The sequence below is a fragment of the Bufo bufo genome, chromosome 1, assembly GCF_905171765.1.
Source record: "Bufo bufo chromosome 1, aBufBuf1.1, whole genome shotgun sequence".
NCBI classification, from domain to species: Eukaryota; Metazoa; Chordata; class Amphibia; order Anura; family Bufonidae; genus Bufo; species Bufo bufo.
In genome coordinates, this window is record NC_053389.1 from 801,453,213 (window position 1) to 801,741,570 (window position 288,358).

General features: G+C 46.2%; 1 protein-coding gene across 1 annotated transcript; it reads right to left on the reverse strand.

The window, feature by feature from the left end:
- Positions 1-24,615: 24,615 nt before the first annotated feature.
- LOC120988597 (probable N-acetyltransferase 16) lies at positions 24,616-172,331 on the reverse strand. The gene is made up of 4 exons (XM_040416166.1): positions 171,260-172,331; positions 158,131-158,346; positions 121,301-121,525; positions 24,616-24,630 (listed from the first exon to the last, which is right to left on the reverse strand). The coding sequence occupies exons 1-4, from the start codon at positions 171,344-171,346 to the stop codon at positions 24,616-24,618; spliced, it is 543 nt and encodes a 180-aa protein (XP_040272100.1). The 5' UTR covers positions 171,347-172,331.
- Between the last annotated feature and the right edge of the window lie 116,027 nt (positions 172,332-288,358).

The window sequence follows — 288,358 nt, forward strand, 5'->3', positions numbered from 1 at the left end:
CGTGGTGCTAACGATGGGGCCAAAATGTTTAGGAATATGGGTGCATGATCGGAATGGAATATATTACCAATGTATGCCCGGTTACACAATCCTAGATGCTCCTTAGAGATTAATAAGTAATCTAATCGGTGGTATGAATGGTGGGGTGAGGAAAAGAAAGTGTAGTCCCGCCCGGAGGGGTTAAACAGACGCCAGACATCCAACAAGGCACTTTGATGCAATTTTCTTTTAAGATGTTTGAGGGCCCTAATAGATATTGCAGACTTCTTAGATGTCGAGTCTAGTAATGGCTCCATTGCAATATTTAAATCCCCTCCAAACAGAACCACTCCCTCCTTATAAGACTCCAAAAGGGAAAGAACCTCCACCAACCATGATACCTGATTAGTATTGGGAGCGTAGATATTAGCAAATGTATAATGTTGGTTAGCAATGGTACCCTTTAAAAAGATGTATCTACCTTCTACGTCCTGGGTGTGTGAAATATAGGAAAAGGGGAGGCCCCTTCGGAACCCAATGCTCACGCCTCTAGATGCTCCTGAATTGGAGCCACAGTGATACCACTGTGTGAATAGGGATCTGGAAAGGTTAGGGTATTTGTTGAATTTAAAATGTGTCTCTTGGAGCATCAGTACTGAGCATTTTTCATTCTTCATTTGTGAGAATATTTGGCTACGTTTAGCAGGGGCGTGGAACCCTTTAACATTTAGCGAAGCTACACATAGGTCAGCCATCATCCCAGAATGTGGCCGATCGATGCAAGCTCTGAGAAATCTCATGTGGGTGCAATTTGAGGGTACTTAGCCTGTCTTGGCGGAGCATCTGGGTTCTAAAGACCCACCCCCTCGCCATGGGGAAGTATCCTAGATCATTGAAGGAACCTGTCATCATAACAAAAAGAACAGAACAAACTTGAGAACAAAGATAGCATACAGTTGTTATCATTTAGGGAAGTAGAGCTGTTACTCTCAATTTAAGGGGTAGGGGGGGAATAGTACACAACATGTTGTGACTCAGTATGTCACCCTCATATGGGCCTATAGGTAGGAACCTAAAATGGTACAAATCAGGTGGAGAAATAAAACATTATTCAGATGGAACATAAGACATATATGTGACTAGAGGTATATAGATCTATTGAGATACTTAATAAAATCCTGGTTTAGAAGATCAGTACATATGATGTTGCTGGGTCCTAATGTGGATTTAAGGAAGTCCTCAATCTTCATTAAGAGGAAGGCGTCTTGGCGTGGAGGAGTTACGTCCTCTTCTTGATTTTTGGGATTTAGCTGGACGAGGAGTCTCCCAAGGAACAGCTGCTGGGAGGTTGGTTGATGTAATATTTCCTTGGATAACGTCCCAGTTTTCAATATGCAGGTGATCAATTTGCAGGATGTCAAATACTCTGTTCAGGTCTTGGAATGAGGATATTGAAAATCTCTGACCGTTGAATACAAAGGACAAGCCAAAAGGGAAGAGCCATTTATACATCACTTTGTTGTTGCGTAACCATTCAGTTAATGGTCTCAGGGCCCTTCTTTTCTTTAAGGTTGTTTGTGCTAAGTCCTGGTATATAGAAATAGGACAATCATCCACATTCACTTGTGGGGCGTTTCTAGCTTTGTTCAGGATAGCGTCCTTAACAGGATAGTGGAGGAATTTACAGATCACATCTCTTGGTGGTTCTGTAGCTTGAGGCTTGGGGCGCAATGCCCTGTGAACTCTCTCTAAGTTGATCTCATGAGAGGAATCTGGGCCTAGCAGCTGCAAGCATATATTCATCACTGTTTCTTGTATGTCATCTGCCCCCACGGATTCTGGTATACCTCTAAATCGCAAATTATTGCGTCTTCCCCTGTTCTCCTGATCTTCCAGGAGTATGTATAGGGAGTTTAGATGCCTTTGATGAAGGGACAAGGCAGAGGAAGTTTCTGTTTGATGCGATATTATCGCTAGCTGTGTTTCTTCTAACACTTCCACTCTCCTCCCTATATGCCGCATGTCCTCCTTAATAGAAGTGAGATCCGTTTTAAGCGGGTCTAGCGCTTCACACAGGGCCTCTTTCAGGAATGATCTTGATATAGGCAGGGTGTCAACTCCAGGGGAGACTTCCCTTACCTTCTCTGAGGCAGCAGCAGCTTTCCCACTGTACCCGGCCGTTCTCGGCGTTCCGGGCGCCATCTTGGAATCCTTAGCCACATGCATCTGTGCTGCTTTCTTTAGGAATTTCTCCATAGATTCACTGGGGATCGCTTCTTTGTTTTGCCCCTGTGTGTCCACGGGTCTTTGGCCACCTATCTTGACCATTTTGGCACCAAAAGGCTGGGTTGGAAAGGCTGTGAGGGCTTCTTATACAGCAGAGCTGCACTTCAGGCTGCCATCTAGCTCCGGTGCAGGCTCCGCCCCCCCTATTACATAATTTTATTAATTTAAGTTAATAGGCTATATGAGCATGTGATGATGTAAGAGTGATGTGAGCAGCTGCTGTTATGTGAGTTATATGAGCAACTCAATGCTGTTATGTGAGTATGTGCCATGTGAGTATGTATGAATGCTATTCTAAGACTGAACATAAAATATGAGTTTTACAATTATTAGTTAAAAGATGGTCATATTATTTATACATAGTAGGATTATATAACATATTTCATTATTTGTGTCGGAAAATATCTAACATTTATACTGGAAATGAGATAAAGGAAATTTGTCTAAATTGAGTTAAGAATAAGTATAATTTTGAGGCCTTATAATAGTAATGTGACACATATGTCCAAGAAGACACTTGATACCATTGCTACAGGTTAAATGTTCTATAACATTTTAAGTTATATTAAGTTAAATATTTGATGATCCAGTATATAGAATCATAAAGATTCATAGGTAAATTTTTCAATTTAATTTACAAATGTTTCATGGTAATATTTTTATGGGATTTACTTTCTATAAGATTGTTTGTTTTATTTTGGTTTTCAAAAGTGGTTTTATTTATTTACAGTGATGATTTATAATTGATATTACACACATACACAACTATGTCCTTATATACAGAACTGTATCCTCAGGGTAGCGAGGAAGCACTGAAAAACTATAAGGAAAAAAATAGAATATGTAAAAAACAAATAAAAGCCGCCAAACTAGAGACCGAGAGATAAATTGCCAAAGAGAGCAAAACTAACCCTAAAATGTTCTTTAATTATATAAATGGTAAAAAGTATAAATATGAAGGTGTCGGCCCTCTACAGAGCAATGAGGGGGGAGCTGCAGCGAGTGACGAGGAGAAAGCAAAGCTATTAAATATTTCTTGTCTCCACTGTATTCACTGAGGAAAATAAACTGTCAGATGAAATGCAGAATGGAAAAGTAAATTCCCCATTAAAAGTGCCCTGTCTGACCCAGGAAGAAGTACAACAGCAACTTAAAAAGATTAAAATAGACAAATCACCAGGGCCAGATGGCATACACCCCCGTATCCTAAGAGAATTAAGTAATGTCATATCCAGACCCTTATTTCTGATATTTACAGACTCTTTACTGACAGGGAGTGTTCCACAGGATTGGCGCATAGCAAATGTGGTGCCACTGCCAATATTCAAAAAGGGTGCAAAAACAGAGCCTGGAAACTATAGGCCGGTAAGTTGAACATCTGTTGTGGGTAAACTGTTTGAAGGTTTTCTAAGAGATGCTATCTTGGAGGATCTCAATGAAAACAAGCAAATAACATCATATCAGCATGGCTTCATGAGGGATCCGTAATTTAATCAGTTTCTATGATGAGGTAAGTTCTAGACTTGACCGCGGCAAATCAATGGATGTCGTGTATCTGGACTTCTCCAAAGCATTTGACACTGTACCACATAAAAGGTTATTATATAAAATGAGAATGCTCGGACTGGGAGAAAACATCTGTATGTGGGTAAGTAACTGGCTCAATGATAGAAAACAGAGGGTGGTTATTAATGGTACACACTCAGATTGGGTCACTGTCACTAGCGGAGTACCTCAGGGGTCAGTATTGGGCCCTATTCTCTTCAATATATTTAATAATGATCTTGTAGAAGGCTTGCAAGGTAAAATATCAATTTTTGCAGATGACACTAAACTGTGTAAAGTAATTAACACTGAAGAGGACACTATACAGCTACAGAGGGATCTGGATAGATTGGAGGCTTGGGCAGAGAAGTGGCAGATGAGGTTTAACACTGACAATTGTAAGGTTATGCACATGGGAAGGAATAATGCAAATCACCCTTACATACTAAATGGTATAACACTGGGTAACACTAACATGGAAAAGGACCTAGGAATTTTAGTGAACAGCAGACTAAGCTGTAAAAACCAGTGTCAGGCAGCTGCTGCCAAGGCCAATAAGATAATGGGTTGCATCAAAAGGGGCATAGATGCCCATGATGAGAACATAGTCCTACCACTTTACAAATCACTAGTCAGACCACACATGGAGTACTGTGTACAGTTCTGGGCTCCTGTGAACAAGGCAGACATAGCAGAGCTGGAGAGGGTTCAGAGGAGAGCAACTAAGGTAATAACTGGAATGGAACAACTAGAGTAACCTGAAAGATTATAAACATTAGGGTTAACAACTTTAGAAAAAAAAAGACTGAGGGGGGCAGTACAGAGATCTCTCCCATCATCTATTTATCCCCAGGACTGTGATTGTGACGAGGGGACATCCTCTGCGTCTGGAGGAAAGAAGGTTTGTACACAATTATAGAAGAGGATTATTTACAGTAAGAGCAGTGAGACTATGGAACTCTGTCTGAGGAGGTGGTGATGGTGAGTACAATAAAATAATTCAAGAGGGGCATGGATGAATTTCTGGAGTGTAATATTACAGACTATAGCTACTAGAGAGGGGTCGTTGATCCAGGGAGTTATTCTGATTGCCTTATTGGAGTGGGGAAAATTGGCTTGTACCTCACAGTTTTTTTTTGCCTTCCTCTGGATCAACTTTCAGGATAACAGGCCAAACTGAATGGACAAATGTCTTTTTTCGGCCTTATATACTATGTTACTATGTATATATAGGAAGATATGATATTTTATGCATGATAGTAATATATTGGTCTTAATGTGAATGAATAGTGTATATATATATAGACTGCCCACAATAATAGGTCACTCTGAAATGTGCAGTGTGATCACACAACACAATGCCACAGATGTTGCAACGTTTGAGGGAGCATGCAATTGGCATGCTGACTGCAGGAATCTCTACCAGAGCTGTTGCTTGTGCAATGAATGTTCATTTTTCTACCATAAGCCGTCTCCAAAGGCGTTTCAGAGAATTTGGCAGTACATCCAACCGGCCTCACAACCGCAGACCACATGTAACCACACTAGCCCAGGACCTCCACATCCAGCATGTTCACCTCCATGATCGTCTGAGACCAGCCTCCCGGACAGCTGCAGCAACAATCGGTTTGAATAACCAAAGAATTTCTGCACAAACGGTCAGAAACCAACTCAGGAAAGCTCATCTGTGTGCTCGTTGTCCTCATTGGGGTCTGGACCTGACTGAAGTTCGTTGTCGTAACCGACTTGAGTGGGCAAATGCTCACATTTGATGGTTTCTGGCACGTTGGAGAGGCGTTCTGTTCATGGATGAATCCCGGTTTTCAGTGTTCAGGGCAGATGGCAGACAACGTGTGTGGCGTTGTGTGGGTGAGCGGTTTGCTGACATCAACGTTGTGAATCGAGTGGCCCATGGTGGAGGTGGGGTTATGGTGTGGGCAGGCGTATGTTATGGACAACGAACACAGGTGCATTTTATTGATGGCATTTTGAATGCACAGATACCGTGACGAGATCCTGAGGACCATTGTTGTGCCATTCATCCACGACCATCACCTCATGTTGCAGCATGATAATGCACAGCTCCATATTGCAAGGATCTGTACACAAATCCTGGAAGCTGAAAACATCCCGTTCTTGCATGGCCAGCATACTCACGGACATGTCACCCATTGAGCATGTTTGGGATGCTCTGGATCGGCGTATATGACAGCGTGTTCCAGTTCCTGACAATATTCTGCAACTTCACACAGCTATTGAAGAGGAGTGGACCAACATTCCACAGACCACAATCAACAACCTGATCAACTATATGCGACAGAGATGTGTTGCCCTGCGTGAGGCAAATGGTGGCCACACAGATACTGACTGGTTTTCTGGCCTGCCCCCCCAGTAAGGCAAAACTGTGCACATTTAAGAGTGGTCTTTTATTGTGGACAGTCTAAGGCACACCTGTGCAATATTCATGCTGTCTAATCAGCACCTTGATATGCCACACCTGTGAGGCGGGATGGATTATCTTGGCAAAGGAGAAGTGCTCACTAACACAGATTTAGACAGATTTGTGAACAATATTCGAGAGTAATGGGTCTTTTGTGTATGTAGAAAATGTTTCAGATCTTTGAGTTCAGCTCATGCAAAATGTGAGCAAAACCGAAAGTGTTGTGTTTATATTTTTGTTCAGTGTATACATAGATATATATTCCAATTGAACATTTGTAAGGTTTCAGGATTCATAGGTTACCTTATGGTAAAGCACTCATGTTTTGTTTATACAAGAGTGATGGTCACAGATAGTCAAGGCATACTCATGTCTCTCAAGAGTTAAATTGAGTTAATTTGAGTCAATAAGTATTGGTATATGGAAGAAAGTATGCAAATACAAGGGTATAATTAAATATTATGTAGATATCTATTGCGCATTTGTATGAATCATCTAATCAGGATGTGTGAGTATGACATACATGAACTACATGGTGATCATGGAGTTACTGTAATTGTTATTTGGGATATTGTATTCTAGAGAGGTTCCAAATATAAATGGAGTCAATCCTGGATCAGTGATAGGAACTGAAACTCATTAATGGTCATTTAAATATAAAGGTCAACTATATTGGAACACATTTCAGCTATAGGGATTATGTTAATACATATTTGTTGCTTTTCTAAACAAAGGTTTATATTTAAAGTTATATTTTAAAAAAGAATAATACAATGATATTTAATAAAGTAATATATCATATCTCATGCAGAATATTACTTTATTAAAAAAGGTAAAGATTTGGTTTTACTGTAAAAGAAATATTTTGTGTGGTCAATTAAATTAATCAATATAATATAAGATATATGACTGAAAGAATAAAGATAAAAAGGCTACACTTACATAAAGGATTTTGTATTAGGATAATATTTTTAATAATATATAAACATCTATATTATGTTGAAATATAATATGGTAATAAATGAATGGTATGGTACACTCTGATACTATAGGTTAGGTATAATCACTAACTTTGGTGTAGTAATAGGAAAGAAGAAGATATCTTCAATCAAGAAGACTGTGATATTTATGAAGTCTATAGACCTAAAGACTGATGTGCACAGAGTCCCAAGAAAAGACTTGGAGGTAAACAAATCTGTGTTATATTCTGGGAAAGGTGTGAAGATAAAGGGCACTGGAGAGTGACCCAAGACAATGGTGAAGAGCACCTGGAGCACACCTGTCCATAGAACAACTCCAGAGATAAAGTTCATAGAAAGAAAGTTCTGTCCACACAGAAAGGATGTCTGTGACAGAAGGACTGGCATCCAAAATGGAGAACTGAGCTCAAGAAGAGCGAGTGCTGAAGAGCTTCAGTAAGTGATTTAGAATTAGAACAGTTAGGCCCCTTTCACACGGGCGAGTATTCCACACGGATGCGATGCGTGAGTTGAGTGCATTGCACCCGCACTGAATACCGACCCATTAATTTCTATGGGGATGTTCACATGAGCGAGGATTTTCACACATCACTTGTGCGTTGCGTGAAAATCGCAGCATGCTCCTCTTTGTGCGTTTTTCACGTAACGCAGGCCCCACAGAAATGAATAGGGTTGCATGAAAATCGCAAGCATCCGCAAGCAAGTGCGGATGCGGTGCGATTTTCACGCACGGTTGCTTGGAGACGATCGGGATGGAGACCCGATCATTATTATTTTCCCTTATAACATGGTTATAAGGGAAAATAATAGCATTCTGAATACAGAATGCATAGTAAAACAGCGCTGGAGGGGTTAAAAAAAAATAAAAAAAATAATTTAACTCACCTTAGTTCACTTGATCGCGTAGCCGGCATCTCCTTCTGTCTTCATCTTAGCTCTGTGGAGCAACAGGACCTGTGGTGACGTCACTCCGGTCATCACATGATCCATCACCACGGTAAAAGATCATGTGATGGATCATGTGATGACCAGAGTGACGTCACCACAGGTCCTGTTGCTCCACAGAGCTAAGATGAAGACAGAAGGAGATGCCGGCTACGTGATCAAGTGGACTAAGGCGAGTTAAATTATTATTATTATTTTTAACCCCTCCAGCGCTGTTTTACTATGCATTCTGTATTCAGAATGCTATTATTTTCCCTTATAACCATGTTATAAGGGAAAATAATACAATCTACAGAACCCCGATCCCAAGCCTGAACTTCTGTGAAGAAGTTCGGGTTTGGGTACCAAACATGCACGTTTTTCTCACGCGAGTGCAAAACGCATTACAATGTTTTGCACTCGCGCCGAAAAATCGTGTGTGTTCCCGCAACGCACCCGCACATTTTCCCGCAACGCCCGTGTGAAAGAGGCCTTAGGGTTTCCAGAAGTGAGATATTTAACGCTTAGGTTGTTTGTTTTTTTCTGAAAAAAGCTATTCCATTGGATTGCCATAAACAACTCTGTGAAGTACAGAAATCTGCTACTTGTGATACTAAAGTTAAAGGACTACATTCGTTTTACTTGATTGTCAACAATCATGCTGAGAGCGTGAAATTCTTCATGTGAGGCTGAATAGACAGTTACTTAAAATTCCTTATAAAGTTCTACCAAATTATAACTGGTGAGAAAGAGGAATGACAAAAAAGAAGTTACAGATGTTCACAGATGCTTCTGAAGACCAAGGAATTCCTGATGTGTTTGTAAGTCAAAATCTGTGCTCGGGAAAGCTGTGTCACCACAAGTTGTCAGAGGTGATAGATCTTGTACATGAACATGATTGGAAAATATGATAAAATTCTATTGAAGGACTGCACATCATCCACATACAGCTCTATCAATCCTATCATAGACTTCATGTGATTCAAATGTAAGATGAATAAGTGAAATTACAGTATTAAAATCATGACGAGACCAGAGGAAGATGATGAAGAGAAAAAGATGCCTAATAAGATAGTAGAATAGTTCCTAAATTTATTTAATTGATATTCAATCACAGTTTACCATATGTTAAGCAAATACTATTATTGTGTTGTCAAATAAATAATTGAAGGACAATTAATTTATAAAGAAGAAGAGAAGAATGAAGAGTCCAAGATAATTGAAAAATTTGATGTTGTGGGTTCTTAAAGATTATCTCCCCCTCAAGAGGGGGAAATGTTAACCACCTCAGCCCCCCTAGCTTAAACACCCTTAATGACCAGAGCACTTTTTACACTTCTGCACTACACTACTTTCCCGGTTTATTGCTCGGTCATACAGCTTACCACCCAAATGAATTTTACCTCCTTTTCTTCTCACTAATAGAGCTTTCATTTGGTGGTATTTCATTGCTGCTGACAATTTAACTTTTTTTTTGTTATTAATCGAAATTTACCGAAATTTTTGCAAAAAAATGAAATTTTTCACTTTCAGTTGTAAATTTTTTTAAAAAAAACTAAATTTCTATATAAATTTTTCTCTAAATTTATTGTTCTACATGTCTTTGATAAAAAAAAAGTTTGGGTAAAAAAAAAAATGGTTTGGGTAAAAGTTATAGCATTTACAAACTATGGTACAAAAATGTGAATTTCCGCATTTTGAAGCAACTCTGACTTTCTGAGCACCTGTCATGTTTCCTGAGGTTCTACAATGCCCAGACAGTACAAACACCCCATAAATGACCCCATTTCAGAAAGTAGACACCCTAAGGTATTCACTGATGGGCATAGTGAGTTCATAGAACTTTTTATTTTTTGTCACAAGTTAGCGGAATATGATGATTTTTTTTTTCCTTACAAAGTCTCATATTCCACTAACTTGTGACAAAAAAATAAAAACTTCCTTGAACTCACTATGCCCATCACGAAATACCTTGGGGTGTCTTCTTTCCAAAATGGGGTCACTTGTGGGGTAGTTATACTGCCCTGGCATTTTAGGGGCCCTAATGCGTGAGAAGAAGTCTGGAATCCAAATGTGTAAAAAATGCCCTGTAAAATCCTAAAAGTACTGATTGGAATTTGGGCCCCTTTGCCCACCTAGGCTGCAAAAAAGTGTCACACATGTGGCATCGCCGTACTCAGGAGAAGTAGGGCAATGTGTTTTGGGGTGTATTTTTACATATACCCATGCTGGGTGAGAGAAATATCTCTCTAAAAGTCAACTTTTTCCATTTTTTTTATACAAAGTTGTCATTATAGAGAGATATTTCTCTCACCCAGCATGGGTATATGTAAAAAGACACCCCAAAACACATTGCCCAACTTCTCCTGAGTACGGCGATACCACATGTGTGACACTTTTTTGCAGCCTAGGTGTGCAAAGGGGCCCAAATTCCAATGAGTATCTTTTAGGAGGGCATTTTTAGGCATTTGGATTCCAGACTTCTTCTCACGCTTTAGGGCCCCTAAAATGCCAGGGCAGTATAAATACCCCACATGTGACCCCATTTTGGAAAGAAGACACCCCAAGGTATTCCGTGAGGGGCATGGCGAGTTCATAGAAGTTTTTTTTTTTTGGCACAAGTTAGCGGAAATTGATTTTTTTTTTGTTTTTTCTCACAAAGTCTCCCTTTCCGCTAACTTGTGACAAAAAATAAAATTTTACATGAACTCGCCATGCCCCTCACAAAATACCTTGGGGTGTCTACTTTCCAAAATGGGGTCACATGTGGGGTATTTATACTGCCCTGGCATTTTAGGGGCCCTAAAGCGTGAGAAGAAGTCTGGAATATAAATGTCTAAAAAAATGTTACGCATTTGGATTCCGTGAGGGGTATGGTGAGTTCATGTGAGATTTTATTTTTTGTCACAAGTTAGTAGAATATGACACTTTGTAAGAAAAAAACAAAAAACTAACAAATAAAAAAATAATATCAATTTCTGCTAACTTGTGCCAAAAAAATGTCTGAATGGAGCCTTACAGGGGGGTGATCAATGACAGGGGGGTGATCAGGGAGTCTATATGGGGTGATCACCACCCTGTCATTGATCACGCCCCTGTAAGGCTCCATTCAGAGGTCCGTATGTGTTTTGCAGATCCACGGATCCATGGATCGGATCCGCAAAACACATACGGACGTCTGAATGGAGCCTTACAAGGGGGTGATCAATGACAGGGGGGTGATCAGGGAGTCTATATGGGGTGATCACCCCCCCTGTCATTGATCACCCCCCTGTAAGGCTCCATTCAGACGTCCGTATGTGTTTTGCGGATACGATCCATGGATCCGTGGATCCGCAAAACACATACGGACCTCTGAATGGAGCCAGCCTTACAGGGGGGTGATCAATGACAGCGGGGTGATCAGGGAGTCTATATGGGCTATATGTCATTGATCACCCCCCTGTAAGGCTCCATTCAGACGTCCGTATGTGTTTTGCGGATCCGCGGATCCATGGATCGTATCCGTAAAACACATACGGACGTCTGAATGGAGCCTTACAGGGGGGTGATCAATGACAGGGGGGTGATCAGGGAGTCTAATATGGGGTGATCAGGGGTTAATAAGGGGTTAATAAGTGACAGGGGGGTGTAGTGTAGTGGTGTTTGGTGCTACTTATTACAGAGCTGCCTGTGTCCTCTGGTGGTCGATCCAAGCAAAAGGGACCACCAGAGGACCAGGTAGCAGGTATATTAGACGCTGTTATCAAAACAGCATCGCCGCTAGCAGGCTGTAGATCAGCTAGTTTACCTCTGGTTCCTGTGCGCGTGTTCACAGGAAATCTCGCGTCTCGCGAGAGGACGCGCCGGTGCGTGCACCCAGAATAACAGGGCCGCCGCAAAGACGCAATCCTGCGTACGGCGGTCCTGGGGTGGTTAAATAATATTTGATATAATATTAATTCATATTTATTATAAAGTATGTTACATTGCACATTACACACCATTTATAATAATATACTTGGCCATGGGAGGTCTTGGCAATGGTAACGTCAAGAACTATATTTGAAGTCTATATTTTTTAATAAAGGCTGGTTGGCACTCAATATTTGGGGTTGCATAGATCATTCCATTTGTAGTTATTAAATTGTTTATTTATTTACGTTCTGCTGCCTGCAACATCCTCCAGCATGACCGGTTTGGCATTGGGTCAGTAATGGTGTGGGGTGGCATCTCTTTGGAGGGCCGCACAGCCATCCATGTGCTCGCCAGAGGTAGCCTGACTGCCATTAGGTACCGAGATGAGATGCTCAGACCCCTTGTGAGACCATATGCTGGTGCGGTTGGCCCTGGGTACCTCCTAATGCAAGACAATGCTAGACCTCATGTGGCTGGAGTGTGTCAGCAGTTCCTGCAAGACGAAGGCATTGATGCTATGGACTGGCCCGCCCGTTCCCCAGACCTGAATCCAATTGAGCACATCTGGGACATCATGTCTCGCTCTATCCACCAACATCACGTTGCACCACAGACTGTCCAGGAGTTGGCAGATGCTTTAGTCCCGGTCTGGGAGGAGATCCCTCAGGAGACCGTCCGCCACCTCATCAGGAGCATGCACAGGCGTTGTAGGGAGGTCATACAGGCACGTGGAGGCCACACACACTACTGAGCCTCATTTTGACTTTTTTAAGGACATTACATCAAAGTTGGATAAGCCTGTAGTGTGTTTTTCCACTTTAATTTTGAGTGTGACTCCAAATCCAGACCTCCATGGGTTGAAAAATTTGATTTCCATTTTTTAATTTTTGTGTGATTTTGTTGTCAGCACATTCAACTATGTAAAGAACAAAGTATTTCTGAAGAATACTTAATTAATTCAGATCTAGGATGTGTTATGTTTGTGTTCCCTTTATTTTTTTGAGCAGTGTATGAAAAGTGCAAAGAGTCCTTTAGACACAATTTTTCATATCAGTACGTTACCCGCTCCTGTGTCTGTGATGCTGTCCACTTAGCCAGTGTTCCGCTAATTAACATAATATATGTTTGAAATTTTATGAAATCTTATGAATAAGGAAGATTGCACTAAATATAATGTTTGGAGAATATATGGAAAATATTGACACATATGAGTGAAAAGGAAGGATATATGTATTATCAGGACTGGTAGATTTGAGCAGCACAAAAAAACGCACATAAAACGCATTGATAACGCATGAGCGTTTTTGACTAACTGTCATATGTAAATGTAGCAACATCAACGGGTAGTTATTAACACTCCATTGTTAGGAATAGAGGTAGTATATAGTAATGTGTATTTAAGTATAAAGACTTTATATGCATTTTTAGGATTGGTAGATTTGAGCTGCACAAGAAACGCACATAAAACGCATGTGCGTTTTTTTGACCAACTGTGATTCAGTAGATGGAAAATTTAGTAACATCAATGACTAGTTATCAAGTCCTTTAAAAAAAATTCTGTTTGCAAGAAAGGGGAGAAAAAGATTTGATTTGATGTAATCCACAGTATTCCATGTCGACTTTTATTACTTGCCTTGGGAGCAAATAAACTTCAACCATACAAAAGAAGGAGTTGCAATTACTGTAGTACCACTGAGGAAGGAGAAATTTTCTCTGAAACGTGTTTGGGTTAATACAGTAATGAACATAAGAAAAAAAATATCACAGATATGAAAAACAAACTATCTCAGTAAACTATTATAACAAAAGCCACTCCTCGAACTCGCTCTAGGACCTGACGGCAACAAACAACAATCCACTTCCTGATCACTTTGGACTCCCCAGACACGTGGGACGCCGCGGGGAAAGTGAACAACCGCCTAGACGGATCCAACATGAATGGCAGAGTGAGAGAGGAGAGCGCAACACTGGCTAAGTGGACAGCATCACAGACACAGGAGTGTGTAACGTACTGAAATGAAAAGTTGTGTCTAAAGCACTCTTTGCACTTTTCATATAACAAAGAGACTAACAACGTTAACCCGCCATTAACCTATGCATGTGTCTGCTAGTGCTGCTGAAAACCAATGAAGGACTATCAATGCAATATAAAAAGTAGCTATCTGTGAATAACAACTAACGGAGGACTAAAATACTAACATTAGGCATTGGGCATAATGCAATATTGTTTTTAGGAATATAAAAACCAATTCTCTTCCAAAGTGAGTTTAATACTAGAGAGCACCAAAGCGACATCTGGTGGTGCAACTGAATACTGCGCAGTATTGTGTATATTTGATATCTTGGTGTATATTATATGTTATACACTGCTCAAAAAAATAAAGAGAACACAAAAATAACACATCCTAGATCTGAATTAATTAAATATTCTTCTGAAATACTTTGTTCTTTACATAGTTGAATGTGCTGACAACAAAATCACACACAAATTAAAAAATGGAAATCAAATCTTTCAACCCATGGAGGTCTGGATTTGGAGTCACATTAAAAATTAAAGTGGAAAAACACACTACAGGCTGATCCAACTTTGATGTAATGTCCTTAAAACAAGTCAAAATGAGGCTCAGTAGTGTGTGTGGCCTCCACGTGCCTGTATGACCTCCCTACAACGCCTGTGCATGCTCCTGATGAGGTGCCGGACGGTCTCCTGAGGGATCTCCTCCCAGACCTGGACTAAAGCATCTGCCAACTCCTGGACAGTCTGTTGGTGGATAGAGCGAGACATGATGTCCCAGATGTGCTCAATTGGATTCAGGTCTGGGGAACGGGCGGGCCAGTCCATAGCATCAATGACTTCGTCTTGCAGGAACTGCTGACACACGCCAGCCACATGAGGTCTAGCATTGTCTTGCATTAGGAGGAACCCAGGGCCAACCGCACCAGCATATGGTCTCACAAGGGGTCTGAGGATCTCATCTCGGTACCTAATGGCAGTCAGGCTACCTCTGGCGAGCACATGGAGGGCTGTGCGGCCCTCCAAAGAAATGCTACCCCACACCATTACTGACCCAATGCCAAACCGGTCATGCTGGAGGATGTTGCAGGCAGCAGAACGTTCTCCACGGCGTCTCAAGACTCTGTCACGTCTGTCACATGTGCTCAGTGTGAACCTGCTTTCATCTGTGAAGAGCACAGGGCGCCAGTGGCGAATTTGCCAATCTTGGTGTTCTCTGGCAAATGCCAAACGAACTGCACGGTGTTGGGCTGTAAGCACAACCCCCAAATGTGGACGTCGGGCCCTCATATCACCCTCATGGAGTCTGTTTCTGACCGTTTGAGCAGACACATGCACATTTGTGGCCTGCTGTAGGTCATTTTGCAGGGCTCTGGCAGTGCTCCTCCTGTTCCTCCTTGCACAAAGGCAGAGGTAGCGGTCCTGCTGCTGGGTTGTTGCCCTCCTACGGCCTACTCCACGTCTCCTGATGTACTGGCCTGTCTCCTGGTAGCGCCTCCATGCTCTGCACACTACGCTGACAGACACAGCAAACCTTCTTGCCACAGCTCGCATTGATGTGCCATCCTGGATAAGCTGCACTACCTGAGCCACTTGTGTGGGTTGTAGACTCCGTCTCATGCTACCACTAGAGTGAAAGCACCGCCAGCATTCAAAAGTGACCAAAACATCAGCCAGGAAGCATAGGAACTGAGAATTGGTCTGTGGTCACCACCTGCAGAACCACTCCTTTATTGGGGGTGTCTTGCTAATTGCCTATAATTTCCACCTGTTGTCTATCCCATTTGCACAACAGCATGTGAAATTGATTGTCACTCAGTGTTGCTTCCTAAGTGGACAGTTTGATTTAACAGAAGTATGATTGACTTGGAGTTACATTGTGTTGTTTAAGTGTTCCCTTTATTTTTTTGAGCAGTGTATTTTAAGATTTTATTATTTGAGATTTTTTTTTAAATAAACAATTTAATAACTACAAATGGAGTGATCTATGCAACCCCAAATATTGAGTGCCAACCAGCCTTTATTAATAATATAGATTTTTACCAAAAGACATAGGGGTGTATCTGCTGGAGTGTGCACCGTACCGTGTTGGAGTGAGGTTTGAGCCACTGGAAAGTATATATCAAGTCCTATATTTGAAGTCTACCATATATGACAATGTAGAAGCCCATACATTAGTAAAGACAAGCCTGTATCTATGGTATAAATGACTGACAGGGACAGACAAGGGGTGGTCTTCTTACACTCACTCTCAAGTCTGTTGGGGTTGTTGTTGCTGGAGAAGATTAAGACTAGAGGTGGGACAAATCCAATTTTTTTCAAATCCGAATAGGTTCTCGAATATATCGAATCTTTCGAATCTCGAATCTACGAATCCTGTACATAATTGTGTGATCGGTGTAAGAAACAAAGTCAGACCGCGTCAGTTTGTCTGAACCTCCACCTCCATGTCACGGTCGCACCCTATATGACCGCGATGACCCCTGCTCCTATCACTACAGAACATACAGTGTAATACAGCGCACATACCTCTTACATCCAGTGACGTCTCCTTTGATGTAGATGTTATCTTTCCTCATCTTCTCCTTTCAGACCTTCAGACCAGACCACCATTTTTCAGCCATTTTTCGTCTCTGCAGTTTGACAAAAAAAAAAAAATCTTAGTTTACTACTTTTCCATCATCCTCCCATCTTCTGGACAAATCATCCTAACACCCCCAATACTGTTCCGCTGTGCTCCCCAATACTATACTGCATAAACAGATAATACCCCTGATAATACTAGTACCACACAGATCCCCATATAAAATACCCCTTCTTTGTGGCCTCAGTAGATGCTCCCATAGTGCCCCCCAATAATGTGCCAATAAGAAGTGGCCCCACAGTGCCACCCAATAATGTGCCAGTAAGTGTCCCCATAGATGCCCCCCTAATCATGTGCCAGTATCAAGTGCGGAGTGCCTCTCTCCTCCCCCCCAGTATTATAGTGCCATCTCCCCCCCATAATGTGCCAGTATCATAGTGCCACCTCCCCAATGTGCCAGTATCATAGTGCCATCTCCCCACCAATGTGCCAGTATTATAGTGCCATCTCCCCCCATAATGTGCCAGTATCATAGTGCCTCCCCCCCAATGTGCCAGTAGTATCATAGTGCCTCTCATCTCTCCCCCTCGCCAATGTGCCAGTAACAGATAGAAGAAAAAAAAACACTTTTACTCAGGGCTTTTTTTCTCAGAGAAAAGGTGGTGGAACTCATCCCCCTCCCCTGGCCACGCCCCTACCCACCCCTAGAACAGGGATGCAAGTACAAACTGGATTCCAAAAAAGTTGGGACACTATACAAATCGTGAATAAAAACTGAATGCAATGATGTGGAGGTGCCAACTTCTAATATTTTATTCAGAATAGAACATAAATCACGGAACAAAAGTTTAAACTGAGAAAATGTACAATTTTAAGGGAAAAATATGTTGAAATCAGAATTTCATGGTGTCAACAAATCCCAAAAAAGTTGGGACAAGGCCATTTTCACCACTGTGTGGCATCTCCCCTTCTTTTTACAACACTCAACAGACGTCTGGGGACCGAGGAGACCAGTTTCTCAAGTTTAGAAATAGGAATGCTCTCCCATTCTTGTCTAATACAGGCCTCTAACTGTTCAATCGTCTTGGGCCTTCTTTGCTGCACCTTCCTCTTTATGATGCGCCAAATGTTCTCTATAGGTGAAAGATCTGGACTGCAGACTAGCCATTTCAGTACCCGGATCCTTCTCCTACGCAGCCATCATGTTGTGATTGATGCAGAATGTGGTCTGGCATTATCTTGTTGAAAAATGCAGGGTCTTCCCTGAAAGAGATGACATCTGGATGGGAGCATATGTTGTTCTAGAACCTGAATATATTTTTCTGCATTGATGGTGCCTTTCCAGACATGCAAGCTGCCCATGCCACACGCACTCATGCAACCCCATACCATCAGAGATGCAGGCTTCTGAACTGAGCGTTGATAACAACTTGGGTTGTCCTTGTCCTCTTTGGTCCGGATGACATGGCGTCCCAGATTTCCAAAAAGAACTTTGAATCGTGACTCGTCTGACCACAGAACAGTCTTCCATTTTGCCACACTCCATTTTAAATGATTCTGGCCCAGTGAAAACGCCTGAGCTTGTGGATCTGGCTTAGAAATGGCTTCTTCTTTGCACTGTAGAGTTTCAGCTGGCAACGGCGGATGACACGGTGGATTGTGTTCACTGACAATGGTTTCTGGAAGTATTCCTGAGCCCATTCTGTGACTTCCTTTACAGTAGCATTCCTGTTTGTGGTGCAGTCTCGTTTAAGGGCCCGGAGATCACGGGCATCCAGTATGGTTTTACGGCCTTGACCCTTACGCACAGAGATTGTTCCAGATTCTCTGAATCTTCGGATGATGTTATGCACAGTTGATGATGATAGATGCAAAGTCTTTGCAATTTTTCGCTGGGTAACACCTTTCTGATATTGCTCCACTATCTTTCTGTGCAACATTGTGAGAATTGGTGATCCTCTACCCATCTTGGCTTCTGAGAGACACTGCCACTCTGAGAAGCTCTTTTTATACCCAATCATGTTGCCAATTGACCTAATTAGTGTTAATTGGTCTTCCAGCTCTTCGTTATGCTCAAATTTACTTTTTACAGCCTCTTATTGCTACTTGTCCCAACTTTTTGGGGATTTATTGACACCGTGAAAATTTGAATCAACGTATTTTTCCTTTAAAATGATACATTTACTCGGATTAAACGTTTGATCTGTCATCTATGTTCTATTACAAATAAAATATTGACATTTGCCATCTCCACATCATTGCATTCAGTTTTTATTCACAATTTGTTTAGTGTCCCAAATTTTTTGGAATCCGGTTTGTAAAATTTGGGGGGGCTATAAAAGTCCAGCCCAGCAAGGAAACCCACCAGATGGGGATGGCACTGTTAATGGGGGATTTGGGGATTGCACTGTTATGGGGTGGAGGATCTGTGGATGGCACTGTTATGGGGGATCTGTGGATGGCATCCACAGATCCCCCATCCTATAACAGTGCCTTCCACAGACCCCCCACCCCATAACAGTGCCATCCACAGACCCCCCCACCCCTTAACAGTGCCATCCACAGACCCCCCCCCACCCCTTAACAGTGCCATCCACAGACCCCCCCACCCCTTAACAGTGTCATCCACAGACCCCCCCATTGCCGCTCCAGTACAGTTATAAAATGTGTAATTCAATTAATAATGATTCATGCTGCCCCCTCTGTAGTATAACATTCAATATATCCTACTCACAGGGCTACTGTTATATCGTAATGCAGGCCGGCCGGGCAGACGCGCGGCAGCGTGACTGACTGACATCACGTGCCTGCGCCGCCTGCTTCATTCATAAAGTAGGCCGGGCAGGCACGTGATGTCAGTCAGTCACTCTGCCGCTCGTCTGCCCGGCCGGCCTACATTACGATATAACAGTAGCCCTGTGAGTAGGATATATTGAATGTTATACTACAGAGGGGGCAGCATGAATCATTATTAATTGAATTACACATTTTATAACTGTACTGGAGCGGCGGGGATGGAGCACAGTGAACACACCGGCCCCCAGCTCCTCCTCCCAGTCCCTCCCCGCTGATACATCGCAGCTTATCAGAGGAACAGGGAAAGGAAACACCTCTCCCCTGTTGCAGCAGCGAAGCGCTCATCTTCTAGAGTGCCCTGCCGCCTCCACCACCAGTCTGGGCACCACCGGGATTCGTCGGATTCGTATACGGTAAATTACGTCGGGATTCAAGTCCACGAATCCAGCAAGATTCGAGGGATTCGTGGATTTGACGAATCCTCCGTCCCATCTCTAATTAAGACACATCCCTTGAAGAGGATTCCTGACGTTCAACAATGATACTTCAAGGACTATCAACATTCACTCATGGACAATAGATTAAGACTTTTTCTAAACTATTTCTGTAAGTAATCAACTCTTACGAAGACTGATAAATCGCATTATTCATTTTTTATATAACTCTTGTTGAATCCTGGTGATGAGTCCTCCAGGTGTTCTTTAGTCCAAATAAGCATACACTAGATTTGGAGAGGATTACCAAATCAGTTGATATATTTTTCATACATAAATATTTTATACTTGGAGACATATTACACTGCCAGATCCATCTGTAGAAGTATACTGTCGTCTTCCGTGTCAATTACTTTACACATTTTAGTGTCAACTACAAAAATTGATATTTTACTGTGCAAGCCTTCTACAAGATCATCAATAAATATATGGAACAGAATAGTGCCCAATACTGACCCCTGAGGTACCCCACTAGTGACAGTGACCCAATCTGAGTATGTACCGTTAATAACCACCCTCTATTTTTTATCACTGAGCCAGTTAGGCTACTTTCACACTAGCGTTCGGAGCGGATCTGTCTGATGTTTCATCAGACGGATCCGCTCCGATAATGCAGACGTTTGCATCCGTTCAGAACGGATCCGTCTGCATTATTACTTAGAAAATTTTCTAAGTCTGAAAGTAGCCTGAGCGGATCCGTTCAGACTTTACATTGAAAGTCAATGGGGAACGGATCCGCTTGAAGATTGAGCCATATAGTGTCATCTTCAAGCGGATCCGTCCCCATTGACTTACATTGTAAGTGTGGACGGATCCGCTCGCCTCCGCACGGCCAGGCGGACACCCGAACGCTGCAAGCAGCGTTCAGGTGTCCGCTCACTGAGCGGAGGCTGAGCGCTGGCAGGCGGATGCATTCTCAGTGGATCCGCCTCCATAGAGAATGCATTGGGGCCAGACGGATGCGTTCGGGGCCGCTCGTGAGCCCCTTCAAACGGTGCGCACGAGCGGACACCCGAACGCTAGTGTGAAAGTAGCCTTACTTACTCACATACAGACATTTTCTCCCAGTCCAAGCATTGTCATTTTATATACTAAACTTTTATGCAGTACAGTGTCAAATGCTTTGGAGAAGTCCAGATATACGAAATCCATTGATTCGCCGCTGTCAAGTCTAGAACTTACCTCCTCATAGAAACTGATTAAATTAGTTTGACATGACCGATCCCTCATAAAGCCATGCTGATATGGCGTTATTTGCTTATTTTCCTTGAGGTACTCCAAGATAGCATCTTTTAGAAAACCTTCAAACAGTTTACCCACGACAGATGTTACACTTACCAGCCTATAGTTTCCGGGCTGTTTTTGGACCCTTTTTGAATATTGGTACTACATTTGCTATGCGCCAATCCTGTGGAACACTCCCTATCAGTATAGAGTCCTTAAATATTAGAAATAAGGGTCTGGCTATGACATTACTTAATTCTCTTAGGATACGGGGGTGTATGCCATCTGGTCCTGGCTATTTGTCTATTTTTATATTTTTAAGATGCCGCTGTACTTCTTCCTGGGTCAGACAGGGCACTTTTAATGGGGAATTATCTTTTATATTTTATACTTCATCTGACAGTTTATTTTCTTTAGTGAATACAGTGGAGAAAAAAAAAAATATTTAATAGATTTGCTTTCTCCTCGTCACTCTCTGCAACTCCCCCCTCATTACTCTGTAGAGGGCCGACCCCTTCAGATTTATACTTTTTACCATTTATATAATTGAAAAACATTTTAAGGTTAGTTTTGCTCTCTTTGCCAATTAATCTCTCGGTCTTTAGTTTGTCTGCTTTTATTTGTTTTTTACATATTCTATTTTTTTTTCTTATAGTTTTTCAGTGCTTTCTCGCTACCCTCCTGTTTCAGTGATTTAAATGCTTTCTTTTTGTCATTTATTGCTTTCTTTGCAGTTTTATTTATCCACATTTTTTTCCCCTTAACCTTTTATTCCCATAAGGTATGTACCTCTCACAATTAGAATTTAGGATGCTTTTAAAAATATACCATTTTGTGGCTTTAATTTTATTTTTGAGGACTTTGTCCCAGTTAGTTAGGCCTATGGCCTCTATTAGTTGGCTAAATTTAGCTTTTTTGAAGTTTGGAATTTTTGTTCCTCCCTGAAGAAACACTCTTTTGAATGATAATTGGAAGGTTTTTACTTTATGGTCACTATTTCCCTGGTTTCCCCCGACCTGCACCTCTGTTGTTCTGTCAGGTCTATTGGTTAATACTAAGTCCAGTATGACCAACCCTCTAGTCAGGTCCTTAACCAGTTGGGAAAGGAAATTGTCTTTGGTTATTGCCAAGAACCTGTTTCCTTTATGAGATATACAAATTTCAGTTTCCCAGTCTATATCTGGGTAGTTGAAGTCCCCCATAATAACCACCTCATTATGATTTGCCGCCTCGTCTATCTCGTTTAGTAGTAGATTTTCTGTGGACTCTGGTATATTAGGTGGTTTATAATAAACGCCTAATAGTAATGTATTATTGTTTTTGTGACAGGAGAGGAGGAACAGGAGCCGTCAGAGGACATACAGGGCGATGAGGAAGATGAGGCAGAGGACCCAGACACACAGTGGCAGTATGCAGTGGGGATGGAGGCAGGGAGTCCCTTCGAGTCACTTGAGCAAATGGCCCGCTGCATGCTCACTTGCTTGGGTAGTGATAGCCGAATTGTCACCTTTCGGCAAAGTAATGACTTCTGACTCTCCACCTTGTTGGACCCTTGCTACCTGTCCAAAATGGGGGCCTTTTTTACACCCGCTGAGAGAGAGGACAAACTGAACTACTATAGAGACATCCTATGTAGTCAGTTGGTCGCTGCCTATCTGCTACATCATCCATCCTCTCGCAGGTTTGACGGGGGATTCCACTGCCATGGCTGCTGGGGAGGGGTGGGGTGGCAGTAGCAGTACCAGCTCCATCAGCAGTAGCATGAGTCTACAGTCGCTGATGAGCAGCTTTCTTCACCCGTAAAGTGAATAAACTACTAACTAGCAGCAGCATCTAGACCTGGAGCAGAACCTGAACCAGCAGGTGGTGGCATACTGGGAGTGCACCCTGTCAGCCGACATTGAAGATCCGCTGAACTACTGGGCAGCCAAATTGGATTTGTTGCAGCAACTGGCCTAGTTTGCCCTGGAAAAGCTGTCCTGCCCGGCCAGTATTGTTGCATCAGAGCAGGGGCCATAGTTAGCCTAAGGAGAACTCGCCTGTCCACCCAAAATGTGGAGAGACTGACCTTTGTCAAAATGAATCAGGCGTGGATCAGCCAGGATTTCCACCCACCAATTCCGGATGCATCAAACTAGATCATCCATGGTGCCACACCAACACTTTGACAAGAGACTGGTTTCTTCTGGCTACCTGCCTCAGCTACTATTCTGATGCTGCCACCCACCTTATGCCACACATCTGATGCCAAGTGCTCCTTTATTCATCTTTAGCGGTTAATGGTATTGCCACCCACCTCCACACTATGTCACTTTGCCACTCTGTGGTCTCCTGATGCTGTCGCCACCTCCAAACGATGTCACCTTGCTAATTTGTGGTCTCCTCATGATGCTCCTACCTCCACTCTATGTCACTTTGCCACTCTGTGGCCTCCTGATGCTGCCGCCACCTACATACTCATACATACAGATGCTGCCGCCACCTACATACTGTCATTAAGCCACTCTGTGGTCTCTTCATGCTGCTTCCACCTCACCACTATGTCATAAGGCCACTTTGTGGACTTTTCATGCTGTAACCACCCTCCCCAATTCATGACTGGGCCACTATTTAGCCATTTTGGCTTGACTGACATCATTTATTTGACCCTTCTTCTGATCTGTCAGAAGGAAGGTAAAATGAGACGCACAACGGATCCTCTCTGTGTAGCAGCTTTAAAGTCTGTATGGTCCCATTAGAATTGGCTTATGATTTGGTAGTCAAAAGCAGGAGTGGGTAAAAAACACAAAAGACTTACAAAAATTCCGTTCACGTGTCATCTCCGTTTTGGATCCACTCCTGTATTTTTTGGTATTAGCAATACTGATGGATTACTACCAAATGCTGACCGAGTTGAGGCGGATGCTCAATAGACAGGACCCGTTTTTTGTGGGTTATTGTTTTGATGGTTAAGATGGTTAAGATGAGGAAAGAGAACATCAGAGACGTCACTGGATAGAAGAGCTATGCACTGTCTCAATTTTTGCCTCAGGCAGTAGAAAGGCTAAGTGCACACTGTGTGGCACTCAGTAATTAACTCATGTGTGGCACTCAGTAATTAACTCAGAGCATATCCCTGGGCCTAGCTCCCACTATAAAACCTCTCACTAAATAGTCTGCCCCTTAAAACTCCCAAATGTAGCATTTTATAGGCACCATAAGTCAATAGCTTTAATTCACAATCCAATATGCTTTACTATAGGTTCTAGTCCTTCCTGGGCATCTACTGGTAACTGGGGAGACTGTCACTTGTCTTTTTTTTAGACATAGATCATGGACATTTTTGTACAATGTCTGACAAAAGAAGAACTGTGAAAATTAATGCAGAAAATAATCTACTTTCTTTGCCCATATCCATCAGCTATTATGAACGTGTCTCCATAGAGATGAATGATATATGCGTCAGCTTCCATCTAGCCCTCGTTCATCTGTCAAAACAAAATGGAGATAACACATAATCTACAGGAACATCTACAGTTGTAGGACAAAAGTTTTAAAGCTGATGGAAATTTTGGTTTTCACAAAGGTTGCTGCTTCAGTCATACTGGTTGCAATTTGCATTAACTCTAGATTGTTTGGAAGAGTGATCAGATGAAATTCAATTAATTGCATTCCATGAAAATTAACATAATCATAAAAAAAAAATATTTCCACTGCATTTCAGCCCGGCCAAAAAATTACCTGCTGGCATCATTTCAGTGATCTTCTCATTAGCTTAGGAGAAAGTGTTAATTAGGTCAAGGCAGCTGATTTCACTCTGTCATGCTTATTGAATTCTAAGGGCAGGCTGGTTGCTTTAAAAGGATTGCAGGGTGGTGTTTGAAATCATTGTCTTCTTCTGTTAAACATGGTTACCATCCTTGGGCAATAGTTTGTATGGCCCACCAGAGTAAATAATTTTGAGGGCCTGTATGCATGCAGTAAATTTTTGTTATCATTGCAACAAGGGTTGAGCGAATCAATTTTGGATGAAACTTCCGAAGTCGATTTGCATAAAACGTTGTTTCAATACTGTATGGAGCGAGCGCTTCGTACAGTATTAGAATGTATTGGCTCCGATGAGCCGAAGTTATTACTTTGCTAAGTCTCACGAGACTTTGCATAATAACTTCAGAAATTGATTTAGACTGAGTTCGGGAAATGTTTTTTTACAGTATAAACTCCCAGCTGTTTGAAAGTGGCCACAGCCCCGAACCAGAGCACCACAGTGCAGGATAATTAGAAATGCTACAGTTGTGTTCAAAATTATTCAACCCCTACTGAAATTGAGTGTTTTGGCCAGTTTGACATTGATTTTGATCATTTCAATCATCTTGTTTATAATTAAATCAAAGAGGCACTTGTAAGTCAGACAAATATAACATAACATTTATAATGAAATAACCACAAATGTCTTTTCTGTGCTCACATCATTATCAGTTTTATTCAACCCCCAAGTGACATTCAATCTTAGTACTTAGTACAACATCCTTTTCCAGTTATAACAGCTTTTAAACGTGAAGCATAGCTTGACACAAGTGTCTTGCAGCGATCTACGGGTATCTTCGCCCATTCTTCATGGGCAAAAGCCTCCAGTTCAGTCACATTCTTAGGCTTGCGCGCTGCAACAGCTTTCTTTAAGTCCCACCAGAGGTTCTCAATCGGATTTAAGTCTGGTGACTGCGATGGCCACTTCAAAATGTTCCAGCCTTTAATCTGCAACCATGCTCTAGTGGACTTGGAGGTATGCTTGGGATCATTGTCCTGTTGAAAGGTCCAACGTCTCCCAAGCCTCAGGTTTGTGACGGACTGCATCACATTTTCATCCAATATCTCCTGGTACTGAAGAGAATTCATGGTACCTTGCACACGCTGAAGCTTCCCTGTACCTGTAGAAGCAAAACAGCCCCAAAGCATGATTGACCCCCCACCATGCTTCACAGTAGGCAAGGTGTTCTTTTCTTCATAGGCCTTGTTCTTCCTCCTCCAAACATAGCGTTGATCCATGGGCCCAAACAGTTCTAATTTTGTTTCATCAGTCCACAGAACACTATCCCAAAACTTTTGTGGTTTGTCCACATGACTTTTGGCATAATGCAGTCGACTCTTCTTATTCTTTGGAGACAGCAAGGGGGTGCACCTGGGAGTTCTGGCATGGAGGCCTTCATTACGCAGTGTGCGCCTTATTGTCTGAGCTGAAACTTCAGTACCCACATCTGCCAAATCTTTTTTCAGTTCCTCAGCAGTCACACGGGGACTTTTCTCCAATTTGCGCTTCAGGTAGCGCACAGCAGTCGAAGTCAGCATCTTCTTTCTGCCACGGCCAGGTAGCGTTTCAACAGTGCCCTTTGCCTTGAATTTGCGAATGATGCTTCCTATGGTGTCTCTTGGTATGTTTAACATCTTTGCAATCTTCTTATAGCCATTGCCCTTCCTGTGAAGAGAAATCACCTCTTCTCTTGTCTTCCTGGACCATTCTCTTGACTTCACCATGTTTGTAAACACACCAGTAAATGTCTAGAAGGAGCTGAGTATCACAGTCCTTTTAAATCTGCCTAATTGGTGCTTATTATGCTTGATTGCTGCTCCTTGACATCCACAGGTGTTTTCAATACCTGATCGAAAACACTTGAATGAACCTCTGTTCTTAAGAGTGGTAGTCTTTAAGGGGTTGAATAATTGTGTCAATGAAGAAATCACTAAAAAAACATTTACTACTGTATTACAAAAACAATTGATGTCATTTTAGTTGCATTTGGTTCTTTAAAAAGTCCTTGGAAGATTTAATTCTGAACACAATTACAAATGTACACTAAATTCCCTAAAACCCTTTACAGCATTGGGGGTTGAATAATTTTGAACACAACTGTATGTCCCATTCAAGTGAACAGGAGAAGAAGCTGTATGTACACTGCCCCAGCAGGTAAACATTGGTAAGTACACAGCCCTTGCATTAGCGCCACAGTCACTTCAAACAGCTGATGAGTAGGGGTTCCAGGATTTGGACCCCCGCAGATTTGATATTGGTGACCTATCCTGAGCATACAGCAGGTCTTAAATATCAGAAAATCAGATAGTTCAACAAGGAAAATAGTAAAAAAGACGTGTGGAAAAAATATGCACCTCACCAAACCAACAAGACCAAACGTATAGTACAAATACATTCTTTATTACATTATATCAATAAGACATACAATACATATGATAAAACGCGCTTCCTCTTGGGGGCGTGTCAATCTGAACTATACCCATACTATATACACACCTTACAGGTTACCCCTCGTTCCAAATTATAAAGCAAATATTTACCTGTAACTTCAGGGGAGTAACGATAAACCATGTGTAATTAAGGATGGTGTCTCATAAGATTGCGGCAGAATCCTGCAATATCACAGAAAACATGTGATCTAATCGTGCAACATCCTAGTTAAGTAGGTCCACCCACATACTTCAGGCGCAGGCGTGGTTTAATGTGTGAGGTATGTGGAAGCGAGTCAAAATGTACGTTGGGGTTTCTAGTCCTTCTTGGCTCTCGGTATGTATGTTTGACTCACCCAGTGCTCTCTTGCTATTACTTGCTTTATCATGTTTGGTTTATATGCTTTGATGTTGTAAGTTAACAGCTGTATCCGTGCTTGACCACATCTTTATATGTCTTTATGTGATGGTATAGCACTATGCACTTATTATACTTAAATTTGTGGCCATAATAGGAAGCCTACTTAAGGTGTAGTACCTGAAGGAGTGAGCGATATACTTATACCTCTATTATCAATTGTTTCTTTATAATACTGTTATGTATATTTTGGGATTTTACTTAGGCGGTACTGCAGACCTGGAGTCCGGTTGGGGGAGTATCTTTCACAGCGCTTATCCATACTGCTATTAATTACAGCGTTTTATCATATGTATTGTATGTCTTATTGATATAATGTAATAAAGAATGAATTTGTACTATACGTGTGGTCTTGTTGGTTTGGTGAGATATCAGAAAATCAGACAAGCCTGTTAACTTAATTTTCATTAAGATCTTTAGTGTTTTTATGACTAGATGATAGTAGGCCCCTTTTCATAATGAGTCCCTGTGCAGCTGCACAGAAGGCACTTAGGGTGTGTTCAGACAGCTGAAGTTGACCTTTTGGAGCCCTGTTTTGTAGGGGTTCATTATTGTGTCCTAGCTTGTGACTACTGGAGGATCCTCTTGTACCTTAGTGGGACAGTGCAACCGTGATGGTTACCTCCAGGGAAACAGGTGTAGTCATCAACTTTGCATCAAAAGGGCTCCACAGACAAGGAGATTGCTGCTTGTAGGATTGCAACTAAATGAACCATTTATTGGATCATCAAGAACATCAAGGAGAGAGAGATTCAATTGCTGTGAAGAATGCTTCAGATAAGCCAAGAAAGTCCAGCAAGTGCAAGGACTATACCCTAAAGAGAATATGGCTACGGGATAGGGTCACCACCAGTGAAGAGCTTGCTCAGGAATGGCAGTAGGCAGGTGTGAGGGCATCTGCATGCACAATGAGGCAATGTCTTTTCGAGGATGGCCTGGTGTTAAGAAGAAAGCCACAAAGAAGCCAGTTCTCTCCAAGAAAAACATCAAGGACAGACAGACATTCTGCAGGATGTACAGTGATTTGGCTGTAGAGAAATGGAGTAAAAGTTATTATCTTTAATGACGCCCCCTTCCCTGTTTGGGAAAAACTGATTGAGAAGAAATAGTGAGCACTACCATGAGTCCTGTGTCATGCCAACAGTAAACCATCCTGAGGCAATTCATATGTGGGATTGTTTATAGAGATGAGCGAATCGAAGCTCACGAAGTGGAATTCGTTCCGATTTTCCCGAAAAATTCGATTCACATCGAATTTCCTCGCGCTTCATGGTAACGAATCGCATTTTTTCCTAAAATGGCTGCTGCACGTGTGAGGACACGGAGAAATAAACTCTGGGAAGGTGGGATCACCCATAATGCCATGCATGCATGCAGCCAATCAGCAGCCAGCCCTGTGATTTCACAGCCCTATAAATAGCGTCAGCCATCTTAGACTCTGCAATTTTCCAGTGCACTTAGTGCAGGGAGAGACATCTGCAGGTGCTAGGGACAGTGCTAGGAAAGACTTCATTGTGCTGAAAAACGATTATACAAGTGCAGGGCAAGTTTATTCAAGGTGTAGGGAAATGATAGGGAGGAATCATTCCAATGCATTTATGTTGAACAGGGTTCAGTAGGAGAGGTGACAGCCTGGGTAATAGGAACAATCCGATTACACCTTGCTGCATTGACTGGGGATCCAAATTGCCATTATACAGCTCTGTAATTAAAGCAAACCGTTCTTATTAGGGTGCAAGTGCTGTTTGATACAGGCATTAACAGGGGTTATTACAAGGAAATATTTCTGTCTTATTTGCACTTGTGCGGTGCAGTTATATGTTCTAAAGCATTTTTTAGCTAGTGTTAGGAAAAAAAGGCTTTTTAGCCATTGTGTGTTGAAGTGCTAAATAGGGTTGAGCGAACCCGAACTGTAAAGTTCGGGTTCGGCGAGTTAATGGCGCTTTTTGAAAGGCTGCAGAGCAGCCAATCAACAAGTGTTTAACTCTGTGCCCTTAGAAGCCATCACAGCCATGCCTACTATTTAGGGCAAAAATCTAAATTTGCGGCCTTGTCTGCATCTGTACGTGTGAGATTCCGCTATTAAAGAAACACCCATTTTGGGCAAGATCCTAAATTTAATAAATATGAGGAGAGCATTAAATAAGGGACGTGGCCCCGGTCATTGTGCTGATCGTGGAGCTCCTGTTGCAGGGAGAAGATATGGTCGATCTGTGCCAGCTACACACACTAGTGAAACACCTTCCTCAGGTGCGAGTAGGTGACAGAACCTTCAGGGGAATTTTGTCTGGCCTAATGCGGCTCTACGAATGGTTAGGCCAGAACAAGTACAGGCGATAGTAGATTGGGTTGCTGACAGTACCTCCAGTTCCTTTACATTGTCTCCCACCCAGTCTCCTGCTGAAAGATCAGAGTTGGCACCTGCAGCCGATGTCAGTCAGTCTTTCACCTCACCCCCTTGCAAATCAGCAAAGCAGTCTGAGCCCCAAGTCATGCAGCAGTCTCTTCTGCTTTTTGATGACTCTGCTAGAAGGGTTTCCCAGGGCAATCCACCTAGCCCTGCCCCAGAAGTGAAAGAGAATGAGTGCACCGATGCCCAACCACTTATCTTTCAAGATGAGTACATGGGAGGACCATCGCAGCACGTCTCGGATGATAACGAAACACAGGTGCCAACTGCTGGGGCTTTCGAAAGTGTGCAGACCGACAAGGAAGGCAGGGGTGAAGACTGGGTGGAAGATGATGTGGAGGACCCCACATGGAATCAAGGTCATGCAAGTGACCTGTGTAGTTTGGAGGAAGAGGCGATGGTCGCACAGAGCCACCGGCACAGCAGAAAAGGGAGCAGGGAGCAAAAGCAGAGCAGCCGTCCCCTAGACAGTATGCCTGCTACTGCCCACCGCAGCAAGGGACTGAGCACAACAAAGCCAGCTCCAAGGAGTTCCCTGGCGTGGCAGTTCTTCAGACAATGTGCTGATGACAAGACACGAGTGGCTTGCATGCTGTGCAATCAGAGCCTGAAGCGAGGCATAAACGTTCTCAACATGAGCACAACCTGCATGACCCGGCAACTAAGTGTAAAGCACAAGCTGCAGTGGAGTAGACGCCTCAAAAACCAAGAAAGGTCTCTGACTCCTCCTGCTTCCTCTTTTGCTGCAGTCTCGTCCTCTTCATCCACCTCTGGTGTTAAAGTGGCACCTGCCACCCTGCAAACAGAGGATCTGCCAGCAACACCACCACCTGCGTCACCAAGCATCTCCACAATGTCCCAAGGAAGCATTCAGCTCTCCATCTCCCAAACACTGTAACGGAAGAGGACGTGCCCCCTACCCACCCACGAATGCCCTGAATGCCAGCATTTCAAAATTACTGGCCTTTGAAATGCTGTCATTTCGTCTGGTGGAGACGGAGAGTTTTAAAAGTCTTATGGCAGTGGCTGTCCCACAGTACGTCGTGCCCAGCCGCCACTACTTTTCCAGGCATGCCATCCCTTCCCTGTACAACCAAGTGGGGGACAAAATCAGGTGTGCACTGCACAACGCCATCTGTTGCAAGGTCCACCTAACTACGGATACGTAGACCAGTAAGCACAGTCAGGGACGTTATATCTCCATAACAGCACACTGAGTAAGTGCAGTAGCGGCTGGGCCTGAGGCGGATAGCAGTTTGGCGCATGTCCTTCCACCACCGAGGATTGCAGGGCCTTCTCTTTGCCTCCTGTTGCTTCCTCCTCCTACTCCGCTTCCTCATCCTCAAACGGCTCCTCATCTGGTCAGCGTAACACCTTCAACATCAACTTCAGCACAGCCAGGGGTAAACGACAGCAGGCAGTTTTAAAACCCCACACCACGCAGGAGCTGTGGACGGGCATGGAACAACAGACCAATGAGTGGTTGGTGCCAGTGAGCCTCAAGCCCGGCCTGGTGGTGTGCGATAATGGGCGAAATCTCGTAGCAGCCCTGGGACTAGCCGGTTTGACGCACATCCCATGCCTGGCACATGTGCTTTGGTTGTGCAGAGGTTCCTAAAATTTACCCCGATATGTCAGAGCTGCTGCATAAAGTGCGCCCTTTCGGCGTTCTCACCCTGCTGCTGCTCACCTGTCAGCGCTGCAGCGTAACTTCAGCCTTCCCGCTCACCGCCTCATATGCGAAGTGCCCACAAGGTGGAACTACACCTTGCACATGCTGGCCAGACTGTGCGAGCAGCAGCAGGCGATAGTGGAGTTTCAGCTGCAGCAAGCCCGGGTGAGTCGCTCTGCGGAACAGCACCACTTCACCACCAATGTGAGACCTGCGTTCCTTGTTGTGCTGTTTCAAGTACTCCACCAACATGGCCAGTGCCGATAACACCTTTCTCAGCATTACTATCCCACTTCTATGCCTCCTTGAAAAAACGCTGCTGGTGATGATAGAAGAGGATGTGGCACAGGAGGAGGAGGAGGAAGAGGGATCATTTCGTAGGGTTTCCGGCCAGTCATTCCCAAGTGGCTCCGAGGGTGGGTTCCTGCACCCACAAACGCCAGATACACAATTGTCCAGCCAGGGCACAGTTCTGGAGGATGATGAGGTGGAGGAGGAGATGGAGGAGGAGGAACCATGTTCACAGCAGGGTGGCACCAAGACCAGCTCATGGCTATGACTGGTGCGTGGCTGGGGGTATACAGAGGACACAGACGATACACCTCCCACAGAGGACAGCTTTTTGTTGCCTCTGGGCAGCCTGGCACACATGAGCGATTACATGCTGCAGTGTCTCCGCAATGACCGCCGAGTTGCCCACAGTCTAACTTGTGCTGATTACTGGGTGGCCACGCTGCTGGATCCCCGTTACAAGGACAACGTACCATCCTTAATTCCCTCGCTATAGTGTGATCGTAAGATGTGCGAGTACAAGCGCACGCTGGTAGACACGCTGCTGGTGGCATTCCCACCTGACAGCGGGGGCACAGTGGAAGCACAAGGCAAAGGCAGAGGAGGAGGAAGAGGTCACCAATGCAGCTGGGGCACCGCCAGCACCTCAGAAGGCAGGGTTAGCATGGTCGAAATGTGGAAAAGCTTTACCAGCACGCCAGAACAACCAGCACCACCAGCTGATATGGAACTTCTTAGCAGGAGGCAGCATTTAAGCAACATGGTGGAAAAAAAGTTCACTAATTTGTCTGTTAAATTTTCGGGTGACATTCAACAATTTTTGGCTGAGATAGACCCCTGCTCTACCTAATAGATAGGTTAATAAATTTCACAAATTTTTCTGTTACATTCTTGGGTGACATTTTACAATTTTTGCTGTGAATAAACCCCTGCTCTGCATAGTTGACAGGGACCGAAATTTTTAAAAATAATCTGTTCCATTGGTGGGTGACATTAACCCATTTCTGGCGATGAAAAACCCCTGCTCTGCATAGGTGACAGGGACTTAAATTTTTTTAATTCATCTTTAATTGGCCCTTCCATTCGATACTTCTGCTTTAATAACTTGTCCCACATTTCCGCTCCATCCCATTGCAGCCATTGACCTCCCTTGGATGAGGTCTCCCTTTCTCACGCTCCCTCTCCAGCGTGGAACCATTATTCGCCGCTAACCGTGATCAACATGGTAGGCTCAGAAAAGAACATCGAAAGTTGATAGAGAAGATATCCAAATGGATCGTGGACGTCACAGGGACGTGTGATCAGGCAGAAGCTATCTAGAGTCAACAAAGCGGCAGCAGGGCCTTTCCTGGCTAACGTTTACAAATCCTAAATACCCCAGTGACATTGCCTATAATTTTTTTTATTAATCATTCCAATAACAGGGCATCTTAAGAGTCCTGTATTGTTATTTATCGTCACTTCCTCCCCTTCTTCCGTTTTAATAGCTTCTCCCATATTTCCGCTCGATCACAATTAAATTTCATCCATTGATCTCCCTTGGATGTGCTATCCCTTTCTCACACTCCCTCTCCATAGTGGAACCCTGATTCGCCGCTAACCGTGATCAACATGGTAAGCGCAGAAAAGAACATCGAAAGTTAATAGAGCAGATATCCAATTGGATCGCGAACATCACGGGGACATGCGACATGGTGGGGCAGTATGCGTGCACACGCCTACACGAACTGACTGATGGGCCTGCCCCCTGCAACTTCTGGGTCTTCAAATTGGGCACATGGCCTGAGCTTGCCCTTTACGCCTTGGAGGTGCTGGCCTGCCCTGCAGCTAGTGTATTGTCTGAACGTGTGTTTAGCACGACTGGAGGGGGTTATCACAGGTTATATTTCCCAATGTTTTGGTGTGTACCTGTCACGGATGGTGTTGCAGATAGCTGGAAGTTATGGATAAACATCCGACTGGCTTGATCCCAAACTAAAGAGCATAAAGGTGACCCCTATAAAACCCTAAGAGCTCACCCTGACTGCTATGCCCATGCAAAGGTCTTTATGGTAGAAGATGGCATGCCCCGTACCTTACTATGTGACACCTGAAAACCCTATAATAGTGAGGGGACACGACCACCGGCTCCCTGCACTTAATATGGACGGAGTCAGGGTCACCTACAATCAAGCCAGCCAGGAAACACAAATAAAGGAAACAGACTTATCTGAGGAATCAGGAGAAGCAGCATCCAGCAGTGAACAACTATCCAGGAAGAAGTATAAACCGCAAAGTGAGGCAGTATGGGAGGGAATATAAAAGGGAGGCAATCAGTGTAAATAGGTGACAGCTGGGAGCAGGAAAGGAGATGACAAAGTGAAACCAAAACAAAGAACATCATGCAAGAGGTACAGAAGAACGTCTACCAGACCTTCTGAGAGAGCTGGCGGTGACAGTACCCCTCCCTTTACGAGTGGACTCCGGACACTCAGAGCCCATCTTCTCAGGATGGGACCTATGGAAAGCCCTGATGAGACGAGTGGCCTTAATGTCCGCCATTGGGACTTACATCCTCTCCTCAGGACCATAACCCTCCCAATGAACGAGGTACTGGAGAGAACCGCGGATAATGCGAGAATCCACGATCCTAGAGACCTGAAATTCAAGATTACCATCAACCACAATCGGAGGAGGAGGCAAAGAGGAGGGTACAGTGGGTTGGACATAAGGTTTTAACAAGGACTTGTGAAAAACATTATGGATCTTCCAAGTCTGAGGAAGATCAAGACGGTAGGCAATGGGATTGATGACGGACAAGATTTTGTAAGGCCCGATAAACTTAGGACCCAACTTCCAGGAGGGAACCTTCAATTTGATATTCTTAGTAGACAACCACACCAGATCACCAACATTCAAGTCCGGACCAGGGACACGTCTCTTATCCGCCACACGCTTATATCTCTCACTCATGCTCTTTAGATTATCCTGAATCTTTTGCCAAATAAATGACAAAGACGAGGAGAATCTCTGGAGAGGGGGCTTCTGGTTTACCTGATGAGGAGAGAATGTCCCAAACTGCGGATGAAACCCATATGCACCAAAAAATGGTGACTTATCAGAGGACTTCTGACGACGGTTATTTAAAGCAAACTCACCAAGGGAGAGAAAAGAACACCAATCCTCCTGACTCTCCACCACAAAACCACGCAGATATGTCTCCAGATTCTGATTGACGCGCTCTATCTGGCCATTCGACTATGGGTGGAAAGCAGAAGAGAATGCCAACCGAACCCCCAAGCGAGAACAGAAAGCCTTCCAGAATCTGGAAACAAACTGCGTGCCCCTATCAGAGACTAGGTCTAAAGGAATACCATGCAATTTGACAATGTGATCAATAAATGCCTGCGCCAGCGTTTTAGCATTGGGCAACCCAGGAAAAGGAATAAAATGCGCCATTTTGCTAAAACGGTCCACCACCACCAGAATCACAGTCTTCCCTGAGGAACGAGGCAGGTCCGTAATGAAATCCATGGACAGATGTGTCCAAGGACGGGAAGGAATGGGTAACGGAAGGAGAGGACCTGATGGCCGTGAATGAGGGACTTTGGCACGAGCGCAGGTCTCGCAGGCTGCCACAAAACCCTCAACCGACTTACGAAGAGCCGGCCACCAGAATCTCCGAGCAATGAGATCCACTGTGGCTTTACCCCCCGGGTGCCCAGCAAGGACAGTATCGTGGTGCACCTTAAAAACCTTGTGTCGTAAAGCGAGAGGCATAAAAAAAACCTTCCAGGGGGACAAAGATCAGGAGCCTCTGCCTGGGCTGCCTGAACCTCTGCCTCCAATTCAGGATAAAGAGCAGACACAACCACCCCTTCAGCCAAAATTGGACCCGGGTCTTCAAAGTTCCCCCCTCCCAGAAAACAACGTGACAGGGCATCCGCCTTCACATTCTTAACCCCAGGGCGGAACGTGACAACAAAATTAAACCTTGAAAAGAACAAAGACCATCTGGCCTGTCTCGGGTTCAGACGCTTGGCTGACTCCAAGTAGGCCAGATTCTTATGGTCGGTAAACACGGTAATAGGGTGTCTGGCTCCCTCTAGCCAATGGCGCCATTCCTCAAAAGCTAACTTGATGGCCAAAAACTCCCTATCTCCCACATCGTAATTTCTCTGCGGAGGAGAGTTTCTTCGAGAAAAAGGCACATGGTCGCCATTTGGCAGGAGAGGGACCCTGAGACAAGACCGCACCAACACCCACCTCAGAAGCGTCCACCTCAACAATGAAGGGCAGAGAGATATCAGGTTGTACCAAGATAGGAGTGGAAGCAAAACTCTCTTTGATACTAGAAAAGGCCTTACGCGCCTCTACCGACCAGGAGGAAAAATCTACCCCCTTTCTCGTCATATCAGTCAGTGGCTTAACAACAGAGGAATAATTCAAAATGAACTTCCTGTAATAATTGGCAATACCTAAAAAGTGCATCAGTGCCTTCTGATTCTCAGAAAGCTCCCAATCAAGCACAGCGCACCTTTTCGGGGTCCATGCGAAAACCAGAAGCGGAGAGAAGAAAACCCAGAAATTGGATTTCTGGAACTGCAAACACACATTTCTCCAGTTTAGCGTACAATTTATTCTCCCACAGAATGAGCAAGACCTGACGTAGGTGGTCCCTATGAGTTTTGAAATCAGGAGAAAAAATCAAAATGTCATTAGATACACTAGTACAAATTTCCCCATTAAATGATAAAAAAATGCTGTTCACAAAATGTTGGAAGACGGCTGGAGCATTTATCAAACCAAAAGGCATAACCAAATTCTCAAAATGGCCCTCAGGGGTATTGAAGGCCGTCTTCCATTCGTCCCCTTCTCTGACCCTGACCAGGTTGTATGCCCCTCTTAAATCCAACTTGGAAAAAACTTTAGCCCCAACAATCTGGTTAAACAGGTCCGGGATCAGAGGAAGCGGATAAGGGTCACAAATTGTGATACTGTTCAGCTCCCTGAAATCCAGACATGGTCTTAAAGAACCATCTTTTTTCTTAACAAAAAAGAAACCAGCGGCAACAGGTGACTTCGAGGGTCGTATGTGTCCCTTTCTCAGGCTCGCAGAGATATAAGAACGCATAGCGACCCTTTCAGGTTGGAAGAGATTGTATAAACAAGATTTAGGCAGCTTGGCGCCTGGGATGAGATTAATAGGGCAATCGTACTCCCGGTGGGGGGGGGGGGCAGCTCCTGAACACCACTCTCAGAAAACACATCCGAAAATTCAGAAAGAAAAGATGGTACAGTCTTAGTAGAAACCTCTGAAAGAGACGTCGAGAGGCAATTCTCTCTGCAAAAGTCACTCCAACCATTTATTTACCTAGCTTGCCAATCAATGGTGGGGTTATGTTTAGTGAGCCAGGGTAGCCCCAACACTAGAGGAGTAGGTAACCCGCCTAGGACGAAACATGATATATCCTCAACATGAGCATCACCCACAGTCAAACGGATATTGTGAACTATGCCCTTTAATGATTTTTGAGAAAGTGGAGCGGAATCAATAGCAAAAACAGGTATGTCCTTTCCCAAAGTGCATACCTGGAAACCATGTGTTATAGCAAATTGATTATCAATGAGATTGACAGCTGCTCCACTATCTAAAAAAAAATCTCACAAACAATGTTATTGCTCTCTAGCGCCACCCTGGCAGGTAGGACAAAACGGGAACTACAAGCAAATGGAAAACCTTCAATTTCTGCATCAACCTTGCCAATAGTAACAGATGGAATGTTTTTAAAGGACTTTTTTCTTTTTGTTTCTTTATTATTCTCTAAAAATTCCCTGAATCTCCTAGAGGGACAAACATTTGCCAAATGATTTATACCTCCACAACAAAAACAAACCCTCCTCATGGCGGACTCCAAGGAAGTAGGTCTTTCATGAAAGGCAAATGCATCCTTCAATCCCTCTGAAAGACCATGGAAAAATTGACTTCGGAGTGCAGCATCATTCCAACCAGTATCAGCTGCCCATCTCCGAAATTCTGAACAGTATAACTCTGCGGATTGTTTACCCTGGCATAAAAGACGCAGTTTAGATTCAGCCAGAGCAACACGATCTGTATCATCATATATCTGACCCAGGGCTACAAAAAATGCATCCACTGATCGGAGGGGCCGTGCCCCCACCGGCAGCGAAAAGGCCCAAGACTGAGCGTTATCCCTGAGCAGTGAGATGATGATCCCCACCCTCTGCTCCTCATCACCAGAGGAATGGGGAAGTAGGCGAAAATGGATTTTGCAAGCCTCTCTAAAACGAACAAAATTCTCACTACCCCCAGAGAAGGTATCTGGAAGCGAGATCTTAGAATCAGAACAAACTCCATGAACGCAAGCAGAACCGGTCACCTGAAACTGAGATACAGTTTTACGGAGCTCTGCGAACTCCAGTGAAAGACCCCGGATGCGGTCCGTCAAGGCTAAAACCGGATCCATGCTTAAGACGGTTTTGGCGGTTTATAAGGTCTCGGAGGGTGTTGCAGGAAACAATAAGTAACAAATAAAGATCCGACTTACTTGATCCCAAACTAAGGAACAAAAGGGTGAGCCCTATTAATGCCCTAGAGCTCTCCCTCACTGCTCAGCCCATGCAAAGATCTCAATGATAGAAAGTTGCATGTCCACGTACCTTAGACTGAGTGACACCTGCAAACCCTATAATACGGAGGGAGTCAGGGTCACCTAGAAATCAAGCCAACAGGAAAACACAAATACAGAAATAGACTTATCTTGAGGAACCAGCAGTTGCAACTTCAAGCAGTGAACCCAAACAAGGAAGTAGTATAAACCGCAAAGTGAAGCAGTATGGGAGGAGATATATAGGGAGGCAATCACTGCTAATAGATGACAGCTGGGAGAGGGAGAAGAGATGTCAAAGCGAAAGGAAAACAAAAGAACATCATGCAGGAGGTACTGAAGAACGTCTATCAGAACCTCTCAGAGATCTGGCGGTGACAATCTGCCTTCTCATCCTCCACAGTGTCCTCATCCTCCACTGCAGGGACAATTCACAGTGCCCCTTCAGCATACCACATGTGCAGGGCAGGGCGGTGTCACGCTGTTCCGCAACTCGTTTGCCTGCGTGAACTGAGTCACACGGGGGAGGAACTGCTCCGTTCCTTCATCAAGAAAACTAATCCTGACTTTCTCCGCGACAACTGAAAATCGGAACCATGGTGGCCAACAACGGGAAGAACATGGTGTCAGCGCTGCGTCAAGGAGGAATGAGCCATGCGCCCTTGCATGGCACACGTGTTCAATCTGGTTGTCAAGCGGTTCCTGAAGTTTTCCATTCATCTGCAAGAGATCCTAAAAATGGCCAGTAAACTTTGCATGCACTTCAGCCACTTGTACACTGCAAAGCACACCCTCCTTGAGCTGCAGCGGCAGAACGGCACCCCCCAAAATAGGCTGATATGCGATGTTTCCACCAGTTGGAATTCCACCCTCCATATGTTGGACCGACTGTACTAACAGAGAAAGGCCATAAACGATTTCTTGATGATCCAAGCGAACAGGAGTACTCCCCTGTGTAACTTCGATGTCAGCCAGTGGCAGCTCATGCGTGACTAGTGATGGACAAACATCAGCCGGAACGGTGCACGAATGCGGGCCCCATTCACTTTAATGGTTGGCGAAACTGGAAAAACTTCTAGTCATATTTGCAGCCACCAAATACTTACTAGAAGTGTACAAATAGTCCCACAACATGGACAGTGACAGACTAGAGGGGGATCAATGACAAAAATTCCCACAAAAAAATATGTATTTTCATCAGGCAAAGTACAATAATGCCAAAGTAATAGAAAGTATTCTGGTGCTAATGCTACGCTAATAAATTTGAGATGCATGGCAAATATATTTTGTACAAAATTATTTGGGCCCGTCTGGCAAACGTCAAGGCGATCTCAGTAAGACGGGAACCTAACACTAAATACCACATTAGCTGGTGCCATACTGGCCTCCATTACATTCAGGGAATGCAGGTTCCACATGCATGCCGAGCCCACATCGTATTATGCCTCTTATGGTGCCACGATGGCCTCCATTATATTCAGGGGATGCAGGCTCCACATACATGCCAAACCCATACTATATATAATACCTCGTTGTTGCCTCACTGGCCTCCATTTTGTTCAGGGAATGCAGGTTCCACTAGCATGCTGAGCCCACTCTGTATTCCACCTTTCCTGGTGCCAAATGGCCTCCAATACATACAGGGAGAGCAGGCTACAGCTTTATAGCTACACTAATTAAAATCAGCCTATGGGGCAGACAGGTTAATCAGGAGTGCACAACCAACAGAGTCAGCCACACCTCCAATACAAACTCCAAAGAAAAAATTGGGGGTCAGTCAGCACATCCAGTGTGTAGGTGCGCATTAACATTGGATAACTATTTTACTGCAGGCCAGTGGAGTACATGCCCCAAACATTAGGCATTCACCGGACAGAAAAGATCAAGGGATTATGTGGCTGGAGGTATATTAGACGGTCATTGGATAACAATTTTACTGTAGGCCAGTACAAATACATGTCAAATACATACAGTATGTTTAAAAGAACTAAAAATATAAAATTGGATTAAAAACATGTCAAAAGAAATCCCAAAATGATAATAGGTGAAATTCAATAACACGTGGATGTCACAGGAGTTTAATTCCTCCAAGGCCCCAACGATTAGGCATTCACCATACAGAAAATATCAAGTGATTATGTGGCTGGAGGTACATTAGGCGGCCACCGTATAACAATTTTATTGTTGGCCAGTTAGATTACAGGCCATAAAAATTATGCATTTACCAAACAGAAAAAAAAAAAAAGTCATTATGTGGCTGGAGGTATATCAGACGGTCATTGGATAACAATGTTACTGCAGGCCAGGCCCCAAACATTAGGCATTCACCGGAAAGAAAAGGACTTTTATGCCGCTGTATTTACATAAGACAGGGACCATTCTTTGTTCTGGGAGGTGGCGGATATGTGTGGGCTGGCATGAGGAAATTCAATTAAACGTGGTTGTCACAGGTGTTGAATTCCTCCGAGATCCATGCCTCATTCATTGTCGTGAGCTAGGCGAATGCGCTTATCGGTCACGATCCCCCCTGCTACTCTGAACATCCTTTCGGACAAGACACTTGATAAGGGCCAAGCCAAGAGTTCCATGGCAAATTGTGCCAGCTCTGGCCACAGGTCAAGCCTGCATACCCAGTAGTCAAGGGTTTCCTTACTTCTCAGAGTCCACATCGGCCGTTAACCCGATGTAGTCGGACACCTGTCGGACTAGGCGTTCCCTGAGGCTGGATCTGGAGTGCATCTGTCAATGGGTTGGATGCAGGAATGATCTCATATCCGAAGTGACCAACATATCTTCAAACTGCCCTCTTCTTGCATGCGCGGTAGGAAATTCCTCTGCCAGCGCCCGCAACAGCAGAATGCATCATCTATCGCAGCAAGGCCTGGAAATGCTGTATTCTGACAGCCCGCTGTGATGCTGGTAACATGTCTGGCATTTTGTGTATGTACCGGGGGTCTAAGTACGTTGCCACCCGGTACTGGTCCTTGCCCTTTATACGGGGGTCCCTCTTTAAACACTGGAGCATGAAGGTCCCCATTTGCACTAAATTGGAAGCGGTGGAGCGGCCTGGCTCCTGCTCATTGCCCAGGAGAATGTCGTCCTCGGTATCCTCCCCCCAACTACGGACAACACCAGGGATCCACGAAAAGTTAAAAGCCTGCTCTTCTTGCTCCTCCTCCTTCCCCCAGCCACCATCCTCCTCTGACTCCTCTTCAGACTCCTGCTGACTTGTCTTAGATTGAGTAGCCCCCACTGGGAATTCATTCAGCATTGCAACTTCCTCATCTTCCTGCACCTGCTCCTCGACGGCTTGATCAATGACACGTGTAGTGTCCCACTAGGTAAAGGTGGGCGCTACACACGGGTTAACATGTCTTTTGCATTACTGTGATGTTTAATTATGCATTTCCCTGTGTTATCTGGGTGTCAGGCCTGTTAGGGTGTAGTTTAGCCTCCTAGACATTAGAGGGAGCTGGAGAGCCCTAAGTATATATAGGTAGGCCCAGACAGGGGAGAGTTAGTTCAGTCCAGGTGGCTAGAAGTGTATGCTAGTCAGCCTGTAGTTCCTGAGGCTAAGCTTAGCTCAGAAGATTACCCCAGAAGAAGGACTTACCTCCTGGGAGAAACCTGCAGTTATCCTTCAGCAAAGCAAAGGCAATACAACCAGCTCAGATAAGTAACCTAATGGGCAGAAGTACTCTAAAATAGAAGCAAGGGTCAATACGGGAGGAAGATTATTTTACCAAGGATTAAAGCCAGCATTTAGGCATCCGCGCCTTGGGATACAGCCAGCCAGAATAGCTGTGGAGATAGTGCAGCCTGGACTGTAAAGCATTAATTGTATACCCTCCAAGTATCTTGCAAGATTATTACCTGCCATATTATTGAATGTAAGCCTGCTTGTGGAACATTGATATAAGGAACTGCATCATCATCTGTATGTACAAAGTTGGACTGTTTAAAGTAAAGCAACGTTTGGTTCACTATACCACCTGTGTACCCCACTTATTGCTACTGGAAAACCAGTGTGCCACCGTTACAGGCACTGGCGTCACGAATCTTAAAAGGGACCTTGCCCCAGGCACTCAAAATACCTGTAACATCCAGGCACCTCATCCACCATCAGGCCTGGTCCCTACATACAGAGTGTGCCCCAGAGGAACTTGTGTCTACCTCTCCTTTACTGCCGCATGCCTGCCCAGGGTTCTTCAATACAGTGAGTAACCCTCGATTGCCCATAACCGTGACCTCACTAATCGCAATACCCTGCAGGTCTGGTGTGCTGCACACGACGCAATGCACGCTCCAGAAAGAAGGCGTAAGGTATGATGTCACTGATGGCGCCCTGGCTGCGACTGACCAGTTTGTTGATCTCATCAAATGGCCGCAGAAGTCTGCATGCGTCGCGCATGAGCAGCCACTAGCGCAGTGAAAAGAAACCAAGCTCCCCAGAACCTGTCCTGCTGCAGAGATAGTACAGGGAGTCATTAAAAGGCACGTTGCTGCTGAAGCAGCCTATCAAGCATATACAAGGTGGAATTCCAGCACGTTGGGCTGTCACAAATCAGACATCTGAAGGGCAAGTGGTGTCGCCGCTGAACATCAGCAAGGTGAGCCATGGCCATGTAAGATCTTTTCCTGGTCTGCCGCAAGACGCCCTGGACACCGGGGTATTTGGCAACGAATCGCTGCACGACTAAGTTCAGGACATGTGCCATGCAGGGCATGCGTGTCAATTTGCCCTGTTTCAGCACTCAGCAGATTGGCACCGCTGTCGCACACCACTTTACCAACTGTCAAATTGAGCAGGGTTAGACACTGATCAGCCTGTGACCTCAGAGCTGAAAGCAGTGCAGGACCGGTGTGGCTCTTGACTTCCAGGCACAACAGCCACAGCACAGCATGGCAACATCTCACCTGGCACGTCAAATAGGTTCTGGGGAGCTTGTGGGGTGCAGCGGAAGAGGCGGTAGCAGTGGAAAAGGATGAGTCAGCCGAGGAGGAGACAGAGGATGGAGTAAGAGGAGGAGAAGAGGCAGGCCTGCATGCAATCAGTGGCGGTAACACAAAATCCACACAGGTGCCACGGGTTGCATGCTTGACAGCCGGCAGAAGGTTCACCCAGTGGGCAGTAAAAGTTATGTACCTTCCCTGCCCTTGTTTGCTAGACCATGTGTCTGTGGTCAGATGTGTCTTGGCACCGACACTGTGTGCCAAAGATACATTCACTTGCCGCTGAACATGGCCATATAGCTTTGGGATGCCCTTCTGGGAGAAATATTTCCTTCCGGGGAACTTCCATTGCGGTGTGCCAATGGCAAAAAAATTTCTAAAGGCCTCCGAGTCCACCAGTTTATATGGCAGTAGTTGGCGGTCTAGCAGTTCCGACAAGTCAGCGGTCAGCCGTTGAGAAAGAGACTTATCCGGCGTCATCAACTTTTACGTTTGAACATTTGGGCCACGGAAGCCTGCCTTTTGCCAGATGAACGCGAGGACGGCACGGTGGAAGGTGGAGTGGAGAACAAATGGGAGAAGATAGGAGAAGTAGAAGAAGCAGGACGTGGAGTGGCGTGGTGGGCTTGGTGATGGGAGGCCAGGTGCCTTCTTAAGGAGTCGTCCCTAGGTGAGTGTTGGACTTATCACGACTTATGCGTTGACAGCACAGGCTGCAGATTGTAACACTATTGTCAGCAGCTGACAGGTTAAAAAAAAGCCCACACTGCGGAGCAATTTGCTGGCGTCCTGGGAGCGCCAGATGTGACCGTGCATGGTGGATGGCTCATTGTAGATACATTTGTAGTCTGCTTTTTGCCTCCTGTGCACTGCAAGTTCTGCCTGCTTCTCCTCCTTTTACCCCCTATCTGCTGCTCTGTCTCTCCCTCTGCAGTCCACTCCTTATCCTCTCTGGTGGGCACCCACATGACATCCATCGACACGTCATCATAGTCACCTTCACCACCACGTACATTAGAGATCTTGGAGTAGGCAGCAACAGCGGGGACCTGAGTCCTTGGGCCTATCTGGGTACTGTCGTCACACCGCTGGGCGATGGCCGTTGCTACCTCCTCTTCCTCATCCGACGCCAAGAATGGCTGCGCATTGGTAAGGTCTGGGAATGGATGGGAAAATAATTCATGTGACTCGAGTGGAGGGGCTATGGTGGTGGTGGTGGTGTCTTTCGGGAGGCACACAGCAGAATGTGAGGAGGGTGCAGATACAGAGGATGAGGAGAGTGCAGAAGCAGAAGGCTGAGTGAGCCACTCAACCAACTCTGGTGCGTCCTTTGACGTAATCGCACACACCTTCTCCAACTTCGCACTTAGGCTCCGGCCTGGTGCACCTGCCCGACCCCTACCACCCCTGCAGAAGGACCTGCCTCTTCCTCTGCCTGTCATTTTCAAAATGACCCTGTGACAAAGTCACTATAGAAGAGCAGTATTTGTGGAAAAAAGGTATAGCGCAAGCTTCAATCAATATTTGGTGGAAGCCGTATATCAAACCCCTTAATCATGGGTGTTGCTAGGGTCTGAAAACATCTGGGGCACAAGCCCACTGTGTTAAAATTGCACATTAAAAGGCATGCTTAAAGGGGTGTTTTGGTTTATGCAAATAAAGTGCAGTACTGCAGACTGCAGTCATTATATAATACAACATTCGGTAACTTTCCGATACCCGTTATTTTTCAGTTCCTCACCACTGCAGAAATCTTTGCTTGTGCCCTTTAATATTGATGGAAGTGGACCCTGGGCAACCCCACAGATCACGGGATTGGGCACCAAAGTGACTGAACTCATGCCCGTGCAGCTCGCAAGTAGCAGATCAGCGGAACAAGTACAAGGGGGGCGGGGGGGATTATCTGTGGTGGGTTGCCCAGGTCCAATCAATATTAAAGGGCCTTGGAATAGCCAGGCCAGCATAACATTCAGGGCACTGGAAAAAACATCCGGGGCTCAAGCCCCGAATGTTTTGACCTAACGACGCCCCTGCCCTTAATCAATATTTGGTGGAAGCTGGAGTATTGCAGGCCTCAATCTATATTTGGTGGAAGCTGGTATATCAATCCCCTCTATCAGTATTTTGTGGAAAAAGGCATACAGAACCCCTTAATGAGTATTTGCTGGAAGCTGGTATATCAAATCCCTTAATCAATATTTGGTGGAAGCTGGTGTATCGCAGTCCTAAATCAATATTTTGTGGAAGCCGGTGTATCACACCCCTCAAATCAGTATTTTGTGGAAGCAGGTATATCAAACCCTTTAATCAGTTTTCTTGGGGCAATAGGTATATCACACCAGTTGCAATTAGTTATTCCAATAGCATTTGTCCCTCTATCTAGCTGCGGTATCTCAGCAGAACCGCACAAAACTGCTGCACAATACAAATGCACTATAATATACTTTCTATGTTAGAATGTATATTATAGGTAGATCACACTCAATCAGTTTTTTTTGGGGGGGCAACAGGTATATCACACCAGTTGCAATTAGTTATTCCAATAGCGTTTGTCCCTGTCACGATGCAGTGTTCTGGGAAGCGGTGACAGCCGGGGCGCGCTCGCGTTATCAGCACGCCCGGCGTCGCCAGTTCCCATGACAACCAGAATAGGGCTGTGACAATAGTGTGGAGACAGCACACCGAAGACGGCATATGACTTCAATTAAGCATTTATTTTACCAGTGGTATAGTCTCAGAGTTACATTTATTGCTTATTGCGACGTTTCGGGCCCAATTTGGTGCCCATTATCAAGCTATAAATGCTATAAAACAATGGGTACATATAAATATGAGTATCAAAAATACAAATTAAAAAAAAAAAAATCAAAAAATTTATCATAATATACAGTATTTCATCCATAACATGAGGAAAGATATGGTATGTCTGTGTGGGTTACACGGGCTGAAGGGTAAGTATAATGGAAAAAGTGACGATTACTCTTACCGGTAATTGGATTTTCCAATAGCCTCCACAACGGCACTCCAGGAGGAGGGTGTCCCCGCCTCCCCAGGACAGGAAACAATGTAAAAGCTCAATCTTAAATGGCCCCCTCCCCTTACCTGCTTCAGTTAATGATATAGGACTCGGTTAGTTAGTTCAAGAACTCTATTGATATAATGGATAACAACATAACATAACATAATATATCCCACAATAATTAACATAACTTGGGTAGGGAATCCAGTGCCGTTGTGGAGGCTATTGGAAAATCCAATTACCGTTAGGAGTATTCGTCTTTTTTTCCCCGGTGCCTCCACAACGGCACTCCAGGAGGATTAATAGAGAAAACAAAACACTAGGGTGGGACTACTGCAGATAAAACTTTTCTGCCATATGATAAATCATGATTTTGAAGTACATCTAATTTATAATGCTTAAAGAAGGTATTTTGGTTTCTCCACGTAGCTGCTCTGCATATTTGCTCTACTGAGGCAGAGGCATTCTCTGCGCATGAGGCCAAGACAGCTCTGGTAGAGTGTGCTTTGATCCCTTTAGGAGGGGTCAAGCTTCTTTGGGAGGTAACAGAACTTGATGGTGCTTTGGATCCATCTGGCTATGGTACTTTTGCTTGCCGCCGACCCCTTATGCTGGCCTTGATACTGGAGAAGGAGATGGTCCAATCTCCAATTAGGGTATTTGGCCTGAGACCTTTGTCAATACCTGCCTGTAGAAAGTCCAGTATAAGTAAAATATTAGGATCTTAGCTGCAGTACAGTCTGTCTCCTGCAAACTCCAAAAATGCCTTCCATGTTCTCCTGTAGATCCGGGAGGTAGTGTCCTTTTTACTACAAAGCAGAGTGGATATTACAGACTCCGACAGGCCCCTTTGTCTTAAGTGGACCCGTTCACTCTCCAGGCTGTTAAATGAAGTCTCGCTACATCTGGATGGAACACCGGACCCTGACGTAGTAGTCCCGGATATGCTGGGAGAGACCAGAATTGACCTGCCGACAGATTGTAGAGGAGGGGAAACCAGGATCTTTTTGGCCAAAAGGGTGCAATCAGTATTAACTGTGCCTCCTCCTCCATTGCCTTTACTAATACCTTTGGAATCATACTGTAAGGGGGGAAAGGCATACAGGAGATCCTTTGGCCATGGACATGACAGGGCATCCACCATAAGTGGCTGATCCCTGCTGGAGAGGGAACCAAATAAATTGAGTTGTTTGTTCTTCTGACTTGCGAAGAGATCCACCTTTGGTAACCCCCATCTGAGAGATATCTGTCTGAATATGTTGGGATCCAATGACCACTCTTAGATCTTTTCTGCTGAGATAATCCGCCACTCTGTTTTCCTTCGCTCTTTAGATAGACAGCTACTGTACCAGGGATTTTATATTTTTCTCTGCCCAACCAAAAATCTTCCCTGACAGTTGTTGTAGTTCTCTGCTTCTCGTACCCCCCTGCCGGTTTAAGTAGGCTACTGTGGTAGCGTTGTTGGACAATATCTTTATGTGGCGGGATTTCACATGCGGATGAAGACACATAAGTACCTTCAAGACTGCCGACAGCTCTCTCATGTTCGAAGAGACAGCAGACATTCCTGGGTTCCAGGTGCCCTGGACTACCTGATTCCCTGTGTGGCCTCCCCATCCTCGGCTGCTGGCGTCTGTTGTTGTAATGATCTGATCTGCCGGCTGCCAAAAAACTCCTCTTTGGAGATTTTTCTTTATCTTCCACCAGAAGAGATACATCTTCACCTTTTCTGGAACTTTCACTCTCCTGTTTATAGAATTCTGATTCCTGTCCCAGGATTCCAGAAGGAATCTCTGCAGTGTCCTTGTATGATGCTGGGCCCCACAGTCTCATGATGTCCCTGATGGCCACTCTTTTGGATTGACAGAATTGGGAGATTTTTTGACTTATTACCATCTGCTTTTCTGGAGGTAAAAAGGACATAAGGTTGTGTGAATCTAGCAGGATTCCTAAGAATTTCTTCTGTTGACTGGGAACCAGGTCTGATCTTTGGGTATTTATTAGCCAGCCTAACTCAACCTGCTTTTTTTGCACCGTCTTCAGATGCCCCTGGAGGCTCTGAAGAGATGAACCTGCTATTAAAAGGTAGTCTAAATATGGGACCACTATTATTCCTTGAAGATGTAAATATCCCGTCACCTCGGCCATAATTTTTGAAAATATTCTTGGGGCTGATGACAGCCTGAAAGGGAGAGCCTGGAACTGAAAGTGGTACTCTTAACCTCATAGAAGTATTGCAATTCTGAGATACCTTTGGTGTGCTCTGTGTATGGGAACATGGTAATATGCGTCCGAGAGGTCTATAGTTACCATGTAACAGTTGCGAGATAGGAGATTCACCGTGGAACTGATCGATTCCATTTTGAATCTTTTGTAGGTCATGTATTTGTTTAGTTTCCTTAAATTGATTATTGTTTGGTTTTTGAATAAGGAATATGGGAGAATAAAACCTTCGCCCTTCCTGGTATCTCGGGACTGAAACAATTACGCCTTTTTTTTTTTAGGAGAGATAATAATCTCTATTTCTAAGGCTTGCTGTTTTTCTGATCTTTTTAATGGCCTGTTGACGGTGAAAAAATCCAGTGGAGGCGTGTCGAACGCTAGTTTGTACCCCATGCATATGGTTTTTATAACCCCATGGGGAGGATGAAATTTCTTCCCAGGCCGTAGAGAACATTTTTAACCTGCCACCTACTTGAAGTCTGGCGTTATTGGCCAGGTTTTGAAGTGGATTCAGGGTTGAATAGAAACCCCTTCCCTCTTCCTTTGGAGAATTGCCATCTTCCAGTACTGTCTTTCCTTTTCTGGTCTGGTTTAGTTTTCCTTTGATTTCGAAAGGATCGGCGCTGCTGATAGAATTTTGATTCCGAAGGGAATCCTTTTTTCTTGTCCGATGCTTTATCCAAGAGGTCTTCAAGGACTGACCCGAACAGCTTATCTCCCTCACACTGAATAGAGCATAGCCGACTTTTCGAACTGGCATCACCGGACCAAGATCTGAGCCATCAGCGAACAGATATTTCCTCTTAAAGGAAGTGGGAATTACATTCTTCTTCTCGGGATCTTTCAATTCTTTATTAATCAACATTTTAATATTATTATGTACGGGAAAGACCTTCCTTTTCTTTTCTCCCAGCCCCTGGAGCATTCTGTCCTGGATGGATGAGGCTCTTTAACTTCCTTTATTTTCATCGTAGCTCTGATGGTCTTTAATAACTTTTCTGTATCCTCGGGGCTACAAAGGGGCTTCCCTGATTCATCATCGGAGGATTCAGATTGTCCGAATGATAATACCTCTCCCTCTTCAAAGTCTGGCTCCAACTGAAGGTCCGACAACTGAGATCTTTGTGATGTAGAGGGCTGAGGAGAACACGGTGGTAGCCTTGTATCAATCGCTGATTTAACCTCTTCCTTAATCATGCTTCTGATTGATTCAAGGAAAGAGGGTGACTCCTCAGAAACTATTTTGTCCGTGCATCTTGGACATAACCTTTTCATTGTTTTGGAGGGTAGAGATTTTCTACAAATTGCACATTTCTTAATGAATCCTCAGAAGATCTATGGTGACACCTTTTTTAAAATCCAGCACCGCACCAGTGATGGATACAATAATGTGCTTCTCCCCCCCCCTTTCAGCAGGGTCAGTAGTAAGACAGGAAGGAGGCTTACCGGGCTCTGGGCAGCAGGATCCGCAGGCTTGCGGGATTCAGAAGCTTCCAGGGGAGGCAACATGGTAGGCACTCAGCGATGCTGGAACGCCGAACTCCATTCTCCCGGCCTCATATCCGCCAGTTCTCTGACGTCACCCGACACTGGAAGTGATGCCAAGGTCTGGCAACGGCACTTCCAGCCTGTGTGCATACACGCGATCCCTCGTTGCCGCGATGAGTGAGCAGGGAAACGGAAACCTGGGGCTGCCTTTGCGGAAGGACTTATGCCGAAGGGACAGGGAAATGAGCCAGACCCCCGCCCTCTGCACGGCCCTACCGGATGGGGCAACATTATTTAGGCCGTGCGATCCTTGAACCCCTGACATGGCAGGAGCGGCTTCCACGCAATCCCGAGGACAGGAAACAACAAAGTGAAGCAGGTAAGGGGAGGGGGCCTTTTAAAATTTAGCTTATACGTTGTTTCCTGTCCTGGGGAGGCGGGGAAACCCTCCTCCTGGAGTGCCGTTGTGGAGGAGCCAGGGAAAAACATGATTGAATCAATAGGAAACTGAGAATTAAAATGACATGATTGGAGAACATAACCATATGTACTGAACAACATGATTACAGGAAATAGTTTCAGACACAGAATGCTATAGATTACATATATCAAGAGTGGCAGACTAAATAAAATGATTGGAACAGGTGGCCAAAGAGGATAATATAAGTTGGTCTAGATCAGGGATGCCCAACCTGCGGCCCTCCAGCTGTTGCAAAACAACTCCAAGCATACCATAACAGCTGTAGGCTGTCCAGGCATGCTGGGAGTTGTAGTTTTTCAACAGCTGGAGGGCCGCAGGTTGAGCATCCCTGGTCTAGATGTTTATAGATGGTTGTAATGACTCTGATATAAGCACTAGGCCAGCTAAGTAATATCATAATACAAATGAGAAATTGCCAGGCTAGAGTAACCTTTTAGAGTTAATATATTATATTATAAGTAGGTCAAAGATGATTGATGGGGTGGAGGTGGTGCCCAAGATAAGTGTTATAATACGTAGAATCCAATTACACATAAGCCAGATATGACTAGTATCGTAGTGCAGTATATATGCAGTAATGTTAGGCTGCCATGGAATCAAAAAGTGTACAACACCAAGCTAGCGTGGTGCTAAAAAATAAAGTTCAGTGGTCAGAATGTAGTAGGAGCATTGGTGGTGCCTTACCTGAGAAAGCCGGGTGTCAGAAATCCACAGCATGCAGTGGATCAAAAGCACGCCGTGGGTTTTTATCGGGAAGTAAGCCTGATCACGTGAAGGGTGGGATATCCGGCTCGGCAGGCATGTGGTGAGCCGCGGTATGGCGATCAGTTGGATGTTGAGATCTAAGGGGCGGTGTGCCGTCAGGCACATGCACCCTATTGCGTGTTAGGCATGCGGTGCCATGTTGGATAGTGGCCCGAAACGTTGCAATAAGCAATAAATGTAACTCTGAGACTTTACCATAGAAACATAGAATGTGTCAGCAGATAAGAACCATTTGGCCCATCTAATCTGCCCAATATACTGAATACTATGAATAGCCCCTGGCCCTATCTTATATGAAGGGTGGCCTTATGCCTATCCCATGCATGCTTAAACTCCTTCAATGTATTTTCAGCTACCACTTCTGCAGGAAGGCTATTCCATGCATCCACTACTCTCTCAGCTAAGTAATACTTCCTGATATTACTTTTAAACCTTTGCCCCTCTAATTTAAAACTATGTCCTCTTGTAGCTGTTTTTCTTCTTTTAAATATTCTCTCCTCTTTTACCTTGTTGATTCCCTTTATGTATTTAAAAGTTTCTATCATATCCCCTCTGTCTCGTCTTTCTTCCAAGCTATACATGTTAAGGTCCTTTAATCTTTCCTGGTAAGTTTTATCCTGCAATCCATGTACTAGTTTAATAGCTCTTCTCTGAACTCTCTCCAAAGTATCAATATCCTTCTGGAGTTATGGTCTCCAGTACTGAGCACAATACTCCAAATGAGGTCTCACTAGTGCTCTGTAGAGCGGCATGAGCGCCTCCCTCTTTCTACTGGTAATGCCTCTCCCTATACACCCAAGCATTCTGCTAGCATTTCCTGCTGCTCTATGACATTGTCTGCCTACCTAAGTCTTCTGAAATAATGACCCCTAAATCCCTTTCCTCAGATACTGAGGTTAGGACTGTATCACTTATTTTATATTCTGCTCTTGGGTTTTTACGCCCCAGGTGCATTATCTTGCACTTATCAACATTAAATTTTAGTTGCCAGATTTTTGACCATTCCTCTAGTTTTCCTAAATCTTTTTCCATTTGGTGTATTCCTCCAGGAACATCAACCCTGTTACAAATCTTTGTGTCATCAGCAAAAAGACACACCTTACCATCGAGGCCTTCTGCAATTTCGCTGATAAAGATATTAAACAATATGGGTCCCAGAACAGATCCCTGAGGTACCCCACTGGTAACAAGACCATGGTCTGAATATACTCCATTGACTACAACCCTCTGTTGTCTGTCCCTCAGCCACTGCCTAATCCATTCAACAATATGGGAGTCCAGGCAAAAAGACTGCAATTTATTGATAAGCCTTCAATGTGGGACAGTATTAAAAGCCTTACTAAAGTCTAGATAAGCGATGTCTAATGCACCTCCGCCATCTATTATTTTAGTCACCCAATCAAAAAAAAAATCAATAAGATTAGTTTGACATGATCTCCCTGAAGTAAACCCATGCTGATTTTTATCTCTCAATCCATGGGATTTTAGATGTTCCACAATCCTCTCCTTAAGTATGGTTTCCATTAATTATCCCACTATTGATGTCAGGCTTACTGGCCTATAGTTGCCAGATTCCTCCCTACTACCTTTCTTGTAAATGGGCACAACATTTGCTCATTTCCAATCTTCTGGGACGACTCCTGTTGCCAGTGATTGGTTAAATAAATCTGTTAATGGTTTTGCTAGTTCACAACAGAGCTCTTTTAATAGCTTTGGGTGTATCCCATCAGGCCCCTGTGACTTATTGTATTAATTTTAGACAGCTGACTTAGAACCTCTTCCTTTGTAAAGACACATGCATCAAAAGATTAATTAGTCTTCTTTCCTAACTGAGGTCCTTTTCCTTAATTTTTCTTTGTAAAAACTGAACAGAAGAATTCATTGAGGCGGTCAGCTAGTTCTTCATCTTCTTCCATATACCTTTCTTCTTTTTGTTTTTAATTTGGTAGTTCCTTGTTTTAGTTTCCTTTTTTCATTTATGTATCTGAAGAATGTCTTATCGCCTTTTTTCACTGACTGAGCTAATTTCTCTTCTGCCTGTGCTTTAGAAGCTTTTATAACTTGTTTGGCCTCTCTCTGCCTAATCTTATAAATTTGCCTGTCATCCTCGTTTTTTTTTTTATATATACTTACTTAGGCCTAGTTCACACAAACTTTTTTTTGCGAGTGTACGGACCGTTTTTTTGTGTTCCGTATACGGTACCATTCATTTCAATGGTTCCGCAAAAAAAACGGAATGTGTTCCGTATGCATTCCGTTTCCGTATTTCCGTTTTTCCGTTCCGTTGAAAGATAGAACATGTCCTATATTTGGCCGCGAATCACGTTCCGTGGCTCCATTAAAGTCAATGGGTCTGCAAAAAAAACGGAACACATACGGAAATGCATCCGTATATCTTCCGTATCCGTTCCGTTTTTGCTGAACCATCTATTGAAAACGTTATGCCCAGCCCAATTTTTTCTATGTAATTACTGTATACTGTATATGCCATACGGAAAAAAGGAACGGAAAAACGGAACAGAAACACAACGGAAACAAAAACGGAACAACGGATTTGTGAAAAGCGGACCGCAAAACACTGAAAAAGCCATACGTTCGTGTGAACTAGGCCTAAATGCTATCTTTTTGTTTTTAATGATTTTGGCCACTTCTGCTGAGTACCACAGTGGTCTCTTCCTTTTTTTGCTTTTACTGACAAGCCTAATGCAATTTTCTGTTGCCTTCAATAGTACCACTTTTAAGTAGTCCCATTTCTCCTGGACTCCATTGAAACTGTTCCAATCGGATAGGGACTCGTATACCACTAATCTAATTTTAGAAAAGTCAGTTTTTCTAAAATCTAAAACTTTTGTTTTTGTGTGGTGTGACTCAGTCACTGTATTTATAGTAGACCACACTGACTGGTGATCACTAGATCCCAAGCTTTCCCCTACAGTAATAACAGATACCAAATTCCCATTTGTGAATACTAAATCTAAAATGGCCTCCTTCCAGGTTGGCTCCTCAACTACTTGCTGTAGACATAATCCCAGTAGGGAATTTAGAATATCTGTACTCCTGGCAGAACTAGCTATTTTGGTTTTCCAGTTTACATCAGGAAGATTGAAGTCTCCCATAATGATAACTTCCCCCTTCAATGTCATTTTAGCCATTTCCTCAACTAGTACAGTCGTGGCCAAAAGTTTGGAGAATTACATAAATATTGGAAATTGGAAAAGTTGCTGCTTAAGTTTTTATAATAGCAATTTGCATATACTCCAGAATGTTATGAAGAGTGATCAGATGAATTGCATAGTCCTTCTTTACCATGAAAATTAACTTAATCCCAAAAAAACCTTTCCACTGCATTTCATTGCTGTCATTAAAGGACCTGCTGAGATCATTTCAGTAATCGTCTTGTTAACTCAGGTGAGAATGTTGACGAGCACAAGGCTGGAGATCATTATGTCAGGATGATTGGGTTAAAATGGCAGACTTGACATGTTAAAAGGAGGGTGATGCTTGAAATCATTTGTCTTCCATTGTTAACCATGGTGACCTGCAAAGAAACGCGTGCAGCCATCATTGCGTTGCATAAAAATGGCTTCATAGGCATGGATATTGTGGCTACTAAGATTGCACCTCAATCAACAATTTATAGGATCATCAAGAACTTCAAGGAAAGAGGTTCAATTCTTGTTAAGAAGGCTTCAGGGCGTCCAAGAAAGTCCAGCAAGCGCCAGGATCGTCTCCTAAAGAGGATTCAGCTGCGGGATCGGAGTGCCATTAGTGCAGATCTTGCTCAGGAATGGCAGCAGGCAGGTGTGAGCGCATCTGCACGCACAGTGAGGCGAAGACTTTTGGAAGATGGCCTGGTGTCAAGAAGGCCAGCAAAGAAGCCACTTCTCTCCAAAAAAAACATCAGGGACAGATTGATCTTCTGCAGAAAGTTGAATGGACTGCTGAGGACTGGGGCAAAGTCATATTCTCTGATGAAGCCTCTTTACGATTGTTTGGGGCATCTGGAAAAAGGCTTGTCCGGAGAAGAAAAGGTGAGCGCTACCATCAGTCCTGTGTCATGCCAACAGTAAAGCATCCTGAGACCATTCATGTGTGGAGTTGCTTCTCATCCAAGAGAGTGGGCTCACTCACAATTTTGCCGAAAAACACAGCCATGAATAAAGAATGGTACCAAAACACCCTCCAACAGAAAACTTCTTCCAACAATCCAACAACAGTTTGGTGAAGAACAATGCATTTTCCAGCACGATGGAGCACCGTACCATAAGGCAAAAGTGATAACTAAGTGGCTCAGGGACCAAAGCGTTGACATTTTGGGTCCATGGCCTGGAAACTCCCCAGATCTTAATCCCATTGAGAACTTGTGGACAATCCTCAAGAGACGGATGGACAAACAAAAACCCACTAATTCTGACAAACTCCAAGAAGTGATTATGAAAGAATGGGTTGCTATCAGTCAGGAATTGGCCCAGAAGTTGATTGAGAGCATGCCCAGTCGAATTGCAGAGGTCCTGAAAAAGAAGCGCCAACACTGCAAATACTGACTCTTTGCATAAATGTCATGTAATTGTCGATAAAAGCCTTTGAAAGGTATGAAGTGCGTGTAATTATATTTCACTACATCACAGAAACAACTGAAACAAGGATCTAAAAGCAGTTTAGCAGCAAACTTTGTGAAAACTAATATTTTTGTCATTCTCAAAACTTTTGGCCACGACTGTAGATCATCTAATTCTTTGACTTGGCTACGTGGTCTATATATCACACCTACACGAGTTACCTTATGATTATCAAGCTGCAAGGTAACCACTGGTAAAATAAATGTTTAATTGAAGGCATATGCCGTCTTCGGTGTGCTGTCTCCACACTATTGTAACAAGTTATTTATAGACACTTTGGGTGGAGAAGTCGGAGGGGGCGTGCACCCACAAAAGCCACTGATAAGACGTGTGCAGTGGTCATGTTGGGATTAGAACCGCAATAGGGCTGAGCGCCGAGCTGCTCACTCGGTTGCATCAGAACTCAGGAGTCATGTGATGCTGGCCACGTCACATCACTCTACCAGCGCTCTATTTAAACAGGCAATCTGCTGGCCATAGATTGCCTGTTATTGAGGTCCTTCTTGCGATTTACTTACTTGGTTGTTGTTCCTGCTTGGCTTCTGATTTCCCGTCCATCTCATCCTCTGGTCTTGGCGTTCTCTCCTGGTTTTTAACTTCGTCTTGTCCTGACGATTCTCTGCCTGCTCCTCCGGTATCTTTCTGGTCTCTTGTTTGACCTTCTTGTTACTTGTGTTGTTTGTCTTCCCTGAATTATCCGAGCTAAGGGTTTGTCGACCAGTTGACCCTTGTAGCTAGGACTTGCGAGGCAAGTAGGCAGGGACAGGGGTGCGGGTGGAGTTCAGTGGTCACTACCCCACCCCCTGTGTGTGTGACAGTCCCTCTATCTAGCTGCGGTATCTCAGCAGAACCGCACACAACTGCTGCACAATACAAATGCACTATACTATACTTTCTATGTTAGAAGGTATATTATAGGTATATCACACCCCTCAATAAAAAAATTTGGGGGGGGAAACCGGTATATCACACCAGTTGCAATTATTTATTCCAATAGCGTTTGTCACTCTATGTAGCTGCGGTATCTCAGCAGAACCGCACACAACTGCTGCACAATACAAATGCACTATAATATACTTTCTATATTAGAAAGTATATTATAAGTATAAGTATATCACACCCCTCAGTATGTCACACCTATCAGTAGCACACCTATACCAGTCGTTAAAAGGACTTTTGTGGCCATATTAGCTAGCGTTTTGTGTCCCTAACAGTCTGTCCCTGCTCCATACAGCAACCTCTCCCTACACTGGCAAAAAACAGAATGTAAAATGGCTGCCAGATCAGGTTTATTTATAGGGTAGGGGGTGTGTCCATGTGCTGAAATGTCTCAATTGGTTATGCTGTCCCACCTGATGGATGTGTCATGGGTCAAAGTTCAGTACAATGCAAAAGAATATGGCTCCGGCGGACATCGCCATATGTTCGCATGTTCCGTGACCTGTGAACGAGCAAAGTTCACCGCAAAATGACTGCAGGGCGAATTGCGAGGCCATCTCTATGCATGACACCTGCTGTTTGCTCAGGCCCTTTGAGGAAGCCACGTTATTTGTCAGTCGCCAGGACTACGGGATGAACATTGTCATTCCACTGCTTCGTGTCCTGGAACACATGCTAGTAAATCTGGCTGGTCAGGGGACTGGAGACGTGGGGCTGAAATGGAGGAGAAGGAGGAGGACATTGGAGCACAAGCAATGTGTAGCGAAATAGGTGGTTTTTCTACACAGGTGACAGGAAAGGAGGAGCAGGAGCAGGCAGAGGAGCTACAGGGCACTGAGGAAGATGAGGCAGAGGACCCAGACACACCATGGCAGTATGCAGTGGAGATGGAGGCAGGGAGTCCCTTCGAGTCACTTGCACAAATGGCCTTGCTTGCGTAGAGACAGCCGAATTGTTACCATTAGGCAGAGGGATGACTTCTGGTTCTCCAACTTGTTGGACCCTCGCTACCGGTCAAAAATGGGGGCCTTTTTTTACACCCGCTGAGAGGGAGGACAAACTGAACTACTATAGGGACATCCTATGTAGTCAGTTGGCCGCTGCCTATCTGCACCATCGTCCATCCTCTCACAGGTCTGACCGGGGGGGGGGCCCCTTCTGCACTAACGTTCCACTGTAATGGCTGCTGGGGAAGGGTGGGGTGGCAAGAGCAGAACCAGCTCCATCAGCAGTAACTTAAGTCTAGAGTCGCTGATGAGCAGCTTTCTTCACCCGCCTAGTGAATAAACTTTTCACCAGCAGCAGCACCTAGACGTAAAGCAGAACCTGAACCAGCAGGTGGTGGAATACTTGGACAGCACCCAACCACCCCACATTGAAGATCCGCTGGACTAATGGGCAGCCAAACTGGATTTGTGGCCGCAACTGACGAGTTTGCCCTGGAAAAGCTGTCCTGCCCGGCCAGTAGTGTGGCATCAGAGCGGGTGTTTAGTGCGGCAGGGGCCATAGTTACGCCAAGAAGAACTCGTCTGTCCACCTAAAATGGGGAGACACTGACCTTTGTCAATGCCTGATGCATCAGACTAGATTATCCATGGTGCCACACCAACACTTTGACAAAAGAGACCAGTTTCTTCTGGCTACCTGCCTCAGCTACTATTCTGATGCTGCCACCCGCCTGATGCCACACATCTGATGCCAAGTGCTGCTTCTTTCACTCAACATCTTCAGCTGGTACTGGTGTTGCGATCCACCTTTCCACTTTGTCACCGGGTCACTCTGTGGTTTCCTGACGCTGCTGCCACCTCCACACTATGTCACCGTGACACTCTGTGGTCTCCTGATGCTGCCACCACCTCCACATTCTGTCATTGTGCCACTCTGTGGCCTCCTGATTAGTGATGAACGAACATCGGCCGGGACGATTCGCGAACCGCAAGTTCGCGGCGGGCCCCATTCACTGTAATCCCAGGCGAACCTAAAAAACCTTCAGATCATATATGCAGCCACAAAATACTTACTAGAAGTGCACAAATCATCCCACAACATGGACAGTGACATACCAGAGGGGGATCAGCAGCCATTTTTATGAGTCTTAAAGGGAAACTGTCAAAAATGTGCCCTGCTGGAGCCTAGAAAATAATTATTTTAGAACACGGGAGTACAGGCCCCAAACATTAGGCATTCACCGGACGGAAAACATCAAGTGATTATGTGGCTGGAGTTACATTAGGTGGTCACCGTATAACAATTTTACTGTTGGCCAGTGTAGTAGAGGCCCCAAAAAGTATTCATTTAATGTACAGAAAAGAACAAGTGTGTTAAGGTTACCTGCACAATTGCTTGTAGAGGTTACTCGAAGAGGGGAAGGAGTCCAATGGCAGCGACACAGGAACAGAGGAGTGCGGAAACGGAAAGGATGAATGATTCCGATATGCAGGAATGTCGGTGGCTCAATGGACCCGATAAGGTGCACGTGGTAGATGAGTGCCGAAGAACGAGGAAGGCAAGAGAGTAGTCAGGCAGTCTTGGGTTGGTACACGGGATGGCAGGTACAAGGATTCAGGATGAGGCAGGAGAGTAGTCAAATGGAGGCAGAGTTCGGTACACGAGATGGCAGGTGCAAGGATTCAGGATGAGGCAGGAGAGTAGTCGATGGAGGCAGAGTTCGGTACACAAGCAGGTTAGCAGACAAAATACTGAGAGGCTGAAGCAAGACTAAGGCTGAGATAGCTCAATAATCTGGCAAGGGAGGAAGTGACATGGTCTTCCTTAAATAGGGCGTACACAGATCTGATTGGTCAAACCAAAAGCAGGAACATTCAGGTCAAGGAGGTGGTTCAAAAAAGTAACAGAAACTGTCCAGGAAGCTCTGTGGTCTAGTGAGCAAGGCTACAGCCTAGGACGCCGGAGTCTCCCGGTTCGATCCCTGACAAAGTGATTATGTGGCTGGTGGTATATTAAACGGTCATTGGTAATCAATTTTACTGCAGGCCAGTACAAATACATATGTTTAAAAGAACAAAAAATATAAAATTGGATTAAAAACATGGCTAACGAAATCCCCCCCTTGAAAAACCCCCAAATGATAATAGTTGAAATTCGATAACACGTCGTCGTCACAGGTGTTGAATTCCTCCCTGGCCCCAAACATTAGGCATTCACTGGATAGAAAAGACCTTTTATGCCGCTGTATTTACATAAGACAGGGACCATTCTTTGTTCTGGGTTGTGGCTATGTGTGGGCTGGCATGAGGAAATTCAATTAAACGTGGTCATCACAGGTGCTGAATTCCTCCGCACTCTTCTTGCATGCGCTGTAGGATTGGTACCGGCAACTGTTTCTCTGTGGGTGGAAATTCTTCTGCCAGCGCCCGCAAAAGCAGAATGCAGCATCTCTCGAAGCAAGGCCTGGAAATGCTGCATCTTGCCAGCCCTCTGTGATGCTGGTAACATGTCTGGCATTTTGTGTATGTACCGGGGGTCTAAGTACGTTGCCACCCAGTATTGGTGCTTGACCTTTATGCTTTTTATACGGGGGTCCCTCTTCAAACACTGGAGAATGAAGGCCCCCATTTGCACTAAATTGGAAGCGGTGGAGCGGCCTGGCTCCTGCTCATCGCCCAGGATAATGTCATCCTCGGTCTCCTCCCCCCATCCACGGACAACACCAGGGATCCACGAAAAGTTTAAAGCCTGCTCTTCTTGCTCCTCCTCACCCCAGGCACCATCCTCCTCTGACTCCTCTTCAGACTCCTGCTGACTTGTCTCAGATGTAGTAGCCTCCACTGGGAATTCATTCAGCATTGTGACTTCCTCATCTTCCAGCTCCTGCTCCTCGATTGCTTGATCAATGACACAACGCAATGCACGCTTCAGAAAGAAGGCGTAAGGTACAATGTCACTGATGGTGCCCTGGCTGCGACTGACCAGTTTGTTGATCTCATCAAATGGCCGCAGAAGTCTGCATGCGTCGCGCATGAGCAGCCACTGGCACGGTGGGAAAAAAAAACAAGCTCCCCAGAACCTGTCCTGCCATACAGGTAGTCGATAACGGCACATTTCTGCTGGAGCACCCTATCAAGAATATACAAGGTGAAGTTCCAGCGTGTCGGGCAGTCACAAATCAGACATCTGACGGGCAAGTGGTGTCGCTGCTGAACGTCAGCAAGGCTGTAAAATCTTCTAAAATGGCCAGAGATTTTCCTGGCCTGCCGCAAGACGTCCTGGACCCCGGGGTATTTGGCAACGAATCGCTGCACGACTAAGTTCAGGACGTGTGCCATGCATGGCACGTGTGTCATTTTTCCCTGTTTCAGCGCACAGATTGGCACCGTTGTTGCACACCACTTTACCAACTGTCAAATTGAGCAGGGTTAGACACTGATCGGCCTGTGATCGCAGAGCTGAAAGGAGTGCAGGACCGGTGTGGCTCTTGGCTTCCAGGCACAACAGACGCAGCACAGCATGGCAACATCTCACCTGGCCCGTCAAATAGGTTCTGGGGAGCTGGGGGGGTGCAGCGGAAAAGGTGTTAGCAGTGGAATAGGAGTCAGTGGAGGAGTAGTGATGAGCGGCAATATTTCACGAATATTTTGTAGAATATTCGCCATTTATTCGTGAATTCAATACAATTTTCTTGATTGCAAAAATCAGCAATGTATTTTTCGTGTAATGTGCGCAAAATATCGGCGTGGGGTAGGCAGCGTTTCTATTGGTTGCTAGGGATGTTGCTAAGCTGTGACAAAGCCTTCTCATTGGCCCACAAGATAAAAGAAGGGAGGGATGATCACCTGAAATTAGGCCCCTGTCAGCAATGCAGAGCAGGGGTTCATTCACGGCAAAAGGGGGTCATGTCACCCAGCAATACAACAGAGGATTTTGCGAGATTTAGGCCCCTGTCACCCAGGCACAGCAGGGGTTTGTATACGCCAAAAATGGTAAAATGTCACCCGACAACAATATAATAATATTTTTTTCAATTTAGAGCACTAAAATTGCCACTTTTTAAAAAAATTAAAATAGTCCTTGAAAAGGCTAGAGGGATGTAAAAGGCAGTAAAACGTGCTTAAGAGCATGGCAACTGCTCTGCAAACAAATGTGGATAGGGAAATTACTTAAAATGAAATAAAATAACTAAAAATTACAAATTATTAACCTGCAACTCAGAGAAGGAGGTGGATATGGAGTCGGAGGTTGAGGAGGCGGTGAATGTGGTGTTGTAGGTGGAGGCAGCAATGGAGTAGGAGGAGGAGATAGCCAACAATGTTTTTTTTATTTTTTATTGGGGTAGGTAGCCCCCAAAATATTAGGACAAATAAAATAAAAGAAAAGAAAACAAAGAATCATTGCACTTGACTTGAGTACAAGAATGTATGTTTGATGGTGGTATAAATGTCTATTCTGCACAAGGTACAGACTAGAGTTGAGCGAACACCTGGATGTTCGGGTTCGAGAAGTTCGGCCGAACTTCCCGGAAATGTTCGGGTTCGGGATCCGAACCCGACCCGAACTTCGTCCCGAACCCGAACCCCATTGAAGTCAATGGGGACCCGAACTTTTGGGCACTAAAAAGGCTGTAAAACAGCCCAGGAAAGAGCTAGAGGGCAGCAACATGTAGGTAAATCCCCTGCAAACAAATGTGGATAGGGAAATGAATTAAAATTAAAATTAAAAAAATAAAAATGAACCAATATCAATTGGACAGAGGTCCCATAGCAGAGAATCTGGCTTCACGTCAGCAGAGAATCAGTCTCTTCATGCCATAGCAAAGAATCTGGCTTCATGTCAGCAGAGAATCAGTCTCTTCATGCCATAGCAGAGAATCTGGCTTTATGTCAGCGCAGAATCAGTCTTCATGTCATAGCAGAGAATCAGGCTTCACGTCACCCACCACTGGAACAGGCCACTGTCACACATTTAGGCCCCGGCACCCAGACAGAGGAGAGCGGTCCCGTAACAGAGAATCTGGCCTTATGTCAGCGCAGAATCTGTCTTCATGTCATAGCAGAGAATCAGGCATCACGTCACCCACCACTGGAACAGGCCACTGTCACACATTTAGGCCCAGGCACCCAGGCAGAGGAGAGAGGTCCCGTAACAGAGAATCTGGCCTTATGTCAGCACAGAATCTGTCTTAATGTCATAGCAGAGAATCAGGCTTCACGTCACCCACCACTGGAACAGGCCACTGTCACACATTTAGGCCCAGGCACCCAGGCAGAAGAGAGAGGTCCCGTAACAGAGAATCTGGCCTTATGTCAGCGCAGAATCTGTATTCATGTCATAGCAGAGAATCAGGCTTCACGTCACCCACCACTGGAACAGGCCACTGTCACACATTTAGGCCCAGGCACCCAGGCAGAGGAGAGAGGTCCCGTAACAGAGAATCTGGCCTTATGTCAGCGCAGAATCTGTATTCATATCATAGCAGAGAATGAGGCTTCACGTCACCCACCACTGGAACAGGCCACTGTCACACATTTAGGCCCCGGCACCCAGACACAGGAGAGCGGTCCCATAGCAGAGAATCAGGCTTCATGTCATAGCAGAGAATCAGGCTTCATGTCATAGCAGAGAATCAGGCTTCACGTCAGCCACCACTGGAACAGGCCACTGTCACACATTTAGGCCCAGGCACCCAGACAGAGGAGAGGTTCATTCAACTTTGGGTTGCCCCACAATATAATGGTAAAATGAAATTAAAAATAGTATTGAATGAGGAAGTGCCTTGGAGTAGAATAATATATTGTTAAGGGGAGGTAGTTAATATCTAATCTGCACAAGGGATGGACAGGTCCTTTGGGATCCATGCCTGGTTCATTTTTATGAACAACAGCTTGTCCACATTGGCTGTAGACAGGCGGCTGCGTTTGTCTGTAATGACGCCCCCTGCCGTGCTGAATACACGTTCAGACAAAACGCTGGCCGCCGGGCAGGCCAGCACCTCCAAGGCATAAAAGGCTAGCTCTGGCCACGTGGACAATTTGGAGACCCAGAAGTTGAATGGGGCCGAACCATCAGTCAGTACGTGGAGGGGTGTGCACAGGTACTGTTCCACCATGTTAGTGAAATGTTGCCTCCTGCTAACACGTTCCGTATCAGGAGGTGGTGCAGTTAGCTGTGGCGTGGTGACAAAACTTTTCCACATCTCTGCCATGCTAACCCTGCCCTCAGAGGAGCTGGCCGTGACACAGCTGCGTTGGCGACCTCTTGCTCCTCCTCTGCCTTCGCCTTGGGCTTCCACTGGTTCCCCTGTGACATTTGGGAATGCTCTCAGTAGCGCGTCTACCAACGTGCGCTTGTACTCGCGCATCTTCCTATCACGCTCCAGTGTAGGAAGTAAGGTGGGCACATTGTCTTTGTACCGGGGATCCAGCAGGGTGGCAACCCAGTAGTGTGCACACGTTAAAATGTGGGCAACTCTGCTGTCGTTGCGCAGGCACTGCAGCATGTAGTCGCTCATGTGTGCCAGGCTGCCCAGAGGTAAGGACAAGCTGTCCTCTGTGGGAGGCGTATCGTCATCGTCCTGTGTTTCCCCCCAGCCACGCACCAGTGATGGGCCCGAGCTGCTTTGGGTGCCACCCCGCTGTGAACATGCTTCATCCTCATCCTCCTCCACCTCCTCCTCATCCTCGTCCTCCTCGTCCTCCAGTAGTGGGCCCTGTCTGGCCACATTTGTACCTGGCCTCTGGTGTTGCAAAAAACCTCCCTCTGAGTCACTTTGAAGAGACTGGCCTGAAAGTGCTAAAAATGACCCCTCTTCCTCCTCTTCCTCCTGGGCCACCTCCTCTTCCATCATCGCCCTAAGAGTTTTCTCAAGGAGACATAGAAGTGGTATTGTAACGCTGATAACGGCGTCATCGCCACCGGCCATGTTGGTGGAGTACTCGAAACAGCGCAACAGGGCACACAGGTCTCGCATGGAGGCCCAGTCATTGGTGGTGAAGTGGGTCTGATCCGCAGTGCGACTGACCCGTGCGTGCTGCAGCTGAAACTCCACTATGGCCTGCTGCTGCTCGCACAGTCTGTCCAGCATATGTAAGGTGGAGTTCCACCTGGTGGGCACGTCGCATATGAGGCGGTGAGCGGGAAGGCCGAAGTTACGCTGTAGCGCAGACAGGCGAGCAGCGGCAGGGTGTGAACGCCGGAAGCGCGAACAGACGGCCCGCACTTTATGCAGCAGCTCTGACATGTCGGGGTAGTTGCGAATGAACTTCTGCACCACCAAATTCAGCACATGCGCCAGGCAAGGGATGTGCGTCAAACCAGTTAGTCCCAGAGCTGCAACGAGATTTCGCCCATTATCGCACACCACCAGGCCGGGCTTGAGGCTCACCGGCAGCAACCACTCGTCGGTCTGTTGTTCTATACCCCGCCACAACTCCTGTGCGGTGTGGGGCCTGTCCCCCAAACATATGAGTTTCAGAACGGCCTGCTGACGTTTACCCCGTGCTGTGCTGAAGTTGGTGGTGAAGGTGTGTGGCTGACTGGATGAGCAGGTGGAAGAAGAGGAGGAGGAAGCTGAGTAGGAGGAGGAGGAGACAGGAGGCAAAGAATGTTGCCCTGCGATCCTTGGCGGCGGAAGGACGTGCGCCAAATAGCTCTCCGCCTGGGGCCCAGCCGCTACTACATTTACCCAGTGTGCAGTTAGGGAGATATAGCGTCCCTGGCCGTGCTTACTGGTCCACGTATCTGTGGTTAGGTGGACCTTGCCACAGATGGCGTTGCGCAGTGCACACTTGATTTTATCGGACACTTGTTTGTGCAGGGAAGGCATGGCTCTCTTAGAGAAGTAGTGGCGGCTGGGAACAACATACTGTGGGACAGCAAGTGACATGAGCTGTTTGAAGCTGTGTGTGTCCACCAGCCTAAATGACAGCATTTCATAGGCCAGTAGTTTAGAAATGCTGGCATTCAGGGCCAGGGATCGAGGGTGGCTAGGTGAGAATTTACGCTTTCTCTCAAATGTTTTGTGAGATGGAGAGCTGAACGCTGCCGTGTGACATGGTTGAGATGCTTGGTGACGCAGGTGGTGGTGTTGGTGGTACATCCCATGTTTGCTGGGCGGCAGGTGCCAACGTTCCTCCAGAGGCGGAGGAAGAGGCCGAGGCGGCGGCGGCAGCAGCAGCAGAAGAGGCCGAGGCGGCAGCAGCAGAAGATGTAGCAGGGGGAGCCTGAGTGACTCTCTTGTTTTTAAGGTGTTTACTCCACTGCAGTTCATGCTTTGCATGCAGGTGCCTGGTCATGCAGGTTGTGCTAAGGTTCAGAACGTTAATGCCTCGCTTCAGGCTCTGATGGCACAGCGTGCAAACCACTCGGGTCTTGTCGTCAGCACATTGTTTGAAGAAGTGCCATGCCAGGGAACTCCTTGAAGCTGCCTTTGGGGTGCTTGGTCCCAGATGGCGGCGGTCAGTAGCAGGCGGAGTCTCTTGGCGGCGGGTGTTCTGATTTTTCCCACTGCTCCCTCTTTTGCTACGCTGTTGGCTCGGTCTCACCACTGCCTCTTCCTCCGAACTGTGAAAGTCAGTGGCACGACCTTCATTCCATGTGGGGTCTAGAACCTCATCGTCCCCTGCATCGTCTTCCACCCAGTCTTGATCCCTGACCTCCTGTTCAGTCTGCACACTGCAGAAAGACGCAGCAGTTGGCACCTGTGTTTCGTCATCATCAGAGACGTGCTGAGGTGGTATTCTCATGTCCTCATCATCAGGAAAAATAAGTGGTTGTGCGTTAGTGCATTCTATCTCTTCCACCCCTGGGGAAGGGCTAGGTTGATGCCCTTGGGAAACCCTGGCAGCAGAGTCTTCAAACAGCATAAGAGACTGCTGCATAACTTGAGGCTCAGACAGTTTCCCTGATATGCATGGGGGTGATGTGACAGACCGATGGGCTTGGTTTTCATGCGCCATCTGTGCGCTTTCTGCAGAAGACTGGGTGGGAGATAATGTGAACGTGCTGGATCCACTGTCGGCCACCCAATTGACTAATGCCTGTACCTGCTCAGGCCTTACCATCCTTAGAACGGCATTGGGCCCCACTAAATATCGCTGTAAATTCTGCTGGCTACTGGGACCTGAGGTAGTTGGTTCACTAGGACGTGTGGCTGTGGCAGAACGGCCACGTCCTCTCCCAGCACCAGAGGGTCCACTAACACCACCACGACCATGTCCACGTCCGCGTCCGCGTCCCTTATTTGATGTTTTCCTCATTGTTCCCGTTCACCACAATTTTGAGAATGGCAAATTTGGGAATGCTTTTTCAACCCAGAACAAAAAGTCTGCTTTTACGGTCACTACAAATAACTTGACCAGCTAAAACTGTGCAGATTTGGTTGAATAGAGATGTGAGACCTGTTTTTTTTTTGCGCTGTGTGACAGTTATAGGTTTAATCACAGAATGACACTTCTATCAGCACGCTAGCGTGTGTCTTAGGATTTTCTGAATGATACTATCAATAACTTCAATGTAAGATTTTCTTTTTGGGATAGATTTCAAGTAGGCCTGAAATACCACAAACTAGTTATTTTCAGAATGAAGAATGTCTTATCCCCTTTTTTCATAGACTGAGCTAGTTTTTCTTCTGCCTGCGCTTTAGAAGTTCTTATAACTTGCTTGGCCTCTCTCTGCCTAATCTTGTAGATTTCCTTATCTTCATTGCTCTGGGTTTTTTTATAATTACAAAATGCTAGCTTTTTATTTTTCATGATTTGGGCCACTTCTGCTGAGTACCACAGTGGTCTCTTCCTTTTTTTGCTTTTACTGACAAGTCTAATGCAATTTTCTGTTGCCTTCAATAATGCACCTTTTAAGTAGTCCCATTTCTCCTGGACTCCATGTAATCCGTTCCAGTCTGATAAGGACTCATTTATGACTAATTTCATTTTTGAAAAGTCTGTTTTTCTAAAATCTAAAACTTTTGTTTTTGTGTGGTGGGACTCTTTCACAGTTCTTATATTAAACCACACTGACTGGTGATCACTAGATCCCAAGGTTTCGCCTACAATGACATCATATATCGAATCCCCATTTGTGAATACCAAATCCAAAATGGCCTCCCTCCGGGTTGGCTCCTCAACCACTTGTTGTAGAGATAACCCCAGTAGGGAATTTAGAATATCTGTACTCCTGGTAGAACTTGCTATTTTGGTTTTCCAGTTTATATCTGGAAGATTGAAATCTCCCATAATGATAACTTCTCCTTTCATTGTCATTTTAGCTATTTCTTCAACTAGTAGATCATCTAGTTCTTTAACTTGACCAGGTGGTCTATATATCACACCTACACGAGTTACTGCATGGTTAGCAAACTGCAACGTAACCCAAACTGACTCTATGTTGGCCTCACCAACTTGTATTAGGTTAGATTTAATGCTATCTTTCACATACATGGTCACTCCTCCTCCTTTCTTGCCTTCTCTGTCTCTTCTGTATAAAGAGTACCCTGGTATGGTTATGTCCCAGTCATTTCTTTCATTAAACCATGTCTCCGTAACAGCCACTAAATCTACATTCTCAGATGCCATTATTGACCCAAGTTCATTGATTTTTTTACCTAAACTGCGAGCATTTGTAGACAGGACTCTGAGCTTATCATTTCTTAACCTCTGTGCTTCTGACCTGTTCTGGCATTGTTTCGGGGGGAAATTGGACTCTTTTATTTTCACTCTTTTGCCCCCCCTTCCTAGTTTAAATACTCTTCCGCAAATTCTTGGTGTTGTTCACTAAGTACATTTGTTCCTTTGAGAGAAAGATGCAAACCATCTTTTTTGTACAGTTCCTTTCTATCCCAAGTAGAGCTATCATGAGAAACAAAGCCAAATCCTTGCTCTTGACACCATTTACCAAGCCATATGTTGAACTCCTTTATGCGCCTCTGCCTATCATTCCGAACATTATGCACAGGCAGAACTTCAGAAAATGAAATGGTGGATGCAAAATCCTGTACGTCATTACCAAGTGTGATAAAAGATTTTTTCACCTCTGACACTTCATTGCAAGCCAGGTCATTTGTCCCTAGATGGACAAGAACATCCACGTCCCCTTCCTGCTTTGCTTGCTTAACAATATTAATAATACGTCTTCTATCTCTTCTAGCAGTAGCCCCAGGGAGACATCTCACAAAACCATTTTCTTTAAGCTCCACACTTCTTATGATTGAATCCCCCAGCAACAGCTGCTTCCTTTGAGACTTCACTTTATCTTTTTTGTTGCATACATTAGACATAGGAGTCGATGGTTTCTCACCCTCTGTGCTTGAGTCCATATCCATGTTGTCCTTACATTCTGAGAGTGCTGCAAATGAATTATGGAGAACCACCGATGTGGGACATGTCTTCTATCCACCACACTAAGTCTTCCAGAACCTACATTAACCCATCTGCCATTTCTGGGGGTCCTCTGTGGCAGTGGCATTGCAGCAGTCCTAGCTGGAGTTTGTTTACCAGATAATTTAAATATTTGAGATTTCAAAAATTCAATTTCCTGCTGCAGTAAGGAGAACTGTCTACAGATCTGACAGCATCCGAATCTCCAAAGAGTGGAACATGAAATAAATGCACAACAATTCCTGCACTGAACCAAGTCTGCCATTTTAAAGAGGAGAAAAAAAAAATAAAAATAAAAATTGTAAATTTAAATCAAACAAATCTTACCTTTTTTTTTTTTTTTTTTTGTATTGTTTCCACCTTCCAGCCTACCTCCTGAATATCTCCTGCAATATCTCTTCACTGTACTTAATGTAGTACTTGAAGGTAGTACTTGCAGCTAATGAATTAGGCCAGCTAATGAGTCTGTCTCTATATATACACACACTGCTTCCCAAACTCCTCCCCCAGCAACAAATGTAACACCTTAGTGAGCTAGGCTCATTAGCAAACGCACAATAGCAAACAGCTGACCAAATTCCTTACCTCTTTTCAAGCAATGGTCAGAAAAAACAACACAGATGAGCCAGATGCAGACTCTAAGCCAATCTCTTGCAGTATGTCTTCAATCTCTTCAGTCTCCTGCAATATCTCTTTACTGTACTTAATGTAGTACTTGAAGGTAGTACTTGCAGCTAATGAATTAGGCCAGCTAATGAGTCTGTCTCTATATATACACACACTGCTTCCCAAACTCCTCCCCCAGCAACACATGTAACACCTTAGTGAGCTAGGCTCATTAGCAAACGCACAATAGCAAACAGCTGACCAAATTCCTTACCTCTTTTCAAGCAATGGTCAGAAAAAACAACACAGATGAGCCAGATGCAGACTCTAAGCCAATCTCTTGCAGTATGTCTTCAATCTCTTCAGTCTCCTGCAATATCTCTTTACTGTACTTAATGTAGTACTTGAAGGTAGTACTTGCAGCTAATGAATTAGGCCAGCTAATGAGTCTGTCTCTATATATACACATACTGCTTCCCAAACTCCTCCCCCAGCAACAAATGTAACACCTTAGTGAGCTAGGCTCATTAGAAAATGCACAATAGCAAACAGCTGACCAAATTCCTTACCTCTTTTCAAGCAATGGTCAGAAAAAACAACACAGATGAGCCAGATGCAGACTCTAAGCCAATCTCTTGCAGTATGTCTTCAATCTCTTCAGTCTCCTGCAATATCTCTTTACTGTACTTAATGTAGTACTTGAAGGTAGTACTTGCAGCTAATGAATTAGGCCAGCTAATGAGTCTGTCTCTATATATACACACACTGCTTCCCAAACTCCTCCCCCAGCAACAAATGTAACACCTTAGTGAGCTAGGCTCATTAGCAAACGCACAATAGCAAACACCTGACCAAATTCCTTACCTCCTTTCAAGCAATGGTCAGAAAAAAACAACACAGATGAGCCAGATGCAGACTCTAAGCCAATCTCTTGCAGTATGTCTTCAATCTCTTCAGTCTCCTGCAATATCTCTTTACTGTACTTAATGTAGTACTTGAATGTAGTCAGGTGCACCTTGCCACAGATGGCGTTGCTCAGTGCACACCTGATTTTGTCCCCTACTTGGTTGTGCAGAGAAGGGATGGCTTGCCTTTAAAAGTAGTGGAGGCTGGGCACGACGTACTGTGGGACAGCCACCGCCATAAGGCCTTTAAAACTATCAGTCTCCACCAGACGGAATGACAGCATTTCAAAGGCAAGTAATTTAGAAATGCTGGCATTCAGGGGTAGGGGGGGAACTTCCTCTTCCTCTCCAGCGTTTGGGATATGGAGAGCTGAACGCTTCCGTGTGACATTGTGGAGATGACTGGTGACCCAGGTGTTGGTGTTGCTGGCAGATCCTCTGTTTGTGGGGTGCCAGGTGGCAGAGGAAGCAGGAGGAGCCAGAGACCTTTCTTGGTTTTTGAGGTGTCTACTCCACTGCAGCTCGTGCTTTGCACTTAAATGCCTGGTCATGCAGGTTGTGCTCAGGTTGAGAACATTTATGCCTCGCTTCAGGCTCTGATTGCACAGCGTGCAAACCACTCGTGTCTTGTCATCAGCACATTGTCTGAAGAACTGCCATGCCAGGGAACTCCTTGGAGCTGGCTTTGCTGTGCTCGGTCCCTTGCTGAGGTGGGCAGTAGGAGGCATACTGTCTAGAGGACGGCCGATCCGCTTTTGCACCCTGCTCCCTCTTATGCTGTGCTGGTGGCTCTGTGCGAGCACCGCCTCTTCCTCCGAACTACATCGGTCACACGCATGACCTTGATTCCATGTGGGGTCGAGGACCTCATCGTCCTCCATATCATCTTCCACTCAGTCTTCACTGCTGCATGACTTGGGGCTCAGACTGCTTGGCTGATTTGCAAGGGGGTGAGGTGAAAGACTGAGGGACATCGGCTGCAGGTGCCAACTGTGGTTTTTCAGCAGGAGACTGGTAGGGAGACAATGTGAAGCATCTGGATCCACTGTCAGCAACCCAATCTACTATCACCTGTACTTGTTCAGGCCTCACCATTCGTACAGCAGCATTAGGCCTGACCAAATACCGCTGCAGGTTTTGTCGCCTACTCGCACCTGAGGGAGGGGTTTCACTTCTGCGTGTAGCTGGCACAGATCGACCACGTCCTCTCCCTGCAACAGGAGCTCCACCAGCATCACCACGACCTGGGCCACGTCCCTTATTTGAAGCTCTCCTCATATTTTTTAAATTTTGGATCTTGACCTAAATGGGAGTTTTATTAATAGTAGAATAGAACGACAGTATGTAAAGGATGTATCTCACACGACCTGAACCAGACTAGGCCTCAATAAAATATATTTTTGCCCAAAATGGCTGTATTTTAAATGCCAAATTCAAACCCCTGTATGTAGAGGCAGTATCTCAGAGGGCCTGAACCTCTGTAGGCCTGCAGTAAATATATCTTTGCACAAAATGGCTGTATTTCAAATGGCTGTATTTCAAATGCCTAATTCAAACTCCTGTATGTAGAGGTGGTATCTCACAGGGCCTGAACCTCTGTAGGCCTGAAGTAAATATATCTTTGCACAAAATGGCTGTATTTCAAATGCCTAATTCAAACCCCTGTATGTAGAGGTAGTATCTCAGAGGGCCTGAACCTCTGTAGGCCTGCAGTAAATATATCTTTTCACAAAATGGCTGTATTTCAAATGGCTGTATTTCAAATGCCTAATTCAAACCCCTATATGTAGAGGTAGTATTTAACCACCTCCCGACCGCCTAACGCACGGATGCGTCCGGAAGGTGGTTGATTCATTCCTCCTGGACGCATCCGTGCGTCATCTCGCGAGACGCGAGATTTCCTGTGAACGCGCGCACACAGGCGCGCGCGCTCACAGGAACGGAAGGTAAGAGAGTGGATCTCCAGCCTGCCAGCGGCGATCGTTCGCTGGCAGGCTGGAGATGTGATTTTTTTAACCCCTAACAGGTATATTAGACGCTGTTATGATAACAGCGTCTAATATACCTGCTACCTGGTCCTCTGGTGGTCCCCTTTGTTTGGATCAACCACCAGAGGACACAGGTAGCTCAGTAAAGTAGCACCAACCACCACTACACTACACTACACCCCCCCCCCCCGTCACTTATTAACCCCTTATTCACCCCTGATCACCCCAGATCACCCCAGATCACCCCATATAGACTCCCTGATCACCCCCCTGTCATTAATCACCCCCCTGTCATTGATAACCCCCTGTAAGGCTCCATTCAGAGGTCCGTATGAATTTTACGGATCCACTGATAGATGGATCGGATCCGCAAAACACATACGGACGTCTGAATGGAGCCTTACAGGGGAGTGATCAATGACGGAGGTGATCACCCCATATAGACTCCCTGATCACCCCCCTGTCATTGATCACCCCCCCTGTCATTGATCACCCCCCTGTAAGGCTGCATTCCGACGTCCGTATAAATTTTACGGATCCACTGATAGATTGATCGGATCCGCAAAACACATACGGACGTCTGAATGGAGCCTTACAGAGGAGTGATCAATGATGGAGGTGATCACCCCATATAGACTCCCTGATCACCCCCCTGTCATTGATCATCCCCCTGTAAGGCTGCATTCAGACGTCCGTATGAATTTTACGGATCCACTGATACATGGATCGGATCCGCAAAACACATACGGACATCTGAATGGAGCCTTACAGGGGGGTGATCACCCCATATAGACTCCCTGATCACCCCCCTGTCATTGATCACCCCCCTGTCATTGATCACCCCCCTGTCAGGCTGCATTCAGATGTCCGTATGATTTTTACGGATCCACTGATACATGGATCGGATCTGCAAAACACATACGGACATCTGAATGGAGCCTTATAGGGGGGTGATCAATGACAGGGGGGTGATCACCCCATATAGACTCCCTGATCACCCCCCTGTCATTGATCACCCCCCTGTCATTGATCACCCCCCTGTCATTGATCACCCCCCTGTCAGGCTGCATTCAGATGTCCGTATGATTTTTACGGATCCACTGATACATGGATCGGATCCGCAAAACACATACGGACATCTGAATGGAGCCTTATAGGTGGGTGATCAATGACAGGGGGGTGATTACCCCATATAGACTCCCTGATCACCCCCCTGTCATTGATCACCCCCCTGTCAGGCTGCATTCAGATGTCCGTATGATTTTTACGGATCCACTGATACATGGATCGGATCCGCAAAACACATACGGACATCTGAATGGAGCCTTATAGGGGGGTGATCAATGACAGGGGGGTGATCAATGACAGGGGGGTGATCACCCCATATAGACTCCTGATCACCCCCCTGTCATTGATCACCCCCCTGTCATTGATCACCCCCCTGTCATTGATCACCCCCCTGTCATTAATCACCCCCCTGTAAGGCTCCATTCAGACATTTTTTTGGCCCAAGTTAGCGGAAATTATTATTTTTTTTTCTTACAAAGTCTCATATTCCACTACCTTGTGTCAAAAAATAAAATCTCACATGAACTCACCATACCCCTCACGGAATCCAAATGCGTAAAAATTTTTAGACATTTATATTCCAGACTTCTTCTCACGCTTTAGGGCCCCTAGAATGCCATGGCAGTATAAAGACCCCACATGTGACCCCATTTCGGAAAGAAGACACCCCAAGGTATTCCGTGAGGGGCTTATTGAGTCCATGAAAGATTGAAATTTTTGTCCCAAGTTAGCGGAAAGGGAGACTTTGTGAGAAAAAAAAAAATATATCAATTTCCGCTAACTTGTGCCAAAAAAAAAAAATTCTATGAACTCGCCATGCCCCTCATTGAATACCTTGGGGTGTCTTCTTTCCAAAATGGGGTCACATGTGGGTTATTTATACTGCCCTGGCATTTTAGGGGCCCCAAAGCGTAAGAAGAAGTCTGGTATCCAAATGTCTAAAAATGCCCTCCTAAAAGGAATTTGGGCACCTTTGCGCATCTAGGCTGCAAAAAAGTGTCACACATCTGGTATCTCCGTACTCAGGAGAAGTTGGGGAATGTGTTTTGGGGTGTCATTTTACATATACCCATGCTAGGTGAGAGAAATATCTTGGTCAAATGCCAACTTTGTATAAAAAAAATGGGAAAAGTTGTCTTTTGCCAAGATATTTCTCTCACCCAGCATGGGTATATGTAAAATGACACCCCAAAACACATTTCCCAACTTCTCCTGAATACAGAGATACCACATGTGTGACACTTTTTTGCAGCCTAGGTGGGCAAAGGGGCCCACATTCCAAAGAGCACCTTTAGGATTTCACAGGTCATTTACCTACTTACCACACATTAGGGCCCCTGGAAAATGCCAGGGCAGTATAACTACCCCACAAGTGACCCCATTTTGGAAAGAAGACACCCCAAGGTATTCCGTGAGGGGCATGGCGAGTTCCTAGAATTTTTTATTTTTTGTCACAAGTTAGTGGAAAATGATGTTTTTTTTTTTTTTTTCTTACAAAGTCTCATATTCCACTAACTTGTGACAAAAAATAAAAACTTCCATGAACTCACTATGCCCATCAGCGAATACCTTGGGGTGTCTTCTTTCCAAAATGGGGTCACTTGTGGGGTAGTTATACTGCCCTAGCATTCTAGGGGCCCAAATGTGTGGTAAGGAGTTTGAAATCAAATTCTGTAAAAAATGACCAGTAAAATCCGAAAGGTGCTCTTTGGAATATGGGCCCCTTTGCCCACCTAGGCTGCAAAAAAGTGTCACACATGTGGTATCTCCGTATTCAGGAGAAGTTGGGGAATGTGTTTTGGGGTGTCATTTTACATATACTCATGCTGGGTGAGAGAAATATCTTGGCAAAAGACAACTTTTCCCATTTTTTTATACAAAGTTGGCATTTGACCAAGATATTTCTCTCACCCAGCATGGGTATATGTAAAATGACACCCCAAAACACATTCCCCAACTTCTCCTGAATACGGAGATACCACATGTGTGACACTTTTTTGCAGCCTAGGTGGGCAAAGGGGCCCACATTCAAAAGAGCACCTTTCGGATTTCACAGGGCATTTTTTACAGAATTTGATTTCAAACTCCTTACCACACATTTGGGCCCCTAGAATGCCAGGTCATGAAATCACAAGTCCAGCTGCAACCTCTCCCTACGCTTGTATCAGCAGAGTGACGTGCAGCACTACGTGACTCAAGCTTATATAGAGCCTGGGTCACATGCTGCTCTGGCCAATCACAACCATGCCATTAGTAGGCATGGCTGTGATGGCCTCTTGGGGCAAGTAGTATGACGCCTGTTGATTGGCTGCTGTGCAGCCTTTCAAAAAGCGCCAAGAAACCGCCAAACACCGAACCCGAACTTTTACGGAAATGTTCGGGTCCGGGGTCCAAAAATCCTAAAGTTCGGTACCCTAGTATTTAACAGACACAGTTACCATCCCTTTCTTATTTAGTTTTTCATTTTGCTCTATCACCACAGTGACCTGGTTCTGGATCCGGCAGAAATAGGTAGCAAATGTGTCGAGGCTAGAGTCCCTGCCCCTGTCACTCACTTGCCACTCCTAAATAGTTGCAAAAGAGTGGCTTATGATTATTTTTATGCTTAAACCAGGCAGGTACTGGCTCCGCCTTTTCCGTCGTGTATAACGGAACCAAACAGAACCATTATTTGGCTCGATAGACATGTATTAGGATGGAGCTAAACGGAATGCCTCTTAAAGGCTTATGTTTTGCTTTCCATCCAAAAATTCCTAAAACTGAATTTCCTAACACCAATGCGAACCCTCCATAAGTTATGTAGAGGCCGGCGCCTGAACATAACTTAGGCGCATCAAGTGCCAGTATAGTACCACCCCCTTTTCCCTTCCGGCCTCACACCTTCCCCTGTGGGCCGGCGCACTGCACAAGATGGAGCAGCCTTTTCATGTACCAACCAGGCTGACACAAATTAACAAACAGAGATGTAGTGCCTGAACAACCAGATTCAGATTCATATTGTCAAAATGAATGAGGCAACGAGGCATTGATCCATGAGGATTTTCTCATATCTTCGGCTGATATTGATAAATTGATCTGCCTGTTTTACTGGTGGCCCATACCCACCGATGTCCCACTTCTCCAGGCAGGCATAGGCGCTCATTTACTTACCCTTCAGGTCTTGTCTGGGGGCCTGGGATCAGTGTCCCTCCTCTGCCTCACTGGTTGCGGGCCTAGTTGCTGGAGTTTCATTCCTCCATACAGGCTGCAGCCTACCCTTCTCTGACCAGCACTCTCTCCCTGCCCTTATGGTGTGCATGCTTCCTGACTCTTAAAGGACCAATGTGCATGCACCCTAATTCTTACGTAGCCTTTCAGCCAGCCCCAGGGTATTTAAGGCACCTGTCCCTGTGGGAAGCTACCTGAACAATAGGTATCCTGGCGTGCTAGCACAGCAAAGGTGTTTTTTATATTTTTGACTCCCCTTGCTTTGACTACTGCATGATTCCTGTCTCTGACTGTGGATAAACAGCCAACCAACAGGTACTACTCCAAGAGGTAGTGACCTAGTGTAATGTGATCCCTACAGTGAAGACCAGATCCCTATATATTCTCGTATATATGTAAGGGTTAAAGGAAGAAAACCAGGAAACCACCAGGACAATGTCCTAAGGTTTAGTCCTGAGCAAAATCCATTGGTTGGCACTAGGGTTGAGCGAATCAAACTCCACAAAGCTAATCGATTTTCCTTTAATGATGGTAAAAAAAAATCATACTTATCTAATCCATTTGAGCTCTGAGAGCTCATCTTGATTGAAGATCTTGCATGAAATCCCATTAATCAAAATGGTGGTGGACGGCTCTTCACAATCAAATAAGTATGATTTATTAATTTTACACTGTATTATTGCTGTCAGATGCCGGGATCATTTATAAATGCGTCATCTGAGGGGTACAATGACTGGGGTGGCGCAATAACCGCTCCCTGTCATTGTACCCACAAAGTCACAAAGCAAATTGTCTTGTAAAATTCTGCAAAGCAGCCGAATCGAAACTTTGCTCATCACTAGTTGTCACTGTGGTCCCATAACCACTAGTGTGACACTGCCATTGCTGACAGTGACTATTTATTGCCAGCCCATCATGCCACTGCCACTTTCTGCCTGCTTACCATCATGTTCCATACTGTATGGCTGCTACTGCCTCCGCCACCTCAGTTACTACTCCCCCAACTGCCTATGGCATTTCCTATACAGCCGCGCACACAATTGTACTGTCTTATTGCTGCCATGCCATTAATACCCACACACAGTCACACCCTACTCTTTCTACATCCATACTGTACTGCTACTGCTCCAAATTAATAAAAATCCGTAATTTTTCCAAATTCCTTCAGAACCAGCCAACATTTCTTTTGACATAAAAATGTGTGTTTGTATAAACAGGGGCAGGCATCTGAGCTCATTAAGACATAATTTTTGAATGCTTGTTCTCAACAAATCACAGTTTTTTTTTCTAAAAACACCGTGTGTGTTTAACCCCTTAAGGACCCTGCCATTTTTCACCTTAAGGACCTAGCCATTTTTTGCAAATCTGACATGTGTCACTTTATATGGTCATAACTTTGGAACGCTTTTACTTATCCATGCCATTCTGAGATTGTTTTCTCGTCACACATTGTACTTCATGACAGTGGTAAATTTGAGTCAAAATATTTCATTTTTATTCATAAAAAAATACCAAATTTACCCAAAATTTGGAAAAATTCATAATTTCGATTTTTTTTAGTTCTCTGTTTTTAACCACTTCAGCCCCCAGTGCTTAAACACCCTGAAAGACCAGGCCACTTTTTACACTTCTGACCTACACTACTTTCACCATTTATTGCTCGGTCATGCAACTTACCACCCAAATGAATTTTACCTCCTTTTCTTCTCACTAATAGAGCTTTCATTTGGTGGTATTTCTTTGCTGCTGACATTTTTACTTTTTTTGTTATTAATCGAAATTTAACGATTTTTTTTGCAAAAAAATGACATTTTTCACTTTCAGTTGTCAAATTTTGCAAAAAAAACTACATCCATATATAAATTTTGCTCTAAATTTATTGTTCTACATGTCTTTGATAAAAAAAAAATGTTTGGGTAAAAAAAAAATGGTTTGGGTAAAATTTATAGCGTTTACAAACTATGGTACAAAAATGTGAATTTCCGCTTTTTGAAGCAGCTCTGACTTTCTGAGCACCTGTCATGTTTCCTGAGGTTCTACAATGCCCAGACAGTACAAACACCCCACAAATGACCCCATTTCGGAAAGTACACACCCTAAGGTATTCGCTGATGGGCATAGTGAGTTCATAGAACTTTTTATTTTTTGTCACAAGTTAGCGGAAAATGATGATTTTTTTTTTTTCTTACAAAGTCTCATATTCCACTAACTTGTGACAAAAAATAAAAAGTTCTATAAACTCACTATGCCCATCAGCGAATACCTTGGGGTCTCTTCTTTCCAAAATGGGGTCACTTGTGGGGTAGTTATACTGCCCTGGCATTCTAGGGGCCCAAATGTGTGGTAAGGAGTTTGAAATCAAATTCTGTAAAAAATGACCAGTGAAATCCGAAAGGTGCTCTTTGGAATATGGGCCCCTTTGCCCACCTAGGCTGCAAAAAAGTGTCACACATCTGGTATCTCCGTACTCAGGAGAAGGTGGGGAATGTGTTTTGGGGTGTCTTTTTACATATACCCATGCTGGGTGAGATAAATATCTTGGTCAAATGACAACTTTGTATAAAAAAATGGGAAAAGTTGTCTTTTGCCAAGATATTTCTCTCACCCAGCAGGGGTATATGTAAAATGACACCCCAAAACACATTCCCCACCTTCTCCTGAGTACGGAGATACCAGATGTGTGACACTTTTTTGCAGCCTAGGTGGGCAAAGGGGCCCATATTCCAAAGAGCACCTTTCGGATTTCACAGGTCATTTTTTACAGAATTTGATTTCAAACTCCTTACCACACATTTGGGCCCCTAGAATGCCAGGGCAGTATAACTACCCCACAAGTGACCCCATTTTGGAAAGAAGAGACCCCAAGGTATTCGCTGATGGGCATAGTGAGTTCATGGAAGTTTTTATTTTTTGTCACAAGTTAGTGGAATATGAGACTTTGTATGAAAAAAAAAAAAAAAAAATCAGCATTTTCCACTAACTTGTGACAAAAAAATAAAAAATTCTAGGAACTCGCCATGCCCCTCACGGAATACCTTGGGGTGTCTTCTTTCCAAAATGGGGTCACTTGTGGGGTAGTTATACTGCCCTGGCATTTTCCAGGGGCCCTAATGTGTGGTAAGTAGGTAAATGACCTGTGAAATCCTAAAGGTGCTCTTTGGAATATGGGCCCCTTTGCCCACCTAGGCTGCAAAAAAGTGTCACACATGTGGTATCGCCGTATTCAGGAGAAGTTGGGGAATGTGTTTTGGGGTGTCATTTTACATATACCCTTGCTGGGTGAGAGAAATATCTTGGCAAAAGACAACTTTTCCCATTTTTTTATACAAAGTTGGCATTTGACCAAGATATTTATCTCACCCAGCATGGGTATATGTAAAATGACACCCCAAAACACATTCCCCAACTTCTCCTGAGTACGGCAATACCAGATGTGTGACACTTTTTTGCAGCCTAGATGCGCAAAGGTGCCCAAATTCCTTTTAGGAGGGCATTTTTAGATATTTGGATACCAGACTTCTTCTCACGCTTTGGGGCCCCTAGAATGCCAGGGCAGTATAAATACCCCACATGTGACCCCATTTTGGAAAGAAGACACCCCAAGGTATTCAATGAGGGGCATGGCGAGTTCATAGAAATTTTTTTTTTTTGGCACAAGTTAGCGGAAATTGATATTTTAAATTTTTTTCTCACAAAGTCTCCCGTTCCGCTAACTTGGGACAAAAATTTCAATCTTTCATGGACTCAATATGCCCCTCACGGAATACCTGGGGGTGTCTTCTTTCCGAAATGGGGTCACATGTGGGGTATTTATACTGCCCTGGCATTCTAGGGGCCCTAAAGCGTGAGAAGAAGTCTGGAATATAAATGTCTAAAAATTTTTACGCATTTGGTTTCCGTGAGGGGTATGGTGAGTTCATGTGAGATTTTATTTTTTGACACAAGTTAGTGGAATATGAGACTTTGTAAGAAAAAAAAATAATAATTCCGCTAACTTGGGCCAAAAAAATGTCTGAATGGAGCCTTACAGAGGGGTGATCAATGACAGGGGGGTGATCAATGACAGGGGGGGTGATCAATGACAGGGGGTTGATCAATGACAGGGGGGTGATCAGGGAGTCTATATGGGGTGATCACCACAGTCATTGATCACGCCCCTGTAAGGCTTCATTCAGACGTCCGGATGCGTTTTGCGGATCCGATCCATCTATCAGTGGATCCGTAAAAATCATGCGGACGTCTGAATGGAGCTTTACAGGGGGGTAATCAATGACAGGGGGGTAATCAATGACAGGGGGGTGATCAGGGAGTCTATATGGGGTGATCACCACAGTCATTGATCACGCCCCTGTAAGGCTTCATTCAGACGTCCGGATGCGTTTTGCGGATCCGATCCATCTATCAGTGCATCCGTAAAAATCATGCGGACATCTGAATGGAGCTTTACAGGGGGGTAATCAATGACAGGGGGGGTGATCACCACAGTCATTGATCATGCCCCTGTAAGGCTTCATTCAGACGTCCGGATGCGTTTTGCGGATCGGATCCATCTATCAGTGCATCCGTAAAAATCATGCGGACATCTGAATGGAGCTTTACAGGGGGGTGATCAGGGAGTCTATATGGGGTGATCACCACAGTCATTGATCATGCCCCTGTAAGGCTTCATTCAGACGTCCGGATGCGTTTTGCGGATCGGATCCATCTATCAGTGCATCCGTAAAAATCATGCGGACATCTGAATGGAGCTTTACAGGGGGGTGATCAGGGAGTCTATATGGGGTGATCACCACAGTCATTGATCATGCCGCTGTAAGGCTTCATTCAGACGTCCGGATGCGTTTTGCGGATCGGATCCATCTATCAGTGCATCCGTAAAAATCATGCGGACATCTGAATGGAGCTTTACAGGGGGGTGATCAGGGAGTCTATATGGGGTGATCACCACAGTCATTGATCATGCCCCTGTAAGGCTTCATTCAGACGTCCGGATGCGTTTTGCGGATCGGATCCATCTATCAGTGCATCCGTAAAAATCATGCGGACATCTGAATGGAGCTTTACAGGGGGGTGATCAGGGAGTCTATATGGGGTGATCACCACAGTCATTGATCATGCCCCTGTAAGGCTTCATTCAGACGTCCGGATGCGTTTTGCGGATCCGATCCATCTATCAGTGGATCCGTAAAAATCATGCGGACGTCTGAATGGAGCTTTACAGGGGGGTAATCAATGACAGGGGGGGTGATCAGGGAGTCTATATGGGGTGATAACCACAGTCATTGATCACGCCCCTGTAAGGCTTCATTCAGACGTCCGGATGCATTTTGCGGATCCGATCCATCTATCAGTGGATCCGTAAAAATCATGCGGACATCTGAATGGAGCTTTACAGGGGGGTGATCAATGACAGGGGGGTAATCAATGACAGGGGGGTGATCAGGGAGTCTATATGGGGTGATCAGGGGTGATCAGGGGCTAATAAGGGGTTAATAAGTGACGGGGGGGGGTGTAGTGTAGTGTAGTGGTGCTTGGTGGGACTTTACTGAGCTACCTGTGTCCTCTGGTGGTCGATCCAAACAAATGGGACCACCAGAGGACCAGGTAGCAGGTATATTAGACGCTGTTATCAAAACAGCGTCTAATATACCTGTTAGGGGTTAAAAAAAACACATCTCCAGGCTGCCAGCGAACGATCGCCGCTGGCAGGCTGGAGATCAACTCTCTTACCTTCCGTTCCTGTGAGCGCGCGCGCCTGTGTGCGCGCGTTCACAGGAAATCTCGGCCATCGCGAGATGACGCATATATGCGTGACTCTGCGCAGGGCTGCCACCTCCGGAACGCGATCCTGCGTTAGGCGGTCCGGAGGTGGTTAAAACAGATAGTAATACCTCCTAAAATAGTTTACTTTACATTTCCCATATGTCTACTTCATGTTTGGATCATTTTGTAAATGACATTCACTGGTCACACAGCTCCACAAACTTAGGGCTCTTTCACACTTGCGTTGTCCGGATCCGGCGTGCACTCCACTTGCCGGAATTACACTCCGGATCCGGAAAAACGCAAGTGTACTGAAAGCATTTGAAGACGGAACCGTCTTCAAAATGCTTTCAGTGTTACTATGGCAGCCAGGACGCTATTAAGGTCCTGGTTGCCATAGTAGGAGCGGGGAGCGGTATACTTACAGTCCGTGCGGCTCCCGAGGCGCTCCAGAGTGACGTCAGAGCGCCCCATGCGCATGGATGACGTGTCCAATGCGATCACATGATCTATGCGCTTGGGGCGCCCTGAAGTCACTCTGAAGCGCCCCGGGAGCCGCAGGGACGGTAAGTATGCTGCTCCCCCGCTCCCCGCTACATTTTACCATGGCTGCCAGGACTTTAGCGTCCCGGCAGCCATGGTAACCATTCAGAAAAAGCTAAATGTCGGCTCCGGCAATGCGCCGAAACGACGTTTAGCTTAAGGCCGGATCCGGATCAATGCTTTTCAATGGGCATTAATTCCGGATCCGGCCTTGCGGCAAGTGTTCCGGATTTTTGGCCGGAGCAAAAAGCGCAGTTCGTACCGAATTTTGGGGTGTCCGTGACACGGACCCGAACCCGAACATTTTCGTAAAAGTCTGTGTTCGGGTTCGGTGTTCGGCGCTTTCTTGGCGCTTTTTGAAAGGCTGCAAAGCAGCCAATCAGCAAGCGTCATACTACTTGCCCCAAGAGGCCATCACAGCCTTGCCTACTATAGGCATGGCTGTGATTGGCCAGTGCAGCATGTGACCCAGCCTCTATATAAGCTTGGGTCACGTAGCGCTGCACGTCACTCTGCGGATTCAAGCATAGGGAGAGGTTGCTGCTGCGACGTTAGGGCGAGATTAGGCAGATTAACTCCTCCAAAAGACTTCATTCAGTGATCGATCTCCAGCTGTGGATCATTGAAGTGCTGATATTCAATTGCTCACTTTTTTTAGGCTGCCCAGAGCGTTTTTATATCACTTTTTTCTGGGGTGATCGGCGGCCATTTTGTGGCTTGTGGTGCGCCAGCACAAGCTATCACCAAGTGTATTTAACCATCGATAGTGTGGTTATTTTGTGCTATATCCTACATCAGCTGCAGGCTGAGCCTGTGTCACCGAAGTGCATTTAACCATCAACAGTCTAATTATTTTTTGGCCATATACTACATCTGGTGCAGGCTGAGCCTGTGTCACCCAAGTGCATTTAACCATCAACAGTCTGGTTATTTTTTGGCCATATACTACATCTGGTGCAGGCTGAGCCTGTGTCACCCAAGTGCATTTAACCATCAACAGTGTGGTTATTTTTTGGCCATATATTACATCAGGGGCAAGTTGAGCCTGTCACCCAGCGCCTAAAAAATAGACCTGACATTTCTATTCAACCAAAACTGTACTGTTTTAGCTGGTCAAGTTATTTGTAGTGACCGTAAAAGCACACTTTTTGTTCTGGGTTGAAAAACTATTCCCAAATTTGCCATCTTACATTGAAGGTACTGATAGTGTCATTCAGAAAAACCTAAGACAAACGCTAGCGTGCTGATAGAAGTCTGAATTGTGATTAAACCTATACCTGTCACACAGCGCAAAAAAAAACAGGTCTCAAATCTCTATTCAACCAAAGCTGTACTGTTTTAGCTGGTCAAGTTATTTGTAGTGACCGTAAAAGCACACTTTTTTTTCTGGGTTGAAAAACTATTCCTAAATTTGCCATTCTCAAAATAACTAGTTTCTGCTATATGAGGCCTACTTGAAATCTATCCCAAAAAGGATATCTTACAATGAAGGTGCTGATAGTGTCATTCAGAAAAACCTAAGACACACGCTACCGTGCAGATAGAAGTCTAATTCTGTGATTAAACCTATACCTGTCACACAGCGCAAAAAAAAACAGGCCTCACATTTCTATTCAACCAAATCTGCACTGTTTTAGCTGGTCCAGTTATTTGTAGTGACCGTAAAAGCACATTTTTTGTTCTGGGTTGAAAAACTATTCCCAAATTTGCCATTCTCAAAATTGTGGTGAACGGGAACAATGAGGAAAACATCTAATGAGGGACGCGGACGTGGACATGGTCGTGGTGGTGTTAGTGGACCCTCTGGTGCTGGGAGAGGACGTGGCCGTTCTGCCACAGCCACACGTCCTAGTGAACCAACTAACTCAGGTCCCAGTAGCCAGCAGAATTTACAGCGATATTTGGTGGGGCCCAATGCCGTTCTAAGGATGGTAAGGCCTAAGCAGGTACAGGCATTAGTCAATTGGGTGGCCGACAGTGGATCCAGCACGTTCACATTATCTCCCACCCAGTCTTCTGCAGAAAGCGCACAGATGGCGCATGAAAACCAAGCCCATCGGTCTGTCACATCACCCCCATGCATATCAGGGAAACTGTCTGAGCCTCAAGTTATGCAGCAGTCTCTTATGCTGTTTGAAGACTCTGCTGCCAGGGTTTCCCAAGGGCATCCACCTAGCCCTTCCCCAGGGGTGGAAGAGATAGAATGCACTAACGCTCAACCACTTATTTTTCCAGATGATGAGGACATGGGAATACCACCTCAGCACGTCTCTGATGATGACGAAACACAGGTGCCAACTGCTGCGTCTTTCTGCAGTGTGCAGACTGAACAGGAGGTCAGGGATCAAGACTGGGTGGAAGACGATGTAGGGGACGATGAGGTCCTAGACCCCACATGGAATGAAGGTCGTGCCACTGACTTTCACAGTTCGGAGGAAGAGGCAGTGGTGAGACCGAGCCAACAGCGTAGCAAAAGAGGGAGCAGTGGGCAAAATCAGAACACCCGCCGCCAAGAGACTCCGCCTGCTACTGACCGCCGCCATCTGGGAACGAGCACCCCAAAGGCAGCTTCAAGGAGTTCCCTGGCATGGCACTTCTTCAAACAATGTGCTGACGACAAGACCCGAGTGGTTTGCACTCTGTGCAATCAGAGCCTGAAGCGAGGCATTAACGTTCTGAACCTTAGCACAACCTGCATGACCAGGCACCTGCATGCAAAGCATGAACTGCAGTGGAGTAAACACCTTAAAAACAAGGAAGTCACTCAGGCTCCCCCTGCTACCTCTTCTGCTGCTGCCGCCTCGGCCTCTTCTGCTGCTGCCGCCGCCTCGGCCTCTTCTGCTGCTGCTGCCGCCGCCTCGGCCTCTTCCTCCGCCTCTGGAGGAACGTTGGCACCTGCCACCCAGCAAACATGGGATGTACCACCAACACCACCACCTGCGTCACCAAGCATCTCAACCATGTCACACGGCAGCGTTCAGCTCTCCATCTCACAAACATTTGAGAGAAAGCGTAAATTCCCACCTAGCCACCCTCGATCCCTGGCCCTGAATGCCAGCATTTCTAAACTACTGGCCTATGAAATGCTGTCATTTAGGCTGGTGGACACACACAGCTTCAAACAGCTCACGTCGCTTGCTGTCCCACAGTATGTTGTTCCCAGCCGGCACTACTTCTCCAAGAGAGCCGTGCCTTCCCTGCACAACCAAGTGTCCGATAAAATCAAGTGTGCACTGCGCAACGCCATCTGTGGCAAGGTCCACCTAACCACAGATACGTGGAACAGTAAGCACGGCCAGGGACGCTATATCTCCCTAACTGCACACTGGGTAAATGTAGTGGAGGCTGGGCCCCAGGCGGAGAGCTGTTTGGCGCACGTCCTTCCGCCGCCAAGGATCGCAGGGCAACATTCTTTGCCTCCTGTCTCCTCCTCCTCCTACTCAGCTTCCTCCTCCTCTTCTTCCACCTGCTCATCCAGTCAGCCACACACCTTCACCACCAACTTCAGCACAGCCCGGGGTAAACGTCAGCAGGCCGTTCTGAAACTCATATGTTTGGGGGACAGGCCCCACACCGCACAGGAGTTGTGGGGGGGTATAGAACAACAGACCGACAAGTGGTTGCTGCCGGTGAGCCTCAAGCCCGGCCTGGTGGTGTGCGATAATGGGCGAAATCTCGTTGCAGCTCTGGGACTAGCCGGTTTGACGCACATCCCTTGCCTGGCGCATGTGCTGAATTTGGTGGTGCAGAAGTTCATTCGCAACTACCCCGACATGTCAGAGCTGCTGCATAAAGTGCAGGCCGTCTGTTCGCGCTTCCGGCGTTCACACCCTGCCGCTGCTCGCCTGTCTGCGCTACAGCGTAACTTCGGCCTTCCCGCTCACCGCCTCATATGCGACGTACCCACCAGGTGGAACTCCACCTTGCATATGCTGGACAGACTGTGCGAGCAGCAGCAGGCCATAGTGGAGTTTCAGCTGCAGCACGCACGGGTCAGTCGCACTGCGGATCAGACACACTTCACCACCAATGACTGGGCCTCCATGCGAGACCTGTGTGCCCTGTTGCGTTGTTTCGAGTACTCCACCAACATGGCCAGTGGCGATGACGTCGTTATCAGCGTTACAATACCACTTCTATGTCTCCTTGAGAAAACACTTAGGGCGATGATGGAAGAGGAGGTGGCCCAGGAGGAAGAGGAGGAAGAGGAGTCATTTTTAGCACTTTCAGGCCAGTCTCTTCGAAGTGACTCAGAGGGCGGTTTTTTGCAACACCAGAGGCCAGGTACAAATGTGGCCAGACAGGGCCCACTACTGGAAGACGAGGAGGACGAGGATGAGGAGGAGGTGGAGGAGGATGAGGATGAAGCATGTTCACAGCGGGGTGGCACCCAAAGCAGCTCGGGCCCATCACTGGTGCGTGGCTGGGGGGAAACACAGGACGATGACGATACGCCTCCCACAGAGGACAGCTTGTCCTTACCTCTGGGCAGCCTGGCACACATGAGCGACTACATGCTGCAGTGCCTGCGCAACGACAGCAGAGTTGCCCACATTTTAACGTGTGCGGACTACTGGGTTGCCACCCTGCTGGATCCCCGGTACAAAGACAATGTGCCCACCTTACTTCCTACACTGGAGCGTGATAGGAAGATGTGCGAGTACAAGCGCACGTTGGTAGACGCGCTACTAAGAGCATTCCCAAATGTCACAGAGGAACCAGTGGAAGCCCAAGGCGAAGGCAGAGGAGGAGCAAGAGGTCGCCAACACAGCTGTGTCACGCCCAGCTCCTCTGAGGGCAGGGTTAGCATGGCAGAGATGTGGAAAAGTTTTGTCAACATGCCACAGCTAACTGCACCACCACCTGATACGGAACGTGTTAGCAGGAGGCAACATTTCACTAACATGGTGGAACAGTACCTGTGCACACCCCTCCACGTACTGACTGATGGTTCGGCCCCATTCAACTTCTGGGTCTCCAAATTGTCCACGTGGCCAGAGCTAGCCTTTTATGCCTTGGAGGTGCTGGCCTGCCCGGCGGCCAGCATTTTGTCTGAACGTGTATTCAGCACGGCAGGGGGCGTCATTACAGACAAACGCAGCCGCCTGTCTACAGCCAATGTGGACAAGCTGACGTTCATAAAAATGAACCAGGCATGGATCCCACAGGACCTGTCCATCCCTTGTGCAGATTAGATATTAACTACCTCCCCTTAACAATATATTATTCTACTCCAGGGCACTTCCTCATTCAATACTATTTTTATTTTCATTTTACCATTATATTGCTGGGCAACCCAAAGTTGAATGAACCTCTCCTCTGCCTGGGTGCCGGGGCCTAAATGTGTGACAGTGGCCTGTTCCAGTGGTGGGTGACATGAAGCCTGATTCTCTGATATGACATGAAGACTGATTCTGCGCTGACATAAGGCCAGATTCTCTGTTACGGGACCTCTCTCCTCTGCCTGGGTGCCTGGGCCTAAATATGTGACAGTGGCCTGTTCCAGTGGTGGGTGACGTGATGCCTGTTTCTCTGCTATGACATGAAGACTGATTCTGCGCTGACATAAGGCCAGATTCTCTGTTACGGGACCTCTCTCCTCTGCCTGGGTGCCTTGGCCTAAATGTGTGACAGTGGCCTGTTCCAGTGGTGGGTGACGTGAAGCCTGATTCTCTGCTATGACATGAAGACAGATTCTGTGCTGACATAAGGCCAGATTCTCTGTTACGGGACCTCTCTCCTCTGTCTGGATGCCTGGGCCTAAATGTGTGACAGTGGCCTGTTCCAGTGGTGGGTGACGTGAAGCCTGATTCTCTGCTATGACATGAAGACAGATTCTGTGCTGACATAAGGCCAGATTCTCTGTTACAGGACCTCTCTCCTCTGCCTTGGTGCCTGGGCCTAAATATGTGACAGTGGCCTGTTCCAGTGGTGGGTGACGTGAAGCCTGATTCTCTGCTATGACATGAAGACTGATTCTGTGCTGACATAAGGCCAGATTCTCTGTTACGGGACCTCTCTCCTCTGCCTGGGTGCCTGGGCCTAAATGTGTGACAGTGGCCTGTTCCAGTGGTGGGTGATGTGAAGCCTGATTCTCTGCTATGACATGAAGACTGATTCTGCGCTGACATAAGGCCAGATTCTCTGTTACGGGACCTCTCTCCTCTGTCTGGGTGCCGGGGCCTAAATGTGTGACAGTGGCCTGTTCCAGTGGTGGGTGACGTGAAGCCTGATTCTCTGCTATGAAATGAAGACAGATTCTGTGCTGACATAAGGCCAGATTCTCTGTTACGGGACCTCTCTCCTCTGTCTGGATGCCTGGGCCTAAATGTGTGACAGTGGCCTGTTCCAGTGGTGGGTGACGTGAAGCCTGATTCTCTGCTATGACATGAAGACAGATTCTGTGCTGACATAAGGCCAGATTCTCTGTTACGGGACCTCTCTCCTCTGCCTGGGTTCCTGGGCCTAAATGTGTGACAGTGGCCTGTTCCAGTGGTGGGTGACGTGAAGCCTGATTCTCTGCTATGACATGAAGACTGATTCTGTGCTGACATAAGGCCAGATTCTCTGTTACGGGACCTCTCTCCTCTGCCTGGGTGCCTGGGCCTAAATGTGTGACAGTGGCCTGTTCCAGTGGTGGGTGACGTGAAGCCTGATTCTCTGCAATGACATGAAGACTGATTCTGCGCTGACATAAGGCCAGATTCTCTGTTACGGGACCTCTCTCCTCTGTCTGGGTGCCGGGGCCTAAATGTGTGACAGTGGCCTGTTCCAGTGGTGGGTGACGTGAAGCCTGATTCTCTGCTATGACATGAAGACAGATTCTGTGCTGACATAAGGCCAGATTCTCATTTACGGGACCTCTCTCCTCTGCCTGGGTGCCGGGGCCTAAATGTGTGACAGTGGCCTGTTCCAGTGGTGGGTGACGTGAAGCCTGATTCTCTGCTATGACATGAAGACAGATTCTGTGCTGACATAAGGCCAGATTCTCTGTTACGGGACCTCTCTCCTCTGCCTGGGTGCCTGGGCCTAAATGTGTGACAGTGGCCTGTTCCAGTGGTGGGTGACGTGAAGCCTGATTCTCTGCTATGACATTAAGACTGATTCTGCGCTGACATGAAGCCAGATTCTCTGCTATGGCATGAAGAGACTGATTCTCTGCTGACATGAAGCCAGATTCTTTGCTATGGCATGAAGAGACTGATTCTCTGCTGACGTGAAGCCAGATTCTCTGCTATGGGACCTCTGTCCAATTGATATTGGTTCATTTTTATTTTTTTTATTTTAATTTTAATTCATTTCCCTATCCACATTTGTTTGCAGGGGATTTACCTACATGTTGCTGCCTTTTGCAGCCCTCTAGCTCTTTCCTGGGCTGTATTACAGCCTTTTTAGTGACCAAAAGTTCGGGTCCCCATTGACTTCAATGGGGTTCGGGTTCGGGACGAACTTCGGATCGGGTTCGGATCCCGAACCCGAACATTTCCGGGAAGTTCGGCCGAACTTCTCGAACCCGAACATCCAGGTGTTCGCTCAACTCTAATCCTGTTGCATCCTGAACGGATTTCACTCCAATCAGAATGCATTGGGATAATCCTGATTAGGATTCTTCCGGCATAGAGCCCCGACGACGGAACTCTATGCCGGAAGAAAAGAACGCAGGTGTGAAAGAGCCCTTAGCACTAAGGAAGGGCTATGGATGTGTGAGGAGTACTGAAGGGGTTAAATGCAGCTGAGGAGGAAGGGCAGGCTAATCCACAGCTTTGATCTCCTCAGCACTAGAGTTGAGCGAACACCTGGATGTTCGGGTTCGAGAAGTTCGGCCGAATTTCCCGGAAATGTTCGGGTTCGCGATCCGAACTTCGTCCCGAACCCGAACCCCATTGAAGTCAATGGGGACCCGAGCTTTTCGGCACTAAACAGGCTGTAAAACAGCCCAGGAAAGGGCTAGAGGGCTGCAAAAGGCAGCAAAATGTAGTTAAATCCCCTGCAAACAAATGTGGATAGGGAAATGAATAAAAATAAAAATAAAATAAATAAAAATTAACCAATATCAATTGGAGAGAGGTCCCATAGCAGAGAATAAGGCTTCATGTCAGCAGAGAATCAGTCTTCATGTCATAGCAGAGAATCTGGCTTCACGTCACCCAAAACTGGAACAGTCCATTGTCAGATATTTAGGCCCCGGCACCCAGGCAGAGGAGAGAGGTCCCATAACAGAGATTCAGGCTTCATGTCAGTGCAGCACGCCAGACCTGCAGGGTATAGCGAAGTGAGGTCACGGTTATGGGCAATCGAGGGTTGCTCACTGTATTGGAGAACCCTGGGCAGGCATGCGGCAGTGAAGGAGAGGTAGACACAGTTCCTCTGGGGCACACTCGGTATGTAGGGACCAGGCCTGATGGTGAATGAGGTGCCCTGGATGTTACTGGTATTTTGTGTGCCTGGGGCAAGGTCCCTTTTGGATTCGTGACGCCAGTGCCTGTAACGGTGGCACACCGATTTATAGTAGTAATAAGTGAGGTACACAGGTGGTATAGTGAACCAAAAGTTGCTTTACTTAAACAGTCCAACTTTGTACATCAAGATGGTAATGCAGTCCTTTAGATCACAAGCTTCACAAGCAGGCTTATTTCACAAGATGGCAGGTATTAATCATGCAAGATACTCAGAGGGTAAATCCACAACACACTCAGAATCAGGTTGTACCTTTCCTCAGAAATAGTGTACACTGTTCTTTTAGAACTCCTGTCTGGTTTCAATCCCAAGGCCCGGATGCCTAAATGCTGGCTTAAATCCTTGGTAAATATATATCTTCCTCCCGTATTAATCCTTGCTTTGCTTTATAGTTCCTCTGCCTATTAGTTTACTTATCTTGACTGGAAATATCCTTACTTGGCTTGAGAATGACTGCAGGTTTCTCCCAGGAGGTTCTGTCCTGCTACTGGGGTGACTTCTGAGCTAACTAAGGCTCTCTTGATCTTCAGGCAGGCTAGGGTTCCTCACCAGCTTCCTGGTCATAGCTAGCAGTCGGGGCTATCAAGCTGCATGTCAGGAGGAGGCCCTCAGCATATCTCTGGCTGGTGCCTTCTTAGTTCTGTCTCCACAGACTCCTGACTCTGAACTCTTTCCTCCCTGTCTGGGCCTGAACATTTATACTTGGGGCTCCCTATCTCCCTCTAGTGGCTGGGATGTCTAACTACACCCAACTAGGCCTGCTAAGCATTAACACAGGGGAACATTGCATATAAAAACACATTAGAAAATACATTAAATGCATAGTTAAATATAACATTTCTGTCTCTTGTGAGTAGGAGTAACACGCACACCAATTGACCCTTGTGTAGTGCCCACGCCTATCTAGTGGGACACTACATCAGCAGAGAATCAGTCTTTATGTCATAGCAGAGAATCAGGCTTCATGTCATAGCAGAGAATCAGGCTTCACGTCACCCCCCACTGGAACAGTCCATTGTCAGATATTTAGGCCCAGGCACCCAGGCAGAGGAGAGAGGTCCCAAAGCAGAGAATCTGGCTTCATGTCAGCAGAGAATCAGTCTTCATGTCATAGCAGAGAATCATGCTTCACGTCACCCACCACTAGAACAGTCCATTGTCAGATATTTAGGCCCAGGCACCCAGGCAGAGGAGAGAGGTCCCATAGCAGAGAATCTGGCTTCATGTCAGCAGAGAATCAGTCTTCATGTCATAGCAGAGAATCAGGCTTCATGTCACCCACCACTGGAACAGGCCACTGTCAGATATTTTTAGGCCCCGGCACCCAGACAGAAGTGAGAGGTCCCATAACATAAAATCAGGCTTCATGTCAGCAGAAAATCAGTCTTCATGTCATAGCAGAGAATCGTGCGTCACATCACCCAACATTGGAACAGTCCATTGTCATATAATTTAGGCCCCGGCACCCAGACAAAGGAGAGAGGTCTCATAACAGAGATTCAGGCTTCATGTCAGCGACTCAGCAGAGAATCATGCTTCATGTCATAGCAGAGAATCAGGCTTCATGTCACCCACCACTGGAACAGGCCACTGTCAGATATTTTTAGGCCCCGGCACCCAGACAGAGGAGAGGTTCATTCAACTTTGGGCTGCCCCGCAATATAATAGTAAAATGAAAATAAAAATAGGATTGAATGAGGAAGTGCCCTGGAGTACAATAATATATTGTTAAGGGGAGGTAGTTATAAATGTCTAATCTGCACAAGGGATGGACAGGTCCTGTGGGATCCATGCCTGGTTCATTTTTATGAACGTCAGCTTGTCCACATTGGCTGTAGACAGGCGGCTGCGTTTGTCTGTAATGACGCCCCCTGCCGTGCTGAATACACGTTCAGACAAAATGCTGGCCGCCGGGCAGGCCAGCACCTCCAAGGCATAAAAGGCTAGCTCTGGCCACGTGGACAATTTGGAGACCCAGAAGATGAATGGGGCTGAACCATCAGTCAGTACGTGGAGGGGTGTGCACAGGTACTGTTCCACCATGTTATTGAAATGTTGCCTCCTGCTAACACGTTCCGTATCAGGTGGTGGTGCAGTTAGCTGTGGCGTGGTGACAAAACTTTTCCACATCTCTGCCATGCTAACCCCGCCCTCAGAGGAGCTGGCCGTGACACAGCTGCGTTGGCGACCTCTTGCTCCTCCTCTGCCTTCACCTTGGGCTTCCACTTGTTCCCCTGTGACATTTGGGAATGCTCTCAGTAGCTCGTCTACCAACGTGCGCTTGTACTCGCGCATCTTCCTATCACGCTCCAGTGAAGGAAGTAAGGTGGGCACATTGTCTTTGTACCGTGTATCCAGCAGGGTGGCAACCCAGTAGTCCGCACACGTTAAAATGTGGGCAACTCTGCTGTCGTTGCGCAGGCACTGCAGCATGTAGTCGCTCATGTGTGCCAGGCTGCCCAGAGGTAAGGACAAGCTGTCCTCTGTGGGAGGCGTATCGTCATCGTCCTGCGTTTCCCCCCAGCCACGCACCAGTGATGGGCCCGAGCTGCGTTGGGTGCCACCCCGCTGTGAACATGCTTCATCCTCATCCTCCTCCACCTCCTCCTCATCCTCGTCCTCCTCGTCTTCCAGTAGTGGGCCCTGTCTGGCCACATTTGTACCTGGCCTCTGCTGTTGCAAAAAACCTCCCTCTGAGTCACTTGGAAGAGACTGGCCTGAAAGTGCTAAAAATGACCCCTCTTCCTCCTCCTCCTCCTGGGCCACCTTCTCTTCCATCATCGCCCTAAGTGTTTTCTCAAGAAGACATAGAACTGGTATTGTAACGCTGATAACGGCGTCATCGCCACTGGCCATGTTGAAACAGCGCAATAGGGCACACAGGTCTCGCATGGAGGCCCAGTCATTGGTGGTGAAGTGGTGCTGTTCCGCAGTGCGACTGACCCGTGCGTGCTGCAGCTGAAACTCCACTATGGCCTGCTGCTGCTCGCACAGTCTGTCCAGCATGTGCAAGGTGGAGTTCCACCTGGTGGGCACGTCGCATATGAGGCGGTGAGCGGGAAGGCCGAAGTTACGCTGTAGCGCAGACAGGCGAGCAGCGGCAGGATGTGAACGCCGGAAGCGCGAACAGACGGCCCGCACTTTATGCAGCAGCTCTGACATGTCGGGGTATTTGCGAATGAACTTCTGCACCACCAAATTCAGCTCATGTGCCAGGCAAGGGATGTGCGTCAAATCGGCAAGTCCCAGAGCTGCAACGAGATTTCGCCCATTATCGCACACCACCAGGCCGGGCTTGAGGCTCACTGGCAGCAACCACTCGTCGGTCTGTTGTTCTATACCCCGCCACAACTCCTGTGCGGTGTGGGGCCTGTCCCCCAAACATATAAGTTTCAGAATGGCCTGCTGACGTTTACCCCGGGCTGTGCTAAAGTTGGTGGTGAAGGTGTGTGGCTGACTGGATGAGCAGGTGGAAGAAGAGGAGGAGGAAGCTGAGTAGGAGGAGGAGACAGGAGGCAAAGAATGTTGCCCTGCGATCCTTGGCGGCGGAAGGACGTGCGCCAAACAGCTCTCCGCCTGGGGCCCAGCTGCCACTACATTTACCCAGTGTGCAGTTAGGGAGATATAGCGTCCCTGGAGGTGCTTACTGGTCCAAGTATCTGTGGTTAGGTGGACCTTGCCACAGATGGCGTTGCGCAGTGCACACTTGATTTTATCGGATACTTGGTTGTGCAGGGAAGGCACGGCTCTCTTGGAGAAGTAGTGCCGGCTGGGAACAACATACTGTGGGACAGCAAGCGACATGAGCTGTTTGAAGCTGTCTGTGTCCACCAGCCTAAATGACAGCACTTCATAGGCCAGTAGTTTAGAAATGCTGGCATTCAGGGCCAGGGATCGAGGGTGGCTAGGTGGGAATTTACGCTTTCTCTCAAATGTTTGTGAGATGGAGAGCTGAACGCTGCCGTGTGACATGGTTGAGATGCTTGGTGACGCAGGTGGTGGTGTTGGTGGTACATCCCATGTTTGCTGGGCGGCAGGTGCCAACGTTCCTCCAGAGGCGGTGGAAGAGGCTGAGGCGGCAGCAGCAGAAGAGGCCGAGGCGGCAGCAGCAGAAGAGGTAGCAGGGGGAGCCTGTGTGACTTCCTTGTTTTTAAGGTGTTTACTCCACTGCAGTTCGTGCTTTGCATGCAGGTGCCTGGTCATGCAGGTTGTGCTAAGGTTCAGAACGTTAATGCCTCGCTTCAGGCTCTGATTGCACAGCGTGCAAACCACTCGGGTCTTGTCGTCAGCACATTGTTTGAAAAAGTGCCACGCCAGGGAACTCCTTGAAGCTGCCTTTGGGGTGTTCGGTCCCAGATGGTGGCGGTCAGTAGCAGGCGGAGTCTCTTGGCGGCGGGTGTTCTGCTTTTGCCCACTTCTCCCTTTTTGTCTTTTGCTACGCTGTTGGCTCGGTCTCATCACTGCCTCTTCCTCCGAACTGTGAAAGTCAGTGGCACGACCTTCATTCCATGTGGGGTCTAGGACCTCATCGTCCCCTGCATCGTCTTCATCCCTGACCTACTGTTCAGTCTGCACACTGCAGAAAGACGCAGCAGTTGGCACCTGTGTTTCGTCATCATCAGAGACGTGCTGAGGTGGTATTCCCATGTCCTCATCATCAGGAAACATAAGTGGTTGTGCGTTAGTGCATTCTATCTCTTCCACCGCTGGGGAAGGGCTAGGTGGATGCCCTTGGGAAACCCTGCCAGCAGAGTCTTCAAACAGCATAAGAGACTGCTGCATAACTTGAGGCTCAGACAGTTTCCCTGATATGCATGGGGGTGATGTGACAGACTGATGGGCTTGGTTTTCATGCGCCATCTGTGCGCTTTCTGCAGAAGACTGGGTGGGAGATAATGTGAACGTGCTGGATCCACTGTCGGCCACCCAATTGACTAATGCATGTATCTGCTCAGGCCTTAACATCCTTAGAACGGCATTGGGCCCCACCAAATATCCCTGTAAATTCTGGCGGCTACTGGGACCTGAGGTAGTTGGTACACTAGGACGTGTGGCTGTGGCAGATCGGCCATGTCCTCTCCCAGCACCAGAGAGTCCACTTACACCACCACGACCATGTCCGCGTCCCTTACTAGATGTTTTCCTCATTGTTACCGTTCACCACAATAAGAAAAATATTATTTGGCCCAATGTATTGAATTCAAATTCAGGCCTTTTTTTACAGACACCTAACACTATCTGGCTATCTATTTAGGTACCGTATTACACTAATACAGGCACAGCAGTAACGACAGATTTAGCTGAATATAAATTTGAGACCTATTATTTAGGCGCTGGGTGACAGGTATACGTTTACGGACAGAATTAGACTTGGATATGCACAGTAGCGTGTGTGTGAAGTTATTGAGAATGACCCTATCAGCACCTCTAATATACCCTTTTAGGGATAGATTTAAATAACCACACTATTGATGGTTAAATGGACTTGGTGGCAGCTTGCCCCTGATGTAGGATATAGCAAAAAATAACCACACTATTGATGGTTAAATGGACTTGGTGGCAGCTTGTGCTGGCGCACCACAAGCCACAAAATGGCCGCCGATCACCCCAGAAAAAAGTGAAAAACGCTCTGGGCAGCCTAAAAACAGTGAGCAATTGAATAGCAGCGGTTTAATGATCCACAGCTGTAGATCGATCACTGTCTTATGTGTTTTGGAGGAGTTAATCACTGCCTAATCTCGCCCTAACGTCGCAGCTGCAACCTCTCCCTACACTTGTAACAGCAGAGTGACGTGCAGCGCTACGTGACCCAAGCTTATATAGAGGCTGGGTCACATGCTGCACTGGCCAATCACAGCCATGCCAATAGTAGGCATGGCTGTGATGGCCTCTTGGGTCAAGTAGTATGACGCTTGTTGATTGGCTGCTTTGCAGCCTTTCAAAAAGCGCCAAGAAAGCGCCGAACACCGAACCCTAACCCGGACTTTTACGAAAATGTTCGGGTTCAGGTCCGTGTCACGGACACCCCAAAATTCGGTACGAACCCGAACTATACAGTTCGGGTTCGCTCATCCCTACTCAGCACTAGAGAAGGAGAATTACAAGTAGCTCAGTTCTTATCAACTGTGTGTTTACTCACAGTGACAATTTTACTGCAGGACTTAAGTACCTGCAAGTTAGGATGAGCATTCTCGTCCAATGTCCTGAACGTGTTAAACACTATCTGGATATTTTGGAACTTTATTAAAATTTAAAAAATATAAAACATGCTATGGTGCAGTGTGTTATTAAACACAATCCTGCATTTGCCCACAGCTATGTATGTCAGTGTCACTTAGTCATCATTTAATATTGCTGTCATTGTGTTAAATGCCTTAAAAGTGGAGGGGGGAGATCAAAAATGAAAAAAATTAAAAATTTTAAAAAATTAAAATTGAGTGCTAGTAGACCTCGAAGTGTCATACATTAATTTTCAGGCCAATCGGAACACTTTTGATTTGGGTAAAATCGATTCAGATCTGAATGCATTTTTTGACAGATTTGGCAAATTGAACATAAAATGAAGTTCAAGATGTTCGCTCCTTTCTAATACAAATCATTTAATTGACAGACACCAGTAGCCTGTCACCAACTTACCTGTCCGGGCTCCACCGCTGCAGTCCTTGGCTATGGCACGGGCGCGAGGGGTGAGATCCGCTGCTGGCCGGTGCCCCCCATGATGTGGTGCCTAACCATGCCCCCTGGTGACGTGGTTGCATCCATGGCAACAGAGCGCAATGCTCTGGTTATTCCTGGTGCGTACGTATGCTGGGAGAGATTAGGTGATTACTGTTTAGGTGTGCCTGTTCTGATGCAGCTCAGCTATCCAATTGTTTGGCAAATTGTGTTCTGGTCCAATAGGGCACCGAGTCCTTGGACCTATCAGGTTTTGATCCGAGGCTCTTTTTAAATCCCCTGATGGCAATACACACTTGCCAGTTATAGTTTCCCACTCCCTAGCTGTGCTCCCGGTTCTGTTTTGCATGCATTCGGATTGCTTATATATTTGACCTCTGCTTGCCTTTGACCATTCTGTCATGTGATTTGGTAGTGTGTTTCCTGTCTGATTCCGACTTTGGCTTGGCTATTTTGATTATCCTCTGTCTTCTGATTTGGTACTGCATTCTCCGCCCAGTTCCGACCCGTTTCTGTATGACTCTGTTTCTGTGTTGTTTCGTTGTGTGTGTGTTTGTCTTGCACTTAATAAGTGACGGAACGCCAACCAGTTGCGGACTTGCCGCCTAGGGCTTGCACTGCAAGTAGGCAGGGAAAATGGGCTGGGTTCCAGTTAGGGCTCACTGTCTGTGTATTCCTGCCTACTGTGGTTACAAAGCCAGGATAAAAGTTTTAAAAGTTTGTTTTGGTATTAGAAACTTCTGCAATATTTTAAGAAACTGTTGAGAGTTTAAAAGGGTTTTCAGAGATATTTTTTACTGATGACCTATCCTTTGGTAGGTGAGGGTTTGACACGTCCCGCCAATCAGTTGTTTTAAAAGACACTTGCAGTAGCACCACGGCCTTCTCACAGCTTTCCCTAGGCTATGTGACATCACGTTCAGTGGTCACATGGCCTAGACGCAGCTCAGCTCCAATTGAAGTGAATTGGGCTGAGCTGTGATATTAAGCACAGCTGCTATCAAATTGACAGTGATGGGCTTGGTGAGCAGAGAGAAAGCCGTGGCTCTACTGTGACAGTGCCTTCTCAAACAGCTGATCGGCTGGTGTCCCGGGTATCCAGAGGTTACAATATGTGAAAAAGAAAAAAGAAGCAAAACGCTCACCAGCCTTGCCATATAATAATGATCTGTAGCCCTCCTGAGCTTCTGAACACCGCGGACCAGCGGTAAAATATCCAAGCAATTTAGAGAGAATTGGAGCTTCTTAAAATTCCATATACCTTTATTATTTCTTCATATTCAAAAAATGGATATCCAGAGGTTAGGTTATCATCACTATAAATATCTCGGAAAACCTTTTTAAGGTTTTCATAAATGGAAAGTATGAGGGTAAAATTTCTATATACACAGACAACATTTGTCTCTATGTATCTCATATTCACACGTCTGTGTGTGTGTGCAATTTTAAAAATTATTGATAGGTATGGGAACTTCTCTTACTCGGGAATCTATTTGCCAAAATTAGTGTTAATGTCATTGGAAGAAAGGGATTATCGAGTAAGGACAAAATCATAATTGTTGGATGAAATGAATATGTTAAATACTGTACCTGGGATTTAAAGTAATAAGAAATATCAACAAATTTACTCACTTTAATATTACCCCACTAATCCAGTATTTAAAGGGAATCTGTCACTAGCAATTTACCCCAAATTTTTTTTCATGAATCCATGTTTAACAGAGTACCTTTTTTCCATCTGTCTGATTCTTTTGATTGTCTGTCTTGTCATTTCTTCATAAAATCGATTCTTATTTTTTGAAGAAATGACAAGACGGACAATCAAAAGAACAAGACAGATGGAAAAAAGGTACTCTGTTAAACATGCATTCATGAAAAAAAAATTGGGGTAAATTGCTAGTGACAGATTCCCTTTAAAGGAAAAAGCTCTCCTTTATACAACAATGCCATTAAGTATGGCAGACAGATTAGCCTTGATTAAAATGTTGTTACCCAAAATTCTTTACATTGACTCCCCTATATGTGAACCACTTTTAGGCCGAGTTTACATTTCAGTAATTTGGTCAGTTATTTCCATCAGTTATTGAGAGCCAAAACCAGATATGGGTCAAAAACACAGAACACGTGTAGATCTTTCTATTAGACCTGATCCCTGAGTAACAAATAACAGATATTTAGAAAAGGCTCCACCAGCAAACTACTGGAGCACAGCCTTTCAGTTACCAGCTGAGAAGGAGGAATAAATCAATGAAAATATAGGCTGGCTCACAGTATTTTTGCTTTAAAATTTATTGATACATTCAATCAAAACAGACTGACTCGTGTCTGTATCAGCATACATATATAGACAAAATGTGTAAATAGGTATATAAGTGCGGAGCTCACGCACAAACCTAAATGACCGGAGTACTCCTAGGAATAAGACCTAATGGCTAGAGTTGGGCTGCAAGGAATATTCTATTAAACCGCTCATATGTCCATGCTTTCAAATGTCAATTTGCCAGATAGTTGGAACCGGAGATTCTAGTTTGTCCCAGTTATATTTCCCACAGAGGGACACTGTGTTTGAATGTCGTCTGACAAAATAAAAACCGCACAATCTCTCCAATCTGTAGGGCTCCACTTACTTGTTATTAGCGGAGCAAACCTTCAGACCCGCTCTCTCAGCGTCCCACGTGTCCAGCCAGGTAGTCAATCGCTGGTTTGTGACGCAGGAGTCTGAACCGTCAGACCAACGGAAGTTGATACAGCTGAGTTGAACCGGTATTGCCTGAACTTGTCAGGCCAGGGAGAGTGAACAGGATTTACCTTATGTTTGCGGCAATGTCAGATATAGCAACACAGTATCAGTCCACTTAGTGAATCCTTGGTGGATGGAATCTTTGCAGCGGTATAGGACGTCTTCTGATGCTTTAAAAAAGGATTGCAGAAACAATGATTGAAGAAAATCCTCTTGCGTTTTTTGAAAAACCGCACTGGTAGCCTGGTCTTAATACACACTAGACGCGTTTCGGAAACAAGGAAGGAACTTGTTTCCTTCCTTCTTTATGGCATATCCCTTCATATCCCTGGCATATCCCTTCAATTGAAGACTAGATGGTATTCTCTAATTCTCTCCCAAATATAATGAAGAGCTGGAAGAGTTTTTTGACTTATCAGATACGTCCATCATCATTTTCAGTTGAGATCTATATATAGTACATGTGATAAAGAAGAAATTAAATGTTGACATTGAGCATATAGAAGCTTTACATGCTTCAGGAGTAGATCGAGATCTACAGTACTTCAGAAGTCAACACTAGAGTTGAGCTGGCACCTGGATGTTCGGGTTCGACGGATTCGGCCGAACTTCGGAAAAAAGTTTGAGTTCGGGACCCGAACTCCAACCGAAATTCACCCCGAACCCGAACCTCAATGGGGACCCGAGCTTTTGAGCACTAAACTGGCTGTAAAAATGTAATGGAAAGGGCTAGAGGGCTGCAAATGCCAGCAAAATGTGGTTAAGAGCATGGCAAGTGCTCTGAAAACAAATGTGGATAGGGAAATGACTTAAAATAACATAAAATACATACAAATAAAAAAATAATAATCTTGATCTAGGAGGACCAGGTCCATATGGAGAAGGAGGTTGATGAGGCGGTGGATGTGGTGGTGTAGGTGGAAGTGGCGGTGGAGGAGGAGGAGGTAGCCTACACTGCTTTTTGGTTTTAAATTTATTTTTATTTTTTTAAATTAGGGTACACCCCAAAACATTGGGAAATAGAACCCTCCAATCGTGCTAAACACACGTTCAGACAATACACCGGCTGCAGGGCAGGCCAGCACCTCCAAGGGGTAAAAGGTAAGCTCAGGCCATGTACCCAATTTGGAGACCCAGAAGTTGCAGGGGCTGACCCCTGTCAGTCAGTTCGCGTAGGCGTGTGCATACTTACTGCTCCACCCACTATGTCGCACGTCCCCGTGATGTTCACGATCCAATTTGATATCTGCTCTATCAACTTTCGATGTTCTTTTATGCGCCTACCATGGTTATTACGGGTGGCGGGGAATCAGGATTCCAGGCCGGAGAGGGAGCGTGAGAAAAAGAGACCAAATTTAAGGGAGATAAATTTATTTTACAAATTTGGGATCAAGAAGAAATGTGTGAAAAGTTATTCAGGCGCAAATGTGGGACAAATTACAGAAGCCCAAATGTGGGCCAAAAGAGTCAAGCGGAATTGTGGGAAAAGCTATTGAGGCGCAAATGTTGGCCAAAAGAGTATAGCGGAAATGTGGGACAAAGTATTGAAGCTTAAATGTGGTAAATCTTGCTTAAGTTTTAGCATTGAATCAAAGGAGGTAAAGCATTTCAGAAATTTTTATTCCCTGTCACCTATGCAGAGCAGGGGTTTATTCACGTCTAAAATTGTATATTGTCAACCCAAGAATGTAACAGAAAAATTACAGAAATTAATTAACCTGTCTACTTGGTAGAGCAGGGGTCTATGACAGAAAACAATTGTTTATTGTCACCCTAAATGTAAAATAAAAATTATTGAAATTTATTAAGCTGTCAACTAGGTAGAGGAGGGGTATATTACACCCAAAAATTGGTGAATATCACTATAAAATGTAACTGCCAATTTTTTTTTGTTAACTGGCCTACTAGGTATAGCAGTGGTACTATACACCCAAAAATTTGTGAATTTCACCCGAAAATGTTAATGACAATTTTTTTTTTTCTTTAACCGGCCTACTAGGTATAGCAGTGCTACTATACACCCAAAAATTGGTTAATTTCACCAGAAAATGTTAATGACATTTTTTTTTTTTTTTTTTAACCGTCAAACTAGATATAGCAGTGGTACTATACACCCAAAAATTGATGAATTTAACCTGAAAATGTTAATGACAATTTTATTTTATTTTTTTCACCGACCTACTAGGTAGAGCAGTGGTACTATACACCCAAAAATTGCTGAATTCCACCAGAAAATGTAAATGACAAAGTAGTGAAATGATATAAAATAAAACACGTACAAAAAAAAAAAATGGATTTATGAGGTGGAGTTCCATATGGAGTAGGAGTTTGAGGAGGCGGTGGACGTAGCGGAGTAGGTGGAAGCGGTGGTGGAGGAGGACGAGGTAGCCAACACAGATTTTTGGTTTTAATTAAATTTTGCAAAATTATGGTACACTCCAAAAGAGTGTGAAATATCCAAAATACAAACATGAGCAATTGCTCTGCAGTATAACAATGGCTGCTTAGTGCCGGTATACCTGTCTATTCTGCACAAGGTACGGACAAGTCCTGTGGGATCCATGCCTGGTTCATTTTAATGAACGTGAGCTTGTCTACATTGGCTGTGGACAGGCGGCTGCGTCTGTCTGTGATGACGCCTCCTGCCGTGCTAAACAAACGTTCAGATAATACACTGGCTGCAGGGCAGGCCAGCACCTCCAAGGCGTAAAGGGCAAGCTCAGGCCATGTGCCCAATTTGGAGACCCAGAAGTTGAAGGGGGCAGACCCGTCATTCAGTACGTGAAGGCGTGTGCACACATACTGCTCCACCATGTTGGTGAAATGCTGCCTCCTGCTAAGACGTTCCATATCAGCTGGTGGTGCTGGTTGTTGTGGCGTGCTGACAAAGCTTTTCCACATGTCGGCCATGCTAACCCTGCCTTCTGAGGTGCTGGCGGTGCCCCAGCTGCGTTGGCGACCTCTTCCTCTTCCTCTGCCTTCGCCTTGCGCTTCCACTGTGTCCCTGCTGTCAGGTGGTAATGCCACCAGCAGCGCGTCCACCAGCGTGCGCTTGTACTCGTGCATCTTAGGATCACACTCTGGTGAGGGAATTAAGGACGGTGCATTGTCCTTGTAACGGGGATCCAGCAGGGTGGCCACCCAGTAATCAGCAAAAGTTATAATGTGGGCAACTCGGCGGTCGTTGCAGAGACACTGCAGCATGTAATCTCTCATGTGTGCCAGGCTGCCCAGAGGCAATGAAAAGCTGTCCTCTGTGGGAGGTGTATCGTCTGTGTCCTCTGTATCCCCCCATCCACGCACCAGTGATGGCCATGAGCTGGTCTGGGTGCCACCCCGCTGTGAACATGGTTCCTCCTCCTCCATCTCCTCCTCCTCATTCTCCACCTCCTCATCCTCCAGAACTGTGCCCTGGCTGGACAATTGTGTACCTTGGGTTTGTGGGTGCAGGAACCCACCCTCGGAGCCACTTGGGAATGACTGGCCAGAAACCCTACAAAATGATCCCTCTTCTTCCTCCTGCTCCTGTGCCACATCCTCTTCCATCATCGGCAGGAGCGTTTTTTCAAGGAGGCATAGAAATGGGATAGTAACGCTTAGAACGGCGTTATCGGCACTGGCCATGTTGGTGGAGTACTTGAAACAGCGCAACAAGGAACACAGGTCTTGCATGGAGGCCCAGTCATTGGTGGTGAAGTGGTGCTGTTCCACCGAGCGACTCACCCGTGCGTGCTGCAGCTGAAACTCCACTATCGCCTGCTGCTGCTCGCATGTGCAAGGTGGAGTTCCACCTTGTGGGCATGTCGCATATGAGGCGGTGAGCGGGAAGGCCTAAGTTGCCCTGCAGCGCTGAAAGGCGAGCAGCAGCAGGGTGAGAACGCCTAAAGCGCGCACTTTTGTCCGCACTTTATGCAGCAGCTCTGACATGTCGGGGTAATTTTTAACCGCTTCACGTCCGCCCATAGACTATAAACGTCCTATGGGTGGACGTCTATTTCTGACAGCACGTTTTAGAACGTCCTGTCATAAATAGCAGCTGCACGCTAATCGTGCAGCTGCTGATCGGGTTGCCCGCTGTCAGTGACAGCAGGGCAACCCTAAGACAAGGCAGGGACAGTTCCCAGGTGTCCCTGCCTTCACGATCGCTGCAGACACAGCGCTCACCGAGCGCTGTGTCTGCAGAGCAGGAAGCGCTGTGCGCTTCCTGTTCCGGCCCGGCGGTCATGTGACCGCCGTGACCGGAGAGTGCAGGGGCTGTGTGAGGTCTCTCAGAGACCTCGATCAGCCCTGCTGTGAGGCTGTACAGCGCTGGATTGCTGCTGTACAGCCTCTATAGGGGTGCATTTGTCCTGTAACTGGGGCTACTATGTCAGCCCCAGTTACAGGAGAAATCAACAGTGAAAAAAAAAAGAAAAAGTGAAGTAAATGTCCCCCAGAGGTCTTGTATGACCTTATGGGGGACGAAAAGTGTAAAAAAAAAATAAATAAATAAAGGGTTGAAAAAATAAAATAAAATAAAGTTTCACATGTAAAAAAAAAAGAAGTTCCCAAGTAAGGAATAAAAAAAAAAAAATAAAATAGAAAAAATAAAATAAAATAGACATATTTGGTATTGCCGCGTCCGTAAAAACCAGCTCTATAAAAATAGCACATGACCTAACCCCTCGGCTGAACACCGTAAAAAAAAAATATATAAAAATGTCAAAACAAGCAATTTTTGTCACCTTGCATCACAAAAGGTGCAACACCAAGTGATCAAAAACGCGTATGTCCCACAAAATAGTACCAATAAAACCGTCACCTCATCCCGCAAAAAATGAGCCCCTACATAAGAAAATCTCTCAAAAAATAAAAAAAACTATAGCTCTTAGAACATGGAGACACTAAAACATCATTTTTTTGGTTTCAAAAATGCTATTATTGTGTTAAAGTGAAACAAATAAAAAAAAGTATACATATTAGTTATTGCCGCGTCCGTAAAAACCAGCTCTATAAAAATATCACATGACCTAACCCCTCGGGTGAACACCGTAAAAAAAAAAAAAAAAACTGTGTCAAAACAAGCAATTTTTGTCACCTTGCATCACAAAAGGTGCAACACCAAGTGATCAAAAATGCGTATGTCCCACAAAATAGTACCAATAAAACCGTCACCTCATCCCGCAAAAAATGAGCCCCTACATAAGAAAATCTCTCAAAAAATAAAAAAACTATAGCTCTCAGAACATGGACACATTAAAACATAATTTTTTTGTTTCAAAAATGCTATTATTGTGTAAAACTTTAATAAATGAGAAAAAGTATACATATTAGGTATCGCCACGTCCGTAACAATCTGCTCTATAAAAATGTCACTTGACTGAACCCCTCAGGTGAACTCTGTAAAAATAAATAAATATAAACTGTGCTAAAACAACCAATTTTTTAGTCACCTTGCCCCATAAAGTGTTATAATGAATGATCAAAAAATCATATGTACCCAAAAATAGTACTGATAAAACTGGCACCTTATCCCCTAGTTTCCAAAATGGGGTCACTTCTTGGGAGTTTCTACTGTAAGGGTGCATCAGGGGGCTTCAAATGGGACATGGCATCTAAAAACCATGTGGAGTTCCTTTTCTTCTGCGCCCTGCCGTGTGCCCATACAGCAGTTTATGACCACATGTGGGGTGTTTCTGTAAACCGCAGAATCTGGGTAATAAATATTGAGTTTTGTTTGGCTGTTAATCATCGATGTGTTAAAGAAAAAAATTGATTAAAATGGAAAATCTGCCAAAAAAGTGAAATTTAAAAATTTGATCTCCATTTTCCTTTAATTCTTGTGGAACGCCTAAAGGGTTAACAAAGTTTGTAAAATCGGTTTTGAATACCTTGAGGGGTGTAGTTTCTACAATGGGGTCATTTATGGGGGTATCCACTATGTAGGCCCCACAAAGTGACTTCATACCTGAACTGGTCCTTAAAAAGTGGGTTTTGGCAATTTTCTTATAAATTTGAAGAATTGCTTCTAAACTTCTAAGCCTTCTAACGTCCTAAAAAAATAAAATGACATTTCCAAAATGATGCCAACATAAAGTAGACATATGGGGAATGTTAAATAATAAATATTTTATGAGGTATCACTTTCTGTTTTAAAAGCAGAGAAATTGAAATTTAGAAAATTGCGAATTTTTCAAATTTTTGGGTAAATTTGGGATTTTTTCATAAATAAAGGTGAAATATTTTGACTCAAATTTATGACTATCATGAAGTACAATGTGTCACGAGAAAAATATCTCTGAATGACTTGGATAAATAAAGGCGTTCCAAAGTTATTACCACATAAAGTGAGATATGTCAGTTTTGCAAAATTTGGCCTGGTCAGGAAGGGGGCAAATGGCCCAGATGGCAAGTGGTTAAGGAATCTCTGCACCACCAAATTCAGCACATGCGCCAGGCAAGGGATGTGCAACAAACCAGCTAGTCCCAGAGCTGCTCCGAGATTTCGCCCATTATCGCACACCACCAGGCCGGGCTTGAGGCTGACTGGCACAAACCACTCATCGGTCTGTTATTCAAGGCCCGTCCACAGCTCCTGCGCGGTGTGTGGTTTGTTCCCCAAACAGATAAGTTTTAAAACTGCCTGCTGTCGTTTACCCCTGGCTGTGCTGAAGTTGGTGGTTAAAGTGTTACGCTGACCGGATTAGGAGCTGGTAGAGGATGAGGAAGAAGAGTAGGAGGAGGAAGCTACAGGAGGTGCGGGGTGCCAGGTGGCACTGTCACTCCAGAGGTGGATGAAGAGGCTGTGACTGCAGCAGAAGAGGAAGCAGGAAGAGCCAGAGACCTTTCTTGGTTTTTGAGGTGTCTACTCCACTGAAGCTCGTGCTTTGCACTTAAATGCCTGGTCATGCAGGTTGTGCTCAGGTTGAGAATGTTTATGTCTCGCTTCAGGCTCTGATTGCACAGCGTGCAAACCACTTGTGTCTTGTCGTCAGCACATTTTCTGAAGAACTGCCACGCCAGGGAACTCCTTGGAGCTGGCTTTGGTGTGCTCGGTACCTTGCTGCGGTGGGCAGTAGGAGGCGTACTGTCTAGAGGACGGTCGCTCCGCTTTTGCACCCTGCTCCCTCTTCTGCTGTTCTGGTGGCTCTGTGCAACCACCACCTCTTCCTCCGAACTACATCGGTCACTCGTATGACCTTGATTCTATGTGGGGTCGAGGACCTCATCGTCCTCCACATCATCTTCCACCCAGTCTTCACCCCTGCCTTCCTTGTCGGTCTGCACACTTTCGAAAGCCCCAGCAGTTGGCACCTGTGTTTCATCATCATCCGAGACGTGCTGCGATGGTCCTCCCATGTACTCATCTTGAAAAATAAGTGGATGGGCATTGGTGCACTCAAATCTCTTCCACTTCTGGGGCAGGGCTAGGTGGATGGCCCTGGGAAACCCTGCTAACAGAATTTTCAAAAAGCAGAAGAGACTGCTGCATGACTTGGTTCTCAGAATGCTTGGCTGATTTTCAAGGGGGTGAGGTGAAAGACTGATGGACATCGGCTGCAGGTGCCAACTGTGGTCTTTCAGCAGGAGACTGGGTGGGAGACAATGTGAAGGAACTAGATCCACTGTCAGAAACCAAATCTACTATCGCCTGTACATGTTCAGGCCTCACCATTCCTAGAGCAGCATTAGGTCCGACCAAATACTGCAGGTTTTGTCGCCTACTCGCACCTGAGGAAGGGGTTTCACTTGTGCGTGGCACAGATCGACCACGTCCTCTCCCTGCAATAGGAGCTCCACCAGCAGCACCACGACCTGGGCCACGTCCCTTATTTGACGCTCTCCTCATATTTTTTGAATTTAGGATCTTGCCCTAAATGGGTGTTTAATCAATAGTAGAAAAAAACGACAGTATGTAAAGGGTGTATCTCAAACGGCCTGAAACAGACTAGGCCTCAATTAAAGATTTCTTTGCGCAAAATGGCTGTATTTCAAATGGCTGTATTTCAAATGCCTAATTCTAACCCTTGTATGTAGAGGTAGTATCTCAGAGGGTCTGAACCTCTGTAGGCCTGAAGTAAATATATCTTTGCACAAAATGGCTGTATTTCAAATGGCTGTATTTCAAATGGCTATATTTCAAATGCCTGATTCAAACCCCTGTATGTAGGGGGGTATCTCACACGGTCTGAACCAGTGTAGGCCTGAAGTTAATATATATTTGCACACAATGGCTGTAATTCAATTGGCTGTATTTAAAATGCCTAATTCAAACCCCTGTATGTAGAGGTGGTATCTAAGAGGACCTGAACCTCTGTAGGCCTGAAGTAAATATATCTTTGCACAAAATGGCTGTATTTCAAATGGCTGTATTTCAAATGCCTAATTCAAACCCCTGTATGTAGAGGTGGTATCTCAGAGGGCCTGAACCTCTGTAGGCCTGAAGTAAATATATCTTTGCACAAAATGTCTGTATTTCAAATGGCTGTATTTCAAATGCCTAATTCAACCCCCTCTATGTAGATGTAGTATCTCAGAGGGCCTGAACCTCTGTAGGCCTGAAGTAAATATATCTTTGCACAAAATGGCTGTAATATCAAATGGCTGTATTTCAAATGCCTAATTCAAACCCCTGTATGTAGAGGTGGTATCTCAGAGGGCCTGAACCTCTGTAGGCCTGAAGTAAATATATATTTGCACAAAATGGCTGTATTTCAAATGGCTGTATTTCAAATGCCAAATTCATACCTCTGTTTGTAGAGGTAGTATCTCACAGGCCCTGAACCAGTGTAGGCCTGCAGTAAATATATCTTTGCACAAAATGGCTGTATTTCAAATGGCTGTATTTCAAATGCCTGATTCAAACCCCTGTATGTAGGGGGGTATCTCACACGGTCTGAACCAGTGTAGGCCTGAAGTAAATATATCTTTGCACAAAATGGCTGTAATATCAAATGGCTGTATTTTAAATGCCTAATTCAAACCCCTGTATGTAGAGGTGGTATCTCAGAGGGCCTGAACCTCTGTAAGCCTGAAGTAAATATATTTTTGCACAAAATGGCTGTATTTCAAATGCCAAATTCAAACCCCTGTTTGTAGAGGTAGTATTTCACAAGCCCTGAACAAGTGTAGGCCTGAAATAAATATATCTTTGCACAAAATGGCTGTATTTCAAATGCCTAATTCAAACCCCTGTATGTAGAGGTAGTATCTCAGAGGGCCTGAACCTCTGTAGGCCTGCAGTAAATATATCTTTGCACAAAATGGCTGTATTTCAAATGGCTGTATTTCAAATGCCTAATTCAAACCCCTGTATGTAAAGGTGGTATCTTACAGGGCCTGAACCTCTGTAGGCCTGAAGTAAATATATCTTTGCACAAAATGGCTGCATCTTAAATGGCTGTATTTCAAATGCCCAATTAAAACCCCCTATATTTAGAGTTAGTATTTAAGAGGTACTGAACCTCTGTAGGCCTGCAGTATATATATCTTTGCACAAAATGGCTGTAATTCAAATGGCTGTATTTCAAATGCCTAATTCAAACCCCTGTATGTAGAGGTGGTATCTCACAGGGCCTGAACCAGGGCCTGAATTCAATATTGGTGCACCAAATGGCGGTATTTAAAATCTCTGAATGTAACCTTAATGTATTAAGGATGTATCTCACAATGACATCTGCATCAAAGGCTGCCAACTAAATTTTTTGTGCCCAAATGAGTGTTTGTTTAAAAACTGAATTTGACAGCAGTAAATAAGCCTGTAATTTCACACGTGCTGATGCAGCAAGGCCTGAAAATAGTGTTTTTTGTCAAAAAAGTGTTTTTAAAACCCCAGAAAATGATGGATGTATTTCTAGCTTAAATTGCACACTGACTAATACAGATGTTTTAGATTGCCAAAAAAGTCTTTTTTTTGCTAACAGAATATGAAAGCTGTATATATTATACTTGAATTTAACACTTAGGCTACTTTCACACTAGCGTTCGGGGCTCCGCTTGTGATCTCCGTTTGAAGGGGCTCACAAGCGGCCCCGAACGCATCCGTACTGCCCTAATGCATTCTGAGTGGATGCGGATCCGCTCAGAATGCATCAGTCTGGCAGCGTTCAGCCTCCGCTCCGCTCAGCAAGCGGACACCTGAACGCTGCTTGCAGCGTTCTGGTGTCCGCCTGGCCGTTCGGAGGCAAGCGGATCCGTCCAGACTTACAATGTAAGTCAATGGGGACGGATCCGTTTGAAGTTGACACAATATGGTTCAATTTTCAAACGGATCCATCCCCCATTGACTTTCAATATAAAGTCTGGACGGATCCGTTCAGGCTACTTTCACACTTTGTTTTTTTCAACTATAATGCAGACGGATCCGTTCTGAACGGATCCAAACGTCTGCATTATAGGAGCGGATCCGTCTGTGCAGATATCAGACGGACCCGCTCTGAACGGTAGTGTGAAAGTAGACTTACAGATCTGGAAAATACTGTTTTGGGAAAAAAAATTGTGTTTTTAAAAACCCAGAAAATGATGGGTGTATATCTTCCTTAAATTGCACACTGACTAATACAGATGTTGTAGATTGCCAAAAAAGTCTTTTTTTGCTAACAGAATATGAAAGCTGTATATATTATACTTGAATTTAACACTTGAAGATCTGGAAAATTCTGTTTTTTGAAAAAAAATAAAAAGTGTGTTTTTAAAATCCCAGAAAATGACGGGTGTATTTCTACCTTAAATTGCAGACTGACTAATCCAGATGTTGTAGTTTGGCCCCAAAAAATTGTGATTTGCAATGTCCCAAAAGCTCAGATGCAGTGCTGGTGCACTGAGCATGCATAAAATAGCTGCCGCCGCCGCCCACCTAACTAACAGAATTCTAAAAGTTAGTATTTTTTGGTCAATGGGCTCAGGGCAGGGTAAAACGATAGTGCCCTGCACCCACACAACTATTTGTCTGTAGATCGCTGAGTTAGATTCTCTCCTATTCTCTCCCTGAAATCACAAGTCCAGCAGCATCCTCTCCCTACACTTGTAACAGCAGAGTGACGTGCAGCGCTACGTGACTCCAGCTTATATAGAGCCTGGGTCACATGCTGCACTGGCCAATCACAGCCATGCCATTAGTAGGCATGGCTGTGATGGCCTCTTGGGGCAAGTAGTATGACGCTTGTTGATTGGCTTCTGTGCAGCCTTTCAAAAAGCGCCAAGAAAGCGCCGAACACCGAACCCGAACTTTTACGGAAATGTTCGGGTTCGGGTGCGGGGTCCAAATATTCCTAAAGTTCGGTACGAACCCGAACTTTACAGTTCGGGTTCGCTCCACCCTAGTCAACACTAAACCACTAAATTCTAAGTCACAGAACAAATGGACGAATCTCTTGAAAGAGATGTATGGTAGCATTCCCAAGTGATCACTAAACAATAGTCAAACTTATATTTATGATTCAGCATTATTACTCTGACAGTTGTCTTCATAAAATTGACAAAATGCAAGCAGACAGATGCCATAAATGTCTGGGGCCAGCAGCTAATTGGTATCGCCTTTTTTTGGTCGTAAATTGATTAGGTTCTGGAAAAAGATAATTGCTTTTTTTTTTCATTAAGTATCCCACCTGACCCTAAAACTTATATCCTTGGAGACATATAATTTTTATCTATTTCACGTAAATTGTAACCTACAATTTTGAAATAAAGTTAAGATGAAAGGAAGATTTGAGGTATTTAATGACCTTTGTTCAGAGTACTGTACTGCAAAATCTTTGTGTTTGTTAGAATCCAAGGGCCACATTTATTAAGACCAGCGTTTTAGATGCCGGTCTTTTTTTTTTTTATCAATTGTCTTTTTATTGACGATTTTTTCAAGAATAAACATGTACATACACAAAAGAAAACATGACTTTGGTGTACATTATTTCTCATATAAAGATACAATTGAAGTCATTTGAACAGTAGAGAGAAAATTAGCATACATCTTATTTTCGTGTATGCATATCTCCACATTGAGTAGTTTTAAAGAAGTACATACATGGTGTTTAACCATGCAAAGCTATATAAAGTTTACTATATGAAGGATTCAGACACACATAGGGGAATGACAAGACTCGACACACTAGGGTTAGGATGGGTAAGTTAAGGTATGGATTAGATCAACATGAGACGTCAAACACCAAGTCCCACTGCTTCCAAACCCGGTTAGATGCCGGTCTTAATAAAGACCCATTGCTGGTGGAAGATCTGCCGAAGTTATAAAGAGGTGCAGGTTTCTCCATAAGTTTTCCCAGTTCTTAATGTTCCTAATGTAAACCAACTTCCTAGATGTCTTACATTTAGACCATTTTCTACACCTAAAACAAGCATAGAAAATGATGAATGAGACAGGCCTGCTGACCCTTCCCTGCCCACGCCACACCCACTTTTTTAGACCTGTTGTGAGAGGGGAGAAGTCGCAGATAGAGACGCAACTAAACATTCCACCACCATCTGCACCTGAAACACGCTTAATTTAAGTGTATTTCAGTATAATAAATGACCCCCTAAATTTTTGGAAAATTTAAGATGAGTTCCATATTGATGAACTTGATTTGCTCATCTCTAATATGTATATTTATATCCCCTTGTGCTTCATAGATACATTTTCTTCTATTTTGTATCCACAAAGTTTTTTGTTGGTAGCCTCAAAGTGTTCAATTAGTGTTTTTTTCATAGCAAGATTTTTTTTTCTCTATTGCTGTGCTTGTATCCCCACATAATTCTTCTTTAGAAAAGAGACATGCCATAAAAACTGTGTTGTTACACCAGGAGACCAACTTTCTGGGTAACCACCCTTTAATAGAGCTGAGCAAAGAAAATCTGCTTGGCTGCCTGAGAGGCCTTGGTTGAGGTACTATTGCTTCTTATGGAAGAGTATGCAGAGAATGCATAAGAAATATCGTAAGCCAGTCAATATTCCTTTGGGTTTCTGGGAAAATATGTAAAAATTAGCACATCTTACATCTGCTGGCATCAGATAGGCTTAGGAAGGCTAATTTGAATATCTTTCCCAGAAACCGAGAGGGATTTTGCCTGGCCTACAATACTCTGCACTCTTCGTAATAAGAAAGAGTACCTCCCAACTATGCATACTGTATATATTGCCTAGAAACCCAGACTAGTAGTATTTGTGCTGTTCCTTTCATATTGAATTTCTGCACTGTATTATTTCTTGTTTTACCTATGTTGTTTAAGTCTATTGTTCTCTGCTGCCATCTGCTGGCCGGAATTTGTATGCTGCACGCCTCGTTCGTTGTCTATAAAGTTTTATCTCTGGGCGTGGTTTTTGCAGCCTTGGGCCTGGTCACTTCCTGTAGCCTTTTTCTGTGCTGCATTCTTTGTGACTGGAGACACACACCTTGGCTTGTGAAGCCATCAGTTTTTGACCAGCAGTAGCTTCAGCAGTTAGCCTCAGAAAGACATCCACATCACAGCATCTACTGCATTCCTGTATTGCATCACTGCTCTGGATCAATAAATCCACGTTTGATTGCATCCTCATGTCTACGTCTGGATCCATCTAACCTGAGTATCTGCCGGTCCGGTCTGCTCCACTGCTTGGATACGAAGGTAGGACAGTCACAAAGTCATTACCAGTTACACCTTCATTCGCCTTCATGTGGGGACAGAACAGTCAAAAACTGCCTTAAAGCCTTATACCCCAGTCAATATCCGTCTGAATGTCCAATGCCGGCTACAGGTTCCCACAGAGCCCAGCGCCACACTCTGGAACCTCCCCTGCAACAGGCCCACTCCCAGCAAATCTGCCCGGCAACAGTGCACGTCCCATAAGCCTAAGGGGAAGCACGGCGTGTCCGCAGTAGATATACTCTCGCCTGGAAGTCCTCCACTACTCGCCAAGCCACTTTCTACATCCTATATTAACCCTTGCTCGCATGATATAAGAACTGTTCACGCACGCGGGGCCTCCCTTATACCAAAACCCCGCAATTCACTCAAGACACCTTGGGAAACTCATCAGGGTGCCTCATCTGAGCCGCACTGCAATTTTCAACCCCCAATTCAAAAGTTCATTTTCTTAAAGAGACAGCGCACCTTAAATCAAAATGGCCGAAAAGAACCTCGTACAGTTCCCCAGTGATGAAATAAAGCAAATGCAACCTGATACTGATCATTATGAAGAGCTGGAGGTAGAACCCACACTTCCAGCAGACCAAGTCACGCGACCAAGGCGCTCTCTCAAACCAACTATAAAGATCACAGAAAACTATCACACCAGGAAAGATGAGCTATGTGACAACCTGGAAGAGCTATGGGAACGAGTTTCCTCCCTCATATCAGAACTTAAGTCCTCCTCAGGCGATGCCACCAGCTTACAAGTTGCCGTCGGGCGGCTGAATGCAGCCCATGAAAGATACAAGAGACTGTCCACAAGGTATATAACCTTTCTAAAAGACTCTAATATTGAAGAAGCCCCGTCAGAATTGTGCAAGGCAGAATCAATAGACAGACAAAGAGACGCCATGGTGCTGGGTGCTAAAGATAAAGTGGAACTCCGTATCTCTCATTTGCAAGAAACTAGATCACACAGATCGCATTCATCCAAACATTCCTCGCGGTCCTACAGATCATCATGCTCTAGAAGCTCCACCCTGAGCGACAGATTACTAGAGGCCCGCATAAATGCAGAGCAATCCAAAGTGAGGCGTTCCTTCACCGAAAAAGAAGTCCTTGCGAGGGCAGAAGCACAGACGGCGGCCAAGAGGGCTGAAGCGGAGGCAGAAGCCAAGAAGGCAGAAGCAGAGGCGGCGGCCAAGAGGGCTGAAGCGGAGGCAGAAGCCAAGAGGGCTGAAGCGGAGGCGGCAGCCAAGAGGGCAGAAGCGGAGGCGGCGGCCAAGAGGGCTGAAGCAGAGGCAGAAGCCAAGAGGGCAGAAGCAGAGGCGGCGGCCAAGAGGGCTGAAGCGGAGGCAGAAGCCAAGAGGGCAGAAGCGGAGGCAGAAGCCAAGAGGGCAGAAGCAGAGGCTCGAATAAAGATCCTTGAATCAGAGAGGGAAGAGGAAATCGCATTAGCAAAAGTAAGACTACTTGAGCAAGCATTGATCCAAGGCCTTGATTCAGTCTGCTTACCACCAGAGGAGATAGACGATCCAGCTGATCGCACCAGCGACTATGTACTGAAACAGTTACCTGCACCACCCTCAGTGTGCAGTACTGTCCAAGCCAACAACACCGAAACCTCCAAGTCAGCTCTACCCGCAGTGCCAGTGACACCCACAGCACCCGAGCAATCCAATAACAGTCGCCCAGACGCGCTCTCTCAAGGGCAGTTATTACAGCAAGATGGCTACCAGGTGTTTCCTGGCCTACGTCCACAGCTCAAACAGCAGTCATCAGAATCTACAGAGGCTAGACCACAGCTCAACCCTGCAGCAACATCATTCTACCCGGAAGCATCTCACCCTTTCACGCCACGCAGCCTATACGCCCCAGGGGCATCACAAGTTGTCATGGCAACAAGCAGTGAGAAATCAGATATGTCTGAGTTTGCCAGGTTTATGGTGAGCAGAGAGCTAATTAACACCAGTCTCTCAAAATTTGATGACCGTGCGGAGAGCTACAGAGCCTGGAAGGCAACCTTCAAAGCTGCCATCACCAACCTCAACCTAACTGCAGAGCAGGAGCTCGACCTCTTGATCAAATGGCTGGGCCCAGGCTCCACAAATCGCATCAAGAGCCTTAGAACTGTCTATGTGGGACAAGCAGAAGCAGGTCTCGCTGCAGCCTGGCAGAGACTCGAACGCACCTTTGGCAGCGCAGAAGCAATAGAGAAGGCACTATTCAGGAGACTGCAGAACGTCCCCAAGATCAGTCTCAAGGATGTCCATAAGCTTCAGGATTTAAGTGATTTGCTCATGGAACTGGAGCTTGCCAAAAGAGACCCTCGTCTGTCCGGGCTGTGCTACCTGGATACAGCCCATGGGGTGAACCCAATTGTCGTGAAGTTACCATACAGCCTGCAAGAGAAGTGGGCGGCATCAGTCTCAAGGTACAAAAGAGTGCATGACGTCACTTTTCCCCCATTTATTCATTTCTGTAGATTCATCGATGAACAGTCCCAGATGAGGAATGACCCCAGCCTCGACTTCCTGGAGTTCAATACTACAGCTTCAGCGACACCATCATCAAGGTATGAAAGTATTGTGCATAAACACAGAGACTTTAAGAGCAGCGTGAATGTTAGAAAGACTAACCTACCATCATCTGCAGTACCCACTGGTAGACAGTACACTACCTCATCAGGAGACAAGGCCTTCAATCGTGAATGTCCCATTCATAAAAAACCACACTCACTGAACAAATGCAGAGGATTTAGATCCAAAACCATACAGGAGCGCAAGAAAGTCCTCACCGAGCTTGGGGTATGTTTCAAGTGCTGCGCTTCATTGGAGCACATGGCTAAGGACTGTAAATCCATTATCAAATGTGAGGAGTGTCATAGTGATAGACATGCCTCAGCTATGCACCCAACTCCACTCACAAGGGATTCACCTGCTGCTGTCACCACCAGTCCTGCTCCAAGTCATGGCGGGGAGCCCCAGAACCACGCTAACACAGCCACTGCTGTTTCCTGCTCATGCTTGGACGTATGTGGGGAGGGCCAGAGTGAGAAATGTTGTGCCCGCATATGCCTAATCAAGGTCTACCCGGAGGGGCTACCAGAAAAGGCAGTAAAAATGTATGCCATCATTGACGACCAAAGCAACCGCTCCCTAGCAGGACCTAAATTCTTTGAAGCCTTTGGAATAAAGGGACCATCAGAACCCTACATCTTAAACACCTGCTCAGGTCGCATAGAGACTAGCGGCAGGAGGGCACAAGGATTCATCGCTTGTTCAGTCAGTGGAAATACGGAGATACCTCTACCGACGCTGATCGAATGCGATCAAATACCCAACCATAGGGATGAAATTCCTACCCCGGAAGCTGCATTTCACCATCCACACCTAAGGCACCTGGCCAACGTTATCCCACCTATGGACAACAACGCCGAGATTCTACTCCTGCTTGGCAGAGACAATCTAAGGGTACACAAGGTGCGTCAACAGTGTAATGGTCCCGACTATGCACCATACGCCCAGAGACTGGACTTGGGATGGGTAGTCATAGGAAATGTATGTTTGGATCAGCCAAAAATCCACTCATTCAAAACGTACGTGCGTGGAGATGGACGCACAACTTGCATTAAGCCTTGCCCTCATCACTATGAGGTGAAAGAGAAGCCTCCAGAACTCATACAACCACCTGACGACATTCCTCCCTTTGCCGACAACTTGGGAAGATTAGTCTTTCATACCAGCAAGGACGATGATAAAGTAGCTTTGTCAGTAGAGGACAGAGAATTTATCAAGATAATGGACAATGAGTTCCTTAAAGACGAAACCAATCACTGGGTTTCTCCATTACCCTTCCGAGCAACTAGGGTGAGACTCCCGAACAATAGGGAACAAGCTCTCTCTAGATTTAACTCTCTTCAGCGTACCATGAACAGTAAGCCTGAGATGAGAGAACACATCGTTGCCTTTATCGACAAAATATTCCGCAACAACCATGCCGAACCAGCTCCATCCTTAGGGAAGAATGACGAGTGCTGGTACTTGCCTTCATTTGGAGTGTATCACCCACGGAAACCTAATCAAATTAGGGTTGTTTTCGACTCAAGTGCCAAACATCAAGGTGTATCGCTTAATGATGTCCTTCTCACAGGTCCTAATCTGACGAATAACCTAGTTGGAGTGCTGATGAGGTTCAGAAAAGAGCTCGTTGCCATCACCGCTGACATTGAACAGATGTTCCACTGTTTCGTAGTCAGAGAGGACCACCGGAATTTCCTCAGGTTTCTGTGGTACAAGAATAACGACACCAACGCAGAGATGGCAGAATATCGTATGAGGGTACACGTATTTGGAAACAGCCCTTCACCTGCCGTGGCAACTTACGGCCTTCGGCGAACTGCATTAGAGGGAGAATCCAAGTACGGTAAAGACGCCAGAGACTTTGTAGAAAAGGACTTCTACGTAGACGATGGACTCAAATCACTACCGACCGAAGAAGCGGCTATCGATCTGCTCAAAAGGACTCAAAGTATGTTGTACCAAGCTACACAAAATTGCTTCAAACAGCCTGGCCGTTATGAGGGCCTTCGAATCAGGCGATCATGCACCAGGATTCAAGGACATTAACTTGGGACTGGACAGTCCACCTGTGCAGAGGAGCTTGGGCCTCAGATGGGATCTCTCGGCTGACTCTTTCGGTTTTCAGATAAGTTGTGCAGACAAGCCATTCACAAAACGAGGCGTCCTATCAGTGGTAAACAGCCGATTTGATCCGCTGGGATTTGTAGCGCCCATCACCATACAAGGTAAATCTCTACTGAGACAGTTTTCTGAAACAGTCAAGGATTGGGATACCCCACTTCCCTCCGAGAAAGAGCAAAAATGGGAAGCCTGGAAGCGATCTTTGTGTGCCTTGGATGAGATCCACATCCCGAGATGCTATATTAAAACCTCACTTTCCTCTAGCATAAAGAAAGAACTCCACGTGTTCTCGGATGCCTCCACGGAGGCCATCGCAGCGGTAGCCTATCTGAAGGTGACAGAACCCAACAACCAAAATCACGTTGGATTCGTCTTTGGTCCAGAGTTTCTGCTTGGAGAGGCGGACGAATGTGTACAGGAAGTTTTCAGCATCCAGGATCCGGATAATGATCCAGAAATCTGCACTGAAGTTAGTGCATTAGTCACTGGAACAAAGCAAAATGCCAGCTTCGGTTGTCAGCACTTTGAACGTTTCTCCAGTTGGATGAGACCCATCGAGAACGTCCCTGATGGGTGAACAGGACTGTATCAAGCTTCGCAGATCTTCTCCATTCCAAGTTGCAAAACAGGACTAATCTTTTTTGCATTCTAACATGTTTTTCTTTTACAGGTTGTTTATATTTCATGGACATTCGTCATAGTGAAATCCCCTAAGTGAATTTCAGACGGGGAGTGTGCTGTTCCTTTCATATTGAATTTCTGCACTGTATTATTTCTTGTTTTACCTATGTTGTTTAAGTCTATTGTTCTCTGCTGCCATCTGCTGGCCGGAATTTGTATGCTGCACGCCTCGTTCGTTGTCTATAAAGTTTTATCTCTGGGCGTGGTTTTAGCAGCCTTGGGCCTGGTCACTTCCTGTAGCCTTTTTCAGTGCTGCATTCCTTTGTGACTGGAGACACACACCTTGGCTTGTGAAGGCATCAGTTTTTGACCAGCAGTAGCCTCAGCAGTAGCCTCAGCAGTTACCTCAGCAGTTAGCCTCAGAAAAGACATCCACATCACAGCATCTACTGCATTCCTGTATTGCATCACTGTATGTCACTGCTCTGGATCAATAAACCCACGTTTGATTGCATCCTCATGTCTACGTCTGGATCCATCTAACCTGAGCATCTGCCGGTCCGGTCTGCTCCACTGCTTGGATACGAAGGTAGGCCAGTCACAAAGTTATTATCAGTTACACCTTCATTCGCCTTCATGTGGGGACAGAACAGTATTTGACTCTCTCTCTGTCTCTCTCAATTTCAAGTAGAAAGAGAATCAAACCTTCAAAGGTTCGCTAACCTAAAATATAGATATATAATGTCCTTTCTTTTACCCATCTGCTTGTGGAGGTTTTTGAGTAATGGATTTTTTTTTTTTTTTATTGTTGAAACATAATTGAATCAATACTAAAAGAAAGAAGAAGAAGGAACCCACCTTAGAGTCGATCAGTTTGGTTTTCTTCAACAACGCAGCTGGTGGATTCTCCATTCGAGCGAATCGAATTTTTTTAACTTTTGGATGGTGAGAATATAGAGTATCACATAAAAAGCTTGTAATCAATGCAGCCACGCCACGATTTCTAATCCAAGGTGCTACTCGAAGACCTTGACTTACTGCAGTAGTTCCATCATCAACCAATATGAATGATATGAAACCCACCTGAGAATCCATAAGGAAAAGAGCAAGATGAGCATAGAGTAGGCCACAGAGTTTCTAGTCTACTTTAAATGCATACTTTTGTGAAATTTTGAAGGCCCCCTCCTCCAGCAACTTCTTCATAACCCCTTCCTCCCATGAAATCCCCACTCCTGCATCTAACCAAGATCGCTCTTTCAGCCAAGATTGCTCTTCCAGATATGTCCCAATAGCCACTCTGTCCGTTTCCTACACGTATACTGTATGTCATGTCACTGTATATACTCTCACTGTATAAAATGTCATAGTATAATACTGTTGCGGGGACCCCGACAAAAATATCTTTCAGTATTCCTTCTGGGCAGGCCCCTTCTGAGTTTAGGGCCCCATAGCAGCTTCTTCCCCTGCTTCCAATATAGCTATACCCCTGGCAGCATCAGCTATACATCCAGAAGTATTAGTAGTAAATGTAGTTGTCCCTGCTGGTTTTGGAAAGGCGCATAATATTGTTGAGCATAAAGAGGATGAGATTGTGGACTGGATGGCTCACTCCTCTCAGTCACAGTAGGATGAAGGGGAGGTGACTTCTGAATCTGACACTGTTCCGTGGAGCCAGGGGTCACAGCATTCCTTTGCTCCTCCTCCTTGCAGCCCCAGAGAAGGCTTTCAGTTGAGTCCTCTCAGTCTTCACTACACCATTCTTTTTCCTAAGAAGTGGCAAGAAAATCTCACCATGCCCTATGAAAGATAGTCAAGAGAGTCTCCCTGTTGACGACTTGTGTGAGAGCAATCAGTGTTTGTCCTGCCCAGAGGAGGAGGTTTAGGAGAAGGCTGCAGATCCCATGAATAGCTGTGTTGGTGATGGTGATAGCTAGGGTATTGGCGTTGGGGGCAGCGGCAGTGGCAGTCGGGCAAATGCAGTGGAGTGGAGGGGGTAAAGGAACTCATCATGATATCTCACGGTCTGATAAAAGCAGCAGAGACAGTTTGGATTCCGATGACCATTGTGTTTTGGACAGGACCTGGGAGTCTGATTGGGGCGCTGAGGAGCAGGCAACACCAGAGGAGTAGGGTGGCAGCAGCGGCAGTAGCAGCAATAAAGAGCAGAGGTGACATACCTCCCAAAGAAAAGCCAGGGCCATGTCTGCTTCGGGATCTGGTGATGCCGCTGACACTGTGGGTGGGATAGGCTCAACGTGTGCCAAAACTAAGCTGAGCTCGGATTCCTCTAGCTCTACAAAAGTATCTCACATGTGGCAGTTTTTCTCCACTTTACCAGAAGATGAAACATTGCCCTTTTTATGCTTTCAGGTTCACACCATGGTGGACCTGGAGAAGCTATACGGGCAGGGACAGTACATGTCTTTCACGGCCCACTGGGTCAATATTTTTTGCTGCAGCAGCGAAGCTGGACACCAGCAACAAGGCCAGGTCTTTTTGACCCCCGACCTGGCTCCCACACCAGGAACTTATCCGCCTCCTCCTTCATGGACACTCTCCCGTCCACAACAGCAGGACAGCATCACTCCCACTCCCCTTCCTTCCTATTACATGTGTAAAGTCAAGTGATCCCACACCCTTTTGCAGCTGATTGGCCTGGATGAGAGTAGCTACACAGACCAGCAGTTGCAAGTACAACAGGCAGCAAATATCTAGCTGGCTATCATCCGGCTGACTCCAACTGGGCAAGGTGGTCAGTGACAGTGGACGCAACATCATGGCCGCTCTGAACCTGGGGGAAATAACACATGCTCTTGGCATGGTGAACCTCATCAACCTAGTGGTGCAATGCTTTTTAAATAAGTACACTGGCTTGCACAAGGTGCTAGCAATGTCAAGGATACTGTTCTCGCATTTCAGCCATTCTTACGTGGTGAGGAACGCTCTCCTGAACTTGCAGCAACAGAACCTTCTGCTGCTACACTGCTTAATCCACGACATTCCAACTCACTGGAATTCAACATTGCGCATGCTAGAGTATCTGTGCAAGCAGTGGAAAGCCTTGAACAATTTTGTCATGCACCAGACCACCTCAGAAGGGAGCATGTGTTGTTTCCAGGACGGGCAGCTTATGCCGTTCATGCTATATTTGTCTATTCCTCTCATATTAATTTTAGGACAGACACTGGAGCTCATGCAGCCAGGAACAATGGCAGAAGAAGAAGAGCTAATGCATCTTGCTGTCTGCCCTGTAGCTGTTGGGGACCCACTAGGAGAAACTCCAATGTAGGAAGAGGAGGATGAGGATCAGGAGCTGCCATTGCAGGAGTCTGAGTTGGAGGAACAAGAGGAGAATGTTAATAATGGCACAGCCCAGGACATCCAATCGTCTCAGCAGGTGGACGGAGCCAGACATAAATGGCTCCTTGGGCACGCTAGCCAGAATGGCATGCTGTATGCTTGCTTGTTTACACAATGAAAGGAATATAATTGACATCAGGCAGTCTAATCATTACTGGATAGCCATACTTTTACATCCTCACTACCAAAGCAAAATGGGGGAATGTACATGGGGGAAAAAATACATGATTACCAGGTAAGACTGCAGCTTGCTGCAGCTTTTGGCGAGCAGACACCTGCCGCCAGAGTTTTTGAAACGGAGGCCTCTCTCCGCTCACCACAAGCAACAGAAGCCAAAGCAGCAGCAGCCAGTTCAGTCTCCTTAACATGATGAAGCAGTTTTTCCACGTGCTTTGCCAGGATGAGGGCAATCGGCAATCTGAGACCTCCCACCTTATCACCCAGGTTCAGGCCTATCTAAACTCTGGCCAGTCTCTGATGCAGATTCTGTTCCCTGACCCTATGTAAAGGCAGGGCAAGCATACAAAACAGTGGCCTGAACAGGCACAACACACTCTCTTTCCTTCTTTCTTGCCCAGCCTCCAGTGGAGTGATTTGAACTTTTATAATTTTTTTAAATATTTTCCAAAACTTTTTTACATTTTTTTTGAAGTCACCATAGGTGGCAATAACTAGCAAACGTTAGAGTGCCATTTGGATTCTGTGATGGATATTTATCCATCACCAAATACACCATTCACAGTATCACACCACAGTGTTGCCACCTGCGGGTCTGTGTTGGAATATACCAATAATAGTTGTTGGACCCTGCTTGAGGATCCGAGTCATCACCAGCATATTACAACTTCCCTGATCTCAGCCAGCGAACAGGCGTGGGATTACGTGGCTCCTGTGTCTTCGCTGCTCAAAGGCCTTGTTCACATTTGAGGGGTTAAATGTATGCCGTTGACCTTATGGCTGAACACAGACATTCCCCACAGACCTCTGCTCTTTGAAACTGCAGAAACCTCACAATTATGGACGGCCGCTGCACTTGCGAGAGGGCACTATGTTTACGACTTCCAATGTACATAATGTATATGGCAGAGTTTTGAGGTGGAGAAATAGTGGATAAATAGTGTACAAAAGTGATAGAAGGCATAATAAGCAGCAGGTAGATACATAGTATACAAAGTAAAGAAACATCTTCGGGATCTTGGTAAGCTCTCATTGTGTGCACACAACACCCAAGATGGTGGATAACAGGGAGACAGATAGTGTGGTCAGAAGATGTGGATGACACACACCAGTGCACACACTAGGCTGGACACAGAATCTTCTTGTAACAGGATTTTGTGTGCTGTATGAATGTGCGCTATTAGCTAATACCCTCTGGAATGTGTCCTTGAAGATCCATCTTTCTTTAAAGAAATGCAATGCAATCTGAAAGCACCATGTTATAGAGGAGGATAAGCTGAGCTCCTTCTCTATAACATGGTGCTGTCAGATTGCATTAGATTTTGTGGTGTCAGGTCCTCTTTAAAGCAGAAGAAAGAGTAAAAATAAGGAAAAATTAAACCCCCTCCATATATTCCACCCCTGGGCCCACCACTTTATTTAACTTCAAACAATGGCAGGTCATCCAAATGGGAAGGAACCATCCTACCAACCATGGCACAACCACACATATAGAAAGAACTGATTTGAGATATTTTTGATGATTATTATACGGGGGTCGGCCTTAGTTTCAAAAGCAGCTTGATGCTAGAAATAAAACACTTTTGAGCAGCTACTTACGAGCTACCATTGAACTATGAAACCGTCCTCTTAAATTTCCCCCTGTTAATTTAGAACATGATGACATATCATAACCCAAAAGTAATAGATGTAGGACATCAACCTAAGGCCTCATGCACACAACCACGTGATGGCCTTTATAGTGTCACAGCCTCCGGTAAAAGTTAGGGCATACCTGTATGCCCAGGTGCGCCAAGGTGTTAAAGGGACTCTAACACCTCCAAAATCAAGTTCAAAGAAGGCATACTGCCGTGTAGGGTACATACCCTGACTCATAACCATATACCTTTCTTGTGAAAATCTGGTCTGCTAATCGTGAGAAATGCTTATTTTTAATTTTAAGTAATTAAGTTTTTTAGTGCACTGTGGGTGACCTGGCGTCTCCTGCATCATTACTACCAGCTATAAAATCTGAAGGACTGTCAATCTAACAAGAGGGGGAGATGTTGGGTTGCATTATTGGTGAAGTGATGATGCATAAAATGGAGCAGCCCCACCCCCGGTGTTGGAGTAAGGAATGATTGGGCATGCTGGATTTCAACATGCCTGATCCTTTGTTCCTGCAGTAGATAAGACTTTACTACAGGTACCTGGCAGTAGCTTATATTTCTCTCCCTATTGATATTCTTCAAGAATTTGCCATCTTTAGGCTACTTTCACACTAACATTTTTAGTTTTCCGGTATTGAGATCTCAATACCGGAAAAAAACGCTTCTGTTTTGTCCCCATTCATTGTCAATGGGGACAAAACTGAACTGAACAGAACGGAATCCTCCAAAATGCATTCCGTTCCATTTAGTTGCGTTCCTATACTGGAGAGCAAACCGCAACATGTTGTAGTCTGCTTTCCGTTCTGGGATGCGGAGCAAGATGGATCCGGCATGACCCCCAATGCAAGTCAATGGTGACGGATCCATTTTCTCTGCCACAATAGAAAACGGATCAGTCCCCCATTGACTTTTAATGGAGTTTATGATGGATTCGTCTTGGCAATGTTAAAAATAAAAATCACAGTACAGACTATTCCCGAGGGTAATATAAATCGTGATGGTCTAGTGAAGTTAAGTATAGTCACAGAAAACCATCCTTTAACACTTAGCCTTTATTCATATGTCTAGATATAAAACACATTAAATACACCAAATAGGCAAAACGAACATAACACAAAACGAAAAAAATAATTCCTGTTGTGAAAGAGTCAATCCTCACAGTAGTGGGCGACAAAATGGCAGGGTCTCGTATGATAAACGATGCTTGTGGGACTGTCCTTAAAGGTGACTCTATCTTCGTTCTGCCCTGCCTGGAACGGAATGGCCCCCCCAATAGGGGCGATCCCATGTCAGGAACCTCCTGGACGCCCTCGAATGGCCCTGATCGGGAAGTGTAGAACAAGCAACAGTTGGCTCGTCTAGACTTTACCATGTAAAAATAAACGTACCAAAAATAATAAACAGTAACACAAATGGAAAATACAGTTGCATATCAACTCCCATCAACAAGGGACGAGTCACGTGGTAGCTAAAAGAATACCACAGTTGTTAAGTGGTAATATTATGGGATGTGTGAAATTAAGACATCCCTATCCCAACGCGTTTCGCCTGAAAACTTGGGGGGCTCATCAGGGGACGCTGAAGAAGCTTATGGAGGTATAGCTAGTGTTCACACAAATACAAATCAGTGCACATTAACACAATAAAAGTGGAGTTGAAGGAACAAAATACATCGACTGTCAGCAATCAGCTAAACAGACAACAAACCCCTCCTGTTTAGTCATATGGTTGATACTTGTCTGCAGACGGTGTAGTGCGATAATATATAAGATTATACCAGACAAGGGCAGCAGCCGTATGAGAAGGGCACCTGCAACAGAACAATAGATACAGGGCTCGGCACATGAGAAAGAAAAACAGCTGTATCACCTTGTGTGGTATGACAATATAACATTTACAAAGCCAGGTGCACTCTGCTGTCTTACTAAACCCTCATACTGATGTTAAAATTGAGAGATTAGCCAACATATCTTACTGTGGAGGACATGTCTGAGCCCGAGCACAGCGCCAAGGTTTCTCAAATAGCTTGGGACCTAACTAGAGTTGAGCGAACACCTGGATGTTCGGGTTCGAGAAGTTCGGCCGAACTTCCCGGAAATGTTCGGGTTCGGGATCCGAACCCGACCCGAACTTCGTCCCGAACCCGAACCCCATTGAAGTCAATGGGGACCCGAACTTTTGGGCACTAAAAAGGCTGTAAAACAGCCCAGGAAAGAGCTAGAGGGCTGCATAAGGCAGCAACATGTAGGTAAATCCCCTGCAAACAAATGTGGATAGGGAAATGAATTAAAATAAAAATTAAAAAAATAAAAATTAACCAATATCAATTGGACAGAGGTCCCATAGCAGAGAATCTGGCTTCACATCAGCAGAGAATCAGTCTCTTCATGCCATAGCAAAGAATCTGGCTTCATGTCATAGCAAAGAATCTGGCTTCATGTCAGCAGAGAATCAGTCTCTTCATGCCATAGCAGAGAATCTGGCTTCATGTCATAGCAGAGAATCAGGCTTCACGTCACCCACCACTGGAACAGGCCACTGTCACACATTTAGGCCCCGGCACCCAGACAGAGGAGAGAGGTCCCGTAACAGAGAATCTGGCCTTATGTCAGCACAGAATCTGTCTTCATGTCATAGCAGAGAATCAGGCTTCACGTCACCCACCACTGGAACAGGCCACTGTCACACATTTAGGCCCCGGCACCCAGACAGAGGAGAGAGGTCCTGTAACAGAGAATCTGGCCTTATGTCAGCGCAGAATCAGTCTTCATGTCATAGCAGAGAATCAGGCTTCACGTCACCCACCACTGGAACAGGCCACTGTCACATATTTAGGCCCAGGCACCCAGGCAGAGGAGAGAGGTCCCGTAACAGAGAATCTGGCCTTATGTCAGCGCAGAATCAGTCTTCATGTCATAGCAGAGAATCAGGCTTCACGTCACCCACCACTGGAACAGGCCACTGTCACATATTTAGGCCCAGGCACCCAGGCAGAGGAGAGAGGTCCCGTAACAGAGAATCTGGCCTTATGTCAGCGCAGAATCAGTCTTCATGTCATAGCAGAGAATCAGGCTTCACGTCACCCACCACTGGAACAGGCCACTGTCACACATTTAGGCCCAGGCACCCAGGCAGAGGAGAGAGGTCCCGTAACAGAGAATCTGGCCTTATGTCAGCGCAGAATCAGTCTTCATGTCATAGCAGAGAATCAGGCTTCACGTCACCCACCACTGGAACAGGCCACTGTCACATATTTAGGCCCAGGCACCCAGGCAGAGGAGAGAGGTCCCATAACAGAGAATCTGGCCTTATGTCAGCGCAGAATCAGTCTTCATGTCATAGCAGAGAATCAGGCTTCACGTCACCCACCACTGGAACAGGCCACTGTCACACATTTAGGCCCCGGCACCCAGACAGAGGAGAGGTTCATTCAACTTTGAGTTGCCCCGCAATATAATGGTAAAATGAAATTAAAAATAGTATTGAATGAGGAAGTGCCCTGGAGTAGAATAATATATTGTTAAGGGGAGGTAGTTAATATCTAATCTGCACAAGGGATGGACAGGTCCTGTGGGATCCATGCCTGGTTCATTTTTATGAACGTCAGCTTGTCCACATTGGCTGTAGACAGGCGGCTGCGTTTGTCTGTAATGACGCCCCCTGCCGTGCTGAATACACGTTCAGACAAAACGCTGGCCGCCGGGCAGGCCAGCACCTCCAAGGCATAAAAGGCTAGCTCTGGCCACGTGGACAATTTGGAGACCCAGAAGTTGAATGGGGCCGAACCATCAGTCAGTACGTGGAGGGGTGTGCACAGGTACTGTTCCACCATGTTAGTGAAATGTTGCCTCCTGCTAACACGTTCCGTATCAGGTGGTGGTGCAGTTAGCTGTGGCGTGTTGACAAAACTTTTCCACATCTCTGCCATGCTAACCCTGCCCTCAGAGGAGCTGGGCGTGACACAGCTGCGTTGGCGACCTCTTGCTCCTCCTCTGCCTTCGCCTTGGGCTTCCACTGGTTCCCCTGTGACATTTGGGAATGCTCTCAGTAGCGCGTCTACCAACGTGCGCTTGTACTCGCGCATCTTCCTATCACGCTCCAGTGTAGGAAGTAAGGTGGGCACATTGTCTTTGTACCGGGGATCCAGCAGGGTGGCAACCCAGTAGTCCGCACACGTTAAAATGTGGGCAACTCTGCTGTCGTTGCGCAGGCACTGCAGCATGTAGTCGCTCATGTGTGCCAGGCTGCCCAGAGGTAAGGACAAGCTGTCCTCTGTGGGAGGCGTATCGTCATCGTCCTGTGTTTCCCCCCAGCCACGCACCAGTGATGGGCCCGAGCTGCTTTGGGTGCCACCCCGCTGTGAACATGCTTCATCCTCATCCTCCTCCACCTCCTCCTCATCCTCGTCCTCCTTGTCCTCCAGAAGTGGGACCTGTCTGGCCACATTTGTACCTGGCCTCTGGTGTTGCAAAAAACCTCCCTCTGAGTCACTTCGAAGAGACTGGCCTGAAAGTGCTAAAAATGACCCCTCTTCCTCCTCTTCCTCCTGGGCCACCTCCTCTTCCATCATTGCCCTAAGTGTTTTCTCAAGGAGACATAGAAGTGGTATTGTAACGCTGATAACGGCGTCATCGCCACTGGCCATGTTGGTGGAGTACTCGAAACAACGCAACAGGGCACACAGGTCTCGCATGGAGGCCCAGTCATTGGTGGTGAAGTGTGTCTGATCCGCAGTGCGACTGACCCGTGCGTGCTGCAGCTGAAACTCCACTATGGCCTGCTGCTGCTCGCACAGTCTGTCCAGCATATGCAAGGTGGAGTTCCACCTGGTGGGTACGTCGCATATGAGGCGGTGAGCGGGAAGGCCGAAGTTACGCTGTAGCGCAGACAGGCGAGCAGCGGCAGGGTGTGAACACCGGAAGCGCGAACAGACGGCCCGCACTTTATGCAGCAGCTCTGACATGTCGGGGTAGTTGCGAATGAACTTCTGCACCACCAAATTCAGCACATGCGCCAGGCAAGGGATGTGCGTCAAAACGGCTAGTCCCAGAGCTGCAACGAGATTTCGCCCATTATCGCACACCACCAGGCCGGGCTTGAGGCTCACCGGCAGCAACCACTCGTCGGTCTGTTGTTCTATACCCCGCCACAACTCCTGTGCGGTGTGGGGCCTGTGCCCCAAACATATGAGTTTCAGAATGGCCTGCTGACGTTTACCCCGGGCTGTGCTGAAGTTGGTGGTCAAGGTGTGTGGCTGACTGGATGAGCAGGTGGAAGAAGAGGAGGAGGAATCTGAGTAGGAGGAGGAGGAGACAGGAGGCAAAGAATGTTGCCCTGCGATCCTTGGCGGCGGAAGGACGTGCGCCAAACAGCTCTCCGCCTGGGGCCCAGCCGCCACTACATTTACCCAGTGTGCAGTTAGGGAGATATAGCGTCCCTGGCCGTGCTTACTGGTCCACGTATCTGTGGTTAGGTGGACCTTGCCACAGATGGCGTTGCGCAGTGCACACTTGATTTTATCGGACACTTGTTTGTGCAGGGAAGGCACGGCTCTCTTGGAGAAGTAGTGGCAGCTGGGAACAACATACTGTGGGACAGCAAGCGACATGAGCTGTTTGAAGCTGTCTGTGTCCACCAGCCTAAATGACAGCATTTCATAGGCCAGTAGTTTAGAAATGCTGGCATTCAGGGCCAGGGATCGAGGGTGGCTAGGTGGGAATTTACGCTTTCTCTCAAATGTTTGTGAGATGGAGAGCTGAACGCTGCCGTGTGACATGGTTGAGATGCTTGGTGACGCAGGTGGTGGTATTGGTGGTACATCCCATGTTTGCTGAGCGGCAGGTGCCAACGTTCCTCCAAAGGCAGAGGCGGCAGCAGCAGAAGAGGTAGCAGGGGGAGCCTGAGTGACTTCCTTGTTTTTAAGGTGTTTACTCCACTGCAGTTCATGCTTTGCATGCAGGTGCCTGGTCATGCAGGTTGTGCTAAGGTTCAGAACGTTAATGCCTCGCTTCAGGCTCTGATGGCACAGCGTGCAAACCACTCGGGTCTTGTCGTCAGCACATTGTTTGAAGAAGTGCCATGCCAGGGAACTCCTTGAAGCTGCCTTTGGGGTGCTCGGTCCCAGATGGCGGCGGTCAGTAGCAGGCGGAGTCTCTTGGCGGCGGGTGTTCTGATATTGCCCACTGCTCCCTCTTTTGCTACGCTGTTGGCTCGGTCTCACCACTGCCTCTTCCTCCGAACTGTGAAAGTCAGTGGCACGACCTTCATTCCATGTGGGGTCTAGGACCTCATCGTCCCCTGCATCGTCTTCCACCCAGTCTTGATCCCTGACCTCCTGTTCAGTCTGCACACTGCAGAAAGACGCAGCAGTTGGCACCTGTGTTTCGTCATCATCAGAGACGTGCTGAGGTGGTATTCCCATGTCCTCATCATCAGGAAAAATAAGTGGTTGTGCGTTAGTGCATTCTATCTCTTCCACCCCTGGGGAAGGGCTAGGTGGATGCCCTTGGGAAACCCTGGCAGCAGAGTCTTCAAACAGCATAAGAGACTGCTGCATAACTTGAGGCTCAGACAGTTTCCCTGATATGCATGGGGGTGATGTGACAGACCGATGGGCTTGGTTTTCATGTGCCATCTGTGCGCTTTCTGAAGAAGACTGGGTGGGAGATAATGTGAAAGTGCTGGATCCACTGTCGGCCACCCAATTGACTAATGCCTGTACCTGCTCAGGCCTTACCATCCTTAGAACGGCATTGGGCCCCACCAAATATCGCTGTAAATTCTGCTGGCTACTGGGACCTGAGGTAGTTGGTTCACTAGGACGTGTGGCTGTGGCAGAACGGCCACGTCCTCTCCCAGCACCAGAGGGTCTACTAACACCACCACGACCATGTCCACGTCCGCGTCCCTTATTAGATGTTTTCCTCATTGTTCCCGTTCACCACAATTTTGAGAATGGCAAATTTGGGAATAGTTTTCCAACCCAGAACAAAAAGTGTGCTTTTACGGTGACTACAAATAACTTGACCAGCTAAAACAGTACAGATTTGGTTGAATAGAAATGTCAGGCCTGTTTTTTTTTTTTGCGCTGTGTGACAGGTATAGGTTTAATCACAGAATTAGACTTCTATCTGCACGGTAGCGTGTGTCTTAGGTTTTTCTGAATGACACTATCAGCACCTTCAATGTAAGATATCCTTTTTGGGATAGATTTCAAGTAGGCCTCATATACCAGAAACTAGTTATTTTGAGAATGGCAAATTTGGGAATAGTTTTTCAACCCAGAACAAAAAGTGTGCTTTTACGGTCACTACAAATAACTTGACCAGCTAAAACAGTACAGATTTGGTTGAATAGAAATGACAGGTCTATTTTTTAGGCGCTGGGTGACAGGCTCAACTTGCCCCTTATGTAGTATATGGCCAAAAAATAACCACACTATTGATGGTTAAATGCACTTGGGTGACACAGGCTCAGCCTGCACCAGATGTAGTATATGGCCAAAAAATAACCAGACTGTTGATGGTTAAATGCACTTCGGTGACACAGGCTCAGCCTGCAGCTGATGTAGTATATGGCCAAAAAATAACCAGACTGTTGATGGTTAAATGCACTTTGGTGACACAGGCTCAGCCTGCACCTAATGTAGGATATAGCACAAAATAACCACACTATTGATGGTTAAATACACTTGGTGATAGCTCGTGCTGGCGCACCACAAGTCACGAAATGGCCGCCGATCACCCCAGAAAAAAGTGATCTAAAAACGCTCTGGGCAGCCTCAAAAAAGTGAGCAAGTCGATATTAGCACTTCAATGATCCACAGCTGCAGATCGATCACAGAAAGAAGTCTTTTGGAGGAGTTAATCTGCCTAATCTCGCCCTAACGTCGCAGCTGCAACCTCACCCTATGCTTGAATCAGCAGAGTGACGTGCAGCGCTACGTGACCCAAGCTTATATAGAGGCTGGGTCACATGCTGCACTGGCCAATCACAGCCATGCCAATAGTAGGCAAGGCTGTGATGGCCTCTTGGGGCAAGTAGTATGACGCTTGTTGATTGGCTGCTTTGCAGCGTTTCAAAAAGCGGCAAGAAAGCGCCGAACACCGAACCCGAACCCGGACTTTTACGAAAATGTTCGGGTTCGCTCATCCCTAGACCTAACACTCACTTACCTGTGCCGCATGGGCAATACCAGGAGCCAGTGGGCAAATTACAGGAGCGGCTTGAGCACTTCCTGTTTGTTTAACACCACGCCATTTTTTCTGTTGGTTTGTATATAGAGATACTTGGAGGTATATAAACTCCAATTTAAATGTGACGGTTTTCCATCTACAGGCTACATTTAGGGACACCCTCAAGGCCTGGGTCATATCAGCCAGTCTTTTAAGTAAAAGTTTGGTGTTCAGCGATTTAATGGCACTTTTTGAATGGGTGCAGTGCAGCCAATCAACAATCGTTTGACTCTTGTGCCCTTAGAAGCCAACACAGCCATGCCTACTAATGGCATGGCTGTGATTGGCCAGTGCAGCATGTGACTCAGCCTCTATATAAGCTGGAGTCACGTAGCTCCGCACGTCACTCTGCTCTTACTAGTGTAGTGAGAGGATGCTGCAGCTGTGAGGGAGAGAATAGGAAATGATCTGTTATCAGAACTTGTTAACTCTTAAATCAACAGCTATTGTGTTTTGAGTGTGCAGTGCAAACTTTTTTTACCCTGCCCCGAGCCCAGTGACACAGAAAAATAACTTTTATCCGTCTGTTAGTTAGGTGGGCGTCGGCGGCCATTTTGTGCAAGTTCAGTGCACTAGCACTGCATATGTGCCAGGGACAATAATTTAACCCTGTTCTTTTAGTTCAGTGGGCAACATATACCCATTTTTTAAGTGCACCTGCACTGCATATGTGCCAGGGGAAGGCAAAATAATATAGGGAATTGTTCTGTGAGTTCAGGGACCCAGGGGGTGACATATTAAAAAAAAATTCTGCAAAGTACAATCCAAGAAAATCCATCTGTTAGATTCTGTAGGGACAAATTATTTATTTTTTGCTAAAAAGTACATTTGCGCCCTGCACTGCGTTTGTGACAGTCCAAAACAAGTGTTTAATACCGAAGTTATATTCTTGGTTTAAAAAAAACACCCATTTTGTGCAAGACCCAAAATTTTGGGCCTTTTTTTGCATTTGTGACAGTCAAATAAAAGCTTTAAATACTGCAGTTATATTCTGGGTTTAAAAAAACATAAATTTTGTGCAAAACACTACATTTGGGGCCTTTGCTGCATTTCTGACAGTCAAATACAAGCTTTAACTCCTTAAGGACCTGGCTCATTTTCACCTTCAGGACCACGCCATTTTTTGCAAATCTGACCAGTGTCACTTTATGTGGTGATAACTTTGAAACGCTTTGACTTATCCAGGCCATTTTGAGATAGTTTTTTCGTCACATATTGTACTTCATGACACTGGTAAAATGGAGTAAAAAAAAATACCAAATATTGCCAAAAATGTTGAAAAATTAGCAAATTTCCAAGTTTCAATTTCTCTACTTCTATAATACATAGTAATACCTACAAAAATAGGTATTACTTTACATTCCCCATATGTCTACTTCATGTTTGGATCATTTTGGGAATGACATTTTATTTTTTGGGGTTGTTACAAGGCTTAGAAGTTTAGAAACAAATCTTGTAATTTTTCAGAAATTTTCAAAAACCCACTTTTCAAGGACCAGTTTAGATCAAGTCACTTTGTGAGGCTTACATAATAGAAACCACCCAAAAATGACCCCATTCTAGAAACTACACCCCTCAAGGTATTCAAAACTGATTTTACAAACATCGTTAACCCTTTAGGTGTTCCACAAGAATTAATGGAAAATAGAGATACAATTTAAAAATTTCAGTTTTTTGGCAGATTTTCCATTTTAATAATTTTTTTCCAGTTACGAAGCTAGGGTTAACAGCCAAACAAAACTCAATATTTATGGCTCTGACTCTTTAGTTTACAGAAACACCCCATATGTGGTCGTAAACTGCTGTACAGGCACACGGCAGAGCGCAGAAGGAAAGGAATGCCATACGGTTTTTAAAAGGCAGATTTTGCTGGACTGTTTTTTTTGACACCATGTCCCATTTAAAGCCCCCCTGATGCACCCCTAGAGTAGAAACTCCAAAAAAGTGACCCCATTCTATAAACTACACCCCTCAAGGTATTCAAAACTGATTTTACATACTTTGTTAACCCTTTAGGTGTTCCACAAGAATTAATGGAAAATAGAGATACAATTTCAAAATTTCACTTTTGGCAGATTTTCCATTTTAATAATTTTTTTCCAGTTACAAAGCAAGGGTTAACAGCCAAACAAAACTCAATATTTATGGCTCTGATTCTATAGTTTACAGAAACACCCCATATGTGGTCGTAAACCGCTGTACGGGAAAACTGCAGGGCGCAGAAGGAAAGGAATGCCATACGGTTTTTGGAAGGCAGATTTTGCTGGACTGGTTTTTTGACACCATGTCCTATTAGAAGCCCCCCTGATGCACCCCTAGAGTAGAAACTCCATAAAAGTGACCCCATTTTAGACACTACGGGATAGGGTGGCAGTTTTGTTGGTACTAGTTTAGGGTACATATGATTTTTGGTTGCTCTATATTACACTTTATGTGAGGAAAGGTAACAAGAAATATCTGTTTAGGCACGGTTTTTATTTTTTGTTATTTACAACATTCATCTGACAGGTTAGATCATGTGGTATTTTTATAGACCAGGTTGTCATGGACGCTGTGATACCTAATATGTATACTTTTTTTTATTTATGTAAGTTTTACACAATGATTTCATTTTATTTATTTTTTAATCATGTTTTTAGTGTTTCCATAGTCTGAGAGCCATAATTTTTTCAGTTTTTGGGCGTTTATCTTGGGTATGGTATGATTTTTGCGGAATGAGATGACGGTTTTATTGGCACTCTTTTGGGGTGCATATGACTTTTTGATCGCTTGCTATTACACTTTTTGTGATGTAAGGGTATAAAATGTGGTTTATTTAGAACAGTTTTATTTTTTTATTTTTTATGGTGTTCATCTGAGGGGTCTCCATATTCTGAGATTGTCTCAAGTAGGGGCAAATTTTTTGCGGGATGAGTTTTAATTTTTTATTTTTTACGGTGTTCATCTGAAGGGTTAGGTCATGTGATATGTTTATAGAGCCGGTCAATACGGACGCGGCGATACCTAATATGTCATAAAAAAATTAACTTTATTTGGGGAAAATGACTTTTTGTTTATTTTTACTTGAAACTTTTAAAAAAATTTGGGGGGGGGAACTTTTTTGACCTTTTTTTTTTACCTTTTTTTTTTTTCCCACTTTGGGACTTTAACTTTTGGGGGTCTAATCCTTTACAATGCAATCCAATACTTCTGTATTGGAATGCATTGGCTGTATGAGTAATACAGTGAGTTACAGTGTATTACTCATACAGCTTCCGGCCTGTGAGATCCAGGGGGCTGGATCTCACAGGCTCGTCACAGGAAGGCAGCGCCGATGCCTCAGGAAAGCATTACGCTGCCTTCCATGCCATCGGGTCCCCCCTACCGCCCCACTGGGACCCGATGGCATCGCCACCAACCGCCGCCGCAACATTGAAAAGCCGCAAACCGCAGGTCCGAATTGACCTGCAATTTGCGGTGATCGCCAACACGGGGGGGGGGGGTCAGGGGACCCCCCCGCGCATTTAGCCAAGGTGCCTGCTCAATGATTAGAGCAGGCATCTTGTTCCGATCACCGCCTGCCGCGCGACGGTGATCGGAAATACACAGGACGTACCGGTACGTCCTGTGTCCTTAAGTACCATGACATCAGGGCGTACCGATACGCCCTGTGTCCGGAACAGGTTAAATACTGCAGTTATAATCTGGGTTTAAAAAAATACTCATTTTGTTCAAGACCCTACATTTTGGGACTTATCTGCATTTCTGAGAGTCCAATACAAGCTTTAAATACTGCAGTTAAATTCTGGGTTTGAAAAAAATACTCATTTTGTTCAAGACACAACATTTTGGGCCTTTGCTGCATTTGTGACAGTCAAATACAAGTTTTAAATACTGCAGTTATATTCTGGGTTTAAAAAAAACACCCATTTTGTGCAAGACCCTACATTTTGGGCTTTTTCTGCGTTTGTGACAGTTAAATACAATCTTTAAATACCGCAGTTATATTCTGGGTTTAAAAAAACACCCATTGTGTGCAACACACTACATTTGGGGCCTTTGCTACATTTGTGACAGTCAAATACAAGCTTTAAATACTGCAGTTATATTCTGGGTTTGAAAGAAATACCCATTTTGTGCAAGACACTACATTTTGGGCCTTTTCTGCATTTCTGAGAGTCCAATACAAGCTTTAAATACTGCAGTTATAATCTGGTTTAAAAAAACACTTATTTTGTGCAAGGCACTACATTTTGAGCCTTTTATGCATTTGTGACAGTCAAATACAAGTTTTAAAATACTGCTGTTATATTCTGTGTTTCAAAAATCACCCATTTTGTGCAAGACACTTCATTTGCGACCTTTACTGCATTTCTGAGAGTCCAATACAAGCGTTAAATACTGCTTTTATATTGTGGTTTGAAAAAAATACCAATTTTATTCAAGACCCTACATTTTGGGAATTTTCTGCATTTCTGAGAGTCCAATACAAGCTTTAAATGCTGCAGTTATACTCTAGGTTTAAAAAAAAACACCCATTTTCTGCAAGAGACTACATTGTGGGCCTTTTCTGCATTTGTGACAGTCAAATACAAGTTTTAAATACTGCTGTTATATTGTGGGTTTCAAAAATCACCCATTTTGTGCAAGACACTACATTTGGGTCCATTGCTTTATTTCTAAGAGTCCAATACAAGCGTTAAATACTGCTGTTATAGTGTGTTTTGAAAAAAAACACACATTTTGTGCAAAACACTACATTTGGGGCCTTTGCTGCATTTGTGACAGTCAAATACAAGCTTTAAATACTGCAGTTATATTCTGGGTTTAAAAAACACCCATTTTGTGCAAGTCCCTACATTTTGGGCTTTTTCTGAATTTGTGACAGTCAAATACAAGCTTTAAATACTGCAGTTATATTCTGGGTTTAAAAAAAACACCCCCATTTTGTGCAAGACACTACATTTGCAGCCTTTGCTGCATTTCTAAGAGTCTAATACAAATGTTAAATACTGCTGTTATACACTGCTCAAAAAAATAAAGGGAACACTTAAACAACACAATGTAACTCCAAGTCAATCACACTTCTGTGAAATCAAACTGTCCACTTAGGAAGCAACACTGAGTGACAATCAATTTCACATGCTGCTGTGCAAATGGGATAGACAACAGGTGGAAATTATAGGCAATTAGCAAGACACCCCCAATAAAGGAGTGGTTCTGCAGGTGGGAACCACAGACCACTTCTCAGTTCCTATGCTTCCTGGCTGATGTTTTGGTCACTTTTTAATGCTGGCGGTGCTTTCACTCTAGTGGTAGCATGAGATGGAGTCTACAACCCACACAAGTGGCTCAGGTAGTGCAGCTTATCCAGTATGGCACATCAATGCGAGCTGTGGCAAAAAGGTTTGCTGTGTCTGTCAGCGTAGTGTCCAGAGCATGGAGGCGCTACCAGGAGACAGGCCAGTACATTAGGAGACGTGGAGGAGGCCGTAGGAGGGCAAAAAACCAGCAGCAGGACCGCTACCTCCGCCTTTGTGCAAGGAGGAACAGGAGGAGCACTGCCAGAGCCCTGCAAAATGACCTCCAGCAGGCCACAAATGTGCATGTGTCTGCTCAAACGTTCATAAACAGACTCCATGAGGGTGATATGAGGGCCCGACGTCCATAAGGTGGGGGTTGTGCTTACAGCCCAACACCGTACAGGACGTTTGGCATTTGCCAGAGAACACCAAGATTGGCAAATTCGCCACTGGCGCCCTGTGCTCTTTACAGATGAAAGCAGGTTCACACTGAGCACATGTGACAGACGTGACAGAGTCTGGAGACGCCGTGGAGAACATTCTGCTGCCTGCAACATCCTCCAGCATGACCGGTTTGGCATTGGGTCAGTAATGGTGTGGGCTGGTATTTCTTTGGAGGGCCGCACAGCCCTCCATGTGCTCGCCAGAGGTAGCCTGACTGTCAGTAGGTACCGAGATGAGATCCTCAGACCCCTTGTGAGACCATATGCTGATGCGGTTCGCCCTGGGTTCCTCCTAATGCAAGACAATGCTAGACCTCATGTGGCTGGAGTGTGTCAGCAGTTCCTGCAAGAGGAAGGCATTGATGCTATGGACTGGCCCGCCCGTTCCTCAGACCTGAATCCAATTGAGCACATCTGGAACATCATGTCTCGCTCTATCCACCAACGTCATGTTGCACCACAGACTGTCCAGGAGTTGGCAGATGCTTTAGTCCAGGTCTGGGAGGAGATTCCTCAGGAGACAGTCCGCCACCTCATCAGGAGCATGCACAGGCGTTGTAGGGAGGTCATACAGGCACGTGGAGGCCACACACACTACTGAGCCTCATTTTGACTTGTTTTAAGGAAATTACATCAAAGTTGGATCAGCCTGTAGTGTGTTTTTCCACTTTAATTTTGAGTGTGACTCCAAATCCAAACCTCCATGGGTTGAAAAATTTGATTTCCATTTTTTTATTTTTGGGTGATTTTGTCGTCAGCACATTCAACTATGTAAAGAACAAAGTATTTCAGAAGAATATTTAATTAATTCAGATCTAGGATGTGTTATTTTTGTGTTCCCTTTATTTTTTTGAGCAGTGTATTTTGGTTTGAAAAAAATACCCATTTTATTGAAGACCCTACATTTTGGGCCTTTTCTGCATTTGTGAGAGTCAATTACTTTAAATACTGTAGTTATATTCTGGGTTTAAAAAAACACCCATTTTGTGAAAGACACTACATTTGCGGCCTTTGCTGCATTTCTGAGAGTCCAATACAAGCGTTAAATACTGCATTTATATTGCGGTTTGAAAAAAACACCCATTTTGTTCAAGACACTTCTCTTGCGGCCTTTGCTGCAGTTCTGAGAGTCCAATACAAGCTTTAAATACTTCAGTTATATTTTGGGTTTAAAAATACACCCATTTTGTGCAAGACACTACATTTGTGGCCTTTGCTGCATTTCTGACAGTACAATACAAGCGTTAAATACTGCTGTTATATTGTGGTTTGAATAAAATACCCATTTTGTTCAAGACCCTACATTTGTGGCCTTTGCTGCATTTCTGAGAGTCCAAAACAAGCTTTAAATACTGCAGTTATATTGTGGGTTTAAAAAATCACACATTTTGTCCAAAACCCTACATTTTTGGCCTTTTCTGCATTCGTGACAGTCAAATTCAAGCTTTAAATACTGCTGTTATATTCTGGGTGTAAAAAAATCACCCATTTTGTGCAAGACACTACATTTGGGTCCATTGCTTTATTTCTAAGAGTCCAATAGAAGCTTAAAATACTGCTGTTATAATAAAGTCGTTTGAAAAAAACAACCATTTTGTGCAAGACACTTCATTTGCGGCCTTTTCTGCATTTCTGAGTGTCCAATACAAGCGTTAAATACTGCTGTTATATTGTGGTTTGAAAAAAAACACCCATTTTGCTCAAGACCCTACATTTGGGGCCTTTGCTGCATTTCTGAGAGTCCAAAACAAGCTTTAAATACTGCAGTTATATTCTGGGTTTAAAAAAACACCCATTTTGTGCAAAACCCTACAATTTGGGCCTTTTCTGCATTCGTGACAGTCAAATACAAGCTTTAAATACTGCTGTTATATTCTGGGTTTAAAAAAATCACCTATTTTCTGCAAGACACTGTGTAACGGTCTCATACACACACACACACAGGGGGGAGGGAAGTGACCACTGCGCTCCACCCTTACCCCTGGCCCTGCCTACTTGCCTCGCGAGTCCTAATGACAGGGGACAACTGGACGGCTATCCCTAACTTGGAATAAGTGCAGGGATGACAGACAGGCAAACAACAGGACGTGAACGGACCGAGTCAATACCAGGAAAGCTACAAAGTACCAAAGGAGTCAGCAGAGGATCGTCAGGAGGAGGCCGGGGTCAGAATACCAGGAGAGCAGCAAAGTACACAAGGCGCAGGCAGAGGATCGTCAGGAATTCAGCAGGAGGTAAGTACGCCAGGAAAGACCAAATCACAGGTGGAACCTAAATTAACAGGCAACCTGTGGCCAGCAGGCTGCCAGTATTTATAGTGGGGAGTGAGGGTCATGTGACGTGGCCAGCGTCACATGACTGACAGGACCAACCAGTCGAGCACCGAGTATCAGCTCGGTGCTCAAGGCAGACTTAGGAGGAGGGAGCCACCCAGCTAGTAAAGCCGCCCTGGGAATGAGGTCAAACACAGATCCTCACTCCTGAAGCTAAGCAGCAGGTCTGCGGCTAATGGGGGACCGAGTGCACCTTCGGAACCCCGTTAAGTACCCCCCCCTTTTTACGAGGGGCCACCGGACCCAAGACTTCAGGCGATGGCCTTTCAGGGGTGTTCTAAATGAAATTTTCGAACAAAGTCTAGGAGCATGGAACCTCCCTGGCAGGTACCCAAGATCTCTCTTCAGGTCCATACCCCCTTCCCATGTGAATCAGGGTACTGCAAGGAATTTACGGCACCTTCCTGACATCCCCTATTTTAGACACACATACTCGACAGCATCATTGACAAGAACCGGCGGAGGCGAGGCTTTCGATGGTACCTACCGGTTCAAAATATTTTTTAAGTAGAGATTTATGAAACACAGTATGAATGTGGAATGACTCGGGCAGCTCCAACCTAAATGATACCCGGGTTAATCACCTCCGTGATCTTATATGGTCCAATAAAAACGAGGGAGCAAACTTTTTAGAATCTAGCCTTAAGAGAGAGATTCTTGGAGGACAACCATACCTTATCCCCAACCTGAAAATTCACCCCCCCTTGACACGTCTCCTATTGGCCTTGAGTTTCTGAGAACTTTGAGCCTTTTCTAAGTTCAAATGAAACCCGGGGCCCAACTGTGCATAGTTCAGAGGAGAACCTATCCGCCTCAGGGTTAGAGGAGGAGACGGATGACCCAGAATGAAAACGGGGATGGAAACCATGGTTACAAAAGAAATGTGAAACTCCAGCAGAAGAATTGACACGGTTATTCAAAGCAAATTCAGCCAATGGAAGAAATTTCACCCATAATTGCTGGTCATCAGCAACATACAACCTCAAGAATTGTTCCACAGACTTATTAAGGCGTTCAGTCTGCCCATTACTCTCAGGGTGGTAGGCAGAGGAAAAAGACTGAAATTTTTCATTTTTGACAGAAGGCCCTCCAGAATTTGGACACAAACTGCACACCCCTGTCAGAAACAATATTTTCCGGCATACCATGCAATCGAACAATTTCTTTCACAAAAATAGACGCCAGGGTTTTGGCATTCGGGAGTTTAGACAAGGGAATGAAATTGACCATCTTGCTAAACCTATCGACCACTACCCAAACGACAGTCTTACCCTCCGCCGGCAGTAGGTCAGTTATAAAGTCCATCGAGATATGGGACCAGGGTCTACTGGGAATGGGTAGGGGTCGTAGGTTACCAGCAGGGCGAGTCCTTGGTGTCTTGGACCTGGCACAAACCTCACATGCTGACACATAGGACTTGACATCCCTAGTTAGAGTGGGCAACCAATAAGATCTAGAAACCAGATCCTTAGTGCCCTCAACACTCGGATGTCCACAAAAGGCAGAATCATGACACTCACCCAACAGCTGGAGACGAAATTGTATGGGAACAAACAACTTATCTGTTGGGGTGGATACTGGTGCCAGATGTTGTTCAGACCTAATGCGAGCCGAGATATCCTGGGTAAGAGCTGCTAAGAAGATTTTTGCTGGTTAGGATGGATTCAGGTGGTACCCTCAGTAGGTTGAAAAGCCTGGAAGCTCCGAGATAATGCGTCCGCCCTTCACATTTTTACTCCCAGCCTGAACGTAATGGAAAAATCAAAACGAGTAAAAAACAGAGCCCATCTGGCTTGACAGGGATTCAACCTCTTAGCAGACTCGAGAAACATAAGGTTTTTATGGCCAGTGATAACAGTTACACAATGCCTTGCCCCCTCCAGAAAATGCCTCCACTCCTCAAATGCCCATTTAATGGCCAGCAGCTCCCTATTCCCTATGTCGTAGTTTCTCTCCGTGGGAGAGAATTTCCTGGAGAAGAAGGCACATGGTCTCAGGTTAGTGAGGCTAGCAGGACCTTGTGAAAGGACTGCTCCTGCGCCGTCCTCGGACGCATCCACCTCCACAATAAAAGGTTTCTCCTGATCAGGCTGGATCAGAATGGGAGCGCTACTGAATGCCTTTTTTAATTTTTCAAATGAAGAAACGGCCTCAGTAGACCAATTCTCCAAATCCGCCCCTTTCTTAGTCAACGGTTTAGCAATTACGGAAAAATTCATAATAAATTTACGATAGTAATTGGCGAAACATAAGAACCGTTGTAAGGCCTTTAAGGATGAAGGTCTTACCCATTCCTTAATTGCTAGTACCTTACCAGGATCCATCTTGAAGGCGTGAGGAGTCAGAACATGCCCTAGAAACAGAATCTCCTGTACACCAAAGACACATTTCTCTTGCTTAGCGGATAGCTGATTCTCCCTCAACACCTCTAATACTTGTTTAACATGAGACACATGGGATTCGAAGTCAGGAGAGAATATCAAAATGTCGTCAAGATAGACAATAACAAATTTACCTAAGAACTCCCTAAGAATGTCATTCATGAAGTTTTGGAACACAGCTGGGGCATTGCTGAGTCCAAAAGGCATCACCTGATATTCAAAGTGTCCTACTGGAGTATTGAACGCCGTCTTCCATTCGTCTCCCTCCTTGATTCGGATTAGATTGTAGGCCCCTTTCAGGTCAATTTTGGAAAACCAGGTTACCCCCAGAACCTGGTTAAATAAATCCAGAATCAATGGGAGGGAGTATCTATTCTGGACAGTGATTTTATTTAATCTCCGGTAATCGATACATGGCCTAAGACCACCATCTTTTTTCTTAACGAAGAAAAACCCCGCCCCCATAGGAGAGACAGAAGGTCTAATATGCCCTTTACCAAAGCTCTCCCTAATATAATCTTCCATGGCCTTGCGTTCGGGCATAGAAAGATTATAAATTTGTCCCTTAGGAAACTTGGCCCCCTCTACTAGCTCTATGGTACAATCATAAGGTCAATGGGGGGGTAGAACCTCCGGGGTTGGTGATGAGAATACATCAGAATATTCCTTAACAACAGTGGGTAGAATTATCAGACTTTACTGAGACCCCAGCCTGTACCACGGACAAGCACGAGTCACACTTAGGCCCCCATCTCACCAATTCCCCATTGGACCAATCTATAGTGGGGTTATGTAGTCGGAGCCAAGCAACCCTAGTACCACCTCAGCCGGTAGGTTCTCCAGGACTAAAAGCGAACATCTCTCTGAGTGGCACACACCCACGGTTAGAGAAATCTCTGAGGTACAAAGGCTCACCGTACCACCAATAAGAGGAGTAGCATCAATAGCCATGACATGGATAGGAGTTGGTAAGGCAAACATAGGAATACCCAATCTTACAGCATACTCAGAGTCAATAAAGCTAGCTGCTGAGCCAGAATCAATAAAGGCCTTACCCGGCCATTTATCTACTCCCAGAGAAATCGTAATGGGTACCGAAAGCTTACATTTAGACAATTCTCGGCTACTAGAGCCCTGTCTGGTTCATCATAGAGGGTACCCAGGGCCTGAAAGAACCCCTCCACAGAAGATTAACAACTGGCGCCAGCAGGTAAAGAGAACGCCCAGTCCTGGGGATCACCCTGTAATCGGGAAAAGATAATGCCCACGCGTTGACTCTCGGGGCCAGAGGACACGGGGTGCAAACGGAAGTAAAGTTTGCAATTCTCCTTAAAAGAGAGAAACTTATTCCGGTCTCCAGAAAAGGGTTCTGGGAGCTTAATCTGGGGCTCAAAATGCGGACTGGAGGCCTGAGGAGTGGAAGAACCTTGCCCTAACTCAAAAGAACTGAGTTTTTCCCCTAACTCCTGCACCCTCTGCGTCAGATTAGAGACATGGTCAGTCAGGGTCACCAGAGGATTCATTATACAGTGGTTATTGGGCCTGTTAATCTGTAACGGTCGCATACACACACACACACAGGGGGGAGGGAAGTGACCACTGCGCTCCACCCTTACCCCTGGCCCTGCCTACTTGCCTCGCGAGTCCTAATGACAGGGGACAACTGGACGGCAATCCCTAACTTGAAATAAGTGCAGGGATGACAGACAGACAAACAACAGGACGTGAATGGACCGAGTCAATACCAGGAAAGCTACAAAGTACAAATGGAGCAAGCAGAGAATTGTCAGGAGAAGCCGGGGTCATAAATACCAGGAGAGACGTGAAGTACCAAAGGAGTCAGCAGGAGGATCGTCAGGAGGAGGCCGGGGTCAGAATACCACGAGAGCAGCAAAGTACACAAGGAGCAGGCAGAGGATCGTCAGGAATTCAGCAGGAGGTAAGTACGCCAGGAAAGACCAAATCACAGGTGGAACCTAAATTAACAGGCAACCTGTGGCCAGCAGGCTGCCAGTATTTATAGTGGGGAGTGAGGGTCATGTGACGTAGCCAGCGTCACATGACCGACAGACCAATCAGTCGAGCACCGAGTGATCAGCTCGGCACTCAAGGCAGACTTAGGAGCAGGGAGCCACCCAGCTAGTAAAGCCGCCCTGGGAACGAGGTCAAACACAGATCCTCACTCCTGAAGCTAAGCAGCAGGTCTGCGGCTAATGGGGGACCGAGTGCACCTTCGGAACCCCGTTACACACTACATTTGCAGCCTTTTCTGCATTTCTGAGAGTCCAATACAAGCTTTAAAAACTGCATTTATATTCTGGGTTTAAAAAAACACCCATTTTGTGCAAAACACTGAATTTGGGGCCTTTGATGCATTTGTGACAGTCAAATACAAGCTTTAAAAACTGCAGTTATATTCTGGGTTTAAAAAAACACCCATTTTGTGCAAGACTCTACATTAGGGGCCTTTTCTGCATTTCTGAGAGTCCAATACAAGCTTTAAATACTTCAGTTATATTCTGGGTTTAAAAATACACTCATTTTGTTCAAGACTCTACATTAGGGGCCTTTTCTGCATTTCTGAGAGTCCAATACAAGCTTTAAATACTGCATTTATATTCTGGGTTTAAAAAAACACCCATTTTGTGCAAAACCCTACATTTTGGGCCTTTTCTGCATTCGTGACAGTCAAATACAAGCTTTAAATACTGCTGTTATATTCTGGGTTAAAAAAAAAAACACCCATTTTGTGCAAGACCCTACATTTTGGGCTTTGCTGCATTTCTGAGAGTCCAATACAAGCATTAAATACTGCTGTTCTATTGCGGTTTGAAAAAAAAACACCTATTTTGTACATTTGGGGCCTTTGCTGCATTTCTGAGAGTCCAAAACAAGCTTTAAATACTTCAGTTATATTCTGGGTTTAAAAATACACCCATTTTGTGCAAGACACTACATTTGAGGCCTTTGCTGCATTTCTGACAGTACAATACAAGTGTTAAATACTGCTGTTATATTGTGGTTTGAATAAAATACCCATTTTTTTCAAGACCCTACATTTGGGGCCTTTTCTGCATTTCTGAGAGTCCAATACAAGCTTTAAATACTGCAGTTATATTCTGGGTTTAAAAAAAAACACCCATTTTGTGCAAAACCCTACATTTCAGGCCTTTTCTGCATTCGTGACAGTCAAATACAAGCTTTAAATACTGTGGATATGTGAAATGGAGGGCATTCAAATGTCTAGGTACACATATGGATGAATCATAAATTATTTATTGGAAATAAAATTGTAAACCACAGGGGTGTAAGCAAGTGGTTCCAAATAGGTGGCGTCAGGGTAATGTACCACAATACGCAATGTTCTTATATAAGATAAAATCCAATTTTCTGGTATAAGAGAATACTAGTACAGGTGATCAGTCTGTCTAGTAATTTACTAAAATACAAAAATGCAAAATACACGTCACAGTGGGCTTCTATATACCCAGCTGGCAATGACGTGGGTTTCCGGATATCCAATAAAATGGACAATAAAAACTGATTGTGTGAAGTGGCGTTAGGGTCCCTTGTTATGTCCAAATAGATGGAGACAGTCTGTTATATATCGAGGCTGGAACAGTCTTACCCCATTGAAGATTTACCCAAGTAGGTGATGTATACTGGCGGTGGTCCGATCCTGGGGAGCGTTGGTGCGCACGTATCTTGCAGCTTGTTTGGCGTCTCTCTCCGTTGTGGCGTCTCCTACTTCCGGCATCGCTGGTTGGCCATATATGTCAATGAATATATACATATAGCCATCAGAGTTGAACACATGTGAACCCTATATTTAAATTAATAGATCCATTCCGGTCTTTTATTAACATCCATAGCCATCAAGTTGAACACATGTGAATCCTATATATAAATAAACTGATCCACTTCGGTCTTTATCAACAGCCAAGGCATCCTACAGATCCCTCCCCTATAAATAGGACGGTGATTAGGAATACTGTCTGCCACTCATGAAGGTGCAAGAGTGCACCGAAACGCGTTTGATCCTTATTCAGACAGTAGTTTGACCCATATATGGTTCAATAGCTAAAGATTTTCCACCAATAGAGACTGCAAAAGTCACTAAATAGAGCCGGCTACAATAGGTGACGTATCCAGTCAGCTGACCGCAGTGACGGAGATATGCCCCGAGTCACGTGAGACGCCATCCTCTGCACCACGTGGGACGCAACCAGAGACGCCGGAGATACGCCCCGAGTCACGTGAGACGCCATCCTCTGTACCACGTAGGACGCAACCAGAGACGCCGGAAGTAGGAGACGCCACAACGGAGAGAGACGCCAAACAAGCTGCAAGATAAGTGCGCGCCAACGCTCCCCAGGATCGGACCACCGCCAGTATACATCACATACTTAGGTACATCTTTAATGGGGTAAGACTGTTCCAGCCTCGATATATAACAGACTGTCTCCATCTATTTGGACATAACAAGGGACCCTAACACCACTTTATTTTCATATAGTACTAGACTACTGGTTGCCTACTCTTGACATGTGTATACTAAATTATGGCATTAAAATATAGCTTTTATTGGTCACTTATTAAATCTTTAATAATTCTATCTAACCTACTATTAAAACTATCTAATAGAACCTCTAGTGTGCTGTATTAATTATTAGCGGTGCTATTGTTTTGGTAGCCTGGTAGTGGCGCGCTTGCTCCAGTCACTACCTGTTTGTTATTTGTCAGCGTCTATTTTCTCACATGAAGAGGTCTATATAGTCTAAAATCTTATACACTGCCCCTCGACATGTTTCGCCATATACATGGCATCTTCAGGGGCACGGGCAGTCTACAATAAGATCAGAGTGACGCGATCTATTTATTACCTCCTGTTTTGTGATGCAATCCGTTACTAACTTGTTATTTTGTTCCTTATTGGATTGTCTTTAGTATCGGGTCACTCGATTCGTTTGTTTCTCCTGTGGATCTTCCTTGTTTCAGTGCCGTCTTTAATCTCGCGATGTGATCTGAGATCTCGCGCATGTCACTGCACTTAGATTTTTTCGAACTATTATCGATCGACAGTTCCTTCATATAATTATAGCAGATCTTTTCATTTGCGTATGAACAGAATATACTTGCGATATTCCTATAGGTTTGCTTTTTATTCGGATTGTCCGTCTTTTCTCCGCTGCATGTGTTGGAAATTGCGCATGTCTACATTCTGAGACTAGATTTCGGCTTATCTACAGTTCTGCGAATGCTCCAGTACTTTTATAGATGTTCAACGAATTTTTGAGTCTTCAATGGGAGCTTTTTTCTCAGCTCTCCTGCGCTTGCCCAAACACTTAGTCTTTGGTATGCTATTTTACCTAGCTGGTATTTAACTTAGTGTTACCATGCTTTCTTAACTCTGGATCTTATACCGTATTAAGATTACTCGAGTCGATTAATAATAGTGTAATTCTAATCATTAAAATATTATTTTTATGTTTGTTTTTGATATTATATTTGTATTTTAATTTTTTATTATTATTATTTTATTATTTTTGTGTATTATTTTAATATTTTTATTTTTTGTGTATTATTTAATATTTATTTTGATATGAATTACAGATTTTTCTTATCTTTTCTTTTTTAGGGTTGGATTGGATTTGCTGGGAGGTAATTTATTTTATTTATTTATTAGTTATTACTTTATTTATTATTAGTTTATAACTTGTCACTCATCTATTGTTGTATTAAGAGTGGTCAGATTTTGATTTTTTGTTTTTAATTTTTTTTAATTTTTTTAAATTATTATTATTGATCCGAATGATTTAAATTAGTAATGCCACTTTTATAGGAAGGATGCAAAGGTGAATCCTTCATTAAGTCCCAGGAGTGAGAGACTTTTTAGTCTGTATATCCAGCGTGTTTCTTCCTGCTGTAATTTTTTGTCTAGGTCTCCCTGTCGTGGGCCAGACTTTAGTTTTGTTATAAAAACTGGGGAGAAGAGATGGAAAAGGGAGATGAAGAAGAGGGGGAAAGAGGGGGGGGGGAGGAGGAGGGGGGGGGGGGAGGAGGAGGGGGGGGGAGAAAGAGGGGGGGGGGGGAGAAAGAGGGGGGGGGGAGAAAGAGGGGGGGGGGGAGAAAGAGGGGGGGGGAAGAGGGGGGGGGGGGGGGGGGGGGGGGGGAAGACAGGTTGAGTCGCCTCGACTCTCGTTGCTATTGAGCTGTGGGATGGCGGGGTATGTCCGAGAGGTAAGTCCAAAAGATGATAACCTCCAGGTTGCATAAGGCCTACTACACCTAATAACTCACGTGAATGCATATATATATATCATATATATCACTTATCCTTACAACTTGATCCATATCTTCCAGGGGCACCAAGTTTCCAAGTACTTGTCGTGACTCCTTTTGATCCAGCTTGTCATTTCCTCAAAATTACATATTTGGTTCACTTTGGCTATCCACTCGCTCAGTGAGGGAGCCTGAGTGTCTCTCCAATGGAGAGGAATGATCGACTTGGCTGCTGCTATCAGATGGGTCACCAAGTTATGCTTTGACGGTCTGTAAAGATCAGAGGGGAGTGAAAAGAGCACCATTTCCATGGTGATCCTTTGGTCGTTGGCCAGAACTTTGTTGATTGTCTTGTTGACGTTTTCCCAGAAAGGGACGATCAGAGGGCATGTCCACCAAATATGGGACAGAGACCCCTCCCCATCGCCACATCTCCAGCAAAGCCGATCGGGAGACAAACCGCACTTGTGCAAGAACTCTGGGGTTCTATACCATCTGGTGAGGAGCTTAAAATGATTCTCCTGTAGCCGTATGCATGGAGATGGTCCATGTGAAAAGGCCAATAGCTTTTTGAGGACTTGGTCCGGGAAAACCATGTCAAGCTCTCTCTCCCATTCTCTAATATATAGAGGTTTTCCAGCCTCGCTCTCAGCTCCCACCAAGGAGTATAATGCCGAAATTTTCCTCTGTTTATGGAGTGGGGACAGAAGGGTTTTTTCAAACTCTGTCAGTTGTCTCGCTGGATTGGATCTCTCTTTCAACTCCCTGCACACAGCACCTATGTACACCCTTGTCAGAAAGAAGCTTGGGGGATTTTTTATTCGGTCCGGCAATCTATTCATAATAGATGTTTCTGCGTCTGGGGCTAGCTCCCCTAGTCTGGCTTGAGCTAATGATGACCACACTTCCTGGTGTATGCCCCCATTTTTCCCCAGTAAGTCCGGAATAAGATTTGCAGGCAGAAGAGGGGACGGCTCTGGGGCTAGTTTTTTGCTCAATACTTTCCAGGTCTCTCTTATCCCTTTCAATAGGGGGTCACCCATCTTGTCCCTGGAATGACTAGGTTCAGTCAACCAAAGAAGCTGTTGGAGCCTAGGCCCTACACTGTGTCGCATAAGATTTGCTACGTCAGGTTGTCTCTGGGGGTCTACCAACTCCAGCCATCTATTTAGCTGTATTGCCTGATAATATCTCAGGACATCCGGGAATCCCAATCCGCCGCTCTGTTTATTCCTAACCAAGAGGTCATGTGCTAGTCTAGGTTTCTTCCCATTCCATAGGAACTTCTGGAAGAGTTTCCTGATCTCGTGAAAGAACGTTTTTGGCAAGTGTATCGGGACCAGTTGCATGACATAGAGGATCTTGGGAAAGACATAGGCCTTAATCACGTTTTTCCTGCCCATCCAAGATAGGTAAGGCAAGTTGTATTTCAGTAAAAGCTGTGTTATGTCCTTTTTAAGGGGAGCATAATTGCAGTTGAACAGATCATCCAAATTCCCCGGGATCTTTATTCCAAGATATTTTATTGGGCCCTTGGTCCAGTGGAAAGGGAGGCGTTTCTGCAGAGAGGAAGCTTTAGACTCTGAGAGTGAGATGTTCAATATTTCAGACTTAGAGTGATTTACCTTAAAGTCTGATATTTGGCTGAATGACTCGATCTTTTGGGCTAACTGGTCTAGTCCTTTTTCCGGATTGGTCACCAGGAAGAGGAGGTCATCTGCAAAAGCTGTGCATTTGAGCTCTCCCCTGTCATGTTTAACTCCTTCAATCTCTCGGGTCTGTCTAACCAGTTGGATAAGTGTCTCTACTACCAGAATAAATAATGATGGGGACAGCGGACATCCCTGTCTAGTTCCATTGGAAATCTCAAAAACTGGGGATAGTGTTCCATTTACTTTCAGTCTAGCATGCGGTTGTCTATAAAGTGTGAATACTGAGTGTATGAAGGGATCTGGGATGGCAAACCTTTCTAGTGTTAGCCTCATGAAATCCCAGTTGACCCTGTCGAACGCCTTTTCGGCATCAATGCTCAAGAGGGTCAACGGGGATCCCGCAGCTCTAGCAGCCTGGATCGCATGGAAGATCCTGTGCGTGTTATCTCTTCCCTCTCTGCCATGTATGAACCCCGATTGTTCTGAGCCAATCAGGTTAGGCAATAATCTATTTAGTCTGGTGGCGAGGATTTTGGCCCAAATTTTCAAGTACAAATTCAGGAGAGAAATTGGCCCTCTTTAGGGATTAATGTTACATGCGACTCCTGCGTCTGTCTAGGCAATGACCCTCCTTGCAAAAGTGCGTTACATACGTCCGTGAGTCGGGGGGTTAGGATGTCTTGGAAGCTTTTATAATAGAGTAAAGGAAAACCATCCGGTCCCGGGCTCATTCCCGGGGGGGAAACTGCGTATGATGGTGGCTACTTCCTCTAGAGTGATTGGAGCAGTTAGAAGGTCCCTGTCCGCTTGTTGAACTGTTGGGAGTTTGAGGGAGTTTAGAAATACTCTGGTGTGTGACTGTCTGGCGTCAGATTGGCCCGGAAATATTGACTTGTTTAGATTATATAAACCTTCATAAAATTGCTGAAAAGCTTTTGCTATTTCTGGTGTGTCGTGAGTTAGCTCTCCATTAGGGCGTTTTATTTTGGGGATATAGGTTACATTTTTTGTCTTTTTTAGAAGAGAGGTCATCAGCTTGCCCCCCTTGTCCCCATGTGCATATACTTTATGCTGAAAATTTAGCATTTGTTTTCTCACTTTTTGTACTAGGAGATTTTTAAGTTGGAATCTAAGGTCTGTTAACTCCCCCTGCTTCTGTTTGCAAGTGAACAATTTATCTATTTTCTCTAGGGACACTATCTGGGTTAATATAGAATCCACTTTTTCCTGGTGTTCCCTTTTTACTTTTGCACCAATTGAGATGAAGCATCCCCTCACATACGCCTTGTGTGCCTCCCATTCCATGGGTGAGGTGCCGTGTGCAGGGGAATTGATACTAAAATACACCTCCAAGTGAGATCTGACCTGTTCCCGATGCAGTTTGTTGTTCAGCAAAGATTCATTGAGTCTCCACGTCCATTCCCTCCTTGGTAGGGAGGCCAGAGCGAGGGTCAGATGACACGGTGCATGGTCGGAAATGGTGATGCTCCCGATTTCTGCGTTGCTGGAGACAGGCAAGAGAGAAGAGGATGTTAAAATGTGATCAAGTCTCTGGTATGAACCATGTGGGTTAGAGAAGAATGAGTAGTCTTTGACCGTTGGGTTGCTGTTTCTCCAAACATCTATCAGTTTGAGGTCATGTAGCTTTCTATATAATCTACTGATATGTTTCTGCGCAATATGGGACTTAGATTTGGAGGAATCAAGGATTGGGTTTAGCACCAGGTTAAGGTCTGCTCCCAGAATCACTTGTCCTTCCGCAAAATGCTTGAGAGTGTCTAGAGCTTTAAGGAGCCATTGCACCGTGGCTGTGTTTGGAGCATAAAAATTAGCTAGAGTATATTTCCTGGATGCAATTTCTTCTTTTATTATCAAGAGTCTCCCTTCCTCATCAGAAAGTTGATGAGAGAGTGAGAAAGGTATGGACTAATGAATGGCTATGGAGACGCCCTTTGAAGCTGAAGTAGAGTGGGTACTATGGAACCACTGGTTGTATGGTCGAGAGGGCAGTTTTGGCAACTTTTTCTGGCGCAAATGTGTCTCCTGTAAGAAAACTATATGTGAGCCCATTTTCCTCAGGGTTAGCAACAGCTGACCTCTTTTCTGGGGTGTGTTAAGGCCCTTGACATTGAAGGTGGTCACCTTGATTTCTGTCATACTACTCTTAGTTTGGGTCTTCTACCTTTCTTACTGGAGTGAAGGGATCACAACCTGTTCGAGAGTAAAGGGAAGAGGTAGGGGAGGCGGAAGAGAGAGAGGTCAGAGGGAAGAAGGGAAGATATATAGAAGAGGAAAAAAGAGAAAAACACAAATAAAATACACTAAGCACGTAATATAGCAGCGGCTCAGTCTTACTTGAATCGCACAAGTCAAGGGCAAATGCAAAGGGGGGGGAGGGTAAGGGGATTGGAGGGTGAGGGTGTAGGCGTCTCTACCCTTTACATTTCAATGTGATTGGAGAGCTGCGTAAGGGAATGGTTGAAGATGGGGGGAGAATAAGGGGGGGGAGGGGAGGGGGAGAGACAATATCACCATTACTAAAGATTAGGTCATAAGTGGGGGAGAAAGATATAATAAAAAAAAAAAAAACAATAACATGAGACCTTGCTTAGGTCTAAGGCTTATCAGGATTTGGATTAAACAAGAACATGGTAAGAACATAAGTGTTCGTTGTTATAGACGAACTAAGGCCCTGTCGGTTCTCGTCAGGGTTTCCCCTGGAGTCGCGGTGTAGGGCAGAAGGGAAACATTACATGACCTGAGTCCCGAACGTCGAACAGTGGTCGTAACAATAACGGAGCAATCCTTTGCAGGTGATCCGTAGCTGCCGAAACTCCATAGCTCCCGGACGTGGTTTCAAGGTGGAGGGGATCGGATCTCTGCTGCCGCTCTGTTTCCCCTGGATTTCCCCTTGGACATCTTCTTCCAGGTTTCAATCTGCGTGAGCCGAGGCAATTCTGCAGGGTAAGCGATTGGCATCCAGGATGGCAGCTCCAACGGGTGGATACCTATGGTTTCCCAGGCTCTCTCCAGGTCTTCTGGGGTATGGATTGCTATGCGCTTTCCGTTCTTGAGGATCGCAATACCGAACGGGTATAGCCAGGCATATTGGATCTTCTGGGCTCTAAGTGCATCTAGCAGGGGCTTCATGATGCGCCGTTTCGCTAGGGTGGATGGCGCAATATCTTGGTAGAGGGCAATGTCCACTCCGTCGTAGGAAATTTGCTGTTTTTCTCTAGCAGCAGCTAGTATACGTGCGGTATCTACAAAGGACAATAGGCCGCAAACGACGTCCCGGGGTCTCTCGTTCGGCCTCGGAGCTGGTCTTAAGGCCCTGTGTATCCTTTCAATAATTATCGTGGCAGCCGATTCTTGTCCCAACAAGTCGGCAAAGATCTCCATGGCCACTTTATTTAGCGCTTCAGCGGCCCATGATTCAGGGAGGCCCTTGAGACGTATGTTCCGTCTTCTACTTCTATTCTCTTGATCCTCTAGCATTAGCATCGCCTTATTCAATTCAGTGGTATGGAAGTTGAGGTGTTCCTCAACTCCCGTAGCATGTGACACAAGCTCTTGTGCGGCCGTTTCTAGGAGCTCGACTCTGTTCCCCACCTGGGTAATCTCCGATTTTATGTCGGAAAGCTCCGACAGTACTGGCTTTATTGCTCTTTCTAATGCTTCCCCCAGTACCTTAGTGAGGAAGGACTTCGAGACAGGTGAGGGGTCTCTGGATTCTGCTGGGACCTCCTGTGTGCTGTCTGCATCTGAGTCTTCTCCTTCCTCAATGTTTGCTGCTGTCGCCGCCATCTTAGAGCTCACGCTTGGTGAGAGGAGCGCTTTCTTCTTGAGTTAGCGCTGCATTCTTGCTGGCTTTTTTGCGTTCTTGGGGTGTCAGGAGTGTCAGAACTCCTATCTCTCCCATATTTGACCATTTTGGAGTAGGTCACCGCTGAATAAATGGTTTTTAACGCTTGAGTGTGGAGGAGCCGAGGTCTCACACAGCCATCTGCAGTCCCGGCTAGGCTCCGCCCCATTATAATTTTTTTTTTACGTATTTTATGTTATCTGAAATCATTTCCTTATCCACATTTGTTTGCAGAGCACTTGCCATCAGTGATCTCCAGTTCGCATTGTTCGCCCGCGAACATATGCGGGCTGCCATCTTTTTTTACAAGTCTGGCGAGGCATAGGTAAGCCCTTACCTGTGCCTGTGCCGGGAGCCAGTCTGAAAACAAGTGCGGTCACCGGGAGCAGGCAGTTCCGAGAACAGCCCGATGAAGGCCCCCGGTGGCTGTTCTCGGAACTGCCTGCTCCCGCTGACCGCACTTGCTTTCAGACCGGCTCCCGGCATAGGCACAGGTAAGCGCTTACCTGTGCCTCGCTGGACTTGTGAAAAAAGATGGCAGCCCGCATATGTTCGCGGGCGAACAATGCGAACTGGCCATCACTGCTTGCCATGCTCTTAACCACATTTTGCTGCCATTTGCAGCCCTCTAGTCCATGACTTTTTTAGAGCCATTTTAGTGCTCCAAAGATCGGGTCCCCATTGTCTTCAATGGGGTTTGGGGTAAAGTTCGGTTCCCGAACTCAAACTTTTTTGTGAAGTTCGGCTGAACCCGTCGAACCCGAACATCCAGGTGTCCGCTCAACTCTAGTCCCGAGCTATTTGAGAAACCTTGACATGGTGCTCAGGCTCAGACATGTGCTCCACAGTAATCTCTCAATTTTGACATCAGTATGAGGGTTTAGTAAGACAGCAGAGTGCACCTAGCTTTGCAAATGTTATTATATTGTTATATCGGTTATCACATCCACATAATTGCTATCTTGTGTAGGATGTCTATTGTGGTACTTGTGTTCCGCTGCGGGCATCCTCCACTGTATGCATTAGCAACGGGATACAAGTGCAGGATTTGCTCCCCTGTATACACATGCACAACTGCATATGGGTTTGAGCACTTCCTGCCTATTTAACACCATGCCATTTTTTCTGTTGCCTTGTGTGGTATGATCTGATATATTATTGCACTACACCGTCTGCAGACACTCAAGTAGCAACCATATGACTAATCAGGAGGGGTTTGTTGCCTATTTAGCTGATTGCTGACAGTCTATGTATTTTGTTCCTTCAACTCCACGTTTATTGTGTTAATGTGCACTGATTTGAATTTGTGTGAACACTACCTATACCTCCATAAGCTTCTTCAGCGTCCCCTGATGAGCCCCCCAAGTGTTCGGGCGAAACGCGTTGGGATAGGGGTGTCTTAATTTCACACATCCCATAATATTACCACTAAACAACTGTGGTATTCTTTTAGCTACCACGTGACTCGTCCCTTGTTGATGGGAGTTGATATGCAACTGTATTTTCCATTTGTGTTACTGTTTATTATTTTTGGTACGTTTATTTTTACATGGTAAAGTCTAGACGAGCCAACTGTTGCTTGTTCTACACTTCCCGATCAGGGACATCCTAGGGCGTCCAGGAGGTTCCAGACTTGGGATCGCCCCTATTGGGGGGGCCATTCCGTTCCAGGCAGGGCAGAACGAAGATAGAGTCACCTTTAGGGACAGTCCTTTAAGCATCGTTTATCATACAAGACCTTGCCATTTTGTCGCCCACTACTGTGAGGAATATTTTTTGTTTTTGTTTTGAGTTATGTTAGATAATTTTGCCTATTTGGGGTATTTAATGTGTTTTTTATTTAGACATATGAATAAAGGATGGTTTTCTGTGACTATAATATTAAAGATAATACAACCGATCCATTCTTAACAGATGCAGACGGTTGTATTATCAGTAACGGAAGCGTTTTTGCTGAACCCTGCCGGATCCAGTAAAAACGTTAGTGTGAAAGTAGGCTTAGTCACCAATAATTTATTTTTTCTACTCACCACTTTCCCTTCACACTTGGCCACAATCATTCTTCTATTGGGTTCCTTCAGCCATGAATGGTACCAGAAAGGCAGAAAGTCCATTCCGTTGTATATCCCACTAGAGATAAACATCAGTTCTTCATAGTCTTCATCTGTTGCAGGTGAAAAATCAATATGTGGAATCGAAGTTTCATCTGACATGGCGTCACTACACAATCCACACGAGTGTCCCGGCTGAAAGGAGAGAAGAGAAGAAGTTCAATCAGGCAACGTTTACTCTCTTTCTTCGATAGGGTTCCCAGCAGTCTGACTCCCAATGATCCGATGCTTGTTTCCCATCCTTGGGATGCATTTTAATCTTGGTACAAACCCTTTAACCAATTAAAACTAAGTTTTTTTTTTACAGGTAGGACAGTAAAAAACATGTCGTTACACAAGATTCTTCAAACACTCTTTATGCTTGTTTCTACTGTACTTTAACCCATGTCCTGGTGATCGTGCAAGCACTGAAGCTGGAACTGCAGGAGCCTTGATTGACAGCTAGTCCAAATGGGCTCCTACTCCGAATCTGGTTAACAAAGACCCTGAGGTCTACCATAGGTATAATCTTTTAGACTCTATCAGGGACACTAAGATACCAAGTATTTCAAATCATTATATATCCAATCAAATGATACAAGACCTTAAAATAAAGATACATTAAAAATAATTTTTAAAAGTGTCTTCAAATACTAAACCAACCTTATTTTTCATAAAAAAATATTTTATTTCAATACCTATTGTTGTTCTGATAAAAATTCTTACTTGGTACCACCACAATCATATCCATCAGTAAAAAATAAAGTAATCACAGGGCTCACACAGCCACATCGATCAAAAAATAAACTGTCATGGCTCTTTAAATGCGACTATTATGAAGCCAATTGTTCACAATATTGTAGTACTGAACTTCACCTATAGCAGTCATCTGTCCAAGGAAGGCTAGCCAATCAAGAACTCCTCCCTGTATAAACCAATCTGAACACAGTGATCATTTGACCCAGATCACATGTCAGATGTACAGCAACTAGAGATAAGCGAAATTTAAAAAAATTAGATTCAGCCGGTTCGCCAAATTTTTGTAAAAAAATTGGTTCAATCAGAATTTATTTGTGGCGAATCGCGTTAAAAACTGCTATTTCCTGGCTGCAGAGAGCCTTTATAGTGGTGTAGAACACTGTGCCTTGCAGTAACACACATAGGGTGTCTGCTGTGGTAGTGAAATAATGCTGAGTCATTATGACACGCAGATGACAGGCATCGCTCTTAGAATCACTGCACACTTCACTTCTTTAGACAGTCACGGGGCCAAAACTGGCCAAATAACTTTGTGTGAACTCAGCCTTACAGGTCAATGTTAGCGCCAAGAAGAATCACACTCCTTTTACACCGTCATCAGCAGGGGCAGGCTGGGCCGGGGGGCTCAGCCCTAAATAAACGGCCGCTGGGCCGCCCGTCTTTAACAGGCGGCGCGGCCCTGGATGTAATTGCGGCCGTGCTGTGTGCTGTGGGGCAGGGGAGGGAGAGGCGTGTCCCTCCCCTGTTCTTCTGATAGGCCGCAGGCACTAATGCCTGCAGCCTATCAGAGGCCGGCTCAGGCAGCACGATGACGTCATTATCATCGCGATGCCTGAGCCAGGCAGCACACAGCAGGGATACAGGCCAGAAGAGGCTTGCATCGCAGCTGATGGAGGTAAGTATTAGTGTTTTGTTTTTTTTCTTCTTTGGGGGGGCTGGCACTATGGGGGGATCTGGCACTATGGGGGGGGGGTATCTGGCACTAAAGGGGGAGCTGGCACTATGGGGGGGTTGACACTATGGGGGGGATCTGGCACTATGGGGTCGGATCTGGCACTATGGGGGAGCTAGCACTATGGGGGGGCACTATAGGGGGAGCTGGCACTATAGGGGGAGCTGGCACTATAGGGGGGGGCTGGCACTATGGGGGAGCTGGCACTATGGGGAGCTGGCACTATAGGGGGATGGCACTATGGGGGGCTGGCACTATGGGGAAGCTGGCACTATAGGGGGGCTGGCACTATGGGGGAGCTGGCACTATAGGGGGGCTGGTACTATGGGGGAGCTAGCACTATGGGGGGGCACTATGGGGGGATCTGGCACTATAGGGGAGCTGGCACTATGGGGGGCTGGCACTATGGGGGGCTGGCACTATGGGGGGGCTAGCACTATGGGGGGAGCTGGCACTATGGGGGGGCTGGCACTATTGGGGAGCTAGCACTATGGGGGGGCTGGCACTATGGGGGAGCTGGCACTATAAGGGGGCTGGCACTATGGGGGGGTGGCACTACAGGAGGGCTGGCACTATGGGGGGGCTGGCACTATGGGGGGGGGCTGGCACTATGGGGGGGAGCTGGCACTATAGGGGGGGAGCTGGCACTATGGGGGGAGCTGGCACTATGGGGGGAGCTGGCACTATTGGAGGAGCCGGCACTATGGGGGCATTTCTTACTGGCACATTATGGGGGGGCACCATGGGGGAGGGGAGCACTATGGGGGTATCTGGGGGCTCTAAAGGGGCTTTTTTTAAATTATTGGCACATTCTGGGGGGCACTATAGGGGAGAGCAGCACTATGGGGCATCTGGTGTTACTATAGGGGCATTATTTGGGGGCACTATGGGGAAGTGGGGGCTCTAAAGGGGCCTTTTGTATTGGAACATTATGGGGGGCACTATGGCATTTGGTGGCACTAAGGGGGCTGTGACAAAACCAACCTCGCCACTGGGTTTTGGAGAGGCCTGGCTGCTGGCCTCTTGCCCCAGGATTATGGGCCATATACTAACTTTTAAACCCCTGAACCTATTCAAGTGAATTTTGGATAGGTTTGTCCCCAAGTTATACTGTTTAAATTGATGTTAGTTATATGTATGGCCAATGTAAACTCACAAAGTTGTAACAATGTATAATAAGTGTAACTTGTCAGCTTGGGAGGAAAATGCTGGGTGTGTTTCTATTGTGCCATTGTCCCATTGTGTGTTTAAATGGTGATGTCTGTCCTGTTGTCTACACATGTGTATTGGCGATCTCCCTTTGTCCTGAGAGATAATTGGATTGCTCCTCAGGTTGTTTCCGGGACAGAGAGGAGGAAACCATGATGCATTGTGGGGATATGTTGTATCTGTCCTATGTCACAGTCTTCATTCTGGTCCTCTGGGGGCGTGAACGATTGGTTGCTGTAGTTACATTGTATGTGTTGTAAATTACTGATTGGTTGTATTTCAAACCCCTGTGGGCAGTACTATGTTTGTGGTTTATGAATAAAAGAGGCTGTACGTGAAGTACAGTCAGACCACTGCTTGACCCTCAACACGGAGCCTTGTCTCGTTATTGGGGGGATCCGCTGTATGCTGGTAGAGACTGATTGCCAGGAGTGTAAGCTGATTCCTGTTCGTCTGCTAGCAGCTATTCGTGAGGTTCCAGTTTGGAGTGCTATTTTGTATCCAGTTCGGGAGTTTGGTGTATCCTGCAGTAGCTGTGCCTGTCTCTCAGAAAGGGGCTTATCGCCTAAACGGATTTTAACCCCTTGTCTGCTGAAGCGGTCCGTTACATTGGTGGCAAGCAGCGGGATCGTTCCTACAGCCAGAAGGACAGCTACAGGAGACACCATTTCTGTGGATTCTACAATTTAAAGGCAACGCATGTCCCAGTACAGCGACCCGAAAATTAACAGGATGGAACCAGCAGTGTTATACGAGGAGGAGGACCTGGATAGCCGGGATGCATTAAGGAAAGGCATCTGGTACCAGGCCCTGGATAATGTACAATACCAGCGGGGTGAGAGTCTCCCCAGTGAAGAGCAGCGGTTGCAGAAGCAAGTGGCCCTGTGGATGCCCTTCCTGGGAGAGCAGCCCCTGGAGGAATGGGTGAAGGAACTAGAGCACCGGGTATGGCAGGAGCTATGGCTGGAGGATGCCTACCAGGCGCTTTGGTGGTATATGGCACAGTATATACCCTGGACAGCCGAACATGACAAGCCAGAGGGAGAGGAGTTTGATGGTCCTGGCTTGTTATGGGAGTCCTTTGCAGAGCCTGACTTTGGGAGCCCTGCACAGTCCAGACTTCAGGACATTTTCTATGAGAGGGAGGCTAGGCATGAGTGGGATGACCCCCATGAAGTAGAGCAAGAACTGGCTCACCTAGCAACCCTGGAGTGGGAACTGGAGCAGGACTACCGAGATCTCTTCCACGCCAGTGAGAAGGCTCAGCAGGACAGTAAGGTGACAGACCCAGATCCAGACCCATTCAGCTGGGCAGATATTGTAGAGTGTTACTGGGAAGGACCCCAGGTGGCCGGTAGAAATGGGACCGAGGTCTCTCCACCGGTCCTGCAGGGAATTGGGAGCCCAGTCTCTATTCCCCAGCGGCAGTGTGAAGTGCAGGGAGAGGAGAGCAGCGTCCTCCCTCCCCAGCGGCAGGCTGAGTTACAGGGGGCAGAGGTAGTTATTCCTGCCCCCCAGCAGCAGAGTGATATGCCGGGAAGGCAGTGTGAAATGCAGGGAGAGGAGAGCAACGTCCTCCCTCCCCAGCGGCAGGCTGAGTTACAGGGGGCAGAGGTAGTTGTTCCTGCCCCCCAGCAGCAGCATGATTTTTTGGCAATTGGGAGCCCAGTCTCCATTCCCCAGCCACCGAGTGATGTGCCGGGAATTGGGAGCCCAGTCTCCATTCCCCAGCGGCAGAGGGTCCAGCAGGGAATAGAGAGCCCAGTCTCCTTTGCCCAGCAGCAGGACACTGTATTGGGAGCAGAGACAGTCGGTCTCCCTCCACAGAGTATGGAAGTATGTATGGGAGAGGAGCCTGTTACCCCCTCTCTCCAGCGGCAGCTTAACGCACCAGGGGGAGACAGTAAGCCCCACAACAGTGCAGATGGGACCGTTGTCTCTGCACTTACAGCACAGGGGGTAGGGACGGTCGGTCTACCCCTCCAGCAGCAAAGCTGGGTATCCAAAGGGGAGACAGTCGGTCTCCCCCTCCAACAACCAGGCTCCAACCAGGCTTCTTCCATGGTAACGCTGGCACCAGGGCAGAGTACCGCTGATACCTGCCCACAAAGCAACCTCCACTCCAAGCCAGGGAGCAACACAGAGACTGGGAGTACCAGCTTCCAACATAACTATAGGGGGGGGAGAGGAGCAGTATGAAGGCATTTACTGGGGCACTATATAGGGGTATTTTATACTGGCATACATTATGGGGACATTAGCTTAACTGCGGGCACTAAGCGGGGGTATTTCATGTACTGTCATATTATAGGGAAAATTAGTACTACTATGGGGTATTATGGGGAGCTTTACTACTACTGGGGGGCTATGAGGAAAATGATTACTAGGGCACTATAGGGCATTATTACTACTAAGTGTGCTCTGGCAGAGAATTATTTCTATTGGTGGGATTTTGGGGAGCACTGTTACTTTGGGGGCACCCTGGCATAGTATCAGCTTAGCACAATTATTTTTGGGGGACATTATCTTTATACTATTAGTGTCTGGGCGCAGTTATTTTTTAGAGCACTGTGTGCCAATAATTGTTTAAGGGGGCACTATCTGTGTGGTAGTAGTATTCCCAGGGGTACTGTTTCTGCAGTATAGTATTGGGGGCATAGCGGGTACAGTATTGGGGGCACTATCTGTGTGGTAGTAGTATTTCCAGGGGGACTGTTTCTGCAGTATAGTATTGGGGGCACAGCGGGCACAGTATTGGGGGCACTATCTGTGTGGTAGTAGTATTTCCAGGGGGACTGTTTCTGCAGTATAGTATTGGGGGTGGCAGGAAACTAATGTCTGTTTCTCAATCTCTGCAGAGACGGGAGATGGCAGAAAAATCATCATGGTGGTCTGGTCTCAATGGAGAAGATGAGGAAAGAGAACGTCAACATCAAAGGTGACATCACTGGATGTAAGAGGTATGTGGTGCTATGTAGGAGAGGAGATGCTCCGGCTCCACCTCCTGCCATTTGCAGAAGGAGGATTCAGAGCTGGGTGAGGACGAAGAAAGGGGGCAGCAGGCCACGGGCGGGTGGCAGATGGTGGGGGGGAACCACAAGCCTTGAGCAGGATCAGGGGAGGGAGGAGAGCGGAGGAGCTTCCTGGCTGTAGCTTGTTATATAAGCAGGCAGTGCAGCCAGGACAGACCCTCCCCTCTCCGTATGATGTGTAGACAGGCCTCAACTATAGAATGTCAGCTGTACAGTGTGTGTTGGGAGTGGCCTATTATATGTAGGAGGGGATTTTAACAATGGGCGGGGCTAAAAATGGGCCACATGACTGGATTTTCCCCCCAGGACTAAGGTTGCCAGCCCTCATCAGCTAATTCCACATAGATGTCTACAGAACCTGTTCTATTAAACACTTATACAAGTAGAGCCCTCCGACAAAGCGGAGAGGGTGTTAGCAGTAAGTTTGTGTTGACGTCACTGATTGCCCTTCCTCTGATCCATCAGAACAATAACCCACAAAAAACGGATCCTGTCTGTGGAGCATTCGCCTTCACTCGGTCAGCATTTGGTCAGTAATGCATCAGTATTGCTAATGCCCAAAAAAAACTGGAGTGGATCCAAAACAGAGATGACACGTGAAAGGAATATTTGCATGTCTTCTGTGTTTTGTACCCACTCCTGGTTTTGGCTTCCAAATCACAAGGGAATTCTCATGGGACCATACAGGCCTTACAGCTGCCACACAGGCAGGATCCATTGTGCATCTAATTTTTCCTTCCTTCTAGAACAGATCAGAAGGAGGGTCAAATAAATGATGATGTCATCCAAGCCAAAAGGCAAAATAGTTACCCAGTCATGAAGTGGGGAGGGTGGAAACTGCATGAGAAGTCCACAGAGTGGCCTTATGACATAGTGGTGAGGTGGATGCAGCATGAGGAGACCACAGAGTGGCCCAATGTCAGAGTCTGGAGGTGGCAGCAGGAAGAGTGGCACAATGACAGTGTGGAGGTGGCGGCAACATCAGGAGGCCACAGAGTGGCAAGGTGACATATAGTGTGGAGTTGGCAGCAGCATGAGTAGACCACAGAGTGGCAAGGTGACATAGTGTGGAGGTGGCAGGAGAATCAGGAGACCACAGAGTGACCCGGTGACAGAGTGAGGAGGTGAATGGCGTTACCAGTACCAGCTGAGGATGGTGGGTGAAAGAAGGAGCACTTGGCATCAGATGTGTGGCATCAGGCGGTTGGCAGCATCAGAGATCAGAATAGTAGCTGAGGCAGGTAGCCAAAAGAAATCGGTCTCTTTTGCTAAAGTGTATAGATATAGAGATGGCTCCCCTGTCTACTGCTGTGAAACAGGTGCACCTGTCAGTTGTGACTCACCCAGTCACCGATATGTTAATTGGAATTTTGAGGTATTGGATGAAAGGCACTTACTATCTGGAATCCCCTTAAGCTTACAATATTTATTTTAAAAGCAACATATAATAAAATAACATATAATAAAAAATTCATAGACAAAACAAGATAAAAATACTAAAAATAGTAATAATAAAAAATAATTTCTATAAAAGAGTTGCCATTGTAGCTTATACTGTATTATATCATATATACCACATATATGATGGTGCTGGAGTATCACAGAATCACTAGGTGCAGTATTTTGTATGCAGTTACAAACTGTTTATTGTCCATAATATTATAGAGGTAGTATTGTGATACTATCGATATTAAATTTGATGCTTATTATAAACACTGAATTTTGAAATGTCTGTTACTCACTGTTCAATGCAGGAGAGGAGTCAAATGCCGTCCGTGGCGTCCCATATGGTATTCGGCACTAACTAATCTTACCTCCGTATCTTCTGCTGTAGCGAGTGTTACAATCCCGCTGCTTCCCTGTGTAAGCTGAAGGATTGTTTGGCGTCCCACGTGTTCAATGGGTCCACAGTTAAAAAGCCGGCTGCATGTATATACTTTTGATGGTTAATCCTTCAAATCATGGACTTATGGATGTTGGAGCGCTCCATTTATTGCGAATCTTAAATGCCCTTACAAGGATACTTGCTTTTTTGGGGGTATTTGCGACCATGCGCATTTCAGGGCTATATACTTGCTCCTTCTTCAGTGGTAAATCCCCCTATCTTGCTTGTACCCTTAAGTACCCTCTCATACGTATGTCATGAAGGTTACATCATAAAATTGGCATGGATCCACGTTGTTCACATGACACTTTATTTATTCAATGGCAACTCATTTATTATCTTCTAGTTGGTGATTAATTTGTATCTTCACCAAATTTAAATTTATGGGCCACAATGAACATATAAACTCATATTTATCGCATTCGTTTTATATGCAGTTTCTTGTAAAAATCTTTTTTATTATCATAGTATTTCATTTTTTATTCTTTATTTTATGAATCAGCGATGTTCACTACTGATTCACATTAAAAAATAAAAAATAAAAATATAGTTATAAAACATTGATCTTTGTCCGCATATTTCACTTCTTTATACAGGGAGTGCAGAATTATTAGGCAAGTTGTATTTTTGATGATTAATTTTATTATTGAACAACAACCATGTTCTCAATGAACCCAAAAAACTCATTAATATCAAAGCTGAATATTTTTGGAAGTAGTTTTTAGTTTGTTTTTAGTTTTAGCTATTTTAGGGGGATATCTGTGTGTGCAGGTGACTATTACTGTGCATAATTATTAGGCAACTTAACAAAAAACAAATATATACCTATTTCAATTATTTATTTTTACCAGTGAAACCAATATAACATCTCAACATTCACAAATATACATTTCTGACATTCAAAAACAAAACAAAAACAAATCAGTGACCAATATAGCCACCTTTCTTTGCAAGGACACTCAAAAGCCTGCCATCCATGGATTCTGTCAGTGTTTTGATCTGTTCACCATCAACATTGAGTGCAGCAGCAACCACAGCCTCCCAGACACTGTTCAGAGAGGTGTACTGTTTTCCCTCCTTGTAAATCTCACATTTGATGATGGACCACAGGTTCTCAATGGGGTTCAAATCAGGTGAACAAGGAGGCCATGTCATTAGATTTTCTTCTTTTATACCCTTTCTTGCCAGCCACGCTGTGGAGTACTTGGACGCGTGTGATGGAGCATTGTCCTGCATGAAAATCATGTTTTTCTTGAAGGATGCAGACTTCTTCCTGTACCACTGCTTGAAGAAGGTGTCTTCCAGAAACTGGCAGTAGGACTGGGAGTTGAGCTTGACTCCATCCTCAACCTGAAAAGGCCCCACAAGCTCATCTTTGATGATACCAGCCCAAACCAGTACTCCACCTCCACCTTGCTGGCGTCTGAGTCGGACTGGAGCTCTCTGCCCTTTACCAATCCAGCCACGGGCCCATCCATCTGGCCCATCAAGACTCACTCTCATTTCATCAGTCCATAAAACCTTAGAAAAATCAGTCTTGAGATATTTCTTGGCCCAGTCTTGACGTTTCAGCTTGTGTGTCTTGTTCAGTGGTGGTCGTCTTTCAGCCTTTCTTACCTTGGCCATGTCTCTGAGTATTGCACACCTTGTGCTTTTGGGCACTCCAGTGATGTTGCAGCTCTGAAATATGGCCAAACTGGTGGCAAGTGGCATCCTGGCAGCTGCACGCTTGACTTTTCTCAGTTCATGGGCAGTTATTTTGCGCCTTGGTTTTTCCACACGCTTCTTGCGACCCTGTTGACTATTTTGAATGAAACGCTTGATTGTTCGATGATCACGCTTCAGAAGCTTTGCAATTTTAAGAGTGCTGCATCCCTCTGCAAGATATCTCACTATTTTTGACTTTTCTGAGCCTGTCAAGTCCTTCTTTTGACCCATTTTGCCAAAGGAAAGGAAGTTGCCTAATAATTATGCACACCTGATATAGGGTGTTGATGTCATTAGACCACACCCCTTCCCATTACAGAGATGCACATCACTAAAATATGCTTAATTGGTAGTAGGCTTTCGAGCCTATACAGCTTGGAGTAAGACAACATGCATAAAGAGGATGATGTGGTCAAAATACTAATTTGCCTAATAATTCTGCACTCCCTGTACTTGCGATTTTCATGCGATATTTTGATGTCATATATATTTTCACAAAATTCTATTTCTCACTGTATATTGTATAAAGAGAATTATTTCATTCGTTTATTTCAGGTTTATATTGAAAAGTCGACGTTAAAGAAGCAGGTGGATGGGGGCCACCCACCAAAGAGAGATCAGTATACCAACTGGATAACCCGATCACTCGTCGGTGGAAGGCACCCACCCCAGATCTAAAGGAATCCAAACACTTCAAGTTCGGCGTTAAGGCCTGCAGGTACGAGGGTATTGAATTTAAAAATCCTTCTAGATTCCAATCTAGATATTTTACTTATATGGTCACCCCCCCCCCCCCTCCCTCCCTCCAGTGTCTGTCAACTTTTTCTAATACTGCAAAAATAAGACCTGACGCATCTTGATTATGTGTTATTTTGAAATGATTGGATAATGTATTTTTATCGTATCCTTTCTTAATGCTATTTATATGTTCTTTAGGAAGGTGCAAGGGGTCGTCTTTGATGGTAGGTATGTGTCACCGAGGTTCCTGGCCTCGTTGAAGTAAGAGCCGGTATTTTCATGTGTCAGCGGCAGCAAATGCTGATTGACACTTTTGCTATTTAGTATGGCTGTAAATAGCTGATCCGGGACGGCTCATATTGGGAGTAGTCAAAGTGCTGGGTGGGTGACTACAGCACCTGGCTATCCTTAAAAAGGCAGCTGGGCTCAGTAGCAGAGAACGTCCTATGTGTTGTGATCTGAGCCATGAGCTGGGCTGAAAAGCTGAGATCCGTGTGTTGGGAGAGCAGGCCACCTAAAGCCTGCATTTAGACTGCTGGAGGCTGAACCGCCGACAAGGTGACGTTATTGTTATGCATGAACTTTCTACTCGTTGTGAACAAACACCAACCCTGCAAAGAGTGTTTCTTGTTTTTCCCTATGTCTGAATAAATACGGACATTTGAATTATGAACTTGTACTTTGCCTCTGTTCTGCACCCGCTTATCCCAACTACCAGAGCGAATCCCAACAGTTCTGAGATTCTTTTTTTTAGGGTCCTCTTAGTCCTGCCTACATACTGTTTGTGACAAGGGCATTGAATAATATAAATAACGTTTGTGGAATTGCACGTTAAAAACTCATACATTTTCTGTGTATATGAGTTAGTGGTTGATGATATCTTCACAGTCTTTCATGGAAAAGAAGTTGTTTTGCAATTTTTGCATACACCTCATCTATGGAAGCCAGTCAACCCCACCCACTCCCTAAAAAGGACAAAAAACTGAATCCTCCCCCATTAAGGCCAATTGTCTCTGGTGTAGGATTCTTCCTAGAAAAAGTGGGTGAGTGGCTTGATGGTATACTACAACCCCTTGTAAAAAGATTGCCAGGTTATCTTAAAGATACAATTGATGTCCTCAGAGCAGTTTCTAACAGGGTGTGGGAAAAACATTTTACATGGCTGACCATGTATGTTATTTCTCTATATCCATCTACACCCCATGATATAGCCCTCCAAGCACTCAAGTACCATCTGCATAGATACAGTAGTCATTCCACCAATTTTATAGACTATATCTTAGATGTAACTGGTTTTCTACTTACACACAAATATTTTTGCTTTAATAATGAATTTTTTCTACAGATTCAAGGAGTTTCAATGGGGCCTAAGTTTTCTCCATCCCTAGCAAATTTGACCATAGGTTATTGGGAGGAACGTTTTATTTTCTCAGAATTGAATGAATCTGCTGGCGACATTGTCTGGTATGGCAGATACATCGACGATTTGCTCCTTATTTGGAGTGGTGATGTGTCTGTCATACCGGACTTTGTTGAATTCACCAGCACGAATGCGTACAACTTGCGTTTCACCCATAATATGGATACACATAATATGTGTTTTTTGGATTTGAAATTAATAGGTATTACAGACAAAATACTATCCTTCAGGCCAGTAGTCATCATCCAGGGAATTTATTAGAGCGAGGAGAAACTGTAGTATAGATTTGGGGTTTGAAGAGGAGAGTAATCTTATATGGGTTAGATTAAAAAACAGGGGCTATGCTGATTGGATGCTCAGGCGAGCCAAAAACATAGCCAAGAATAAAAAATTGAAACAATCTCCTCTTCAAATTCCAATGGTATGATTTGAAAAGAACAGTCAATAAGAATAAACATTAGTACTTACCTACAGTCAACATTTTCCTCTCATAAAACAAGCGGTACACAGGTGCCTTCCAATCCTGTTTGAGGTCAACATTTTATATGATACTCTTAAAGGGAACCTGTCACCGGGATTTTGGGTATAGAGCTGAGGACATGGGTTGCTAGATGGCCGCTAGCACATCCGCAATTCCCAGTCCCCATCACTCTGTGTGCTTTTATTGTGTAAAAAAACCCGATTTGATACATGTGCAAATTAACCTGAGATGAGTCAACTTAGTCATTCAACATTACAGCACTTGTCAGGAGAACAGCATTTATTGGTCTCTGTTCAGACCAGGATCCAGTAAGCTGTCCATGTAATGCGGTTTTCCTGGAGTTGCTACATATTATTCTACTCAAGATATGGTCTTGATTTTTTTATACTATATTTTTATTGATGCCAGTCTATACATTTTCTTTCCTCTTTGTGATAATATCATCTTATGAATGTGGGAAAGTTATCGTGTAGAAATTGGCACTGGTTATATGCACTGAATTTAAAGTGTTAAATGCCATGATGGTGGTAGTAAGTAGATTGTGAGGTGTGTAACCTGGGGTTGATTGTTCCTCCGTCCACAGCACCTGTTGTCCCCTTCCCAATTCTCTCCCCTTTTCCCTTTTCCTATTGGTGGACATGGGTTACTGCTACCCAGGTGTTACACAACGTCCGAAGGTTATGATTAAGAACATTGCGTTTGAAACATGTTAACCTGCGGTTAAGGGTGGTGAAGTCTCATATATGTACTTTCAACCGGTAAACTAAACAACGTTTTATTCGGATGCTGGAGATTTTCGAATTTTTTCAGTAGTTGTGTCACTATTAGTCCCCCCTTTCACAGCTGAATGCTCCCCACAAGTTGACATCATTGAATTACAACATACCTCAGCAACCTGGGACCGCATAAGAGCTGCCCAAATCTGAGATTCCCATGTTGGATCCAGCATGGTTGAAAGGTATGACAACTGCATGTAAGAAAATTGAACTGAGGCAGTGTGCTGAGCAAGGTATGCAGAGTTCTGAAAAAGTACATGACTTTCAAAAGGAATCTACTGTGGAAAAGTACAGTAAAAAGAAAAGCTAGCAAGATCCCCAGCAGGAGACACTGAGTTTATAACAGCTCACCCCTCCAGCTCACAGACAGTGAAGAACTTTCCTGGAGAGATTGACATTGCATCAACATGTGATGTCCTACATGGCATGCTCAGGTTGCTGGTGGGAATAGTAAACATTCTGAGAAGCAAGCGGAGATGACACTAACAATACCAACAGCAAAGTCTACAGGAGTTTCCCAGACTTTCTCTGGTGCAGACTCTGGAGCCATGAAGCCAGTAATGTGGAAGCTGGAGGAGCTTGCCGAATTCAAACAGTCTCAGACATTGCACAAACCAAAATCATAGATGTAGGAGACAGTGTGTGAACTTGAGCTGCAACTGGCAGAGGAGAACCCTGTACTGGTAAGGAGAATGGCACCAGTAACAAATGCTGCAAATGCAGATAGACTGCTTGTACAATTTAAAGGGTTTGTCCAGTGTGTAATGAAGGCTTTTAGTTATGTCCAACATTGCACTGCACGGACATCTGTCCTAGCAAACTGTACCATATGTGCAGCAATTCCTGTACTTTATCTAGTACATACCAATCCTTGGAAGTCTTGTAGTCCTCTTCAGCTGTTTTGCCCCGTCCCTGCCGAGATGACACCTCATCAGTAGGGTTTCCACCTTTCCCAACAAAAATATTGGCCAAGTTAAGACATACCCCAAAGGGGTTGTGGTTGTGGGGGCATGGCTTAACACGGTTGTTAAGTTGATATGTCATAATGTGGCTTCCAGTATTAATAGTGTCCCCATTAGTGCCACCCAGTAATATTAATGCCTCCATTAGTGCCCCAGAATGGATAATACCCACCATTAGTACCCTCCAGAATTAATAATGCCCCCATTAGTGCCCCCCAGAATTAATAAGTAATAGTAATGTCTCCATTCTACTTCTTAACACAAGTGGGGGCAGTAGGTAAAAGCTGTACTAATGAGCGCTCCACAATGGAAACATTCATTAGTAACAGTGCATATAGAAAAATACTGGTAATTATTATTGCCGGTAGAAAATTTTTTGTGTAGGAGCTCTGTATGTGCCAGCATCTATCTGATCAGGTGACTGGCACAACAGAGTTTTGTCTACGACCTGTCTATTCAGTTGTGGACAAGATAGAAGTTCAGCTTGATTGGCCTGAAATGACCCATCAACAACCAATAAGAGATAGAGGCTCATCTGCTTGAGGAGTCTTATAGGCCAGACCAGTCTCCTCCGTGTTTGCAAATTAGCCTTTCTTCCAAAATTAACATAAAACTGTCAGTCCCTGAACTGTGTATGTTAATTCCAGAGTGTGAATAATGTTTTTTGCAGAGTCCTAATGTTTCCATTTATTTAAACAGGGACTGTAGTCCACACTTTTAGGAAGGAAAGTGAATTTACATATCTTTTCCCCAGAAACCCAGTGGAGCATTGCCTGGCATAAAAGACTCTTTACGTCTACTAAGCGCCCAGGTGCTCTCCAAAAAAATAAATACTACTCCCAGATCCCAACCAAAGCTTTTCACGTAGCTAAGCCAGTTCTCTCTGCTCTGTACTGATGTACAATCTAAGTTATGCTTCAAAGACTGTTTAGAGGGCTAAGCATTGACTTGTTGGATTGATATCTAACATCTGGTGGCAACAGAGGCTTAGTTTTCTGTTCCTTTTTGGAAGGACTTACATCCACATAGAGGCTTGTCTGGCGACCTACCACCATTCCTCCCTCCAAAAACACCTTAGATGCTGCTATCACTATTGGGAAACAGACAACTCCAATCCGAGAAGATGTAACTACAGTGTAATCAATAGCTGTAGCATCAATGCTAAAATTTTGCATACAGCATTCGAATGGAGAGCAGTAGATGAAGCTGTGCGGGGGAATCCCAAGCTGAACTTTAGTATAAGGGACTTTGAGCCCTTAGTTAAGACCCTGAGTTGTATAGAAACTGCTCTAAACAATATTAGTAAACAGGAGAAGATGAGACAATAGAGCAATCCCTGTGTGACAATCCCTACTCTCGAGTCACGTCACGGGGTGAATTATACTAGTGAGCTCATCAATTTACCACATAAATTCACATCCACCAATTCTAGATGACAGAATTATGCTAACTTACTCTCCTAGATTCTAACACCCCAATATTTTCTATCGCAATCGCTGCCACCACCTATACTATAAGGCAAAAGGGACCTATACTATCTATGTGGAAACACTACCGATAACGTTATTCCCTTCGAAAGAGCAAGTTCTATAAGACCACAAGGAAGGGACTTATTAATGTTTAAATTTAATACAGGATAGTGCAGTGCAATAGAAAAGAAAGTGTCAGATAAAAGATAAAAAACTAAATATACATACAATAACAATGTAGTGAACAGATAAAATAAAAGGGATAAAATACTGAATATTGGCTTACTGAGATGCAGCAGTTATATTCCGGCTGTGGGGACAGCTGAGGATACGGGCAGTCACTCCAAACGATGTGGATCCCCAAAATGGCTGACACCTAACTGTTCCCTACCACCCATTTTTATCCCCCATATGCCAAGGGGTGGGCTGTGATGAAACCTCCCTCCTTTCGGTCCGGCCTTTTGGGACGTCTTTTGGGATTATTCAGGTTTTTGCACCCACCTTCCCAAACGGCTGACTGATGTGGCAATATGAATTATGGCAATTTCTGGCCATATGACAGGGTAAAATCCCTTAATCTGAGTCGCCCCGTCCTGGTCATACAGACACCAAATATGATCGGGTTATGATTTCCAGAAGACCAGATCCTGAATACCGAGAAATGCCTCATGTCCAGTACGGGGTGTCTGGATTCTCCCCGAAGCCCATGTCAGGTGAAAACAATTACCAGGGTTCTGAGGATGTGGGTGTTATGAGGTTGGAGTTATGGCTTCTGATATTATTTCATCTACCTACTGAATGGCTTGCTGGGTTAGCAGTCACCATGTCTGAAGTTTGTAAGTGGCCCCTTCCAGGTCTTCATTAGTATGCCCATATGGCTTGTAATTCACAGGCCAGTGCAAAATGAAGTTTCCTCTGAGAATGTGGAGTGTCTTCACCTTTTGCAGACAGGTTGGCACCCACAGGCACAATCTGAATAAGTCCTTAATAGAGCAAAGACATTGACATACAATCAGCTATTGATAATGCAAGTTTAGGAAAATCTAAAATCTATCTATCTATCTATCTCAGATTTTGCTACACCTCCCCCTTCACGACATGGCATGGGATTATTGATAAAGCAATCAATATCACAAGCCATGCTCAGCCGCCTCTCCCTGATGCGATATCCCATCTGCGTTACCATGCTCACTGCCTTTTTTGTGCTGGATAGTAAAGTCATAGTGTTGCAAGGCCAGACTCCATCTCAGCAGCTTTCCGTTGTCACCTGCCACCCGATATAACCAACTAAGGGGGTTGTGATCGGTCACCACGGTAAACTTTTGCCCATAAAGGTATGGCTGCAGTTTCTGTAAAGCCCATACAATGGCCAGACATTCTTTCTCTATAGTGGCATAGGCCACCTCCCTTGGTAGGAGCTTCCTGCTCAAATACATTATGGGGTGCTCATCCCCTTCAGGATTTACTTGGCTGAGCACTGCACCTAGGCCATAGGCACTAGCATCAGTCTGAACCACAAACTTGCGGGTAAAATCTGGGATTTGCAAGACTGGAGAGCTAGCATTAGCAGATTTCAAAGCTGACAAAGACCTCTCGCAGTCTGCAGTCCAGTTAACAATTTGCGGTAGCTTCTTCTTTGTGAGGTCCGTCAAAGGTTTTGCTAGGGTGCTATAGTTGGGGAAAAATTTCTGATAGTACCCAGCTGTCCCTAAGAAGGACATAACCTGCTTTTTAGTCTTAGGGGTAGGCCAATTGGAGATGACATCTACTTTTCTTGGCTCTGGCTTAAGAGTCCCTCCACCTACCTGGTACCCAAGGTACTGCACCTCAGACATGCCTATCTGGCACTTTCCAGGCTTGATGGTCAGTCCTGGATCCTGGATTCGCTTGAGCACCTGGGACAGGTGGGTCAAGTGATTCTCCCAGGTCTGACTGAACACAGCGATGTCATCCAGGTAAGGAACGGCAAACCCTACAAACTTGTCCAACAGCTGGTTCACCAAGCGCAGGAATGTGGCAGGGGAATTTTTCATGCCAAAGGGCATTACCTTGAACTCATAGAGCCCAAAAGGAGTGATGAAGGCAGATCTCTCCTTGGCCCCAGGGGACATGGGAATATGCCAATACCCCCTACTCAAGTCCATAATGGTTATGTACTGGGCACTGGCTAGCTGGTCCAACAGCTCATCTATGCGGGGCATGGGGAACGCATCAAAAACGGTGATGGTGTTTAGCTTCCTGTAGTCCACGCAAAAGTGTGTGGTATTATCCTTTTTGGGGACAAGCACTGAAGGTGATGTCCACCCACTTTGAGATTCCTGGATCACGCCCAGCCCTAACATTTCCTCTACTTCTCTCTTCATGTCTGCTCTGACCTCTATGGAGACTCGATCAGCCATTTGTCTAATCGGCAGATGATCCCCAGTGGTGAGTGGCCAGGGGAGTCCTTCCAGGTCTCCCTATAAAAGTGCCAACAAAGGGGTTAAGTACCTCCCACAGCTGGGATTTCTGAAACTCGGACAGCTGTGAGCTAACTACCGCATCCTTAAGGGACCCTACCGCCTGTGCTGCAGCCACTAAATCTGGCAGGGTGTCACTTTCCCCCTCCTCCGGTAAACTGCAGACAGGAAGGACGGATGTATCCCTGTCATGATGCGCCTTGATCATATTCACATGAAAGACTTTGTACTTCTTGCGAACATGATCGATCGTGACTACATTGTCCACGTCATTTAAGCGTTCATGAATGGGATACGGGCCTTCCCATGCTGCCTGGAGTTTGTTCTGGGTCATAGGGACCAGTACCCATACCTTCTGACCCACCTCATACACCCTCTCCCTGGCATTTCTATTGTACCACCTTTTTTGATTCACCTGTGCCTGATCCATGTTCTCATGTACAACACCGGTCAGTTCCTGCATTGTTTCCCTGAATTTTAGGACAATTAGAATTTTCTGAGACTTCGCGCAAAACCAATTCTTCCTCCCATGATTCCTTCAGGAGATCTAGGGGCACCCGCACCCTACTCCCATACAGGAGCTCAAAGGGTCAGAAACCCGTTGATGCCTGAGGTACCTCTCTGTAGGAAAATAGCAGGTGCGGTAGATAATGCTCCCAGTCTCACCCATGGGTATCTACAAGCATTTTGAGAATGTGCTTGAGGGTCCCGTTAAATCGTTCGCAGAGACCGTTTGCAGGTGGTACGGACTGGCTACCAGGTATTGCACCTATATTTTCTTATAGGGGCTATGCACAAGATTAGACATAAACTGGGTCCGCTAATCCGTGAGCATCTCTCTGGGGAATCCTACCCAGAAAAATATGGTGAGAAGTGCATCTGCCACCTTGTCAGCCCTGACGGATGATAATGTGACAGCTTCTGGGTAACGTGTGGCATAATCCACGACCATCAAGATGAAGCGCTTACCTGAGCTGCTGGGAACGCAGTGCCGGCGATTGCCTGCGCTATGATAAGATGACTGTCGGCACTGCGCCTGCACGGGATTTGGGATGCCGGCGAGAGGAGGATCGGGGTGTTTGCCGCAGAGCACGGCGCTGAGGAGGGGGGGTGTTGAGCACTTAGCCGCGCCTCTGGGAGGCGATTTAGATGAACTTGGAGGCGTTATTAGTTTTCAAATTTAGCCGGGCACGGCACTTCAGAGGGGCGTTCCTGGGCACCGTGGAGAAAGAAGAACGCCCCTCTGGTCTCCTTACAGCGTCATTTACATATCATAAGAATCGATTTTTTGAAGAAATGACAAGACGGACAATCAAAAGAACAAGACAGATGGAAAAAAGGTACTCTGTTAAACATGGATTCATGAAAAAAAAAATTGGTAAATTGCTAGTGACAGATTCCCTTTAAGTTTATTCATTGTTTTCATTAAATTGAATGCTCAAAAAATGTTTTGTCTCACTCCCATTTCTTCTTGTTGCATGTTGAAGCTCTACTTGGAACCTTGTTAAGATCCAGCCATGCTAAATATGATTTTTTGCCATTTTTCAAGTGGTCTTAAACTTTTGATCAGGACTGTACTATGTATTGCATACTGTGGGGTGATGTGTACTATAGGGTGCTATACTGCTCTACTATGTACTGTGGGGTACTGTGGGATGCTATACTGCATAGTGTGGGGTGTTTTACTATGTATTGCATACTGTGGGGTGCTGTATACTATAGGGTGCTATACTGCATACTGTGGGGTGCTATATACTATTGGGTGCTATACTGCATACTGTGGGGTGCACTGTAACACTAGGGTGAGCCGAGCCCCGTTCTCTTTCCTGAACTGCAGAGCGGTGCCCACTTCCAGCCCTGAGCCCAGCTGCCCAGAACACTGATCCTGAGCCTGCTTGAGTCTTCAGAACTGTAAGTATTTACAGTCATTCACTGTAAGCTATATTATATATAGTGGTGGAGGGCGTGATAGCCTGCTAGGGTGTGGGAAGGCGGGATCCAGGTTGCCCAAGTAAATTCTTGCCCAGGGTCCAATCAATATTAAAGACGGCCCTGCCCAAGCCGACCCACTACAAGCACGTCGCGAGTCTGCACGGGGCCCCACCCCCATCCCGCCGGTGGCAGCGCAATTTATTCACTGATACAATCTATTCACCAGTCCACCCGCTCACCAGTGCAGGGTCAGGGTGACAGGGTCCTTTAAGGCTAGCGCAGGGGCTGCTTAGGTAGCGGACGTGCGTGATGTCTGCTACGTCACGTGACCCCCCCCCAGCGGGATTAATGCAGGGGAGCAAGCGCCGGCCTTTGTGACTCCGTCTGCCCTCAGTGCCCGCCCTGGTAATATATTGTATATAATTTAAAGTCCAGGAACAAAACAATTATGCAAAGGAACAATAGCTTTGTCCCTTTGCATACTTGTGGTTGTAGTGCATTATCCATTTGCATACTGGGGGTTGTAGTGCCTTGTCTCTTTGCATATTAGAGTCTGTAGAGTCTTGGAATTACATCATATTACCATAATATGTACGGTGAAACCCAAAAAGTTATATTTGTGGATTCTGTCGTGTTTACAATTACAGTATCAAAAAATTCATGGAAAACAAGGTAGGACTTCTAGAAAAGTAAGCTTCGTGGTACAAACATTTTTTGAAATTATGACAAGTGCCCTTTTTTTTAGTCCCTGCCTTTCAAAACGTCTGTGCACGTCCCTGGCCACATCATTCCCCAAACCGGGCCAGTAATAGTTATGTTTTAGACGGCTTTTCGTTTTACTTATCCCTAAGTGACCAGCTAGTGGTATCTCATGGGCAATTCATAGGTGTTGCTCCCGGAACTGCCAAGGTACTACTAGTTGCCTGTCTTTAAAGATATGCTGCTGGGGGCCAGTGGGAATACTTTGCCTATACAGCCTTCCCCGGTCCCAGGTTATGATTTCTTTGTCTCCTTCTTCAGGGGTCCGACCAGCCATCTCCTGCAGCTTCTGGAGACTGTCATCAATGCGTAGGGCAGTCTGAAACAAGCGACAGTCCGTATCTGTGCTGGTGGATAACACCACATTCTGACTAATCCCAGCCCCTGGCTGTGGACTGCCAGCTCGCTCTGTTTCTTCTATATCCCAGACAGTAAGGGGCCCAGAACCCAGACCTGAGTTGGCCTCCAGGGCACCCTGACTGCGGGTTACAGAAGAAATGCACACACCATCCTCCCCCTCTCGGTGGAGGAGGGTGGATGTGGACGTGACATGAACTTCATGCATCTTTATGACATTTCCTGCCACTAAACCGCTACACAAGCCATTATCTTTTGATGGATGAAGGGTTAACAAGAATTAGCTGTATAATCTGTATGAAGGACAGGAGGTTGGGTGACATTATATTGAAGGGTGAATATATATACATTTATAAGGAAAAGTTTCTAGTCAGCATTATTATAACAAGAGCTGCTGTCTGTAAAAGGAACTTCTATTATTGTAATGAGAGCTGCAGCTATTCTCGTATGTATGCATGGATGTATATAAGGCCTGTATGACAAAACAATAAATAGAACTGTTACTGACATCATACTGCTTGTGTCACTGATACGTTCTCCAGGCCTGTCTTCGGGGACAAAGGAAGGAATCACGGTGCATTGAGACGGGATATACACTTTCAATTGGGGGCTCGTCCGTGGAATAGAAAATACAGGAATTCGGTAAGTAACGGAACATTCCTGTCTAACGACTGGGGACATTCCGATGCTTTCCGTAAAATTTTCTGTTGCTTCTATTTTGAATCCGCTTTAGACACTCTGAAAGGATAGGAAACTATTTTTAGGCAAAATAGTATGAAAACAAATGGTGTCTGTCTTTCGGTCACACAGATAAAATCTTTGGGGAAGTATTTATTAGATATATCTTTTGGGGAAGGATATACCAGAGGCTTTTGTGAAGACTTCATATAGACTCTGCACCTTGATTTCTCTTGTCACCCCCTGTCTATTGCTTCTTTTCTGTCGCTTTCTTAGGCTTTCTGTTATGTTGTTATAAAGCATTAAGTAATTTTTTATGCTGAAGGTAAGCAGCAATTGATACTGTGACAAATGTACTAACTTTATTGTGTGTGTCCTGGATGACCTTCTAATCCAGCAACTGGTGAACGCAAGTAACTGTTTTAAGGGATCATATTAACAGACAGTTGAGCAGGTGGTTGTGCATAAACATAAGTCCTTCACGATTCTGTACAGCCAATACTGGGGACAACTTTGCTCTGCCTCCATCTCAATTAAGTTATATGACATGGGTGCAAAGCAAGGAAAGGTCTCTCCACCCCCTCCGAATGTAGGAGAAACATGTAAGGATTATGTAGCCCGGGTCTGTGGGACTGATTATTATTTAGTTACTCCCTGGGTAGATAATCTGGCAGGATGGACAGAGGGGATGAGGAGTATAAATTTGTTTCCTCGGGAAGGGGCTAATGACACCTTCCATATGGATATGGTAAAAGGGTTATGTTTGGGTGACACTGACGCTTACCCATATTATGGTCCGGACCCCCAGTGGGATATGCAGTATATGCAGTTGGGAGGAGAAAATTGGCTTACTTATGCACCATACTGATATGATAGACCAAATAAGACGGTTCACAGACAGAAGGCAAAGAACCAGGAGGGATATAAAAAGAAACATGAGTTAGAAAAATAATTGACAAGGGGTTCACTCCAGAAGCCCCCTCCCCCTATTTAGGTAATATCCCACAGATATATCCGTCCCTTTCAAAAGATGACTTAGCTTTACTGGCTGCATATACTGTTACTAACATCCAACCACCTACAGCTCCCCAGCTCCTGCAGCCACCTCCGCTGTTGCCACAACCTATGCCTGATCAAAGTGGTCAGGAACCAGCGGCCGGTGCTGTTGGTGCTGGGGATGTCATAGTTCCTATGCGCCTTAGATCACAAAAGTCTTTTCCCACACCTGCTCATATACCTCATCGTGATGTGGACAGTGACCTTGAGGAACAGTTCCCTTTTATGACTGTAGGGGACACCTTGTTAAAAAAAGCTATTGACATAGATGATATTAATAAGATTGTTAAACACTGCCTTGAACCCTCTTCATCTTCATCTGGGACGTTTCATTATTTGAGGAGAGCTTGTAAAGGGAGATGTCTGACTCAGGAGGATATGCGCCTTATAATAGATGGGATAATTGGACATAATTCCCCCTGGGATTGGAGCAAGGTCCCTTCTATAAGCACTATAGAGCCTCCGAATACGCCGGCTGGTAATTATAAATTAAATACTGAGGCAGGCATAGACACAATGTGGGAAGAAATTAAGTGTGAAATGGAGAGGTGTTTTCAGACTAGGTCTTCATTACCAACTGCTGTAGCCTGTAGACAGAAATCAGGAGAGTCTGTTATAGCCTTTTGGAAGAGGTTTAATGAATTTTGGACTCTGGAGGCAGGAATGAGTATTCAGGATAATATGCATTCTATGCTCATTCAGACTTTCCTTACCAATCTACAGCCGCATCTCCAGCTTACCGTTAAACAAATGGTCTCCGAATGGCCTAGTCTTAATAAAGATCAATTCTACAATAAATTACTGGAGAAGGATACGGCGGGTTGTTTTGAAATAATAAGACCTAAAGAGGCCCATTACCAAGCTCAGGATAGGAATTGTCCCTCAAATCAGCACAATAGGGGTAGGGGCAGAAGACGGAGTAGAGGGCCATGCTCTGGGAGAGGAGGGAATAATAGAAATCGTCCTGCAGGTTGCTTTAATTGTGGTCAGACTGATCACTGGATCAGTCAATGCCCTTACCCACTCAGGCAACCTGCCCCAAATGATACCCAAGCTCGAGGCACCCAACCTTACCCACAAGCTCAGATCCGAGATCTTCCCCCACCACTGCCACGGCCCCAGAATAGTACCCCTCGTTTTCCCGTAGCCTGGGGGCAGCAGACATCACAATGAGGATGCCCGGGGGACTGTGTCCCAGCATTCACTCTCATCACAAACCACTATAAGGAATCTCCACTGATTGTGTTAACCATAGAGGGACGACCTCTCCCTTTTCTTGTGGATTCTGGTGCTACTAGTAGTACTATATGTGAGGATTATTATAGTGGTCCAAGAGAGAATGCTGAGCCCTCTGTGGGAATTAATGGGATACTGACCAGATCTTATAAAACTCCTCCCCTCTCGATCCAACATCCATACCAGCACCAGTCAATGTTCACACACAGTTTTAGGATCATTCCAAATTGTCCTGTCAATTTATTAGGGAGAGATTTGTTTGTTCTGTTACAGTTGCAGTTGGGGATTAGCAAGACGGGACACCTACATGTCACATCCTCAGTTATGCCCATTCATGTTCGAAAGGATAATTGTTTTTTATATTTGGAATGCCAACCTCAGGACCTGCTACTTGATCCAGTACCTCCTGAGGTTTGGGCACATACTGACCAAGATGTTGGCCTTATCTCTTGTACACCATATAAGGCAATGCTTAAGCCCGGCGCTGCACCTGTTTACATTAAACAATACCCCCTTTCCTCAGAAAAAGAAAAGGGGATTGAGTCTATGTTGATGCAATTCCTAGAGGCAAGGGTTATTGAGGAAATCATCTCCCCCTATAATACACCTATTAATCTAGTGAGAAAGGCTGATAATACCTTTAGGTTTGTCCAGGATCTTAGAGCAGTAAATGCACAGATCATACCTATAGCCCCTGTGGTTCCAGACGTACCATCTCTGCTATCAGCTATTCCTGCCCATGCAGAGTTTTTCTCTGTTATTGATTTAAAGAATGCATTTTTTTCTGTCCCAGTTGACAAGGAGACACGGACACTTTTTGCTTTCACATTTAAATTTCGCCAGTATACTTGGTGTAGAATGCCTCAGGGTTATGTAGACTCCCCAGTAGTCTACTCCATTGTCCTCCAAATTACACTGCGCCCTTGGACTGCCCCTCATGGTTCTGTCCTTCTACAATATGTGGACGATCTCCTCATATGTAGTTCTACTCGGGAGGCCTGCCAGGCAGACTGTGTGAGTTTACTACTGTGGTTATGTGAAAACGGTCACAAAGTTTCTAGAAAGAAATTACAATGGTGTATGGACAGTGTTGAGTATTTGGGCTTTGTTCTCAGTAAAGGTGAGAGGAAAATCAGCCATGCCAGAATTACCTCCGTACTGGGTCTGCCCCGCCCACAAACCAAGAAAGACATGTTGTCCTTTCTTGGCATGATTGGTTACTGCCGCCAATGGATTGCTGATTGTTCCTACTATGATAATATTCTGAGACAAGCACCTAATACTGAGATGCCTGACTCCATTAAATGGTCTGATGAAATGTTCCAAGCTTTTAGTCATTTGAAATGTGCAATGGTTTCAAGTCCTGGTTTGGGCCTACCCGACTATGACGTGATGTTTCACTTATTTGCCAGGGACAATTGTAAAACCATGGCAGGAGTCCTGGCGCAGGATCATGGAAGCAAATTGCGCCCTGTTGCCTTTTTCTCAAAAGTGGTTCCCGTACAGGTTCAGGGCATGCCTGCGTGTCTCCGGAGTTTGGCAGCCTGTGCTATGGTTGCTGAGATGGCCACGCCTATCACCCTAGGTCATCCCACTACTCTGCATACCTCACACAATGTTCAGGCCCTATTGAGGAACATACATACGCAACACATGTCAGCACAAAGACTGAGTGGATATGAAGTTTTGTTGCTATCTAATCCTCAACTTCATATCAAATACTCAGCCCCCACATTCGGTCCAATGGCTATACTGAATGCCCTACTTGGCTACAAGGGAGAGCAGGATGATTTGCCTCCTCCCCATGCATGTACTGAACTTATACATGAGCATACCTCACCTAGGCCTGACTTACAGTCCACACCCATTGAAGGAGCACCTGATATTTTTGTGGATGGATCCTGTTCCCGCCCTAATGACAACACTTATCATGCAGGATACGCTGTGGTTCAGCTCCCTGATGTTATACTGGAATCGAATCCTATACCTTTTCAGTCGGCCCAAGCTGCTGAACTGATTGCCCTCACTAGAGCTTGTTGTCTCTTTGAGGGGAATAATGTAAATGTATACACCGATTGCAAGTATGCCTTTGGGGTTGTACACGATCATGGGGTGATCTGGCAGAGGAGAGGCTTCATAGCTGCAGATGGGAGACACATTTCACATTCCACCCTAGTACATGATCTCCTGGCCGCCATCCAATTACCGAGCAAAGTTGCTATTATCCATTGTAAGGCACATACTGGACTCCAAACACACATAGCTAAAGGGAATGCCCTAGCTGATCAGGCGGCAAAAGAGGCTTCTATTAGAACGGCAGCAACAGTTCAAATGCCCTCCCTAGTTCCAGACATTACCCTTACTGACAATCTATTGCTCAGCCTCCAGGATTTGGCTACCAGTAGTGACAAAATGGAATGGCAGTCGGTAGGTGCAGTACAAGACCCTAATACGGGTCTTCTCTGCAAAGAGAGGAAGCCATGTATCCCAGTTGCAAGCGCCCCGATTTTAATTGCACAGTATCATGGTCTTGGCCATAGGGGAGCACAGGCAACCACTGACCTCATTCAGAGAGATTTTTTTATACCAGGTCTTAGATCAAAGGTACAATCTTATGTTTCACGATGTATTATATGTCTCAGAAACAACCCAAATAATTCAAAGAAGGCCCAACACCAGCATTGAATTACCCAACTTCACCATTCACTCATTTACAAATTGACTTCGCTCATATCCCAAAGACAGGAAGAACACAGGAGTATGCCCTTGTAATTGTGGATCTGTTCTCTAGATGGCCGGAGGTCTTTCCTACCACCAATGAAACCACGCAAATTGTGGTAAAAATTTTGTTACAAGAGATCATCCCTAGATGGGGGTGTCCTGTTTAAATTGACTCAGATAATGGCCCAGCCTTTGCGTCCAGGGTATGTAAGGAGCTTTCCAAAGCCCTTAGGATTGACTGGAAGTTCCACCTCCCTTATCACCCGCAAAGTTCAGGGGTAGTAGAAAGAATGAATAGAACAATTAAAGAGAAAATAAGGAAAATTACTGGAGGCACATTCACTAATTGGAAAAAGTTCTTGCCTATAGCCCTAGCAGAAATTAGGATGCAGCCTAATAAGAATACTGGTTACTCACCATTTGAGTTCCTAATGGGAAGACCCTTCCCCACTCCCTGGGGTCCAAAGGCCCCTGTGATAGAAAAAGGGGATCTAGAAGTAGTACAGGCAGAATATGTGAGGAAACTTGTAGAAACTTTAGATCAAATTGAACGTGATGTTGCTCGTGTTTCTCCTTTCTCTCCACAGGAACCTACGCATCCTTTCCAACCAGGAGACGTGGTGATAGTCCAGCGCCTGGCAAAAGGACGAAAACAGATTGAGTTCCCGTTTGGACCACCCACCCGAGTGGTAGCAGTCACCAGAACAGCGATTCTGACAGAAGAGGCTCCAATCTGGATTCATGCTAGCAGGATAAAAAGGGTCCCTGAGGCTTCTTCTCCGGTGACAGACAAAGACAAAGAGGGTGAAGCAGGTGTGAATTCCCTGAACAAAGAGGGGAACTCAGAAGAAGTTTCCCTGAAAAGTGCCTTGCCACAGGCTGAAGATGATGACCCCACAATATTCTGGGAGATTTGTTTGTCTACTGATAATTATTAATCTTTGTGTTTTCTTGCCAGTCTGGCTTATTACTACATGTATTTATCACCCAGAGGAGATGAGTTTCTTCTGCGGTGCACCAAATAATCGGTCAATATATAAAAGAGCTCAGGAGCAAGATCCCTTTGCTCCCGTCCCCTTTTATTCTGAACAGAATAGTATAGTCAGGATGGCAAATGCCCTAAATGTTAGTTCATTGTGCCTTAAAGACTTACAGAGCCCACGGGATCTTATACAAACATGTGTTATTGCTGTGCCTACACCCGATGAATCCCTCCTTGAAGTCTGGGCGGTGGCTAACAATACACAATCTTTTATTCCCTTGTATGACTTCTGTGGGGAGTGTCAGAAATTAGGAAATAGCAGGGATAATATTAGAATAACTACTATTAACGTGACTGCAGCAGAAACTTGTTTTACCTTTTCCCAGGATATGACTTTATATTGTGATAATAGAGACATAAAAAGTGGATTACCTAAGACTACTGTATATGATTATATTGACGACACCTGTAAAAAGAATAGTAGACTTGCTAGCTCCCTGAATAATTCCATGAGTTGTAATAAGACCATTGTGACTCCCAGTTTTATTTATAATATAATGCTCCCTAAAGGATGTTTTTTGTCTTGTGGTAACAGCACTTACAATTACATTCCTGCTAATGTTATTGGAGGTCCCTGTGCGTTATCCAGGCTGACTTTGGCTCTTCCAAGTCAACCCCCTATCAGGAGAGCTCACAGATCAGTTACCAAGACTTTATCAGAAGATTGTGACTCTACTTTACCCCTTCTCAGCCGTACAGAATATACAAGTTTGGGCGCCTCTATATTAGGAGTGCCTGGACTGGCTATATATAATACTTGTACTATAAATTCTATTGCATGTGACTTAGCTAAATCTCTGAATCATACCTCTATCGCCTTATCAGACATGCTTCTAGATATACAAGGCATAAGAGGAGCAGTGCTAGAAACTAGATTTGCTGTAGATTATTTATTACTTAAACATAATATAGGATGTCAAGATTTTAAAGGAATGTGTTGCTTCAATTTATCTGATCATTCCAGATCAATCCAGTCCCATATTCAAGGGTTACATGAAATTGCTAATAATATCAGAAAAGATGTTGAGTCATCCTCTAGGGTGGGACTGGTTATTGAGCTGGCTGCCGGATTTGAGTTGGTTTAGAACATTATCGATCAGTATTATAATTATAATTGCTTCCTTGATTGTCATATGTTGTTGCATCCAATGTATTCCTTCCCTCATACAGATGTTTTGTGGAATGTGTCCAAAACCCACAGACCCTGGACAATCATATGCTACTTACCTCTCTATGAGAGAGAAATGATAAGTCATATTCATAACTTAAGAGGGGATTGAAGGGTTAACAAGAATTAGCTGTATAATCTGTATGACGGACAGGAGGTTGGGTGACATCATATTGAAGGGTGAATATATATACATTTACCTCCTCTCTGTATAAGGAAAAGTTTCTAGTCAGCATTATTATAACAAGAGCTGCCTGTCTGTAAAAGGAACTGCTATTATTGTAATGAGAGCTGCAGCTATTCTCGTATGTATGCATGGATGTATATAAGGCCTGTATGACAAAACAATAAATAGAACTGTTACTGACATCATACTGCTTGTGTCACTGATACGTTCTCCAGGCCTGTCTTCGGGGACAAAGGAAGGAATCACGGTGCATTGAGACGGGATATACACTTTCAATGGACATGTATCACCTTCTACATTATTGTTAGTTGTGCAAACTTCACCCAATGCATTGGTTACTATGTTCAGGTTATCACTAGGCACAGTACCATTATGCAACTCTAACACATTGTTAAACACAGAGTCATCACATTTCGTAGTAGGCACGGTCTCAATATCACCACAGGCGACCGGTGCCAACTCACATGGGGCTGCACGCACGTCTGCATCCTCCCCAATAGTGGAGGGAATATACCTAGAGACTAAGCGTCCCAGATAAGTTCCTAGTAACACATTAGTGGGAATCTTATCTGTCACTCCTGCAGCATCCCACTACCCTCGTGGGTACTGCAAAGTTGTCGTATTGTACTTTTATAATGCCTTTTATAGCCTGTTGTTATACTGCATTGTGTCCTTACGCATAATCCCTGCCAACAGGTGTATTAGCATTCATTTCCACTTAGCTCACCACTAGGGGGAGATAACACCTCCCATATATATAGCTCAGCTCAGGCCTAGCCAGTTAGCTCCAGTTCCTGTTGAGACTAGAGTGGCAGTTGAGCACAGTCTAGCAGTTTGGCAGCCTGTTATCTTCATCCCTCAGCCATATCTCAGCCCAGAGCTGAAGTACTTTACCTATTCAGAGAATACTACGGAAAGGAGACCCCCAAAGGGTTATTGGACACATATTCCTAGTGCCTTAGGACCTTTGGACTCCACCGTGAAGGATTTACCTGTCACCGCCAGCTCTCTGAGAAGCTGTGGCAGACGTTCTTCTGGACCTCTTCCATAATGTTTTTCACAGGTCCCTATTAAAACCGTATGTCCAACCCACTGTACCCTCCTCTTTGCCTCCTCCTCCGATTGTTGTTGATGGTAATCTTGAATTTCAGGTCTCTAGGATTGTGGATTCTCGCATTATCCGCGGTTCTCTCCAGTACTTCGTTCATTAGGAGGGTTATGGTCCTGAGGAGAGGATGTGGGTCCCAGTGGCGGAAATTAAGGCCACTCGTCTTATCAGGGCTTTCCATAGGTCCCATCCTGAGAAGGTGGGCTCTGAGTGTCCGGAGTCCACTCGTAGAGGGAGGGGTACTGTCACCGCCAGCTCTCTGAGAAGCTGTGGCAGACGTTCTTCTGTACCTCTTGCATGATGTTCTTTGTTTTGGTTTTACTTTGTCATATCTTTTCCTTCTCCCAGCTGTCATCTATTTACACTGATTGCCTCCCTTTATATTCCCTCCCATACTGCCTCACTTTGCGGTTTATACTACTTCCTGGATTGTGTTCACTGCAAGAGGCTGCAACTGCTGGTTCCTCAGATAAGTATTTTCCTTTATTTGTGTTTCCATGCTGGCTTGATTCTAGGTGACCCTGACTCCCTCCGTATTAAGTGCAGGGAGCCGGTGGTCGTGTCCCCTCACTATTATAGGGTTTTCAGGTGTCACTCAGTCTAGGTACGAGGGCATGCCATTATCTATCATAAAGATCTTTGCATGGGCAAATCAGTCAGGGAGAGCTCTAGGGGTTTTATAGGGCTCACGCATATGTTCCTTAGTTTGGGATCAAGTCAGTTGGATGTTTATTTATAACTTCCAGTTTTCTGCAACACCATCCGTGACATTACCAGCCTTTGAAAACTTCACAAGCCTGAACCAGGATCACCAGGACCATTCCGGAAATCATCTATTAGTAAGGCTACAATCTCCTTATCTAATAGCTAGAAAGGGACATACACCTGTAAGCAGAGGACTAGCAGCAGGTTTATCTCTGTATTGAGACTGTGTTAATGCATTGGATGTGTTATTATCAAGAGGCATCTTCAGTAAAGTTCCACTTTGAGTTCCATCCTGCTTGCCTCAGACTCAGTACCTCTATTAACACTATAGTAAATGGTTGTACCTCCATACAAAAGGTACTGGCGTCACGATTACAAGGGACCTTGCCACTGGCACATTAATACAGACCATCAAGGGCACCTCAAACCACCATCTGGCCAGTGTTCAGAGTGTGCCCAAGATAATCCTTGTGCCGTTCTCCTTTTCACTTATGCAAGCCTGCCCAGGGACGATGTAGCCGTGAGTAACCAGAACTGTAATTACCTCGGCCCACCTATTGCTCACACCGTGACCTCACACATAATTCCCCTGCAAGGTCTTACATACCGCACTCCCACTTCCATCATCCCTCTTCCCGCCCCCCAATCCAGGTAAACCCGGGCCATGGGTAAAGCAGGGGTTAGACCTCCAACTACAGCAATGGTTAGAGTTCTTCCGGGGATGAGGTCCTCTGAATTTACAAGCTCTGGGCGCACGAGGGTCATCTCGGCACCAGTGTCCCTCAGTCCCATGGTGACTGTGTTGCCCACAGTGACCGCTTGTAAATTGTCAAAAGATGCCCTCTTTTTCCCACCCACAAACAAAACTGCTGGGGACGAAATAGATGGTTTGGGCAAAGGGGTAGTTTTTCTCTTTTCTGTGCAAGCAGCGCTGATATTTCCGACTTGGTTGTACAATAAATACCTGCGGTTATCCCTAGCAGGCCTGGGGACTGGGATATGGGTAACTCCTGGAGATCTGCGAGTAGGGGTAAAGGTGTTAACAGGGGGTTTCCCCCCTTCCAACCTGGCACAGCAGGCTTCCGTGTCTCTGGCACTCGACTGGCAGCATATACATCCGCAATCTGGGCAACTTTATCCAGGGTCCTGGGCTCCCGCTCCAGAATAAACTGTCTCAATTCCATAGAACAGGTGTGGAGGAACTGGTCCAGGAGCATCAGATCCTCGAGGTCTTCCAGAGTGGTAACACCCCATCCCTGGGTCCACTGCCTGAAGTGGTTCCTTAGTCCAACAGCCAGGTCTGAGTAGCTGTCAGGACCTGTGCCCTCAGATTAGGATCACAGGCACCAATCTGCTGGAGAATTAGAGGAAGAGAAGATTCCATACCGCTTTGAGCACTGGTACTGTCCTGCCCAGCCAGTTCCTGAATAGGATCTTCTACCTGTTCCTCAGAGGCTGAAGGTCACTGCTCCAGTTCCACAGGACGATGGGACTGTGTATCAAACGCCATCAATGTTTGAATCAGCTCTGCTTTGGTCTGGTTTGTTGTGTCCAGCTGTCTCTCTGCACAGAGGACCAGCAGTTCAGCTTTGGTCTTGTTCCTATACACATCTGCCATCCTAGCAGCGGTTTTCTCAAATAAAAAACAGGAAAGAAAACAAGAGAAGGGGGGTGGTGGGCTGTTCTGTACGTATGTACCGTATGTTACCTGACCGATAGTATGCACTGAGTCCTTCCTTGTGAACTGTCATATCCTTCCCAAGGATACTCCAGCCCTTAAGGCCTCATGCACACGACAGTATTTTTTCACGGTCCGCAAAACGGGGTTCCGTTGGTCCGTGATCTGTGACCGTTTTTTCGTCCGTGGGTCTTCCTTGATTTTTGGAGGATCCACGGACATGAAAAATGAAAAAAAAATCTAAGTCAAGTTTGCCATTGAAATGATAGGAAAAAACGGACACGGATCACGGACACGGATCACGGAAGCGGATGACAATCTTGTGTGCATCCGTGATTTTTCACGGACCCATTGACTTGAATGGGTCCGCGAACCGTTGACCGTGAAAAAAATAGGACAGGTCATATTTTTTTCACGGCCAGGAAACACGGATCACGGATGCGGCTGCCAAACGGTGCATTTTCCAATTTTTCCACGGACCCATTGAAAGTCAATGGGTCCGCGAAAAAAAACTGAAAACGGAACCACGGACGCGGATGCACACAACGGTGGTGTGCATGAGACCTAAGTGTAAGGGTTAATTTATTAAACCAAACAGTTAACATCTTTAACAGTGTAAAAAACAAGAACACTATCCCACTGCTGCCACCAATCTGTGACGATCCCTACTCTCGGGTCACGGGGGTGAATTATACTAGTGAGCTCATCAATTTACCACATACATTCCCACCCACTTATTCTAGATGACAGAATTATGCTAACTTACTCTCCTAAATTCTAACACCCCAATATTTTCTATCGCAATCGCTGCCACCACCTACAGATGTAGCAGGGTTAGCACTCAAACTCTTAACTCAAATTTCTAAAATCATCGTGTTATCTTGAAACAAAAGCCAATTAAAAGCAATTGAAGATATTTGCTTAGTTTAGATAACACATCTCAGAAATCTCAGAAAGCATGAGTGTTAACTCTACTACATCGGGTATACTATAAGGCAATAGGGGCCTATACTCATATATTCTATCAACCCAAAATTAACAACGTAACACAAGTTATCTATACGGAAACACTACTAATAACGTTATTCCCTTCGAAAGAGCAAGTTCTATAAGACCACAAGGAAGGGACTTATTAATGTTTAAATTTAATACGCAGTGCAATACAAAAAAAAAGTGTCAGATAACAGATAAACAAAATATACATACAATAACAATGTAGTGAACAGATAAAATAAAAGGGATAAAATACAGAATATTGGCTTACTGATATAGAAACATAGAATGTGTCGGCAGATAAGAACCATTTGGCCCATCTAGTCTGCCCAATATACTGAGTACTATGAATAGCCCCTGGCCCTATCTTATATGAAGGATAGCCTTATGCCTATCCCATGCATGCTTAAACTCTTCCACTGTATTTGCAGCTACCACTTCTGCAGGAAGGCTATTCCATGCATCCACTACTCTCTCAGTAAAGTAATACTTCCTGATATTACTTTTAAACCTTTGCCCCTCTAATTACAGGGTACAGGTGAGATCCTATAATCTGAGTTGCCCCGTCCCGATCATACAGACACCAAATATGATTGGGTTATGATTTCCAGAAGGCCAGATCCTGAATACCGAGAAATGCCTCATGTCCAGTGCGGGGTGTCTGGATTCTCCCTGAAGCCTATGTCAGGCTGAACGCAATTACAAGGGTTCTGAGGATGTGGGTGTTATGAGGTCAGAGTTATGGCTTCTGATATTATTTTATCCACCTACTGAATGGCTTATACCACCTGCTGGGTTAGCAGTCACCATGTCTGGAGTTTGTTCTTCATTTTAAGTGGCCCCTTCCAGGTCTTCATTAGTATGCCCATTTGTCTTCTAAGTCACAGGCCAGTGCAAAATGAAGTTTCCTCTGAGAATGTGGAGTGTCTTCACCTTTTGCAGACAGGTTGGCACCCACAGGCACAATCTGCATAAGTCCTTAATAGAGCAAAGACATTGACATACAATCAGCTATTGATAATGCAAGTTTAGGAAAATCTAAAATCTATCTATCTATCTATCTCAGATTTTGTTACACCCTGCTATATAAATACTTTCTTAATTGTCAGCTCTACTTTACAGCAGTTTGATAAATGACCCTAATAATGTTGTCAGTTGGCATGGATCTTACAAAATAATAAACTTTATTGAAAAATCATCATAAAAGTACAGTGACACCTATTCTAGGCATATTCAACCGCTCACCTTCTGAAAGCAACAGTAGCCCATAGATCTATATTTCTTTCTAAAATTCCCTGCAAGGAAACAACCACAGAATGGATTCCCAAATAGGGGTGAATATACCCCAGCAGAAAGCTCCTTGAGGTTCTAGTGTCAATGCAAGAGGCACGGTGTGTGCGTCCCTGGCATTCTCTCTTGTGTGAGGAGGTGATTTGAGTTTAAGAAAATGATAGGCAGAAGACCAGGGTATTGGTGGAACAGTGGTGGGTATGTATAGTGGGTATATGGAAAGAGTATGCAGGAGACTCCGGGGCTCCTGTAGTTCATCGGCCTTCTCAAAGCTAACGAAGCACAGCGCCGTACATTGTATAGCAGATGTGCTTGGTATCTCACTCAGCCCCATTCACTTCAATGTGGCTGAGCGTGATACCAAGCACAGCCACTATACAATGTACGGCGCTATGCTTGGTGAGCTGCGAGAAGGCCGTGGCACTACAGGAGCGCCGGTACCTTCTCAAACAGCTGAAGAAGTTCAGAGCCGAGGCCAAACCCCCAAGTTCAAGCCACAAATCAGACCCTAAAATAAATTCTGACGCCACACCAGACCACTAAATAAATTCAAACCCCAGATATAGTAATAGATGTACATTTGTGACTTGATTTTAGCTCAGTTTGACCCCCAAAAAATCACCTTTATCCTTTCTTAGACTCTCTTGACAAGCAGGGCAATATTTACGGGTGGTGCTGCCCTAGGCACCAGGTCTGACTATACTCCATATTAGCAGTAGAGCTGCATTTGCAGTTATCGTTACCATACTGTTATGTAGGCTGGGTTCTTTAGTTGTACCTATACCTGAGGTGTGGAACCTGTGGTCCTGCAGCTGCTGCCTAAACATGGTGGAAGTTGTAGTTTCACAATTTGTAGTTCTGTAGTAAAGTGCACAGAGAAATGTTGGAAGTTTCTGAACTTTGTGAGCTATATTCATTTATAGATACAAATTTGTATCAGTGACTTAAAACTTCTGATACAAGGTCTACAGGTGATATGCACCAGTATTAACCCCTTAAGGACCTATTTCACCTTAAGGACTTGGCCATTTTTTGCAAATCTGACCAGTGTCACTTTAAGTGCTGATAACTTTAAAATGCTTTGACTTATCCAGGCCATTCTGAGATAGTTTTTTCGTCACATATTGTACTTCATGACACTGGTAAAATGAAGTAAAAAAAAATTCATTTTTATTTATAAAAAAATACCAAATTTACCCAAAATGTGTCAAAAATTGCAAATTTCCAAGTTTCAATTTATCTACTTCTATAATACATAATAATGCCTCCAAAAATAGTTACTACTTTACATTCCCCATATGTCTACTTCATGTGTGGATCATTTTGGGAATGATATTTTATTTTTTGGGGATGTTACAAGGCTTAGAAGTTTAGAAGCAAATCTTGAAATTTTTCAGAAATTTTCAAAAACCCAATTTCTAGGGACCAGTTCAGGTCTGAAGTCACTTTGCGAGGCTTACATAATAAAAACCACCCAAAAATGACCCCATTCTATAAACTACACCCCTCAAGGTATTCAAAACTGATTTTACAAACTTTATTAACCCTTTAGGTGTTCCAGAAGAATTAATGGAAAATAGAGATACAATTTTAAAATTTCCCTTTTTTGGCAGATTTTCCATTATATAAAATAATATTTTTTTTACAGTTACAAAGCAAGGGTTAACAGCCAAACCAAACTCAATATTTATAGCCCTGATTCTGTAGTTTACAGAAACACCCCATATGTGGTCGTAAACCGCTGTACGGGCACAAGGCAGGGCGCAGAAGCAAAGGAATCCCATACGGTTTTTGGAAGGCAGGTTTTGCTGGACAGTTTTTTTTTACACCATGTCCCATTTGAAGTCCACCTGATGCACCCCTAGAGTAGAAACTCCATAAAAGTGACCCCATCTAAGAAACTACACCCCTCAAGGTATTCAAAACTGATTTTACAAATGTTGTTAACCCTTTAGGTGTTCCACAAGAGTTATTGGCAAATGGAGATGAAATTTCAGAATTTAAATTTTTGGGCAAATTTTCCATTTTAATCAATTTTTCCCAGTAACAAAGCAAGGGTTAACAGCTAAACAAAACTCAATATTTATGGCCCTGATTCTGTAGTTTACAGAAACACCCCATATGTGGTCGTAAACTGCTGTACGGACACACGGCAGGGCGCAGAAGGAAAGGAATGTTATATGGTTTTTGGAAGGCAGATTTTGCTGGACTGTTTTTTTTTATACCATGTCCCATTTGAAGCCCCCCTGATGCACCCCTAGAGTAGAAACTCCAAAAACGTGACCCCATTTTAGAAACTACGGGATAGGGTGGCAGTTTTGTTGGTGCTAGTTTAGGGTACATATGATTTTTGGTTGCTCTATATTACACTTTTTGTGCAGCAAGGTAACAAGAAATAGCTGTTTTGGCACCGTTTTTATTTTTTGTTATTTACAACATTCATCTGACAGGTTAGATCATGTGATATTTTTATAGACCAGGTTGTCACGGATGCGGCAAAACCTAATATGTATACTTTTTTTTTATTTATGTAAGTTTTACACAATGATTTCTTTTTTTAAACAAAAAAAATCATGTTTTAGTGTTACCATAGTCTAAGAAACATAATCTTTTCAGTTTTTGGGCGATTACCTTGGGTAGGATATGATTTTTGCGGGATGAGATGATGGTTTTATTGGCACTATTTTGGGGTGCGTGTGACTTTTTGTGATGCAAGGTGACAAAAAATGGTTTATTTAGCACAGTTTTTTTTTTTTACGGTGTTCATCTGAGGGGTTAGGTCATGTGATATTTTTATAGAGCCGGTCGATACGGACGCGGCGATACCAAATATGTATACTTTTTTTTTATTTATGTAAGTTTTACACAATAACAGCTTTTTCAAAACAAAAAAAATATGTTTTAGTGTCTCCATATTCTGAGCCTTAGTTATTTTTTTTTTTGGTCGATTGTCTCAGGTAGGGGCTCATTTTTTGCGGGATGAGGTGACGGTTAGATTGGTACTATTTTGGTGGGCAAACGCCTTTTTGATCACTTGCTGTCGTACTTTTTATGATGTAAGGTGACCAAAAAATGGTTTATTTAGCACAGTTTTTATTTTTTATTTTTTACGGTGTTCATCTGAGGGGTTAGGTCATGTGATATGTTTATAGAGCCGGTCGATACAGACGCGGCGATACCTAATATGTATACTTTTTTTTTTCCCCTATTTTTTACCAATTTTTTTTAACTTTATTTGGGGAAAATTACGTTTTTGTTTATAATTACTTGAAACTTTTAATTTTTTGGGGGGAAAACTTTATTTTTTAAACTTTTTTTTTCACTTTATTTTTTTCCCCACTTTGGAACTTTTGGGGGTCTAATCCTTTACAATGCATTCCAATACTTCTGTATTGGAATGCATTGGCTGTATGAGTAATACTGCGTGTATTACTCATACAGCTTCCGGCCTGTGAGATCCAGGGGGTTGGATCTCACAGGCCCTCCACCGGAATGCAGCGCAGATGCCTAAGGAAGGCATAGCGCTGCCTTCCATGCTATCGGGTCCCCCCCACAGCCTTATGGGGACCCGATGGCACCGCCGACCACCGCCGCCGCACCAGGTAAAGCCGCAAACCGCAGGTCTGAATTGACCTGCGGTTTTCGGCGATCGCCGACACGGGGGGGGTCACGGCATTTAGCCGAGGTGCCTGCTAGAGATGTCGCGAACATAAAATTTTCTGTTCGCGAATGGCAAACGCAAATTTCTGCTAATGTTCGCGAACGGGCGAACCGGGCGAACCGCCATAGACTTCAATAGGCAGGCGAATTTTAAAACCCACAGGGACTCTTTCTAGCCACAGTAGTGATGGAAAAGTTGTTTCAAGAGGACTAACACCTGGACTGTGGCATGCCGGAGGGGGATCCATGGCAAAACTCCCATAAAAAATTACATAGTTGACGCAGAGTTGGATTTTAATACATAAAGGGCATAATCACCTAACAATCCAATTTTTTTTGAACAACGTGGTTTAAAACATCCAGTGTGTGTATACGATCAGGTATGATGTTGTATCGATCAGGTAGTGTAAGGGTTATGCCCGCTTCACAGACATTGACAGACCAAACTCCCCTTTTAATGCACCGCAAACAACCGCAAACAGTCCATTTGCCCAACCGCAAACTCCCCATTTGTACAAGGTTGGATACCAAGCTAGCCATGTCCCGTTGATGTCATTGAAGGTTTCTTCCTCCACCCAGCCACGTACAACACCAAGGGTCCCGGAAAGGTGAATTGAATTGATTTTTCGAATGGGGAGATGGTTAAAAAAACGCTGGCTCCCTCCCCTTTGTTTGAATCCACGGTCACTGCGTCTGTGCCGTGCAATTTACTCTCACACCCGATATGAGTGCTATTTTCTGTAGTTCTCTCTTCTCATCAGTTTAATCCCTGTTACGTCACCAATCTGGGGTCCATTTATTAAATTGATTTTTAAAACGGGGAGATGGTTAAAAAAAACGCTGGCTCCCTCCCCTTTGTTTGAATCCACTCCACGGTCACTGCGTCTGCGCCGTGCAATTTACTGTCACACCCGATATGAGTGCTATTTTCTGTAGTTCTCTCTTCTCATCAGTTTAATCCCTGTTACGTCCCCAATCTGGGGTCCATTTATTAAATTGATTTTTCGAACGGGGAGATGGTTAAAAAAACGCTGGCTCCCTCCCCTTTGTTTGAATCCACGCCACGGTCACTGCGTCTGCGCCGTGCAATTTACTGTCACACCCGATATGAGTGCTATTTTCTGTAGTTCTCTCTTCTCATCGGTTTAATCCCTGTTACGTCCCATATCAGGATGGGATTGCCTTTTGTGAAAAAAAATTTAGGCCGGGTACCTTCGACTGCCTTCACAGTGACAGACCAAACTCTGATACACCAAAATGAATTGATTTTAGGAACCGGGAGATAAAAAAGCAGCTTGGTCGGTCCTCTTACTCAGTCCCAAGTTGGGGCACTGCGCGTGCACGGAGCAATGTGCTGTGACACCCTATATTAGTGGTGTATTAACTAGTACTATTCCTATCAGTTTAATCCCTGTTACGTCCCCTATCAGGGGACGTGTGTTGAATTGATTAATCATTGTCGAATTAACGAACCATTACGACATCCTGGAATAATTTAGTTCTGAGCTTTGTACTTGCTTTGTATTGGAATTGATGGGGATTTTTTAAATTGTCTGCATTATTTCTAATAAACTATTAAGAGACTTTATTATGATTTTTTTATTTTATGTATTAAAAACCCACCCATACAACTTAAAAAAATAAAATAAAAAAATTTAAGTTTTTTCTATGAAAAATTATCCAGCCGATCGCTTTTGGTCTGATCATAATGAAGCAACGGCCTTATCATCTGGGGTGTGGCAACATTGCCAACACACTCATAGAGGTGATGATCGCTTCATTGTGATACGCAAGCCCCTTTACCACAACAAGGTAACGATCACGAAGGGGAATTGACACTTGTTTGTGCCTTTTTTTTTTGTTTTGTTTTTGCAGCCACAGTGCAGCACCAGAGGCCAGAAAAATTAGGCATGTACACATGCCTGAAAAATAATGTTATTGTTGCAGCCGCTGTTGTAGCAGCGGCCGAAAAAATTGATGTTTTTAAGGCAGAAAGGTGACTAAAACATAGCGGCTTGAACCCTAGTTGGTGGCGGAGAATTCACGAAAGTCATCCGGTATGCAGACATTAACGACAGCAGCGTGGGGACCATTTTGAGGCCAAGGCATGTCATCAGGCCTTTTGTTAGTCAAATGTATCCCCCACTGTCAGTCCCTTCGGGATCCATGCCTCATTCATCTTAATGAAGGTGAGGTAATCAACACTTTTTTGACCGAGGCAACTTCTTTTGTCAGTGATAATGCCTCCTGCTGCACTGAAGGTCCTTTCTGACAGGACACTTGAAGCGGGGCAGGCCAGAAGTTCTATCGCAAACTGGGATAGCTCAGGCCACAGGTCAAGCCTGCACACCCAGTAGTCAAGTGGTTCATCGCTCCTCAGAGTGTCGATATCTGCAGTTAAGGCGAGGTAGTCTGCTACCTGTCGGTCGAGTCGTTCTCTAGGGCTGGATCCCGAAGGGCTGTGGCGATGTGTAGGACTGAAAAAGCTCTGCATGTCCTCCATCAACAACACATCTGTAAAGCGTCCTGTCCTTGCTGTCGTGGTCGTGGTAGGAGGAGGATTACGTTCACTTCTTCCCCTGTTAGATTCCTGTTGTTCTGTGACATCCCCCTTATAAGCTGTGTAAAGCATATTTTTTAGTTTTGTTTTGAACTGCTGCATCCTTTCTGACTTTCAAGAAGTTGGTAACATTTCCGCCACTTTCTGCTTATACCGGGGGTCTAGTAGCGTGGCCACCCAGTACAGGTCGTTCTCCTTCATCCTTTTTATACTAGGGTCCCTCAACAGACATGACAGCATGAAAGACCCTATTTGCACAAGGGTGGATGCCGAGCTACTCATTTCCCGTTCCTCGTCCTCACTGATGTCATTGACGGTCTGTTCTTCACCCCAGCCACGTACAACACCACGGGTCCCAGATAGGTGACAACAACGAGCACCCTGGGATGCCTGCTGTGGTTGGTCTTCCTCCTCCTCAAAGCCACATTCCTCCTCTGACTCCTCTTCCCCATACTCCTCTTGGAGCATTGCTCCTCTGACTCCTCTTCCTCTTCACGCTCATCTACAGCCTGATCCAGCACTCTTCGCAGGGCACGCTCCAGGAAGAAAACAAATGGGATGAGGTCGCTGATGGTGCCTTCGGTGCAACTGACTAGGTTTGTGACCTCCTCAAAAGGACGCATGAGCCTACAGGCATTGCGCATGAGCGTCCAGTAACGTGGCAAAAAAAATTCCCAGCTCCGCAGAGGCTGTTCTAGCACCCCGGTCATACAAATACTCGTTGACGGCTTTTTCTTGTTGGAGCAGGCGGTCGAACATTAGGAGTGTTCAACGTGTCGGGCTGTCGCAAATCAAGCGCCTCACTGGCATGTTGTTTCGGCGCTGAATGTCTGAAAGGTGCGCCATGGCCGTGTAGGAACGCCTGAAATGGCCACACACCTTCCTGGCCTGCTTCAGGACGTCCTGTAAGCCTGGGTACTTAGACACAAAGCGTTGTACGATGAGATTCAACACATGTGCCATGCACGGCACATGTGACAACTTGCCCAAATTCAATGCCGCCAACAAATAGCTTCCATTGTCACACACGACTTTGTCGATCTCCAGTTGGTCTGGGGTCAGCCACTGATCCACCTGTGCGTTCAGGGCGGACAGGAGTGCTGGTCCGGTGTGGCTCTCTGCTTTCAGGCAAGTCAACCCCAAGACAGCGTGACACTGTCGTATCCGGGATGTGGAATAGCCCTTGGGGAGCTGGGGGGATTCAGTTGATGTGCAGCCAGACACCGCAGCAGAAGAGGACTCAGCCGAGGAGGTTATGGAAGAGGATGGAGTAGGAGGAGTAGAGGAGGTGGCAGTAGGCCTGCCTGCAAGTCGTGGCGGTGTCACCAACTCCGCTGCAGAGCCACGCATTCCATGCAGGTTGACCCAATGCGCAGTGTAGGTGATATACCTGCCCTGACCGTGCTTTGCAGACCAGGTATCAGTGGTCAGATGGACCCTTGCCCCAACACTGTATGCCAGAGATGCCATGACTTCCTTTTCAATCACTGAGTAGAGGTTTGGGATTGCCTTTTTTGAAAAAAAAATTTGTCCGGGTACCTTCCACTGTGGTGTCCCAATAGCGACAAATTTTTTGAAGGGCTCAGACTCCACCAGCTGGTATGGTAAAAGCTGGCAGGCTAAGAGTTCCGTCAAGCCAGCTGTCAGACGCCGGGCAAGGGGGTGACTCTGTGACATTGGCTTCCTACGCTCAAACATTTCCTTTACAGACACCTGACTGTGGGCAGATGAGATGGAACTGCTGAAGGTGACATGCGGAATGGCGGGTGGTTGAGAGGGAGCAAGGAGGACAGCAGTGGTTGACATGGCTGAAGATGCTGGACCAGGAGGAGGATGGTGGCTTTGAGCTTGTGTGCTGCTTCTACTCGTCATCATGTGTTGATCCCATAGGCGTTTGTGATGTGCGATCATGTGCCTTCGCAAAGCAGTTGTACCTAGGTGGGTGTTGGATTTCCCATGACTCCGTTTCTTTTGGCACAGGTTGCAAATGGCATCGCTGTTGTCAGAGGCAGACACACAAAAAAAATGCCACACTGCTGAGCTTTGCAATGACGGCTTTCTGGTGGTGGCAACAGCATGTGTTGATTGGCGTGCTGTCTGGCTGACCCTGGGTGCCGATACATGCTGTCTGACTGTGCCACTAGCTCCTTGCGACGACCTCCCCCTGCTTCCAACTCGTCTCCTCCTTCTCTCTGTCTCCGCTTCTGAACTTTCCCCCTCTTCTTCTTCTCTTCGAGCAGGCACCCACATGGCATCCACGGACACATCGTCATCATCAACCACTTCACTTGTATCTGACACCTCAGCAAAGGAAGCAGCAGTGGGTACAACATCATCATCATCATCACACTGTACGTCCATGTGTGTAATGCTGCCTGACTGAGACATATCCCTGTTATCTCCATCCTCTGGCAATAATGGTTGCGCATCACTAATTTCATCCAACTGATGTGTAAATAACTCCTCTGAGGGATCAAGTGAAGCGGCTGTGGTGGCTGTGGTGGTAGTGGTGGTGGTGGCGGCAGGCTGGAGAGAGGTAACTTGAGAGCAGGTGACCAAAGCTGAGCTGGAGGAGGATGGTGCGTCAAGGTTCTTAGCGGAAGCTGTTGGGTGTCCTGTGTAAGCCAGTCAACTATTTTCTCCGAATTTTTTGGGTTCAGGGTACGTGGCCTCTGAACACTGGGCATTATTCCAGGGCCAGTGGAAATCACAGCACCACGAACACGACGGCCCCTGTGGCGTGGCCTGCCTCTGCCTGTCATTTTTTATTAGATAAGTGTTACTATGCGTGCAAAGTACTGTGCCACCCTATATAAGTTGTGGGAAGTGGGCACAGTACAGTCTGTGTGGACCTGACACACACTGGCTTGCAACTGTGATTAGATCACAGAAAAATATTAAATATAATTTTTTTTTATCTGCGAGGTATTTGTGAGTGAGTGACACCCTGTAACGGTATAAGTGGAGGCCTAGCCACTAGCCAGTGGCCACAATACAGTCTGTGTGGGCCTGACACAAACTGGCTTGCAACTGTGATTATATCGCCGGGCAAGGAGGTGACTCTGTGACATTGGCTTCCTATGCTCAAACATTTCCTTTACAGACACCTGACTGTGGGCAGATGAGATGGAACTGCTGAAAGTGACATGCGGAGTGGCGGGTGGTTGAGAGGGGGGCAAGGAGGACAGCAGTGGTTGACGTGGCTGAAGATGCTGGACCAGGAGGAGGATGGTGGCTTTGAGCTTGTGTGCTGCTTCTACTCGTCATCATGTGTTGATCCCATAGGCGTTTGTGATGTGCGATCATGTGCCTTCGCAAAGCAGTTGTACCTAGGTGGGTGTTGGATTTCCCATGACTCCATTTCTTTTGGCACAGGTTGCAAATGGCATCGCTGTTGTCAGAGGCAGACACACAAAAAAAATGCCACACTGCTGAGCTTTGCAATGACGGCTTTCTGGTGGTGGCAACAGCATGTGTTGATTGGCGTGCTGTCTGGCTGACCCCGGGTGCCGATACATGCTGTCTGACTGTGCCACTAGCTCCTTGAGACGACCTCCCCCTGCTTCCAACTCGTCTCCTCCTTCTCTCTGTCTCCCCTTCTGAACTTCCCCCCTCTTCTTCTTCTCTTCGAGCAGGCACCCACGTGGCATCCACGGACACATCATCATCATCAACCACTTCACTTGTATCTGACACCTCAGCAAAGGAAGCAGCAGTGGGTACAACATCATTATCATCATCACACTGTACGTCCATGTGTGTAATGCTGCCTGACTGAGACATATCCCTGTTATCTCCATCCTCTGGCAATAATGGTTGCGCATCACTAATTTCATCCAACTGATGTGTAAATAACTCCTCTGAGGGATCAAGTGAAGCGGCTGTGGTGGCTGTGGTGGTAGTGGTGGTGGTGGCGGCAGGCTGGAGAGAGGTAACTTGAGAGCAGGTGACCAAAGCTGAGCTGGAGGAGGATGGTGCGTCAAGGTTCTTAGCGGAAGCTGTTGGGTGTCCTGTGTAAGCCAGTCAACTATTTTCTCCGAATTTTTTGGGTTCAGGGTACGTGGCCTCTGAACACTGGGCATTATTCCAGGGCCAGTGGAAATCACAGCACCACGAACACGACGGCCCTTGTGGTGTGGCCTGCCTCTGCCTGTCATTTTTTATTAGATAAGTGTTACTATGCGTGCAAGGTACTGTGCCACCCTGTATAAGTGGTGGGCAGTGGGCACAGTACAGTCTGTGTGGGCCTGACACACACTGGCTTGCAACTGTGATTAGATCACAGAAAAATATTAAATAGATTTTTTCTTTATCTGCGAGGTATTTGTGAGTGAGTGACACCCTGTAAGGGTATGAGTGGAGGCCTAGCCACTAGCCAGTGGCCACAATACAGTCTGTGTGGGCCTGACACACACTGGCTTGCGACTGTGATTAGATGACAGAAAAATATTAATTAGAATTTTTTTTTATCTGCAAGGTATTTTCTGTCACACCCTGTATGAATGGTGTGCACACAGTACTGTCTGTGACTGAGCCTGCAGCCTCTCACACACGGGCAGGCAACTGCAATATATGTATATATATATATATATATAAAAATTTTAAAAAAAGCAGACTGATGTACCAGCCCTGAAAAGGGCTTTTTGGGGTGCTGTTAGGACGCTGTCCTTACAGCAGATGAGTCTGTGGACACAGAACACTGCCCTAGCTAACACTTTCCCTATTGAATCAGCAGCAGCAGCACTGTCCCTCCTCTCACTGAGAATGCAGATTCCGAATGAATCTAAAATGGATGCTGTCCAGGAGGTGGGAGGGTCTGGGAGGGAGGGTCTGCTGCTGATTGGCTGGAATGTGTCTGCTAACTGTGAGGAACAGGGTCAAATTTACTCAATGATGATGTATAGGGGGCGGACCGAACATCGCATATGTTCGCCCGCTGCGGCGAACGTGAACAAGCTATGTTCGCCGGGAACTATTCGCCGGCGAACTATTCGGGCCATCTCTAGTGCCTGCTCAATGATTTGAGCAGGCACCTTGTTCCGATCACCGCCCATCGGGCGGCGGTGATCAGAACAACACATGACATACCGGTACGTCATGGGTCCTTAAGGACTCGGGAACCATGCCGTACTGATACGTCATGCGTCCCTAAGGCCCCTTTCACACGAGCGAGTATTCCGCGCGGATGCGATGCGTGAGGTGAATGCATTGCACCCGCACTGAATACCGACCCATTCATTTCTATGGGGCTGTTCACATGAGCGGTGATTATCACGCATCACTTATGCGTTGCGTGAAAATCGCAGCATGCTCTTTATTCTATATTAGTTTTTCACGCAACGCAGGCCCCATGGAAGTGAATAGGGTTGTGTGAAAATATCAAGTATCCGCAAGCAAGTGCGGATGCGGTGCGATTTTCACGCACGGTTGCTAGGAGTCGATCGGGATGGAGACCCGATCAATATTTTTTTCCCTTATAACATGGTTATAAGGGAAAATAATAGCATTCTGAATACAGAAGGAATAGTAAAACAGCGCTGGAGGGGTTAAAAAAATAATAATAATAATTTAACTCACCTTAGTCCACTTGATCGCGGCCCGGCATCTCCTTCTGTCTCCTTTGTTGAATAGGACCTGTGGTGAGCATTAATTACAGAAACAGGACCTTTGATGACGTCACTCCGGTCATCACCTGGTACGTCACATGATCTTTTACCATGGTGATGGATCATGTGATGACCGGAGTGACGTCATCAAAGGTCCTGTTCCTGTATTTAATGCTCACCACAGGTCCTGTTCAACAAAGGAGACAGGAAGGAGATGCCGGGCCGTGATCAAGTGGACTAAGGTGTCCTCTGCACAGCACGGTGTCCTCTGATGGATGCTGGAGGAAATTTTGCGGTAATTTACTACTGGCGGGCACAACTAAAACTGCTTCGTCGTACCTATTATTACCCTACAGCAATTGTTTGGGTGCTTAGTATGGGCTAGCCTGCGGTGCAACACAACAGTTTACAATCTTACCATGCTCTTTAGTATTCCCCCTCCCATAACTAGTCAGGTACCACGTGCCTGAGTATTACTCCTGAGCAAAACGCTGAACTGGATTGAGTTTGTGGGGGTGTTTTTTAGCTCTCAAATATGCTATGTCCCTTTAAGTAATGACTAGTGATGAGCAAGCACCAAAGTGTTTGTGTGTTCGGGTGTTCGGTCCGAACACATCGCGATATTCGTGTGCTCGGCAGACCCGAGTATAATGGAAGTCAATGGGAAGCGACCAGGCACCCCCTGCTCAGATGAGGGGAGGGGGCCTGGTTCATAGGAAAAGGTCTGAAAGTGATGGAAACACGTCTGAAATCGATCAGAAACAGCAGGGGGACCATGTCTAAATGCATCATGAACACCAATGTCTTTGCTGGGAACCATGTTGTCCGAGTTGTACGCATCATACACACCCTTTAAAAATGATTATTGATGGCCTGCTGGTGACCCTCAAAAACATTAGGAGCAAGGGCCTGCTGATCTAAACACCTAAGAAATTAATTGATCCGGTCAGCACAGGCAACAAGAAAGAATGACCAAGTTCTAATCGTAATGTTCCTTTGGGTTCCAGAGAACGTCACATAGCAGAGTTAGTGCAGGGAATGGCGGTCAGCACAGGCTACCAAGAAAGAATGACCAATTTCTAATTTTAATGTTCCTTTGGGTTCCAGAGAACATCACATAGCAGAGTTAGCGCAGGGAATGGCGGTCAGCACATGCTACCAAGAAAGAATGACCAATTTCAAATTTTATTGTTCCTTTGGGTTCCAGAGAACGTCACATAGCAGAGTTAGCACAGGGAATGGCGGTCAGCACAAGCAACCAAGAAAGAATGACCAATTTCTAATTTTAATGTTTCTTTGGGTTCCAGAGAACGTCACATAGCAGAGTTAGCGCAGGGAATGGCGGTCAGCATTTGTTGCCTCTTTACATTATGGAACTGTACCACAATTACAAGCTGCTATCTGACTATCTTGGAATTCTATTGTCTGCCCCAAAAAAAGATCTAGGGAAAGTGGCACATATAATGAAAAAAAGGAATACAATTGTAATTCCTCCAGGCCCCAAATGTGAAAGGGTCTAATATCTCCTGAAAAGGCATCTGCAAAGGAGAAAGGAGAAAATGGATTCAAGCCTGACATATTTAAAAAAAAAAAAACATTGACATTTTTACCCCTGTGCCACTATATAAAAACCAGAATCCTGTAAAAAAAAACACATGCATGAAAGATTCACCACTGAAGGAAACCAAATTATGTTTCTTTCCAAGTCTGAAACATAGAAAATAATATACCATGTCAGCTGACCCCCCAAAAAATTGTAGATGAGGGCCTGCAGGTGAGCAGATTGTATGAAACATTGGAGGTGAGGGTCTGAAGGTGAGCAAACCCCATAAAACATTGTATTGAGGGGCTACAGCTGAGCAGACGTATAAAACATTGGAGGTGAGGGCCTACAGGTGAGCGAACCCCATAAAACATTTTAGGTGAGGGCCTACAGCTGAGCACACTGTATGAAACATTGGAGGTGAGGGCCTGAAGGTAAGCAAACCCGATAAAACATTGTAGTGAGGACCTACAGCTGAGCAGACGTATGAAACACTGGAGGTGAGGGCCTACAGTTGAGCAGACCGTATGAAACATTGGAGGTGAGGGCCTACAGCTGAACAGACCGTATGAAACATTGGAGGTGAGGGCCTACAGGTGAGCGAACCCCATAAAACATTGTAGTGAGGGCCTACGGCTGAGCAGAACAAATGAAACATTGGAGGTGAGAGCCTACAGTTGAGCAGACCGTATGAAACATTAGAGGGAGGGCCTACAGGTGAGCAGACCGTATGAAACATTGTACTGAGGGCATATATACTGTATGGAACAGGAGGAGGAGGATGAGTAAACAAGATTCAAAGATTCATGGAGAGGCACTGGGGGGCCGCTGGTGAGAGGCACTGGGAGCTGATGGAGAGGCACTGGGGGCTGGTGAGAGGCACTGGGGGCTGATGGAGAGGCACTGGGGGCCGATGTAGACGCACTGGGGGCTGGTGAGAGGCACTGGGGCTGATGGAGAGTCACTGGGGGCTCATGGAGAGGCACTAGGGGCTGATGGAGAGGCACTGGGGGCTGATGGAAAGGCACTGGGGGCTGGTGAAAGGCACTGGGAGCTGGTGAGAGGCACTGGGGGCTTATGGAGAGGCGCTGGGGGCTGATGGAACGGCAGTGGGGGCTGGTGAGAGGCACTGGGGGCTGATGAGAGGCACTGGGGGCTGATGGAGAGGCTACTGGGGGCTGCTGAGTCTACTGGGGGCTGCTATGAGGATACTGGGGGCTGCCCTGAGTCTACTGGGGGCTGCCCTAAGGCTACTGGGGGCTGCTATGAGGCTACTGGGTCTGCTATGAGGCATGGGGCTGAGCTGAAATGTGATCTTATTAATATTGGGGTTCTTATTGGGGCTGTTAGCTGAGGTCTGATTAACATTGGGGGTCCGATTGGTGGTCTGACCTGAGGTGTAATGAAAAATTCTTCCAGAGCAGCTTGGAGAAAAAAGGCCTCACCGTCTCCCACACTCTTTCTGCCCAGCCAAGCAAGCCAGCACCCCTGAGGCCAAGACTGCCAGCACCCCTGAGGCCATGCCTGTCAGCACCCCTGAGGCCAAGTTCTCCTGGAAAGTTCTCAGGCCTGAAAGATAGTTCCTGGCCGTATTGGGGGCGAGGGACTGCTGTGCCAGGTCCCTTGCCGAAGAGACGAGCATGCCTAGTCCATTGTCAGGGAACTGAAAGGCGGGGTGGGATATCTGAGCGGCTCGGCCTCCGGCATGACCTGAAAAAAGAGTTCGAAATTAAACCTGGACAGCGCGTCGGCTGCCACATTCTTCTCACCCGGGATGTGGCTACAATGCACATGGAAGTTGTGTGACAGGGCCAGCAAAACCAGCTGGCGTAAAAGCGCCATGATATTGGGGGACTTGGCCCTGCCCTTGGCCAAGATGTTAACCAAGGCCTGGTTAACTGTCACAAACATCACCGGCGAGATAGCCCAGAGGTGACCCCATGCCTGTGCCGCTGCAACGATGGGGTACAACTCCAACAGGGAAGAGGTGCGGATGGATTCGGCCTCCTCTAAGATGGTATTGGGCCAACGATCCGCTAGCGAATGGGGACCCCAAATGGCCGCGTAGCCTCAAGATGCAGCAGCGTCTGAAAAAATGGTCGGGCAGGAGGGAGACCAAGGCGATACAAAAAAGGAGACGCCGTTCCATCGAGATAGGAACAACTCCCACATGGCCAGGTCTGCCATGGCCTGGCCGTCCAACCGGATGACGCTGTCCAGTTCGGGTGCCGAGGGAAGAAGCTGGAGCAGCCTTGACACGAAAGTCCTTCCCTGGGGCATAATCCTGGAGGCAAAATTGAGCCGCCCCAGAAGAGACTGCAACTCAACTCTAGTGAGGCACCCCGTGGCTGCCGCATTGGAAATGACCTCCTGACACTGAGTGAGCTTCTCTTCTGGTAGGCTGGCCTGCAATAGAACCGAATCCAGGACGATGCCCTCGTGGCGAGACCCTCAGTCTTTGACACAGCGATCGGAACAGCCAGACTGGCGAACATCCCGAGGAGGAGGGTGAGAATGCCGGACCCGCCCTGCGGATCCTCGACAACTAGAAAGTCATCGAGGTAATGGATGACTGACCGGAGGCCCCCGTGATGGATCAGGATCCAATGTAGCGCCTTGGCCAGCTGGTCGAATAACCAAGGGCTACTCTTGGATCCAAACGTGAGCCTGTTGGCGAAAAAATACTGCCCGGCCCACTCGATGCCGTAGAACTGCCACAACTGAGGTAGGATGGGGAGGAGTTTAAACGCATCTGCAATGTCAACCTTTGCCAACCAAGCGCCCCTACCATGCAACAGGATGGCCTGAATTGCGTCGTCCACCGAGGAGTAACGCATGGCAAATTCCTCCGAGGGAATCAGGGAATTAAGGCTAGGAATTCCGGAAACATGAGGGGCGGACAGATCATAAATCAATCTTTTTTTATTGGTGTTCTTCTTTGCCACTAAGCCGATGGGGTTGATACGCCAAGAGGAAAATGGGATGCGCGGGAACGGGCCTATGAGAAACCCCTTGGCTACCTCCGACTGGAGCAGCTCGCTAGTTGCTGGAGGGTCCAGGGTGGCGGACAGCAGATTCCTGCCCTCCCAGGGCACTTGTGGCAGAGTGATGAGCCCTGTGTGGAACCCCTGGCGGAAGCCTGCCAACAGGAACGCCACAAAATCCTGATCGTGGTGATCACGAAGGAGTGCCGCCAAGAGGTCCACGTTGATGTCCGCTAGTCAGGACCCTTTGGCAGACTTTTTGGGGCAGGTGGACTGTGGGTGGGCCCTGAAGCACAGGGAGCAGACATGGAGTGACCTGCAGCTGGCATATGAGCACCCCCCTGAATTGAAATTATTGCAGACCTGGCTCTTCCCCAAGTAGACAATGGGTCTGCCCAGCTTGTCCGTGGAGGGGTTAGATGGAAATGACCCGGAGGTCCCCGGGATGGCCCTATCCTGGGACGGGTGTGCGGTATTAGGGCACCATTCAGAAAAGTGGAAGATTGATTGACACGTCGCACAGTTGGGAGCCCTGAGGCCAGCGAAGTGACGGCAAAAGAGCTCCGTGTCAATCAAAGACCAGCTGGTGACATACTGGAACTGGGCCAGAGCTGCCGCCACCTTAGCCAAAAAGGAACGGTGGTAGTCATAGAAGGCCGACCCACCAAACTTGTGGCCCAGGTCAGTGACCAGGTATAAATAGCTGTCCAGCTCCTCTCTCCTTTCCGGCTGCGCGGTGCAGACGATGTCCCTGAAGAGGCTGAAAGCCCGGACAAATTCCGGGATTGTCAACTTGCGGTTGAGCCGTGAGTCTTTGGCCCGAAGGACCACGGACACATCGCCACAGTTGATGACCCGATTCTCAGGTACATCTTGAGCGGCAATGAGGATTGATGCCAGATTGACATCTTTCCCTGCCAGAATGTCTCTCTTGAGGTTATCGGGAATGAAGTGAGAGGGGGACACATGGGGAATGGGTCTTGGCGTACCTGTAGCCAGCCAACCCGATGTGGATGGAGCCATCAGCGGGACGGGAGCCGGGGGTGTCACGGGTGGCCGGGATTCGAGCTCTGAAACCCTTGCCCGAAAATCTGCCACCGAGTCTACCAAGGAATTTAGGGTCGACTGCAGCTGTACCAGGGATAACTGGACGGTCGACGCCTCCTGCTGCACCGCCGCAGTGCTGGGGCTGGTCATGAGCAGTTTGTACAGCTCTGCCTTCCTTGCGGTGGCCGGATGCGGAATGCCTCTTCGGTTTAGCTCAGCCAACAGCTTCGGGAAGGTCCAGCTCCGAAGGGATGAGGGACCCGCCTGGCTTGACATGATCGAGCCGGAGATGGACAGGCCGTCCTCCATATCTGAGGCACGAGACATGGCAGAGCAGCTAAAAGATAAAAAGGCATGACAAAATAAAGGGGAAAAAAAAACAAAAAACGAGAGGGTGATGACTAGAGTTTAGCGAACACCTGGATGTTCGGGTTCGAGAAGTTCGGCCGAACTTCCCGGAAATGTTCGGGTTCGGGATCCGAACCCGACCCGAACTTCGTCCCGAACCCGAACCCCATTGAAGTCAATGGGGACCCGAACTTTTCGGCACTAAAAAGGCTGTAAAACAGCCCAGGAAAGAGCTAGAGGGCTGCAAAAGGCAGCAACATGTAGGTAAATCCCCTGCAAACAAATGTGGATAGGGAAATGAATTAAAATAAAAATAAAATAAATAAAAATTAACCAATATCAATTGGAGAGAGGTCCCATAGCAGAGAATCTGGCTTCACGTCAGCAGAGAATCAGTCTCTTCATGCCATAGCAGAGAATCTGGCTTCACGTCACCCACCACTGTAACAGTCCATTGTCATATATTTAGGCCCCGGCACCCAGGCAATGGAGAGAGGTCCCGTAACAGAGAACCTGGCTTCATGTCAGAAGAGAATCAGTCTGCATGTCCTAGCAGAGAATCATGCTTTACGTCACCCAACACTGGAACAGTCCATTGTCAGATATTTAGGCCCAAGCACCCAGGCAGAGGAGAGAGGTCCCGTAAGAGAGAATCTGGCTTCATGTCAGCAGAGAATCAGTCTGCATGTCATAGCAGAGAATCAGGCTATAGGTCACCCAACACTGGAACAGTCTATTGTCAGATATTTAGGCCCAGGCACCCAGGCAGAGGAGAGAGGTCCCGTAACAGAGAATCTGGCTTCATGTCAGCAGAGAATCAGTCTGCATGTCATAGCAGAGAATCAGGCTTTAAGTCACCCAACACTGGAACAGTCCATTGTCAGATATTTAGGCCCAGGCACCCAGGCAGAGAAGAGAGGTCCCATAACAGAGATTCAGGCTTCATGTCAGCAGAGAATCAGTCTTCATGTCATAGCAGAGAATCAGGCTTCACGTCACCCACCACTGGAACAGGCCACTGTCACATATTTAGGCCCAGGCACCCAGGCAGAGGAGAGAAGTCCCATAACAGAGATTCAGGCTTCATGTCAGCAGAGAATCAGTCTGCATGTCATAGCAGAGAATCATGCTTTACGTCACCCAACACTGGAACAGTCCATTGTCAGATATTTAGGCCCAGGCACCCAGGCACCCAGGCAGAGGAGAGAGGTCCCATAACAGAGAATCTGGCTCCATGTCAGCAGAGAATCAGTCTTCATGTCATAGCAGAGTGCAGCGTACTCAAGTTGTGTGTAATAGAGTTTCTGGGTGTAGTAGTGCAATAGACACTAACCTGAGACGGCTGACTCTCTGCATAAGCAGGTGATGGTAGAAATTGTTCGTGACGCCAGTGCCAATTACACGGTGGCACGCCGTTTGCGGATAGCAGGAATAAATTGAGGAACACGTGGTATTAAAACAGAACTCCAACTTTAGTAGTTTTCATGCAGAGACAATATTGGAATCGCAGTTCCTTGGCATACAGTCGATTTTGCAATACGGTTGATGCAGGCAATTACAGATTTAGCAAGGTGATTAAAGAGTGTTGAACACAGGACTTGCAGTACAGGAGCTTGCACTCTATTTCTGTCTGATCCTGGAATATAGCAATTCTTCACCAAGGCCCAATAACCTAGCTCTGGCTTTATATCCTTGGCTTTAGCTTTATAGAGTACCTCCTCTGTTCTTTAGTACCTCTTGCTTCTCTGCACTTTGCCTCTGTCCCTCTCAGCTTCCTGAGGCTCTAGAAACTTCTGAGCTCTCCACTAGACTGCCTTTTGCTTCCCTGTCTGGCCTTATATAAACTAGGGCTCTCTAGCTCCCTCTAGCGACTAGAAGCTGGAATGACACCCCTGCAGGCCTGTACATGCAAGTTTCACAGTAACAGGGAAATACATAACATTACATTACATGACAATTTATAAAACTGACATATAACAACTTCCCCATAATTAGGAGGGACGACAGCACACCAAGTGACACTTTGGTAGTGACGGGTATTACAGTCCCCGTACACTACATACCCCACTGCTTTAAGCTGAGTACGACCTCGTACTCCATCATGGGTCGCCCAACTGGAATCTCTACCTGAAATAGAAAATAGAGACATGCAGGCATACATACATGTAATTCATCTGCATTTACATTTACATCAGGTCCAATTGGCAAAAGTGAAGGGTAGTGACAAGGGGCGTCGTTCTCTTCTCTCAGGATAATGAATAGAACGGGGGCGCTGACCTGGCACAGCGTAACATTATAACCAGGATAGTCCATGACAATGAATAAGTCCATAATAGAACAGCAAAATAGATAAAACAGTATAAAAACGGAACTACCCAGGAGTTTCCTGTGGGTGTATCACAGGCAAGGGCTCACGTGGAGGAGTCCATTCTTGCGCACAAATGTCAAGTAAAGTATTGCCCGTGGCAACTGTTTGGGAGGAGACACCACCAGAATAATCAAAGTCTCCTAAACGGACTGGCGGGCGTCCCCTGGTCATCCGGGTAGACCTTCTCAAAACAGGGGTCTCTTCTTCCCTTAGCAACGAGGTAGAAGGGAGAGGAACAACAGGAGGGTCTCCATCAGTGAGACCTTGGTCAGGAACAACAGGAACAACAATATCCACGACAGGGGGAACTGGATCCGGGGCATCTTGAACCGGCTCTTCTGGAGGTGAAGCTACAGTAGGTGCCGGAGCAGGCACCAGCAAGTTCAACCACGGTGTCAGAAGCCAATGCATGGGATCAGCGTCATACCTGAGATTACTGACAGCCTGCATAGGATCCTCGGGCGGTATTGCTGACTCTGACACAGGATATTCAGATCCAGAACTCTCGGCACTAGGTTCTGGTGTCAGGCAGAGCTTCAACCGGTTTCGGTGTACAATTTGGGATCCCTTGTCTTCCCGGGTGATCTCATAAGTGTGAGTTCCAACACTTGGGATTGCAGTGACAACATAGGGACTTCGCTCCCATTTACTGTCCAATTTACTGGTACGGCGGTTATTCTTTACCCATACCACGGCCCCTATTGTCAAGGGTTCTGCATGGGCTGCTTGATCATAGTCTCTCTGCTGTCGGTCCCTTGCATAGTCCATACGTTCCTGAACAATGGCGTCTCTCTGCTGACAGTCGGTGTTAGGTAATGGGTTAATGCAATCAGGTACGTGTATGTCCAATGAATGATCAGCAGGCAATGTCCCTTGGCGCCCAAACATCAAGTAAAAAGGGGTATACCCGGTGGAACAATGTATGGTATGATTGTATGTGAACATGAGCTGTGGCAACAGACTGGGCCAATCTCCTCTGTTCTCAGGAGGCACGGCCCTCAGCATCTCTATCAAGGTCTGATTCATTTTTTCACATAATCCGTTACCTTGAGGATGGTAGGCCGTTGTCCGGATCTTCTTACAGTTGTGTAAGCGGCACAGTTCATGGAACAGATGGGACTCAAAAGCAGGTCCTTGATCGGTGAGGATCTTTTCTGGACATCCATAGGGCAGGAGGAAGTGCTTCCAGAACATTTCGGCTGTAGTTTTGGCTGTCTGGTCTCTCACAGGCACTGCTACAACAAACTTTGTGAAATGGTCAATAATAGTCATGGCATAAGCATACCCTGAGCGACTAGGCTCCAGTTTTACATGGTCGATGGCGACAAGTTCAAGAGGACGGGTACTTACAATGGGTCTCAGTGGTGCCCTCTGATCATGGTGCTCACTCCGTTTTAAGGCACAGGCTACACACTCTCGACACCACTTCTCCATGTCTTCTCTCATGCCCACCCAGTAAAACCGCTGGCGGATAGTAGCCTCAGTCTTTTGGACCCCAAAGTGACCGGATTGATTGTGGTACATCTCCAACACCATACCTGCATCTCGTCGGGGTATGAGAATCTGGTGTACTCTTTCGTTGGACACTGGGTCTAGGCTTCTCCGTAGCAATAGGCCCTTTTGTATGAAGAGTTGATGGCGCTGTCTCCACAGTTTGATGAGCTCAGGATCTGCACTCTTACGCCGAATCCTCTCAGGGGCTCTGCCACTAGTAATGAAGTCCAACAACTCACCCAGCACTCTACTTTCAGACTGTAGTTTCACCCACCTTTCTTCTTTAGGATCAGGCTTACTGGAGGGTGAAGGAACTGCAGCTCCACCATTGGTAGCTCGAGCCTGGTCCTGTTGAGCAAACTTGTTATAGAAAGCCGGCATCTCTACATCTTCCCAAGCATCTCGTACATCATCAGGAGCTGTCTCTGTGGGAAGTCTGGATAAAGCATCAGCATTATCATTAGTGCGTCCAGCACGATACTTTACAGAGAAATTATAGTTGGCAAGGCGAGAGGCCCATCTCTGCTCCAAGGCTCCCAATTTAGCTGTATTTAGATGTGCCAGAGGGTTATTGTCAGTGAATGCAATGAACGGGGTGGCGGCTAGATAATCCTTGAATTTTTCCGTCACCGCCCACACTAATGCCAGGAACTCTAGTTTGAAGGAACTATAATTCTGGTCATTTTTCTCAGCTCCTTTCAGGGAGCGGCTTGCATATGCTATCACTCTCTCTTTTCCCTCTTGGCTAACACAGCTCCCAGGCCTCGCTTGCTAGCATCAGTATAGAGATGGAAGGGCTTGCTATAATCTGGATAACCTAACACTGGAGGCTCGGTCAGTTTCTTTTTTAGCAATTGGAACGCTATCTCTCTTTTCTCATTCCACTCAATGGGCACAGGAGTTCTAGGACTCTTTTTGGGTTGCCCCCTCAAGAGTTCCTGGATAGGATCAGCTATTTGAGCAAAATGGGGGATAAAACGTCTATAGTAGCCGGCAAACCCAAGAAAACTCCTCACCTCTTTGACGGTAGTAGGAACCGGCCAATTACGGACAGCTGCTAATTTATCAGGGTCAGGTTGCACTCCCTCTCCGCTTACTACATGCCCCAGGTACCTTACTGCAGGTTTGAGCAGGTGACACTTGGATGGCTTTACCTTCAAGCCATATTTGATAAGGATTTCAAATACTTCTGCCAAATGTTTCAGATGGTCTTCATATGTTTTTGAATACACAATGACGTCATCTAGATACAGCAGCACTGTTTCGAAGTTTTTGTGACCCAAACACCGTTCCATTAGTCTCTGGAAAGTTCCTGGGGCATTACATAGCCCGAACGGCATACAATTGAATTCAAACAGGCCCATGGGAGTAGTGAAAGCAGTCTTTACCCTATCCTCGGGGGCCATGGGTACTTGCCAGTAGCCGCTGGTCAAGTCCAATGTGGAGAAATAGGCAGAAGAGCCCAGAGCAGTTAGTGACTCCTCAATGCGGGGCAGTGGGTATGCATCTTTGTGGGTTATTTGATTAATTTTCCTATAATCCACACAGAAACGGATACTACCGTCCTTCTTCTTTACAAGGACCAGGGGTGCAGCCCACGGACTACGGCTGTCCCGGATTACATTAGAGTCCTTCATCTCTTGGATCATTTCCTTTACAGTCTGATATGAAGTAGGTGGTAAAGGTCTGTATCTCTCCTTGATAGGAGGATGAGAGCCAGTAGGTATGGTGTGTTGTATGGCACTCACCTCTCCATAATCAGTGGCATGCTTACTGAAGGCCTGGTGGTGCTCCTTGACAAGCTGTATAATCCCTTCTTGTTGTTGTTGGGGGGTAGTCTCGTCCCCGACATGGAGCTCCTCCCACCAGGGCACTTGTGGCTGGGTCATCGGCGAGCATCCGCTGACTGTGGCTGGCGGCTTTTCTGTCACTGGAAGACGAATGACGTCTTGGAAGGATACCTGAGAAAGCTGGGCAACACGGCAATGCTTATTAAGCGCCACAGGATGATCACTCAGGTTAATCAGACGGACAGGTACTTTACCTTGGGAGACATTCACCAGGGACTTGGCAGCTCTCACAAAAGGGTAATCCTCCATCTGGATTGGTTCCACCAGGGCTGGATAGTCTCGGCCTTGGACTCCCAGGACAGCACGACACCATAAGAGAGTTTGAGAATTAGGAGGCAAAGTCACAGGCTTAATATCACTAATCCTGGCAGTACAAATTTCTCCTTTCCCATTAGCAAACCTCTGCTGGGCACTTAACACAGTAATAGTCTTTTGAATCACCCTCCTGGATGCAGAGGAAGCTGTGGGCAAAGTCTGATGTAATACAGCAAGTATTTCTGAATAACAGTTTTTGAAGACATTGGTGCCTAGAATGACAGGATGTCCTCCTCTGTCACCGGCCTGTACTACGATCAGTCCCTGTTGAGGCAGGGTTACTTCTCCCACCTGCAGGGTGGGTTCCCAGTATCCATGAACCTTTACTGGTTTGCCATTGCTGGCGATAATTTCCACCCAGGATTCAGGCGGTTGGGTCAACTGGTTGGTGTCCCAGAACTTTTCAAATGCAGGCAGCTGAATAGTAGTGACCTGAGACCCAGTATCTAATAGGGCTTCAAAGGGGACCCCGTTGATCTCTATATTGATTTTAGGATGGGATCCTACATAACGTGGCATCCAATTTGGATCCTCTGGACCTAGTGTTCTACCTCCCGAGGGGTGGTCCTCAGCCTCAGGGGTTGCCCGTTTAACTGCCAGCACATGGATTCTGTGTGTCCCAGCTTTTTGCAGTATGTACACACGGGCTTCTTGCGATCTCTATTACGCCTCCCAGGATCCCTGGGGTGAGTCTCTTGGTAAGGAGGTGGGAACGGCCTAGGAGGTGACAGGAACTCTTCTTCTAGCATTATGGGTTTTTCCCATTCCTCTATTTTTTCTGCACACTTTCTCTAGACTTTTAGTGAGGTGATTTACTTGCTCTGTCAGCATGGCAATAGTATCCGTAGCTGACACTTGAACAGCTTGGCCGGCCTCAGCTCGGTTAGTGACAAGCGGTTTTGGCTTGCAGGCTGATGACTCAGATAGGGTGCTCAACTCAGGAGATACTGTGGACCCCAGAATCTTTATAGCCAGTTCTTTAAAGTCCAGAAAGGCACTGTTAGGGTGCTGGGCGGAAAGCATCTTTAATTGGGTCCTTATTTGTTCACTAGACACCCCGTTGATAAATTGTTCCCTCAGGGTCTGGTCCTGGTTATCAGCCTCTTTGGGATCTATCTGAATTACAGCCCCTAAAGCCTCCTGAAGTGATAGGGCATAGTCACGGAGGGACTCACCGGACTTCTGTTTCTTGCCAAAGAAGTGCATCTTTATCTCTGAGGCAGTCCTAGTTTCAAAAGTGGCTCTGAGGCGGGTGAATATCTGTTCTAGAGTACTCCGCTCAGTAGCCGGCCAGGATAACACTTCTCTACGGGCAGCTCCCTCCAGTTGCGCCAGCAGGATTTCCATTTGCTGGTCGGCATTTATAGGGTACAATCGGAATAGTGCCAGCAACTTTTCTTTAAAGTCCCTTAGGGTATGGGTCTCTCCCCTGTAGCGAGGGAACCATGGGGCCCCGAAATAGTAAGGCATGGTAAAGGGCATCATGCTGGGGGCTGTAGGACGATTAGGAGCCGCAAGCTCTCCCGGGGCCGGCTGCTCAGGCACTCCTGGCTCTGACATGGTAGTCTATTGAGAGGTGGCCGCTGGCGACTAAAGGGGCCGGTACACTCCCCTTCCCTCCGGTTACAAGTGCTTACCGGTATCGCTGGTCTTGCGCAGGCCAAGTCTCGCGAGGTTCCGGACGTCCTGAGCACCCGATGACGCAGAAGAAGCAGGGCCGCGGCGGTGCGATGATGAAGAGGGGCGGGACTCTCTGTGTCTTTGCAGGGATCCGCCCACGAAGGTCCTCAGCGGCGCGGGAAACTTTACTCCAGGCAGCTGGTGGCCATCTTTAGCAAAACGCTGTCCATTCACTGACAGCAAGCAGGATTGTAAAAAGTCCACAAAACCACACTCCGATGCGGCGATTTTCTTTCTCTGGGTAGCGCAACACTGCACAGCGCTTTTTAGAAGTTTTGGGTACACTTTGGGTATGATTTTCAGTCCACAAAGTCCACTTTCAATAAACAGGCAATTTGTCACTTTGGTCACAGGGCAACTGTATAAGGCACAAAGTTCACGCTTCTTGCACTATAAAGCGTGCGTATCCTGTTCGTGACACCAAAAGAGAGGTGCAGCGTACTCAAGTTGTGTGTAATAGAGTTTCTGGGTGTAGTAGTGCAATAGACACTAACCTGAGACGGCTGACTCTCTGCATAGGCAGGTGATGGTAGAAATTGTTCGTGACGCCAGTGCCAATTACACGGTGGCACGCCGTTTGCGGATAGCAGGAATAAATTGAGGAACACGTGGTATTAAAACAGAACTCCAACTTTAGTAGTTTTCATGCAGAGACAATATTGGAATCGCAGTTCCTTGGCATACAGTCGATTTTGCAATACGGTTGATGCAGGCAATTACAGATTTAGCAAGGTGATTACAGAGTGTTGAACACAGGACTTGCAGTACAGGAGCTTGCACTCTATTTCTGTCTGATCCTGGAATATAGCAATTCTTCACCAAGGCCCAATAACCTAGCTCTGGCTTTATATCCTTGACTTTAGCTTTATAGAGTACCTCCTCTGTTCTTTAGTACCTCTTGCTTCTCTGCACTTTGCCTCTGTCCCTCTCAGCTTCCTGAGGCTCTAGAAACTTCTGAGCTCTCCACTAGACTGCCTTTTGCTTCCCTGTCTGGCCTTATATAAACTAGGGCTCTCTAGCTCCCTCTAGCGACTAGAAGCTGGAATGACACCCCTGCAGGCCTGTACATGCAAGTTTCACAGTAACAGGGAAATACATAACATTACATTACATGACAATTTATAAAACTGACATATAACAACTTCCCCATAATTAGGAGGGACGACAGCACACCAAGTGACACTTTGGTAGTGACGGGTATTACAGTCCCCGTACACTACAAGAGAATCAGGCTTCACGTCACCCACCACTGGAACAGTCCATTGTCACATATTTAGGCCCAGGCACCCAGGCAGAGGAGAGAGGTCCCATAACAGAGATTCAGGCTTCATGTCAGCAGAGAATCAGTCTTCATGTCATAGCAGAGAATCAGTCTTCACGTCACCCACCACTGGAACAGGCCACTGTCACATATTTAGGCCCAGGCACCCAGGCAGAGGAGAGAGGTCCCATAACAGAGATTCAGGCTTCATGTCAGCAGAGAATCAGTCTGCATGTCATAGCAGAGAATCATGCTTTACGTCACCCAACACTGGAACAGTCCATTGTCAGATATTTAGGCCCAGGCACCCAGGCAGATGAGAGAGGTCCCGTAACAGAGAATCTGGCTTCATGTCAGCAGAGAATCAGTCTTCATGTCATAGCAGAGAATCAGGCTTCACGTCACCCACCACTGGAACAGGCCACTGTCACATATTTAGGCCCAGGCACCCAGGCAGAGGAGAGAGGTCCCATAACAGAGATTCAGGCTTCATGTCAGCAGAGAATCAGTCTTCATGTCATAGCAGAGAATCAGGCTTCACGTCACCCACCACTGGAACAGGCCACTGTCACATATTTAGGCCCAGGCACCCAGGCAGAGGAGAGAGGTCCCATAACAGAGATTCAGGCTTCATGTCAGCAGAGAATCAGTCTTCATGTCATAGCTGAGAATCAGGCTGCACGTCACCCACCACTGGAACAGTCCATTGTCACATATTTAGGCCCAGGCACCCAGGCAGAGGAGAGAGGTCCCATAACAGAGATTCAGGCTTCATGTCAGCAGAGAATCAGTCTTCATGTCATAGCAGAGAATCAGGCTTCACGTCACCCACCACTGGAACAGGCCACTGTCACATATTTAGGCCCAGGCACCCAGGCAGAGGAGAGAGGTCCCATAACAGAGATTCAGGCTTCATGTCAGCAGAGAATCAGTCTGCATGTCATAGCAGAGAATCATGCTTTACGTCACCCAACACTGGAACAGTCCATTGTCAGATATTTAGGCCCAGGCACCTAGGCAGATGAGAGAGGTCCCGTAACAGAGAATCTGGCTTCATGTCAGCAGAGAATCAGTCTTCATGTCATAGCAGAGAATCAGGCTTCATGTCACCCACCACTGGAACAGGCCACTGTCACATATTTAGGCCCAGGCACCCAGGCAGAGGAGAGAGGTCCCATAACAGAGATTCAGGCTTCATGTCAGCAGAGAATCAGTCTTCATGTCATAGCTGAGAATCAGGCTGCACGTCACCCACCACTGGAACAGTCCATTGTCACATATTTAGGCCCAGGCACCCAGGCAGAGGAGAGAGGTCCCATAACAGAGATTCAGGCTTCATGTCAGCAGAGAATCAGTCTTCATGTCATAGCAGAGAATCAGGCTTCACGTCACCCACCACTGGAACAGGCCACTGTCACATATTAGGCCCAGGCACCCAGGCAGAGCAGAGAGGTCCCATAACAGAGATTCAGGCTTCATGTCAGCAGAGAATCAGGCTTCATGTCATAGCAGAGAATCAGGCTTCATGTCACCCACCACTGGAACAGGCCACTGTCAGATATTTTTAGGCCCCGGCACCCAGACAGAGGAGAGGTTCATTCAACTTTGGGTTGCCCCGCAATATAATGGTAAAATGAAAATAAAAATAGGATTGAATGAGGAAGTGCCCTGGAGTACAATAATATATTGTTAAGGGGAGGTAGTTAATGTCTAATCTGCACAAGGGATGGACAGGTCCTGTGGGATCCATGCCTGGTTCATTTTTATGAACGTCAGCTTGTCCACATTGGCTGTAGACAGGCGGCTGCGTTTGTCTGTAATGACGCCCCCTGCCGTGCTGAATACACGTTCAGACAAAACGCTGGCCGCCGGGCAGGCCAGCACCTTTAAGGCATAAAAGGCTAGCTCTGGCCACGTGGACAATTTGGAGACCCAGAAGTTGAATGGGGCCGAACCATCAGTCAGTACGTGGAGAGTGTGCACAGGTACTGTTCCACCATGTTATTGAAATGTTGCCTCCTGCTAACACGTTCCGTATCAGGTGGTGGTGCAGTTAGCTGTGGCGTGGTGACAAAACTTTTCCACATCTCTGCCATGCTAACCCTGCCCTCAGAGGAGCTGGCCGTGACACAGCTGCGTTGGCGACCTCTTGCTCCTCCTCTGCCTTCGCCTTGGGCTTCCACTTGTTCCCCTGTGACATTTGGGAATGCTCTCAGTAGCGCGTCTACCAACGTGCGCTTGTACTCGCGCATCTTACTATCACGCTCCAGTGCATGAAGTATGGTGGGCACATTGTCTTTGTACCGTGGATCCAGCAGGGTGGCAACCCAGTAGTCCGCACACGTTAAAATGTGGGCAACTCTGCTGTCATTGCGCAAGTACTGCAGCATGTAGTCGCTCATGTGTGCCAGGCTGCCCAGAGGTAAGGACAAGCTGTCCTCTGTGGGAGGCGTATCGTCATCGTCCTGCGTTTCCCCCCAGCCACGCACCAGTTATGGGCCCGAGCTGCGTTGGATGCCAACCCGCTGTGAACCTGCTTCATCCTCATCCTCCTCCACCTCCTCCTCATCCTCGTCCTCCTCGTCCTCCAGTAGTGGGCCCTGTCTGGCCACATTTGTACCTGGCCTCTGCTGTTGCAAAAAACCTCCCTCTGAGTCACTTCGAAGAGACTGGCCTAAAAGTACTAAAAATGACCACTCTTCCTCCTCCTCCTCCTGGGCCACCTCCTCTTCTCAAGGAGACATAGAAGTGGTATTGTAACGCTGATAACGGCGTCATCGCCACTGGCCATGTTGGTGGAGTACTCGAAACAGCGCAACAGGGCACAGAGGTCTAAGTCATTGGTGGTGAAGTGGTGCTGTTCCGCAGTGCGACTGACCCGTAGTTGCTGCAGCTGAAACTCCACTATGGCCTGCTGCTGCTCGCACAGTCTGTCCAGCATGTGCAAGGTGGAGTTCCACCTGGTGGGCACGTCGCATATGAGGCGGTGAGCGGGAAGGCCGAAGTTCGCTGTAGCGCAGACAGGCGAGCAGCGGCAGGATGTGAATGCCGGAAGCGCGAACAGACGGCCCGCACTTTATGCAGCAGCTCTGACATGTCGGGGTAGTTGTGAATGAACTTCTGCACCACCAAATTCAGCACATGCGCCAGGCAAGGGATGTGCGTCAAACCGGCTAGTCCCAGAGCTGCAACGAGATTTCGCCCATTATCGCACACCACCAGGCTGGGCTTGAGGCTCACCGGCAGCAACCACTCGTCGGTCTGTTGTTCTATACCCCCCCACAACTCCTGTGCGGTGTGGGGCCTGTCCCCCAAACATATGAGTTTCAGACGGCCTGCTGACGTTTACCCCGGGCTGTGCTGAAGTTGGTGGTGAAGGTGTGTGGCTGACTGGATAAGCAGGTGGAAGAAGAGGAGGAGGAAGCTGAGTAGGAGGAGGAGGAGACAGGAGGCAAAGAATGTTGCCCTGCGATCCTTGGCGGCGGAAGGACGTGCGCCAAACAGCTCTCCGCCTGGGGCCCAGCCGCCACTACATTTACCCAGTGTGCAGTTAGGGAAATATAGCGTCCCTGGCCGTGCTTACTGGTCCACGTATCTGTGGTTAGGTGGACCTTGCCACAGATGGCGTTGCGCAGTGCACACTTGATTTTATCGGATACTTGGTTGTGCAGGGAAGGCACGGCTCTCTTGGAGAAGTAGTGCCGGCTGGGAACAACATACTGTGGGACAGCAAGCGACATGAGCTGTTTGAAGCTGTCTGTGTCCACCAGCCTAAATGACAGCATTTCATAGGCCAGTAGTTTAGAAATGCTGGTATTCAGGGCCAGGGATCGAGGGTGGCTAGGTGGGAATTTACGTTTTCTCTCAAATGTTTGTGAGATGGAGAGCTGAACGCTGCCGTGTGACATGGTTGAGATGCTTGGTGACGCAGGTGGTGGTGTTGGTGGTACATCCCATGTTTTCTGGGCGGCAGGTGCCAACGTTTCCTCCCAGAGGCGGAGGAAGAGGGCCGAGGCGGCGGCAGCAGCAGAAGAGGCCAAGGCGGCAGCAGCAGAAGAGGTAGCAGGGGGAGCCTGAGTGACTTCCTTGTTTTTAAGGTGTTTACTCCACTGCAGTTCATGCTTTGCATGCAGGTGCCTGGTCATGCAGGTTGTGCTAAGGTTCAGAACGTTAATGCCTCGCTTCAGGCTCTGATGGCACAGCGTGCAAACCACTCGGGTCTTGTCGCCAGCACATTGTTTGAGAAGTGCAATGCCAGGGAACTCCTTGAAGCTGCCTTTGGGGTGCTCGGTCCCAGATGGCGGCGGTCAGTAGCAGGCGGAGTCTCTTGGCGGCGGGTGTTCTGCTTTTGCCCACTGCTCCCTCTTTGTCTTTTGCTACGCTGTTGGCTCGGTCTCACCACTGCCTCTTCCTCCGAACTGTGAAAGTCAGTGGCACGACCTTCATTCCATGTGGGGTCTAGGACCTCATCGTACCCTGAATCATCTTCCACCCAGTCTTGATCCCTGACCTCCTGTTCAGTCTGCACACTGCAGAAAGACGCAGCAGTTGGTACCTGTGTTTCGTCATCATCAGAGTCGTGCTGAGGTGGTATTCCCATGTCCTCATCATCAGGAAACATAAGTGGTTGTGCGTTAGTGCATTCTATCTCTTCCACCCCTGGGGAAGGGCTAGGTGGATGCCCTTGGGAAACCCTGCCAGCAGAGTCTTCAAACAGCATAAGAGACTGCTGCATAACTTGAGGCTCAGACAGTTTCCCTGATATGCTTGGGGGTGATGTGACAGACTGATGGGCTTGGTTTTCATGCGCCATCTGTGCGCTTTCTGCAAAAGACTGGGTGGGAGATAATGTGAACGTGCTGGATGCACTGTCGGCCACCCAATTGACTAATGCCTGTACCTGCTCAGGCCTTACCATCCTTAGAACGGCATTGGGCCCCACCAAATATGGCTGTAAATTCTGGCGGCTACTGGGACCTGAGGTAGTTGGTACACTAGACGTGTGGCTGTGGCAGAACGGCCACGTCCTCTCCCAGCACCAGAGGGTCCACTAACACCACCACGACCATGTACGCGTCCACGTCCCTTACTAGATGTTTTCCTCATTGTTACCGTTCACCCCAATAAGAAAAATATTATTCGGGCCAATGTATTGAATTCAAATTCAGGCCTTTTTTTACAGACACCTAACACTATCTGGCTATCTATTTAGGAACCGTATTACACTAATACAGGCACACCAGTAATGACAGATTTAGCTGAATATAAATTTGAGGCCTATTATTTAGGCGCTGGGTGACAGGTATACGTTTACGGACAGAATTAGACTTGGATCTGCACTGTAGCGTGTGTGTGAAGTTCTTGAGAATTACCCTATCAGCACCTTGAATCTAATATACCCTTTTAGGGATAGATTTAAAGTAGGCCTGATACAGCAGAAACCACTAATTTTGAGAATTGCAAATTTGGGAATTGTTTTTCAACCCAGAACAAAAACTGTGCTTTGACGGACACTAAATAACTTGACCAGCTAAGCAGTAATGATAGATTTGGATTAATATAAATGTGAGGCCTATTTTTTAGGCGCTGGGTAACAGGCTCAACTTGCCCCTGATGTAGTATATGGCCAAAAAATAACCACACTATTGATGGTTAAATGCACTTCGTGACAGGCTCAACTTGCCCCTGATGTAGTATATGGCGAAAAAATAACCACACTATTGATGGTTAAATGCACTTGATGAAAGCTTGACCCTGATGTAGGATATAGCAAAAAATAACCACACTATTGATGGTTAAATGCACTTCGGTGACAAGGTCAGCTTGCCCCTGATGTAGTATATGGCCAAAAAATAACCACACTATTGATGGTTAAATGCACTTGATGAAAGCTTGACCCTGATGTAGGATATAGCAAAAAATAACCACACTATTGATGGTTAAATGCACTTGGTGACAAGGTCAGCTTGCCCCTGATGTAGTATATGGCCAGAGTGACGTGCAGCGCTACGTGACCCAAGCTTATATAGAGGCTGGGTCTTATGCTGCACTGGCCAATCACAGCCATGCCAATAGTAGGCAAGGCTGTGATGGCCTCTTAGGGCAAGTAGTATGATGCTTGTTGATTGGCTGCTTTGCAGCCTTTCAAAAAGCGCCAAGAAAGCGCCGAACACCGAACCCGAACCCGGACTTTTACGAAAATGTTCGGGTTCGGGTTCGGGTCCGTGTCACGGACACCCCAAAATTCGGTACGAACCCGAACTATACAGTTCGGGTTCGCTCATCCCTAGTGATGACGTAATGGAATTCAGATCGGTGCACGATAGAGAAACACGTACTTATAATAGAATTCGCGGGATGGCTCAGTCGAACCTGGCCTAACCGAACAGACGAAGGCATAATTAAAGCGTGAACATGACCTGACTGGGCCCGAGGTGGCGCCAGTGCGAACTTACCTGAACAGGACCGAAAGGAACGGAGAAATAGGAACAAACTCCTGTAAATAAAGCAATAGGCGAAAAACATTTGAAAGCGCAGAGGAAATGGGTGCCCTCCAACCTGCTGAACCAGGCGAACTGGCCAGGCTGGGGCACACCCTAAGGCCAAGTAACCATCCGAGCGCATCGGGACCGGACACCTGACCGAAGAGAGCCGCCTGAGGCATACCAGGCGGTTGACAGGAGCGAAGGCGCGTAGCCATGAGATAGAGGCTGCGCGTAGCAGCGGCCCGCGAAGGGCAGTGGTAAGACATGAACCTAGGAGTTACGAAAAGCAAGAACGACCAGGGGAGCAGCCGAAGGATGGCCCCTTAGAAGACTTGAAATAAGTCGAAGGACAGGTGCGTGAACCCGTGTGTTAGAGAAGAAAAAACATGAAGACCCGGGCGTACCAGGAGTGTACCGTGCCCTGGGCGTACCAGGGAAGAAGGAGGCGCCACCAAACCGTGACCGGACACCCGACTGTGCCAGCAGACAAAAGACCTAGTGACATGAAGACAACGGCGGCCTGGGCGAACCAGGAAGACCAGACAACCCTGGGCGTGACCAGGTGCCAGAGGTGCGAGGGAGCCGGGCTAGTCCTATGTAGGATACCCATCCTTGTATTTTGAAAAAAGGCGTACCCTGGCGCAGTGGGAATATTTTTTATTTTTTTTGGTGATATTGCGGGTTTATAATTATTATTTTTTTCTTATGGCGGTTTTTATATTTTATTTTATTTTCTATATGATGGTTTTAATTACATCTAATTTCCCCTATATGGCGGTTTTATATTTCATTTATTTTTCTATATGGCGGTAATTTATTTTTTATTTTTATTTTTTTTCCCTGTGTGGTTCCCTTGCACTGATGGCGGGTTTTAGAACACTCAATGGCCCGACTTGCCAGGGCCCTGCCCTGTGGGCCAGGAGACCGTGTAGTCACCTGGACAACTAAACCTCCTCTCCCCCCCCCCTTTCCCTTGTCCGGCCCGGCTGCCCGTGAACCCGCGCTCCACGTGGAAACGCAAGCTGACATCGTAGCCAGGGAGACCGGCAGGGGGGCGGGTGACGTCACTGCCGGCGCCGGAAGACGAGTGCTTGCATGCGCCGGTTTCTAGGCCGAAGGTGCCAACTCGTGCTCCAGCCTCCCCCCAAGAACCTTCCCCCATGAAAGGGGAGATGCCGTGGTGCGCACACTCATCCCCGGGCCGCCCGCCGCCGGAAGCCTGGAGAGCGGCCGGGGACCGGCACCAGGAAGTGCGTGCGTTGTTTGGGGAAGAGGTGAGTCGGCCAGACAAGTCCCCCCCCCCCGGCACGGAAGAGCCGTGCCGGCTACCAGGTGCGCTCCCCGTCGCCGGGCCGCCAGACAGACAGGGAGACGGGCGGTGAAGGGAACCCGGAAGCGCGTGCGTTCCACGCTGGAACGCACCCAGAGAATGAAGCGGTGGGAAGGAGACGGACTGCCGCTGTCCTCTGCCCTGCGAAAGAGCCCCCTACTTACCACTTGAAGAGACGAACTCTGCACGAGGCGGCCGTAGATACCAGGAGACACACGTAACAATAGCCAGTGAATATCCATTAACCGGAACGCCCACTGAGGTGAGGGGAGTGGGGTTTAAAAAGGCTCAAGCCCCTCCCACAAATGCAGGCTGAACTTCAGCCTTACCAACATATCATTTATTTATTTTATTTTTTTTTGGGGGGGGGGGGTCGGGGTGGCAGTGGATCTTGAGTGAGTTCCCACACTTTTTTTCCCAGGACTTGACCCCTGTTTACACTGTTCGTGCAGATGCTCTAGCATGTGCAATGTTGAGTTCCAAAAAGGGGTGAAATGGTAGACCATTCTATCACTGCAATCCAGTTCACTGTTACATAAGAATAGCTAAAGTGTGAGGACAGTCTACTGGATATTGTCAGCACCTTGCACGAGCCAGTTCCAAGGATAATGTGCTGCATTGCTCAGGTTCAGCGCAGCCACAATATTGCAGCCATTGTCGCTGACTACTTTGCCCAGTTGGAGTCGGCGCGGAAACAGCCAACGGAATGTTTGCTGCTTGATTTACTTTAGCAGCTGATCGCCTATTTGGCTGCTATTGCACAAGCCAATCAGATCAAGCACTGTATGGCAACGCTTGACTTGACACATGTGATAGGAAGGAGGGGGAGTGGGAGGGACACTGGGCCCTGCTGCTGTTGGGGAAGGGACCATGTACATGGAGGAGGAGGTGGAGGAGCTGGATAAGTGCCTGCTGTGGGAGCCAGCTCGATGCAATCATGGGGGAGGGGGCAAAAGAACCTGGCCATGGTGCTGGGGTACCGCCTCTCCACTGCTGCAATAAACATTGACCCAGTGGGCTGAGAAAGACATATATCGTCGCTGCCCGTAGCAGCTGCTCTAGATGTCCACAGTGGCGTGCATCTTGACAAGGAGCAGCCCGCATTCTCTGCATGTGAGAGTACAAGGCACCACAAAATAGTACGGTAGCAACTGTGCCTCCAGCAAAATGGCCAAGAGGGCGTTTAGCTTGTAGACAAGCTAATTGCTAGTTGAGAAAAGTTTTTTCATGGCCACCGAGTCGTTATGGATGTCTCATGATGAAGCGGAGGACAAGGAAGAGGAGGAGTCTTAGTAGGAGAAGAAGCTGGTGATGATGACAAGGACGCTGAATTTCTTGGGGATACGAGTTGACTGCCACAAAGAAGATCAGGAGAAAGGAAAGGAAAATAGACTTGTTTTGATTGGGAATGCTGGCCAGATCCTGCGCAAATGCTCTCCACAGCCAAAACCTCCTCACCAACTAGATGTATTGGCTTCTATGCCCCATGACCCTTTAGAATCCTCTGATGCGGAAAGCCTAAGCAGAGAGGAACCCCCAGCTAAAGATACTTAGCTGCTCATGACTTACAAGACCCTACAAAATATAATAGAGGTGTCTCGACAACCTGTGCTGTCTGAACTTTCTGATATTAAACAAGATTTACTGCATTGTATTGGAATGCATTGTAAAGGATTAGACCTCCAAAAGTTCAAGTCCCAAAGTGGGACAAAAAATAAAGTGAAAAAAAAAGTTGAAAAAAAAGTTTCCCCCCCAAAAAATTCAGTTTCAAGTTGGTAAAAAATATGGGGAAAAAAAAAAGTATACATATTAGGTATCGCCGCGTGCGTATCGACCGGCTCTATAAACATATCACATAACTTAACCCCTCAGATGAACACCATAAAAAATAAAAACTGTGCTAAATAAACCATTTTTTTGTCACCTTACATCACAAAAAATACAACAGCAAGCGATCAAAAAGGTGTTTGCCCACCACAATAGTACCAATCTAACCGTCACCTTATCCCGCAAAAAATGAGCCTCTACATGAGACAATTGCCAAAAAAATAAAAAAAAACTATGGCTCAGAATATGGAGACACTAAAACATCTTTTTTTTGGTTTTAAAAAAGCTGTTATTGTGTAAAACTTACATAAATAAAAAAAAGTTGTACATATTTGGTATCGCCACGTTCGTATCGACCCGGCATTATAAAAATATCACATGAACTAACCCCTCAGATGAACACCGTAAAAAATTTAAAATAAAAACTGTGCTAAATAAACCATTTTTGTCACCTTACATCACAAAAAGTGTAATAGCAAGCGATCAAAAAGTCACACGCACCCCAAAATAGTGCCAATAAAACCGTAATCTCATCCCTCAAAAATCATACCCTACCCAAGGTAATCGCACAAAAACTGAAAAAACTATGGCTCTCAGACTATGGAAACACTAAAACATGATTTTTTTTACTTCAAAAATGAAATCATTGTGTAAAACTTACATAAATAAAAAAAAAAGTATACATATTAGGTATCGCCGCATCCGTGACAACCTCGTCTACAAAAAATATCACATGATCTAACATGTCAGATGAATGTTGTAAATACAAAAAATAAAAACGGTGCCAAAACAGCTATTTCTTGTTATCTTGCCTCGCAAAAAGTGTAATATAGAGCAACCAAAAATCATATGTACCCTAAACTAGTACCAACAATAACTGCCACCCTATCCCGTAGTTTCTAAAATGGGGCCACTTTTTTGGAGTGTTTCTACTCTAGGGGTGCTTCAGGGCGGCTTCAAATGGGACATGTGTAAAAAAAAACAGTCCAGCAAAATCTGCCTTCCAAAAACCGTATGGCATTCCTTCCTTCTGCGCCCTGCCGTGTGCCCGTACAGCTGTTTACAACCACATATGGGGTGTTTCTGTAAACTACAGAATGAGGGGCCATAAATATTGAGTTTTGTTTGGCTGTTAACCCTTGCTTTGTTACTAGGAAAAATTGATTAAAATTGAAATTTGCCAAAAAATTTAAATTCTGAAATTTCATCTCCATTTGCCAATAACTCTTGTGGAACACCTAAAGGGTTAACGACGTTTGTAAATCAGTTTTGAATACCTTGAGGGGTGTAGTTTCTTAGATGGGGTGACTTTTATGGAGTTTCTACTCTAGGGTTGCATCAGGGGGGCTTCAAATTGGACATGGTGTAAAAAAAACTGTCCAGCAAAATCTGCCTTCCAAAAACCGTATGGCATTCCTTTCCTTCTGCGCCCTGCCGTGTGCCTGTACAGTAGTTTACGACCACATATGGGGGTGTTTCTGTAAACTACAGAATCAGGGCCATAAATATTGGTTTTGTTTGGCTGTTAACCCTTGCTTTGTAAAAGTAAAAAAAATATTAAAATGGAAAATCTGCCAAAAAAGTGAAATTTTTAAATTGTATCTCTATTTTCCATTAATTCTTGTGGAACACCTAAAGGGTTAACAACATTTGTAAAATCAGTTTTGAATACCTTGAGGGGTGTATTTTCTTAGATGGGGTCACTTTTATGGAGTTTCTACTCTAGGGGTGCATCAGGGGGGCTTCAAATGGGACAAGGTGTAAAAAAAAACAGTCCAGCAAATCTGCCTTCCAAAAACCGTATGGCAATTCCTTTCCTTCTGCGCCCTGCCATGTGCCCGTACAGTAGTTTACGACCACATATGGGGTGTTTCTGTAAACTACAGAATCAGGGCCATAAATATTGAGTTTGGTTTGGCTGTATAACCCTTGCTTTGTAACTGGAAAAAAAATATTAAAATGGAAAATTTGCCAAAAAAGGGAAATTTTGAAATTGTATCTCTATTTTCATAAATTCTTGTGGAACACCTAAAGGGTTAACAAAGTTTGTAAAATCAGTTTTGAATACCTTGAGGGGTGTAGTTTATAGAATGGGTTTTTGAAATTTCAGAAAAATTTCAAGATTTGCTTCTAAACTTCTAAGCCTTGTAACATCCCCAAAAAAAAAATATCATTCCCAAAATGATCCACACATGAAGTAGACATATGGGGAATGTAAAGTAATAACTATTTTTGGAGGTATTACTATGTATTATAGAGATTAAAAATTTTGGATAAATTGGTATTTTTTTATAAATTAAAATGATTTTATTTTTACTTCATTTTACCAGTGTCATGAAGTACAATATGTGCCGAAAAACAATCTCCGAATGGCCTGGATAAGTCAAAGCGTTTTAAAGTTATCTGCACTTAAAGTGACACTGGTCAGATTTGCAAAAAATGGCCAAGTCCAGAAGGTGAAATAGGGCCGAGTCCTTTAGGGTTAAAGGAAAGTGTTTTGTCCGTGATGCATACTTGATTTGCAGCGCACGGTTTAGGCCCGACGTCCTGGGGTATCCCTTTGCCCCTTAGGCGGTTTCTACAAAATATGTCCCTGCTATAGAGCAAGTAGTCGTGACGCCAGTTGCAGTTAAGCAACGTGGATATGGAGTCCCCTTTGTAGATGGTAGTGTTGGTACCCGGGGTAGGCTTTCCAGAGTGGTGTAGAGTGGCCTACAATGTCTCTGTAGATGTTGTATGCACGTGTCACAGTGCTCCTACCTGGATATCCGTGGATCCAGACGTGGTGTAGTCTGAAACAAGTGCAAAAAGGGGTTGTTGAACTTGGGTGATGAAAAAGTAGAATAACGGAGTCAGACTTTGCATTAACGTAGAACACAACTTTACTTTTGCATAAACGGTAATCCAAACAGTTTCCAGAGGTATCTTTGTCATCAGCTGGTATTGGCTTAACTGTTGGGCAGGCAAACACTTCTGCAACAATCTCAGCCCTGCTATGCTGTAGATTTCTCAGCTCTTCTATGTTAGCTGGGTTAAACAGGAACTTTCCTTTTCTGCTGAAACTTAGTTTAGCTGTAGTCTGTCTCTTACTTTATCTTTAGTCCTAGGAACTTCTTCCTGGCTTAAAGCTCTCTTAACTTGGGAACTTGGGGTTAAGGCAGTGCAAGCCCAGGAAGCAACCATGTAGACTTCAGAAACTGGGCCTTGGGGACTAGCAGAGCAGACAGTGCTCTTCTAGCCAACACACAACCTTTCCCCAGGAGGGGGTAGGCTAGACTCACCACCTCTCCCTTAGGATGGTAGATTAGACTGAATTCGTCAGGCTCGTCCAGGAGGGACGAGAGCCTGCTGCTTCCCCATACAGGGGCTGCTCTGAACTCCTCACTCTAGCTGAACTCCTCCCTCTCTAGAGAGGGCTGGAAGGAACTAGAAGGTTCCTCTCCAGGAAAACTATCTCTGCACACATTGCCACCACCTGCTGGTAGACCAGACACAATTACACTTTAACATACAAGTTTCATAGAATAAATATGCACATTATTCAGAAGTGACACAAAACACATTCTGGTGACATAAGTTAGCATATTGTAGACAGTAGCAAGGTGCCAAAGAGTGGTAATGGCATCTGGGTCATTACACATATATAGAAGATCAAGACTAGAGATGAGCGAATCGAAGCTGACCAAGTGGAATTCGATCCAAATTTCAGGAAAAATTTTGATTTGCACAGGAAGCCAAATTCCTCGCACTTCCTGGTAACGAATTGCATTTTTTACTAAAATGGCTGCTGCACAATGTGAGGACATGGAGAAAGGAAGTCTGGTAAGGCAGGATCACCCATATTGCCATGCATGCAGCCAGTCAGCAGCCAGCCAGCCCTGTGATGTCACAGCCCTATAAATAGCGGCAGCCATCTTAGATTCTGCCACTTACCAGTGAACTGAGTGCAGGGAGAGACGTCTGCAGGCGCTAGGACAGTGTTAGAAAAACAACTTCATTGTGCTGAAAAAGCGATTTACAAGTGCAGGGAAAGATTATTCAAGGTTTAGGGAACGGATAAGGGAGGAATCATTCCACAGCATTTATGTAGAACAGGGTTCAGTAGGGGGAGGTTCAGCTGTAAATAGGAACAATCCTATTACACCTTGCTGCACTGACTGGGATCCAAATTGCCATTATACAGCTCTGAAATTCCAGCAAGCCGTTCATAATAGGCTTCTTGCACACGACCGTATGGCTTTTCCAGTATTTGCAGTCCGCAAATAACGGATCCGCCAAAAATACGGATGACGTCCGTGTGCATTTGTTTTTTTTGCGGAACGGAACAGCTGGACCCTGATAGAACAGTACTATCCTTGTCCGTTATGCGGACAATAATTGGACATGTTCTATCTTTTGAACGAAATGGAAAAACGTAGATATGGAAATGGAAGACATACGAAATGCCTTACGGTTTTTTTTGCGGATCCATTGAAAAGAATGGTTCTGATACGACCCATATACGGAATGCAAAAAACGGAACATAACGGAAGGAAAAAAACTTTCATGTGCAAGAGGACTAAGGGTCCATTCACACATGACACACAGACACCGGCGATGTGCGTTCCGCATTTTGCGGACCGCACATCATTGGCACTATAATAGAATATGCCTAATCTTGTCCACAATTGCGGACAAGAATAGGACATGTTCTATTTTTTTCGGGAACGAAAATGCGGACCCGAAAGTTCCGGTCAGCGGTGCAGTTACAGTATTCTTACACCCCATAAGACGCATTTTTTCCCCTCAAAGCGCTCATTAGTACCGGAGGACCGGGAAGCGGTGAAGGCTCTGTACTCACCGCTTTCTGGTCCTCTGCTGTCAGCTGTGCAGGCTGTTTACAGCGTGAGGGCGCTGTGTGACCTCACGCTGTGTGCGCCGGATCACAGCACAGCAGACAGAGGGGGAGGAAGACCGAGTGTGCTGGAGGTGAGTAGCGGTGGCGTCCAGGAGCAGGAGAGGTAAGTGGGTTTTTTATTTGGCTCCAGGAGTAGTATATAGTGGGCTCAGCATGCATGTTGGTACTTGCATCCCTGGATCCGATGAAAGCTGTCACGACACCGGACGGGGTTAAAAGCAGAGTGTGCCTGGCGTGAATGCTGTGCCTGCGCTCCCTGGACTTTGTGTGGCTATCATGGCCCATAACAGGTAGGAACTAGTGTTAGGGACCACTCATAGAGGCGACCTTGACGTGGTGAATGGCCTATTACGCTTTGGCCAAAATGTACACCAATGCCTCATTCAACATCCAGCATAGAGGCAGGGCAGAGTGCTGGTTGCAGAGTGCTATTGCATTTGTGTTTTTGCGTTTGTATGTGTATTTTCGCCATAGCAATGTGCACCTGCATACAGGGCTTGCGCTGACTGAACCCCCCAAATTTTTTTCTTTGTAGTATATATTGGAGGCGTGGCAATCTCCGTGTAGTCATGCACACCTGACCAGTTAGTCTGCCCTGGAGGCTGGTTTTAAAGTCAGTATAAAACTGAGTCTGCTTTTACAGCGCCTACCAGTAGCCATTTGGCTCCAGGAAAAGTATATAGTGGGCTCAGCATGCATGTTGGTACTTGCATCCCTGGATCCGATGAAAGCTGTCACGGCACCGGATGGGGTTAAAAGCAGAGTGTGCCTGGCGTGCATGCTATGCCTGCGCTCCCTGGACTTTGTGTGGCTATCATGGCCCATAACAGGTAGGTACTCGTGTTAGGGACCACTCATAGAGGCGACCTTGACGTGGTGAGTGGCCTATTACGCTTTGGCCAAAATGTACACCAATGTCTCATTCAACATCCAGCATAGAGGCAGGGCAGAGTGCTGGGTGCAGAGTGCTATTGCATTTGTGTTTTTGATTTTGTATGTGTATTTCACCATAGCGATGTGCACCTGCATACAGGTTGCGCTGACTGAACCCCCCACATTTTTTTCTTTGTAGTATATATTGGAGGCGTGGCGATCTCCATGCAGTCATGCACACCTGACCAGTTAGTCTGCCCTGGAGGCTGGTTTTAAAGTCAGTATAAAACTGAGTCTGCTTTTACAGCGCCTACCAGTAGCCATTTGGCTCCAGGAGAAGTATATAGTGGGCTCAGCATGCATGTTGGTACTTGCATCCCTGCATCCGATGAAAGCTGTCAGGGCACCGGACGGGGTTAAAAGCAGAGTGTCCCTGGCGTGCATGCTGTGCCTGCGTACCCTGGACTTTGTGTGGCTATCATGGCCCATAGCAGGTAGGAACTAGTGTTAGGGACCACTCATAGAGGCGACCTTGACGTGGTAAGTAGCCTATTACGCTTTGGCCAAAATGTACACCAATGCCTCATTCAACATCCAGCATAGAGGCAGGGCAGAGTGCTGGTTGCAGAGTGCTATTGCATTTGTGTTTTTGCGTTTGTATGTGTATTTCACCATAGCGATGTGCACCTGCATACAGGGTTGTGCTGACTGAACCCCACACAGTTTTTTATTTTATTTGCTCTGTGGCACTGGGGGCATCTGAAATGGCACTGGGGGCATCTGAAATGGCACTGGGGGCATATTAAATGGCACTGGGGGCATAATAAATGGCACTGGGGGCTCATAAATGGCATGGGGGTCATAAATGGCACTGGGGCTCATAACTGGCATGGGGCTAATAATGGGGGCTCATAACTGGCAAGGGGGCTTATAAATGGCATGGGGGCTGATCTGAGGCATGGGGGTCTGATCTGAGGTCTTACTGGGATCTTATTAACATTGGGAGTCTGATTGGGGCTGTCAGATGAGGTCTGATTAACATTGGGGGTCTATTGCTGGCCTGATCTGAGATCTAATGAAAAATATTTTTTTCTTATTGTACTCCTGTGAAACCTAGGTGCGTCTTATGGGCCGGTGCGTCTTATAAGGCGAAAAATACGGTATCTGTTTTAAATCCATTTTTGCCATGTATTAGTGGCAAACCAAAAATATATTTGCCGTTCAGCGGTGCAGTTATATGTTTTAAAGCCCTTTTTTGCGTGCATTAGTGGAACAAAAAAAGTATTTGCCGTTGTGTGTTAAAGTGAGAAAATTACAGCCTTCTTTGGAGTGTATTAGTGGGGGAAAAAAGGGCTTATTACCTGTTGAGGGGTGAAGTGAGAAAATTACAGACTTTTTTGGGGTGTTTTAATTTCCTTTTTATTTATTTTTTTGATCTAACTGTATGTCAGACAGAGAAGTGCCAGGCCCTGCACAGGGACGTGGCAGAGGCCTAAATGTTTCTGGCGCAGGCAGAGGTCGCAGCAGAGTAAGGGGGCTTGGCAGCAGGAGTCGCAGCAAGAGGATGGAGCTCCCGTTGTCATCTAGCGGTCGTGTCTTGCCTAGCAACCCAGCGGTTTTTGAATGGTTGACTCATTCATCCACTTCGTCCCGAGTGATATCAGACACCCCCAGCCAAGAGTCGGTGGGTTCCTCTGACACAACACTTATTTGGCATGGCCTGGGAGCAGGCCCTGTGCCCCTACCAGTCCTGAACCTTCCTCTCTCATTTTCAGTTCCCTCAGCACGAGAACTATTATATACCGTAGGCTCGGCTCCACTTTTCAGCGAGGAAGAGCTACTAGAGGGCAGTCAGCAGCTACTGCCCAGCCAAGATCTTGGGGAGACATCCGCTGCTTCCACTGCTAGGCGGGCAAGTAGTGATGGGGGGAGTGGCGTGGGAGCTGGTGTTGCGAGAGGCGAGAGCCTACCTACCCGGAAACTAGTGGTGCACGGGTTCACGGAAGCAGAGGCAGTAGCAGTCAGTCAGTGCATAGTGTTGGGGGTAAAATCACCTACTCGGTGGTGTGGAAGTTTTTTCTTAAGATGCCGGAGGAGGTAAACATGGCCATATGTAGAATCTGTGGGCAGAAGGTAAAGCGTGGCCAGGGTGCCAATGTTGGCACCACGGCCCTGCGTCAACATATGCAGCGTCACCATTAAGTGGCCTGGGAGAACCATGGCTCCGATGTGGTGGTCCAGCCTGCCGCAACAACTGCTGCAACAACCAGTGGCACGCACCCAGTTTCTGGCAGTCAAGGCTCCACCACCTCAGCCAAAGGGAGCTGTCTGTCTTTCCCATCAACTGCTGGTCCTGTTGCTCCTGCTCCTCCTCCTCCTCCTCCTCCTACTCCTCGTCAGTCATTCCGTCAGCAATCGATCACCGAAGCGATTGCCAAGAGCCAACAGTATGCGTGCACTCATCCAATGGTGCAGAAGCTTAATGTGCCCCTGTCCAAGTTGCTGGTGATGCAGTTCCTCCCTTTCCAAGTGGTAAAGTCTTCACCTTTCAGAGAACTGATGGCTTGTGCCGAGCCGAGGTAGAGAGTCCCAAACCGTCATTGCTTTGCCAAAAAGGCAGTACCAGCCATGCACACACATGTACAACAGATGGTGGGCCATTCCTTGAGCCTGTTGGCATCTGCCAAAGTGCACGGCAGCACCGACGTGTGGAGCTGTAACTACGGTCAGGGACAATACATGTCATTTACGGCCCACTGGGTGAATGTGGTTCCTGCACAGCCACACCAGCAACTTGGCCAGGTGACGCAGCTTCCGCCACCACATTTTCACACCGTTGGTCCTGCGACAATGTCCGCCTCTGCCTCCTCATCCTCCACTGCAAGGACAATTCACAGTGCCCCTCCAGCATACCACATGTGCAGGGAATGGTGGTGTCATGATGTTCTGCACCTGGTTTGCCTGGGCAAACGGAGTCACACAGGGAAGGAACTTGTAATGGGGTTCCGAAGGTGCACTCGGTCCCCCATTAGCCGCACACCTGCTGCTTAGCTTCGGGAGCGAGGATCTGTGTTTGACCTCGTTCCCAGGGCGGCTTTACTAGCTGGGTGAATCCCTGCTCCTAAGTCTGCCTTGAGCGCCGAGCTGATCACTCGGTGCTCGACTGGTTGGTCTGTCGGTCATGTGACGCTGGCCAAGTCACATGACCCTCACTCCCCACTATAAATACAGGCAGCCTGCTGGCCACAGGTTGCCTGTTAATTTAGGTTCCACCTGTGGTTTTGTCTTCCCTGGCGTACTTACCTCCAGCTGAATTCCTGACGATCCTCTGCCTGCTCCTTGTGTACTTTGCTTCTCTCCTGGTATTCTGACCCCGGCCTCCTCCTGACGATCCTCTGCTGACTCCTTTGGTACTACACGACTCTCCTGGTATTTTTGACCCCGGCTTCTCCTGACAATTCTCTGCTTGCTCCATTTGTACTTTGTAGCTTTCCTGGTATTGACTCGGTCCGTTCACGTTCTGTTGTTTGTCTGTCTGTCATCCTTGCACTTAGTCCAAGCTAGGGATTACCGTCCAGTTGTCCCCTGTCATTAGGACTCGCGAGGCAAGTAGGCAGGGCCAGGGGTAAGGGTGGAGCGCAGTGGTCACTTCCCTCCCCCCTGTGTGTGTGTGTACGCGACCGTTACAGATTAACAGGCCCAATAACCACTGTATAATGAATCCTCTGGTGACCCTGACTGACCATGTCTCTAATCTGACGCAGATGGTGCAGGAGTTAGGGGAAAAACTCAGTTCTTTTGAGTTAGGGCAAGGTTCTTTCACTCCTCAGGCCTCCAGTCCGCATTTTGAGCCCCAGATTAAGCTCCCAGAACCCTTTTCTGGAGACCGGAAGAAGTTTCTCTCTTTTAAGGAGAATTGCAAACTTTACTTCCGTTTGCGCCCCGTGTCCTCTGGACCCGAGAGTCAACGCGTGGGCATTATCATTTCCTGACTACAGGGTGATCCCCAGGATTGGGCGTTTTCTTTACCTGCTGGCGCCAGTTGTTTATCTTCTGTGGAGGGGTTCTTTCAGGCCCTAGGTACCCTCTATGATGAACCAGACAGGGCTCTAGTAGCTGAGACGGCTCTAAAGGCATTGGTTCAGGGCAATCTACCTGCGGAGGATTATTGCACCCAATTCAGAAGGTGGTGTGTCCCCTCAGGATGGAACGAACCAGCCCTGAAGAGTCAGTTTAGGTCAGGTCTGTCTCATAATTTAAAGGATCTTCTGGTCAGTTATCAACTTCCAGAAACCTTAGAGGAGATGATGACCCTTGTTGTCCGACTTGACCGACAGGTTAGAGAGAGACGACAGGAACAACAGTTCTCTTCCCAGATGGTGGTCCAGCCAGAGGCCTATCCCAGAGACAATGCTGAGGTCTCCACCAAGGAACCCATGCAGGTTGGCATGACCCGAGGGAATCTTCGCTGCAGACGTGGAGAATGCTTTTACTGTGGAGATCCTGACCATTGGATCAACCAGTGTCCTAAGAAGGTCCTCTCTGTCAAGGCTCCTAAGGCAAGGCAACCTAAAGACCAGGTACACCCTGAATTTTCTAAATGTAAGCTTTTGGTACCCATTACGATTTCTCTGGGAGTAGATAAATGGCCGGGTAAGGCCTTTATTGATTCTGGCTCAGCGGCTAGCTTTATTGACTCTGAGTATGCTGTAAGATTAGGTATTCCTATGTTTGCCTTACCAACTCCTATCCATGTCATGGCTATTGATGCTACTCCTCTTATTGGTGGTACGGTGAGCTCATGTACCTCGGAGATTTCTCTAACCGTGGGTGTGTGCCACTCAAAGAGATGTTCCCTTTTAGTCCTGGAGAACTTACCGGCTGAGGTGGTACTAGGGTTGCCTTGGCTCCGACTACATAACCCCACTATAGATTGGTCCAGTGGGGAGTTGGTGAGATGGGGGCCTAAGTGTGACTTGTGCTTGTCCATGGTACAGGCTGGGGTCTCAGTAAAGTCTGATACCTTACCCACTGTTGTTAGGGAATACTCTGATGTATTCTCATCACCAACCCCGGAGGTTCTACCCCCCCATAAACCTTATGATTGTGCCATAGAGCTAGTAGAGGGGGCCAAGTTTCCTAAGGAGCGAATTTATAATCTTTCTAAGCCCGAACGCAAGGCCATGGAAGATTATATTAAGGAGATCCTTGATAAAGGGCATATTAGACCTTCTGTCTCTCCTATGGGGGCGGGGTTTTTCTTCGTTAAGAAAAAAGATGGTGGTCTTAGGCCATGTATCGATTACTGGAGATTAAATTAAATCACTGTCCAGAATAGATACTCCCTCCCATTGATTCCGGATTTATTTAACCAGGTTCTGGGGGCAACCTTGTTTTCCAAAATTGACCTGAAAGGGGCATACAATCTAATCCGAATCAAGGAGGGAGACGAATGGAATATGGCGTTCAATACTCCGGTAGGACACTTTGAAGATCAGGTGATGCCTTTTGGACTCAGCAATGCCCCAGCTGTGTTCCAAAACTTCATGAATGACATTCTTAGGGAGTTCTTAGGTAAATTTGTTATTGTCTATCTTGACGACATTTTGATATTCTCTCTCATTTTGATATTCTCTCCTGACTTCAAATCCCATGTGTCTCATGTTAAACAAGTATTAGAGGTGTTGAGGGGGAATCAGCTATCCGCTAAGCAAGATAAATGTGTCTTTGGTGTACAGGAGAGTTTCTAGGGCATGTCCTGACTCCTCACGCCTTCAAGATGGATCCTGGTAAGGTACTAGCAATTAAGGAATGAGTAAGACCTTCATCCTTAATGGCCTTACAACGGTTCCTAGGTTTCGCCAATTACTATTGTAAATTTATTATGAATTTTTCCGTAATTGCTAAACCGTGGACCGACCTTACTAAGAAAGGGGCGGATTTGGAGAATTGGTCTACTGAGGCCATTTCTTAATTTGAAAAATTAAAAAAGGCATTCAGTAGCGCTCCCATTCTGATCCAGCCTGATCAGGAGAAACCTTTTATTGTGGAGGTGGATGCGTCCGAGGACGGCGTAGGAGCAGTCCTTTCAAAAGGTCCTGCTACCCTCACTAACCTGAGACCATGTGCCTTCTTCTCCAGGAAATTCTCTCCCACGGAGAGAAACTACGACATAGGGAATAGGGAGCTGCTGGCCATTAAATGGGCATTTGAGGAGTGGAGGCATTTTCTGGAGGGGGCAAGGCATTGTGTAACTGTTGTCACTGACCATAAAAACCTTATGTTTCTCGAGTCTGCTAAGAGGTTGAATCCCTGTCAAGCCAGATGGACTCTGTTTTTTACTCGTTTTGATTTTTCCATTACGTTCAGGCTGGGAAGTAAAAATGTGAAGGCGGACGCATTATCTCGGAGCTTCCATGCTTTTCAACCTACTGAGGTACCACCTGAATCCATCCTACCAGCAAAAATCTTCATAGCAGCTCTTACCCAGGATATCTCGGCTTGCATTAGGTCTGAACAACATCTGAAACCAGTATCCACCCGGCGGCTACAACTCTCCCCAGTCACGATCCTGCGCATGGTTAATTGAATCCTCCTGGCATGGTTCATGTCTAATCTTCTGCGCCTGCTCCCCGCCGTGGTTACATCGCACCTGCGTACACACCCAGCCTGCGTCTTCGAGGCCGCTGCAGCCTCTGCTTTATGCGCATGCTCCGGGCACTTGAGTCGGGGAGAGTTGTAGCCGCCGCCCAGCGAAGTGAATATTGATGAGCTGGGCGGGGCTTCAGAACGGCAGTTGGGAGCGGCTGGCTGGGCGCATTTTAAGATGAAACGCCGCCCCTTGGGCAGATTGGTGACGAGGCAGGCAGGTTTTAAAACTTTATTTTTCGGTATTTATAAGGTGGACAGGGGGAATACTTAGATGATTTTAATAGACTGTATAAGACCTGTAATGTCATATATATAACTAAATATGCTGATTTGGCCTGTCAGTGTCCCTTTAAGCTGCAGAGGCAGAACATCATCCCCCAACATCGGCTGATATGCGACGTTTCCACCCATTGGAACTCCACCCTCCATATGTTGGACCGACTATACGAACAGAGAAAGGCCATAAATGATTTCTTAATGATCCAAATAAACAGAAGTACTCCTCTTTGTAATTTAGATGTCAACCAGTGGCAGCTCATGAGTGACACCTGCCATTTTCTGAGGCCCTTTGAGGAGGCCACATTATTTGTCAGTCACCAGGACTACGGGATGAATAACGTCATTCCACTGCTTCATGTCCTGGAACAGATGCTGGTAAATCTAGCTGGTCAGGGAACTGGAGACGTGGCACCTAGATCTCACCGCCACATGAGCCCTGTGGGGGCTGAACTGGAGGAGGAGGAGGACATTGGAGCACAAGCAATGTGCCAGGGGATCTACAGGGTGATGAGGCATGCTCACTTGCTTGCATAGTGACAGACGAATTGTCACTATTTGGCAGAGGGATGACTTCTGGCTCTCCACCTTGTTGGATCCTAGCTACTGGTCCAAAATGGAGGCCTTTTTTACACCCGCTGAGAGGGAGGACAAACTGAACTACAATAGAGACTTCCTATGTTGTCAGTTGGCCGCTGCCTATCTGCGCAATCGTCCATCCTCTCGCAGGTCTGACTGGGGGGCCCTCTGTGCTCACGTTCCTCTGCCATGGCTGGTGTGGCAGGGTGAGGGGGTAGGAGCAGTTCCGGCTCCATCAGCAGCAACCTGAGTCTAGAGTCGCTGATGAGCAGCTTTCTTTACCCGCCTATTGAAGAAAGTACTCACCAGCAGCAGCAGCTAGAGCTGGAGCAGGACCTGAACCAGCAGGTGGTGGCATACTTGGACAGCACCCTGCCACCCCACATTGAAGATCCGCTGGACTACTGGGCATCCAAACAGGATTTGTGGCCGCAACTGGCCGAGTTTGCCCTGGAAAAGCTGTCCTGCTCGGCCAGTAGTGTGGCATCAGAGCGGGTGTTTTGTGCGGCAGGGGCCAAAGTTACCCCAAGAAGAATTTGCCTGTCCACCCAAAATGTGGAATGACTGACCTTTGTCAGGATGAATCAGGCATGGATCAGACAGGCTTTCCACCCACCAATGGCTGATGCATCAGACTAGATCATCCATGGTGCCACACCAAAACTTTGACAAAAGAGACTATTATGATGCTATGACATGCCTGATGCCACACATCTGATGCCAAGTGCTCCTTCTTTCACCCACCATCTTCAGTGGGTACTGGTATTGCCACCCACCTCCAGACTCTGTCATTATGCCACTCTGGGGCCTCCTCCTAATGCTGCTGCTGCCACCTCCAGCCTGTCATTGTTCCACTCTGTGGCCTCCTCATCACTATGTCATAGGGCCACTCTGTGGACTTCTCATGCTGTTCCCACCCTCCCCACTTCATGACTGGGCCACTATTTTGCCTTTCGGCATGGCTGCCATCATCATTTATTTGACCCTTCTTCTGATCTGTCAGAAGGAAAGAAAAATGAGATGCACAACGGATTCTGTCTGTGTAGCAGCTGTAAGTCCTGTATAGTCCCATTTGAATTGGCTTGTGATTTGGTAGCCAAAAGCAGGAGTGGTTACAAAACACAGAAGACATGTAAATATTCCATTCACGTGTCATCTCTGTTTTGGATCCACTCCATTTTTTTGGGCTTTAGCAATACTGATGGATTACTGACCAAATGCTGACCGAGTAAAGGCGGATGCTGAACAGACAGGATACGTTTTTTGTGGGTTATTGTTATTACGGATCAGAGAAAGGGCAAATTAATCAGTGACGTCAACACAAATTTACTGCTGACACCCTCTCCACTCTGTCGGGGGGCTCTACTTGTATGAGCGTTTAATAGAACAGGTTCTGTAGACTCTATGTGGAATCAGCTGACGACGGTGTAAAAAGAGTGCTCTTCTTCTTGGCGCTAACATTTTTGACGGAATGGAATCACGGATCACGGACGCAGAGATAAAATGGAGGACTATCAGTTTTTTTTCACAGCTCCATAGAAATGAATGGGACCTCCACTAAACTGTGAAAAATGACGGAACGGACGCGGATGCACACAACGGTCGTGTGCATGAGGCCTTATCAAGACAACAGGAGCCATTCGCTCATCTCTAATCAAGACAACGGAACAGTTAAGGGAGTCCCAGAATCCACATCTGATTCTACAGTGATGGACATCACATACTCCATTTTGAGGCCGCTGTTGAACTCTGAGATTGCAGTGGACTTAGTTCTGGAAAGAGCACAGAGAGCACTGAGGGATAAACCTGAAGAAGGTGAACCACCTAGGGACATTATATGCACAGTAATAGAAGAGAGATTGCCGCTGTGCTTAGTGGAGCACTGGTGACTTCTCAAACAGCTGATCCGCAGGAGTCCCGATTGTCGTATACCCACTGATCAGATACTTATGAGCTATCCTGAGGATAGGTCATCAGTATCAAAATCTCACCAAAAAAAACTTTAATTTTGGGGTTGAGACAAATGTCTGATTTCATTTTGAGTTTTTAATGTTATTTGGGGTCTGGTCTGAGGTCCATTAATTTTGGGATCTGTTCTTGGGTCTGAAATAATTTTGAGATCAGTTTTTTGTCCTAAATTTATTTAGGGATCTTATCTGGGGTCTGAATTTATTTTACACCATATTATTTGGTCATCTTCATATAGCTGATTCTTTTTCTGACTTCTGATCTGACTCCCTTCTGCGACGCCATCGGGTTGACACCATTGGAGATCCCTTCCAGGTTACAGATCACATATGTAGCAGACCTCCCTCAATTGCCAGCAGTAGTACCATCGAAAATTACCAATAGTCACCTTCCTCGAAAGCATCTGACTACTCCAGAGGACTGAGATGCTCTCTACTTGAACAGTATTTTGCTTCTTCTGATTTTAGTCTAGATTCTTATAGCAAGATAATGATGTCTCCCTCTTAGGTTGGATTATTTTAATGTTTAATAGTTACATTTGTGGCTTAGATGGGTGGGGAGTCTCGGGACAGGTTTGGACCACAGTGATTACGTGGCTTGTCAGTGCGGGTGTCTCTCACTGTCACATTTCCCAGTTGTCCTAGTGAAATGTTACTATTACATTTAAAAGCACCAACAGAGGGGATACACTACCTCTCGCACTATAGCCAACTCCCTGGGTAGGGAAAATTTTATTTCCTTTTATTGTTTTTGTTTGTTGCACTTGAATGGACAATTTGTATTTTTACTTTCTATGGCTACTGTTAATGTGATAACATGGAATGCGCCGGACTGAACTCTCCACAAAATGAATTTATTTTCCAAACCTTGAGTTCTCACCCTGCTCAAGTGGTTATCTTACAAAAAACTAGTTTAAAGCTAGGTAAGACACCTGCTTAAACCTCAGTCTTACTTCTCTCTCAATGGTTCCACTCCTGTTATGGTGCGTAAAAGTCCAGGGGTGTAAGCATTGCCATTAAAAAAAACTATACCATTCACTCTATCTGCTAGCCTAGTCGATCCAGAAGGGTGGTTCCTGTTTCTAAAAGGCACTATTGCAAACACATTGGTTACACTAGCTGGTTTATTCTCCCCGAACTCGGATCAGATTTCCTGGTTGGTCTCTCCCCTCTGGAAACTCTGATCTGTTTAAGAAGGTAATGTATAATAGGGGGGGGGGGACCTTAATGTGGTTTTGGAACCTTACCTTGACCTCTGAGAGACTACATATTTTCCAAAGGAAGCTCAGGGCTCTGAGAAGGACATTAGCCTCACTTCAAGTGAGAGCTGTTTGGATCATGACTTACCCTTCTGCTAGGGATTTCACGTTTTTCTGCATAAATCTTACCAAAGGCTAGATTATCTCTTTTTGTCTGATCCTCGCCTTTCTCTTCTTTCAAAAGCCTCCATAGGTAATATAGGGATTTCGGATCATGCACCTGTTAGCGTGACTCTGTTCATTAGCTCTCTCCCAAAAAGGGAATTCTCATGGCACCTTAATGAATCCTTTTTGAAAAATGCATCTCATAGAAAGAGGATCTTAACAACCATCACAAGCTATTTTGCTGAAAACAATATGCCCGAGGTATCCCCGACAGTGATGTGGGCCGTTTTACTGGCTAGGGCAGCGCTTAAGGCCCACCCATCAGTGCCGGTGACGTCACTGGGCTTCCTGGCAGCCCCATGGAGAGCCCGGTTTGTCACCAGAACTCCTGAAAATGCCTTTGCTCTGCTCGATTTAGCGCAGAGCAAATGAGAGCATCGGAGCATGAACTGCTCCGATGCTCAAGTCAGGGGGGTTGCCTGGGTTAAAATGGAGGTATATCTGGGTTCAGCTCTGAACCCGGATAACCCCTTTAAGAAACAAAGACACAAAAAGAGATAAAAGATTTATTGAAAATTATCGCCGAATTGGAGGGCAAACGTAAGAACTCCCTTGCTCTACAGACGTTAACAGGAAAAACTTAACCAGCCATCGAATCATAAAGCTTCAAAAGCATATTTACATGCCCGTCATAAAATATACATACATGGCAACAGGGGCTCTAGGTTAATGGCTTTGATGGCTAAACGCAGACAAGATCAATTGTACATTAAGGAGATCCAGGTAACGTTAGGAGGGGTGGTTACAGACACGAAGGATATAGCAGCACAATTTGAGACCTTTAATTTCTCTTTATACAACTTGAGAGTGGAGGATACGTTTGAAGGAACCACTGGTAGGGAAGAACACATACAGAGGTTTTTATAGTGCTTGCATTTACCTTCTTTATCTACCCAACAGATGCTCCACCTTTCGGCCCCTTTTCTATGCAGGAGCTTCAACTTTCTTTACGGTAGACCCCTGCTAGGACGATTCCTGGTCCAGATGGGCTTCTAGTAGGTTACAAATAAGACATTCACAGAGGTCCTCTTACTTCACTTGTTATCAGCTTTTACCTCAGTAGCTAGTGATAATGATTTCCATTTGCAGACACTAGAGGCACACATTACAGCATTGCTTAAGGAGGGGAAGGACACTAAGTTAGGTGGTAGCTATCGTCCTATATCTCTGCTGAATGTATATGTCAAACTGTATGCTAAGCTGCTGGCAAATAGTTCCTACTTCCCTCCTTGGTCAGTCAGGAAAGAGTGGGATTTGTAAGGGTCAGAGATAGGAAGGATAACACTCTAGGGGTACTGCACTTGATTCAATATGCTAAGCTTAAAAAGATTCCTCTCGCATTATTGTCCACCGATGCAGAAAAAGCTTTTGATAAGATTGATTGGTTATACATGTGGTCAGCATTAGAGAAATTTGGCTTGCCAGAAACTTTCATTCAGTCTATAAGCACCCACAAGGTCTATTCGAATAAATGGCACTGTTTCTTCTAGCTTTCGGTTCATTCACTAACGGGACCAGGCAAGGGTGTCCCTTATGGCCCCTCTTATTTATCCTTACCATGGAGACCCTTATACAACACATTTGGTAGCATCCAGACATTAAAGGGGTTACAGTAGGGGGGCAATGTCACACTACAGCAGCATACGCTGACGACTTATTGTCATAACATCTAACCCCGACGTGTCCCTGCCTGTATATTTTCAGCATCTTTCCAACTTTAAGATTAGTGATGTCGCGAACATAAAATTTTCCGTTCGCGAACGCCGAACGCGAATTTCTGCAAGTGTTCGCGAACCGGGCGAACCGCCATAGACTTCAATAGGCAGGCGAATTTTAAAACCCACAGGGACTCTTTCTAGCCACAGTAGTGATGGAAAAGTTGTTTCAAGGGGACTAACACCTGGACTGTGGTATGCCGGAGGGGGATCCATGGCAAAACTCCCATGGAAAATTATGTAGTTGATGCAGAGTTGGATTTTTATCCATAAAGGGCATAAATCACCTAACAATCCAATTTTTTTTTGAACAACGTGGTTTAAAACATCCAGTGTGTGTATACGATCAGGTATGATGTTGTATCGATCAGGTAGTGTAAGGGTTACGCCCGCTTCACAGACATTGACAGACCAAACTGCCCTTTTAATGCACCGCAAACAACTGCAAACAGTCCATTTGCCCAACCGCAAACTCCCCATTTGTACAAGGTTGGATACCAAGCTAGCCATGTCCCGTTGATGTCATTGAAGGTTTCTTCCTCCACCTAGCCACGTACAACACCAAGGGTCCCGGAAAGGTGAATTTCATAGATTTTTCGAACGGGGAGATGGTTAAAAAAATGCTGGCTTCCTCCCCTTTGTTTGAATCCACGCCACGGTCACTGCGTCTGCGCCGTGCAATTTACTGTCCCACCCGATATGAGTGGTATTTTCTGTAGTTCTCTCTTCTCATCAGTTTAATCCCTGTTACGTCCCCAATCTGGGGTCCATTTATTAAATAGATTTTTCGAACGGGGACATGGTTAAAAAAACGCTGGCTCCCTCCCCTTTGTTTGAATCCATGCCAGGGTCACTGTCTCTGCGCCGTGCAATTTACTGCCCCACCCAATATGAGTGGTATTTTCTGTAGTTCTCTCTTCTCATCAGTTTAATCCCTGTTACATCCCCAATCTGGGGTCCATTTATTAAATTGATTTTTCGAACGGGGACATGGTTAAAAAAATGCCTGCTCCCTCCCCTTTGTTTGAATCCACGCCACGGTCACTGCGTCTGCCCCGTGCAATTTACTGCCCCACCCAATATGAGTGGTATTTTCTGTAGTTCTCTCTTCTCATCAGATTAATCCCTGTTACGTCCCCAATCTGGGGTCAATTTATTAAATAGATTTTTCGAACGGGGACATGGTTAAAAAAATGCTGGCTCCCTCCCCTTTGTTTGAATCCACGCCACAGTCACTGCCTCTGCGCCGTGCAATTTACTGCCCCACCCGATATGAGTGGTATTTTCTGTAGTTCTTTCTTCTCATCAGTTTAATCCCTGTTACGTCCCCAATCTGGGGTCCATTTATTAAACCGATTTTTCGAACGGGGACATGGTTAAAAAAATACTGGCTCCCTCCCCTTTGTTTGAATCCACGCCACGGTCACTGCGTCTGCGCCGTGCAATTTACTGCCCCACCCGATAAGAATGCTATTTTCTGTAGTTCTATTCTCATCAGTTTAATCCCTGTTACGTCCCATATCAGGGTGGGATTGCCTTTTGTGAAAAAAAATTTAGGCCGGGTACCTTCGACTGCCTTCACAGTGACAGACAAAACTCTGATACATTAAACTGAATTGATTTTAGGAACCGGGAGATGGAAAAAGAAGCTTGGTCGGTCCTCTTACTCCCAAGTTTGGGCAATGCGCGTGCAAGGAGCAATGTGCTGTGACACCCTACAGGGAGTGCAGAATTATTAGGCAAATGAGTATTTTGAACACATCATCCTCTTTATGCATGTTGTCTTACTCCAAGCTGTATAGGCTCGAAAGCCTACTACCAATTAAGCATATTAGTAGAGTTGAGCGAACACCTGGATGTTCGGGTTCGAGAAGTTCGGCCGAACTTCCCGGAAATGTTCGGGTTCGGGATCCGAACCCGACCCGAACTTCGTCCTGAACCCGAACCCCATTGAAGTCAATGGGGACCCGAACTTTTCGGCACTAAAAAGGCTGTAAAACAGCCCAGGAAAGAGCTAGAGGGCTGCAAAAGGCAGCAACATGTAGGTAAATCCCCTGCAAACAAATGTGGATAGGGAAATGAATAAAAATAAAAATAAAAAAAATAAAAATGAACCAATATCAATTGGACAGAGGTCCCATAGCAGAGAATCTGGCTTCACGTCAGCAGAGAATCAGTCTCTTCATGCCATAGCAAAGAATCTGGCTTCATGTCAGCAGAGAATCAGTCTCTTCATGCCATAGCAGAGAATCTGGCTTCATGTCAGCGCAGAATCAGTCTTCATGTCATAGCAGAGAATCAGGCTTCACGTCACCCACCACTGGAACAGGCCACTGTCACATATTTAGGCCCAGGCACCCAGGCAGAGGAGAGAGGTCCCGTAACAGAGAATCTGGCCTTATGTCAGCACAGAATCTGTCTTCATGTCATAGCAGAGAATCAGGCTTCACGTCACCCACCACTGGAACAGGCCACTGTCACACATTTAGGCCCCGGCACCCAGACAGAGGAGAGAGGTCCCGTAACAGAGAATCTGGCCTTATGTCAGCGCAGAATCAGTCTTCATGTCATAGCAGAGAATCAGGCATGACGTCACCCACCACTGGAACAGGCGACTGTCACACATTTAGGCCCAGGCACCCAGGCAGAGGAGAGAGGTCCCGTAACAGAGAATCTGGCCTTATGTCAGCACAGAATCAGTCTTCATGTCATAGCAGAGAATCAGGCTTCACGTCACCCACCACTGGAACAGGCCACTGTCACACATTTAGGCCCCGGCACCCAGGCAGAGGAGAGAGGTCCCGTAACAGAGAATCTGGCCTTATGTCAGCACAGAATCTGTCTTCATGTCATTGCAGAGAATAAGGCTTCACGTCACCCACCACTGGAACAGGCCACTGTCACACATTTAGGCCCCGGCACCCAGACAGAGGAGAGAGGTCCCGTAACAGAGAATCTGGCCTTATGTCAGCGCAGAATCAGTCTTCATGTCATAGCAGAGAATCAGGCTTCACGTCACCCACCACTGGAACAGGCCACTGTCACACATTTAGGGCCCAGGCACCCAGGCAGAGGAGAGAGGTCCCGTAACAGAGAATCTGGCCTTATGTCAGCGCAGAATCAGTCTCCATGTCATAGCAGAGAATCAGGCTTCACGTCACCCACCACTGGAACAGGCCACTGTCACACATTTAGGCCCAGGCACCCAGGCAGAGGAGAGAGGTCCCGTAACAGAGAATCTGGCCTTATGTCAGCGCAGAATCAGTCTCTGTCATAGCAGAGAATCAGGCTTCACGTCACCCACCACTGGAACAGGCCACTGTCACACATTTAAGCCCAGGCACCCAGGCAGAGGAGAGAGGTCCCGTAACAGAGAATCTGGCCTTATGTCAGCGCAGAATCAGTCTTCATGTCATAGCAGAGAATCAGGCATCACGTCACCCACCACTGGAACAGGCCACTGTCACATATTTAGGCCCAGGCACCCAGGCAGAGGAGAGAGGTCCCGTAACAGAGAATCTGGCCTTATGTCAGCGCAGAATCAGTCTTCATGTCATATCAGAGAATCAGGCTTCACGTCACCCACCACTGGAACAGGCCACTGTCACACATTTAGGCCCCGGCACCCAGACAGAGGAGAGGTTCATTCAACTTTGGGTTGCCCCGCAATATAATGGTAAAATGAAAATAAAAATAGTATTGAATGAGGAAGTGCCCTGGAGTAGAATAATATATTGTTAAGGGGAGGTAGTTAATATCTAATCTGCACAAGGGATGGACAGGTCCTGTGGGATCCATGCCTGGTTCATTTTTATGAACGTCAGCTTGTCCACATTGGCTGTAGACAGGCGGCTGCGTTTGTCTGTAATGACGCCCCCTGCCGTGCTGAATACACGTTCAGACAAAACGCTGGCCGCCGGGCAGGCCAGCACCTCCAAGGCATAAAAGGCTAGCTCTGGCCACGTGGACAATTTGGAGACCCAGAAGTTGAATGGGGCCGAACCATCAGTCAGTACGTGGAGTGGTGAGCACAGGTACTGTTCCACCATGTTAGTGAAATGTTGCCTCCTGCTAACATGTTCCGTATCAGGTGGTGGTGCACTTAGCTGTGGCGTGGTGACAAAACTTTTCCACATCTCTGCCATGCTAACCCTGCCCTCAGAGGAGCTGGCCGTGACACAGCTGCGTTGGCGACCTCTTGCTCCTCCTCTGCCTTCGCCTTGGGCTTCCACTGGTTCCCCTGTGACATTTGGGAATGCTCTCAGTAGCGCGTCTACCAACGTGCGCTTGTAGTCGCGCATCTTCCTATCACGCTCCAGTGCAGGAAGTAAGGTGGGCACATTGTCTTTGTACCGGGGATCCAGCAGGGTGGCAACCCAGTAGTCCGCACACGTTAAAATGTGGGCAACTCTGCTGTCGTTGCGCAGGCACTGCAGCATGTAGTCGCTCATGTGTGCCAGGCTGCCCAGAGGTATGGACAAGCTGTCCTCTGTGGGAGGCGTATCGTCATCGTCCTGTGTTTCCCCCCAGCCACGCACCAGTGATGGGCCCGAGCTGCTTTGGGTGCCACCCCGCTGTGAACATGCTTCATCCTCATCCTCCTCCACCTCCTCCTCATCCTCGTCCTCCTCGTCCTCCAGTAGTGGGCCCTGTCTGGCCACATTTGTACCTGGCCTCTGGTGTTGCAAAAAACCTCCCTCTGAGTCACTTCGAAGAGACTGGCCTGAAATTGCTAAAAATGACCCCTCTTCCTTCTCTTCCTCCTGGGCCACCTCCTCTTCCATCATCGCCCTAAGTGTTTTCTCAAGGAGACATAGAAGTGGTATTGTAACGCTGATAACGGCGTCATCGCCACTGGCCATGTTGGTGGAGTACTCGAAACAACGCAACAGGGCACACAGGTCTCGCATAGAGGCCCAGTCATTGGTGGTGAAGTGTGTCTGATCGGCAGTGCGACTGACCCGTGCGTGCTGCAGCTGAAACTCCACTATGGCCTGCTGCTGCTCGCACAGTCTGTCCAGCATATGCAATGTGGAGTTCCACCTGGTGGGTACGTCGCATATAAGGCGGTGAGCGGGAAGGCCGAAGTTACGCTGTAGCGCAGACAGGCGAGCAGCGGCAGGGTGTTAACGCCGGAAGCGCGAACAGACGGCCCGCACTTTATGCAGCAGCTCTGACATGTCGGGGTAGTTGCGAATGAACTTCTGCACCACCAAATTCAGCACATGCGCCAGGCAAGGGATGTGCGTCAAACCGGCTAGTCCCAGAGCTGCAACGAGATTTCGCCCATTATCGCACACCACCAGGCCGGGCTTGAGGCTCACCGGCAGCAACCACTCGTCGGTCTGTTGTTCTATACCCCGCCACAACTCCTGTGCGGTGTGGGGCCTGTCCCCCAAACATTTGAGTTTCAGAATGGCCTGCTGACGTTTACCCCGGGCTGTGCTGAAGTTGGTGGTGAAGGTGTGTGGCTGACTGGATGAGCAGGTGGAAGAAGAGGAGGAGGATGCTGAGTAGGAGGAGGAGGAGACAGGAGGCAAAGAATGTTGCCCTGCGATCCTTGGCGGCGGAAGGACGTGCGCCAAACAGCTCTCCGCCTGGGGCCCAGCCGCCACTACATTTACCCAGTGTGCAGTTAGGGAGATATAGCGTCCCTGGCCGTGCTTACTGGTCCACGTATCTGTGGTTAGGTGGACCTTGCCACAGATGGCGTTGCGCAGTGCACACTTGATTTTATCGGACACTTGTTTGTGCAGGGAAGGCACGGCTCTCTTGGAGAAGTAGTGGCGGCTGGGAACAACATACTGTGGGACAGCAAGTGACATGAGCTGTTTGAAGCTGTGTGTGTCCACCAGCCTAAATGACAGCATTTCATAGGCCAGTAGTTTAGAAATGCTGGCATTCAGGGCCAGGGATCGAGGGTGGCTAGGTGGGAATTTACGCTTTCTCTCAAATGTTTGTGAGATGGAGAGCTGAACGCTGCCGTGTGACATGGTTGAGATGCTTGGTGACGCAGGTGGTGGTGTTGGTGGTACATCCCATGTTTGCTGGGCGGCAGGTGCCAACGTTCCTCCAGAGGCAGAGGAAGAGGCCGAGGCGGCGGCAGCAGCAGAAGAAGAGGCAGAGGCGGCAGCAGCAGAAGAGGTAGCAGGGGGAGCCTGAGTGACTTCTTTGTTTTTAATGTGTTTACTCCACTGCAGTTCATGCTTTGCATGCAGGTGCCTGGTCATGCAGGTTGTGCTAAGGTTCAGAACGTTAATGCCTCGCTTCAGGCTCTGATGGCACAGCGTGCAAACCACTCGGGTCTTGTCGTCAGCACATTGTTTGAAGAAGTGCCATGCCAGGGAACTCCTTGAAGCTGCCTTTGGGGTGCTCGGTCCCAGATGGCGGCGGTCAGTAGCAGGCGGAGTCTCTTGGCGGCGGGTGTTCTGATTTTGCCCACTGCTCCCTCTTTTGCTACGCTGTTGGCTCGGTCTCACCACTGCCTCTTCCTCCGAACTGTGAAAGTCAGTGGCACGACCTTCATTCCATGTGGGGTCTAGGACCTTATCGTCCCCTGCATCGTCCTCCACCCAGTCTTGATCCCTGACCTCCTGTTCAGTCTGCACACTGCAGAAAGACGCAGCAGTTGGCACCTGTGTTTCGTCATCATCAGAGACGTGCTGAGGTGGTATTCCCATGTCCTCATCATCAGGAAAAATAAGTGGTTGTGCGTTAGTGCATTCTATCTCTTCCACCCCTGGGGAAGGGCTAGGTGGATGCCCTTGGGAAACCCTGGCAGCAGAGTCTTCAAACAGCATAAGAGACTGCTGCATAACTTGAGGCTCAGACAGTTTCCCTGATATGCATGGGGGTGATGTGACAGACCGATGGGCTTGGTTTTCATGCGCCATCTGTGCGCTTTCTGCAGAAGACTGGGTGGGAGATAATGTGAACGTGCTGGATGCACTGTCGGCCACCCAATTGACTAATGCCTGTACCTGCTCAGGCCTTACCATCCTTAGAACGGCATTGGGCCCCACCAAATATGGCTGTAAATTCTGGCGGTTACTGGGACCTGAGGTAGTTGGTACACTAGGACGTGTGGCTGTGGCAGAACGGCCAAGTCCTCTCCCAGCACCAGAGGGTCCACTAACACCACCACGACCATGTCCACGTCCGCGTCCCTTATTAGATGTTTTCCTCATTGTTCCCGTTCACCACAATTTTGAGAATGGCAAATTTGGGAATAGTTTTTCAACCGAGAAAAACAAGTGTGCTTTTACGGTCACTACAAATAACTTGACCAGCTAAAACAGTAGAGATTTGGTTAATTAGAGATGTGAGGCCTGTTTTTTTTTGCGCTGTGTGACAGGTATAGGTTTAATCACACAATCAGATTTCTATCAGCACGCTAGCGTGTGTCTTAGGTTTTTCTGAATGACACTATCACTAGCTTCAATGTAAGATATTCTTTTTGGGATAGATTTCAAGTAGGCCTCAAATACCAGAAACTAGTTATTTTTAGAATGGCAAATTTGGGAATGGTTTTTCAACCCAGAAAAACAAGTGTGCTTTTACGGTCACTACAAATAACTTGACCAGCTAAAACAGTAGAGATTTGGTTAAATAGAGATGTGAGGCCTGTTTTTTTTTTGCGCTGTGTGACAGGTATAGGTTTAATCACACAATCAGATTTCTATCAGCACGCTAGCGTGTGTCTTAGGTTTTTCTGAATGACACTATCAGTACCTTCAATGTAAGATATTCTTTTTGGGATAGATTTCAAGTAGGCCTCAAATACCAGAAACTAGTTATTTTTAGAATGGCAAATTTGGGAATGTTTTTTCAACCCAGAAAAACAAGTGTGCTTTTACGGTCACTACAAATAACTTGACCAGCTAAAACAGTAGAGATTTGGTTAAATAGAGATGTGAGGCCTGGTTTTTTTTGCGCTGTGTGACAGCTATAGGTTTAATCACACAATCAGATTTCTAGCAGCACGCTAGCGTGTGTCTTAGGTTTTTCTGAATGATACTATCACTAGCTTCAATGTAAGATATACTTTTTGGGATAGATTTCAAGTAGGCCTCAAATACCAGAAACTAGTTATTTTTAGAATGGCAAATTTGGGAATGTTTTTTCAACCCAGAAAAACAAGTGTGCTTTTACGGTCACTAGAAATAACTTGACCAGCTAAAACAGTAGAGATTTGGTTAAATAGAGATGTGAGGCCTGTTTTTTTTTGCGCTGTGTGACAAGTATAGGTTTAATCACACAATCAGATTTCTATCAGCACGCTAGCGTGTGTCTTAGGTTTTTCTGAATGACACTATCACTAGCTTCAATGTAAGATATTCTTTTTGGGATAGATTTCAAGTAGGCCTCAAATACCAGAAACTAGTTATTTTTAGAATGGCAAATTTGGGAATGTTTTTTCAACCCAGAAAAACAAGTGTGCTTTTACGGTCACTACAAATAACTTGACCAGCTAAAACAGTAGAGATTTGGTTAAATAGAGATGTGAGGCCTGTTTTTTTTTGCGCTGTGTGACAGCTATAGGTTTAATCACACAATCAGATTTCTAGCAGCACGCTAGCGTGTGTCTTAGGTTTTTCTGAATGACACTATCACTAGCTTCAATGTAAGATATTCTTTTTGGGATAGATTTCAAGTAGGCCTCAAATACCAGAAACTAGTTATTTTTAGAATGGCAAATTTGGGAATGTTTTTTCAACCCAGAAAAACAAGTGTGCTTTTACGGTCACTACAAATAACTTGACCAGCTAAAACAGTAGAGATTTGGTTAAATAGAGATGTGAGGCCTGGTTTTTTTTTGCGCTGTGTGACAGGTATAGGTTTAATCACACAATCAGATTTCTATCAGCACGCTAGCGTGTGTCTTAGGTTTTTCTGAATGACACTATCACTAGCTTCAATGTAAGATATTCTTTTTGGGATAGATTTCAAGTAGGCCTCAAATACCAGAAACTAGTTATTTTGAAAATGGCAAATTTGGGAATGCTTTTTCAACCCAGAAAAAAAAGTGTGCTTTTACGGTCTCTACAAATAACTTGACCAGCTAAAACAGTACAGATTTGGTTGAATAGAAATGTCAGGTCTATTTTTTAGGCGCTGGGTGACAGGCTCAACTTGCCCCTGATGTAATATATGGCCAAAAAATAACCACACTGTTGATGGTTAAATGCACTTGGGTGACACAGGCTCAGCCTGCACCAGATGTAGTATATGGCCAAAAAATAATCAGACTGTCGATGGTTAAATGCACTTCGGTGACACAGGCTCAGCCTGCAGCTGATGTAGTATATGGCCAAAAAATAACCAGACTGTTGATGGTTAAATGCACTTCGGTGACACAGGCTCAGCCTGCAGCTGATGTAGGATATAGCACAAAATAACCACACTATCGATGGTTAAATACACTTGGTGATAGCTTGTGCTGGCGCACCACAAGTCACAAAATGGCCGCCGATCACCCCAGAAAAAAAGTGATCTAAAAACGCTTTGGGCAGCCTCAAAAAAGTGAGCAAGTCAATATTAGCACTTCAATGATCCACAGCTGCAGATCGATCACAGAATGAAGTTTTTTGGAGGAGTTAATCTGCCTAATCTCGCCCTAGCGTCGCAGCTGCAACCTCTCCCTATACTGATCATAGCAGAGTGACGTGCAGCGCTATGTGACCCCAGCTTATATAGAGGCTGGGTCACATGCTGCACTGGCCAATCACAGCCATGCCAATAGAAGGGAAGGCTGTGATGGCCTCTTGGGGCAAGTAGTATGACGCTTGTTGATTGGCTGCTTTGCAGCCTTTCAAAAAGCGCCAAGAAAGCGCCGAACACCGAACCCGGACTTTTACGAAAATGTTCGGGTTCGGGTCCGTGTCACGGACACCCCAAATTTCGGTACGAACCCGAACTATACAGTTCGGGTTCGCTCATCCCTACATATTAGGTGATGTGCATCTCTGTAATGAGAAGGGGTGTGGTCTAATGACATCAACACCCTATATCAGGTGTGCATAATTATTAGGCAACTTCCTTTCCTTGGGCAAAATGGGTCAAAAGAAGGACTTGACAGGCTCAGAAAAGTCAAAAATAGTGAGATATCTTGCAGAGGGATGCAGCACTCTTAAAATTGCAAAGCTTCTGAAGCGTGATCATCGAACAATCAAGCGTTTCATTCAAAATAGTCAACAGGGTCGCAAGAAGGTGTGGAAAAACCAAGGCGCAAAATAACTGCCCATGAACTGAGAAAAGTCAAGCGTGCAGCTGCCAAGATGCCACTTGCCACCAGTTTGGCCATATTTCAGAGCTGCAACATCACTGGAGTGCCCAAAAGCACAAGGTGTGCAATACTCAGAGACATGGCCAAGGTAAGAAAGGCTGAAAGACGACCACCACTGAACAAGACACACAAGCTGAAACGTCAAGACTGGGCCAAGAAATATCTCAAGACTGATTTTTCTAAGGTTTTATGGACTGATGAAATGAGAGTGAGTCTTGATGGGCCAGATGAATGGGCCCATGGCTGGATTGGTAAAGGGCAGAGAGCTCCAGTCCGACTCAGACGCCAGCAAGGTGGAGGTGGAGTACTGGTTTGGGCTGGTATCATCAAAGATGAGCTTGTGGGGCCTTTTCGGGTTGAGGATGGAGTCAAGCTCAACTCCCAGTCCTACTGCCAGTTTCTGGAAGACACCTTCTTCAAGCAGTGGTACAGGAAGAAGTCTGCATCCTTCAAGAAAAACATGATTTTCATGCAATGCTCCATCACACGCATCCAAGTACTCCACAGCGTGGCTGGCAAGAAAGGGTATAAAAGAAGAAAATCTAATGACATGGCCTCCTTGTTCACCTGATCTGAACCCCATTGAGAACCTGTGGTCCATCATCAAATGTGAGATTTACAAGGAGGGAAAACAGTACACCTCTCTGAACAGTGTCTGGGAGGCTGTGGTTGCTGCTGCACGCAATGTTGATGGTGAACAGATCAAAACACTGACAGAATCCATGGATGGCAGGCTTTTGAGTGTCCTTGCAAAGAAAGGTGGCTATATTGGTCACTGATTTGTTTTTGTTTTGTTTTTGAATGTCAGAAATGTATATTTGTGAATGTTGAGATGTTATATTGGTTTCACTGGTAAAAATAAATAATTGAAATGGGTATATATTTGTTTTTTGTTAAGTTGCCTAATAATTATGCACAGTAATAGTCACCTGCACACACAGATATCCCCCTAAAATAGCTAAAACTAAAGACAAACTAAAAACTACTTCCAAAAATATTCAGCTTTGATATTAATGAGTTTTTTGGGTTCATTGAGAACATGGTTGTTGTTCAATAATAAAATTAATCCTCAAAAATACAACTTGCCTAATATTTCTGCACTCCCTGTATATGAGTGGTGTCTTAACTAGTACTATTCCTATCAGTTTAATCCCTGTTACGTCCCCTATCCACGGACGTGTGTCGAATTGATTAACTAACCATTGTCGAATTAACAAACCATTACGACATCCTGGAATAATTTAGTTCTGAGCTTTGTACTTGCTTTGTATTGGAATTGATGGGGATTTTTTTAATTGTCTGCATTATTTCTAATAAACTATTAAGAGACTTTGTTATGATTTTTTTATTTTATGTATTAAAAACCCACCCATACAACTTAAAAAAAATATATAAAAAAATCTAAGGTTTTTCTATGAAAAATTATCCAGCCAATCGCTTTTGGTCTGATCATAATGAAACAACGGCCTTATCATCTGGGGTGTGGCAACATTGCCAACACACTCATAGAGGTGATGATCGCTTCATTGTGATACGCAAGCCCCTTCACCACAACAAGGTAACGATCACGAAGGGGAATTGACACTTGTATGTGCCTTTTTTTTTGTTTTGTTTTTGCAGCCACAGTGCAGCACCAGAGGCCAGAAAAATTAGGCATGTACACATGCCTGAAAAATAATGTTATTGTTGCAGCCGCTGTTGTAGCAGCTGCCGGAAAAATTGATGTTTTCAAGGCAGAAAGGTGACTAAAACATTGTGGCTTGAACCCTAGTTGGTGGCAGAGAATTCACGAAAGTCATCCGGTATGCAGACATTAAATACAGCAGCGTGGGGACCATTTTGAGGCCAAGGCATGTCATCAGGCCCTTTATTAGTCAAACGTATCCCCCACTGTCAGTCCCTTCGGGATCCATGCCTCATTCATCTTAATGAAGGTGAGGTAATCAACACTTTTTTGACCGAGACGACTTCTTTTGTCAGTGACAATGCCTCCTGCTGCACTGAAGGTCATTTCTGACAGGACACTTGAAGCGGGGCAGGCCAGAAGTTCTATCGCAAACTGGGATAGCTCAGGCCACAGGTCAAGCCTGCACACCCAGTAGTCAAGGGGTTCATCGCTCCTCAGAGTGTCTATATCTGCAGATAAGGCGGGGTAGTCTGCTACCTGTCGGTCGAGTCGTTCTCTGAGGCTGGATCCTGAAGGGCTGTGGCGATGTGTAGGACTGCATGTCCTCCATCAACAACACATCTGTAAAGCGTCCTGTCCTTTCCGCCGTGGTCGTGGTAGGAGGAGGATTACTTTCACCTCTTCCCCTGTTAGATTCCCGTTGTGCTGTGACATCCCCCTTATAAGCTGTGTAAAGCATATTTTTTAGTTTTGTTTTGAACTGCTGCATCCTTTCTGACTTTCGGTAAGTTGGTAACATTTCCGCCACTTTCTGCTTATACCGGGGGTCTAGTAGCGTGGCCACTCAGTACAGGTCGTTCTCCTTCATCCTTTTTATACTAGGGTCCCTCAACAGACATGACAGCATGAAAGACCCCATTTGCACAAGGTTGGATGCCGAGCTACTTTTTTCCCGTTCCTCGTCCTCACTGATGTCATTGACGGTCTGTTCTTCACCCGAGCCACGTACAACACCACGGGTCCCAGATAGGTGACAACAACGAGCACCCTGGGATGCCTGCTGTGGTTGGTCTTCCTCCTCCTCAAAGCCACATTCCTCCTCTGACTCCTCTTCCTCAGACTCCTCTTCCAGCGTTGCCGCAGGTCCAGCAAGCGATGATGACAAGGCTGTTTCTGGTGGTGATGGTGACAACAACTCTTCCTCTTCACGCTCATCTACAGCCTGATCCAGCACTCTTCGCAGGGCACGCTCCAGGAAGAAAACAAATGGGATGAGGTCGCTGATGGTGCCTTCGGTGCGACTGACTAGGTTTGTCACCTCCTCAAAAGGACGCATGAGCCTACAGGCATTGCGCATGAGCGTCCAGTAACGTGGCAAAAAATTCCCAGCTCCGCAAAGGCTGTCCTAGCACCCCGGTCATACAAATACTCGTTGACGGCTTTTTCTTGTTGGAGCAGGCAGTCGAACATTAGGAGTGTTGAATTCCAACGTGTCGGACTGTCGCAAATCAAGTGCCTCACTGGCATGTTGCTTCGGCGCTTAATGTCTGAAAAGTGCGCCATGGCCGTGTAGGAACGCCTGAAATGGCCACACACCTTCCTGGCCTGCTTCAGGACGTCCTGTAAGCCTGGGTACTTAGACACAAAGCGTTGTACGATGAGATTCAACACATGTGCCATGCACGGCACATGTGACAACTTGCCCAAATTCAATGCAGCCAACAAATTGCTTCCATTGTCACACACCACTTTGCCGATCTCCAGTTCGTTCGGGGTCAGCCACTGATCCTCCTGTACGTTCAGGGTGGACAGGAGTGCTGGTCCGGTGTGGCTCTCTGCTTTCAGGCAAGTCAACCCCAAGACAGCGTGACACTGTCGTATCCGGTATGTGGAATAGCCCCTGGGGAGCTGGGGGGATTCAGTTGATGTGCAGCCAGACACCGCAGCAGAAGAGGACTCAGCCGAGGAGGTTATGGAAGAGGATGGAGTAGGAGGAGTAGAGGAGGTGGCAGTAGGCCTGCCTGCAAGTCGTGGCGGTGTCACCAACAGCGCTGCAGAGCCACGCATTCCATGCTTGTCAGCCGTCAGCAGGTTGACCCAATGCGCAGTGTAGGTGATATACCTGCCCTGACCGTGCTTTGAAGACCAGGTATCAGTGGTCAGATGGACCCTTGCCCCAACACTGTATGCCAGAGATGCCATGATTTCCTTTTCAATCACTGAGTAGAGGTTTGGGATTGCCTTTTTTGAAAAAAAAATTCGTCCGGGTACCTTCCACTGTGGTGTCCCAATAGCGACAAATTTTTTGAAGGCCTCAGACTCCACCAGCTAGTATGGTAAAAGCTGGCGGGCTAAGAGTTCCGTCAAGCCAGCTGTCAGACGCCGGGCAAGGGGGTGACTCTGGGACATTGGCTTCCTACGCTCAAACATTTCCTTTAAGGACACCTGACTGTGGGCAGATGAGATGGAACTGCTGAAGGTGAGAGGCGGAGTGGCGGAAGGTTGAGAGGGGGCAAGGAGGACAGCAGTGGTTGACGTGGCTGAAGATGCTGGACCAGGAGGAGGATGGTGGCTTTGAGCTTGTGTGCTGCTTCTACTCGTCATCATGTGTTGATCCCATAGGCGTTTGTGATGTGCGATCATGTGCCTTCGCAAAGCAGTTGTACCTAGGTGGGTGTTGGATTTCCCACGACTCTGTTTCTTTTGGCACAGGTTGCAAATGGCATTGCTGTTGTCAGAGGCAGACACACAAAAAAAATGCCACACTGCTGAGCTTTGCAATGACGGCATTCTGGTGGTGGCAGCAGCATGTGTTGATTGGCGTGCTGTCTGGCTGACCCTGGGTGCCGATACATGCTGTCTGACTGCGCCACTAGCTCCTTGCGACGACCTCCCCCTGCTTCCAACTCGTCTCCTCCTTCTCTCTGTCTCCCCTTCTGAACTTTCCCCCTCTTCTTCTTCTCTTCGAGCAGGCACCCACGTGGCATCCACGGACACATTGTCATCATCAACCACTTCACTTGTATCTGACACCTCAGCAAAGGAAGCAGCAGCGGGTACAACATCATCATCATCATCATCACACTGTACGTCCATGTGTGTAATGCTGCCTGACTGAGACATATCCCTGTTATCTCCATCCTCTGGCAATAATGGTTGCGCATCACTAATTTCATCCAACTGATGTGTAAATAACTCATCAGATAAGTGTTTGTGACAAGATAAGTGTTACTATGCGTGCAAGGTACTGTGCCACCCTATATAAGTGGTGGGCAGTGGGAACAGTGCAGTCTGTGTGGGCCTGACACACACTGGCTTGCAACTGTGATTATATCACAGAAAAATATTAAATATATATTTTTTTATCTGCGAGGTATTTGTGAGTGAATGACACCCTGTAACAGTATAAGGCCTCATGCACACGAGCGGGTTTTTTTGTGGTCCGCAAAAACGGGTTCCGTTTTTCCGTGATCCGTGACCGTTTTTTCATCCGTGGGTCTTTTTTGGAGGATCCACGGACTTGAAAAAAAAAGTCGTTTTGGTGTCCGCCTGGCCGTGCGGAGCCAAACGGATCTGTCCTGACTTATAATGCAAGTCAATGGGGACGGATCCGTTTGACTTTGACACAATATGGTGCAATTGCAAACGGATCCGTCCCCCATTGACTTTCAATGTAAAGTCAGGAGTTAATATACCATAGAATCAGAGTTTTCTCCAATCCGATGGTATATTTTAACTTGAAGCGTCCCCATCACTATGGGAATGCCTCTATGTTAGAATATACCATCGGATTTGAGTTACATCGTGAAACTCATATCCGACAGTATATTCTAACACAGAGGCGCTCCCATGGTGATGGGGACGCTTCTAGTTAGAATATACTACGAACTGGGTACATGACTGCCCCCTGCTGCCTGGCAGCACCCGATCTCTTACAGGGGGCTGTGATCCGTACAATTAACCCCTCAGGTGCCACACCTGAGGGGTTAATTGATCGTATCTTAGCCCCCTGTTAGAGATCAGGGGCTGCCAGGCAGGAGGGGGCAGACCTGGCGAAGTGCGGCCCCCCCGCCCCCCCCTCCCTCCCTCTATTGTTTTATCATTGGTGGCCAGTGCGGCCCCCCCCGCCCCCCCTCCCTCTATTGTATTATCATTGGTGGCCAGTGCGCCCCCCCCGCCCCCCTCCTATCCTCTATTGTATTATCATTGGTGGCCAATATTACAATATTAGAAGCATCATACTTACCTGCTGCGCTGTTTGTGCCGGCCAGGAGCTCCTCCTACTGGTAAGTGACAGGTCTGTGCGGCGCATTGCTTAATGATCTGTCACTTACCAGTAGGAGGAGCTCCCGGCCGGTCACAGACAGCGCAGCAGGTAAGTATGATGCTTCTAATATTGTAATATTGCTAAGTAACCATGGCAACCAGGCCTGCAGTAGCGTCCTGGTTGCCATGGTTACCGATCGGAGCCCCATCGATTAAACTAGGACTCCGATCGGAACTCTCCGCTGCCACCAATGATCGGGGGGAGGGGGGGGAGGGGAGGCCGCACACTGGCCACCAATGATAATACAATAGAGGGAGGGAGGGTGGCCGGGGGAGGCCGCACACTGGCCACCAATGATATTACAATAGAGGGAGGGAGGGGGGGGCCGGGGGAGGCCGCACACTGGCCACCAATGATATTACAATAGAGGGAGTGAGGGGGGGGCCGGGGGGGCCGCACACTGGCCACCAATAATAATACAATAAAGGGAGGGGGGCCGGGGGAGGCCGCACACTGGCCACCAATGATATTACAATAGAGGGAGGGAGGGGGGGGCCGCACTGGCCACCAATGAAATTAAAACTGGGGAGGGAGGGGGGTCTGCCCCCTCCTGCCTGGCAGCACCTGATCTCTTACAGGGGGCTAAGATACGCACAATTAACCCCTTAGGTGTGGCACTGAGGGGTTAATTGTGCGGATCACAGCCCCCTGTAAGAGATCGGGTGCTGCCAGGCAGCAGGGGGAAGTCATGTACCCAGTTCGTAGTATATTCTAACTAGAAGCGTCCCCATCACTAGCTCTGAAAAAGCTTTTATGCAGACGAATCTTCGGATCCGTCTGTATAAAAGTAGCCTACGGCCACGGATCACGGACGCGGATGCCAATCTTGTGTGCATCCGTGTTCTTTCACGGACCCATTGACTTAAATGGGTCCGTGAACCGTTGTCCGTCAAAAAAATAGGACAGGTCATATTTTTTTGACGGACAGGAGACACGGATCACGGATGCGGCTGCAAAACGGTGCATTTTCCGATTTTTCCACGGACCCTTTGAAAGTCAATGGGTCCGCGAAAAAAAATGGAAAACGGCACAACGGCCACGGATGCACACAACGGTCGTGTGCAGGAGGCCTAAGTGGAGGTCTAGCCACTAGCCAGTGGACACAATACAGTCTGTGTGGACCTGACACACACTGGCTTGCAACTGTAATTAGATCACAGAAAAATATTAAATATAATTTTTTTTATCTGCGAGGTATTTTCTGTCACACCCTGTATGAATGGTGTGCACACAGTACTGTCTGTGACTGAGCCTGCAGCCTCTCACACACGGGCAGGCAACTGCAATTTATGTATATATAAAATAAAATAAAAAAAGCAGACTGATGTACCAGCCCTGAAAAGGGCTTTTTGGGGTGCTGTCAGGACGCTGTCCTTACAGCAGATGAGTCTGTGGACACAGAACACTGCCCTAGCTAACGCTTTCCCTATTGAATCAGCAGCAGCAGCACTGTCCCTCCTCTCACTGAGAATGCAGATTCTGAATGAATCTAAAATGGATGCTGTCCGGGAGGTGGGAGGGTCTGGGAGGGAGGGTCTGCTGCTGATTGGCTGGAATGTGTCTGCTGACTGTGAGGTACAGGGTCAAAGTTTACTCAATGATGATGTATAGGGGGCGGACCGAACATCGCATATGTTCGCCCGCCGCGGCGAACGCGAACAAGCTATGTTCGCCGGGAACTATTCGGGCCATCTCTACTTAACATCTGGACTGAAAGGAAAGCCTTTGTAGGTCTTCCCCTGAGCTGGAACATGATTATGAGGCAAACAAAAGCGCCCTGCTGCACAGACAAAAGTTCAGAAGCTGAAAGCACAATGCTTCTGACACCTATTTTCCAACAATGGGTTGGAGTTGATGAAAATCACCAGCTTTGATGGACTAAAGGATCTTATGATTCAAGAGCAGTTCCTTACACTGAGCCCAGCAGAAGTGAAAGAATGGGTGATGGATCGGGAACCTGCTTCATTGGAGGAAGCCGCCCAGTTGGCGGATCGATATACTGCTAACTCGGGCGCCAGCAAATTGAAAAGGAGCCATTCCTCCGTGAGATATGGGCAGCTAGGAGGAGCCTCCACCAGTTATTTATTCTGTTTCTGGGGGCATGGGAACAAAGCCTGGTGTTAAAGATAACAGACAGTGTTTTGTTTACCACGAGGTTGTGCACCTCAGTGCCAACTATCCCAAGAAGAGGAGACCAGCATCGACTGGAGTGATACCAGCCTCAAAGTCACCCGCAGCAGTTCTGTGTGCAGCAGGATACAGAGAAAGCCACAAGGACAACCTGCAATTGGTGACAGTGGGTGACAAGGTGACAGTGGGTTTGAGAGATACAGGGGCTGACCTTACCCTTGTACTTTCTGCGCTTGTGAGTGCTGAGGACATAACTGAGTTCAAGAATATTTATGTGAGAGCAGTGGGATCCACCCTGCTGTGCCTATGGTCTGGGTGTGGCGGGGCGGGGAGTGATAGAGGTACTTGACAATATGCCTACGAATATTTTGCTGTGCACTTTTAGTGTTTTTTGTTATTTTTGTTATTTTTAGTGTTGACAGTACTAATAGCTGAGTATCAAAATATAAAAGTGGTGGCTGTGTTATATAAATCACACCGTCGCTACCAAGTGTCCGATTAGCAACTGTAAATACTTTACTTCTTAACTGCAACTTTCATGTGTTGGATTGTTCTTATATACAATTTACTTTGTTGCAAAAAATCCCTTCAGTTTTAGCTTATCCTAAATGATCCTCTCCTGCTCTATTAGAGCTACTCTACTATTCATAGTTCTTTTCTCAGCTCTTTCTGGTCCTCTTTACATTTCTATATGCATCTAACACTGCTGGGGAACGCCTGCAGGTCGATCCCCTAGTTATAACAAACACTATAGTTATTTGATTTTAAAATAACAGAGCTCCCCCAACATGTTTCACCACAATGTGATGTCTTCAGGGGTTTAGAGCTCCTAATGTAAAGAGGACCAGTATATAGCTGAGAAAAGAACTATGAATAGTAGATTAGCTCTAATACAGCAGGAGAGGATCATTTAAGGTAAGCTAAAACTGAAGAGATTTGTTGCAACAAAGTAAATTTTATATCAGAACAATCCAACACATGATAGTTGCAGTTAAGAAGTAAATTATTTACAGTTGCTAATCTGACACTTGGTAGCGATGGTGTGATTTAAATAACACAGCCACCACTTTTATATTTTGATACTCTGCTATTAGTACTGTAAACTCTCTAAAAAGATCAAAAATAACAAAAAAACACTAAAGATAAAAATACAACATTGAAGACAATATATTTATTTCTGTGTTAATTTTTAAATGCAAATAATTAAGGTTTAAATTTTTATTTATGTAAAAAGAAAAAAGAAAGAATGTAGGCCTAAAACAGAATTAATTAGCCTTATGGCTATTGTTTTGAGTGCAGTGTACCCAATCTGTACATAATCGATCATAAGGAGCTCTAGGGGCGATGAGGTCCAGTTGGCCTGGACAGGAGCTCGCTGTTCAGTACTCTTATTCAGCCCGCAGGACCGACACTTAAGACATGCCTCGGCCACAATGTCTGCCAGATCTGGACAGTCGGTGGAGCCACTTAAACATTTTGTCGCTCCCAAAATGGGCACCCCTCTCATGGGCTTTCCAGGCAGCCTCCGGTCCCAATGACATGGGGATGACAATCTGTCACCGGTACTGCAACTCCGATTGCAAGTATATGGTCCGACACATGAGGCCCTGGGTAACAGTCAGCTTATCCCACTGTCTCAACAACTTTTAGCCCTCTGAAGTCACACGGGCCTGCTCTTCTGGCCGAGGCCAGATCTTGGTCTGGACCCATTCTTTCACATTCCACAGGTGCAGACAGCTATTCTGGACTCCCTCCCAATCAGCCAACGTCTTTCCCAACACCATAGCCATCCCGGACGCCACCCCACTTGAATGTGCCACATCCTGGAGCAAGGGTAATCGACCAAGGTCAGGAGTTTCAGTGTCCTCTAGCTCTTCATCGACAACCCTACTGGGACTCGGGAGAGTGCATCAGCATTACCATTCTCCCTACCTGACCATAACTTGATGCGGTAATAGTACATAGAAAGACAAGCCAACCACATCTGCTCAAGCACACCGAGCTTGACATTCTCCAGATGTGCTAACAGGTTGTTGTCCGTCATCACGGTCACCTTTGGACCTGTCAGATACTCCGCAAACCTTTCAGTCATGACCCACACCAGTGCCAGTAATTCCAGTTTAAAGAAACTATAGTTGTCAGGGTTGCGCTCTGACTCCCCCAGAGACCCGTAGCCTTAGGCAATGACTCTCTAGCGTCTATCCTGGACTTGGTATAACACGGCCCGCAGATCATGTAGACTTCCATCAGTGTACAGCAGGAATGGAGTGTCGAGCCACGCATAAGCCAGAATCGGGGCACTGGTCAGCGCCTCTTTTACTGCTTCAAAGGCCTCTTGTTGCCGGGGTCCTCATTTGATGGGACGATTCTTCGGGCCCCCTGCAGTGCCCCTTAATAACTCATTTAACGGGCCCACCAAATGAGCGAATTTAGGTATAAACCTCCTGTAGTAGCCAGCCAGTCCCAAGAACGCCCGCACCTCTCGTAGTGTACTCGGCTGGGGCCACTTCTGGACGGCCTCTACCTTGCTGCTGTCGAAACAGTTGGCACTTCTTGGGCTTGACCTTGAGCCCATGGTCTCATAGCCATCTTAGGGTACTTTCACACTAGCATTATTCTTTTCCGGCATTGAGTTCCGTCCTAGGGGCTCAATACCAGAAAAGTACTGATTAGTTTCATCCCCATGCATTCTGAATGGAGAGAAATCCATTCAGGATGCATCAAGGTGTCTTCAGTTCAGTCACTGAACGGCGTTTTGAATGGAGGAAATACCGCAGCATGCTGCAGTATTATCTCCGTCCCAAATTCCGGATCATTTGCCGGAATGCCGTATCCGGTATTAATTTACATTGAAATGTATTAGTGCCGGGTCCGGCATTAAAATAGCCGCAATGCTGGATCCATATGACAAACGGAGAGACGGATCAGTTCTTGCAATGCATTTGTGAGACAGATCTGCATCCGGATCTATCTACACATGCTATCCAGTTGCATGCAGATTTCCTGATCCAGCATGCAATTATGACAACGGAACTGCTTGCCGGAGGTGTGAAAGTAGTCTTAGGACCTGTCGCAGCTTTTGGAGGTGATCCTCAAAGTAGGCCCCAAACACTACTATGTCGTCCAGGTATATTAATACTAACTGGAAGTTGAGATCTTCCAGACAATGCTCCATCAACCGCTGGAATGTTCCCGGGGCATTGGAAAGGCCGAGTGGCATCCGGTTGAACTCGTAGAATCCCATAGGTAGGTAGAAAGGTGTCTTCCCTTTGTCCCTCTTGGCCACCAGTACCTGCCAATACCCACTGGCCAGGTCAAGAGTCGAGAAGAACTTTGCATGCCTCAGAGCGGATAATAACTCAATTCACGGAATGGGGTAGGCATCCCGGACGGTCTGGGCATTCAGCTTCCGATAATCCACGCAGAACCGGAGACTCCCATTTTTCTTCCGCAACAAGACAACTGGAGCAGCCCAAGGACTTTGCCTCTCCTGGATCACCTGGTTTTCCAACATGCTGGCCACCATGTCCCTCACCTCCTGGTACATTTTAGGTGAGACCTGCCTGTAACGTTCCCTGATTGGTGCAGCATCACCGCTGGGGATTTTGTGCTCGATGGCGGAAGCACACCCAAAGTACTCATCATGTCTTGAGAACACCTCCTGAAATTCCCACAGGGTGTCTTCCAGCAACTTCTATTGTCCTGGAATCAGAGTCTTGCAGTCCACCCCCATCCGGGCCATGATCACTCGACCATTTCACTCCGCTGTTGGGGTCTCCCTTTGATGGTGGGTGAACCCCCCTCGCCGAAGGATGTCCCCTTCGGACATATAAACGTTCGACAGCAAGGTATACCCAGGAACGGTTGACTCGCAGTCTTCAACGTTGAAGTAGCGTACAGGCACACACCATCATTTACAATAGTGAGGGCCCAAGCTACCAGTGGGCGAGTCTGTGTTTCCTCTTGGTAAGCGGGCTTGATCAGAACCTCCAGTCCATTCAGCTGTCATCCAGCCCCCACCGGCAGCGTCAATATTTGTTCTTGTCGAGGTGGGATCTTCACCGGGGTCCTTCGCGGCACCTTCATGTGTCCAATGGGCCGACCGGCCATGTTGCTCTTTCACAGACAACAGCTCCTCACCATCTGCTCTAAAACCTTCTGGGTTGGCCGGTGCGTGGTGGCCCGTTGCCAATACTTCAGCCCTTCTTCGGCATAGAGTTGATGGTCTAGGTCTCTCAGCACATTCATACCTAGTGTCACGTCCATTTCTTTCCGGGACGAATGGTCTACCAGCACGACCCCCTTTTTGCCGATGTCTTGCCCACATCCAGACTATCCCTCGGATGTCCATCTCTCTGTTGTTGGCAGCCGTCAGCCTGATGATGCTCCTGTCTTCTGGCTCCATCATATGTCCAAAGTGTCTTTCGAAGAACTCGAGAGGCATAAGGGTGCACTCCAACCCTGTATCAACTAGGCAGCGTACCTTTTGGCCTTCCAACTCGGCTTCCATAACTGGGCTGCTGGCATACAGGTCGTGTTCCTTACGCATAGCTTTTGGTGTGCCGCCGTAGGACGCTCATCTACTGCGGCGGTCGGAAGTTTAACGTCGGCTCGGACTTCATCTGTTCGAGGAACTGTCTGGCCATATGTCGACAAGCCCAGCAGAGGGGCCCTCTTTTGACGCACCTGAGTTATCCTGGGTGAAGTGGTACGGGGTGCTGGGGTCATTTCTGGAGGTGGGGGAGATTCTGCCTTGATCTGGGACACTTCCAACCGAAATTCTCTCAATTCTTTCCGCAGGGCCTGGACCATATCCTTTAAGGACTCTGAGTCTTCAGACCCCGACCGGTCCCCTGTAGCATGGGTGCTACTCACTACTCTCACCGCCACAGGAATGTGCTCTTCCTCTCTCTTCACAGCTTCTAGGTAGACGCTGTAGAATGTCATGTCGGCCGTCATCCGGGTCATCTCTTGCAATTTGTCCTGTAAGAACTTGTTGGAGAGCCCCACTATGAACTGGTTTCTTAGTAGCCGATCCACCTCCCGAAAGGCTCCCATGGCATCCTGGTCTCACTGCTGTATTTCATTTAGCGTCTCCTGTAGGGCATTGGAGTACTGCATCAGGATCTCGCCCTCTCTCTGTGGTCGGTTAAAGAAATGGCTCCTATACTACACTACTGTAGCACGGTCCCCTGGGATCTCTCCAGCAATGAGAATATTTGCTCTAGGGTGTCTCTCTCAGATTCGGGCCTTACCATCACTGTCCGTCTGACGTCACCCTCTAGAGCTCCCAATGCAAACTCTACCCGCAGCTCGGGGGTCAGATTACTCATTCTAACAAAACTTCGCACCCTTCAGTCCAGTCCTGCAACATCATGTTTTTACAGTCAAATTTTGGCAGGTGACGCAACAGCGTTCCCACGGGGATATACCCTACTGGGGTGAGCGTGGCGGGGGCAAGCTGTATCAGCAATGTTGGGGTAAGTTGGCCTTGCACTGCCGCACCCTGTGCTGGATCCTGAACCGATGCCATTGCAATGTCTCCGGTGGCGTTCCCATCCATAACGGTTGCTGTATCCTGTCAAATACAACAAGTTGCAAGCCGTGTACCGGGGTCCGCTTCCTCAGGATACAACGAAGTCACAAACAAGGAAAGCAACTCCAACACCAGCTTTTGCCAAAACAGAACACGTAATAATAAACACAACCACAAATGCTGAGACAATAAAATAAATTTACATACACCCAGCCCAAAGGCTGAGACCTCTGTGTTGCACAGCACGGAACCCTCTGATGGATGCCAGTGAAATATTGTGGTAATTTAACTACTGGCAGGCACAACTAAAACTGCCTCGCCGTAACTATTATTACCCTGAAACAAACACAAACAATTGGTTGGGTGCTTAGTACAGGCTAGCCTGTGGTGCAACACAACAGTTTACAATCTTACTGTGCTCTATATTATTCTCCCTCCCATAACTATTCTGGTAGCATGTCCCTTTTAATTAGTCCTGAGCAAAACGCTGAACTGGATAGAGTTTGTGTGGGTGTTTATCAGCTCTCAAATGTGCAACGTCCCTTTTAGTAATGGAGTCCTTGTAGTACCAGTAGCAACTCTTTAGACCTGACACAAAGCAGAGATCCTAACTATCTAACTACAGGCCTGGTCTAAGTCTCGAGGCGCCAACACTGCAGCGAGATGCGTGCACGATATTACCGACCCGGGTCTAATCTTTATCCACTGATGTCTCTGAACCGAACAACCAGTTTCTCCAGCAAACATGAGGTCTCACAGGGTATTCAACTTGCTCCTTAGGTCTTGTCAGCCTTCCTGGAAACAATCCTCCTTTCCCCGGAAAGGATCTGGCTCTTGGACAACGATCAGCTTCACTCAGCTGCAGCTATGGTCACAGAGGGGGTCCTAAAATGGCTGTAGCTCCTTCTTCATGCTCTGAATAACCATATCTTTCATGAATAGTCAGGTCCATAAATATTAGGACATCGACACAATTCTAACATTTTTGGCTCTATACACCACCAAAATGGATTTGAAATGAAACGAGCAATATGTGCTTTAACTGCAGACTGTCAGCTTTAATTTGAGGGTATTTACATCCAAATCAGGTGAACGGTGTAGGAATTACAATAGTTTGCATATGTGCCTCCCACTTGCTAAGGGACCAAAAGTAATGGGACAATTGGCTTCTTGGCTGTTACATGGCCAGGTGTGTGTTATTCCCTCATTATCCCAATTATAATTAGCAGATAAAAGGTCCAGAGTTAATTTCAAGTGTGCTATTTGCATTTGGAATTTATTACTGTCAACTATCAAGATGAGATCCAAAGAGCTGTCACTATCAGTGAAGCAAGCCATCATTAGGCTGAAAAAACAAAACAAACCCATCAGAGAGATAGCAAAAACATTAGGCGTGGCCAAAACAACTGTTTGGAATATTCTTAAAAAGAAGAAACACACCCGTGAGCTCAGCAACACCAAAAGACCCGGAAGACCACGGAAAACAACTGTGGTGGATGACCAAAGAATTATTTCCCTGGTGAAGAAAACACCCTTCACAACAGATGGCCAGATCAAGAACACTCTACAGGAGGTAGGTGTATGTGTGTCAAAGTCAACAATCAAGAGAAGACTTCACCAGAGTGAATACAGAGGGTTCACCACAAGATGTAAACCATTGTTGAGCCCTTAAAAAACAGGAAGGCCAGATTAGTGTTTGCCAAATGACATCTAAAAAAACTTCACAGTTCTGGAACAACATCCTATGGACAGATGAGACCAAGATCAACTTGTACCAGATGGGAAGAGAAGAGTATGGAGAAGGAAAGGAACTGCTCATGATCCTAAGCATACCACTTCATCAGTGAAGCATGGTGGTGGTAGTGTCATGGCGTGGGCATGTATGGCTGCCAATGGAACTGGTTCTTTTGTATTTATTGATGATGTGACTGCTGACAAAAGCAGCAGGATGAATTCTGAAGTGTTTCGAGCAAAATTATCTGCTCATATTCAGCCAAATGCTTCAGAACTCATTGGACGGTGCTTAACAGTGCAGATGGACAATGACCCAAAGCATACTGCAAAAGCAACCAAAGAGTTTTTTAAGGGAAAGAAGTGGAATGTTATGCAATGGCCAAGTCAATCACCTGACCTGAATCCGATTGAGCATGCATTTCACTTGCTGAAGACAAAACTAAAGGGAAAATGCCCCAAGAACAAGCAAGAACTGAAGACAGTTGCAGTAGAGGCCTGGTAGAGCATCACCAGGGATGAAACCCAGTGTCTGGTGATGTCTATGCGTTCCAGACATCAGGCTGTAATTGACTGCAAAGTATTTGCAACCAAGTATTAAAAAGTGAAAGTTTGATTTATGATTATTATTACAGTATGTCCCAATAATTTTGGTCCCTTAACAAGTGGGAGGCACATATACAAACTATTGTAATTCCTACACCGTTCACCTGATTTGGATGTAAATACCCTCAAATTAAAGCTGACAGTCTGCAGTTAAAGCACATCTTGTTTGTTTCATTTCAAATCCATTGTGGTGGTGTATAGAGCCAAACATGTTAGAATTGTGTTGATGTCCCAATATTTATGGACCTGACTGTATATGCAGTCAGCTATGCCTAGGAAACAGCAGCATCTTGTGGCCAAACAGCAGAACGTCAGCACAGAACATTTAATTTAATCCACACACAAACAGTTTTCAAACAATGAGAGCTGTTTCTTAATCTCACACACCGACTTAGGCAGGATGGTTTCAGGTGATACTGTTGGCAATATGTCAAAATCTAATTCTGTTTATTCACTTAGGTCCTAACCTTAGGTAGGGACAGTGTCCAACAGTTCTCATGGGTCAAGTAATAGTCCACCAGGTAGTATGTGTGCACTACATGCTTTAGATGACATTGAGGGTAATACTGTTGTGTTAGAAACCAATCCTGTTCTTCGGTCCATCCCCTCAGATATGTTGCCAGATTCAGATCTAGACATACAGCTTTCCTCAAATGGGATTATAGTGTCTAATGGTATTGCAACCAATGAAAGGGTAAAAGTGCCTTGCCCCGTAGTACTAGTACAGATAGGCAAAGTTGGTAGAATTAACTGATGAGAGGAGGCTGTAGGTTGAATGTAGGTTGACTGTAGTAGTAATGCTAATTCTCACCAAGTTAGCTCCATTGTACACAGATGATAAACTCTGAAGAAACTATCCTTAGGAAGTCTTTGCCTGGGTCAGAGGTTGCTGTATCCATTAATGCCACATGCACTTCTCTAAACTTCTCCCTTGCTGGCTTCAGTAGTACTACCCTGCATGATAGTGCTTCTTTGTATAGCCATACCAGAAGTAAGGATTTACACCTTCTCCCAGTGTCCGTGGTCATAAACTCCCCAGGGTGCATCCAGCACAGTACCTATATGAACATGAACAAAGCTTACCATGAGAGAAGGCCCCTGGAATTAGCTGTATGTAGTTTGCCTGAAGAGGAGCAGGACGCTGGCTCTTTACTGGACTAAGGTAGAGTTTGACCCTTCAGCAGAACACTTTCACTGTACAGCACAAGAGAAAGGCAGTGACCATGGTAATGCTGATGGGTTATCATGCCAAAATAAGGTATTGTACCTAGTGAGCAGAGAAACTGTCCTGTGGCTGACAGTTCCCCTTTCACCTTTTAAAAGGGGGAGGTGTTGCAAATATTGATATTAATTTGTGTCCAGCTCTTCCCCCTCTCTAGAACGTAGAATATTACATATTTTCTGTTGTTTCACACTTGTTTGTTATGTATATAATTCCACATATGTTCATTCATAGTTTTGATGCCTTCATAGTCATGAAAATAAATAAAACTATTTGAATGAGAAGGTGTGTCCAAACTTTTGGTCTGTACTGTATATATATATATATATATATATATATATTATATGTCAGATAATTTCTCTGACAGTAAATTGGCCTCTTGAGCAGGGATTAGACAAACCAGCATTAATTCATCCGAGACCAGAGAGGAAGACAGACACCCGGGGACTGCAGAATAAATCAGTAGCTGCAAAGGTAAGAAACTTTTTTCTTGCACATTTCTATTTTGCCTTCCCTGTGAGTCAAAGCCTCCCATCCCAGGTGAGTTGTTTTTGCATGTAAGGTCTAGTCAAAAGAACTAATTTGGAAACTATGTGCTTTCTGGTGTATGTTTAAGGCTTCGTTCACATCACCATTTAGCCTGTCTGTTTTCTTCAGCCCTTCTTTGGCATAGAGTTGATGGTCTAAGTCTCTCAGCACATTCATACCTAGTGTCAAGTCCATTTCTTTCCGGGACGAATGGTCCACTAGCACGACCCGGTTCTTGCCGATGTCTTGCCCACATCCAGACTATCCCTCGGACGTCCATCTCTCTGTTGTTGGCAGCCGTCAGCCTGATGATGATCCTGTCTTCTGGCTCCATCATATGTCCAAAGTGTCTTTCGAAGAACTCAAGAGGCATAAGGGTGCACTCCAAATTTGTATCAACTAGGCAGCGTACTGTCACGGCTGAGGATGGGGAAAACCCTCAGCCATGCGATGCCAGAATATGGAAGGTCGCTACTTGGCCAGTACCACAGAATTAGGGAGCAGGTCACCTCCTAGAGCTTCCCTAATCTGACCCTGACTCCTAGCTGCATGAGCCGCCCTTGAAGGTAGGAGGGCTCATGCTCAGGAACCTTGGATCCCTTCTGACCCTCCGTCGATCCCTGAACTAGGAGCTGGGTAGACAGCCAGCTCCTCCTGGACACTGAGGAACAGGAGTCTAAAGTGGCCAAGCAACAAGGGGAACAGAAACAGCTAATGGCAATGGCAGGTAAATGTAACTAGTGACACCACCTACCTGCCACAGACACACAGCCTGGAACCCATGTACAAGTGCTGCTGTCCACAACAACACTAACGGACACACTTGAGACTCCGGTTCCTCCGTATCCAGGAGGAACAGGTCGCCTTACCCTGCTCCTAGTCCAGGGCCACCCTGAGGGCTAGTAGGAATTACAGGTTCCAGTGTATGAGCCCTCCCACCATCAGGGTCGGCTCATACGGCTAGGAGACAGGGTCAGAAGTAGGGATGTGATTAGGAGGTGACCTGCTCCCTAATTCTGTTGTTTCTGGCCTAATAGCTTCCAAACATCTTCTGGCATCGCACGGTTGAGGGTTTCCCCATCCTAAGCCATGACAGTATGACCACAAGGCCCTCACTGGCAGATGGTATAAGGGACCAGGAGGGTGCATCCAGCTTACAAACAAGGCTGGAGTACCCCCCAGACATCAGGTCTCCACTGAGGCTTTATAGCCCAAGTAGCCACACCCACATAGACACACCCAGTGTTCACACACACAGAAGGGAAATAACCCTTCTCACACCAGGGAAGGGAAGACAGACACTTAAAGGAGAAAGTGCACACATAACTAAAACCCTGTGCACACCAGACATACAAAAGACACACCTAACAAAGATAGGTTGCCAGGTGCAACCGCATGCACATTGCAGAAAGCTGCCCAGCACCAGCTCAGGCTGCTAAACTGCAAAATAACTACATGTTGCCAGCGGCAACCACAAGTGAGGCAACATACTAGCGGCCCTCACCTGTGGTTGAACAACCAAACCAGACCGCAGGCAACAGCATGCGGATACAGGAGTCACGACCATGACCATGGTCGTAACACTCCTACCCCTCAAAGCCCCCCCACCAAAAAAAAGGGAAAACTAGAGAGGGACCCATACAAGGGGATAGGTGAAGGGGAATCAGTGTCAATAATATGCGCGTCTCCCAAGGACTGCTGCCGGCCCCTGGAGCAACACACAGGAACCAGGAGCCGACTGCCAGGCTCCGGAGCAACACACAGAAACCGGAGACCAGCAAAGAAACAGCCCGGGGAGAGCGCACTAACACTGCGTCCACTCTCCACTCACGTCCCCACTCCAGTCGCTGCCAGCAGACACTCCTAACCAGCACGCAGCCGGAACAGTAACGGAATGCTGCCAGCAGACGACCAGAGATAGGAACATGGAGAGGGACGAGGGATCACCAACATGGACACGGAAGGTAAGGTGGTGGAGAATAAACCACCAACCGCGCCGTTAACGGTGCTCCCCAAAACGCTCTCCCTCCGGAGAACGCGCATGCACCTCAAAAGAGATGAGGATGCATGCAGCACCCTCTTTTGAAGGTGTGCAACCACACACCAAACAAACCACAGTGCAGAAATAAAGGTAAGGGGACGCCAAGACAGACAACGGTGAAGGAATGGCAGGGAAAAGCCACTCACCGCGCCGTCAGCGCCGAAACCCCCAAAACGCTCTCCCTCCGGAAAACGCGCATGCACCCCACAAACGTATGGCGAAGCATGCTGCACCCTCTTCCGAAGGTGGTACCAGGTGAGGAGCCATTGTGGTCATACTGTCACAGCTGAGGATGGGGAAAACCTTCAGCCATGCGATGCCAGAATATGGAAGGTCGCTACTTGGCCAGTACCACAGAATTAGGGAGCAGGTCACCTCCTAGAGCTTCCCTAATCTGACCCTGACTCTTAGCTGCATGAGCCACCCTTGAAGGTAGGAGGGCTCATGCTCAGGAACCTTGGATCCCTTCTGACCCTCCGTCGATCCCTGAACTAGGAGCTGGGTAGACAGCCCGTTCCTCCTGGACACGGAGGAACAGGAGTCTAAAGTGGCCAAGCAACAAGGGGAACAGAAACAGCTAATGGCAATGGCAGGTAAATGTAACTAGTAACACCACCTACCTGCCACAGACACACAGCCTGGAACCCATGTACAAGTGCTGCTGTCCACAACAACACTAGCAGACACACTTGAGACTCCGGTTCCTCCGTATCCAGGAGGAACAGGTCGTCTTACCCTGCTCCTAGTCCAGGGCCACCCTGAGGGCTAGTAGGAATTACAGGTTCCAGTGTATGAGCCCTCCCACCATCAGGGTCGGCTCATACGGCTAGGAGACAGGGTCAGAAGTAGGGATGTGATTAGGAGGTGACCTGCTCCCTAATTCTGTTGTTTCTGGCCTAGTAGCTTCCAAACATCCTTTGGCATCGCACGGTTCAGGGTTTCCCCATCCTCAGCAGTGACAGTATGACCACAAGGGTGGCCCTCACTGGCAGATGGTATAAGGGACCAGGAGGGTGCCTCCAGCTTACAAACAAGGCTGGAGTACCCCCCAGACATCAGGTCTCCACTGAGGCTTTATAGCCCAAGTAGCCACACCCACACAGACACACCCAGTGTTCACACACACAGAAGGGAATTAACCCTTCTCACACCAGGGAAGGGAAGACAGCCACTTAAAGGAGAAAGTGCACACATAACTAAGACCCTGTGCACACCAGACATACAAAAGACACACCTAACAAAGATAGGTTGCCAGGTGCAACCGCATGCACATTGCAGAAAGCTGCCCAGCACCAGCTCAGGCTGCTAAACTGCAAAATAACTACATGTTGCCAGCGGCAACCACAAGTAAGGCAACATACTAGCGGCCCTCACCTGTGCTTGAACAACCAAACCAGACCGCAGGCAACAGCATGCGGATACAGGAGTCACGACCATGACCATGGTCGTGACACGTACCTTTTGGCCTTCCAACTCGGCTTCTATAACTGGGCTGCTGGCATACAGGTCGTGTTCCTTACGCATAGCTTCTGGTGTACCGCCATAGGACGCCAATCTACTGCGGCGGTCGGAAGTTTAACATCGGCTCGGACTTCATCTGTTCGAGGCACTGTCTGGCAATATGTCGACAAGCCCAGCAGAGGGGCCCTCTTTTGACGCACCTGAGTTATCCTAGGTGAAGTGGTACGGGGTGCTGGGGTCATTTCTGGAGGTCGGGATATTCTGCCTTGATCTGGGACACTTCCAACCGAAATTCTCTCAATTCTTTCCGCAGGGCCTGGACCATATCCTTCAAGGACTCTGAGTCTTCAGACCCCGACCGGTCCTCTGTAGCATGGGTGCTACTCACTACTCTCACCGCCACAGGCATGTGCTCTTCCTCTCTCTTCACGGCTTCTAGGTAGACGCTGTAGAATGTCATGTCGGCCGTCATCTGGGTCATCTCTTGCAATTTGTCCTGTAAGAACTTGTTGGAGAGCCCCACTATGAACTGGTTTCTTAGTAGCCGATCCACCTCCCGAAAGGCTCCCATGGCATCCTGGTCTTACTGCTGTATTTCATTTAGCGTCTCCTGTAGGGCATTGGAGTACTGCATCAGGGACTCGCCCTCTCTCTGTGGTCGGTTGAAGAAATGGCTCCTATACTACACTACTGTAGCACGCTCCCCTGGGCTCTCTCCAGCAATGAGAATATTTGCTCTAGGGTGTCTCTCTCGGATTCGGGCATTACCATCACTGTCCGTCTGACGTCACCCTCTAGAGCCCCCAATGCAACATCTACCCGCAGCTCGGGGGTCAGATTACTCATTCTAACAAAACTTCGCACCCTTCAGTCCAGTCCTGCAATGTCATGTTTTTACCGTCAAATTTTGGCAGGTGACGCAACAGGGGATATACCGTACTGGGGTGAGCATGGCGGGGGCAAGCTGTATCAGCGATGTTGGGGTAAGTTGGCCTTGCACTGCCGCACCCTGTGCTGGGTCCTGGACCAATGCCATTGCAATGTCTCCGGCGGAGTTCCAATCCATAACGATCGCTGTATCCTGTCAAATACGACAAGTTGTAAGCCGTGTACCGGGGTCCGCTTCCTCAGGATACAACGAAGTCACAAACAAGGAAAGCAACTCCAACACCAGCTTTTGCCAAAACAGAACACGTGATAATAAACACAACCACAAATGCTGAGACAATAAAATAAATTTACATACACCCAGCCCAAAGGATGAGACCTCTGTGTTGCACAGCACGGAACCCTCTGATGGATGCCAGCGAAATATTGCGGTAATTTAACTTCTGGCGGGCACAACTAAAACTGCCTCGCTGTAACTATTATTACCCTGAAACAAACACAAACAATTGGTTGGGTGCTTAGTACAGGCTGGCCTGTGGTACAACACAACAGTTTACAATCTTACCATGCTCTATATTATTCTCCCTCCCATAACTAGTCTGGTAGCATGTCCCTTTTAATTAGTCCTGAGCAATACGCAGAACTGGATAGAGTTTGTGGGGGTGTTTATCAGCTCTCAAATGTGCAACGTCCCTTTTAGTAATGGAGTCCTTGTAGTACTAGTAGCAACTCTTTAGACCTGACACAAAGCAGAGACCCTAACTAGCTAACTACAGGCCTGGTCTAAGTCTCTAGGTGCCAACACTGCAGCGAGATGCGTGCACGATATTACAGACCCGGGTCTGATCTTTATCCACTGATGTCTCTGAACCGAACAACCAGTTTCTCCAGCAAACATGAGGTCTCACAGGGTATGCAGCTTGCTCCTTAGCTCTTGTCAGCCTTCCTGGAAACAATCCTCCTTTCCCCGGACAGGATCTGGCTCTTGGACAACGATCAGCTTCACTCAGCTGCAGCTATGGTCACAGAGGTGGTCCTCTCACTCCAGGATCAAATTTTTTCTGTACTCAAACACAGTCCCTCAGCTCACTCCTAAAATGGCTGCAGCTCCTTCCTTATGCTCTGAAGAACCATATCTCTCATGAATATGTAAATATACAGTCAGGTCCATAAATATTGGTACATCAACACAATTCTAACATTTTTGGCTCTATACACCACCAAAATGGATTTGAAATGAAAAGAGCAAGAGGTGCTTTAACTGCAGACTGTCAGCTTTAATTTGAGGGTATTTACATCCAAATCAGGTGAACGGTGTAGGAATTACAATAGTTTGCATATGTGCCTCCCACTTGTTAAGGGGCCAAAAGTAATGGGACAATTGGCTTCTTGGCTGTTACATGGCCAGGTTATTCCCTCATTATCCAAATTACAATGAGCAGATAAAAGGTCCAAAGTAAATTTCAAGTGTGCTATTTGCATTTGGAATCTATTACTGTCAACTCTCAAGATAAGATCCAAAGAGCTGTCACTATCAGTGAAACAAGCCATCATTAGGCTGAAAAAAAAAAAAAAAAAACATCAGAGAGATAGCAAAAACATTAGGCATGGCCAAAACAACTGTTTGGAATAGTCTTAAAAAGAAGAAACACACCCGTGAGCTCAGCAACACCAAAAGACCCGGAAGACCACGGAAAACAACTGTGGTGGATGACCAAGGAATTATTTCCCTGGTGAAGAAAACACCCTTCACAACAGTTGGCCAGATCGAGAACACTCTACAGGAGGTAGGTGTATGTGTGTCAAAGTCAACAATCAACAGAAGACTTCACCAGAGTGAATACAGAGGGTTCACCACAAGATGTAAACCATTGGTGAGCCTCAAAAACAGGAAGGCCAGATTAGAGTTTGCCAAATGACATCTAAAAAAGCCTTCACAGTTCTGGAACAACATCCTATGGACAGATGAGACCAAGGTCAACTTGTACCAGAGTGATGGGAAGAGAAGAGTATGGAGAAGGAAAGGAACTGCTCTTGATCCTGAGCATACCACCTCATCAGTGAAGCATGGTGGTGGTAGTGTAATGGCGTTGGGCATGAATAGCTGCCAATGGAACTGGTTCTTTTGTATTTATTGATGATGTGACTGCTGACAAAAGCAGCAGGATGAATTCTGAAGTGTTTCGAGCAAAATTATCTGCTCATATTCAGCCAAATGCTTCAGAACTCATTGGACGATGCTTAACAGTGTAGATGGACAATGACCCAAAGCATACTGCATAAGCAACCAAAGAGTTGTTTAAGGGAAAGAAGTGGAATGTTATGCAATGGCCAAGTCAATTACCTGACATGAATCCGATTGAGCATGCATTTCACTTGCTGAAGACAAAACTGAAGGGAAAATGCCCCAAGAACAAGCAAGAACTGAAGACAGTTGCAGTAGAGGCCTGGTAGAGCATCACCAGGGATGAAACCCAGCGTCTGGTGATGTCTATGCGTTCCAAACTTCAGGCTGTAATTGACTGCAAAGTATTTGCAACCAAGTATTAAAAAGTGAAAGTTTGATTTATGATTATTATTATGTCCCAATACTTTTGGTCCCTTAAAAAGTGGGAGACACATATGCAAACTGTTGTGATTCCTACACCGTTCACCTGATTTGGATGTAAATACCCTCAAATTAAAGCTGACAGTCTGCAGGTAAAGCACATCTTGTTTGTTTCATTTCAAATCCATTGTGGTGGTGTATAGAGCCAAAAATGTTAGAATTGTGTTGATGTCCCAATATTTATGGACCTGACTGTATATGCAGTCAGTCAGCTATGCCTAGGAAACAGCAGCATCTTGTGGCCAAACAGCAGAACGTCAGCACAGAACATTTAATTTAATCCACACACAAACAGTTTTCAAACAATGAGAGCTGTTTCTCAATCTCACACACTGACTTAGGCAGGATGGTTTCAGATGATACTGTTGGCAATATGTCAAAATCTAATTCTGTTTATTCACTTATTCCTAATCTTAGGTAGGGACAGTGTCCAACAGTTCTCATGAGTCAAGTAATAGTCCACCAGGTAGTATGTGTGCACTACATGCTTTAGATTACATTGAGGGTAATACTGTTGTGTTAGAAACTAGGGATGAGCGAACCCGAACTGTATAGAATTTTGGGGTGTCCGTGACACGGACCCGAACTCGAACATTTTCGTAATAGTCCGGGTTCGGGTTCGGTGTTCGGCGCTTTCTTGGCGCTTTTTGAAAGGCTGCAAAGCAGCCAATCAACAAGCGTCATACTACTTGCCCCAAGAGGCCGTTACAGCCATGCCTACTATTGGCATGGCTGTGATTGGCCAGTGCAGCATGTGACCCAGCCTCTATATAAGCTTGGGTCACGTAGCGCTGCACGTCACTCTGCTGATACAAGTGTAGGGAGAGGTTGCAGCTGCGACGTTAGGGCGAGATTAGGCAGTGATTAACTCCTCCAAAAGACTTCATTCAGTGATCGATCTACAGCTGTGGATCATTGAACTGCTGCTATTCAATTGCTCACTGTTTTTAGGCTGCCCAGAGCGTTTTTTATTCACTTTTTTCTGGGTTGATCGGCGGCCATTTTGTGTCTTGTGGTGCGCCAGCACAAGCTGCCACCAAGTACATTTAACCATCAATAGTGTGGTTATTTTTTGCTATATCCTACATCAGGGTCAAGCTTTCATCAAGTGCATTTAACCATCAATAGTGTGGTTATTTTTGGGCCATATACTACATCAGGGGCAAGCTGAGCCTGTCACCAAGTGCATTTAACCATCAATAGTGTGGTTATTTTTTGGCTATATCCTACATCAGGGTCAAGCTGTCATCAAGTGCATTTAACCATCAATAGTGTGGTTATTTTTTGGCCATATACTACATCAGGGGCAAGCTGAGCCTGTCACCAAGTTATTCTCAATAACTTCACACACATGCTACTGTTCAATTCCAAGTCTAATTCTGTGTGTAAACGTATACCTGTCACCCAGCGCCTAAAAAATAGGCCTCAAATTTATATTCATCCAAATCTGTCATTATTGCTTTAGCTGGTCAAGTTATTTAGTGTCCGTCAAAGCACAGTTTTTGTTCTGGGTTGAAATACAATTCCCAATTTTGCAATTCTCTAAATTAGTGGTTTCTGCTGTATCAGGCCTACTTTAAATCTATCCCTAAAAGGGTATATTAGATTCAAGGTGCTGATAGGGTAATTCTCAATAACTTCACACACACGCTACTGTGCAGATCCAAGTCTAATTCTGTGTGTAAACGTATACCTGTCACCCAGCGCCTAAAAAATAGGCCTCACATTTATATTCATCCAAATCTGTCATTATTGCTTTAGCTGGTCAAGGTATTTAGTGTCCGTCAAAGCACAGTTTTTGTTCTGGGTTGAAATACAATTCCCAATTTTGCAATTCTCTAAATTAGTGGTTTCTGCTGTATCAGGCCTACTTTAAATCTATCCCTAAAATGGTATATTAGATTCAAGGTGCTGATAGGGTAATTCTCAATAACTTCACACACGCGCTACTGTGCAGATCCAAGTCTAATTCTGTGTGTAAACGTATACCTGTCACCCAGCGCCTAAAAAATAGGCCTCACATTTATATTCATGCAAATCTGTCATTATTGCTTTAGCTGGTCAAGTTATTTAGTGTCCGTCAAAGCACAGTTTTTGTTCTGGATTGAAATACAATTCCCAATTTTGCAATTCTCTAAATTAGTGGTTTCTGCTGTATCAGGCCTACTTTAAATCTATCCCTAAAAGAGTATATTAGATTCAAGGTAATTCTCAATAACTTCACACACACGCTACTGTGCAGATCCAAGTCTAATTCTGTCCGTAAACGTATACTTGTCATCCAGCGCCTAAATAATAGGACTCAAATTTATATTCAGCTAAATCTGTCATTACTGGTGTGCCTGTATTAGTGTAATACGGTACCTAAATAGATAGCCAGATAGTGTTAGGTGTCTGTAAAAAAAGGCCTGAATTTGAATTCAATACATTGGCCCGAATAATATTTTTCTTATTGTGGTGAACGGTAACAATGAGGAAAACATCTAGTAAGGGACGCGGAAGCGTACATGGTCGTGGTGGTGTTAGTGGACCCTCTGGTGCTGGGAGAGGACGTGGCCGTTCTGCCACAGCCACACGTCCTAGTGTACCAACTACCTCAGGTCCCAGTAGCCGCCAGAATTTACAGCCATATTTGGTGGGGCCCAATGCCGTTCTAAGGATGGTAAGGCCTGAGCAGGTACAGGCATTAGTCAATTGGGTGGCCGACAGTGGATTCAGCACGTTCACATTATCTCCCACCCAGTCTTCTGCAGAAAGCGCACAGATGGCGCATGAAAACCAAGCCCATCAGTCTGTCACATCACCCCTATGCATATCAGGGAAACTGTCTGAGCCTTAAGTTATGCAGCAGTCTCTTATGCTGTTTGAAGACTCTGCTAGCAGGGTTTCCCAAGGGCATCCACCTAGACCTTCCCCAGCGGTGAAAGACATAGAATGCACTAACGCACAACCACTTATGTTTCCTGATGATGAGGACATGGGAATACCACCTCAGCACGTCTCTGATGATGACGAAACACAGGTGCCAACTGCTGCGTCTTTCTGCAGTGTGCAGACTGAACAGGAGGTCAGGGATGAAGACGATGCAGGGGACGATGAGGTCCTAGACCCCACATGGAATGAAGGTCGTGCCACTGACTTTCACAGTTCGGAGGAAGAGGCAGTGGTGAGACCGAGCCAACAGCGTAGCAAAAGACAAAGAGGGAGCAGTGGACAAAAGCAGAACACCCGCCGCCAAGAGACTCCGCCTGCTACTAACCGCCACCACCTGGGACCGAGCACCCCAAAGGCAGCTTCAAGGAGTTCCCTGGCATAGCACTTCTTCAAACAATGTGCTGACGACAAGACCCGAGTGGTTTGAACGCTGTGCCATCAGAGCCTGAAGCGAGGCATTAACGTTCTAAACCTTAGCACAACCTGCATTTCCAGGCACCTGCATGCAAAGCATGAACTGCAGTGGAGTAAACACCTTAAAAACAAGGAACTCACTCAGGCTCCCCCTGCTACCTCTTCTGCTGCTGCCGCCTCCGCCTCTTCTGCTGCTGCCGCCTCGGCCTCTTCCTCCGCCTCTGGAGGAACGTTGGCACCTGCCGCCCAGCAAACATGGGATGTACCACCAACACCACCACCTGCGTCACCAAGCATCTCAACCATGTCACACGGCAGCGTTCAGCTCTCCATCTCACAAACATTTGAGAGAAAGCGTAAATTCCCACCTAGCCACCCTCGATCCCTGGCCCTCAATGCCAGCATTTCTAAACTACTGGCCTATGAAATGCTGTCATTTAGGCTGGTGGACACAGACAGCTTCAAACAGCTCATGTCGCTTGCTGTCCCACAGTATGTTGTTCCCAGCCGGCACTACTTCTCCAAGAGAGCCGTGCCTTCCCTGCACAACCAAGTATCCGATAAAATCAAGTGTGCACTGCGCAAAGCCATCTGTGGCAAGGTCCACCTAACCACAGATACGTGGACCAGTAAGCACAGCCAGGGACGCTATATCTCCCTAACTGCACACTGGGTAAATGTAGTGGCGGCTGGGCCCCAGGAGGAGAGCTGTTTGGCACACGTCCTTCCGCCGCCAAGGATCGCAGGGCAACATTCTTTGGCTCCTGTCTCCTCCTCCTCCTACTCAGCTTCCTCCTCCTCTTCTTCCACCTGCTCATCCAGTCAGCCACACACCTTCACCACCAACTTCAGCACAGCCCGGGGTAAACGTCAGCAGGCCATTCTGAAACTCATATGTTTGGGGGACAGGCCCCACACCGCACAGGAGTTGTGGCGGGGTATAGAACAACAGACCGACGAGTGGTTGCTGCCGGTGAGCCTCAAGCCCGGCCTGGTGGTGTGCGATAATGGGCGAAATCTCATTGCAGCTCTGGGACTAGCCGATTTGACGCACATTCCTTGCCTGGCGCATGTGCTGAATTTGGTGGTGCAGAAGTTCATTCGCAACTACCCCGACATGTCAGAGCTGCTGCATAAAGTGCGGGCCGTCTGTTCGCGCTTCCGGCGTTCACATCCTGCCGCTGCTCGCCTGTCTGCGCTACAGCGTAACTTCGACCTTCCCGCTCACCGCCTCATATGCGACGTGCCCACCAGGTGGAACTCCACCTTGCACCTGCTGGACAGACTGTGCGAGCAGCAGCAGGCCATAGTGGAGTTTCAGCTGCAGCACGCACGGGTCAGTCGCACTGCGGAACAGCACCACTTCACCACCAATGACTGGGCCTCCATGCGAGACCTGTGTGCCCTGTTGCGCTGTTTCGAGTACTCCACCAACATGGCCAGTGGCGATGACGCCGTTATCAGAGTTACAATACCACTTCTATGTCTCTTTGAGAAAACACTTAGGGCGATGATATAAGAGGAGGTGGCACAGGAGGAGGAGGAGTAAGAGGGGTCATTTTTAGCACTTTCAGGCCAGTCTCTTCGAAGTGACTCAGAGGGAGGTTTTTTGCAACAGCAGAGGCCAGGTACAAATGTGGCCAGACAGGGCCCACTACTGGAGGACGAGGAGGATGAGGAGGAGGTGGAGAAGGATGAGGATGAAGCATGTTCACAGCGGGGTGGCACCCAACGCAGCGTGGCTGGTGCGTGGCTGGGGGGAAACGCAGGATGATGACGATACGCCTCCCACAGAGGACAGCTTGTCCTTACCTCTGGGCAGCCTGGCACACATGAGCGACTACATGCTGCAGTGCCTGCGTAACGTGTGCGGACTACTGGGTTGCCACCCTGCTGGATCCACGGTACAAAGACAATGTGCCCACCTTACTTCCTGCACTGGAGCGTGATAGGAAGATGCACGAGTACAAGCGCACGTTGGTAGACGCGCTACTGAGAGCATTCCCAAATGTCACAGGGGAACAAGTGGAAGCCCAAGGCGAAGTGAGGAGGAGCGAGAGGTCGCCAACGCAGCTCTGTCACGGCCGGCTCCTCTGAGGGCAGGGTTAGCATGGCAGAGATGTGGAAAAGTTTTTTCACCACGCCACAGCTAACTGCACCACCACCTGATACGGAACGTGTTAGCAGGAGGCAACATTTCAATAACATGGTGGAACAGTACCTGTGCACACCCCTCCACGTACTGACTGATGGTTCGACCCCATTCAACTTCTGGGTCTCCAAATTGTCCACGTGGCCAGAGCTAGCCTTTTATGCCTTGGAGGTGCTGGC

Excerpts from the sequence above, each read along its gene's own strand:
- LOC120988597 (XM_040416166.1), bottom strand. The coding sequence starts at position 171,346 with ATGCAGTTGTCATACCTTTCAACCATGCTGGATCCAACATGGGAATCT. Across the intron at positions 158,347-171,259 it reads TGCGGTCCCAGGTTGCTGAG|CCGGGACACTCGTGTGGATT; the intron begins GTATGTTGTAAT and ends CTCTCCTTTCAG. Across the intron at positions 121,526-158,130 it reads CCAAGTGTGAAGGGAAAGTG|GTGGGTTTCATATCATTCAT; the intron begins GTGAGTAGAAAA and ends ATGGATTCTCAG.